Source organism: Pinus tabuliformis, chromosome 7 (genome assembly GCF_031772625.1).
Source record: "Pinus tabuliformis cultivar Carrire ecotype Pingquan chromosome 7, CPIR1, whole genome shotgun sequence".
Lineage (NCBI taxonomy): Eukaryota > Viridiplantae > Streptophyta > Pinopsida > Pinales > Pinaceae > Pinus > Pinus tabuliformis.
This window is the reverse complement of record NC_142293.1, coordinates 81,543,920-81,832,277: the sequence shown is the minus strand read 5'-3', so window position 1 is coordinate 81,832,277 and position 288,358 is coordinate 81,543,920. Positions and strand designations below refer to the sequence as shown.

Below are 288,358 nucleotides of genomic sequence, written 5' to 3'. Positions count from 1 at the left end.
ATTGACAAGGACCTTTGAGCTTCCTCCTTACTCTTTGACTATTCATATTCTATACATGATTCATTACATTCCAATGTGTGGCTTTTCATATTCCATGTGTCCCTTGGACTTCATTATATAAAATTTATTACATAAGACAATTTACAAATGAGATGGTGGCCTAATAAGACAAAAATGATAATGGACAAAGACTAATCAAATGGATAAATCATTTGCTTCCTCATGGATTTCACATGTGATGTAAGTGTGCCATGATCTGAACTCCTTTGTGATGGCTTTGACCCGAACTAGCAAGTCCCCTTTGTAGCCCATCTTCACCTTTGGTGCCTCTATTAGTATACTCTTGGATCTTGACTGCACATCATTCCATAGCCATGAGAGCTTCATGTGTGCTTTGATTGGTGCAAAGGCATACTAAAAAATAATGTCATTGGTAACCTCCAAGCCTTCCTATTCTGTTTCCTACTTGATTTGTTCAATATATTCTTTGATCTCTTGGAATATCACTCCTCTACTTCTGAATGTTGCAAGAGATGTGATGGTGGGCATCCCATGTTTATGTGTTAGAGACTCAAACCCATTGTGCAATCGGTTATATGCATCCATAGTATTGACCGATTGTGCTCCAAGATGTAAGTAGTTTCGTAGGTGGAGTCTCAACTGAGCTCTGCTTATTTCTACAACAATCTTGTCTTTCTTTTCCAACTGTTGCAAAGTATCGGGATATTTGGAAGTCCACTCCTACATCTGATCAATTGCTTTATTTGCTATATTTATGAGTTTCACCACTTCCTGTGCATTCTTTTGAATGCCAATGAGAGGAGCCATGATCTGATGTATAAATATCATCTCATCATATAGTCTCACCATGGTGTCCTCCATTGGCCCCAACTCTTCTTACATGGCTCACTGCAATTATGCAGTGTTGAAGTTTTGTGATGACAACTGTTGATTCTCTGGTGCAAGATATTCCACTTGTTGCTTCACCACAATAAGTTCATTTCTCAACTTGGAATTCTCATTCAATAGATACTCAGAGTTATTTTGTGTCGTTGTAGTGAATGCAACATTTGTCACTATGACTGTGCTGAGCTTCCTTCTAGTGTTGGCAGTTATCACTTTCTTTGTAGGTACTAAGACTGGGTTCAAAGGATCCTTTGATAAAGATCTATGCCTATGTTGCATGATCCTCTTCTTCAGTTGATCAAACGTTATATTGCATACGTCCATGCTCTGTTGGCTGGTGAAGGTGTGATCCCCACCTCTCTGAATGGAAGATGACCACATGTGAGGGGATGTTCTCCTAGAGTATTTGGTTCTTCCTCCATTGGCTGGATGGTATCTTCTTCCTTGAACTGTTCCTCCTCCAACTCTTGAGTTAATTGTTCTTCCTCCAATCTCTTTGCCACTTGCTCCTCCCAAGACTGCCTCTACTGCTCTTCTCCTATCCTCCTCTTCTCTTCTTCTTCTACTTGTTGCTTTTCCAATAACTCATCCTGTTGACTCTTCCCCTCTTCTTCTTATGCTTCTCCTTGCTTTGCTTATCTAGCTCTTGGGTTTAAAGGATAAACTTTCCATTTCTTGTTGCTCTCGCCTGTCAAGGAATACCTAATCCTTTTCTTGGGAGCTATTTTCTTTTCTTAAGGTGTTAACTCCTCCTCCTCCTGCACTTGCAAGTCTCGAGTTGGTGGATCACAGGGTGAACTGGTCTCCAATGTTGGATGTGTCTTTATCTTGGCATTGTACTAATTCTTTATCTTCACATCTTCTGTTGTGGAAATTTATGAGTATCTCGTATTGTGACCAATCCTTTGACAATTTTACCTAACCATTCGCTTTGGATCATATCAATGGAAATCTTTAGTAACGAAATGTAAGCAGTCCATCTCTTGTATCTTTGTTTTTGTCGCCTTATGGCTCTTTAACTCATATAGTTTGATCCTCAATGGGAAGATAGGGCAAGGGGCCTTTTTGTGAAGAATTATTGACAATCACTTTTCCAACTGATTTGCAACTGCTTGCAATGACCACCTTGTTGATCACATATCGCGACATAATGTGAGGGGATATTTGACAACCAAAGCACCTGATGTATGTATCCTCAGGAGTTGCAAACTAATCCGCGATATCTAGAAGTGACTCCTTCACCTGATCTGTCATGCAAGGAGGATCGATCTCAAATATCATGTGAAATATTACTGCAAAGAAGTGTTCAGCCAATTTGTCATACATGCCTCTGAAGCTTGCTTCTAATAACACTCTGTAGTGGAAGTAAACTGGGAACTTCTCCTCAGGGGTCCAATTCCAATTCATTCTCGGGAACGCATACTGTACACATATTCTTTCTAAGAGAAATGTAGACATGTAGAATTTTGGTGCTTGGTTCGCCTGTAAAGATGCTTTTGCCTAACTAACGTTGAAATTCAAATGACAGGATATCTGCCCAATTGAAAGTTCTACCATAGGTCACCACTATATTGAGTGTGTATATCCAATTATCTTTGAACACCTTAGTGTTCTTATGCCCATATAACTAACAATACATAGCTATCAAGTATTGATGTACATCTCTGAGAATCTTTGTCGGGTAGACTAGTTGAGCAATGGCGAAACTTGGCAAGCTCTCGACACCATGATTTGATAACATCACCTGGGTCGAGGGTAGCTCATCTCATGTAGAAGATGTCATTTGTGTATTCATCAGGCTTGAGCATATTAGAATATGATTGCACGTCTTCACCAAAATAGGTGGCGAGTTGACCACCACTCTCACTGTGCAACACAAGGTGTGAGTCATCCATATGTGTAAAGATCCATTCGATCACGTCCGCACATGGCATGTGTAACAACCCTGGTTAAAATCCATGTAAAAATATATAAGACCACGGTCATGGGATATGTATTCCAAGCTGAATGGTGGGAAAAACATCCTAGTGGGTGTCACTTCAGTTGATTATGGCTAAGGAAATTGGAAAAGGAAATGGCAAAGGCTTTGGAAAGGCAAGAAACATTAATTGACGTTTTATTTATGAAAATAATGGAAATTAGGAGAAAAGGAAGGTGAAAGGTCACAAGTTGCATGTGAGGAGGAAAATGAAGGAAAATAATGGAAATTGAAGAAAATAGAGGCCTCATTGATAAAAAGGCTTATGAGGATCAGTTAGCAAGCTTTTGCTCAAGCTTCATTAGTGTAAGTTTTGTAGAAATTCCCACTGTAGATCAACAAATTATGCAATATACTAAAGCAAAATACAAGATCTACTTCTACAACAAACTTTTCAGAAGCTTAATCGAATATGAGCAAGATCAAATAGAACACATATAATAGATGAAGAGAATTCAATCACACATGAACATGGAAGAATAACCCAGGGAAAGCCTCAGCCTAAAACCCCAATCTCTGTATTATCATACAAGTGGAAATATGTTTGAATTACAGAAAAAATCAGCTCACAAGCTATCCTACTCTCTCTGCAATCAAAATAATACAGCTCACAGGCTGAGTAGACAAAAGATATGTCTTTCCTCAGCCCTCCAAGCCTCCTATTTCCTCACGCAGTTTTTGTTGGGGTCCAATGATGCCACCTGCCTGATTGGCCTCATCACACACTCACTACACTGAAGAAGTAATTGCGCAATCCTCAAGGAATGAATTCCTTGTGCATGCAAGAGATATTCATAATGGAATATTCCTACAACTGATAGTACATTGTCCCTCCATCTGATCTCAATTGGGTCTCTATCTGAACTGACATGCATGAGTTATTTATGAGAGAATATTCAGTTATCCGAAGTGCAGCAGTTACATGCATGCATGCATTAACTAACTGAACTCACAATTAATTCAACAAACTGTTTGAACTAATCTAACTGGACTTGACTCAGTTAACTGAGCCAACTAATTACAACTCATCCTTATCTTTTTAACTGATGGATAAATTCCTCAATCAATGGGATAACTGTTGCATGTCCACACATAGACTTCATGTTTGATTTTCTTCAACTAATTAGCTCAATATGAACTAATTAATTAATTTACAAATAGCTGCTAAGATCAAATTCGAATTTTTACTTCTCTATTTTAGTTCAAGGACTAACTAAAATAGGAAGGTATCCCGAAATGCTATTTATAGCAGTGATAAATTTAGCACTTCTATATTTAGCATTTCTTGTTGCTATTTTCAACACTCCCTCTCAACAAGAAAGGGATTATCAGTAACCCCAATCCTGTCTTTGTGGAACTCGAACTTGCATTTTGACAATGTCTTCGTCAAAATATCTGCATCATGTTCCTCCGTCGAAACATACAGCAACAACATGATTCTCTTGACCACACATTCTCGAAGATGGTGATACTGGATACCAATGTGCTTGGACCTGTCATGAAAAACTAGATTCTCAGAGAGTTTGATACAACTCTGGTTATCGCAGTGGATCACGGTTGGATCCATCCTCTGACCAAACGATCCCACTAGAATCTTCCACATCCAAATGGCCTCACATGCAGCCTGAATAGCAACCATGTTTCAACCTTTGCTGAGCTAAGTGCAACTGATCGATGTTTCCTGCTGTACCAGGAAACTGTAGCTGAACCAAGGTTGAAGATTCCTCCAGAAGTGCTCTTCCAATCTGATGGACTCCCTGCCCAATCCGCATTTGTGAAGCCCTGAAGCTTCACTCCCTTTGTCCGTTTGTACCACAATCCGAATTGAGATGTGCCTCTGAGGTATCTCAGCACATGCTTCGTTGCCTTCCAAAACAGCTTGGTAGGCTGAACCATAGCTTGACTCGGCTGGTTCACCGCAAAGCATAAGTCGGGTCGTGTGTTCACCAGATACATAAGTGAACCCACCAGCTGCTGATAAACAGTAGCAGCTACTACCTCACCTGAAGTAGCATCCTCCTTTCTCCAGTTCCCAGCTAGAGGAGTCTGCACATGCTTGCACTTCTCCATGTGAAAGCACCTGAGTATCTCATTGGCATACTTGCCTTGAGACACAAATACTTCAGCATCTTTGTGCCAGACCTCCATGCCTAGAAATTAGTGCATAAGACCCATGTATTTCATTTCAAACTCTCTTGCAAGGTCCTCCTTGCAAGACTGATCAACTGATCATCACTTGTCAAAATTAGATCATCGACATAAAGAACAATGATCAATGGCTTACCTTCTACCATGATGTGGTAAAGGTTCGCATCTGCTTCACTCTTGGTGAAGCCCAACCCAGTGAAATAGTTGTCGATCCTGGTGTACGAAGCACGGGGTGCTTGCTTCAGCCCATACAAAGCCCTCTTGAATTAACACACATGCGACTCACGATCGAAGGTCTCGAAACCCTCTGGCTGCTCAATGTACACCTCCTCCTCAATCTTCCCATTGAGGAATGTTGTCTTCACATCCATCTGATGGATCTTCCAACCCATCTGAGCTGATAGTGCCAACATCAATATGATATATGAGTACCTTGCTACAGGAGCAAAGGTCTCATCGTAGTCAATCCCCTCGACTTGTGAGAACCCTCGGGCAACAAACCTTGCCTTATGTTTCTCAACACTACCATCAGCTGCTTGCTTTACCTTGTAAAGCCATCTGGAACTCACCACTGACTTGCCTTGAGGTCTTGGGACAACATGCCACACACTATTCTGAATGATAGAGTTGTACTCCTCTACCATTGCATCAACCAAGACTGGTTGTTGCACTGCCTCCTCGAATGAAAAAGGTTTGGTATCTACACACTCCCCAACCAGGGCCGTGTACCTAGTGTGCCGCTCGAGCGACCTCCTCTGTCTGTGCTAAGAAGATGGTTATCCCACATTCTCCCGCGCATCCAGCATGAACTTGTCAGCTTCCCTTGAGTGTTTCCGCCCATCTCTGAAAGTGTCAGCATGAGTGGATGTCTCCACTCCCGGATCCTCTGCATGAGGTTGCTCTGCATCAATCTGAGGCTCCTCCTCATTAGGAACTGAAATTTCCTCCTCTGCATGCAACTTGAGCTCCCTCTCAAGTGATAATCGCATGGCTTTCTGCTCGTCGAACTTCAGATCCCTGCATACCACTGTCCTCTGGCTGGTAGGCAGGTACACCCGATAGTTGTGGGGTGTATCTGTGTACCCCACAAGTATTCCCAAATCAGCTATTGGATATAACTTCTTCCGGGCATCTTTGGTCACATTACAGTAAATTGAAGATCCAAAGATTCAGAAGTGACTCACATCTGATCGCTTCCCGAAAAAGGCCTCCATAGGTGTCTTCATTCCCAGTATACGGTGTGGGCTTCTGTTCTACAAGTATATTGTTGTATTGCATGCCTCAGCCACAAATGTAGTGGTAGGCTTTGGTCATGCAACATCGCTCGAGCTGCTCCCACAATCGATATGTTCTTCCTTTCAGCCACCCCATTCTGTTGTGGGTTATGGGGTGTCGTCAACTCCCGTTTAATTCCTTATGCAACACAGAAGTCCTTACACTGTTGGAAGACATACTCTCCACCATTGTCGCTATGCAAGGCTTTTATTTTTCTTTCTAGATTCTTTCTCTGCCAAGGCTGTAAACTCACAAAACCTTAAGAAGGTCTGATCCTTCTTTTGCATAAAGTAGATCCAGCATCTACGAGAAAAATCATCAATAAAAATAACATAGTACCTTTGTTTAGCGGTGGAGGTTGTAGAGAATGGTCCACAAACATCTGAGTGAACACGCTCTACTGTCTCAATCCAGAAAGGAATATTTTGCATACTTACCCAAGGTACAACCTTTGCATGTATTCGTCTGCTCCAGTTTTCCCTTGGGTACCTCGGTAGAAATCTGTTGCATGATCTTCAGGGCTCCATGGTGCAAGTGGCCCAGTATTCTATGCCATAGCTTGCCAACATCTTGGCTTTGCACCATCTCATCTTTGGAACTCAATGCAACACAGTCGCCTACCTCCAGCTTGTAGAGATTCTTTACTCGAATCCCAATTCGCTTTGTCTGTCCAGTGCCAATAGGCCTCAGGAATACCTTTCCTTTACTAAAGACTACATCATAGCCTTTATCTTCTAACATAGCGACAGACACAAGATTCTTCTCCAGGCCTGGTACATACTTTACATCAGTCCGGGTGAGGGGAGCTCCATGCTCCCTCTGAAACACAACCATACCTTCACCTGAAACACGGTACTTTCCATGATCGCCCATCTCGATCCGCATCTAGAGATCCTTCTCCTCCAAGGTACTGAAAAGATTCTTGTCACCTGAAATGTGGAATGAAGCTCCACTATCTAGGTACCACACACATCCCACCATGGATGAAACCATGCATGCGATAAGAGAGAAATCCAACTCAAACTATGAGGCCAATGCCTCACCATCAGATCCCTTCGAGGATCCTTTCTTGGATTTCTTCTGTGGACAATTTGTAGCATAATGGTCCACTTCATGACAATGAAAGCATCGCACTTTTGATTTGTCAAACTTCTAACCACCATGGGAAGAACTAGATTTGGGATGGGACGCCTTCCCTTTCCCTTTCCTCGCCTTACTCGCTAAGGCTAGATTTTCCTCATCATCTTGCTTTGATGAGGATCCATCTCTGGTGCTTCTTCTTATCTCCTCGTGCATCAGATCCGACCAAAGTCGTTCCTAATCTGGCAGTTTTTCTCTTCCATTAACCGAGTCTTGGTAGCTATGCCAGCTCTTAGGAAGACCATGGACTGTAAGACTCACCATGTCATCATCAGCAGTCATGATCCCTACACTTCCAAGCTCATCCCTACAGGTGGTGAGCTTGTTCAGATATGTAGAGATTATGTCACCATTTTCACACTTGATTTTCTGAAGCTTGTCTTTCAGTGCCAGCTTCCTCTGATCACGACTGTTCTGATATAGATCTTTCAATGTTTTCCACATTGAAAATGGTGTCTCCTTCCCATGGAGGCTCGAGACCATGTGGTCTCGAACTCCCTCCAGGAGGATTCTCCTTGCTCTAACCACACATTTTTTCCATTCCACCAATTCTATAGCATCAGTCGGCTTTGGGACTTCTTGATCAATGAAGTCCTTTAGACCATTATCCTCTAATACTGCTTCCATGTGATCCTTCCAAGCTATATAATTCGAGCTGCCATCAAGGGCATACTCGAGTCTTAAACTGTTGAACGCCATTGGTGAAATTGAGATGTGATAAGAACTCAATCTCTATATTCAGGAACCCCAAACTTTGAACTTCTCCATTCTTGTATATTGTTCTTCGCTTTGATCACCTTTGCTTTGATACGATGTAGAAATTCCCACTAAGATCAACAGATTATGCAATATACTAAAGCAAAATACAAGATCTACTTCTACAACAAACTTTGCAGAAGCTTCATCGAATATGAACAAGATCAAATAGAACACATATAACAGATGAAGAGAATTCAATCACACATGAACACAGAAGAATAACTCGGGGAAAGCCTCAGCCTAAAACCCTAATCTTTGTATTATCATACAAGTGGAAATATGTTTGAATTACAAAAAGAATCGGCTCACAAGCTATCCTTCTCTCTCTGCAATCAAAACAATACAGCTCACAAACTAAGTAGACACAAGATATACCTTTCCTCGGCCCTTCAAGCCTCCTATTTCCTTGCGCAGTTTTTCTTGTGGTCCAATGATGCCACCTGTGTGATTTGCCTCATCACACACTCACTAAATTGAAGAAGTAATTGCGCAATCCTCAAGGAATGAATTCCTTTTGCATGCAAGAGATATTCATAATGGAATACTCCTGCAACTGATAGTACACTGTCCCTCCATCTGATCTCAACTGGGTCTCTGTCTGAATTGACATGCATGAGTTATTTATGAGAAAATATTCAGTTATTTGAAGTGCAGCAATTACATGCATGCATGCATTAACTAACTAAACTCACAATTAATTCAACAAACTGTTTGAACTAATCTAACTGGTCTTGACTCAGTTAACTAAGCCAACTAATTACAACTCAATATTACAACCCATCCTTATCTCCTTAACTAATGGATAAATTCCTGAATCAATGGGATAACTGTTGCATGTCCCCACATAGACTTCACGTTTGATTTTCTACAACTAATTAACTCAAGATGAATTAATTAATTATTTTACAAACAACTGCTATGATCAAATTCGAATTTTTACTTCTCTATTTTAGTTCAAGGACTAACTAAAATAGGAAGGTATCCTGAAATGCTATTTATAGCAGTGCTAAATTTATCACATCTATATTTAGCATTTCTTGTTGCTATCTTCAACAAGTTTTTTGTCAATTCTGCTTTGGAGCTCTCGTTCTACTCTCTCTCTCATACTCTTGGACACTTAAAGTTTTCTTGGAGCACTCTTGGAGAGTGTGGCATACTTGGATGCTTAGAGCAAGAAGGAAAAGGAAGAGCAGGAAAGAACAAAAGGACATCGGGATCAACAACTGCAATGAGTTTTGCTTGCAGTTACCGAGTTGCATGTACGTTTTCCTCACTAGTTCTGGCATGCATGGAACATGCATGTGGTTTATTGGTCATGATCTATCATTGGCATGGAGGATTTCCTGGATTGACAATGGATTTTCCTATTCTTGCCATTTTCGAGATAGCCATGGTGTTGTGGGTTCATTTTTTTTTTAGTTCTCATGTTTCCTTTAGCTTGGGTTGAGTCATTAGTTCCTAGAGCCTTGGTTGGATAAACGCTCTGGAAGCCCTGTAACGGTTTGGGTTAAGTTACTAGTCCTGGAGCCTTGGCTGGAAAAATGCTTTGGAAGCCTGAAATATCTTAGGTTGATTTTTAGTCGTGGAGCCTTGGTTGAGCAAACACTCTGGAGCCCTTGGTGGGTTAAGTTACTAGTCTTGGAGCCTTGGTTAGACAAACGCTATGGAGCCTGGCAGCAACTATGGGTTGAGTTATTGGTCCTAGAGCCTTGGTTGGACAAACGCTCTAGAGCCTGGCAACAGTCTTGGGTTAAGTTACTAGTCTTGGAAGTCAGGTTGGAACAAACGTTATAGAGCCTTGGAAAACTTGGGTAGAGACCAATCTGGTGATGGTTTGTGATGTTTTACCATGAGGTGGAATCATTGTTTGATGGGTTGAGGTGGTTTGGCCTCTGGAAGCCCTGATTTAGTTTTGATGGATTGGTCCATGAGATCCCACATTCATGCTTGGAATATGGTGTTGAAATTTGATGAAAAAAAGTTTCCAACAATCCCAACCTGGTTTTAATTTCACCTTATCACTCTCATTTAATTAAATGCCCTTTCCCATAAACATACATTCAACATATAGAATTCTGGAAATGAAATTTTAAAATTAAAACACATGGCACTATCAACACATGATGAAAATAAATATGGACATAACCAGACCGGCAATGTACATAAAAATACACACAGATTTTTGGTCAACTTAGACCCAGGCAAAACCCCTTCAATCTTCTTCAAAGAAAACCTATTAGAGAGCTCTTCAAATTTATTTATCTTTCCAGTTAAGGAAAAATACATTTGCACACAAAACAAAGCAGCAAAATACAACTTATCTCTTCAACCCAAAACTCCTTAGAAACTGTGCCCACTTTGCCTCGATTTTTGTGCCCACCTGAAGCTAAAAATATGTACTGTGTGGATACGACTGTACGATTGTCCCATACATGCTGTACAGATTTCCATACCGATGTACATACTGTAGATATTTTTTTCATTTTATTTTTTTTCAAAAACTTCTCTCGAATGATGTGCAGCTCACAACATTCAATGATGTTCATATTGTACCTTTTGTTGTCTTCTAAACCTTGATTTCCATGCCCATATTTGCCCATAAATCACTCCTTCAGTTTGCTGCAACAAATTTCTCATTTAGAACTTTTCTCCAACTTTCAGCCTCCTTTCTCCAATCTGCTCATGAAGAATGAAAGCAATCTCTCTTTTCTTTGACCCCTTTTGTTTCCCTAAATGACTTTTGGGCAACCCTAAGATCTAATGGCTCAGATTCATTTAGATCAAGGGATGAAAATAAATGTGAATTTAATTCTCACTTTCTATTTTTTAACTCACCCATTAAATAAAGTACCCACATTGTAATTTATGGCTAAAGTCACTTTTCACTTTATAATTTAACATTGACTTTACCACTTATAAAGTCACTTTCACTTTATAAAGTCACACTTAGGAAAAGAATTATTTTGGACACTTTTTCCTAGGTATAGACTAACCCATGGGAAACCACTTGTCCAAGGTACATTAAAAATCAACATATGGCATGGGGGTGATTGGCTGAAGAGAGATTTGGCTCAACCATGTCTATGGCCAGGTGGTTCATAGAAGTCCCAAACTTGGTTGGCCTTTCCATCATTAATATGAGGTTATTTATCCTTGTTAATTCATGAGTATTATACTAGTTTATATGTGGATTATATGTATGTTGTTTCCTTGGTATTTCTGTTGTTATGATGTTGGTTATGAACATGTATTATGACTGTGGCTATGTATGGATCTCATCATGTTTTTACCTGTAAATTAATAAACAATGTATCTATTGCCTAGTAGATGAAATTGCAACTAATGTGTTGAGGCATCAATGCTTCTTAGCGATTCTTAGGTAAGTATGAGATCCCTATGCTTAGTTCTGATGTTAAGACCTATAGCTTTCATGTTTGTGACATGTTTGACGAAATGCTTATCATGGCTATTAGGGGTCTAATCTAGACCTTGTCAATGTTTTTGCAAATGTATCTTTGTTCCGCTATGAAATTTCATTTATGAAGGTGTCATTGAGTTATGGGCAGTGACTTGGGCTCTAGGCATGAAAAATTGGCACAAATTCTGGAGATGCAAGCACAACATTGGGGAAAAAATTCCCTAAACACTCCCTTGCCCTTACTGTGGGAGCATCTGTAGCCTCGTAGATGCACCCTTTCCCATATCAAGGGACTGTCGAGGGGTTTGATGCACTAAAACTTCAATTGGTCTCAGGGGCCGGTTACCTGAGTAGTTGGGATGGCTCATGGGAGTTTTTTTGTTGATGTGGAAGGTTTGCGTGATGTGTTCCACCAGTTCCACTTCCTTAATTGACATATAGGGAGTTGAATAATATCATAGTAACTTCTCGTCTCATGTTCACCTTGGTCAGCCGGTTACTTGGGTAGATGTGGGAGGAGGGTGTTACAACATGACTGGGAATCTGCATGCGATCCTGTGCATCATGTACTTCTTGATGTTGATATATGCATGCAAATATTCTATGTCCTAAACAAACCTTTGTTGCATGAATGTGTTGTAAATATTTCTCCATGTGACTTTTGTATCCTTATCAGTAAAGCACTGTGTATTTGCATATATGGTAATAGTTGGCTTTTTAACTTCTACAGGTTCATCAACGCTTACTTTTGAATGTTCTTTGGAGATCACTTTGCGAGGAAACATGGCTCCAACAGATAATGAAACGTAGTAATACTTGTAGCATGAACACCTGTTTTGGGCAACACACTCATAGTGACAATATTAACTTAAAACAACCTAACTATGCAACAATACTTGTAAATCATGTACAAAGAGCCATTACAGATGAGAGATCATGAAAAAATATGAACGACAACACAAAACAACTTGCATGCATGAGAAATGAGCATGGAAACTAGGAAGATGCACTTTCAAAGAATGAAGGGAGATGCAGGGTCATTCAAAGCTTTGTAGCGCGTTCATGCGCTCAAGCATGAGGAAAAATTCATCTAGGGTGCATTGGTGCACCCCAAAGAGTCAAAGGGATGGAATGATGGGCCTTTGGGTCTTCCTTATGCACTCATGTTCTCAAGGAGACAAGGAGGGTGCATTGTTGCACTCCAAAGGGACAAAGGAAGAGGTTAACAATGCCTCGAGGCTTCACAATGCGCCCACGAACACAAGGTAAAGGAGGGTGCATTGTCGCATGCCGAAGGTCTGAATGAAGATGGTTCGTGCCTTCATGATGCACTCATGCGCTTAAGAGAGGGCAGAGTTCTTTGTGGTGAAGAAGTGCGCTCTAATGGAAAACCTGATCAAATAGGGTGTAGTTTTTTGGGTTGATCAGGCTTCGAGCTCAAGAAGTGTGCTCTACCTGTTGGAAGCTCATAAACAAGTTTGAACAACAATATTTGATGCTAAGATGAGGAAAAGAAATATATGCAAGGCTTTATAGTTGTTGTCGTGTGCATGGTGGAAGATTAAAGGCTTGAAGAATGTGAAGAGTTTTTGCATGCGACAACATATTAACACTTGCAACATGAATATTCAACATAGACGATAGAAAAAAAACTAAAAAACAAAGGATTGACAACAAGAAAAGTAAGATTTGGAAATGAAATCATGAAATGCAATGGAAAGATTAGACATGCAAAACTTACTTGCTGCACTTGTTGATGAAGAGATTCTTAATTCCCAGTTGTGCGCCCAACTAATATGGAATGATTATGAAAGAAGAATGATTAATTGAGTTGATTTAAAGAATTTAACATGAAAAACTGATTCATTCATGAGTGCCACTTGTCATCACATGAGAGGGCTAATTAAATAAGTTAAGTGGGCTCCAATTTTTTAGGAGTCCGCCCCTCGTGCAACAAGGTTGGCCCATGCATGCATCTAAAAAGGGCACATATCTTCGACATAAAGAAGTGTGCTAATGGAGGGCGCATTTCTTTAGCATGAAGGAGTGCACTCAAGGAGGGCGCATTTCTTCAGCATGAAGGAGTGCACTCAAGGAGGGTGCACTCCTTCGAGCCAAAGGAGTGCGCTCAAGTTGAGCGCATGTCTTCACCAACTTAAAGAGTGACTTTGATTTTTTGAGTGTTTTCCTTGCTTTTGTTTGCTTTTTCCGTACTTTTGAGTGTTTTTCGAGTGTGTTCATGGTGATAAGGCAAGTTTCAAAGTCGAGAGAGATCATGAGTTCACCTAACCAAGAACTAACTATCTCAAGCACTTCTAATGGTTAAGTGACGACACTTAGGAAACATTGACCTAGGAGGATGCGATGCTAGGAGAAATGGCATAGGTAATAAATCAATCAACATGATGACTTAAGGGGGCTTGAAATGAAAATTACCGTAGGCTCCAAAATTGACATAAGCAAAATTTTGGAGGGTCATTGTTGCAGCGACAACACCATCACATCACCCTTGAAAGGGACTTTAAAGAATCGAGTAATAGAGGACCACATACATAACCAATAATAAGTTCTCAAACTATTTAAGGACAACTGGTTATGGTATAAAATAAGATGAAACAACAAGCAAATCAACATCACAATGAAAAGGAATTTGAAGTGGGGGATTAAGTATTTGTAATTTTACAACCATATGAATAGACGTCCCATTAAAGTAGTATGGCCCCTACAAGGTGTTTCATAGGATTGCAAGCATGGCTTACAAATTGGAGTTACCTTCATCTTCACGTGTACATCCAATATTCCATGTTTATTTTTTAAAGAAGGTAATCCGTGACAAGATCCTAGTCTAAAATATTCTACCAAAGATTAATAAAGAAGGGAAAATAATACTAGAAGCAGAACAATATTGGAAATAAGTACTAAGAAAATGATAAATTGAGCAATTAATGAGTACCTCATCAAATGGAAGAACCTATTGGTGGAAGAAGCAACATGGAAATATGAGTTGTTCATGCAGAAGCACTTACAAATAGTCAAGTGTCGATAATAACAATTCCTTGATGGGGAGGGGCATATTAAGACCTATATAAGCCCCATGTTAACCCTAAAGCCCCATTTATTGAGTGATTACATTTCTATGGCTATATTGTTATATAGGCTAGAACCTCTCATGGTCCCATTTTCTTGTAATTGTACCCTTTGTCTCCTAAACACACACACGTACATTAAGGTGACTTAGTCTTCGAATCATCTAATATTATCTTATACATTGTATTAATTGTAAAAGGAGGTTTCCCCCTTTAAGAGGATTGAAATTATTGGTTTCTTATCATTTTTTATGGCACAAGGTTCATATCATCGATCACCTTCATCACTCTTCATGCAGAAACACCTACAGATAGTCAAGTGTCGAGGACAAAACTTCCTTGAAGGGGAGGGGCATATTAAGGCCTATATAAGCCCCATGTTAACCCTAAAGCCCCATATATTGAGTGATTACATTTATATGGTTATATTGTTATGTAGGCTAGAACCTCTCATGGTCCTATTTTATTGTAATTGTACACACACACACACACCCCATGCGCGCACGCACGCATGCATGCACTAAGGAGACTTAGTCTTCAAATCATCTAATATTGTCTTGTACATTGTATTCATTATAAAAGGAGGTTTCCCCCTTTAAGAGGATTGAAATTATTGATTTCTTATCATTTTTATGGCACAATATTCATATCATCGATCACCTTCATCTCTTACTACATGACCTCACTGCTCTGCTCTCCTTCTGTGACATTAATGACAACACATTTTGTACACAATCCTATTAATTCAACTACACTCCCTGTGGGACTGACTGATCCAGGTTGCTTTGTCCTGATCCAACTAGGCTTCCCCTAGCATGTTGACATTAATGACAACACATTTTTTTGACACATGAAATCTAAAAATTGCCTTCATAAAAGTTATTGAAACATATATTTACTTACGAGTTGACATTATGGGGATAAAATGAGCAGCTTTGTTTAGTTTGTTAACCACTACCATTATTGCATCACACTTCTCTACTCACCTTCATAATCCAATGAGGAATTCATTGATAAGACTTTCCACTTCCACTATATAATTAGTCATGGTTATAATAAACTTGTAGTGGTGCCTATGCTCAAACTTGACTTGCTAACACTCTAGGCATTTGGCAATATAATCTACAATTTCCTTTTTCATTTCAAGTCAATAATATAGCTTCCTTGTCGTTGTGGCTATCTTTTGATAGCCTAGGTGTCCTAAATGGGGTCTCTTATGGAGTTTGCCTAGGACAAATTTCCTTAACTCTATAGAGTTTGATATCTACAATATGCCTTTGTAAGTTAGCAATTCATCTCCAATCATTTGATACCTTTCACATTTATGTCCCATAGGTTCTCTCTACAAACATTATTTAATGTGAATAAAGCGCTCTTGGTGGCCAATGCTTCCTTTGTTCTAGATTTCAAACCATCTTCACATGTATTGATTATTGTCAGGTGAATCACTTGCATGCTTCTGCTAAGTACATTTGCCACTTTGTTTTCCTTAGCCTTTATGTGGTTAATCTCAAATTTATATTCGTTGAGAAATTCCAAGCATCTAATATTAGTTGAACTCCTTGTAGACTAAACTCGAGTCCGTTGTTCATATTGCGCTCTTGTGGTATCAAAACGTAGTTACAGGGTGGAGTTCTATAGTGAATTACCTATGATTTCATGGAAATTGCTTAGTTTGCTTGGTTTTGCTAGACACGTTCTTTCTCAAAGATAAGTGCCTTATATTGTTTGGTATAATTGCTTATTTAATGTGTTTAGCTACAAATATTTTATGGCTTATGGTTAATGAAATAAATCTACTTAAGTATTTAGGAATAAAGATTTGAGTCATATCTCTCAGTCTTTTTTAGAATAGTTAAATATTTTTGAAGCTACAAATAATTTGTGTCCACTATTTTGTTCACGTGATGGATTATTTCAAATTCTCGATAGTTCTTTCATCTAATTTATGGTTAAGAGCATGTGTTTCCTCCTAAGAGGTCACAAGTTCAAACCCAGAGGGGGGTAGAGAATGTATGCCTTTGTAGAATTTAGTAGTCAAATTGCTACATGGAGGTGGGTTCCTTGTCCCACGAACAAGGGGGTTTTTGTACACTAAGTTGGTTGTCTGTCTTGGCCATGACCTTAAAGATAGATTATTATTATTATTATTAGATTCTTTTTTGTGAAATTTGAGCCTGAACTGTAAAATTTGAAGGTTGTTTATTTAAGCATGAAACATTTATCTGAAGTTGTAAATTTTGGAAAATTAAGGGATTAGAAGTTTTATCCCTAACCCCTGGTCATATGGGTTGATGACGATCATGACCTTCGGCTCAGTGGTAAGGGTCTAAAAGACAAAGTCTAGTAGTCAACGAATGTTCCAGATAACCAAAGTGTCCAGATATTTGGAAATCTAGGTCAATTGAAAGTCCAATCGTTACTTTTTGGTCAAATATCAAGAATTCCCCATCTTATGATAAAATAAAGATATCCAAAAATTTTATAATTAGGCAATTCACCCTTTTCTGTCTGTTACTTGGAATTTTCTCGTCGCTTGAAAAAATTCATATATCTAAAAGAAATAGAATAAGGAATTTTTCGTTTCCGCCATTTGTCAAGATTCTTTCCATCCTCTTACAAATTCCATATCTAAAAGTCCTAAAGTCTAAAACTGCTTGAAATTGCACCTTTTGGAAAAATTTGGATCCAAATGTTGATGGGGTAGACAATGTGGCGATGGACATGGCATAGGATGTGGCCGCTAATGTGTCACTGATGACATGGCATGCTAGGTAGGTTTGGATGTTGTGGCATGGAAACATGGCATGATGATGTGGCACAATAGTACAAAAGAGTCGACATGGCGATTAGTGTGGTGTTTATCATGACATGTTGATGTGGAGATCAGCAGTATGGAAATTGAAACTTTTTATGTTTTCTCAAATTCAAATGTTTCAAATATCTGAAGATCTAGATATTCAAAAGGTTGACTAGTTGATCATAGCGGAAATTTGGAAAGACTACAATCTGGGAATCCAAAAGAATGGAGAATCTTGGAAATTTTGAGAGGGCGGTGAATCAATATTTCTTATCAATTTTCACTTTTTAATCCATTTCAGAGCATTAGTTAATCTTCAGTTATTATTATTGTTCTTCTTACCATAATCCTAAACAATAATCAACATTAGGCAACACCATACCACAATGCATAAAGATAAAATAGTGGACACAAAGATTATTAGGTCGAAAACCCCTCCAGGTAAAAAACCATTAAATGCTTCTTTAGTAATTGTCTTCTCCCTCTTAAAATAAAATTGATTACATCGAGATTTCAGCTACAATTGAGGGAGGCATCAATCCCCTAATTCACATGCTATAACCTGTATGACGCTACTACACCCTAAAAACTTGTTGTGATCCAGGTGGATATTGGTAGCCACCGACCAATTCCACTTGGACCCCCACCATTGTTTCTTTCAGTCTTTTAGTTTCTTTAATTGTAGCACAATTTACTATTTTTAGTAGTTTTCAGATCCTAAACTTTTGGATCCATTTTGAGGCCCTAAACGATGTTTCTGCCAGTGATTTTATGATAAAATCGTCTTTTCCATCATAGTCCTCGAAGAGATCTTTCCAATTGGGTATCATGCACATCAAACAGAGATAATATGACCAAGTCACGACCTCAGGAAGTTGGTTGTCCAACTAACCCCAACGGGGCCGATAAACTCTTCGTGTTACATCTCCTCAGGTTAGGGTTTTGGTTGTTTAGGGTTTGCTCTTATTGTTCAATAATAAAAAGGCCCTTAAGCCTCATTGTAACGCAGTTCAAAGGCATGTAGCCACCATATCTCTTCTCAGAGATAAGCTACCATCGCCGAGCTAGTCTCATTTTCATATTGTTTGTAAGCATATTTCATTATTTGATATTAATCAAAGGAAGTGTTATTTCTACTGCATCTTTGTATTTATGGTTATATCTATAATTTGTTGTGTTCCTATTTAAATTCAGATCAGTGGTGTCAGAGCGATCTGCTTTTTCTCTGTTTTTCTTTGCATGTCCCCAACAAGGTCGGGATATAAGGAGTTAGGGCTCGAACTAGTTGAACCTTTGCAAGTCCAACCTCATAAATCCCGACGGCCTCCCATGGAGGAAGAAAATAAAGACGAGGGAGCAGGAGATCCTATCAAAATATTGCTCGAGGAGGCCCTCAAGAAACAAAGGAACGCGATGATGGATAACTTTTCTTAGATCCTTCAACAGTTGCCCACCGGCGGCGCATCCACATCCAACAGCCACTTTGGAGGCTACACACCATTTAAGGTACAAGTAAACTTTGACATTCCCATATTTGAGGACCAAATAGATGTAGACGTCATAGATAAATGGTTGAATCTATTAGAAGGATATTTTTCTACTCATGATTTTTCCAGCCAAGAAAATATTAATTTTGCTCTTCTCAAAGTCGCCCACCACGTCAAGGATTGGTGGGAAACCTATTATGAGCAGAAGGATGAAGGTACGAACTCACTGTTTTCAGTCGCTCCCACTTGGAATTCATTCTGGGACGCCATTAAGGAGCAGTACTACCCTATCCGGAGCTATGAGGACAAATACATAAAGTGGACCACGCTGCGGCAAGGAAGGGACCAAGATGTGACAAATTTTACCAATGTTTTTCATACCCTGAGCACGAAGTTGGGCATCAAGGATTCTGAGAAACATTTGGTACTCAAGTACCGTGACTGCCCACATAGATATATCCAAGACTAGATGGAGTTCCTGGACATCTCCTCGCTCGGCACAGTGTACCGATACGCCGTCAAGATCGAGCATAAGTTTAAATAGAAGAAGCGAGACTTTGGATCTGTGAATCCGAAGCAAGGGAAAGGTGCCCCCAAACTGCAGAATAAAGGACAAAGCCAAGGCGGGACAACTTAGGACAACCCGCTAAGACCAAAAGCAAAGGAACACTGCAAAGCCGAAGAAGGACACGGGAAAGTGTTGTGAGTTCCATAAAAGCTCCACCCACAACACAAGCAAGTGTCAGGCCAAGCAATCATTGGTGGCCGAGCTGAAGGCTTCAGAATCAGATGCATGTTACGACTCTAAGTTAGAACCCGACAAGGGGAATGACAAGGGGAAGCAGATTATTGATGTGAAGCCCAATGCCATCGTCGCCACCACAAAGACCAATGCCATCGTCGCCACCACAAAGATCCAGAAGGAGGAACCCAAAGATCCAGAGGAGGAGGAGTGTCTCTTCCACTCCCAAATGTGGGTGAAGGGTTCCCCAATACAGTTCATTGTCGATAGTGGGAGCCAAAAGAACCTCATTGCAGCACAAGTCGTGAAGTGGCTGGGCTTACCGACCAAATCACACCCACAATCGTACACCATCGGGTGGCTTCACCAAGGACAAGATCTACGCATGAGCCAACAATGTCACCTTCCATACAACATCAAGCCCTTCACAGATGAGGTATTATGTGACGTTGCTCCCCTTGATGTTTGTGATGTATTATTAGGCCAACCATACTTGTGGAAGCGACATGTTGGGTATGAGTCAAGGCCTTGAGTTGTTATTGTTACATTATGAAATAATTTGTACAGGATACCGGAGGTAGCCCCGCCTACCGCCATCTCTCTAGTTACTGCAAAAAAATGCAGTAAACTAATTTCAAAAACTGGGAAATTTGTTTTCATGATGATACGCCCTTGAGGAAAGAAGAAGACAGTGGCCACGACCTCCATACAAGGCCCCTTCACATGACAACAATAGATGAACAAGGTTGTGGTGGAGTACGAGGACATCTTCACCTCCCCTGCAGGGGTGCCTCTGCACTATCAGGTCAAGCGCTCCATCGATCTGACCCCAGGTGCACCGTTAACCAATGGACCAATCTATCGATGCTCCGTTCTAGAGAACAATGAAATCAAGAGGAAAATTCAAAAGTTGTTGCAGAAAGGTCACATTCGGCCAAGTTCATCTCCCCGTTGGAGCCCGATCGTGTTGGTATAGAAGAAGGATGGGACTTGGAGACTCTGTATTGACTATCGGGCATTGAACAAGATCATTGTCCAGAATAGGTACCCGATACCATAGATTTATGACCTTCTGGACCAACTCATGGGAGAAAAATATTTCAGAAAGATCGACTTGAAGTCCGGACATCACCAAGTACCAATCGAACCCTCCGATGTGTGGAAGACTGCCTTCAAAACCAAGGAGGGCATTTTCAAATGGTTGGTTATGCCTTTCGGGTTGACGAATGCTCCTGCAACCTTCATGAGGCTCATGGATGACATCTTACAGCCATTCACCATCTCATTTGTAGTGGTATACTTGGATGACATCCTGATCTTCAGCCAGAGTTGAGAAGAGCACCTCCACCACATCTGATAGGTTCTCCAAACACCGCGGCAACACAAGCTATGTGCCAATATGGAGAAATGTACCTTTGGCATGACCCAGGTTCAATATCTGCACTACATTATTTATGAACGGGGGGTGCAGGTGGATCCAGCCAAGATCCAAGTCATTTGGGATTGGCCAACCCCAACCACTCTGACAAAGCTTCGCGGCTTTCTGGGTCTTGCCAATTTCTACCGCAAGTTCGTGTTGGGGTTCTCTCATATCACTTGGACCTTGAGTCAAGTCACCAAAGGAGGAGCGAAAGTAAAATTATTTTGGTCTAAATCTCAACAGAAGGCATTCGCAGAGTTGAAACATCGCCTCTGCTCTACACCAATGCTCACATTACTAGAATTGCAAAAACCATTTGAGATTGAGACAGATGCCTCTGACTATGCTATTGGGGCAGTCCTTACTCAACATGGGCATCCAGTGGCATATCACAGTGAGACACTTTCAGACATGGTCTGGAAGTATTCCACTTATGATAAAGAGATGTATTCCATTGTGCAGACCAGCTGACAATGGAAGCATTACATTTTGGGGAAGGAAACAGTAATCCACATAGACCATTGACCCCTGCAATTCATACAGATGCAAGGGAAGTTGCAGAATGATCACCATCAGAAGTGGTCCACATACCTCCAATAGTTCCATTTGAATATCAGGTACAAGAAGGGCAACATAAATAATGTTGTCGACTGCCTCAGCCGACCATCGATCATGGCGTTAACTATCATGCTCAATTCTTGTGGGCATGAGACTTCTGATTGGCCACTTATCTACAAAAGCGACCCAAAATTTAGCCACACATACCATATCCTCTTGGGGGGTCAGCAAGTTCCAGGTTTTCAACTCCAGGATGCGTTGTTATGTCATATGGGACACCTTTAGGTTCCTTCAAGCAAGCGGGTGAAGATGATTTGGGCAACGCACTACAGTCGGCCCGTTGGGAATTTCACGGTGGAGAAAACAATGGCAGTACTGCAAAAGTATTTCTATTGGCCGAATCTTCCACAGGACATAAGGAAGTACATTAGATCTTGCACTACCTGTGCTATCGCCAAACCGACAATCAAGAAGCAAGGTCTCTATACTTCATTGCCTACCCATAGTCGACCTTGGGAATCCATTTCCATGGATTACATGTCAAACCTTCCTTCTACTAAGCATGGCAATGATTGTGTTTTTGTGGTTGTCGACCAATTCTCAAAGATGGCCATTATGGTGGCCTACAAGAAGAGTATCACAGCATAAGCCACTGGTAAACTCTTCTTTGAACGAGTGTGGGTACACTTTGGGATCCCACAGTCTATCATATTAGATCGGGACAGCAGGTTCCTCAGTACATTTTGGTCTAGTCTCTGGTCAATGCTGGACACCAAGCTCACTAAGTCCACAGCTTTCCATCCCCAAACTGATGGCCAGACTGAGGTCGTCAATAGGATGATCGTACACATTTTGTGCATGTAGAACTCAAAGCATCCACGCACATGGGATGAGAGCCTCCCCTATGTTGAGCATAGCTACAACTGAGCTCTCCACAGCTCAACTGGCCATAGCCCTTTTCAAGTGGGCTTGGTATTCCAACCACTATGTCCCATTGATATGGCCATACTGTAGAACCTCTATTTTACACCCCATTTGTCTACCATTTTCCTTCACTTTTCCTTATCTTTCCTTCACTTTTGCCTCATTTCCACCATAAAACCTCTCAGATCATTACATTCAGTGTCAATAAGCATGATCAAGCAAGTTTGCTAATGGATGATTATTTGTTTAGTTTTTTTGACATACTTACAGGATCCCGCAGCTATCTGATGATCCCGCAGCTATCTGGAGATCCTGCAGCCATTTTGTTAAACACTATGATCCACGTGTCAGATTGCTAGACGGGCCACATGGGCACCTAGATATCATCATGGTCGAGGTTCCTATCCTATTGTTTCAACCATAACGTCACCTTCAGCCATGGTCAAAGCAGGTTTAACCACGGTCAACTCAAAGTGGTTCAACGGTGTTTGAAGGCTGTTCGGTCACGGCATCTCCAATAGCGATTTGTCCAAGTTCTGAAGGCGATAGGGAACGCAATCCAACCAGGATTTATGATCCATGATGACAGGAACCATCAAACTCGTTATGCAACCGTGATGTGTCAAAACAGACCTTTAATACGCATGACTGTCTTTCGTTTTTCTGTTAACTAGTTGTACACGTAGATAGGTTAGAAAAGCCTATAAATTGATGCGTCTGCGTACGCTCAAAAGACTTTTTGATTGGTAATATTTTGCTGTACTGTGTTGAATTAAGGAGCGGTTGTAAACTCTGTTTTTTTTCCAGCACTCTATTTTGTGACCTGTTGCAAATGGAGTAATAAATACAAGCACTGTTTTGAAGTTTCCAGCTATTTGAAGTCTTTTATGGTTGAATGGACAGAGGGCCCCTGCCCATCTCAGCCTTTTGTAGAGTATTTCTTGTGCAGCATTTTATCATTTCCTTATTTGCTTTCTTGAAAATGTATAGTTTTGTTTACTTGTCTTCTTTTATTTTCAGCTGATCAGTGTTATCTTTTGCAGGTTCCTTTTTGCCCGGGATTTATTTTTATATGTGTTGTGTTTGCTTTGCAGCTGATGGTATTTTAAGTTGACAATTCAAGTGTTGTTTTTGCCTTTATAGCTAGTTTTTAAATTTATTTCTCAAAGAGCTGTTTACATATATGCATGATCTTCATCATAAGCTAACATCTTTCAAGATCAAAATATTACTAACTTGCAGCTTGTTTGGGTACTTTTTGGACTGTTTTTAAACTACTTTCTTTCCTTACTTTACACAGTACATGTGCTTTGAAGTATTGAGTTAGAAAGAGTAAATCATTACCACTAGTCTTTAAAGTAGAAGTTTTGATTTTAAAGTGTTTCCTAGACTATTTCCTCACTACTTTCTAATCATGCTTCCCATAGTACATATGGCTGAAGTAGAGTATTAGGAATAGCAAATTATTATCATTAGTCTTTCAAGCATATTTTTCTCACTTTTATAATTCCACTTAAGCTACTTTCTTTCCGTGCTTTACACAGTACATGTGCTTTGAGGCATTGAGTTAGAAAGAGATCATCTTTCATTCTTGGGTTCTAAAAGTGATTCTTTTTCCTTTATTTGGCAACAACTTGAACGGTGTCTAGTACCATTGGTAGTGGTCATTTATTTTCAAAGTTTATTTCAAGTCATTTCAATTTCATTAATTCATTCCAAGCATTTCCTTTCAAGCAAATAGTTAGAAATCACTCACACAACACACACTTCCACTCATTTAGAATTCACTCTACACACACACCATCACTCACTTGTGTATAAATTCTCATTCCATCTAGGAACATAATTAACCACAACAACAACCCAACGATAAGAAAAACTCTAAGAGGATACTTAAGTACATATAGTACACCTTCACTTCATCAGCTTACGAGCCCCGGGTTGACAATAAATACTAGCAATTTAGCTAACACTAAATTGACTAAACATTTTGGCGCCGTTGCCGGGGAAGTGAAATTAAGTAGCCATATTCTTAGAAGAAAAAAATATAAAAAAAACAACAACTTCAAGGAAAGCAATTAATAACCTATCTAAGTATGCTCTCCTCTTGCACTTTGAAGTGATCTGGAGGATCAGAAAGGAGAAAGTTATTAATCTAATAGTTTCTTAAGTATGCTCTCTTCTTGCACCTAGAGTGAACTGGAAGATCAGAAAAGGAACTATTTAACTTGACTTGAGGATAAAATAAAAATGACATGCATAGAGCTAGAGATTCTAGGGGAAGGTTTTTAGCTAGAGCTCGAAGTTCAATTTTTATAAGTCCATCTGCTACAAGAGATAGACAAAGATACCTCCCTTATCTCCAACCGAAACTCCTAGTCCTGAAATTCAAGAACCAAGAGTTGACTCTCCTATACCTTCTATTGAGTTTGAACTAGGAAGAGACTCTTCTCTTTCCCCTACCAGACAACCAATTGTAATTGAGGAAATAGACTCACCTGAAGAGGAAGGAGAAATCTCTTCTCATTCACCCTTTGTAGAAGAACCAGAAGATTTTGAAATCCCTAGGAGAATCATCATGGCAGAAGAAGAAGGAGGCGGTAGAGGTAGAGGTAGAGGAGGAGGAGGAAATAACAATAACAATGGAGGATGTAGAGGTCCCATTGGAGGAAATAGAGATGGGGATAACACATTTGGGTTTCCCATTGTTGATGAGGACTCCCGAGCCACCATGAAAAACATATCACCATCCGTCCTCCCAAATTTTCATGGATTAAGAACTGAGGACCCTGAAACATTCTTGTTTGAATTTGAAGTTGTGTGTCGAACTTATGACTATCTGGATGATACTCAGAAACTCAAACTGTTCCCATCAACATTAAAAGATCAAGCTTTGAAATGGTTCATGGGATTAGTTACTCAGTCCATTAGGACCTGGGATGAAATGAAACAAACCTTTTTGGATAGGTATTTGGACTATTGTATGCCTACTGATCATAAGGGAGAAGTTTTTAAAATGATGCAAAAAGAAGATGAGAGCTTAGAAGATTTACTTGAGAGATTTCAATATAAAAAAAAAGAGCAAAAATGAGCACCTTGGATGAAGAGACCTTAAAAGCCCTCTTATTAAAAGCCATTAGGGATGAGTGGATAGATATCTTAAACATGATGGGGAAAGGGGATATTTCTCAACTTCCTCTCAGTGAGATAGCAGAACTATGTACCCATCTCTCAAGAGGCAAATCAAAAACTCAAAAAGGGCCTAGAGATCCTTCTCTCCTTAGGGCAAATAAATCTGCAACAGGATCAGTGAGTAGGGCTGAAATTGGTAATATGCTAGATGAATTTAAAAATGACATCTTAGGGAGTCTTAGTGAACAAATTGATACCCTTAAGATTCAGAATAAACAAAAGGCAGAAGCCGAGGCTATGACCATTTTTTGCCCGAAGTGTAGAAAGAAGCATGCTTTAAGGGAATGTCCCTTGGAAGCACAAGTTGTGGAAACCTGTGTAATTTGCTCAGAAACCCATGAGACCAAGGAATGTCCTTCAATCCCTGGCCTCAAAGCAGTCTTTCAAGAAGATCCAAGTACGCTTGAATCTCTTTGTTTTGTTGCAAGGAAACCTTGGCAGGGGCAGCAAAATCAAGGGTCTAACAACTCTATGAATTTCCAGCCCCCACCAAATTGGAATCCTTGGCAACAACCTTGGTCACAACCACAAAATCCTTTCCAAGCATGGTTGCAAAGCATGCAAATGCAAAATCCTTATGGGAGATTTGCCCAATTCTATCAATATCCTCAATCCTTTCAGAATCAGCAAGCTCCCCAACTTCCAAATCAAGGTCAACAATTGTCATTACCATTCCCTCAACAACAATCTCCTCCACAAAATCAAAATTCTCAACTCTTGTTACAATCTCAGCAGAGGCCAAATCAACTTCCCTCTCAACCTCAACCAAACCCCAATAATAGGAATCCTCAAAATGCTTATGTGATGGAAGGTCAACCACTTATGGAAGGTCAACCATTCCCTACCTATATGGTTGTCCCTCTCAATGAGGTCCAACTCAGATCAGGTAGAATCTTAGACCAACTTCTACAAGTACTCAACAACCAAGCATTTCTGAGGAAGAATCTCTCAAAGCCAATAAAGGTTCTGAAGTATTCCTTCAAAACCCAAGCATTAAAGAAAAAGAAAAAGAATCAACTCCCTTAGTAGAGCAACCTACATCTTCAACTATTCCTCCTTTTCCTGAAAGATTGCAAATTGATAAAGGAGTGGAGAAGCAGATTTGGTTGCCTGACTATAGCTTTCTAGATGAATTAAAAAATGTCTGTATCAAGATCCCCTTGTTAACAGCCATTAAAGAGATTCCCATTCTAGCAAAGACAATAAAGGAGATGAGTTTGAAAAAAACAATAAAAAGAACCAGAGACACAAAAAGGATACATCTAGTTGGAAAGATTGCAGACATTATGATGGGTAAAATTACCATGCAAAAATATGTAGATCCCGGTAGCCCTATTGTTAAAACTCATATTAATGGGGTTGAAATCCAAATACTTTGATTGACTTAGGAGCCGCTATCAACATTATGAGTAGACAGACCATGGATCAGTTAAAACTTCCTAATCTTCTCTTTACACCTACTTTGCTGCAACTTGCAGACAGATCAATCATTAAACCTGATGGTGTATTGGAAGACATTCCAGTCTCACTAGACTCTTGGGAGTATCCAGTTGATTTTATGATTTTAACTCCCAAGAACAATCTAGGAGGACATCCTCTTATTTTAGGAAGACCTTGGCTGGCCACAGCTGATGCTTTCATAAGTTGTAGGTCGGGAGACATGTATATATCAGATGGTAATTCTACCAAGAAATTCAACTTGTATCCTCCCGCAAAGGCAATAACAGAAATAGGAGAAGATGAGTGGATTAATGATGAGGAAACTCTTCAACCTGTTCTAACCATCTCTGAAATCAGTGAGGACAGTCAAATTCTAAATACATTAGAAAATTTTGAGGCACCTTTAGAATATGACTCTTCACAATTCCAGTTAGATGCAGATATTGAATATCTCTCCTCTAGACAAATGTCTCTCTTCTCAATGGAAGAGTTTGGTAGTTCTTCAGTTGAAATCTTTCCAGGAAAAACATTAAACATTAACAAAAACTTGGAAAGACTACAACAAGAAGAATTAACTAAACTGTTGCAAAAACATTCCACTGCCTTTGCATGGGAATATACCGACATGAAAGGAATCAACCCTAAGACTTGTATTCATCATATTTACATTGAAGAAAACAGCAGACCTATTAGGCAGCCACAAAGACGGATGAATCCAAATCTTAGGAAATTGTGAAAGAAGAACTTCAGAAATTGCTCAAGGTAAACTTCATTTACCCCATTTCAGATAGCCAATGGGTTTCTCCCTTGGTTATAGTACCCAAAAAGAATGGTAAATGGAGAGTTTGCATTGACTATCGAGAATTGAACAAGGCAACCTTAAAGGATCATTTTCCTCTACCTTTTATTGATCAGGTATTAGACACTTTAGCAGGTAAAAAGTATTTCTCATTCTTGGATGGTTTTAGTGGTTACAATCAGATTCAGGTAGCACCTGAAGATCAAGACAAAACCACCTTACTTGTCCTTGGGGGACATTTGCCTATCGAGTACTCCCTTTTGGTTTATGCAATGCACCAGCCACATTTCAAAGGGCTGTACTAGGAATTTTCTCAGATCTGATTCATGATTGTGTAGAGGTTTACATGGACGATTTCACAGTCTATGGTAATACATTTGAAGAAACTTTGGCAAATTTGGAAAAAGTACTGGTAAGATGTAAGGAAACAAATCTTTCTTTAAGTCATGAAAAATGTTTTATGATGTTTACTGAAGGGATTGTTTTAGGACATCATATTTCAGGAGATGGAATCAAAGTTGATAGATCTAAAGTAGAAGTCATCTCTAAGTTACCTGTTCCAAATTGCCAAAGAGATGTTAGAAGTTTTCTTGGGTTTACTGGTTACTACAGAAGATTTATTGAAAACTTCACAAAGATAGCATCCCCTCTTTTCAAATTACTTACCAAAGATTGTGAATTTAAGTGGGATCCTGAATGTCAATCTGCCTTTGAAGCTTTAAAATCTAGAATATCTGAAGCACCCATTTTAAGGGGTCCAAATTGGAAACTCCCTTTCCACATTTCTACTGATGCTTCAGATACAGCTTTAGGAGCTGTTTTGGGACAAAAGGATTTGATCCCTTATGCCATTTATTACACGAGTAAGAATTTGACTCCAACTGAGTTAAATTATACTGTTACTGAAAAGGAGTTTCTAGCCGTTGTTCATGCTATAAACAAGTTTAGACACTATATAACCGGCTATGAAACCTTTTTCCACACTGATCACTCTGCCATTAGATACCTCATGAACAAACCAGTCACTAATGGTAGAGTTACAAGATGGCTTTTGCTTTTACAGGAATTCAACATAACTGTGTTAGATCGACCAGGTAAGCAGAACACAGTAGCTGACTTCTTGTCTAGAATCCAAAACACTAATGAGGACTCTCCGGTAGAGGACAAATTTCCAGATGAGTATTTGTTTGCAGTAACTACCAAAACCCCTTGGTATGCTGATATTGCTAATTATTTAGTTACTGGAAAATTACCTTTACATTTATTTCCTAATGAGAAAAGGAAAATCATTCAGGATAGTTCACTTTATTCTTGGATCTCTAATGAATTGTTCAGAACAGGGCCAGATTTGATGATCAGAAGATGTGTACGAGAGGATGAGATGCCTGACATCCTTAAAGCATGTCATGACGAACCTTGTGGCGGACATTTTTCTGATAAGAGGACTGCCTATAAAATCCTTTCATCAGGATATTATTGGCCTTCTCTCTTTAAGGATGCAAAGCAATATGTTAAAAGGTGTGACAGTTGTCAGAGAACTGGGAGACCAACTCTTTCAAATGAAATGCCACTACAGCCACAGGTATGCATCGAACCTTTCGAGAAATGGGCTCTAGATTTTGTTGGACCAATTAATCCGCCATCCAAGCAAAATAGATATATACTGGTTTGTACTGATTATGTTACCAAGTGGGTAGAAGCTATAGCATTAACTTCTGCTACTGAAAATTCAGTTGTTCAATTTCTTTTCAAGATATTTTCACTCGTTTTGGTGTCCCAAGAGAGATTGTAACAGATCAGGGAAGCCAGTTTACATCAAGGATGGTGGAAAAGCTGATGGAGGAATATAAGATTAAGCATAGAACATCTACTCCATACCATCCGCAAGCGAATGGTCAAGTAGAATCTACAAATAAAGTTCTTGAAAGCATCATCACAAAGACTGTTCATCTTCATAGAAGAGATTGGGCAGAAAGGCTTCCTGAAGCCTTATGGGCCTACAGAACTACATGGAGGAACACTACAGGACATTCTCCCTATGAACTTGTTTATGGGAAGGAAGTCCTGTTCCCCATTGAGTTCCAAATCAAGACCTTCAAGACAGCAGTTCAATTGGGGATGAGCTTAACAGAAGCCCAGAAGCACAGAATGGACCAGTTAAATGAACTAGATGAAATGAGACAAGATGCAATTCTAAGAACCGATCTAGTTCAGCACCAAAGAAGCAAATGGCATGATCGACACATCAAAGAAAAGAAGTTTCAAAAGGGTGATTGGGCACTATTGTTTGATTCGAAATTTAAAGACTTCAAAGGGAAATTTCAAACTCATTGGCTTGGCCCATATGAGATTGATGAAGTTTTTAATAACGGAGCAGTTAGAGTGAAGACTATCGATGAACTTCAAACTCCCTTTATTGTGAATGGCCACCGGTTAAAAGTCTACCACAAGCCACTCTCAAAAGAAGAGTTTGTTAAGTTATTTCAAGATGATTCTGGAATGAGGCTGGTGGAGAAGAATTCTTCTCCTCCATCAGCCTAAATCTCTGTTTCTTTCAATTTGAAAAAAAAAAAAAGAAAAAAAAAAAAAAAAAAAAAAAAAAAAAAAAGAAAAAAAAAGGAAAAGAAAAAAATAAGTGTATGAGCCTGAAAACCAATCTCTGATTGGCAGTCTCATACAGAAAACATAAGGTGAAAATCAGGGTCACCTGACACCTCATGTTTTCCCAAGAAAAAAAAAACTCCCTTTCCCTCTTTCATTTCCATTCCATTTATTTCGTTCATCCATTCATACATTCATTTCTTCACTCCACCTCACTGTTTTTCACTCATCCATTCATCCATTCATTTCTTCACTCCATTTCACTTCAATAATAAAGTTTTTTTTGGCAACTAAAGTGTTTTTCTGCAGCTAAAGAGACTTCACTACAATTCTGCAGTTGTTTGACGATCCTGCAGCTGATTAGCTTTCCTGCAGCCTTCTGTACCTGCACAAAAAAAACACAGTGTGTCTGAAGAAAACGTTTACAGCTCAGAAGTATCAAAGACCAGGAGAAAGATCATATGCTAGCAATAAATGTACAAAGGTTAATAAATCATCAGAAGCCAAATAAAATATGATTCAAGGTATGCTCAAAAACCTAGACTTATGGTTATTCATTATGCGACTTTTCTTGGATATGTTTTATTGGCCACTTAAATGTAATGATGACCCACTCTCCTTTCTCCCATGCAACTACAAATCTCCGAATCTCCACGTCTACCAGTTCATAATCACTACAGGTTTTCAAATTACATATGGCTGTTACGGTGGTGCGTCATTAAGGGCCTGTACCCTAATGACGTAACCTAACGCACTACGTCTCTCTGCTCTCGTTTCATAAGCCATGTGTCACTCCATAATCAGAAAACGAAGAAGGTAGCCGCTCCGTCCATAATTTCAAAACCCTCCATGTTTATCATTCCTTACCATCATCTACCGTGTTTCATTATCTACGGTTACCATCCTCTGTTTTTTTTCTCCTCTGCCATACAGCCGTAAACCTGAGATACAGTCGTATTGCGACTGTCAGTCACTATTTCTACCATATCCACGCTAACTCCACCGCTCAACTCTCAATTCCATCCGTAAATTCCCGGTATCTAAAGCCGTTTTCGCACCGTATATCCTCTGTTTCACAAAAAGTTACTGTGTGAAGTCCCGAAGTTACTGTGTAGGGTCACCATCAGATTTGTATATAAACAGAACCGAGGGGTCAATGGGAAAGCTTCTGAGGGCTGAACCGGAAGGTGAGAATTTTTTGGAGGCATATCCTCAGGTCGAGGAGGCACTACAAAGAGCTAATTGGTTACAATGTATCAGAAAATTTAAGGGCTATCATAAGGAAGTAACCAAAGCTTTTGCTAGATCGTTTAAGGATAAGGAAAGCCAGGCAGAGGTGGGAGATGTAACAATCACAGTCAGCGAAGGAAGTGTAGCAAAAGCTACTTCTCTACCCCAGACCGGTGAACGATGGTTCAAAAACCGGGCAGTCCAAGATCAGCAATGGAAGGCTTCTCAAAAATCCAGGTATGGACACAAGTGTTTTTACCAAAGGCATTCCAATTTCACATGTTAAAGATGAATGGAAAACTTTATTGCTGTTAGTAAAAAGTTTTTCACCTGTGAAGGAAGATTTGGAGTGATGTAAGTCTACCATGGTAAAATTATATTCAGTTCCAAGGAGAGCATGATATAAACCTTCCTTATTTCCTATTTCAAAGCCTTAGGAAAATGTGTTCCATGGCTCAACGAAATCCACTGTCAATAAGCATGATCAAGCAAGTTTGCTAATGGATGATTATTTGTTTAGTTTTTTTGACATACTTACAGGATCCCGCAGCTATCTGATGATCCCGCAGCTATCTGGAGATCCTGCAGCCATTTTGTTAAACACTATGATCCACGTGTCAGATTGCTAGACGGGCCACATGGGCACCTAGATATCATCATGGTCGAGGTTCCTATCCTATTGTTTCAACCATACACGTCACCTTCAGCCATGGTCAAAGCAGGTTTAACCACGGTCAACTCAAAGTGGTTCAACGGTGTTTGAAGGCTGTTCGGTCACGGCATCTCCAATAGCGATTTGTCCAAGTTCTGAAGGCGATAGGGAACGCAATCCAACCAGGATTTATGATCCATGATGACAGGAACCATCAAACTCGTTATGCAACCGTGATGTGTCAAAACAGACCTTTAATACGCATGACTGTCTTTCGTTTTTTCTGTTAACTAGTTGTACACGTAGATAGGTTAGAAAAGCCTATAAATTGATGCGTCTGCGTACGCTCAAAAGACTTTTTGATTGGTAATATTTTGCTGTACTGTGTTGAATTAAGGAGCGGTTGTAAACTCTGTTTTTTTTCCAGCACTCTATTTTGTGACCTGTTGCAAATGGAGTAATAAATACAAGCACTGTTTTGAAGTTTCCAGCTATTTGAAGTCTTTTATGGTTGAATGGACAGAGGGCCCCTGCCCATCTCAGCCTTTTGTAGAGTATTTCTTGTGCAGCATTTTATCATTTCCTTATTTGCTTTCTTGAAAATGTATAGTTTTGTTTACTTGTCTTCTTTTATTTTCAGCTGATCAGTGTTATCTTTTGCAGGTTCCTTTTTGCCCGGGATTTATTTTTATATGTTTGTGTTTGCTTTGCAGCTGATGGTATTTTAAGTTGACAATTCAAGTGTTGTTTTTGCCTTTATAGCTAGTTTTTAAATTTATTTCTCAAAGAGCTGTTTACATATATGCATGATCTTCATCATAAGCTAACATCTTTCAAGATCAAAATATTACTAACTTGCAGCTTGTTTGGGTACTTTTTGGACTGTTTTTAAACTACTTTCTTTCCTTACTTTACACAGTACATGTGCTTTGAAGTATTGAGTTAGAAAGAGTAAATCATTACCACTAGTCTTTAAAGTAGAAGTTTTGATTTTAAAGTGTTTCCTAGACTATTTCCTCACTACTTTCTAATCATGCTTCCCATAGTACATATGGCTGAAGTAGAGTATTAGGAATAGCAAATTATTATCATTAGTCTTTCAAGCATATTTTTCTCACTTTTATAATTCCACTTAAGCTACTTTCTTTCCGTGCTTTACACAGTACATGTGCTTTGAGGCATTGAGTTAGAAAGAGATCATCTTTCATTCTTGGGTTCTAAAAGTGATTCTTTTTCCTTTATTTGGCAACAACTTGAACGGTGTCTAGTACCATTGGTAGTGGTCATTTATTTTCAAAGTTTATTTCAAGTCATTTCAATTTCATTAATTCATTCCAAGCATTTCCTTTCAAGCAAATAGTTAGAAATCACTCAACACACACTTCCACTCATTTAGAATTCACTCTACACACACACCATCACTCACTTGTGTATAAATTCTCATTCCATCTAGGAACATAATTAACCACAACAACAACCCAACGATAAGAAAAACTCTAAGAGGATACTTAAGTACATATAGTACACCTTCACTTCATCAGCTTACGAGCCCCGGGTTGACAATAAATACTAGCAATTTAGCTAACACTAAATTGACTAAACATTTTGGCGCCGTTGCCGGGGAAGTGAAATTAAGTAGCCATATTCTTAGAAGAAAAAAATTAAAAAAAACAACAACTTCAAGGAAAGCAATTAATAACCTATCTAAGTATGCTCTCCTCTTGCACTTTGAAGTGATCTGGAGGATCAGAAAGGAGAAAGTTATTAATCTAATAGTTTCTTAAGTATGCTCTCTTCTTGCACCTAGAGTGAACTGGAAGATCAGAAAAGGAACTATTTAACTTGACTTGAGGATAAAATAAAAATGACATGCATAGAGCTAGAGATTCTAGGGGAAGGTTTTTAGCTAGAGCTCGAAGTTCAATTTTTACAAGTCCATCTGCTACAAGAGATAGACAAGAGATACCTCCTTATCTCCAACCGAAACTCCTAGTCCTGAAATTCAAGAACCAAGAGTTGACTCTCCTATACCTTCTATTGAGTTTGAACTAGGAAGAGACTCTTCTCTTTCCCCTACCAGACAACCAATTGTAATTGAGGAAATAGACTCACCTGAAGAGGAAGGAGAAATCTCTTCTCATTCACCCTTTGTAGAAGAACCAGAAGATTTTGAAATCCCTAGGAGAATCATCATGGCAGAAGAAGGAGGAGGCGGTAGAGGTAGAGGTAGAGGAGGAGGAGGAAATAACAATAACAATGGAGGAGGTAGAGGTCCCATTGGAGGAAATAGAGATGGGGATAACACATTTGGGTTTCCCATTGTTGATGAGGACTCCCGAGCCACCATGAAAAACATATCACCATCCGTCCTCCCAAATTTTCATGGATTAAGAACTGAGGACCCTGAAACATTCTTGTTTGAATTTGAAGTTGTGTGTCGAACTTATGACTATCTGGATGATACTCAGAAACTCAAACTGTTCCCATCAACATTAAAAGATCAAGCTTTGAAATGGTTCATGGGATTAGTTACTCAGTCCATTAGGACCTGGGATGAAATGAAACAAACCTTTTTGGATAGGTATTTGGACTATTGTATGCCTACTGATCATAAGGGAAGTTTTTAAAATGATGCAAAAAGAAGATGAGAGCTTAGAAGATTTACTTGAGAGATTTCAATATAATCTAAAAAGAGCAAAAATGAGCACCTTGGATGAAGAGACCTTAAAAGCCCTCTTATTAAAAGCCATTAGGGATGAGTGGATAGATATCTTAAACATGATGGGGAAAGGGGATATTTCTCAACTTCCTCTCAGTGAGATAGCAGAACTATGTACCCATCTCTCAAGAGGCAAATCAAAAACTCAAAAAGGGCCTAGAGATCCTTCTCTCCTTAGGCAAATAAATCTGCAACAGGATCAGTGAGTAGGGCTGAAATTGGTAATATGCTAGATGAATTTAAAACTGACATCTTAGGGAGTCTTAGTGAACAAATTGATACCCTTAAGATTCAGAATAAACAAAAGGCAGAAGCCGAGGCTATGACCATTTTTTGCCCGAAGTGTAGAAAGAAGCATGCTTTAAGGGAATGTCCCTTGGAAGCACAAGTTGTGGAAACCTGTGTAATTTGCTCAGAAACCCATGAGACCAAGGAATGTCCTTCAATCCCTGGCCTCAAAGCAGTCTTTCAAGAAGATCCAAGTACGCTTGAATCTCTTTGTTTTGTTGCAAGGAAACCTTGGCAGGGGCAGCAAAATCAAGGGTCTAACAACTCTATGAATTTCCAGCCCCCACCAAATTGGAATCCTTGGCAACAACCTTGGTCACAACCACAAAATCCTTTCCAAGCATGGTTGCAAAGCATGCAAATGCAAAATCCTTATGGGAGATTTGCCCAATTCTATCAATATCCTCAATCCTTTCAGAATCAGCAAGCTCCCAACTTCCAAATCAAGGTCAACAATTGTCATTACCATTCCCTCAACAACAATCTCCTCCACAAAATCAAAATTCTCAACTCTTGTTACAATCTCAGCAGAGGCCAAATCAACTTCCCTCTCAACCTCAACCAAACCCCAATAATAGGAATCCTCAAAATGCTTATGTGATGGAAGGTCAACCACTTATGGAAGGTCAACCATTCCCTACCTATATGGTTGTCCCTCTCAATGAGGTCCAACTCAGATCAGGTAGAATCTTAGACCAACCTTCTACAAGTACTCAACAACCAAGCATTTCTGAGGAAGAATCTCTCAAAGCCAATAAAGGTTCTGAAGTATTCCTTCAAAACCCAAGCATTAAAGAAAAAGAAAAAGAATCAACTCCCTTAGTAGAGCAACCTACATCTTCAACTATTCCTCCTTTTCCTGAAAGATTGCAAATTGATAAAGGAGTGGAGAAGCAGATTTGGTTGCCTGACTATAGCTTTCTAGATGAATTAAAAATGTCTGTATCAAGATCCCTTGTTAACAGCCATTAAAGAGATTCCCATTCTAGCAAAGACAATAAAGGAGATGAGTTTGAAAAAAACAATAAAAAGAACCAGAGACACAAAAAGGATACATCTAGTTGGAAAGATTGCAGACATTATGATGGGTAAAATTACCATGCAAAAATATGTAGATCCCGGTAGCCCTATTGTTAAAACTCATATTAATGGGGTTGAAATCCCAAATACTTGATTGACTTAGGAGCCGCTATCAACATTATGAGTAGACAGACCATGGATCAGTTAAAACTTCCTAATCTTCTCTTTACACCTACTTTGCTGCAACTTGCAGACAGATCAATCATTAAACCTGATGGTGTATTGGAAGACATTCCAGTCTCACTAGACTCTTGGGAGTATCCAGTTGATTTTATGATTTTAACTCCCAAGAACAATCTAGGAGGACATCCTCTTATTTTAGGAAGACCTTGGCTGGCCACAGCTGATGCTTTCATAAGTTGTAGGTCGGGAGACATGTATATATCAGATGGTAATTCTACCAAGAAATTCAACTTGTATCCTCCCGCAAAGGCAATAACAGAAATAGGAGAAGATGAGTGGATTAATGATGAGGAAACTCTTCAACCTGTTCTAACCATCTCTGAAATCAGTGAGGACAGTCAAATTCTAAATACATTAGAAAATTTTGAGGCACCTTTAGAATATGACTCTTCACAATTCCAGTTAGATGCAGATATTGAATATCTCTCCTCTAGACAAATGTCTCTCTTCTCAATGGAAGAGTTTGGTAGTTCTTCAGTTGAAATCTTTCCAGGAAAAACATTAAACATTAACAAAAACTTGGAAAGACTACAACAAGAAGAATTAACTAAACTGTTGCAAAAACATTCCACTGCCTTTGCATGGGAATATACCGACATGAAAGGAATCAACCCTAAGACTTGTATTCATCATATTTACATTGAAGAAAACAGCAGACCCTATTAGGCAGCCACAAAGACGGATGAATCCAAATCTTAGGGAAATTGTGAAAGAAGAACTTCAGAAATTGCTCAAGGTAAACTTCATTTACCCCATTTCAGATAGCCAATGGGTTTCTCCCTTGGTTATAGTACCCAAAAAGAATGGTAAATGGAGAGTTTGCATTGACTATCGAGAATTGAACAAGGCAACCTTAAAGGATCATTTTCCTCTACCTTTTATTGATCAGGTATTAGACACTTTAGCAGGTAAAAAGTATTTCTCATTCTTGGATGGTTTTAGTGGTTACAATCAGATTCAGGTAGCACCTGAAGATCAAGACAAAACCACCTTTACTTGTCCTTGGGGACATTTGCCTATCGAGTACTCCCTTTTGGTTTATGCAATGCACCAGCCACATTTCAAAGGGCTGTACTAGGAATTTTCTCAGATCTGATTCATGATTGTGTAGAGGTTTACATGGACGATTTCACAGTCTATGGTAATACATTTGAAGAAGCTTTGGCAAATTTGGAAAAAGTACTGGTAAGATGTAAGGAAACAAATCTTTCTTTAAGTCATGAAAAATGTTTTATGATGTTTACTGAAGGGATTGTTTTAGGACATCATATTTCAGGAGATGGAATCAAAGTTGATAGATCTAAAGTAGAAGTCATCTCTAAGTTACCTGTTCCAAATTGCCAAAGAGATGTTAGAAGTTTTCTTGGGTTTACTGGTTACTACAGAAGATTTATTGAAAACTTCACAAAGATAGCATCCCCTCTTTTCAAATTACTTACCAAAGATTGTGAATTTAAGTGGGATCCTGAATGTCAATCTGCCTTTGAAGCTTTAAAATCTAGAATATCTGAAGCACCCATTTTAAAGGGTCCAAATTGGAAACTCCCTTTCCACATTTCTACTGATGCTTCAGATACAGCTTTAGGAGCTGTTTTGGGACAAAAGGATTTGATCCCTTATGCCATTTATTACACGAGTAAGAATTTGACTCCAACTGAGTTAAATTATACTGTTACTGAAAAGGAGTTTCTAGCCGTTGTTCATGCTATAAACAAGTTTAGACACTATATAACCGGCTATGAAACCTTTGTCCACACTGATCACTCTGCCATTAGATACCTCATGAACAAACCAGTCACTAATGGTAGAGTTACAAGATGGCTTTTGCTTTTACAGAATTCAACATAACTGTGTTAGATCGGTAAGCAGAAACACAGTAGCTGACTTCTTGTCTAGAATCCAAAACACTAATGAGGACTCTCCGGTAGAGGACAAATTTCCAGATGAGTATTTGTTTGCAGTAACTACCAAAACCCCTTGGTATGCTGATATTGCTAATTATTTAGTTACTGGAAAATTACCTTTACATTTATTTCCTAATGAGAAAGGAAAATCATTCAGGATAGTTCACTTTATTCTTGGATCTCTAATGAATTGTTCAGAACAGGGCCAGATTTGATGATCAGAAGATGTGTACGAGAGGATGAGATGCCTGACATCCTTAAAGCATGTCATGACGAACCTTGTGGCGGACATTTTTCTGATAAGAGGACTGCCTATAAAATCCTTTCATCAGGATATTATTGGCCTTCTCTCTTTAAGGATGCAAAGCAATATGTTAAAAGGTGTGACAGTTGTCAGAGAACTGGGAGACCAACTCTTTCAAATGAAATGCACTACAGCCACAGGTATGCATCGAACCTTTCGAGAAATGGGCTCTAGATTTTGTTGGACCAATTAATCCGCCATCCAAGCAAAATAGATATATACTGGTTTGTACTGATTATGTTACCAAGTGGGTAGAAGCTATAGCATTAACTTCTGCTACTGAAAATTCAGTTGTTCAATTTCTTTTCAAGGATATTTTCACTCGTTTTGGTGTCCCAAGAGAGATTGTAACAGATCAGGGAAGCCAGTTTACATCAAGGATGGTGGAAAAGCTGATGGAGGAATATAAGATTAAGCATAGAACATCTACTCCATACCATCCGCAAGCGAATGGTCAAGTAGAATCTACAAATAAAGTTCTTGAAAGCATCATCACAAAGACTGTTCATCTTCATAGAAGAGATTGGGCAGAAAGGCTTCCTGAAGCCTTATGGGCCTACAGAACTACATGGAGGAACACTACAGGACATTCTCCCTATGAACTTGTTTATGGGAAGGAAGTCCTGTTCCCTTGAGTCATTGAGTTCCAAATCAAGACCTTCAAGACAGCAGTTCAATTGGGGATGAGCTTAACAGAAGCCCAGAAGCACAGAATGGACCAGTTAAATGAACTAGATGAAATGAGACAAGATGCAATTCTAAGAACCGATCTAGTTCAGCACCAAAGAAGCAAATGGCATGATCGACATATCAAGGAAAAGAAGTTTCAAAAGGGTGATTGGGCACTATTGTTTGATTCGAAATTTAAAGACTTCAAAGGGAAATTTCAAACTCATTGGCTTGGCCCATATGAGATTGATGAAGTTTTAATAACGGAGCAGTTAGAGTGAAGACTATCGATGAACTTCAAACTCCCTTTATTGTGAATGGCCACCGGTTAAAAGTCTACCACAAGCCACTCTCAAAAGAAGAGTTTGTTAAGTTATTTCAAGACGATTCTGGAATGAGGCTGGTGGAGAAGAATTCTTCTCCTCCATCAGCCTAAATCTCTGTTTCTTTCAATTTGAAAAAAAAAAAAGAAAAAAAAAAAAAAAAAAAAAAAAAAAAAAAGGAAAAAAGAAAAAAATAAGTGTATGAGCCTGAAAACCAATCTCTGATTGGCAGTCTCATACAGAAAACATAAGGTGAAAATCAGGGTCACCTGACACCTCATGTTTTCCCAAGAAAAAAAAACTCCCTTTCCCTCTTTCATTTCCATTCCATTTATTTCGTTCATCCATTCATACATTCATTTCTTCACTCCACCTCACTGTTTTTCACTCATCCATTCATCCATTCATTTCTTCACTCCATTTCACTTCAATAATAAAGTTTTTTTTGGCAACTAAAGTGTTTTTCTGCAGCTAAGAAGACTTCACTACAATTCTGCAGTTGTTTGACGATCCTGCAGCTGATTAGCTTTCCTGCAGCCTTCTGTACCTGCACAAAAAAAACACAGTGTGTCTGAAGAAAACGTTTACAGCTCAGAAGTATCAAAGACCAGGAGAAAGATCATATGCTAGCAATAAATGTTTACAAAGGTTAATAAATCATCAGAAGCCAAATAAAATATGATTCAAGGTATGCTCAAAAACCTAGACTTATGGTTATTTCATTATGCGACTTTTCTTGGATTATGTTTTATTGGCCACTTAATGTAATGATGACCCACTCTCCTTTCTCCCATGCAACTACAAATCTCCGAATCCTCCACGTCTACCAGTTCATAATCACTACAGGTTTTCAAATTACATATGGCTGTTACGGTGGTGCGTCATTAAGGGCCTGTACCCTAATGACGTAACCTAACGCACTACGTCTCTCTGCTCTCGTTTCATAAGCCATGTGTCACTCCATAATCAGAAAACGAAGAAGGTAGCCGCTCCGTCCATAATTTCAAAACCCTCCATGTTTATCATTCCTTACCATCATCTACCGTGTTTCATTATCTACGGTTACCATCCTCTGTTTTTTTTTCTCCTCTGCCATACAGCCGTAAACCTGAGATACAGTCGTATTGCGACTGTCAGTCACTATTTCTACCATATCCACGCTAACTCCACCGCTCAACTCTCAATTCCATCCGTAAATTCCCGGTATCTAAAGCCGTTTTCGCACCGTATATCCTCTGTTTCACAAAAAGTTACTGTGTGAAGTCCCGAAGTTACTGTGTAGGGTCACCATCAGATTTGTATATAAACAGAACCGAGGGGTCAATGGGAAAGCTTCTGAGGGCTGAACCGGAAGGTGAGAATTTTTTGGAGGCATATCCTCAGGTCGAGGAGGCACTACAAAGAGCTAATTGGTTACAATGTATCAGAAAATTTAAGGGCTATCATAAGGAAGTAACCAAAGCTTTTGCTAGATCGTTTAAGGATAAGGAAAGCCAGGCAGAGGTGGGAGATGTAACAATCACAGTCAGCGAAGGAAGTGTAGCAAAGGCTACTTCTCTACCCCAGACCGGTGAACGATGGTTCAAAAACCGGGCAGTCCAAGATCAGCAATGGAAGAGGATTCTCAAAAATCCAGGTATGGACACAAGTGTTTTTACCAAAGGCATTCCAATTTCACATGTTAAAGATGAATGGAAAACTTTATTGCTGTTAGTACAAAAGTTTTTCACCTGTGAAGGAAGATTTGGAGTGATGTATGTCTACCATGGTAAAATTATGATTCAGTTCCAAGGAGAGCATGATATAAACCTTCCTTATTTCCTATTTCAAAGCCTTAGGAAAATGTGTTCCATGGCTCAACGAAATCCACGAAATGTAGAAGCTTACCTCTGTCACCATGGTCTTGTAAAGTTATTGATAGAAGAACAGTTAAAAGAAAAACGAGACACATGGGAAAATTCCTTGTAAGGAATCATTTTGCAGAGCCTGGAGAGTCTTCTATACCTAGAAAAAGCAGAAAGAAGAGAAGGGAAAGTATCTCTGAGACTGATGTCTTTGAAAGACAAACTGTAGAAGAAATAGAAGTCCATCATCCTGAACCTGAGATTGAACCCACTGAAGACAGTGCTCAAGAGGTCATCTCGGAAACCCTCGCTGAACTTGCTAAGGAAACTGCCAAAAAGAAAAGAGAGGACAAAAAGAAACAAAAACAAGATAAGGGGAAATCCATAATGCAAGAAACTTACCAGACCACAGAGCATTCTAGTGGTGAAGAAGAGGATAACCAGCCTTTAGCACAGAGGATAACCAAACTTCTTGAGAAAACTGCCCACTCCAAAGAAGTAAAAGTTCAAGAACCAAAGGAGAAAGCACAAAAAGAAATGCAAAGTGATGTCATTCTGAGAAGGAGTAGTAGGTTGCAAGGTAAAACAAAAGCCATGAGGACACTCTTTGTTGACCTTAGCACACCTGAGAAGAGTGCTACACAAGTAAATCTTGAGGATAGTCCATCATCACGTGAGGCAGCCACTCCTCCAAGAGAAGACAGCCTATTCCAGCCAGAGATGGAAACTGAAATTGAACAAGAATGTAGCCCAAGAAAATCACCAAGTATTGATCCAATGCAACAGGAGGTATACAATTATTATGAGACATTGGAGCAAAGAACTGCTGGGCCAAGTAATGTTCTGTCTTATGAGAAGCAAATAGATTCACTTAAACAGGAAATCTATGAGCTTGAAGTGTTGAACCGTCACATTAAACAAAGGAATGAGGAAATGAAGCAACAAGCGGACATTGCTAAGGCAATTCAAGATAATACCTACCTTCATATGAGCATGTGGCAGAAGAAACACAGCAGGTTGAAGAAAAGATGCCAAAGGTTGAACAGAGCCCTAATTAACTTGAAATTCAAATGTATGTTCAAGAAGCCAAAGGTTAATTTTTCTACACAGAGGAAGAGAAGGAGGTTGGATGTCCTGGTTGAGGCATCCCAGCAGATGGACTGAATTGTGTTTTCATTGCATGAGGACATGCAATACCCTCGGAGTGGGGGTATGTAGAACCTCTATTTTACACCCATTTGTCTACCATTTTCCTTCACTTTTCCTTATCTTTCCTTCACTTTTGCCTCATTTCCACCATAAAACCTCTCAGATCATTACATTCAGTGTCAATAAGCATGATCAAGCAAGTTTGCTAATGGATGATTATTTGTTTAGTTTTTTTGACATACTTACAGGATCCCGCAGCTATCTGATGATCCCGCAGCTATCTGGAGATCCTGCAGCCATTTTGTTAAACACTATGATCCACGTGTCAGATTGCTAGACGGGCCACATGGGCACCTAGATATCATCATGGTCGAGGTTCCTATCCTATTGTTTCAACCATACACGTCACCTTCAGCCATGGTCAAAGCAGGTTTAACCACGGTCAACTCAAAGTGGTTCAACGGTGTTTGAAGGCTGTTCGGTCACGGCATCTCCAATAGCGATTTGTCCAAGTTCTGAAGGCGATAGGGAACGCAATCCAACCAGGATTTATGATCCATGATGACAGGAACCATCAAACTCGTTATGCAACCGTGATGTGTCAAAACAGACCTTTAATACGCATGATTGTCTTTCGTTTTTCTGTTAACTAGTTGTACACGTAGATAGGTTAGAAAAGCCTATAAATTGATGCGTCTGCGTACGCTCAAAAGACTTTTTGATTGGTAATATTTTGCTGTACTGTGTTGAATTAAGGAGCGGTTGTAAACTCTGTTTTTTTTCCAGCACTCTATTTTGTGACCTGTTGCAAATGGAGTGATAAATACAAGCACTGTTTTGAAGTTTCCAGCTATTTGAAGTCTTTTATGGTTGAATGGACAGAGGGCCCCTGCCCATCTCAGCCTTTTGTAGAGTATTTCTTGTGCAGCATTTTATCATTTCCTTATTTGCTTTCTTGAAAATGTATAGTTTTGTTTACTTGTCTTCTTTTATTTTCAGCTGATCAGTGTTATCTTTTGCAGGTTCCTTTTTGCCCGGGATTTATTTTTATATGTGTTGTGTTTGCTTTGCAGCTGATGGTATTTTAAGTTGACAATTCAAGTGTTGTTTTTTGCCTTTATAGCTAGTTTTTAAATTTATTTCTCAAAGAGCTGTTCACATATATGCATGATCTTCATCATAAGCTAACATCTTTCAAGATCAAAATATTACTAACTTGCAGCTTGTTTGGGTACTTTTTGGACTGTTTTTAAACTACTTTCTTTCCTTACTTTACACAGTACATGTGCTTTGAAGTATTGAGTTAGAAAGAGTAAATCATTACCACTAGTCTTTAAAGTAGAAGTTTTGATTTTAAAGTGTTTCCTAGACTATTTCCTCACTACTTTCTAATCATGCTTCCCATAGTACATATGGCTGAAGTAGAGTATTAGGAATAGCAAATTATTATCATTAGTCTTTCAAGCATATTTTTCTCACTTTTATAATTCCACTTAAGCTACTTTCTTTCCGTGCTTTACACAGTACATGTGCTTTGAGGCATTGAGTTAGAAAGAGATCATCTTTCATTCTTGGGTTCTAAAAGTGATTCTTTTTCCTTTATTTGGCAACAACTTGAACGGTGTCTAGTACCATTGGTAGTGGTCATTTATTTTCAAAGTTTATTTCAAGTCATTTCAATTTCATTAATTCATTCCAAGCATTTCCTTTCAAGCAAATAGTTAGAAATCACTCAACACACACTTCCACTCATTTAGAATTCACTCTACACACACACCATCACTCACTTGTGTATAAATTCTCATTCCATCTAGGAACATAATTAACCACAACAACAACCCAACGATAAGAAAAACTCTAAGAGGATACTTAAGTACATATAGTACACCTTCACTTCATCAGCTTACGAGCCCCGGGTTGACAATAAATACTAGCAATTTAGCTAACACTAAATTGACTAAACATTTTGGCGCCGTTGCCGGGAAGTGAAATTAAGTAGCCATATTCTTAGAAGAAAAAAATATAAAAAAAACAACAACTTCAAGGAAAGCAATTAATAACCTATCTAAGTATGCTCTCCTCTTGCACTTTGAAGTGATCTGGAGGATCAGAAAGGAGAAAGTTATTAATCTAATAGTTTCTTAAGTATGCTCTCTTCTTGCACCTAGAGTGAACTGGAAGATCAGAAAAGGAACTATTTAACTTGACTTGAGGATAAAATAAAAATGACATGCATAGAGCTAGAGATTCTAGGGGAAGGTTTTTAGCTAGAGCTCGAAGTTCAATTTTTATAAGTCCATCTGCTACAAGAGATAGACAAGAGATACCTCCCTTATCTCCAACCGAAACTCCTAGTCCTGAAATTCAAGAACCAAGAGTTGACTCTCCTATACCTTCTATTGAGTTTGAACTAGGAAGAGACTCTTCTCTTTCCCCTACCAGACAACCAATTGTAATTGAGGAAATAGACTCACCTGAAGAGGAAGGAGAAATCTCTTCTCATTCACCCTTTGTCCCAACGCTCTTTTTACCAGCTGACGTCGAAAGGATGCTTCGCCACCCTTTAATTTATTAGCCCTAACTAAAAGGACGCCACAACACCCTGTGCAGGCTATGACCTACCCTAACACCACCTTATCGCTCTGAACTATTCTTAGGCCACAACCTGAAGATGAATCCAATCACCTGCCTTGCACCACCCTGCCACCCCCATCAATAGGCAGGCCACGTTTCACAAATTTCAGACTCGATCCCCCTGTGTTCTAAATTAATAAAAGAATGTTGTAAAGAAGATATTGTTATAACTTGTCAAATCCCGGTAGTCACTGGCCACACTTCACAATATTGTCCACATTGATCATTGCACAAAGCTTCTCACCAAGGCTTCACTACGGATGTTGTCAAGTCCACTAACCACTATACAACATGTCATCACTGATCAGTGATCACTGCCATTGCTAAACTGCACATCATTGTCACTGCTCATGTAAAGATAAGCATCATATGCTCATGAAACAATCAACATATCACACTGTCGCACTGTACCAAACTGCTCATGTTGCTGTAAATAATTGGCATTGCTATCAAATGATGGCACAAACCAAGATGCCTCAGGTCATCCCTATGACCTGCAACCAATCCTCTCAAGCTTGACCCAAAGAGGGTTACTAACATATGTGTAATCACTACTACAAAGATAGTCAATACCTTTGAGCCACTTATGTAACTTCACAAACTGCAATCACGTATATCAATGTTCAATAATGTTGTCACAAACCAACTGCAATATTATTACATAGATGCCATCATGCTAATGGTTACAACATGTGTTGTCACTGATATGGAAAGTACATCAATGCATTATATAATCCAATCTAAGTGTTAAGTCTTTGTCAAGGTATTAAGCCAATAGGTCACATGAGTTTGTATGACAAGACATTATGTCAATGATCATTCAAGACATTGTTATCCTTAGAAATATTGTAATAAGCTCAACTAGCATTTCACTTGTCATCAACCTAGTGTATTAATCTTATAACAAGTTATACATAGAAATCATAATCATACTGCTTAGTCATGATAGGTTAAGTCAAAGTTAGGACATCACATTAATATCTAAGTATTAACTCATTGTGTCAATATATCAAGTCACTAGGACATGTTACTATCACTGTCTAGCTACTACAATTTTAAGAGGTTCTTGTACTAATGCTGCTACTAGCTTGAGGTCAATATATCAATGCCAAAAACATTTGTGAAGTCTATATTCCGAAGGTCTATCTTACTGCATGGTCTGTGTGTCATGTCAATGTCAATGTCAATGGAGGCTCAATACATGTACTGCTAATGTATCAATGTCAAGATCAATACATCATGTCAATATGTCAATGTATCGCACTTAGTCAAATATGATATCTCAGTTAAGTACAGTCAAATGTCAAGGTCATATCACTGTAGGGTAAATAAGTGATCCGAATTTAAACAGGAACAAAACAAATTACAAATATAACCATAAATACAGAGATGCAGCATAAATAACACTTCCTTTCATTAATATCAAATAATGAGATATGCTTGCAAACAAAATGGAAGTGAGACTAGCTTGGGTGATGGTAGCTTATATTTGAGAAGAGATGTGGCGGCTACATGCCTCTGAACTATGTTACAATGAGGCTCGAAGGCCTTTTTATTGTTGAGAATCAATGGAAAACCCTAAACATCTAGAAACCTAACCCTAGGAGATGAAGCGCCAAAATATTGGCCCCGTTTGGGTAAATTGGTACATCAACTTCCCAGGGTCGTAACTTTGGCATACGATCTTTGTTTGACGTGCACAACACCTCGCTAAAAAGATCTATCTGAGGATTATAACTTTCAAACGGAAAACTTTAGTCTATAACCCATGTTGGTCCCCATTTTCCCAAAAAAACACCGTTTAGGGCCTCAAAACGGCTCTGAAAGCTCAGGACCCGAAAAACTGCCAAACATAGTAAATTGTGCTACAATTAAGGAAACTGAAAAACTGAAAGAGTCAGTTGTGGGGGTCCAAGTGGGATAGGTGAGTAGAAACCAACATCCACTTGGATCATTCCTCCCCCATTAGGAAGCAATGGTCCCCATTGCGTTGAGTGCCTCCATGAGATGGGGAAACTTCTGCTGAACTTGGTCCCTGGTGAGTTGTTTTGCAATCTCTGATGTGTCCAGTAATGGTGGGAAGCATGGTTGAGGGCGGTCCACATTGAACACTTGGTGCAAGCCAAGGAATGGGGGAATGTTGTGCTCCAAAGCATTGTTTCCCACAACCTTGGTAATGGTGTAAGGACCATATCGGAGTGGTCTAAGCTTCCGATGGGCTCTTATAAGGCGTTATTTCTGCAAATGAAACCAGACATTGTCGCCCACCTGCAACTTGGGTGGCACCCGATGTTGATCATGTCACTGCTTGTACTTGGGATTTTCACATTGGAGTAGCAATATATCGGCCTGTTGGATAGAGGTGCTATGGGAGTCAGATCAAACAAATGCTTGACGTGATAGTGCAACGGTACCCCTGTGGGCGAGGAGAAGATGTCCCTATATTCTTTCATGACCGTATCCACCTGCTTCTTTCACTGTGTATGTGCACTGTTATCCACAAATTTGATGCACATATCACTGTTGTAGGGTCACACAAGGTAAGTATTATGGCACTTTGTTTTGGTTCAGAACTGTAATTAGAGGTTTGTTAACAAGATGCACAAAAATAAAATTCAAAGTCAATGATTGGGTTACTACCTTTGGTTCTTGAAATTATTTAACTTAACATGAGATTATTCCCAATGTCTTGTGGTGTGAATCAATGTCATATAGTGACAATTGTAGGAGAGCAAACTTTCTTTCTAACAAGGATTGAGCCTTCTTCTCTAAGTTCGAAGGTCTAAACTAAATAAATCAAGGAAATAATGTCATGACATAATTTTGTAGTAGAGAATGAGTACCATATTCAAGGTAGAACACAAAAAATGTTGTAACCGTAGAGAGATTGGGGACAATTCCAAGGTCAGATATGTAGTTTTATGTGCCCTAGTAAAAGCGAATTATAAACTAGGTAAAAGACCCTCGGTGTCTTGTAAAAGGAGCTTCAAACAACCAACAATTTTACCCAAACGAATTTCCAAATCATAAAAATAAAACAATTGTTTCAGGACTGTCACAAGAGGGAGGTTCCTCAAGATTTTCAGCTTGTAATTGAGGACATCCCAACGAATCTTATTGTACCAAAGAAAAAACAAAGAAACACAAATTTAAATACCCTTACCTTGACACCATTGCACAGGTCTGAAGTTAATCTAAAGAGGCTGAAGTCAGGGTCTGTGATGGACTACCAGAAATGGAGGTCGAAGTTTAAAACATACCTACTATTAAGAGCTACAAGAAAAAGGCACCTTCGTTCTTCAAACGAGGTGAATACCAACAAATCCTTAATGAAAGCCTAAACTTGCTGCTTAAACAAAAACCCTCACTGCTCTTAAGAACTTCATTGTTTTCCTTAGGCATACAAATTATTTCAAAGATAATGACAAGATAAATTGTTGAGAATTGATAAGGTTTAGAGTGGGTAGGTCTCCCTTTTATAGATTAGTCTTTAGTGTAGGAGGGGCTTCATAAGACTAGCCGCTAGAGTAGATAAGGGTTTAGTAATACTTTTAAAAACTGTTCCTTAACTAATTCATATATTAGCTTAAGTCCTAAGCAAACCTTTAAAGAGAAGGGATAGATGTTAAAGACATTAGGGCAGTTCTTATAGTGTTTGGAGAAGGCCTCATTAAGTAAATGTTGGAGATATTTAAGGAGATTAAACATATTTCTTTTTAATAATATCAATTTGTCAATAGTTACCTTACTTAGTTACGTTAAACCCTAAGTGACACCCACTTACCTTATTAGTGAGATAATTGCCCCTATATGTGTCTTATGAGTGTGTGACACTTGCAATTACTTTTCTTAAGGTGATTCTTTCACAAGTTATGGCAACGAAACCTTATGCCTAACTTTAGATGCCCACAACCAATGAAAATGACCTAAGTGACACTTCTATGGGGTTCTAGCACGCCAATGGGAGTCCCTAACTTCAAAAGGGAATATCTTTTAAACCAAGAGGACTTATGTGGCATTCCACACATTGTCAGAAAGATCTTTTCAAGGAGAATCCAATGATATGGATCTCCAACACAAATTCAATGTTTTTCCACTTCAAAGACCCTCGAAAAATTTGGGGTACACCCTTAGTCCAGGGAACCCAAACCCTATGACTTGGATTTTCAACCATCCAACAATGTAGCTGCCAACTTGATGTAGTCGACAATTACTAGGAAGTGTTCATTAAAAAATTGACATCAATGACTGGTGTTTTAGTAAAAGTAAAACCCAGTCAAACTCTAGGATTGACATTAATAACAACACCATCTAGCAGAGAAAAGCCGAAGTGCAGGGAAAATGATAAGCCAAATTCAAATGTTGACTTGGTAGCTCACATGTTTGGATTATTGATGTGGTAAAGTACAATGGTGACACATGTTGCAACTTGCCATGTGTGAAGTGACATAACACTACATGGTGGTAACAAATGGGTAAAACAATGCATTGTGGTTGCTACATGTGGATGGTACAAATGTTGTCATGATGCTAAGAAGTATAAGTATTTTGATGGCCTTAACTTTGTGTCGAGAGCTCAAAATTGGATCAAATTTATTTCGTTGGAAAGCTCTTAACGAAGAAAGGATGATGGTGATCTCAAAAAAGAAGTTTAAGGTGATTGAAAGAAAATAAATTTTGATAACCCCATCTTCTTAACGTAGACTAAAGGGTTGAGACTTAAACAAAGTAATGAGACCATAGCAACATAATTATATATATGTGTGTCTATTTGCGGGGGGGTGAGTTACACTTTACCCTTAATTTTTGCTTCTAAAACATTTCTTCAAAGAACAATGAGTTATCTTTAATGTGGAGGATTCCTTTCTACACAACTCTTCCTTTGATTTCCTTGTATTTTTGAATTTGAGTATGGATTGGTTAGTGGCAAAATTCCTACCCTTAAAGAGGAAGGGTTCCATCCTTGTAATGTCTTTATATCATTTAGAAAAACTTTCTCTAATGATTTAACAATTAAATATACATGTTTTCATATGTATATTCGAATAAAATTACTTTTAATATAAATTATTTATTATTTTGAAAAATATTTATCTATGAGATAAATGGTTTATATATATATATATATATAAATTTTTATTTAATATTAAAATAAACTTTAAATATTTAAATTTAAATTCATTGTATAATAAAAGGTGTTGACACCTAATCATAGGGATTGGGTGAACAACTGTAAATAGTGTAAATAAATAATAGAAAAAATGGAGAGTCATCGGGAGATGAAACTCAACAGTCACTCCCTCATGTATATAATAATGAACAACCTAAATGAATATAATATCTCATTTTGAGGAGTTACCTCTTGGGCTGACATGGTATTAGAGCCAATATCATTTTTGGCTTCCCTCTCTGCATTGTAACTCCCTTCTGCCTATTCGGCCTATGTTCTACCTATTTTGCAGAACTGACCTCTTGCAACTACTCCACAGGTGTGCCTCTATCAAGAATTTGATAACTATTCCACAGGTTTTCCCATCTCTAGCAACTGTTGCAGACGTTTGGCTGGTTATGTGAGGCAACTCCTCAAGCGCAGTTGAGATATCACTCCCCATTGCCAAAAAGGAAAAAAAAATGTTGATTCAAGCGTCTTCCTAAAACATATCTGGATGGAAACATCCAGGCATTGAGCTTCCTTCCTCAGTCTTATGTAGATGTAGTTTCAACGCATAATTATTCAACTCTAGTGTTCGAACCTGCTCTTGGTATTGAGCAACAAGCTGCTGTAGTTGCTGCACTTCTTTTTACTTTTTTTCCTGCTCCAACTGGCGTTCATGTTGAATAGTTACAACACGCTTTAGGATATTATTTTCATTCAGCAAATTTTGAACCTGTTCTTTAATGGAAGCATTTTCCTTATAAGGAACTCAGCTATTGCCCCAGACCTCAACATTACAATCTTCTCAAATGCCTCCAAAATCCTTAATGCACTAGCCCTTGCATCATCCAAATCAGATGCATTCTTCATTTCCCAAACGATTTTGAGGAAGCAAACTGTCGCAAGAAAGAAGCGCAGCAGAAGCGTGGATTTTTCTGTCAATGGTGGTGCTGCCCAGCTTTATGATAGCTGCGTTTTAATTATATGATAGCTGCGTCCATACTACCATACCACAACGTTCCATCCCATTTCTTTGTATTCTGTGGTTGTATTGTATGTTATGTGGTTTGTGGTTGAGATTTAAACGTTGATTTGTTGAGTGCCAACTTTGAGATCTTAGTTTGATTTTGGGGATTTGTGCCTTCCATTCCAATGATACAACAATATTTTTTTAATATACTGTGTGCCCCTATATATAACCCCTCCCCGAGATAATACCCTCCTCATACAATACCTCTGCTCTATACATCATATTGTAATTTTTACACCAAAACTGCATTTTATACCACCAAAAGCGCAAATTTTATGCATTGGCAGCAGAAGTAATTTTTTTTACAGTACACAGATTTTTAAAATGCATTCATTGATATCTATTGTGGGAGTGGTTCTCACTAGCAAGGAGAACTATCTAGAATGGTCACAGAAGATCAAAAACACTCTCATTTTTAATGAGTTGTGGAAAGGAGTGTGTGTTGGAGAAGGTGACAAAGAACCAGAACAACCTACCTTAGACAAGGAATTCACCATCTGGGAAAATAAGAACAGCAAGGCTCATGCATTGATTGCAGCATCAGTAAATGAAGAGGTGAGTTGCCATATTTCGCCATTTTCAAATGCTTTCGAAGCCGTACAAAAACTGAAGGAACTCTATGACTCATACTTTGCACTTGAATTTGTTCAACTCATGATTAAATTGTTCAGCCTTGAATTACAAAATGATGATCCTCTTGCGCTTGCATCAGAAGTAAAATCTATTATGCATGATATCAAAGTCGCTAATGTTGAACTGGACATTCCTCTGATAACTTTTCTCAAGGCATTTTATCCCACTTACTCAAATTATCTTGAGTCATTGCAAGCAAATGGAAACCTCAAAGATATTACCTTTGACTCCCTTGTGAAAAAAATTTATGAGAAAGCGAAAGCTTTTAGGAAGAAGACAACTCCTCAGTCTTCTAAAGAGGTTGTGTGTCTTACACATCGAAAGAAGAATCTTGCTTAAGATTCTTCCAGAGGAAGAGGTGGTGGAAGAGGAAGAGGAAGAAATTTTAGAGGCAGGGGGGCAGACACTCTCAAGGAAAAAAGTCAGGTTTGCATTGCATACGCTGCAAAAGAGGTGGATCACATGATGCATCCACATGCAAGTTGCCTTAGGACATAATTGAGCAAGAAAGAAACCAACCCAAAGGTAAAACTAATGAGAAAGAGAAAGGTAAAGCACCTGAATCCACTCACTATGTAGTGGCACACTGTAATATTGGAGTAAATGAAGACTTATTTAATGCTTCACTTACTTCTTGGAAAAATGGTTGGTTGCTTGATTCAGGAGCAACTTGCCACGTGACTTTTATAAGAGATTTTTTTGAAGAATTTACTGACAATGCTGATAGAGCAATATACTTTGCAGACAAATCAAAACTCAAGCCATCAGGGCTTGGCACAATCAGATTTAAATTTCCTGGTCTTCCAGACTTTCTTCTGCATCATGTTTTATATCTCCCATAGCTGAGGAGAAACTTGCTATCCTTGGTCCACATTCGCTAGCAAGGAAACTCCATTCATATGTTTGATGGCAAGGTTGAAGTGAGAAAAGCATCAGATCACTCACTTGTCATGACGGGGATAGAAGAAGAAAGGCTTCTCAAGCTACAGGGTACCTCTGCTCGTGCACAAAAATTCTCATACAATTCTCATTATGAAGAAGGTACATTTCCATCAAGTTTATTATGGCATGCTAGATTTGGACACTTGAACTATGACAGCCTCCGCTTGTTGAAGAAAAGTGTCATTATTGGTTTGCCTACAATTCCTAGGAAACTTAAGCAATGTGATGCTTGCATTCTAGGAAAGCATAGCAAACAGTCTTTTCATGATTCACATTCCACAACACATAGAAAACTTGAACTCATTCATTCAGATTTATGTGGTCCAATGCCTGTTCCTTCTACAAATGGAAATAAATATATGATGACATTTATTGATGACTACACAAGAATGTGTTGGGTTTATTTATTGAAGAACAAATCTGATGTTTTTCAAACATTCAAGAGCTTTCATACATGGATTGAAAATGATGCACAATCTCATATTGGCTCTATTCGCACTGATAATGGAAAAGAATACACTTCAAATGAATTTGAAAACTATCTTCACCAACATGGGATCAAATATCAAACAACTGTGCCTTAAAATCCCCAACATAACAAAGTAGCTGAAAGAATGAATAGGACAATCTTAAATATGGCACGCTCCATGATGTTTTTCAAAAATGTAAAATTGTTGTTTTGGGCTAATGCAGTTCTATGTGTTGTATATGTAAAGAATAGATGTCCATCTAATGTTATTAGAAACAAGACTAGTTATGAAATGTGGTATGGACACATTCCTTCGGTGAAGCATCTCAGGGTCTTTGGTTCCACCTGTTATGCCTTGATACCAAAGGTACATAGAAACAAATTTTATGCAAGAAGTCGTAAGTGTATCTTCCTGGGGTATTCAAACACCTCCAAAGCACACCGTCTCTATGATGAAGTCAATAAAAAGTTTGTTGTATCTAGAGATGTAATATTTCTTGAATCATCCAAAACTGACAATGTTGTTGAGCGACAACTTGATCGCTTGGATAGATTCGTAAATGCAAAATCATTTCAAGAATTTGATAATCAGATTCCACATCTTAAAGGGGGGATTCCTATACTAGATCAACCTGTGGAATCTTCTTTTGAAGCACTCTCTCCCCCGCATGAAACTCCAACAATGGATGATACTTTGAGTGATGTGATTGATAGAATTGGGAGACTCAGTCTTGATTCAGTCCCAACTCAATCAACTGAGCAGTCTGGACCATCTAAGAAAGGTCCCCAAAGTGGCTGACAAAGACGCTTGAAAGTATTCATCCCGATGAGGTTGGAAAGACAGGAACTAGAAATTCAACTCGGCAAAATGGAGGTGATGTAGATGACTCTGATTCACCTGTTGATATGGATGTTTCTTATGATTGTGAATTGAATTTGTCTACAGATTTTGAACCAACTTCCTTCAAAGACGCTGCTTCTCATGATGAATGGAAAGAAGTAATGCAAAAGGAGTATGATGCCTTGATAAAGAATGGCACTTGGAAGCTGGTTGATCCTCCATTGGGAACCAGACCAATTGACTGCAAGTGGGTCCACAGGAATAAGTATAAAGCTGATGGCTCACTTGATAAGCACAAATCCAAGCTTGCGGCAAAAGGTTTTGCATAGAAGGAAGGGGTCAATTATGAGGAGACTTTTTCCCCATAACAAAATGGGCTACCATCCGGACACTCTTTGCTCAAGCAGCTCAAAACGGTTGGAAAGTCCATCAAATGGATGTAAAAATTGCTTTCTTGAATGGAGATCTAAAATATAATGTTTTTATGTCCCAACCTGAAGGATTAATATGAAAGGACATGAACATAAAGTATGCAAACTTGTGAAATCCTTGTGTGGTCTCAAATAAGCACCGCGAGCTTGGTATGAAAAACTAACTGGGCATCTTCTGAAACTCAATTTCAAACATTATGATCTTGATGATGCAACTTTGTTTGTCAAGAAAGTTGGCAAAATAGTTGTATATCTTGTGGTATATGTAGATGATCTTTTGATGACAGGGAACAATGAGAGCTACATTGCATCCACAAAGAAGGAATTGAGGAAAGGTTTTGAAATGACTAATTTGGGCTATGTTTATTACTATCTTGGTATTGAAGTAACTCAACATCCGAAGTCCATATTCCTTTCTCAAAAGAAGTACATTGGAGATTTGTTGAACAGGTTTGGCATGGCTGAATGCAATCCTCTGACTACTCCAATGGAACAAAACTTAGAGTTCACATCCATTGAAGGAACAGAATTTGAGGATGCAACAAAGTATATACAGCTTGTAGGAAGTCTCAACTACCTGACTACTACCAGACCAGACATTTCGTTTGCTGTTGGAATCCTCTCTAGGTTTATTCAAAATCTTTGTGAGGGACATTGGTCTGCTGCAAAAAGAGTTCTAAAGTACTTGAAGGGAACTCAAGAATTTGGACTCAAGTATACACAGGTGGGTGACTCTAGCTTGATTGGATACTCTGATTCATACTTCGATGGAGACAAAGAAACTGGGGTATCTACTTTGGGTTATGCTATGAGTCTCGGATCAGGAGTTGTCTCCTGGAGATCACACAAATAATTAGTTTCAGCAGATTCCACAATAGAGGCAGAATATGTGGTAGCAGCTGAGGCAACAAAAGAAATTGTGTGGCTCAGGAAATTTCTGGAAGATTTGCAGGTAAAACAAGTACATTCGACTCCACTCATGATTGACAATACCTTGGCAATAAAGTTGGCCAAGAACCCAAAGTTCCATGATTGAACGAAGCACATCAATACAAAATATCATCTGATTCGACATCATGTTGAGGCCAAAACAATCCATCTTCGCCATTTTTCCACTAATGAGCAGACTGCAGACATCTTCACCAAAGCGATTGGAAGAGAAAAGCTTGAAAGATTCAGAACGATGCTTGGACTTACCAAAATCCCTTAAGATTAAGGGGGGAATGTTGACACCTAATCATAGGGATTGGGTGAACAACTGTAAATAGTGTAAATAATAATAGAGAAAATGGACAGTCATCGGGAGATGAAACTCAACAGTCACTCCCTCGTGTATACAATAATGAACAACCAAAATGAATATAGTATCTCATTTTGAGGAGTTACCTCCTGGCCTGACAAAAGGAAAGAAAATGAGTAATTTTACAATTTTTGCTTTTATTTTTTAAAACTAGGTTGTGTAGATTGGAGTCAATTTAAATAGGTAGATTTGGAAAAATGATTTACATTCGTTTGAGATTGTAAATATCAGCAAAACAAAAGTAGTGGTCTTCTCTAAGAAAAGAAAACATAACCATCATAAGTTCTACTTTGAAGGCAACATTTTGGGAGAAGCTGCGGATTACAAATACCTCAGAATTAACTTCAACAAAAGTCTAAGCTGGAATGGTTGTAGAAAGAAAAGAACTTTGGGGGGTTGGAAAGCATTTTATGTTTTTCAAAATAGGTGTAGAGAGGTAGAGTTATGGGATTGGAAAACCACTCAAACTCTTTTTGGGTTTCTAGTGATTTCGGTGATTCTCTATGGTTGTGAACTATGGGCCATCAATACATCCAACATGTAATGGAGACAAATTGAGAAAATTTAGAAGCGTTTCATTACAAACAAATTTAAGATTAAAAGTGCAGTTCCTTATGATATATTGTTAAGTGAAATGGGGACTGCTCCTATTGAAGCAATTGCTATGGTGCGAGTCATAAGGTATTTAAAAAAATTGAGCAAATGGAAGAGGGTAGATGGCCTAAGGTTGTCTTTAATGATAGATTGTGCAAGAGCAAAACAACTTGGAGGCAACAAAATGACAATGGTTTAGTAAATGGGATATTTGCTTGAATGCGTGTCCCATAAACAACAAAGAGATAAAAGCTTTTGTTATGAAAAAGTTCCACAAGCGTACTTGGGGTAAGGAGCTAGGATGAAAGAAAAATTACTATATTGAAGTGTTTAATCCCACTCATAGTCATCAACCAAAAGCATACCTAGAGGCCAATATCTCTTGGAGAGCCAAAATTCTTATTGCTCAGTTAAGAACTAATTTTCATCAACTCCATTGTGAAACAGGGCACTGGAAAAGGCCAAAGGAAGTGTGGGAGGAATGAGTACGCATTTTTTGTTCTTCCGGAAAAGTGGAAAGAGAAAAACATTTCATTTTAGAATGTGAGGCCTTCAAAGTCATCAGGGAATGTTATGCAGATATGCTGACAACTAGCTCTTGGGATAATTTATTTAGCGAAGAGTTTGTCGAGAAGCTGAGAGCATTTATTTTGAAGCTTCACAGAAAAAGGGTCAAATACATCAAGCAAATGAAAAAGCAATCTGTCCCATAGATTATCTTTAGCTTCATGGATGTTAAAATAATTTCTTTCTTTCTTTCTTATATATAATTTAGTCGAGTCTATATACCCTATATCTGATTTTTCAATTTTCCATAATTAATTTTTTTTGATGATAACTTTTAGGGTTACCTATTACCCATAACCGTTGTCCATAAAATTTGAATTTAACACCCGATAAAAATTAAACCTCAACGGAAAGGGATTAATCTACCCCTTAAATAAACTAATTATATATATATATATATTTATTTAATTCTTTGCTCCATGTTTATCAAAAGATGCATAATTACAACAATAAGATTAAATTGTAAGATTTAAAAGAATGTTCCACTACAAAATCCCCCACCTTTCGTATGTAAATACCAAACCCGTTTCCGCTTCTCATGTGACCGATCTCCTGACCAAGAGCCGAAATCGTTCTTTTCAAATTCCTTTTCACTCTTTCGAATACAATTAATCTCTTTTCCTTCCTTGCTGCATCAACCATATTTATTCCCGGACGTCCCGTGGCGTCCAATTTGCGATATCGGGGGGGCGAATGCCTCCGGTTTTTCAACACCGGACGCGCGGACTGTTGATCTCTGCTGATTCACAGTAACCAATTTGGTCCAGGTAAGCTTCTTATGCACTAGAATTCCTCAAGTTTTAGCTAAAAAGGAGCAAGATTGGTAACATAAACCCCAACTCGGCCTTCGTTATTTCTCTCTATTAATTTCACCGGGAATGCGGAATGATGTGGGGCGGTTGGATGTGCGATTTTACGAGAATCACACCAGCCCTTTGAGATGGGAGCTTCCCCACCGATCACACAAAAAATCAGCGCCAATTAAAGTTTTCTTGATCGGTTGCAGTCTCTATTTGGTGCAGAGGAATAGCTATCCTTACTAAATTAGTTAGTTGTTGCATTGATATGGCACTCATTTATTTTAAGGTTTGAGAAAGTTGTGTCGTTTGGTTTGATCCATTGATTTTGGGTTCGACTAGCAGCAATTAGATATGTTTTTTATAATTTATTGTTTTATATTTATGTTTCCCGTCGGAAGAATCATTCGTCTGGTGAATGCACGGGCTTTGAGGATAAGAAGGATGGACTAGTTGGTGGGAAGATGCTATAGCCGAACCAGAACCCGGTTGTCAGAAGGAAACAAGACAAAGACTGTTAAAGAAGATCTAGAACATTTTAGCCCCGAGGCTTGGGGCAACCTCCTTTGCCTAGGACCTGTAAGCTTTGGCACCATATTAAAGATTCAGTGATATGACATGCCAGAGGAGCTTGGCTGAGGGCAAGATTTCACTGGCTCCGGACGGAAGACAGATAAGTACTTCTTCAGGCGCTTGCCTCTAAAGAAGCCTTGGCAAATATTTAAGCAAATTAAATTCAAAGTGCGGAGGTTGACCCAACAGGCTGATATTGAGAAAGAATTTGTTGAATATTACAATTGTTTTATGCAATCCCAAGGGCCTAATTGAAAAACATGGCATTACAAACCTTTGTGCTTGTGTTGTGGTTCCGCGCAGGTTATCTGATGCTTAGAGTAGTCACATGACCAGTCGTGGATGTTGGATTAGCTGTATATATTTCTCTTTAAAATGGCTGATGACAGGTCACCAGAATTGGAGAGATTCTTCTCTGAATTTAATAAAGCGACTTGGGATTTTGTTAGGCTAGACCTGTTGTAGGTTTATTTTTTTCCAAAGGAAAACCCCTCAAAGGGAAACATAAGGGATGCTTCCCCACATTTGTGGATGTCATCCCTACTAAATCTGTTGGCGTAGACTAATGTGCCTCACTTAAGGCAATTTGAACCAGGAACTTGGTGCCTCTGTGCTAGCCAGATTCCCAACAATATTGGTGACAGCTGGTTGAGCTAACCCCTTGGGTTGAGCCCTGTCATAGGTTCACAAAGAAATAGTTAGAAAACAATCTTGAGCAATATTTTCAACAAATGTATAATTGGAATCATTACCAAGGTTTTAGGCCCAGAGTTGATTGTGATCTAGAGGCCCATTGCTTTATTGAATATGTCGTGTAAGATTTTATTTAAGACCGTGACAACTCATAGTTAGGCGCATTCTCCTCAAAATTATTTCATATAGAGTAAATTTACTGCATTGATAGATAATTCATTTGGGATTATTGTAGTGTGGAAGGCATGGACTTTGGAGTGGATCGAATGGTTAGTTCTGTTAGAAAATCAGAAAGGCACAAAGATTTTCTTATACAGATAATTACTTGTGATTCTTTTATCTTTTAGTTCATCAAGCAATTACCAAAACAATAGCACAAGGACAACAAATGTAGGGGGTCAGCCAGGGCAAAACCCCTATCTAGGGGAAAACCAGTCAACAATTCTTCCTTCAATAGTTTCTCGAGATAATCCAAGACTCTTGCCCTAGAAAAAGACTTCCTCCACACCAAATCAGCCCTCAATCCTTCGTGTAGATGATAACCCTTCAAAAACAATTTTGATGTAGCAGCTTCGACCAAGTGGTAGCAACGACAACTTCAACTATACTAGAAAAACTTTTATCTCCCTTACTATGCCTCAGAAGTGAGTGAGAGTTGTCCCAAAATTTCGATCTTGAGGTCTTCTATCTTCCTCCAGAAACTCGCACTTCTTTCCAGCTCTTCTTCTAGCCCTTTACCAACTTTGCACTTCTAGCTTCCAGCTTCAGATATCGAACTATGAGTGAGATAGTGATATGCTTCAAAGAATTTGAACTGCCTTGTATATATAGCCTTCTAGGGAGGTCAAATTACTCTTCTTGTGGCCAACTTGGTGTGGAGGAGACGAAATTCATTTTTGACTCAAAAATAATTCTTTTTACATTATTCGAAACCCCAAGAAGGGTCTCTTTTAATGTACAATGACTCTAATGGCTCAAAATAAATCCTAGAAGTCCTCAATGGGGACTTTGACCTAAAACATGACCCAAGCATGAAACCCATGCTTCAATAAGTTATAATAATAATAATAATGAAATTTTTCTTAATATTTTTGATAAGTACATCTCAAATGCATTTATGAAGACTGAACCTAGTTATATGTTTTAACACTCCCTCTTAACTAGGGAGGTATTCACAAGTACAAGGAAGATCTCATAACACATGAACCATGAAGAATTTAGGTACCGCAATGCCATGGACTAGATTCTTGACCAGGGCAATCTATCCAAGGTCCTCCAATAGTTTAGGCACCGCAATGCCATGGACTAGATTCCTGACCAGGGCAATCTATCTAGGTGGGACTAAGATGGACTAAAGCTTTCAGCCTCTCTAGGTACCATCAGGCTTACTTACTAACCATCAACTCAGAGATTTAGGTGCGTATCCGAGGTCAGAGCTCCATGACTAACGCCACCCTCCCTACTTCGAGAACTAGACATCAACACAAAGTGCGACCAAATGTCTTCCCAGGCAATGTCTCACGCACAAAGCCTCAACTTCCTGATTATTCCAATCGGTAACAAATCCTCCCCGATCAAACAGATCGACAACAAATCTCTCCCGATCAAACTGATCGACAACCCTAAGCATGTAAAACATGTTATCAAACCTTCGAGAGATTTACTTGTACAAACACAACCCTAATCAATAACATACTTTCAAATGTACATAAATAGATATAAACCTCCGGAGTCTTCTAGATAACTTGATGTTGCGTCTCAACTTTTCACAGTAGGACTTAGAGCTTTCCAAATTAATCTTGACCGAAGATGCCTCAACCTTCCAACATCCTTTCCTATTTTTTCATGCAGCAACATATTCTACAAATAGATCCAACCTTTCTTATCTTAGCAGCCATTCAAAATACATTCTCCAGTTTCGGTGTCCTTCATGACTATGATATGACCTCCCTCTCAACTAGGGATATTCCTTTTATCCAAGCTCCCTCTTAACTTAGGGAGATTTCTTTCATTCAAGCTCCCTCTTAACTTAGGGGGCTCAACTTCTTTTCTACGACATCGGAGAATCTTTCATGGCTTCCATCCTTCTAATCAAATTCATCATGACTATCATTATTCACATCATGCTTATCACATCAACTTTACTTTACGAACATCTTCACCATCTTGAAGATTATGTACCTGCACAACTTAGATAGCAAGTACAACCAAATCTATAGAAGCATGAAGTTAACCATATCAAAATCATATAATGGAAGTATTCATCTTTAGACATCAACTACTTACACTTGGTTACAAACACGAGACACATACACTTCACTTTCTTGCTAGGGTTTTTGTCATAAACCCTAGACTACTTCATCAAGACTTTAAGCATTTCATAACAACTTTTATTACATCTAAGGTTTCAATGTTTCTTCCAGAGGTATGACATACCCTACTACATCATATTGCAAATCCTAGAAACAATTTAAGCAAATATAGATCTAAAATGTATATAACAACTTTCAGAGTTCATATGTTAGACTTCCTACTAGGAGTTAGTACACAACCCTAGATTTCACACATGAGCTCAATCAAAACCAATCATAACTCAATTCAAAGTAACAACATGACTAGCTTCCACTAGGGTTTGTTGTAAACCCTAGATTTTACTAAATCTCAACATCCACAATACAATTCCAAATTTTATCAACTTTTCATAAATCTCAGATTATCACATTGTTATCATATATAAGAAATTTTTAACTTCTACTAAGGTTTAGTTACAAAACTCTGGAATTCACAAATATTATCATCCTAGAGAATCAAACTTCGATTAGGTCCTAGTTCCCAACCCTAAGACTCATGACCATCAACAATTAGGTCAACTCATACATATAGGATTTCATCATCATGCACAAGCATATCATAACATGTGTTAGCCAAACCCAAAGACACACATATCAGTAAAAGTTATACACATATCAAACTTGATCAGACTAGGGTTTGATCGGATAAACACCCGCATGCCAAGGATTTCTTTTCTAGAACATTACAAGGGTCTTGCTTACACATGCTACCTACCAAACAGTGATGATCTAAGGTTTCAATACAAAACATAACAAACCTTAAATTACCAAAACTTCAAAGGTTTGGGATTTCAAACATTACCATTCAATCCTAACAAGTTAGGGTACCCATACAAGAACCCCAAACATGACATCATCAAAGCATCATATATTTCTTTTGACTTCAATAATAACGCTAAGTAGGCTAGGGTTCAACACATTATCATCGACATAGCCTTAAGTTAAGTTAGGGTTTTTCACAAAGAACCTTTCTAGGGTTCCACAAGAGTAATCAAAGATATAAGGAGGGTAGATTTATCTAATGATGAATCGCACAATCAAGAATCTTTAAGATTCAATAAAGCTAGACACAATGCTCTTAGTAATAGCTTATCAAGAATGAATATCATGAAGAGAGCAAAAACTTGTAGTTCAAAACATACCTCTTATTTCTTAACAAACCTTGTAATTCCAATGCTTTGTCTAGTAAGGCCTTCTGCCTTGAGTCTTCAACAAGTTTTCCTAAACAAGGAAAATAAGAGTAGAAATGTGATTGGTATTTAATGCAAGCAAAACTAGGTAAGTAAGGAAAACTAAAAATGAAATTGGTAATGAGATACTTATCTTTGGAGGTTGGTGAAGGCTCCCTCCAAGATTGAGGGATACCTATAACGTTAACAACATTTTTTTTCTTCTCAAAATATGTTAGACCTACAAATACTAAAAATCAAAGATAAAATAACTAAAGCTTAAATAAAAGGACTTAGTAGTGTAAGTCCCTTATATGTAGTTCTTCGGGCTTAGTCTTCTTTGGAGATCCTTCTTCAACAACATTGGCTTGGTCTCTGCTTCTTTTCTTGTTCTTTGGATTGTTAGGACAATCACTTCTATAGTGACCCATTTTGTGGCATTGGTAGCATTCTATCTTGGACATATCAACTTTCCTTCTTGGCCCTCTTAACTTCTTGGAGTGTCCTTTCTTGTGAGAAGCGGAGTATGCATTTGAAACCTTTTCTTCTTCGTTGTTGGATACTAATGAAATTCTCATTTCTTCTTGGGTGAAAGCATTCCACAATTGTTCAAAGGTAGGAGCTTCTTTCCAACTATTGAGACTTGAAGCAAAAGAACTCCAAGTAGGTGGTAATCCAAATGTTGCAGTGATTACTAGCTTCTTTTTCGGTACAATTTCATCTATGGCTTGAAGATCATCTCTAATTCTAGATATCTTCACAAAGAAGGAAGCCACAGTATCATCCTTTTTCATCTCTGTAGTCATTAACTAATTCATCAAACTTGCTACTTGACCGATGTTCTTGATAGTGAATAATTTTGACAAAGCGTCATACATTTCTTGAGCATGGTCTATATTGTAAATGTATGGGACCAGATTCTCCTTTATGCTTTCCACCATGAGTGTCATAGCTAATATCTCTAATTCTTTATACTTCACCTTGTCTGCATCACTGGATTCTTCAGTAGGTTTCTTCACCTTTCCTTTGACCAAATCCAAGACCTTGTTCTTTTCAAGAATGAGGTCAATTCTCTTCTTCCAAGATCTGTAGTTTGATGCTCCTTCCAATTTGTTTTCACTCTTTATTGTGTTAGATATTGTCCTTGAAGATAGTGAGCTTCTTCTCTTATAAAAGCTCCTTATATGATCCCTTGATCAATCCTTTAGATTCCTTCTAGTAGATACTCAAAACTACCTTTTTCCTCCTTCACCTTAGCTCTGATACCATGTTAGAAAATCAGAAAGGCAGAAATATTTTCTTATATAGATAATTACTTGTGATTCTTTTATCTTTATGTTTTTCTTTTATCTTTTAGTTCATCAAGCAATTACCAAAACAATAGCACAAGGACAACAAATGTAGGCAGACAACCAGGGCAAAACCCCTATCTAGGGGAAAACCCAATCAACAATTCTTCCTTCAATAGTTTCTCGAGATAATCCAAGACTCTTGACCTAGACAAAAACTTCCTCCACACCAAGTCAACCCTCAATCCTTCTTGCAGATGATAACCCTTCAAAAGCAACTTCGATCTAGTAGCATCAACAATAGCTTTGACCTAGTGGCAACATCAACAACAACTTCGACTATACTGGAAAAACTTCGATCTCCCTTGATATACCTCAGAAGTGAGTGAGAGTTATCCCAAAATTTCAATCTTGGTGTCTTCTATCTACCTCTAAAAACTCGCACTTCTTTCTAACTCTTCTTCTAGCCCTTTACCAACTTCGCACTTCCAGCTTCCAGCTTCAGATATCGAACTATGAGTGAGATAGTGAGATGCTCCAAATGAATTCGAATTGCCTTGTATATATAGCCTTCCAAGGAGGTTGGATTACTCTTCTTGAGGCCGACTTGGTGTGGAGGAGACTAAATTCATTTTTGATTAAAAAAAGTTATTTTTACATGATTCGAAAGCCCAAGAAGGGTCTCTTTTAATGTACAATGACTTTAATGACTCAGAATAAATCTTAGAAGTCCTCAACGTGGACTTTGACCTAAAACATGATGACCCAAGCATGAAACCCATGCTTTAATAAGTCATAATAATAATAATAAAAATATTTTTCTTCATTCTTTTGATAAGTCCATCTCAGATACATTTATGAAGACTGAACCTAGTTACATATTTCAACAAGTTCTCCATACCTTGTTGGTCACGAGAAATTTTGAAGAGGCACATGACAAAGTGCTTGGCGTACTATTTTTGCCATGTTGAAAATCCTTGAATTTGACCATTTCTTTCTCAATGTAGTTGAAATGTTATTTGTTGAGGACTTGGTCTGTCTTTCCATCAACATATGTAAATTTGAGGAGTTGGGATTATGCAAGTTGATTAGGCAGGGTTGTTCTTGTTGAATGGTGTTGTCATTGATGCCAACATTGTTCTTGAATGCTCTTAATACTTGTCTCAATTGCATCAACTGGAAGCTCCAAAGGAAGAAGCCCTGGAAAACCTTAGAAGCCCGGCACTTGTTTGACTTTTTGAGGACGAAGATCAGTTAGATTGCTCCTTAGACCGCCATCATTGGATGCTCCTTGTCAAGCTAATTCTAGTGGTATGTGGCACGCCACAAGAGCCCTCATGGTTTAGTAGTTATGTTTGTTTGAAGATGAAGCCCCTAACTTGTGGGAAAAACCCCCAAAAGATGATGATGTGGCAACTCTCTCTGGTCAAGTCAAATGGTCAAGTAACATGACTCTTCTCCAACAATTAAATAATGGCAAAATGTTATTTTTTGAGGGTTCTCCATTCTATTGTAAAAGTTAAAATCAATAAAGAGGTTTTTGAGGTAATTGAATTCCAAAATTCAAAGACCCTCTAAGCGTTTTTTCCCTCCAAAGTTTGAATTTCAAATTCAAGGTCTCCTTCCAAAATAGGAAGTCGACTGCCTCTTATGGAGCCTTCCAAAAATTATTTGAAGGCACTCGATAATACCCTCCTAAGTATGCACTTAATGAAAATCACTTGTGAAAAAGAACTCTGAAGTTCTCAACTTTGTGGAGTGATTGAAGATCAAGGAAAGGCATTTTTGGAAGGTATTTGTTTGGGTCTGCTGATTATTCTTTGTAGGCAAGATTTGTCTAAGTCTCGGCCCCCTTAGGGCAGTTTGTTCTAAAGAATAAGGGCTTATCTCTGCGACTCTTCAAGTAGCGAAGTAGAAGGATACTTTAAGGTAGGTTATTTGCCCAAAATAGAAGCTAAACTGCCTTTCCCAAGTGGCTTGTTGCTCAATTAGCTACGGCCTTGAAGTATGGACTATTCGTTTGAGGAATTTGAAGTCGACGACAAGGCACTAGGGCATGGTTTTGTGCTTGTTTTGTGAGGGCTTGATGAGATTATGGTATTGTAATGTTGTAGGTGCATGCACGTGGATCAAAGGCTTAAAACTCACTTTGTAATAACCTAAAAATGTGGCTTAATCAACTAAACTGAAGCCATTAGACCAATGAAGGTGTTGACCACTATGTGTCAACTACCCATAGCAATATACCCCCTTTCGCAAAAAAGGACAACGCTGGATCGACGTGTTCGTGCCATTCGACTGTCATCATCAGTCTGATCATGTTATGTTGGAAACCCAATTTGCATGTGTAAATTGTAAATAATCTTAGTAGATCTGAGTCATGTATGTAAATTGCCTAGGCAAACCTAATTTTCTAGTGATAATCTACGTTCCGGAAGGTTTTTTGTCTCACCGATCCATAATCGGCAGAGTTTTCCTTCAGCCTAACCCCAAAGCCGGAATGGATTTTGTCATTAGAATCTTAAGGGAATCCTAGTGTGCTTAGAGTCTATGTAAAAGTAATTTGGAAATAACTCTAACTATTTGGTTAGGTTATTACAAATTGCTTGATCTGCAAGATTATAGTTGTGTCGCAAAACTGGGTGGTCTATGAGGGTCTATGTCAAATGTGTTTTCCCCCTTGAGATTTAAAATTATAAAAGACATGATGTAAAGTGTCTTGAGGGTTAGAAAATGTTTTATCCCTTCATAAGTCCTAAGTCCTAAGTCCTAAGTCCTAGGTCATAGGTGATTTTTTCCAAAGGGCTAAGTTTGAGGATCCAAAAATAAAAAATAAATAAATAAAAAAACAATAAAAAATAAAAGATATAAATAATAAAAAAAATAAAAAAAAAACTAAAAAAAAATTAAAAAAAAAAAATAAAAAAAAATAATAAGTCAAAAATTTTGAGAAAATAAATGCAAAGTTTTAATTTTTTAATATATTAAAATGCATTTAAAATTTTGACGATGAGATTAAAAGGGATTTTGATCCTCATCAGTAGTCGAGATTAGTCTGACATGGATCACTTGAACTAGCCGTTGGGAAATTTTCCTTTAAATAGGGTGTTAGGGGTCATTTGAGATCAGATTGGATCTTAGAGTCGTGTGCTAAAGAAAGCTCTATTGTAGTCATTTTTTGTGCAATAAAGAAAGACATTGGGGTTGAAAATCCTGCTGGTGTTACTCTTCTGAAAACGCTGTAAGATGCTTTATTTTTTTGCATAATTTTATTTTCAGCCATTGATAATAGCTTGATGAAGATTGATCTAGGCACAAGTATCTTGTCTGATCTTTGGGGTTTGAATGATAGTTTAGATTCTGAAATATAATGGCAGGTATCTCCATTTGATCTGGATTTCACTATTGTTTTTTTCCCTCTATGTTAATGGTTGATTTTAAGCTGTGCAGGAAATCTTAGTTTTGAGTTTATCAGGCGTTAGGGGAAGTTCTCGGCCGAACTAGCCAACTCTTGGATTGTGTTTTCTGAAAGCGCCCAGCCAGTTTTAATCCCAGGTTTATCATCTAAACTTTTTTATGAATGCATGCAGGGTTTTCTGAAGTATCTCACATTAAGTTTAAAATTATGAAAATATTTCTGTGGATTATTGAGAAATCTGGCTGCTTAGAGTCATTAATTTGTAAATACTGTAATTATTTAGCTGATTTAGGGTTTTCAGTTTTGTGTTCCTTTTTTTGCCATTACAGGTTGCAGGTACAGGCTTTAAGAAAGTTTTCAAGGTTTCCATCAGGCAATCTGGAGCAAAAAAGATTTAAAATTTTAGTCAAGTTTTTGGGCTACAAATCTGCTACCTGAGTTTTCATTTTTCATTGTTGCTGAAGGTTTCATCACTGTTACGGAGAAATTTTCCGATTTTTTTTTGGCATCCTCTGCTACCCTTCCTTTGCACGCAAGCTTTTCCGCTGGCCATTCCCATGATCCATAATTTTTGTACGCTGGTAAACGATTCCCTCTTCCATCATATCCCATTCTTCAAACGCTGTCCTCTGCTCCCTTATCCCTCCTTCAGCTCCTCTCTCATCTGCGCAGTCCATTATTGCCGTATGCAGCCTCACCTGCCCAGCTTGCATGCGCCCTTCCTCCATTCTTCACTACTTGCTCTTCTCACCGCAAACCCGTCGAGCTACCATCGCTATTCTTCCACATTTAACCTACCTCGAACCCTCTCCAATCCCCACGGTTTTTCCTGTGTGCTAACATACCCGTGTCCATCAGCCGTCTAGCAAATGCCGTCGACTTCATCAAACCCTTATCTGCTGCTCTCTCCACCTGCTTTCCTTGCAGCCATCAGTCCCTCACGCTATCCAAAAAAAATCCCACCCTCATTCACCCATTGCCATATTCTCTGCCTACGTCCTTATCCCCGTGGCCCTCATTCTGCTGTCCTTCCTCAAGCCTGAGCTACTCATATCTCACTCCACGCACCTGCAAACAAATCCGCGGTCGAATATCCACAAACCTGCAGTCATAAAATCCCGATTCCTTTGTTTGTATAGAGTTAGCGTAGATAGTTTTAAGTTTAGATTTTCTCAGCTTTTTGGTTAATTTATTTTTATGTAGTTTCTCTCATGTCTTTCATTTCATTTTTGTTCATGCGTTTAGATTTTTTTATTTCGATTCAAATTTTTTCATTTAGGACTAATCGATTTTCATTTTTGCCAACAGATGTTAGTTCTTTTGTTTTTAATCTTACGCTTTAGTTTTAAATTCAGATTTACTTTTGTTTAAATTAATATTAAATATAAAAATTATAAAAAGTTAAAAAAATGCAAAAATCGATTTTTTTAGACTAGATTTTATTTTAGTTTTGTTTCATTTTAATTTTAAAATAAAAAAAATCAATAAAAGATAAAAAATTCATAAAAGTTTCTTTTTTATTTTTTAGACTTTAGTTTCGACTAGATTTTATTTAGGATTTTAGTTTTGTTAATTTGTTTTTAGACTTAAAATTTTATAAAAATATTTAAAAATATAAAAATAATTTTTTTTGAAAAGCTTAACTAAAAAAATTTGAAAATTCATTTTTTGGAGTTTCTTGTGGTATTTATGTTCCATTTCTCTATAGCTAAATGTACTTAAATGTTTATTTACAAGTTGGCTATATGAAAGTGGTAGTTGATCAACATTTAAATTTTATGATCATTTAAAGCATTTAATTTTTCTTGAAGTTTAATCACTAGATCATCGTTAAGGCTTTGTGCATTTGTTGAATATCTTACATTGTTTGGGTTATTTGATGATAAATGATTGTTTTACATGGTTTATACTTTCAGCAGAATTTAATAAATAATCATCATTAACTCCATCTTACATTGTTTGGGTTATTTGATGATAAATTATTGTTTTACATGGTTTATACTTTCAGCAACATTTAATAAATAATCATCATTAACTCCATAAGGCACTGGTACATTAATTTCTAAATCAATCAAGTGCTAAATCGCCTTGTTCTGTCTCCCAACCCAACTGGTCCACAGTTGGTCTTCATTCATCCCATAGGGTCTACCCCCCTTAGCCGCGGGAGACGGCTTAAACGGAGAGATCGGGGATCAGGGTGACAGCCCCCGGTCTGAGCGTTGTCGTGACAATCTGTGTGACAACATTTTTTGGCGCCGTTGCCGGGGATAGAGTTTTTTTTGTCCTTGGTTTATTCGACATTCATCTTCTCATTTCTCATCATTCTTTCATCTTTCTCATCTCTCATTTGAGCTGGCAGATTCAACATTTTTTCTGGCATCAGTTGGATCTTTTCATCGCCTTATCTTTCGTCATATCAACAACTACTCTTCAGTTTGTTTCTTGTTTGGGTGGCGACTCCATTTCTTTTCATTTATTTTTTCCCAGACAAGAAGCCTCTCTCATATCAGCTTGTTTGTTGTTTTTTGGATCCTAGAATTAGATTCATTGTTCAAGTGGCGACTCCACTTCTTTCATCTATTGATTTTCTTGAGCAGAGATCTCGTTCTATCATTCGTTTGGTCCCTCGTTACTCATCATGGATTATTCGTTTAAACCATGTCATTTTACTGATGATCTCCATGATTTTCCGGAAAATGCCATTTTTAAATTACTTTTGTTCTCATATGGTGATTCAGTCGCTGTTAGAAAGCATTTAAACATGTTTACTTGTGTAATGATCATATATTGTAGACTTTCTCAATATAATCATGAAGTTGTCAAAATGCGTCTATTTGTCCGTTCTTTATAGGGTGATGCTTTGAATTGGTTTAATAATTGTCCTGAAGATTCTTTCACTTCTTTACAAGACATTGTCGATGCTTTTAAAGATAGATATGGTGATCCAGATAGCTCGCCTTGTGCCCCTAAAATTGTGCAATGGAATGAAAGTAATCTTATAAAAGGTCCAGCTGTCGATGAAAGATTTCAAGACAATTCTTCATATCAGAATGTGCCATCCACTTGTACTATTGTAGATCAAATCCATGATAGTGGAAAAGCAGGGACAAATTGTAAAAACAGTGTTGACAATGAAAAGGAAGATCAGAAGCAAATTATACAAGAACTAATGTGGCTAGTAAAAAATATGGAGATCAATCAAACTAATTACGTCAATGATGTGAGAACTTTATGCACCCACTTGGAAAAACGTAATAAGGAGATGGAGATCATGAAAATTAAACACTCCGATTACATAACTGACATGCAAAATTGACATGCTAAGGAAATTGAGGCCATGAAAACTAATCATGACACAAAAATTAGTTTTATGCAAAGCAAGTTATCAGGCTTAGAGGAAAATATGACGATCATGCAAGCAAATCATAAGAAAGAGATAAACTCTATGCAGCATTGCTTGATGACCATAAGGGAAAAGGACGATAAAGTAATAAAAGATATGGAAGCTAATCAGATATGTCTTCAGAATAAGTTATTGACAATGGAAGAAGACCATGCCAGGGAAATCAGTGTTATAAAGGTTGAGCACTCTAGTCAGATGGATGGCATTAAAATACAGTTTAAGAAATTTCAACAAGAGTCGGAAGATGAAAGAAACTAGGGAACGTCAATAAATCAGGAGCCTCCTTATCTGTTGCAGCAAGCTCCATCTTGTTATGAGGTCCTTTGTTCCATTGAAAAGTGGATAAATGAAAGTGGCTGGATAAAAGGGAAATTAATAATCAGGTTGATGCTCCCACGGTTAATCCACCAGTCATTGAAGATCAAGTTGTAACTCATGGCACTTGTGAGATTGATCCATCATCTTTGGCAGGGCAAATGCAGAATGAAGAAAGACATGTCACGCATATCTTATAGACTTCATCTGAGAGCTTTGAAGCAGAAAGTTCCACGTCATCAGTGATACAGCCTGCCACGAAGAAAAAGCGCAAGAAAAAAAAAACGAGAAGAAGATTTGATACATCAGACGGCCGCGAGCAGCTTGATTTTCGGATAGGAAAAAGTCCTACCATATGCAGAATTGGACATGGCACATTCGACAAGCAACTGACAGATTTGCCTGAAAGCAAGCAAATGCTTAGTATACACTATATTGAACACATCTGATGCCATGGGGCATCCTCTGTATTTCTAACCCTACTTGTTTTTTCAGCATTTTCATTTTTGTTTTAGGATTAGATTTACTTTTCATGTTACTCGATAGTTAATAAATGAAGAGCTTATATCTTTCCTGTGCTTAATGTTATATGATGATTTTTGGATGGACGCTACTTATGTTTTGTTGTGTGTTGCATGGATGCAGATTCTGGATTCTCACATTCCTACAGTGCAGCAACGTGTCCCCTAGTAGAGGCAGATGTTGACCACTACGTGTCAACTACCCATAGCAGTACACCCCCTTTTTCGCAAAAAAGGGACAACGCTAGATCGACATGTTCGTGCCATTCGACTGTCATCATCAGCTCGATCATGTTATGTTGTAAAACCAGTCTGCATGTGTAAATTGTAAATAATCTTAGCAGATCTGAGTCATGTATGTAAATTGTCTAGGCAAACCTAATTTTCTAGTGATAATCTACGTTCCGGAAGGTCTTTTGTCTCACCGATCCATAATCGGCAAAGTTTTCCTTCAGCCTAACCGCAAAGCTGGAATGGATTTTGTCATTAGAATCTTAAGGGAATCCTAGTGTGCTTAGAGTCTATGTAAAAGTAATTTGGAAATAACTCTAACTATTTGGTTAGGTTATTACAAATTGCTTGATCTGCAAGATTATAGTTGTGTCGCAGAACTGGGTGGTCTATGAGGGTTTATGTCAAATGGGTTTTCCCCCTTGAGATTTAAAATTATAAAAGACATGATGTAAAGTGTCTTGAGGGTTAGAAAATGTTTTATCCCCTCATAAGTCCTAGGTCCTAGGTGATTTTTTCCAAAGGGCCAAGTTCGAGGATCCAAAAAAAAAAAAAACAATAAAAAAAATATAAATAATAAAAAAAATTAAAAAAACAAAAAATGAAAAATAACTAAAAAAAGTAAAATTAAAATAAAACGAAATTTAAAAATAAATAAAAAATTGAAAAAATAAAATAAAATAATAAAATAATAACAATTCAAAATTTTTGAGAAAATAAATGCAAAGTTTTAATTTTTTAATATTTTAAAATGCATTTAAAATTTCGACGGATGAGATTAAAAGAGATTTTGATCCTCATCGACGGTCGAGATTAGTTTGACATGGATCACTCGAATTAGCCATTGGGAAATTTTCCTTTAAATAGGGTGTTAGGGGTCATTTGAGATCAGATTGGATCTTAGAGTCGTGTGCTAAAGAAAGCTCTCTTGTAGTCATTTTTTGTGCAAGAAAGAAAGACTTTGGGGTTGAAAATCTTGCTGGTGTTACTCTTCTAAAATTACTGTAAGATGCTTTATTTTTCTGCATAATTTTATTTTCAACCATTGATAATAGTTTGATGAAGATTGATCTAGGCACAGGTATCTTGTCTGATCTTTGGGGTTTGAATGATAGTTTAGATTCTGAAATATAATGGCAGGTATCTCCATTTGATCTGGATTTCACTATTGTAATTTCCCTCTATGTTAATGGTTGATTTTAAACTATGCAGGAAATCTTAGTTTTGAGTTTACCGGGCGTTAGGGGAAGTTCTCGGCTGAACCAACCAACTCCCGGATTGTGTTTTCTGAAAGCGCCCAGCCATTTTTAATCCTGGGTTTATCATCTAAATTTTTTTATGAATGCATGCAGGGTTTTCTGAAGTATCTCACATTAAGTTTAAAATTATGAAAATATTACTGTGGATTATTGACAAATCTGGCTGCTTAGAGTCATTAATTTGTAAATACTGTAATTATTTAGCTGATTTAGGGTTTTCAATTTTGTTTCTTGCACATATTATTTTTGGGTGTTCTGTTTTTTGTCATTACAAGTTGCAGGTACAGGTTTTAAGAAATTTTTCAAGGTTTCCATCGCAATCTGGAGCAGAAAAGATTTAAAATTTCAGTCAAGTTTATGGGCTACGGGTTTGCTACTTGCGTTTTCATTTTTCATTGTCGCCGAAGGTGTTATTATTGTTACGGAGAAATTTTCCGTTTTTTTTTTTTGGCATCCTCTTCTACCTTTCCTTTGCACGCAAGCTTTTCCGCTGGCCATTCCCACGATCCACGCATTTTTGTATGCTGGTAAACGATTCCCTTTGCCATCATATTCCATTCTTCAAACGTTGTTCTCTGCTCCCTTATCCCTCCTTCAGCTCCTCTCTCATTTGCGCAATCCATTATTGCCGTACGCAGCCTCACCTTCCCAGCTTGCATGCACCCTTCCTCCATTCTTCACTACTTGCTTTTCTCACCGCAAACTCGTCAAGCTACGATCACTATTCTTCCACGTTCAGCCTACCTTGAACCCTCTCCAATCCCCACGGTTTTTCCTGCGTGCTAACATACTCGTGTCCATCAGCCGTCTAGCAAATCTCGTCGGCTTCATCAAACCCTTACCTGCTGCTCTCTCCGCCTGTGTTCCTTGCAGCCATCAGTCCCTCACGCTGTCCAAAAAAAATCCCACCCTCATTCACCCATTGCCATATTCTCTGCCTGCATCCTTATCCCTGTGGCCCTCATTCTGCTGTCCTTCCTCAAGCCTGAGCTACTCATATCTCACTCCACGCACCTGCAAACAAATCCGCAGACGAATATCCACAAACCTGTAGTCATAAAATCCCGATTCCTTTGTTTGTATAGAGTTAGCGTAGATAGTTTTAAGTTTAGATTTTCTCAGCTTTTTGGTTAATTTATTTTTATGTAGTTTCTCTCGTGTCTTTCATTTCATTTTTGTTCATGCGTTTAGATTTTTTTTATTTTGATTCAATTTTTTTTATTTAGGACTAATCAATTTTGATTTTTGCCAACAGACGTTAGTTCTTTTGTTTCTTTAATCTTACGCTTTAGTTTTAAATTCAGATTTACTTTTGTTTAAATTTTAATATTAAATATAAGAAATATAAAAAGTTAAAAAATAATGGCAGAAGTGTCCTCAGACACAAAATCTTTAGTCTTTGTGTAAAGAAGACCAAAATCTTTTGTTCCTTGGATATATCGAAGAACTCTTTTGGCTGCATTCCAGTGGCTGTCTCGTGGTTCCTGCATAAAACGTGAAAGAATACGACTGCATAAGATAGATCAGGACGAGTATTTGTCAAATAAATCAAGCTGCCAATCAACTGTCTGTAAGTTGTACTGTCCACCTTGTCCCCCCCTTCAAATTTTGAAAGTTTCAAGTTTTGCTCCATGGGGGTAAGAACGGGCTTGCAATCCTGCATGCCAAAACGCTGAAGAACCTCTGCTGCATACTTACTTTGGATAATGAAAATATGATGTGGACGTTGGAAGACTTCAACGCCAAGATAGTAGTGAAGTAAGCCCAAATCTGTCATCTTAAAACCTGCATGTAACTCCTTTTTCACCTGTGCAATATGATCATCATGGTTGCCAGTAATGATCAAATCATCTACATACATAACAAGAATTACCAGATATTTTCCCTGTTGTCGCACATACAAAGTATCATCAGATTCACTTCGTTGAAAACCAACTTTCTTAAGGTATTCATCCATCTTTGCATACCAAGCTCGGGGAGCTTGTTTTAATCCATATAAAGCCTTGATCAATTTGCAGACTTTATGTTCTTGTCCTTCAACTTCAAAACCTGGCGGTTGGGTCATATACACTTCCTCCTGTAAATCCCCGTTGAGAAAAGCACTTTTCACATCCATTTGATGAACTTTCCATCCTTTTTGAGCGGCCAATGCAAGTGTTAATCGGATGGTGTTCCATTTAGCTGTTGGAGCAAAAGTTTCTTCATAATCAATGCCTTCCTGCTGCGCAAAACCTTTTGCAACAAGTCGTGCTTTATACTTTTCAAGTTCTCCCTTTTGATTATACTTAATTCTGTAAACCCATTTGCACCCTATGGGTTTAACATTTGCTGGACAATCAACAAGTTTCCAAGTGTTGTTATCAATTACTGCTTGATATTCTTCAACCATAGCCTGTTGCCATTCTTTATGTTTTACTGCTTCTTTGTATGTGGAAGGTTCAGTAAAATCATTTGCTATCAAGGCAAAATTGCCTTCACTTCTATGTGTCCTTCTGGTGCAAGTTTTATTCTGTTCATCAGGCTTTACATCTTTCAAAAGTTGAACTGTCCATTTTGGAAGTTGGTGCTCACTTGTTTGCGCATCTGTAAAGTCCCCATCATTGTAAAGAGGATTAATATAAACTGATGTTCGTCGTTCAGGTGAAGAACGTGGAGAATCACTGTCAGAAGCACTGCTGCTGCTTGGAGATGCGGATGAATTGCTAGAAGACCCAGATGATGTTGTTGATGTAGATGGACTGGATGACTCATCTTCAGAGGAAGAAAAATCAAGTTCATACCAATTTGGTGAAGTTGGTTGACTTTGCATTTTTTCATTTCTTTTACTTCCTTTGGTTTCTAACTTGTGAAGAAGATTTTCAATTTCTTCAGCACTCTTACTCTCTGTTTCATAAAAAATGACATCCCTGCTCACAATGAATTTTCCATTGGTCAAAAGACGATACCCTTTCTTCTCATCAGAATAACCAATCATTGTGCATTTTAAACTTCTTGAGTCAAGCTTAGTTCGTTTTTCTTTCGGAACTAAGGCATAACACACTGACCCAAAATCTCTAAGATGTTTAACTCGAGGTTTGAAACCAAACCAAGCTTCATAAGGTGTGATTCCGTCTAAAGAAGCAGTTGGAGATTTGTTTGTTAAGTAGACAGGTGTATGAATTGCTTCCGCCCAATATGTTGGACTTAACCTCTTGAAAGTTAACATGGATCTCGCCATTCCTAACAAAGTGCGATTCATTCTGTCGACTACTCCATTTTGCTGTGGAGTGTAAACATTAGTAAGATGTCGTCTGATGCCATTTTCACTGCAATAAGTTTTGAATTCATTTGAAGTGAATTCTCCCCCATTATCTGTCCTGAGAGTACTTATCTTTTCTTTGACTTCATTTTCAACAAGTTGGCGAAAAACTTTAAACTTATCAAATGCTTCTGACTTGTTCTTCAAGAAGTAAACCCAAGTCATTCTGCTGAAATCATCAATGAATGGTAATAAATATTTACAACCACCAAATGAAGTTTGTAGTGGACCACAAACATCACTGTGGACTAGTTGTAGCCGCTTGTTTGCACGCCATGAACTTGTTGGAAAACTTTCGCGATTTTGTTTGCCATAAATGCAGGCTTCACATTTTGCATTTTCCTTTTTGAATGTGGGAAGTCCTTTAATCATTCCTTGTTTCTGCATTGAGAAAGACTCTCAAAATTCAAATGTCCATATCTTACATGCCATAGTCTTATAGGTGAAATACCTGTAGTCACTGCCCCTGCAAAATCAGAATGCCTTGGAATAACTGTCCCTTTCATCCGTAACAGTTTTCCATCTTCATAACTTGTCATGACTGTTTTCAAGTTCTGTTTCACTGAATTAATCTTCACTAAACCATCTTCCATAATCACCTGATGTCCTGTTTGTCGAATCGTGACTAAAGAGAGCAAATTTTTCTTGAAACTGGGTACATACCATACATTGGAAATCATTTTTTCTCCAATACCAGGGAGAAAAACTTTTACTACTCCTTTTCCATAAGGAGTATGTTTTGTATCATCAGCAAGAAAAATGGAATTAAGTTGGCAATCTTGAAAATTCTAGAAAAAATCACGTCGACAAGTCATGTGCTGAGTTGCCCCGGAATCCAAGATCCAGGCATCTTCATAGTCACTTCTAAGATGGGATGAAATTTGTGATGCTGGTGAGGAAGTAAAAACATATTCTGAGTTATCTTCATCTTGATCATTTGCAAATTGTGCTGAATGCTGCTGAAACTTGGGAATTTTATTAAGTGATGTTCGACAATCTTCAGCATAATGGCCAACTTTGTTACATCTTCGACACACAATTTGACTTAAGTCTCTTCCTCTTCCTGAAGATTGTCCTCTGCCTCTGCTTTGACCTCTATTTTGAGTTTGTCCTCTACCTTGACTATTATATCCTTGTCCTTGAAAATTGCCTCTTCCTTGGTCGTTTCCTCTACCTTGAAAATTATTTCTTCCTCCTCTGTTAAAATTGTTGCCTCTGCTTTGGCTTCGACCTCGATTATGTGCTGCTTGATTCTGATTCCCTCTGCCTCTTCCTCGAGAACTATCTGCTGATGACTTACTAGTGCTGGCCTCTGTGAGAAAAACATCTTCACCAACTTTCTTCTTCTTCCCAAAAGTTTTATCATGTTGACTCAACATTTCACAAAGTTCATCAAACTTTAGTTTTTCTAATTTCCCAGTTACTTGTAGAGTCTCTAAAAAATGCGTATAGGAAGAAGGAAGCCCAACAATTACAATTGTGACCATAAAGCTATCATCAATTGCGGGAAAACCAGCATTAATAATTTCTTGCCTGATATTCTTAAGTCTTGAGAGATATTCAAGAACATCACCGCCTTCAGTTAATTTTTGTTGCAACAATTTTAATTGTAGATCGACTTTCTTTGATTCAGGCTGAGTATCAAAGAGGTCTTTAAAAGTTTTCAAAGCAGTCCATGCATATAAAGCATTTTCTATATGGACATACATTTCATCATTCACAGACGATTTAATAAGAGCTAAGGCTTTAGCATTCTTGATTTCCCATTTTGCTAGTTCAGCTGTATCTGTGGGTTTATTCGGCTTAACATCTCCATCACATATTCCCTGCCATAATTCATTGTAAATGAGTGTGCTTTCGATGAGTCGATGCCATGTTTTATAAGATTTGGTGCCTTCTAGTTTGTCGGAATCAGAAAACAAATTAATCAACTTAGACATTTTAGCGTTGAAGCGTCGCACCAAGAATCAGAACAGAAATGACAAGATAGTCAACACAACACACTACGCAAAAAAACACGATCTATCGGGGCTTGGCCTTGACCCTCGAATAGTCGTCAAAACAGGAGACAATTGACTGAGCTTTGCACTTGGCTCTAGTCAATTTCTCAAATTTTTACGAGGCAACTTTCAAAATTTGACTTTTTACAATGGTGCTTTTGCACGATATGGTAAAAAAGAAATTACCCCCCCTCAAAGTAAAATTACTTTGAGTTACAATCTCTCCGAAAACAAATTACAACTAAAGTCTCCTTATTACTCCACAAAACATAAACTCCAAAATTAAAAAATCATGAGATTTCTTCAAAATACAATATGCATTATATTACAAAAAAAAACTTTATGATCCAAGCTGACAGGCTTCACTCTGGCTTCTTCTGGCTTTACATTGACAGGCTAACAGGCTTCCCTCTGGCTTCATAAACAATATTGGCTACAGTATCCCTCTTTATTTGAGTAGCTTCGCCCCTTAAGCCGATGTAATATATTTGGGTCGTTTCAGCGCCAAAATTTTCAGGAAAATGCAAAGTGAGACTTGCCACACCCTGAAATCGAGAATACTTTGTTTGATATTCAAGTTCTCCAATATATCTGTTAGATGATCCAAAAATACAATTTTATCATAGGTTATAAAATTAGAATAAAATAATTATTAATTTAAGATATTAAATTAATAATTATTATTCTAGAATGTTTAATTATTTAATGGAGACTTTTAGAATTAGCATATTGTTGTAACTAGATATGACTCTCCAAATGTGTCGTATCTTAGGCTCTATTTTAGGAGATTAGTTAGCTAGTTGGTTTGAATAGCATTTATTGTAAATGGACACTTGTTATTTAATAAGTGATCCATAATTAGAGGTAGTTAGGACATGGAGCTTATAAATAGCTCATTGCAAGAGTGTTTGGTTGTTCGGGTGTAAACTCTTGCAAAATCAATTATGTAATTGTTTTTTTTCTGATTAATAAAATTACGTGTCTGAGGACACTTCTGCCATTATTGTGGTATCAGAGCTCCAGTAATGTTGCAGTGGATGTGAGGAGGATCTTCCAACTCAACAAAGTCCTGGAAAACTCCATTCAGTTGGCCATCAAATCATTGGTATGGAAATTGTACAGTTTTGTTTAAAAGGAAAATAAATTTTATCATTGATTTTAGATTTTTTAAAATCTAAAATTCATTTTTTTTTATTATAAAAAATTGCCTCCTTTCCTAGTTTTTTTACACACTGCCTCATAGTCATCGTCTGACTCTGAATCTGCAACACCTCTACCTCGGTTGTCATACTCATCTTCCAAATCTTCATCATAATCAGCCATTTCATAATCATCCGCTGCATACTCATAATCATCTGGCTGATACTGGGCCATGTCCCTTTGGCGTATTCAAATCTCTCTGTTGAGAATACGCTTCGTCGGATGTACTTAATGTCCAGACCTCTCACTGTGCACAATCTTCAACACCCGCCTGTAAAGAAATATATACAGTGTATATATCGAGAAGCCCTGTGAATACCCTTCTGACCCACAGAGACCAGCCGCCCTCTCCAATACAAAAATGAAAACCCCGGTGTGAGATCTTCGGCTTGGATCGGCTTCTACGGGCAGTTCACCGATTGCATTAATACGGGACCAAAGAACTGAAAGCAGGTTTCCTTGAACATATGCACATATGTAGAGTAAATATGTACAGCAGATGACCATGTTACGTTCTTTTAATTGGACGGCATTATCCTATAGTATGACAAGGTTGTGAGGTGTGACCATTTTCTCATCAAAATGTATCCGGTGTCAGTTAAATAGTTGATGACATTATAAAAATGGACTGTGCAAAATGTATTGATCAACATAAGTCTTTGGAATTAAATTTGCTCTGAAGAGCAGATGTGCTGGTATTCAGGTGCCGAAGAAGCAAGAGGCTTTTGCAGCAATGGACACGCAGCTATGCATCATCCACTGCAGCCTCAGCCAGTCCCATGCCTACCGTTCAAAAAATGCCCAGAAGCCAGGGACAAGCACATTTTGTAAATTTGAAGAATATTTTGTGGAGATATAAGTGTTTTATTTTGTATTTGGAGTAATAAGGAGTTTTATTTGTAATTTGTAAATTGGGGAGATAAGGTGTGTTGGGTAATTTGTTTTTAAGAAGTTTTTTGGGATCATCACATTGTAACTCAAAGTATTTTTTACTTTGAGGGGGGGGTAAATTTTTTTTCCATATTGTGCAAAAGCACCATTGTAAAAAGTCAAATTTTGAAAGTTGCCTTGTAAAAATTTGAGAAATTGACTAGAGCCAAGTGCAAAGCTCAGTCAATTTTCTCCGGTTTTGACGACTATTCGAGGGTCAAGGCCAAGCCCTGATAGATCGTGTTTTTTGCGTGGTGTGTTGTGTTGACTATCTTGTCCTTTCTGTTCTGATTCTTGGTGCGACGCTTCAACGCTAAAATGTCTAAGTTGATTAATTTGTTTTTTGATTCCGACAAACTAGAAGGCACCAAATCTTATAAAACATGGCATCGTCTCATCGAAAGCACACTCATTTACAATGAATTATGGCAGGGAATATGTGATGGAGATGTTAAGCCGAATAAACCCACAGATGCAGATGCATTGGCAAAATGGGAAATCAAGAATGCTAAAGCCTTAGCTCTTATTAAATCGTCTGTGAATGATGAAATGTATGTCCATATAGAAAATGCTTTAGATGCATGGACTGCCTTGAAAACTTTTAAAGACCTCTTTGATACTCAGCCTGAATCAAAGAAGGTTGATCTACAGTTAAAATTGTTGCAACAAAAATTAACTGAAGATGGTGATATTCTTGAATATCTCTCCAGACTTAAGAATATCAGGCAGGAAATTATTAATGCTAGTTTTCCCGCAATTGATGATAGCTTTATGGTCACAATTGTAATTGCTGGGCTTCCTTCTTCCTATACGCATTTTTTAGAGACTTTACAAGTAACTGGGAAATTAGAAAAACTAAAGTTTGATGAACTTTGTGAAATGTTAAGTCAACATGATAAAACTTTTGGGAAGAAGAAGAAAGTTGGTGAAGATGTTTTTCTCACAGAGGCCAACACTAGTAAGTCATCAGCAGATAGTTCTCGAGGAAGAGGCAGAGGGAATCAAAATCAAGCAGCACATAATCGAGGTCGAAGCCAAAGCAGAGGCAACAATTTTAACAAAGGAGGAAGAAATAATTTTCAAGGTAGAGGACAATTTCAAAATAGAGGTCAAAGCAGAGGCAGAGGACAATCTTTAGGACGAGGAAGAGACTTAAGTCAAATTGTGTGTCGAAGATGTAACAAAGTTGGCCATTATGCTGAAGATTGTCGAACTTCACTTAATAAAATTCCCAAGTTTCAGCAGCATTCAACACAATTTGCAAATGATCAAGATGAAGATAACTCAGAATATGTTTTTACTTCCTCACCAGCATCACAAATTTCATCTCATCTTAGAAGTGACTATGAAGATGCCTGGATCTTGGATTCCGGGGCAACTCAGCACATGACTTGTCGACGTGATTTTTTCTGGAATTTTCAAGAATGCCAACTTAATTCAATTTTTCTTGCTGATGATACAAAACATACTACTTATGGAAAAGGAGTAGTAAATGTTTTTCTCCCTGACATTGGAGAAAAAAATGATTTCCAATGTATGGTATGTACCCAGTTTCAAGAAAAATTTGCTCTCTTTAGTCACGATTCGACAAGCAGGACATCAGGTGATTATGGAAGATGGTTTAGTGAAGATTAATTCAGTGAAACAGAACTTGAAAACAGTCATGACAGGTTATGAATATGGAAAACTGTTACGGATGAAAGGGACAGTTATTCCAAGGCATTCTGATTTTGCAGGGGCAGTGACTACATGTATTTCACCTATGAGACTATGGCATGTAAGATATGGACATTTGAATTTTGACAGTCTTTCTCAATTGCAGAAACAAGGAATGGTTAAAGGACTTCCCACATTCAAAAGGGAAAATGCAAAATGTGAAGCTTGCATTTATGGCAAACAAAATCGAGAAAGTTTTCCAACAAGTTCATGGCGTGCAAACAGGCGGCTACAACTAGTTCACAGTGATGTTTGTGGTCCACTACAAACTTCATTTGGTGGTTGCAAATATTTCTTACTATTCATTGATGATTTCAGCAGAATGACTTGGGTTTACTTCTTGAAGAAAAAGTCAGAAGCATTTGATAAGTTTAAAATTTTTCGCCAACTTGTTGAAAATGAAGTCAAAGAAAAGATAGGTACTCTCAGGACGGATAATGGGGGAGAATTCACTTCAAATGAATTCAGAACTTATTGCAGTGAAAATGGCATAAGACGACATCTCACTAATGTTTACACTCCACAGCAAAATGGAGTAGTCGAAAGAATGAATCACACTTTGTTAGAAATGGCGAGATCCATGTTAACCTTCAAGAGGTTAAGTCCAACATATTGGGCAGAAGCAATCCATACAGCTGTCTACTTAAGAAACAGATCTCCAACTGCTTCTTTAGACGGAATCACACCTTATGAAGCTTGGTTTGGTTTCAAACCTCGAATTAAACATCTTAGAGTTTTTTGGGTCAGTGTGTTATGCCTTAGTTTCGAAAGAAAAACGAACTAAGCTTGACTCAAGAAGTTTAAAATGCACAATGATTGGTTATTCTGATGAGAAGAAAGGGTATCGTCTTTTGACCAATGGAAAATTCATTGTGAGCAGGGATGTCATTTTTGATGAAACAGAGAGTAAGAGTGCTGAAGAAATTGAAAATCTTCTTCACAAATTAGAAACTAAGGGAAGTAAAAGAAATGGAAAAATGCAAAGTCCACCAACTTCACCAAATTGGTATGAACTTGATTTTCCTTCCTCTGACGATGAGTCATCCAGTCCATCTACATCAACAACATCATCTGGGTCTTCTAGCAGTTCATCCGCATCTCCAAGCAGCAGTAGTTCTTCTGACAGTGATTCTCCACATTCTTCACCTGAACGACGAACATCAGTTTATATTAATCCTCTTTACAATGATGGGGACTTTACAGAAGCACAAACAAGTGAGCACCAACTTCCGAAATGGGCAGTTCAACTTTTGAAAGATGTCAAGCCTGATGAACAGAATAAAACTGGCACCAGAAGGGCACATAGAAGTGAAGGCAATTTTGCCTTGATCGCAAGTGATTTTACTGAACCTTCCACATACAAAGAGGCAGTAAAACATAAAGAATGGCAACAGGCTATGGTTGAAGAATATCAAGCAGTAATTGATAACAACACTTGGAAACTTGTTGATTGTCCAGCGAATGTTAAACCCATAGGCTGTAAATGGGTTTACAGAATTAAGTATAATCAGAAGGGTGAACTTGAAAATTATAAAGCACGACTTGTCGCAAAGGGTTTTGCGCAGCAGGAAGGCATTGATTATGAAGAAACTTTTGCTCCAACAGCTAAATGGAACACCATCCGATTAACACTTGCATTGGCCGGTCAAAAAGGATGGAAAGTTCATCAAATGGATGTGAAAAGTGCTTTTCTCAACGGGGATTTACAGGAGGAAGTGTATATGACCCAACCACCAGGTTTTGAAGTTGAAGGACAAGAACATAAAGTCCGCAAATTGATCAAGGCTTTATATGCATTAAAACAAGCTCCCCGAGCTTGGTATGCTAAGATGGACGAATACCTTAAGAAAGTTGGTTTTCAAAGAAGTGAATCTGATGATACTTTGTATGTGCGCCAACAGGGCAAATATCTGGTAATTCTTGTTATGTATGTAGATGATTTGATCATCACTGGCAATCATGATGATCATATTGCACAGGTAAAAAAGGAGTTACATGCAGGTTTTAAGATGACAGATTTGGGATTACTTCACTACTATCTTGGAGTTGAAGTCTTCCAAGGTCCACATCATATTTTCATTTCTCAGAGTAAGTATGCCGCAGATGTTCTTCAGCGATTTGGCATGCAAGATTGTAAGCCCGTTCTCACCCCCATGGAGCAGAACTTGAAACTTTCAAAATTTGAAGGGGGGGAAAAGGTGGACAGTACAACTTACAGACAGTTGATTGGCAGCTTGATTTATTTGACAAATACTCGTCCTGATCTATCTTATGCAGTCAGTATTCTTTCACGTTTTATGCAGGAACCACGAGACAGCCACTGGAATGCAGCCAAAAGAGTTCTTCGATATATCTAAGGAACAAAAGATTTTGGTCTTCTTTACACAAAGACTAAAAATTTTGTACTTGGTGGATATTCTGATGCCGACTTTGCTGGGAGTATTGATGATCGAGCATCAACATCAGGTTATTTAATGAATATGGGGTCAGCAGCAGTATCTTGGAGTTGTAAAAAACAAGCTACAGTGGCCACTTCTTCAGTAGAAGCAGAGTACATTTCAGCATGGGAAGCAACATGTGAAATTGTTTGGTTGCGCCGAATTTTGCAGGACCTGGGCATTTCTCAGGGAGAAGCTACATCATTGTTCATTGACAGCCAGTCAGCCATCAAACTTGCCAAGAACCCAGTTTTTCATTCAAAGACAAAGCATGTGGACACCAAGTATCATCATATCAGGTCTCTCATTGCCAAAGATGTCCTCAAACTAGTTTATTGTCCTTCCGAAGATCAGATCTCCGACATTTTCGCGAAACCGCTTGGCAGAATAAAATTTACTAAGTTCAGGGATGAACTTGGTATCTGTTGTAATGTATCTTTGGATCATAGGGGGGAATGTTAGATGATCCAAAAATACAATTTTATCATAGGTTATAAAATTAGAATAAAATAATTATTAATTTAAGATATTAAATTAATAATTATTATTCTAGAATGTTTAATTATTTAATGGAGACTTTTAGAATTAGCATATTGTTGTAACTAGATATGACTCTCCAAATGTGTCGTATGTTAGGCTCTATTTTAGGAGATTAGTTAGCTAGTTGGTTTGAATAGCATTTATTGTAAATGGACACTTGTTATTTAATAAGTGATCCAGAATTAGAGGTAGTTAGGACATGGAGCTTATAAATAGCTCATTGCAAGAGTGTTTGGTTGTTCGAGTGTAAACTCTTGCAAAATCAATTATGTAATTGTTTTTTTTCTGATTAATAAAATTACGTGTCTGAGGACACTTCTGCCATTAATATCATTATATTGCCCCGCTTACACTGGCAATATTGCATTTCCTCTTTCTTTACACACACTAATATTTAATGATGATGTTAAGGAAAATAAAATAACCTGGGACACAACCTTTGCTAGTTAAAGAAGATGTTCATATATAGCCACTTCATTGGTATGTCGAGGCCAACAAAAAATAAGGAGATTCTCCAGGAAAGCTCAGGCCAACTTTTCTAGATGACAGCAAAGATTCGTCCCATTGTTTGGCATCATGAATCCTGCAAACTCTCCCTCTGTGATTACTGTTATCCTCCCCTACATTTATATTTACATTTACATCATGTACAGCAGATGCCTGCAACCCAAAGGAACAAGATACACGTCCGCTCTTTGGTGGAGCTTGAATTACAATATCTTTAATTTCTTTTGATTGCAGATAATTGCATGCTGCAACAAAATTTGTCATGTGGAATCAGACGTGAATGGTATAAAAACAATTAGCTCTGGATCACCATCATTGCTCTCCAAAAACTCAGATGAATTATCCAAACGTTGTTCACAGCTTTTGAAAATAGACTTTACACTTCCTACCACAGATTCATTTAATGCAGAAACATGGGGCGTGTCAATGTGCTTGTAAAGAGACCATTCGGAGCTGCAGTCGTGGTCAGTGAAGCGGTTATTTGAAATTGTGATCTGTGTAGATCCTCTCAAAGTATCAATGCAATTTAACTTCGGAGAGAAGTGGCTACGCGTGATGAATAATGGAGAGAATCGATTTACATAGTTTGAAACAGAAAGCTCATCATCAAAACCAAAGATGATGATAAATACTGTATATATAAGAAACAACCAGCGATATGATATGTAAGGTTCGAAATCGATCAACAGTATAGATTGGTAAAAAGAATGGCAGTTATCAATAATGGCAGAACCGACGACACCGCCATCAATACAAGCAGAAACAACAATATCATGGCCGCTTCAATCATTTGCCGGTCAATTGAATGGAGTTTGCTAGGACTTTGTTGAGCTGGAATATCCTCCTCACATCCACTGCATCATTACTGGAGCTCTGATACCACAATAATGGCAGAAGTGTCCTCAGACACACAATTTTATTAATCAGAAAAAACAATTACATAATTGATTTTGCAAGAGTTTACACCCGAACAACCAAACACTCTTGCAATGAGCTATTTATAAGCTCCATGTCCTAACTACCTCTAATTATGGATCACTTATTAAATAACAAGTGTCCATTTACATTAAATGCTATTCAAACCAACTAGCTAACTAATCTCCTAAAATAGAGCCTAAGATACGACACATTTGGAGAGTCATATCTTGTTACAACAATATACTAATTTCTAATTGTCTCCATTAAATAATTAATCATTCTAGAATAATAATTATTAATTTAATTTCTTAAATTAATAATTATTTTATTTCAATTTTATAACCTATGATAATAAATTATTTTTGGATCATCTAACAAAAAAATGCAAAAATCAATTTTTTTAGACTAGATTTTATTTTAGTTTTGTTTCATTTTAATTTTAAAATAAAAAATCAATAAAAGATAAAAAATTCATAAAAAGTTAAAAAAGTTTCTTTTTTATTTTTTAGACTTTAGTTTAGACTAGATTTTTTTTAGGATTTTGGTTTTGTTAAATTTTTTTAGACTTAAAATTTTATAAAAATATTTAAAAATATAGTTTTTTTTTTTTTTGAAAAGCTTAACTAAAAAAATTGAAAATTCATTTTTTGGAGTTTCTTGTGGTATTTATGTTCCATTTCTCTATAGCTAAATTCACTTAAATGTTTATCTACAAGTTGGCTATATGAAAGTGGTAGCTGATCAACATTTAAATTTTATGATCATTTAAAGCATTTAATTTTTCTTGAAGTTTAATTGCTGGATCATCATTAAGGCGTTGTGCATTTGTTGAATATCTTATATCGTTTGGGTTATTTGATGATAAATGATTGTTTTACATGGTTTATACTTTCTGCAACATTTAATAAATAATCATCATTAACTCCATAAGGCACTGGTACATTAATTTCTAAATCAATCAAGTGCTAAATCGCATTGTTTTGTCTCCCAACCCAACTGGTCCACAGTTGGTCTTCATTCATCCCATAGGGTCTACCCCCCTTAGCCGCGGGAGACGGCTTAAACGGAGATATCGGGGACCAGGGTGACAGCCTTCGGTCTGAGCATTGTCGTGACAATCTGTGCGACGACAGAAGGCATATGAAGCACACTTGTTGCACTGAAGATTTCTCTACGGCATAATCATCCTCTTGGAAGGCTAGATTTTTGGGCAAAAGGTAGAAGTTCTTTTTGAGCTCGGACCCGAATTTGCTTAGGGCTCTTTTCATAATACCTGCGACTCTTGAATTATCTTAAAAATACAGTAAGGCAGCCCAAAGGCTCTGAGACCCAAGTGGTAATAGATATTGTTGGAATTGGTTCGTTGATTTGAGCACTGTTCAAAGTTCCGCACACATTTAGTTTTTGGTCCCACAGGTGTTAAAAAATCAGAAAGGCAGAAAAATTTTGTTGACTTGACAATTACTTGTGATATTCTTATGTTGTTATTAACTTTCTTTAGGTTCTTCTTTTATCTTCTTCTCATCAAGCAATTATCTAATAAAAAACATGAAGATCAATGACACTAGATAGACGCACTTGGCCAAGGCAAAACCCCTATGAAGGGGAAACCTAGTCAAACTCTTCCACTAGTAGATTCAAATCAAATTGAGACAATCCAAGACCTTAGACCTAAACAAAGATCCTCCTTTTATCAACCAAGTTAGCCTCTCAAGATGAATAGACAAACTTCAATAGTCAACCCTAGTCAAACAACTTCAATCTAGCTTCAACTCAGAATTTCGGCTCTAGTGCAGACTTGCAACTTAAGAATTTTGCATGTGTGAGTCAAAAGAGAGAAAATGGTCTTCAGAGTTCTTTGCTAGGGTTCCTTCTTCTTCGCTGCGGTATTTGTTTCTTATTATAGGTATTTTGCACTTCTTTTATTCTCCTGCAACTGCAAATCGAACTTTCTGGGTTGAGTGTCCAAATGAGGTTGAGTAGTTGCCAATCTATAGTGATTTCTGGCTCCTTTTTGACGCTGACTTGGTGGAGGAGGCGCAAATGACACTTTTGACACAAATAAATTTCTTTCTTGTTTTATAGAAGGGTTTATTAAATAATGACAAGGACTAAGACTCATGGTATAAACCCTAGAAGCCTACAATGGAGGCTTTGACCTAAAAATAAAATAATAAAGCATGAAACCCATGCTTAATAAATAATTTTTCTTTCATAATAAAATTTCTTTTTCTTTCTTTTGACAAATACATTACATTATAACTCAAATACAATTATGAATACTGACACTAGTTACATTCTTCAACAATTGGAAAGGCTAAGATCCTAGCCCTAATATGTATTTGGCATAAAGAAAGTCCATTATTGACATTTGTTGGAGATTTGCAGCCTCATTCACTGAAACGAAGTGTGGAGCAGGTGGGATTGTTGAATTTTCAGTCTTTGACAACCAAATTCCTCTATCTAGGCCACATTTGATAGTAGGACGAGATGTAATCCAAATGACCGTGGCAAAGGTGGCCATGAATTGAATAAGAGCACAGGAAATGTCGATGACAGACATGCTTGCGGTTTGTCAGTCTTCAGGGTTGTAATTGCTTTGTCCGAACATGATCAACAACAGTCAAACAAATATTCCTCGTTTCGTGGCCTGAAGAGTTCAGTTCGTTGGATATATCTATTGAAGCGAAAATGTAATTTATGATTGAAATTATGGCACGTCAAATGGGTCGATAAACATATGGCATACGCAGGGTTCTAGAGTACCGCAGAGAATATGCCTTGGGATATAATGTTGCCAAGTTCGATATATTTGTTGAATAACACGTAATCGGGTTGACAACTCTCGTCCTTTATGTCACCAACATGATTAGCAAGACATTCTCGTGACGTGCCCAAGCTCTTGGCTTTGTATGTGTCGGGTTAGAACTTTGTGTAAGTTTATTTCAATTTTATTTTGATGTTAAACAAATTGCCAATGAGAACTTTGTAGCACCAACACCAAAAAGGCCCAACTTGTAGAAGCATTGTCTGAAGTGAGCAATTTGTAGAACATCAAGTTACTCATGTTTAGTTCAAATCAAAATCTGGAAGAAGCACTGAAATCAAAATTCTGAGATGAACCTTGTTGATTAAAGTCTCCATTATATGTCTTGAAGATTTAAGTGTTGTTTATGGGAACCATTAATGCCATGTATAGTTGAAGTTGGTATTTTTTATGCAACTAGGGTTTGAACAAACAAAGGGTTGATGTTGAATTGCGGAACTAGGGTTTGATTACCTGAATAAAGAAGGTTGTTGTTGTGATATGATATGGTAGTGACACAGATGGTTGACTTGACAATGACCTTGTGACAGTAACATTTGATGTGACAATGATCTTATGTAATATATCTGACCTACAATTATAATAAAACTTGCAAATATGCTAGAAGAATAACACAATAGTTGATAAAAGCTTCAGATCTTTATTAATATCAAAACCCTTGAGGTAGGGTAACACCATACAATTACGCCTTAGGGAAGGAGATCACTCCACAAGCTAATGTCTGCCAATACAAAACAATACTTGACATCCCTCAATGGAGAGTCAAGCCTCTATATAGGTTTCATACAGACAATATCATGAGTAACTACCATGGGTCTCTCAATACTATACATCCAATACAATGGGCTTATCACATTATTTCCTAACTACTTGTGGTCCTTCGCATTATGTAGGTTAACCACTTTATTTATTAACTATGGCCCATTTATTTATCATCCTTACGTCACATCATTACCTTGGGTACCTCTCTCTTTACCCCATACTATCCCCCTTAGGTATACTACATTCCACCCCCCTCAAGCATGTTTCGTCCCTGAAACATGAGAAGAACACAAATAATAAGATCTACTCAAAAGAGTAGTCCACTAATACCATGAACATGCATCCATCCATTGCGGAGAAAGATAAACACTCTGCCTATCAGCTGCCTCGCTCGCTTGAGATGGAAACTGGTTCTTGTGGTGCCCATTTGGAGATGTGTTGCAGTTAGCTCGCCCTGCCTCTCTTTGTGTCTTCCAGTTGTCGCCATCCTCGTTGTTAATCCTGGGCCATCTTCTAGGTTATTGTCTTGTTGGTTGGTGCAGGTGGTGATATGATGAAACCTTGACTGACGGTGTTGTTGTCTTCAATTCCCCACATGATGGAGCTTGAGTGGTATTGGGTTCCTTCCATAGTACCAACTTTTGTTTCTTGTCTTCCATTATTACTTCACCACAGACTCGTTATTTGATGTGTCAACAATTGTAGAGTTTTTTTGCTTGGGCCTCCTTGGACTCTACCTGTTTGCTGATGGAAATATCTTGCAATGTAATTTTCTTTTGCAAAGTTTCATGAATTTATTTTGCACATTAATGTTGACAGTACCAATAGAGTCCATCCAAGGGTATCCCAAAACTACATCCACATTATCCATATCTAAAGCATGAAAATTAGAATGCAACACATACTTATCTATAGGAATCTTCAAATCCTTATGAATTTGAACATCTTCATTATGAACTTGTATGTCTTCAATATGTTTTGTTGGAATTTGCAATTTTTTTGCTAAATTAATATTGATAAAATTATGCTTGCAACTAGGATTGTTAGACACAATGATCTTTTCTTTTTGAATACATCCATGAACCTGTAATATGGAGATATCAGTAAAAAATAATCCTTTATGTTTCTTATTACCCTTCTTTCGAGCATGAGACCATTTGTTCAAAAGTTGTTCAAATTCGTCATCAGAAAGTTTTTATAGGTAGTCCTATTCAAGTGAATCCAACCATGTGAGAGCCTCACCTTGGAAGCTAAACCGTATGTAGATTATCCAATGGGTTGGGTTTCTTGACTTGCAATATTTGATGCATTCTTCAATCAGAGGACCATCATTGCTTCCTATAAAAGCCATCTTGCTAGAACCCTTAAAATAGAGTAAGGGTTTTGAAGAAAATCACTTTGGCGAAAATTTAAAATGGGCATAACTCAATCAATATAACTCAGAAACCTTATTATAACCTGTTTTTGGAAATGGAACAACTATTCAACATCTTTCCATGTGATTGGAATCATGATCTGGGCATTTCTGGAACTCAAATCCTCGTTGCAACTCTCCGATCGTCACAATTTAAAAAAAAGAGCTAATTTGAAATCAACAATATCTCGCTCATCTAGATTCTAATTCGATTGATTGTTTTTTTTTTTTTTTTGTTTCTAATTGGGTGATTTTTCAAGAGGAGCTCAGATCTACAATTAGTTTCGTGAAATTTTGTAAAAAACTGAAAAAATCACTGGGGATGACTTAGATGTCCATGATTTTTAGTCAAGTTTTTTTTTTGCAAAACAACTGATTTTAAATCAATGATATCTCCCTCATCCATACTCGGATTTGGACGATTTTTTTGTTTGAATTGTGGTATTTTTTTGCAAGGAACTTAGAAATGCAAATTGTTTTTGAAAATTTGCACGAAAATTTCTAGATTTGATCTACAAACTCATTGCCCCGATTTTTCCAAACAAAATCCCACAAAAAGGGAATGCTACATCTTCATAGCAATGATATTCATTTATGCTTTGGATATGTGACAATGATCTATATAACAATAACCTTTGTTATGACAATGAACTTGATAGTGAGCTTGACATCAACAATAGTGGCAGTAAGAGTGTAGTAGTGTTGTGCAGCGGTCGGATTTGGTATTGAGATTGAACAAAGATGAATTGTTCAGCTGCTAGGTTTTGGATATGTAGACTGGTAGAGGAAGAATAGTTTATTATAATGGATATTGACAGCTAGGGTTTGGCGTGCAAATTAGGTGGAGGCATATCTGTGTATGACAATGGATATTGACAACTAGGGTTTGGTGTGCGGATTGAGCGAAGGAAGATTTGATTAACAAAGATTTTCTTGTAGATTCTTGATTTGTAGTTTCCTATTGACATTGAGCGCATGTGGATCGAGTCTGAAAATTGTGAAACGTGGTTCACCGTGGTGAGCTGAAGGTTGGAGCCTTTAGGGCAAGTGGTAGTTTGCTGTGTAGGGTGGCAGGGTGGTGCAAGGCAATAGAGTGGAGTCTCCTTCAAGTTGGAGCTTGAGAAAAGTTTAGGGTGGTAGGGCAATGCTTGTTGGGAATTGTGATTGCCGTTAGACCAAAACCCATAGGTGTTAGTCAACAATCGCATCGCCAGAGATAAGGATCAACGAGAGGCGGTTAGTCCATGTAGCAAAACACACGGGGAGCGTTGGTTTATCCAATGTCCAACAATCTCCCTCCAACATGAGCCGGGTGTGTATCGAACTCGTGACCTACGCTCTGATACCACTTGTTGGAAATCATGATTGTCGTTAGACCAAAACCCACAGGTGTTAGTCAACGATTGCATTGCCAAAGATAAGGATCAACGAGAGGCGGTTAGTCCATGTCGCGAAACACACGGGGAGCGTTGGTTTATCCACTGTCCAACAATGTTAGGGTAGGTTGGAGCTTGTGTAGGGTGTTGTAGTATCCTTCCAGTAACATTTGGTGAATCGAGCAGATAGAGCTTCCTTTAGGTCAGATTTTGTAAACTTGGGTGGAGCGTCCATCCAGTAGCTGCTGGTAAACATAGTGTTGGAGCATCTGTCAGGTTGTAGCCTGTAAACTAAGGGGTTGGAGCCTCCCTTAGTTGTAGCTGAAAATGATGGAAGTTGGAGCTTCCTATTGATGTACATATTGAAGACAAATATTAAGAAGTGTTAAGTGGTTTTTCTCCTGGAAAGGTTTCCACCTAAAAACCTCTGGTGTCTACTGTCTTAATTCTGTGGATTGTTGATTGGTGTTAATGATTGTTTATGTTTAACTAATGCTAATAATGCTTAATGCTCTGAAAAGTTAAAAATACTAATTGAAGTAAGAAATACTAATTCACCCCCCTCTTAGAATTTCCAACAGTTCTCTTGCTCTGGCCTTATGTCATAGCTGCCAAAATACTTTTTTATTTGACTGGTAAGAGAATTTGTGAAGGCCTCATCTAGGGTATTCTTTTGCCCAAGCTTGATGTTGAATAAATTGTTAATGGTTAGTTTGCAGATGATCATTTCTCACCATTTTGGAAGAATGTGAATCTGTGGATAACACAATGGAATGTTTGGACATATCTTGAACAACTTTGCGCTTTAAAATTGAATTGGCTTTAATCCAAGGTTAGTAACAAAGCCCTAAAGAGATCCGTGGACAATTCGCTAGTAGATGGTGGCCATGGATCTACCTAAAGCACTTTTTAAGTTCTTGGTTATATTGTTTACTTTTCAAACCTATCCAAGAGAGCTTAAGTGGGCAGAGAAGAAGATAGAAAAATGCGTCACTAATTCTTGACATTGTCTTTAGCCTGTTCTCAAATTTTCAGAAAGGTTTTGGTTGCAACTCATGTCTATTATGCTTTTTGGGTACATTCTATTACTAGCATACAAGATCATAGAATTTTTTTTACAAGTCTTTTCTTTGGGCTAATTTTGAAGGATGAAAAGGCTTCTATTGAATTAATTGCAATGTGCTATATTTTGAGAGGTTGGGTTGGTATGGACATTTTCAACTCTCATACCCAAACTCAGGCATTGTGTGCTAAATGGATAATTTGAGCCTCAAAAGTTTAGGAGGCCTTGGAGGCGCTCGTAACAAGTATCAACAATTTGCCTCGAAAGTTGGTTGGGACTGATCTTTCTATATCTTATTCTCACCTCAAAGTCAAGATGAAATGTATCTTTGTGGCCCAAAGCATTTGGAAATTGTTTGAGGCCATTCAATTTCTATTATGATGGAAGGGAGATAGTAACATAACTGACTTTTCTTTCAATGGTCGATTTATTTGGTTGTCACTGGCATTATATGAAAACAATAGGGTGCTATCTTAAAGACCTTGGTTCTCGATGCTTAGGTTTTATAGATAAGTTATCAAGATTATTTTGGATAATTTGACATGGCTTCTAGAGATTGGTTACCTTGCATTGAATTTAAAGAAAAAATTATACTAAAAATGTACATAATTTTTATTAAACAAAATTGTGAATATGGTACTAGACTTGAGGTTTCAAGCTTGGTGTCCAATCCCTCAAGAATTGATGGAAGGATTGGTAGTGGAGTGCCTTAAAATCCTTTCACAAATAGCATGTTTTGTCCCCGAAACATGAGAAAAACACAAATAATAAGATCTACTCAAAAGAGTAGTCCACTGATACCATGAACATGGATCCATCCATCGCAGAGAATGATAAACACTCTGCCTATCAGTGGCCTCGTTCGCTTGAGATGGAAACTGGTTCTTGTGGTGCCCATGTGGAGATATGTGTCAGTTAGCTCGCCCTGCCTCTCTGTGTGTCTTCCAGTTGTCGCCATCCTGGTTGTTAATCCTGTGCCATCTTCTAGGCTATTGTCTTGTTGGGTGGTGCGGGTGGTGATATGATGAACCTTGACTGATGGTGTTGTTGTCTTCAATTCCCCATGTGATGGAGCCTGAGTGGTATCGGCTTTGTTTTGTAGTACCAACTTTTGTTTCTTGTCTTCCATTATTACTTCACCACAGACTCGTCATTTGATGTGTCAACAACTGTAGAGTTTTTTGCCTGGGCCTCCTTGGACTCTACCTGTTTGCTGATGGAAATATCTTGCAATGTAATTTTCTTCTTTTTATACCAAAGTCTCAAGAATTTATTTTGCACATTAATGTTGACAGTACCAACAAAATTCATCCAAGGGTATCCCAAAACGACATCCGCATTATCCATATCTAAAGCATAAAAATTAGAATGCAACACATACTTATCTATAAGAATCTTCAAATCCTTATAAATTTGAACATCTTCATTATGAACTTGTATGTTTTCAATATGTTTTGCTGGAATTTGCAATTTTTTTGACAAATTAACATTGATAAAATTATGCTTTCAACTTGGATTGTTTGACACAATGATCTTCTCTTTTTGAATACATCCATGAACCTGTAATATGAAGATATCAGTAAAAAATAACCCTTTATGTTTCTTATTGCCCTTCTTTCGAGCATGAGACCATTTGTTCAAAAATTGTTCAAATTCGTCATCAGAAAGTTTCTGTAGGTAGTCCTCTTCAAGTGAATCCAACCATGTGAGAGCCTCACCTTGGAAGCTAAACCGTATGTAGATTATCCAATGGGTTGGGTTTCTTGATTTGCAATATTTGATGCATTCTTCAATCAGAGGACCATCATCGCTTCCTATAAAAGCCATCTTGCTAGAACCCTTAAAATAGAGTAAGGGTTTCGAAGAAAATCACTTTGGCGAAAATTTAAAATGGGCATAACTCAGTCAATATAAATCAAAAACCTTATTATAACCTATTTTTGGAAATGGAACAACTATTCAACATCTTCCCATGTGATTGGAATCATGATCTGGGCATTCTGGGAGCTCAAATCCTCGTTGCAACTTTCTGATCGTCACAATTAAAAAAAAGAGCTAATTTGAAATCAACAATATCTCTCTCAACTAGACTCTAATTTGTCTGATTTTTTTTTTTGAAATTGGGTGATTTTTCAAGAGGAGGTCAGATCTACAATTAGTTTCGTAAAATTTGGTAAAAAACTGAAAAAATCGTTGGGGATGACTTAGATGCCCATGATTTTTAGTCAAGTTTTTTTTGCAAAACAACTGATTTTAAATCAGTGATATCTCCCTCATCCATACTCGGATTTGGACAAATTTTTTTGTTTGAATTGTGGTATTTTTTTGCAAGGAACTTAGAAATGCAAATTGTTTTTGAAAATTTGCATGAAAATTTCCAGATCTGATCTGCGAACTCATTGCCTTGATTTTTCCAAAAAAATCCAACAAAAAGGGAATACTACATCTTCATAACAATGATATTCATTTATGCTTTGGATATGTGACAGTGATCTATATAACAGTAACCTTTGTTATGACAATGAACTTGATAGTGAACTTTGACTATGGCAATGACCTTTGACTATGACAGTGAACTTGATAGCAACAATAGTGGCAGTAAGAGTGTAGTAGTGTTGTGCAACGGTCGGATTTGGTATTGAGATTGAACAAAATTGAATTGTTCAGCCGCTAGGGTTTGATACGTAGACTGGTAGAGGCAGAATAGTTTATTATAATGGATATTGACAGCTAGGGTTTGGCGTGCAAATTAGGTGGAGGCATATCTGTGTATGACAATGGATATTGACAACTAGGGTTTGGTGTGCGGATGGAGCAGAGGAAGATTTGATTAACAAAGATTGTTTTGTAGATTCTTGGTTTGTAGTTTCCTATTGATATTGAGCACATGTGGATCGAGTCTGAAAATTGTGAAACATGGTTCACCATGGTGAACTGAAGGTTGGAGCCTTTAGGGCAATTGGCGATTTGCTGTGCAAGGTGGCAGGGAGGTGCAAGGTAGTAGAATGGAGTCTCCTTCAAGTCGGAGCTTGAGAAAAGTTTAGGGTGGTAGGGCAATGCTTGTTGGGAATTGTGATTTTGCCGTTAGACCAAAACCCACAGTTGTTAGTCAACAATCGCATCGCCAGAGATAAGGATCAACGAGAGGCGGTTAGTCCATGTCGCAAAACACATGGGGAGCGTTGGTTTATCCAATGTCCAACAATACCCCCCCAACATGAGCCGGGTGTGTATCGAACTCGTGACCTATGCTTTGATAGCACTTGTTGGGAATCATGATTGTTGTTAGACCAAAACCCACAGGTGTTAGTCAACGATTGCATGGCCAGAGATAAGGATCAACGAGAGGCGGTTAGTCCATGTCGCGAAACACACGGGGAGCGTTGGTTTATCCAATGTCCAACAATGTTAGGGTAGGTTGGAGCTTGTGCAGGGTGTTGTAGCATCCTTCCAGTAACATTTGGTGAATCGAGCAGATAGAGCTTCCTTTAGGTCAGATTCTGTAAACTTGGGCGTTGGAGTGTCCAGCCAATAGCAGCTGGTAAACATAGTGTTGGAGCATTTGTTAGGTTGTAGCCTGTAAATTAGGGGGTTGGAGCCTCCCTCAGTTGTAGCTGAAAATGATGGAAGTTGGAGCTTCCTATTGATGTACATATTGAAGACAAATATTAAGAAGTTTTAAGTGGTTTTTCTCTCGAAAAGGTTTCCACCTAAAAACCCTCTGGTGTCTACTGTCTTAATTCTGTGCATTGTTGATTGGTGTTAATGATTGTTTATGTTTAACTAATGCTAATAATGTTTAATGCTATGAAAAATTAAAAATACTAATTCACCCCCTCTTGGTATTTCCAATAGTTCTCTTGCTCTGGCCTTATGTCAAAGCTGCCAAAATACTTTTTTATTTGTCTGCTAAGGGAATTAATGAAGGCCTCATCTAGGGTATTCTTTTGCCCAAGTTTGATGTTGAATAAATTGTTAATGGTTAGTTTGCAGATGATCATTTCTCACCATTTTGGAAGAATGTGAATCTGTGGATAACACAATGGAATGTTTGGACATATCTTGAACAACTTTGCGCTTTAAAATTGAATTGGCTTTAATCCAATGTTAGTAACAAAGCCCTAAAGAGATCGGTGGACAATTCGCTAGTAGATGGTGGCCATGGATCTACCGAAAGCACTTTTTAAGTTCTTGGTTATATTGTTTACTTTTCAAACCTGTCCAAGAGAGCTTAAGTGGGCAGAGAAGAAGATAGAAAAATGTAATGCTTGACATTGTCTTAGCTTGTTCTCAAATTTGCAGAAAGTTTTTGGTAGCAACTCATGTCTATTATGCTTTTTGGGTACATTCTATTACTAGCATATGAGATCATAGAATTTTTTTATAAGTTTTTTCTTTGGGCTAATTTTGAAGGATGAAAAGGCTTCTATTGAATTAATTGCAATGTGCTATATTTTGAGAGGTTGGGTTGGTATGGACATTTTCAACTCTCATACCCAAACTCAGGCATTGTGTGCTAAATGGATAATCTGAGCCTGAAAAGGTTAGGAGGCCTTGGAGGCGCTCGTAACAAGTATCAACAATTTGCCTCGTATGGCAAGAAAGTTGGTTGGGACTGATCTTTCTATATCTTATTCTCACCTCAAAGTCAAGATGAAATGTATCTTTGTGGCCCAAAGCATTTGGAAATTGTTTGAGGCCATTGAATTTCTACTATGATGGAAGGGAGATAGTAACATAATTGACTTTTCTTTCAATGGTCGATTTATTTGGTGGTCACTGGCGTTATAGGAAAACAATAGGGTGCTATCTTAAAGACCTTGGTTTTTGATGCTTAGGTTTTATAGATAAGTTATCAAGATTATTTTGGATAATTTGACATGGCTTCTAGAGATTGGTTACCTTGCATTGATTTAAAGAAAAAATTATACTAGAAATGTACATAATTTTTATTAAACAAAATCGAGAATATAGTACTAGACTTGAGGTTGTTCAAGCTTGGTGTCCAATCCCTCAAGAATTGGTGGAAGGATTGGTAGTGGAGTACCTTAAAATCCTTTCACAAATAGCATGTTTCGTCCCCAAAACATGAGAAAAACACAAATAATAAGATCTACTCAAAAGAGTAGTCCACTGATACCATGAACATGCATCCATCCATCGCAGAGAAAAATAAACACTCTGCCTATCAGTTGTGTCACCCGCTTGAGATGGAAACTGGTTCTTGTGGTGCCCATGTGTAGATGTGTTGCAGTTAGCTTGCCTGCCTCTCTGTGTGTCTTCCAGTTGTCGCCATCCTGGTTGTTAATCCCGTGCCATCTTCTGGGTTATTGTCTTGTTGGGTGGTGCGGGTGGTGATATGATGAAACCTTGACTGATGGTGTTGTTGTCTTCAATTCCCCACATGATGGAGCCTGAGTGGTATCGGGTTCCTTTTGTAGTACCAACTTTTGTTTCTTGTCTTCCATTATTACTTCACCACAATCTCGTCATTTGATGTGTCAACAACTGTAGAGTTTTTTGCTTGGGCCTCCTTGGACTCTACCTGTTTTCTGATGGAAATAATTTGCAATGTAATTTTCTTTTTTTTATACTAAAGTTTCAAGAATTTATTTTGCACATTAATGTTGACAGTACCAATAAAGTCCATCCAAGGGTATCCCAAAACAACATCCACATTATCCATATCTAAAGCATGAAAATTAGAATGCAACACATACTTATCTATAGGAATCTTCAAATCCTTATAAATTTGAACATCTTCATTATGAACTTGTATGTTTTCGATATGTTTTGCTGGAATTTGCAATTTTTTTGCCAAATTAACATTGATAAAATTATGCTTGCAACTAGGATTGTTTGACACAATAATCTTTTCTTTTTGAATACATCCATGAACCTGTGATATGGAGATATCAGTAAAAAATAACCCTTTATGTTTCTTATTGCCCTTCTTTCGAGCATGAGACCATTTGTTCAAATTGATCATCAGAAAGTTTCTGTAGGTAAGTGAATCCAACCATGTGAGAGCCTCACCTTGGAAGCTAAACCGTATGTAGATTATACAATGGGTTGGGTTTCTTGACTTGCAATATTTGATGCATTCTTCAATCAGAGGACCATCATTGCTTCGTATAAGAGCCATCTTGCTAGAACTCTTAAAATTGAGTAAGGGTTTTGAAGAAAATCACTTTGGTGAAAATTTAAAATGGGCATAACTCAGTCAATATAAATCAGAAACCTTATTATAACCTATTTTTGGAAATGGAACAACTATTCAGCATCTTCCCATGTGTTTGGAATCATGATCTGGGCATTCCGGGAACTCAAATCCTCGTTGCAACTTTCCGATCATCATAATTTAAAAAAAAAGAGCAAATTTGAAATCAACAATATCTCGCTCATCTAGACCAATGTTGCATGAAGCGGGAGCGAAGCGAAGCGGAAGCGGGAGCGCGGAAGCGTCATTTTCCAAAAATCTAGGAAGCGAAGCGTCCGCGGAAGCGTCTGCTATATATATATATATTTTTATATTTTTTTGCATTTATACTCAAAACAAACATCCCAAATACCAAATTAATTGTAGAAGACATGAAAACATGCATATTTTTGCATAAATCAAGATAGATATGGCATCCATGATTCCATTGTAGTTACTAGTATGTACAACAATCATCTATATTCTAGCTATTACAAACATACATCAAATTTTTAAGCATATTATAAAACATAAAACATTTAAGCATATTATAAAACATAAAACATAGAGCATATTATGATTTATCTAGCAAGTGAGCAACTGTCAACATTTGTCATGTCCAAAATTCAAATAATAATGTTTACAAAATATGTCACTTGGTCACCGCCAAGCCAAAAAGGTTCAAAATTCAAATTCACAAGTCTACAAGTCTAATGAGTAATCTATGACAAAAAGTAGTAGATTGTGAATATATCTACTAATCTCTCCTCCTTCCACCACGAATAGAACGTGATGGCGGGCCTCCACGTGGTGGCAATGAAGAAGATGGTCCCTGTGTAAGTCGTGGCACTGAAACTGATGAAGAAGAACCCCCTGTTGTTGGTGTTGAACCATGGAACCTAGGAACCAAGGGACCAGATGGGGGTGGGGGTGGTGGCATATCAACACGGTCATCATCATCCTAGAATCGCTCAAAAAATTCATGCAAAAAAAAAAAACACTAGTTAACAAAAAAATTAAAAACATGAATTAGAGAAATGCTTTATAAGGGAAAATTGGAAAATTCATACCACAATGGACATACCTGGATAAGAGCATCCTCTAATTGCTCTAGTCGCAACACTCCATCCTCCAAATTGGGCTCCTCTGGATTCTTGTCCCAAATCAACAAGTCTTTATTAGACTTTGCATCTTCACAGTAATGGGACAACAATCGCAAGTTGTAATGAACATAAACCAAGCTCTCTGCCCGGTCTAAATTCAACCTGTTCCTTTTAACACTGTGGATGAAAGAATAAGAGCTCCAACACCTCTTTGTAGAAGAAGTGTTTACCACCTATGATAGCACCCGCAATGCCAAACTCTGTAGAAGTGGAGTACCCCCTCCATGCATGTTCCACCACTCAAGAGCAGAAAAAGTCTCTCGATCTTGAATTGCATGCATGCTCCCAAATGGACCAGTGTTGAGCGTATAGTTGCTCACCTGTCTCCGTACCAATGCAGCCTCCTCCTCATCAGGGATTAATTTACTCAATGCAGCCATATATTTTTCGTGAACCTCTCTATCTTGGTGTGGTTTTTTCCTGCTTCCCCCCCCAGGTGCTGGTGTTGAAAGCCATGATGGATGATAGTATTTAGGTGTCAAAACATATGCTAATGCATGCAATGGAATATTTAGCATTTCCCATCGGTTTTGCACCTCTACACGAATATAATTGTACAAGGTGGTATCTCTAGGCTCAACAATGTCTTTAATCTGCCCCAACATGCTATCCATTTGCTCATACACCTCCCCAATTATTGGTCGATCTGAATCTGCAAACTTGATCATGTAATAAATTGGTTTGGTGAATTGCAAAACATATTTAACCTGTGACCAAAAGTAACTGTCAAGAACAGTGTCCTTGACTGCATTAGCACCATCTGTGTCAGTGTTAATTTCATCCCATGTTTCAGCACACACCAGATTAGTTAAAGCTTGTCTCACCCTCACTAGCCGCCTAAAGGTGAGGTAATAACTAGCAAATCTTGTCTTTGCAATTTTAAGCAATTGCAACTTGGAGTAAGTGCCATAGAAGTAGTTTACCCTTGTATGCCCTGTGATGAATTTAATGAGCTGCTTCCCTTTCCTGTAAACCTCAGCAATCCACCCACAATCTTTGTGTTTCACAATATCATGCATCAAAAGGTTCAATGTGTGAACCAGGCACCCAGACCAAAAGATGTGTGGATGAGTACGCTCAATAATTTTTCCTGCTGCCTTACAATTTGCTGCATTATCTGTGATCACTTGAACCACACTATTCGGACCAACATCTTTGATTGATTTCAATAGGAGATCTGCAATGTTTTGTGCAGTTGCACTGATGGAGGAGGAGTTATGACATGCAATAAATACTGCACCACTAGAAGAAACACCAAGAACATTTATCAAATGTTGGTTTCTAATATTTGTCCACCCATCTGATACAATGGATACCCCAGAATCCACCCACTCATGTGTAAAACGTGTCAAAGCTCTTTGAACCTTAGCTTTTTCTCTTTCTAATAACACTGTTCTAGCTTTCTCATAGTTGGGGGCCTTGTATCCTTTTGGGGCTTCATTGATGGCCTTTACCATGTCATGCCAATAGGGAGAGCGAAGCACATTGAATGGTACACCGCAAGCACAAAGAAAACGGACTATCTTTCCATCCACATCATCCCTCCCAGCAACATTAAGGAAATCCCCTATTGTTCTTCTACCTCCAGAGGTTGCAGAAGTACCATGAGGAGATGGGCAACTACCAAATTTAGAGGTTGCACTTGAATCAGAATGAGTTTTTTGTTTCTTGTTTTTTTGTTGTGCAGCCATCTCTATTTGGATGTATTTTCTTCTTTCTTCAGTTGAAATGTTTGGGCAAATTTGTACCCCCACATAACCGTTTTTTTCATCACTGTCCAGCACCCCACAAAGATGCCTCCTCAGACGGGTATATGAACCACAATATGGTTTTCCTCCATGACAACCATGAGGGCACACAAATTTGTAAGATCCACCACCCTTTCCCCCATCAAGTTTGGTCACATAGTTCCACAAGGGTGTTGATGTACCTTTCCCATCTTGTGCTTCAGTGTCCCCTTCAAGTTCATCCCCTTCCTCTTCAAACCCTTCCTCCTCATCATACATTGGGTCACTACTATTAGGACCAAGTTCATCCCCTTCCTCTTCCCTTCTATTCCTCACCCTTGCCATCATTAAAACCAAGAGTGGAATGATACATAGAAGCCAAAAGAACACCATCTTGGAATATGGATATAGGTGGTGGACAACCTGTAAATAAAGGAGCAAGTAGAAACAATGGGAAAGAGTAGGAGAGGGAGGAGAAAAATACAATTTTTTTTTCAAAAAAACAAGGGAGTTTGGGGTTTGAACTTACCTCTTTAGCTCTTGTAGATGAAGTCCTCCAAGCTCTTGCTCCAAGCTCCTCCTCCTTCTCTTAGCTCCTCCTTCTTCACTCCTCCAAGCTCTCCTCTCTTCTCCTCTCCTTTCCTCTCTTCTCTTCTCCTCTCCTCTCTTCTCTTCTCCAACTCTCATAAACTCAAAGTGAGAAAATGAGGAATGAATGGGAGCTTTATGCTTTTCATTCCTCACCCTAAACTCACCCTAACCCACCCCCTCATTGCTAAGTTAAGTTAACTTTAAAAAAAAATTAAAAAAAATGAAGTGTTTTTCCTTAGCCCGCGCGGTTTTTTCGGAAGCGCTCCGAAGCGCTCGTGAAGCGTACGCTTCCGGGCCTGAAGCGTGGCGCTTCCGGAGGCCCGAAGCGCCATCCGAAGCGCGCTTCGGGGCCCACGCTTCTCAAAAACCAGGAAGCGCATAAAAAATTAGGAATCGCGCTTCGGAAAAGTTGGAATCGCGCTTCCTTGGGCGCTTCCGAAACGCTTCCGTACGGGACGCGATTCCGGCCTTGGATCTGGGGGGGGGGGGGGCGCTTCCTGCAACACTGATCTAGACTTTTGATTCGACTGCCTTTTTTTTTTTGAAATTGGGTGATTTTTCAAGAGGAGCTCAGATCTACAATTAGTTCCATGAAATTTTGTAAAAAACTGAAAAAATCACTGGGGATGACTTAGATGCCCATGATTTTTAGTCAAGTTTTTTTTGCAAAACAATTGATTTTAAATCAATGGTATCTCCCTCATCCATACTCAGATTTGGACGATTTTTTTGTTTGAATTGTGGTATTTTTTTGCAAGGAACTTAGAAATGCAAATTGTTTTTGAAAATTTGCACGAAAATTTCCAGATCTGATCTGCGAACTCATTGCTTCAATTTTTCCAAAAAAAATCCTGCAAAAAGGGAATACTACATCTTCATAACAATGATATTCGTTTATGCTTTGGATATGTGACAGTGATCTATATAACAATAAACTTTGTTATGACAATGAACTTGATAGTGAACTTTGACTATGGCAGTGACATTTGACTATGACAGTGAGCTTGACAGCAACAATAGTGGCAGTAAGAGTGTAGTAGTGTTGTGCAGCGGTCGGATTTGGTATTGAGATTGAACGAAGATGAATTGTTCAACCGCTAGGGTTTGATATGTAGACTGGTAGAGTAGTTTATGATAATGGATATTGACAGCTAGGGTTTGGCGTGCAAATTAGGCAGAGGCATATTTGTGTATGACAATGGATATTGACAACTACGGTTTGGTGTGCGGATTGAGCAGAGGAAGATTTGATTAACAAAGATTGTTTTGTAGATTCTTGGTTTGTAGTTTCCTAGTGATATTGAGCGCATGTGGATCGAGTCTGAAAATTGTGAAACGTGGTTCACTGTGGTGAGCTGAAGGTTGGAGCCTTTAGGGCAAGTTGCAGTTTGCTGTGCAGGGTGGCAGGGTGGTGCAAGGCAGGAGAGTGGAGTGTCCTTCAAGTCGGAGCTTGAGAAAAGTTTAGGGTGGTAGGGCAATGCTTGATGGAAATCATGATTCCCGTTAGACCAAAACCCACAGGTGTTGGTCAACAATCGCATCGCCAGAGATAAGGATCAATGAGAGGCGGTTATTCCATGTCACAAAACACACGGGGAGCGTTGGTTTATCCAATGTCCAACAATCTCCCCCCAACATGAGCTGGGTGTGTATCGAACTCGTGACCTACACTCTGATACCACTTGTTGGGAATCAGGATTGTCATTAGACCAAAATCCACATGTGTTAGTCAACGATTGCATCGCTGGAGATAAGGATCAACGAGAGGCGGTTAGTCCATGTCGCGAAACACACGGGGAGCATTGGTTTATCCACTGTTCAACAATGTTAGGGTAGGTTGGAGCTTGTGCAGGGTGTTGTAGCATCCTTCCAATAACATTTGGTGAATGGAGCAGTCAGAGCTTCCTGTAGGTCAGAGCTTGTAAACTTGGGTGTTGGAGCGTCCATCCAATAGCAACTGATAAACATAGTGTTGGAGCATCTGTCAAGTTGTAGCCTGTAAACTAGGGGGTTGGAGCCTGCTTTAGTTGTAGCTGAAAATGATGGAAGTTGGACTTCCTATTGATGTACATATTGAAGACAAATATTAAGAAGTGTTAAGTTGTTTTTCTCTCGCAAAGGTTTCCACCTAAAAACCTCTAGTGTCTACTGTCTTAATTCTGTGCATTGTTGATTGGTGTTAATGATTGTTTATGTTTAACTAATGCTAATAATGTTTAATGCTTTGAAAAGTTAAAAAGACTAATTGAAGTAAGAAATACTAATTCACCCCCCTCTTAGTATTTCCAACAGTTCTCTTGCTCTAGCCTTATGTCATAGCTGCCAAAATACTTTTTTATTTGACTACTAAGAGAATTAGTGAAGGCCTCATCTAGGGTATTCTTTTGCCCAAGCTTGATGTTGAATAAATTGTTAATGGTTAGTTTGCAAATGATCATTTCTCACCATTTTGGAAGAATGTGAATCTGTGGATAACACAATGGAATGTTTGGACATATTTTGAACAACTTTGGGCTTTAAAACTGAATTGGCTTTAATCCAATGTTAGTAACAAAAGCCCTAAAGAGATCCGTGGACAATTTGCTAGTAGATGGTGGCCATGGATCTACCTAAAACACTTTTCAAGTTCTTGGTTATATTGTTTACTTTTCAAAACTATCCAAGAGAGCTTAAGTGGGCAGAGAAGAAGATAGAAAAATGTGTCACTAATGCTTGACATTGTCTTAGCCTGTTTTGAAATTTGCAGAAATGTTTTGGTAGCAACTCATGTCTATTATGCTTTTTGGGTACATTCTATTACTAGCATGCGAGATCATAGAACATTTTTATAAGTTTTTTCTTTGGGCTAATTTTGAAGGATGAAAAGGCTTCTATTGAATTAATTGCAATGTGCTATATTTGAGCAGTTGGGTTGGTATGGACATTTTCAACTCTCATACCCAAGCTCAGGCATTGTGTGATAAATGGATAACCCGAGCCTCAAAAGTTTAGGAGGCCTTGGAGGCGTTCGTAACAAGTATCAACAATTTGCCTCATATGGCAAGAAAGTTGGTTGGGACTGATCTTTCTATATCTTATTCTCACCTCAAAGTCGAGATGAAATGTATCTTTGTGGCCCAAAGCATTTGGAAATTGTTTGAGGCCATTGAATTTCCACTATGATGGAAGGGAGATAGTAACATAATTGACTTTTCTTTCAATGGTCGATTCATTTGGTGGTCACTAGCGTTCTATGAAAACACTAGGGTGCTATCTTAAAGACCTTGGTTCTCAATGCTTAGGTTTTATAGATAAGTTACCAAGATTATTTTGGATAATTTGACATGGCGTCTAGAGATTGGTTACCTTGCATTGACTTTAAAGAAAAAATTATAATAATAATGTACATAATTTTTATTAAACAAAATCGAGAATATGGTACTAGACTTGAGGTTGTTCAAGCTTGGTGTCCATTCCCTCAAGAATTGGTGGAAGGATTGGTAGTGGAGTGCCTTAAAATCCTTTCACAAATAGAAGTTGGTTGATGGTTATCACTAGCTAGATGGGAGATTGATCTTAGACTCTTGTTTGAATAATTTGTGGAGGTTCAAATTCAAGCAATCCGCTTGCTTGTTCAAGGTGAGGATTATCTAGAACCCTTGTTCTTAAACCGAAGAAATCCTTTTTTCCTGGTCTCTTATATTGGGAGGTCTTGCAGTCGATCATTGCCTTATCTATGTTGGAATCCTCAATGCCAAATGCCATATTTGCAAAAGGCCAGAGTCTCTCAAAAATATCTTTTATTTTGTCCTTTTGTGAAATTTGCTTGGTGGTGGGTAGAATTTACAAGTCTTTATTGTTGTTTATCTATAATCCCATCTCTTTTAAGGACTCGTTGTTGAGTGTTAAATTGCTTTGGTTTGTAGAACACCTCATATGACATTGTTTATTTTAATATGGAAGAAAAGACATGACATTATCTTTATTAAAATCCTAATAAATAGATTTTTTTCCCTAGGTTTATGGAATATTCATATGAATGTTTGTTTATTGATTGCAGTACAAGTACAAAAGGTTGAGTTGGATGTAGTTGACCTATGCCAACTATTAGATTACGGGGCAGGTCTCCATGCACCATGTTTTGTGAGCCTTAGGTTCCTTCATCTCATTTATGGCAATCCTGATAGAGTAGTGGTCAACATAGACATAGGGCTAGTCATTGCCTGTTAAGAAACATGAAGATTGCCTCCGAACTAGCCTTGGAACACTTAAGAGCTGGTTGTTGAATGACAAAGTTCTTATGCTTTCCTTGGCAATGTCTAAAGTCGAGAAGTTGTTCAAATAAGATAACTATGTGTGGGAAGATCGAGGGCTAAGAAGTGTGGAAAAATGTGGTAATTGCTTTTCACAATGTAAAAATGGTGAATTCCAATTGTAATATTTAATGTATAGGAATTAGCAAATCCATTCATTACTTTTAGGAGCATAAAGCAATTTTCTAAATCCTCTATTCTTTTTAAAAGGAAAAAGGATGAATAAAGAAGGAATGTCTTTGTCCTAAGAAATTCTCTTCTTGTGTGCTTTTTGGAGGTTGCTTTATTTCTTTAGCTTTGCATTTTCTTTGTCTTTAGACTAACAACAAAGACTTTCATGGTATTGGAGTTGTCTAGGTTTAAGTGTTGATTTGGGGTAGCATCGGGTGTGCTCTAGCCATGAAAATTGGTGGAGAGGCTACAGCACATGAGATCTCCAAGATCTAGAAATGGTTTGGACAGATTGTACCCGGTTTGGGAGATTTCAAAATAATTAATATTTTTATTTGAGTTCCTAAGTCTAAACTTAGGAAAAATAAAATATTAATGGGTATTAATATAAAACTAGGTTAGAAGGTTCCAAAAGTCATGGATTAAGCCAAATCTAATCTTTAGTCGTTGATTAGAGATTTAATCTCGGCCATTGAAGGATCAATAGGAAAAGTATAAGAGGAGGCTTGAGGGTCAGTTGGAAGAGACACCATAGTGATCAGTGATTCGATTTGCTAGAGCGAGGTTGCTAAGCAAAGTCGAATCAGTGATCAGCAGCGAGGGGCAGTGAATACTGTACAGAGAGGTAGAGATAATGTCGAGAGACAAACACAAAGGCAGAGAGCGAGAAGCAACAACTAGAGTAGGCCATGCAAAGCACAACAAAGACTGCGTAGAGGCCAGAGGGCCTGCGTCATCCACGCAGAAGGCAGCAGGAGTGATGCAGAGGGTCCCAGAGGCTGCGCAGTGCCTCAGAGGGCTGACGCAGAGGGTTTTGAAGCTGATGCAACCCTTCAGAGTCGCTGGAGAGGGTTTCGTGGGATAGGTTTTTTGAATACCTGTTTTCGAATAAAGAGATATTACTGTCGATTGTTTTTCTCTGCCGGGTGAGCCAATTTGGCACCCAGTTGTACTCAAGGAAACACTGCATAATAATAAACACCCAGAATAGCTGCACCGGTTTTCTCGCATTGGGTTTTTTCCGGGGACAAGTTGTCCAAAAATTACGGTGTCACTTGTGTGTTTGTTTTCTTTCAGCTGTTGATCTGTATATGTTGAGACTGCATTGTGTTTATTTCATTATTTATATGCTTTAAACAACTTGTTTAGAATTAACAAGTAGAAGAAATAAACCAGAAGAATACAGATTAAATTTCTAACAGATAGACTTAGAAATTTCAACATTAAGAGTTGTTACAAAGTTATTGTTAGATTTTCTAGTGGCTTGTCAAAATGTGTTCGGCTTCAATGGAAGAATTGAGGCTAAGGAAAAACAATTAAACAATGTCGAATGGCAACAGAGGTGGATTGTGAAATTTAATGGTTACAACTTCACTCTATAGAAGATAAAGATGGAAGACATGTTGACAAATAAAGATTTGTAGATTACTATTTTTGGGAGACCACCAAATATAAGTGATAAAGAATGAATCAAGGTGGATAGGAGAGAAAGATCTGCTATTTGTCGTGCCCTTGCATATTCTATGATTCTTCATGTCTTTGACATCCCATCAGTAAAGGAGATGTAGGAGAAGCTAAATACTTTGTATACTTCAAAGTCATCCCCACTCATTGGTTAATAATATGGTGTTGAGAGGAAAGTTTTTCACATTGAAGATGAAGTAATGAGCAATGTTTGCCAAACGTTTAAATGAGTTTAATATGTCGATGAAAAAATTGGCTTTTGTTGGAGATTAATGAAGTTTGAAGGATCAATGTATTGCCCTTCTCATTAGTATGTCAGACTCATGGTAGAAATTTGTAATAGCTTGATAATCTCATGATTGAGACCTGCGGGACATTTATTGAATGAGGAAGTAAGGTGTTTTTTGGCAGGAGTGTTATTTGATTTAGAGGTATTGTTCACGAGAGGCCGCTGTATAGAAATGAAAGACAATGGATTTCATGGTAGATTCAAGTCCAAGGGTAGATTAGCTACTAGGAAGAGAAAAATCACAACCAAAAAGGAAATATAAAGAAGGATTGTCCTCTTTACAAAGGAAATAAGAAAGAGGATGCCATTGTGGTGGTCTCTACTACCAAGGAGGGCAAGGGAAAGATAGGCATGCATTTTACTAGCTCTTATTTATTTTCTCAAGCCTACAATGAAGCATGGCTTATAGGCTTTGGAGCATCATTTCGTATGACTCCAGTGGTTTGATTCCTACAATGAGTTAAATGGAGGGAATATCTTCTTAGAAGATGATAGAGCCTATAACATATTAGGTACATGATCCATTCCAATAAGATATAGAGATGTAGGAGTGTCGTTAGATTTTCAGCAGGAGTGTCATTAGATTATTCACAAGAGGTGGCTCTAGAGAAAGGAAAGACAATGGACTTCATGGTAGATTCAAGTCCAAGGGTAGATTAGCTAGTAGGAAGAGAAGAAGCACAACCAAAAAGGCAATATAAAAAAGGATTGTCCTCTTTACAAAGGAAATAAGGAAGAGGATGCCACTGTGGTGGTCTCTACTAGCAAGGAGGGCAAGGGAAAAATGTGCATGTGTTTTACTACCAGCTCTTATTTATTTGCTCAAGCCTATAATGAAGCATGGCTTATAGTCTTTTGGAGCATCATTTTGTATGACTCTACATAGGGAGTGGTTTGATTCCTACAAAGAGTTAAATGGAGGGAGTATTTTCTTAGGACATGATAGAGTCTATAATGTATTAGGGACATGATCCATTCCAATAAGATATAGAGATGCAAGAATCTATGCTCCACTAAGACTCTGGGATGGGGGGACGTAGGTGTAGGGAGACGCACATGGGGGATATGTGGGAGTACCCTCAAATTTTAGGGAAATTTATGGGGGATATAAGAGTAGTCTAAACATGCTACAATTTTCCCGAAAAACAATAGAAATTCTAGCGCGATTTTGAGAAGATCTGGTAGAAACTTATGAAAATCTGGGTTACAACTGTCAAGCTTCAGAATTTTGAGCGCCCTGAGGATTCTTCATGGTGCTAAATCCATTTTTGCCATCAAAAAAATGATTTAAACACTTCGAACAGTTGAATTACTTAAAGAATTTTCACTAGTTTTCGGCGATAAATTGACCATATAGGCAAAATTGTGGTCTCGTTGGACAACGTTGGGGATTATATATATAAAATATTCAAATTCGTATTTAATAATGAAATCATAAATATGTTGATCCATACATAGTTGAATTAAGTAATGAAATACACTGTTCCATACTCATCATTCATAATGATATATACATCATTCATACTCATCATTCATCCATACACCACGAGATTCAATAATGAAATATATTAATCCATATTCATCATTATCATTCTAGAATCTACATCGATTTAAAAATTAAATTCATCATTCATCATTCTATATTTTAAATTGATTTAAAATTTAAATTCACCATTCATCATTCTAGAATCTAATTAGTACTAAGCAGAATAAACTATAGTAGATAATGAAGTCTAAAGACTGGAATGGTAAATTGATATAACTCGAACTCAAAACTAGTAAATAATGACGAGTCAAAGAATCAGTCTGAGGTCGTCAATATCTAGAGTCAAGATTCAAAAGTTGAAATTGAAAATAAAGATGAGCAATGAGCATTAAAGGAGTGCCACGGGGGAGGAGAGGTTGTTAATAGGTAAGTCAGATAGCGCCACGGGGTAAGCTGAGTGGAGGTAAGCTTGTTAAGCGGAATGGGTGAGTTGGGGATTGCAAATTAGTGTATGTTTTGATATTTGTTATATATTTTTGTTATTTTTTTTTTTAATCTAAGGTATTAGACAAAATTGAGAGGGACGCGTCCCCCGTCAAAAGGGGTGCTTTTTGGTGTCCCACTTTTGAGGGGGGATACGTCCCTCTTTTTAGGGGGGATGCCCAAAAGCACCCCTTTTGGGAAAATGCGTCCCCCACACGGGGGAATGTTTCACCCCGTGTCTCCCCAAAAGGGGGACGTGGGGAAATGTTTCCCCAGGTGTCCCCTTGCCCTAGGTGTGTGGGAAGTGTGAGGTGCGTGCATCCTAGCATGGGGGACACGTGTTACCCCCTATATTCTCTTTAATAGCGAGAGGCATAGGGATAGCGATAGAGATAAATCAAAATCCATAGCCTTCTGAATACCTAGTGGTGCTGCCCTACTGAGATCTTCGAGAGTCCAATAAAGGACAGGCTTTTTCCAAGCTCCGTTCTACCTGTTTAGTCGCTCCCCTTCTCCTCTGATTAGCCTTCGCTAGACCTATTATACCACTATACCGATTCTATATTCCATTCCGAAAGTATATAACTAGACCCATTATAGATTCTATTACGAAAACAACGACTAGCAGCATATTGTAACGCATTGGATTGGTCCGAAATAGTTGGTTGGTTTGCCCCGTGAGTGGTAACCGGGCGGAACACTGACAAGAATTAGCTGTTTGTAATGTGAGATATGTACTTGGACTAAAGAGGAGTCTTCTTTTAGTGGCCCAGTTCACTAATGCATGGGTTGATGTGATTTTCACAAGGAATATGTGCAAGCTTGTGAGAGGTGCATTGGTATTGGTTTAGGGCATCAAGGTTGGTATTTTTATAGCTTGGATTTTATTACTCATGTTAAGGTTAGTTGTAATGCTGCAACAAATGAAAAGAGTCAAGTCATGAGGGAAGCATCTAAAGGATTTGAAGGATGCATGCTAGTATAAGAGGATGAGCCACTTGAATGAGCATAGTCTACAAGACATGCTCTCCAAAGGAGCAATTAAAGGTATGAATTTTAATTTTGATTCTTGTATATTGGGTAAACATGTAACATTTAAGTTTTATTTAAGCTCTCATAGAGTTAGAGAGATATTAGACTTAGTGCATATATATATATATATATATATCCAATTTTAAGGTCACAACCAAGATAGACACCAAATTGGTGTATGAATCCCCCTTGTTTGTGGGACAAGGGACCCACCTCTACACAACAATTTGACTGCTAAAGTCTACGAAAACATATATATTGTAGCCCCTTCTGGTTTTAAACCTGTGACCTCTGACGAGAAAACACATCCTCTTAACCATTAGGCCCACTAAAGTTGTATTTTCTAATTATTAATTTTTTTGTATCCCATAGGAACCAAACAACCCACCTGACACGTTGCTACTAGTAAACCTTTGGGGGTCTACGACTTTTCCTCCTTTCTATAAACTAGGTTACGACCGGGGGGATTTGAACCTTGGATCTCTCAGTTTTCATAGATTTCACATTACTTCGATCACCATTTGAGCTGCCCCCCTGGGACTCAATATATGTGGGCCTTTTGAATGTGGCCTCTATTGTATCTTGGCCTCCTAATGTGTCCTCTATTAATAGGCCTATGAATGTGGCCTCTATTGATATATATGTGGTCCTTTATTGGCGATGTTCAATACTTTTCCACTTTTATAGATAATGTTAGTGGGAAGACAAGGGTTTTATTTTTGAAGAAGAAAAATGCAATATTTAACTCAATTTTGTTGCTATAGTGGTGTTATCACGCAAATCTATGTGCACAAACTTGCATGATACTTTTAGACAATCAACCTTGTCATTGAGAAAGTCTCTCCGTTCAGACTTCTTGTGTAAAACTTCAGTTTGATTAGTACACAATAAAATTTCACTTCGGTTTGTTGATGAGCAATCAAAAGCAAGTTGATCTTGAAATAAAGTTGGAATGGTTGATATCAGATTTCTAAATATAATTGTAGCAACAAAATTAAAGATGAAGCGAGAAACAAATGTGTGCCTTAAGTGAAATAAATCCAAAACAAACGCACTCTAGGCTATTATCACACTGCATACAAATTTATTCAATGGCCTCCAATACATTGAAAGAGTTTGAATCAAACATAATCGAATAAAATCACAAATTACCCAAAAAGTTGGTTGCACCATAATGAGTTCAAGGTGATAGGCTGCCAAGACTTCTTTCACTTGCGGTGAAGGTAGTGGTTTGAGAAACTAGAGCATGGAAAAGTGAGATATCCGTTGCTACCAAGGTATCTAGGAAAAATGAATTGTCCAACCCTTGTACTTCTTCTTTGAAATGCCTGCATAGCATATTCTTTCCATCCTCAAGACGTAGTTGGGCTGTTCAATGAGAGAAAGAAGGCCACGAAAAGCCAAAAAATTGTGTATACATAGTTGGCTTTCTTGCTTTTGGGATGATTTGCTTCTCATTGGTTTGAATTTGTGTTGTTTACCCTTTCTTTTCTGATTTTTGCAAATAAAAATATGCCAGGATTGATGTTTAACCATTTCTAGAGTCAAGTACAGTGTTGTAGGCACCGTCGTCCCCTCCCCAACACACTCATTGGACCTTGGAACCATGCATTGCGCGAAACCATGGCCAAAGCATCCTTGAAGCTGCACTTCTAAAAAATGGAATTGTGCTTCGGGCTCAATCCGCATGGTTCCTAAATATTTGGAATTGCCACATGACAAAACATGCTTCCTTCATTCTTCCTAGACGCTCCTTATGTGCTCCCTAGATGCTTCCTATACGCTTCCTAGATGCTCCCTAAGGGTAATGTTAAATTTTTAAAGTAAAAGGATGGATGTTACCACCCTTTTACTTAAAGATTTAACATTACCATTAATTGTTTTAGGATGTTTGCGAGTGGTTCCAATGTCATAGCACTTCTTATGGAGAAAATAGAATTTCATATCCCATTCAAAATTCAACAGACTTAATAGTTTTCTGAATTTCAAAATCAATGGGATTGTGGCATTTCAGTAGATTCTATCACATATGAGGGTATGTTGTTGATATTTAATTGAAAAACCCAAGTCCTATATGTAGCCTAGTGTTGGTGGTGTTGATTGTTGAACTTCATTGTCATGGCCTTAGCAAAAATGTACCCTTCTCTCAAATCAAAATCATTGATCAAACATGTTTTTTTCCTTAAATTTTCTGAGGAAATATCCAAGCAGATCCACCCGAAGGGATCACATCTCGTCGACTTATTAATAGAGCCTAACCTAAGGGCATCAAGGAGAATTGACCTGTGACCTCCCATTAGCAAGGTGCTTTAGTGAAGGGTACTCGACCAATTGAGCTAACCCTCGGGGCTCAGGCGTGTTAAACTTTTTCTATCATATTTTAAGGCTTGGTTAGGTAGTTTGATTAATATTGGGTAGTGTCAACTGATATCCCTAGAGAATTGAGGTAGAGACAAAGGCTAGACAAAAGGAGAAGAATGAAGGGTGATATGAATGATGAGGATTCCGATATAAGTGATATTGGAACATTGTTTGTCAGGGAGTGGCGGAACATGCATGGCGTGCTACCCGATAGCTACAATATTTGGCAACATAGGGGCTTTCACAATTGGCGAACACCTGTTTTGTAGAGAGGCGTTTAGCAGTTGACGTAGTTTATTGTTTTGGACGTTTTGGTTTTCATACTTCGGTGTGTAAATGGTCTATTTTGTAAACAATAACTATTTGGTCATGTTATTGTTGATAGTTGCTAGGTAACCTATTTTATTCCGTAAGTCAAGGGTCTACTTTCTATTATATGACTTAAAAGTTTACATGTTTGTTTGTAATTGGTAGAATCTAGATTCTACATGGTTCATGTTCAAATAATTAATCATTAATGTACTATGGATGCCATTTCTATTTTGATTTGTGTACAAATATGCATGCTTTCATATATTTTGCAACTAATTTGGCATTCTAGGTGTTTTCTTGTTTGGATATTCAGTGCTTTCGCCATCCCAGCTTCATGCATTGTGAAAACAATCAGATAGTAGTGACTTGGATTGGGTACTAAATCTTTAAATAAATTTCTATTCAATCCTTTTCTTAATCTGAAATTTTAATTGTAATCTATTTGCAAAACTGAGTATTTTATAGTGGTTTTCAACATAGTTGTAAAAGTTTGCAAAACCTATTGACAAGGGAATGCTTTTTATGTTTAACATTAACAAGAAATGTGAGCACAAAAAAACTGCCATAAAGACAGTTCTTTGTCTAATAGATCCTTCCTTGATACAAATTGAAAGTAGTGAATGTCACTCAACCCTTTTTTAAATTGTTTGAGATTTTTCATAATTGGCAAGTGTAAGGGTTGTGCATAATACTGTAAAGTATAGCTTGTTATCCTTCAAGCTTGAAGCAACTATAATGTTAATAATGAATTATATATATATATATATATATATATATATATATAATGTGTCCCAGCTGTTCCCCCGTCCCCAAAACCAGTGCAACACACACACATATATATGTAAGTATATATTTAGACACTTATGGGATGCTTTGCTTCCGAGGATTTTTGGACAATGATGCTTCCGTTGCTTTGCTTCTCAACATGCTCCTGCTTCATCCCCACTTTGTGCAACATTGGTCAAGACTCAAAATTTAAAACTGAAAATGAACAATGGACAATGAACCAATGTTATCAAACCAGTTGACAACAAAATTTGGAATTGGAAAATAACCGAACCAAAAAAAATACATATTCAATTCATGTGCATCCATTTGAATCCAAACCATTATACACAAATATGCAAAGATTCTCATATATATAGCAAGGGTGCATATAACCAAAATAACGCTAAGTTCAATCCATCTTTGAACAAAAAATACATCAACAAAGAGGCTCTAGATGGCCTCTATAGTCCAAAAGAAATCATGCTATAACAAATACCTACATATCATCAAAATCATTGCGTATATTGGAATTCTCATCTTCAACATCACCCTCTAAGTGTTAAAATAAGATAGAAAGAACTTAACATGTCATTGAGATTTTGTTTGATTGACGGGTACATTTTTACTAGGGTTATGATGAGGAGTTCAACAATCAATGCCATCAACATCGAGGTACAAAGAGGGCTTGGTTCCATACTCTCATATATGATAGAATCCAATTGAAATGTTGCAATTCCCCCAATACTGATCCTGAAAATTGTTGAGTCTGTTGGATTTTGAGTGGGATCTAAAGTTCTTCTTTGTCCATATGAAATCCAATGAGGTTTTACTTCAAGAATTTAACATTGCCATTAATTACATAGCATTAGTAGGGCCCTAGGGTTGAATATCAAGCTTCCCCACGAATAAACTACTGCTTTTAAGGAAAAATTCCGTGGGATGCCTAGACGTATCCCTTTACAGGGGGGAGGCCAAACTCTTTCCGAGGAGGGATTCCTGCGACCACCCCTTCTGGGGAAATGTGTCGCCCACATTGGGGAAATGTTTCTGCTTGCGTTTTCCTAAGTTTTCCCAAAATGGGGAGATGGGGAAATTTTTCCCCAGGCGTTCCCCTGTCCTGGGAGCGTGGGAAACGTGGGGAGTTCACTCCCCACCTTGGGGGACTTGTCCTCGTGGAACATGGCATATATACCACAGTCCTCTTCTCATTTTCACTGTGTAAACTTTACCGGACAGCATAAACAGAATTATTTGTAATCCTCTCCTGTTATGTTGTTTGATAGAGTTTTGTTGTTCAGTCACCACCCAAATCTAAATTCTGGATTAGCTTACCAAACTAGTAGTATGTGTACGATCCCTTTTCATCTGTGCTACAATTTGACAGCATATATCATCAATTTAATGCTGGTTCACTATGGAAAAATGCCCCTTTCATTGTGTTTCCTGTAGCTTGTAAAAATATCTTATGGTAAGGCTTTTGACAATGGTGATTCTATCTGTTCTCCCATATGCCCACCAACACACCGCCTTGCAACCAGTTCTCGACAAGATGGATGATGAAATCCACAACTTCCATCAATTTCTTCAATAATCTATTTTTTTCTGGTTTCAATGCGAGTTCTCAACTGGAGGCAGTCTAAAACCATTGCACTTTTGTTTTCATTTGTGACCAGAAGGTAGGCCCCTCTTCATAAACTAGTTTGCAATTGAGGGAAAACTCCATGGTGACACCCATGTGGCTTGGACAACACACTATTTAATTTTTTGTAGCAGTATTCTATAGCAATATGTCCTTAATTCTGCTGCAACTCTTTTGCTTGCACGAATTCCTGTAGCATATAAGGCTCCCCAAGCCTGGACATTGGGTAATTAGAGAAGGGCAGTGGGATTTCTTCTCATTGGTGAGGTCTATGCACATTCGAATGAAGAAAATAAAATTCTGTTTTGCAAACAAGTTATCAGATTTGACCTTACAACACTACTCTCAATTTTTTTCATTCTTTAGGTAGGTTTTATGTCCAGGACTTGAGGAAATTACTATGCAAATGATATGGAATGCAAAACCTTCCTTTATCTTCACATTTGTTGGCTATCAAAATATTGTTGGACTTGCCACATTCGACATCTTCCATTGCTGATCCTGATTAGTATGGTGCCTCTTTTCCTATACTTGTTGTGTGATCCATGTGAATAATGCTGGTTATGACCATGTCCTGTACTTGCACCCTTGTTTCAATTATTGTTACATGGCTCAAATGACTTGTGTGTCCTCCTTTGCTAGTGTGCTCTCATCTTGGCTGATCCACAAGAATTGTTTTGCCAAAAGAATAACGAAATCCTCAATGGATTAGGTTGAATGGGCATCTTAGCTCAATTGTTTTGGCAAAAACAGAAAATCTGCTTTTCTTTCCTCATTCATTGAATGGAAGCATCAACAAAAATCTGCTTTTCCTATCTTCTCCATGAAATAGAAAAATCTTGCTTTTCTCTAGCTTTATTCATGAAGATATCTAATAAAAGCTCCCACTCTCTCACTAAAACAATTCAACCCCATTTTCATGTGATTAAAAATTAAAATAATTAAATGAGGGTTTAATAAAATAATCACTTTATAACTTATGACTTTAAAGTCATAATCCATGACAATTTTCCCTGAGACATGATGTTGATGTTTTTAACAGGAGACAAGTATTTCTGCATTGGCTAAGTTCTAACATGCAGGAATCCTCCAAAGCCTCCTTAGGAAAATTGCTGAATTTATTGAGTAAATTGTCTTTATGATTTACCTTAATGTCTATCTTAGGACAAACACATCAATTAAGTTAATTAATCAATGTTGGCATTTGAGCTAGGAAAACTAAGAAATGTAATTGTAATTACATTAGTGAATTTGTTTTAATCTCAACCATTGATCTCATGTGGGTTAGGATTTAATCCTAACCATCCATCACTTTGGAGATTAGGGCTAGGGATTTAGCTGAATGAGAAATTATGAAAGCAAGCCTATGGAGAAAAGAAAGACAACAATTGACAGAGATTTGAGATATAATTTTTTTCAAAGGCCGAGGAGAAAGAGAAGTGTGCAACAACAAGAAGAAAATTTTGGTGAAGGAGATTGAGTGGAGGCTCTTCAGCAAGGAGGCCATACTAATTTCTAAGAACAAGTTTTGCAGGGGCTGCACATGTGGCAGTGAGGGGAGGTTTAGGAGCTAGCGCAGGGCTGCCTGTGTGATGGGTTGAGCTATGCGTAAGTTGTACAACCTTTTGTGGTGCAGATTGGATTTCTCAAGGGCAGATTTGTTAGGTTTATTTGTTGTAATGATTTTTGTAATTTTCTCTGTGGGCCAATTTCTAGTTAGGGAGCTTCGTTGTTCAAATAATTAAACATGAAGATCAACTGGAGGAGATTTTTTGTTTGATTGATTTCTTGTGTTTGCTTCTGCTATTTAATTTTCTGAGTTAAAATTTCCAATATGTTTTATTAAGTAATTGCGGAAATAATTTTTTTGGGTTATAAAAATTGTTAGGAATTAAAATCAGATCCGTAATTTAGAAATTAACACATGATTCAGATCCATGCCAAGTGTTGTCTTGATACACAAACTAGTGACAAAGATGCCACTCAACTCACTTTTACATGCAAAGGAAACATAGACCACCTCTCTGTTGCTAGTTAGGAACCATGACTAGTACCTGCACCTGCCAAATACATACAATTACTAATTTTAGTCATGCCTAAAAATCTTCTCAAAAAGTAAAAAAAAAAAGAACGTAAGTACAAATTTTGGCCAGATGACATACTAGCCCATAGTTACAAAAAAGCAAAAAGAATAAAACCAGAGTAAAATGTGCCATTCTGGATCTGAGTGAAAATGGTCTCATTGGACTTGCTTTCTCACTAGGATCAAGAAAATATAGTCAAGTTTGATGTGTGGGCCTGCATTGGATTGAATATCAGAAAAAACAATACTGCCCATAATAACAGTTTTCTGGAATCTGATGAAACTGAATATAAAAGGCCTTCTGATCGATGATCATGCCATGAAACATCTAGTAATAGACAGTGTGATTGAGTCTCACTGGATCTTAGCCCTTCAGTAGCAAGAGACACTACTAGGATTAACAGGTGGCAAAACAAACCAATAGAAAGGTGAAAAGTATAAGAAGACAATGGTGGGGAATATTGCTTAGAGGAGTTTCATGGATTCTATGAAATGCATGAGATTGGAAGGCACAATTTACACCTTATTCTCCACAACAGAATGGAGTGGTTGAGAGAATGAATCTAACTTTAGTGGAGAATTGATTAGAGGTTTTTGGGTTGAAGCAATTGGAACAGCTTGATACTTGGTCAATTTGTTACTTAGTTTAGCCTTGGGTGACAGAACACCAAAGGAAGCTTGGACTCTTTGGTTATGGCCCTTATATGCATGTACCTAAGGAATATGGGAAAAAAATTGGTAAAAATTTGAAAAAGTGTGTTCATTGCACCGAGAGGCGCTCTCTAGCAGAGTATGGAAGAGATGTTGTAATGTGTCCTGTCCTATAATGTCAAAATTTTGACTCGGTCAAATTACATAAAAAAAAATTTGAGGTAAAATAGTCAATTTACTGTTGGCGGTTTTTGGGCTCCAAGTTTTGCCAACCCATGGTTTTGCCAATGGTAATCCATCTTAATTCGGGATCTACCAAATGCCGATTGGGATCAGAGTGAAAAGAGGTTTGCACCTCAAGAGATTTGATTCCTCTTGGCTCTTGGTAGATCCAGAGTTAAGATGGATCTAGGCTGGTTAGATATAGACTCTAGAGAGCTTGTTGGAGTCAAGGGATACAAGTTATGGCTTCTAGATGAGCACAAGAGTATTATAGTCGAGATGTCATTTGTAGAGAAGAGGAACTTGGAGAAGTTGAATAACAAAAGGAGCAACTCAATGAAAGAGTGGTGAAGCGTCAAATTCCATCACTAGGAAAGCAGAATTGGGTTGAGAAACATCCATACTGTTTCATCATGAGTGCTAGCAACACAAAACAAAGTAGAATTGACATATGATCAAGCCAAGAGCTGACAACACAATATCTAATCCCATTGGAACAACTATAGTCTAGTTTAACCCCAGTATAGGACATGGTTGGATTAAAGGAACTCAATGCAAAATCCAATCATACTAGTGGAGAAGAATATAGGAGAGTTAGCCAGAAGAACTCAACAACCTAGGAGAAGCTAGAGAGCTAGGAATCAACCTGAAAGATATGGTTATAGTAGCGAAAATTTTGTTTGTTTTGGTGGTTTATCTTCCATCGGTGAGGATGATAAAAATGTGGAAGAGGCTTTAAATTGTCTTGAAAGTGTGGAAGGAATAAAGCCAATGAACAAAGAAATGAATCTCCAAAACAAAACAAAGCATGGGTTTTAGAAGCGTTGCCGTAAGATTGGAAGGATGTTGGCTGCAAATGGGTATTTAAAAATAATTTTAAGTTTGATGGAACCATGGGGAGATATAAAGCAAGATTGGTAGCAAAGGGATATTTTCAGTTTCAAGGAATAGATTACTAGGAGATTTTCAAAATGACTTCGTTTAAGATGTTGTTGGCTTTAGCAGCAACGTATGATGTAGAAGTAGAACAAATGGATGTCGAAACAACATTTTTTCATGGGTGCTTGCAGGAGATATTTATGGAGCAATCAAAAGGCTTGGTAGTAGGAGGCAAGAACTTGGTGTGAAGCTCACTATATGGACTGAAAGAATCCCCAAGGGAAAGGTACAAAATATTTGATAGATGTGTTTGGGAAAGGTTTTTCTAGAAGTACTGTTGATCATTGTGTTTATTCTAAAAGGTGATAGGTTTGTTATTTTGGCTCTATGTGGATGATATATTTTTGATTGGTAACAATATAGAGTTAGTAAGGGACACACACAAATCCCTTGTTGTCCAAAGTATCTGATATGAGATATCTTGGCGGAGTGCATTATTGTTCACATAGAGGTAAAAAAGGCAGAAAAAATAGAAAGATTTGGCTGATTCAGTAGAATTATATTGAGAACATTCTCAATTAGTTTGTGATGGAGACTTGTATAGCAGTAAAAACCCATGTTTCACCAAGTTTCCAGGACGGGGTGCAAAGAGTGGGGAAATGCACATGGGGGATGTGTGGGAGCACTCCAAAATTTTAGGGAAATTCATTGAGTACAGGGGTATGTCAGGGTCCCTATCATAGGGGTCCTAGTCTCTAAAAATATAAAAATAAAAATAATAATGATAAAATCCTGCCAATGACAATTCAACCGGTGCAAATTTGTCATTATGAAATCCAGTGGAATGTAATATCCCAAACTGAAAGTTTTGCAACTTCTCGAAATTTAATTGAACAAATGCTCCATATAAAATTCTCATTCATTTAACATAATATTACATGTAAAATTATACTATGTTGCACTGGTTTTGGGGACGAGGGAACGGGGGGACGAGTCCCCAGAATGGCTAGAGCGCACCCCCAAATTTTCAGGGGACGGGGGGTTGGGGACGGCAATATATCTCTCTCTATATATATATATATGCAAAATTCAATATTAACATTTTTAGTTGTTTCAAGCTAGTATTATGCACAACCCTTACACTAGTCAATTAAAATCTCAAACGATTTGAAAAGGGGTTGAGTGACATTCCATTATTGGCCACTAGACATGACCTTTAGCTTTAGCAAACTTAAGTGTAACTACTTTAAATTTGTAATAAGGTCCTTGAACAATCTATCAAGGGGAACCGTCTTTATATTAGTTTTTGGACTGTGTTTGGACAACGTCATCTCTCCTTGAGTGCGGATTGGGTTAGGCTGCCTCTCCTTGGCAGGCTGCAGTTCTGGACCCCTCCTTGACCCTGCGTTGACCAGCATTGACTGTGCTAGGGCTGACTGCAGTTGACCGAAGTTTGACAGTGATTTCCGGATCGTTTTTGGGCTGCTTCTCCTTGCTGTTGGAGGCTGAGTTGTTTGGGTTGATGACCGAGCTGATTGGAGGTCAAATCTGACCTGTTTGACCAGCTTTCACTTTGCTGGTTAGGGTTTGCTGTTGCTGTCATAAAATATCAGAATTATATATTTGTACTATCTCTCTCTCTGTGCTGAATTATTGAAGAATATAAGAAGAATTAATCAAGGGTTTCCCTACATTGGCTTGTCTTTTACTGTTTATGTTTATGTTCTATCTGCATTTTACTATCATGCTGATGTGATCGCTAATCTGGAAATTGATATTGGGCTAATAAGAAATTTGAATTAAATTGCTCTTAAGCATAGAACATACCAAATTTAACACAAACAATTTGGGGACATTTCCCAAGGGTCCAAAAGTCCCTGGAACGCAAGAACACAGGGTACATGAGCATTTTTGGGGGACGGGTCCCCGTGCAACATAGGTAAAATATAACCAATAGAATACGACAAAAGAACAACAAGATGAATAGGAACAATCTCAACTTTGATTATAATAGATAAATGAGGGTTTGCATGTTGATATAACAAACATAGCTGAGATGGGAAGCTGGCCTCAAGAATCTACTCCAATGCTGTGCTAGCCCTCCAAAACTGAACAAAAATGCCATTGCTAAGCTCTCCTGTGAATTTTGGATGAATTCACCAAGGGTAGATGGGTACTTGCCCAATCTCACTGAATCACCCGAGGGTTTTTGTCCTGGGGCTACAAATGAAGTAGAGAACCAAGTTCTCAAACCCCTCATACAAGAAGAAAGATCAAATCCAAGGTATCTAGTAATGGCCTTCTCCTCCTCTTTTTATAGATCTAATGGACCCCTCTAAAAACTCCTTTATTATTAGTATTTTAATCATTGAGCACATTTCCCTCTTCTTATTTCAATTAAAATATCTTTTTAATGTGGGAAAATGGTAAATTGGCCACTGTGCCTCCTCAAGCCACTGAAAAATCACTTCTAACCATCCCATCTTGTAGATTTTTTCGTTCCAGTTCCAACGAGCTATTACACTAAGGTGTTTCTGTGAAAATTCCAATACGAAATCCTATTGCAGCAATTGGTATTATTTCTCCTAACTGATAGATTAATTAATCAGTTTATTGGTATGACAACATTGAAATAAACACACTGCAACCTTCACAAAGAAAATTACGGAAAATAAATAGCACTGGAATTGAGAAAATACTAGCACACACACATAAAAATAACACCACAAAAGTTCCTGGAAAAACCCAATGCGGGAAAACCGGTGCAGCAGATAAGGGTTTTATTTTATTAAGCAACGATGAAAATTTGAGTACATCTATGGATGCCCAACTGGCAATCCAAACAACAAGAATATCTGGGAAAAATTATTGAAGGGAATTACCCTTCCTCCACAAGCAATCCACTATCTCTGCCCCTCACTCATTGCTTCAATTTCTAGCTCTCCGGCAGCTAACTGTTGCTACTCTGGAAATCAATTTGCCAAGGAAATTGAATTTCTAGTGATTTCAAGTGTATTCTCCAAATGCCCATCGATTTCCTCTTATAATCCACTGTTGGAGCACCAACGACCAAGATTAAAACTTAATCGGTGGCTAGGGTCATCTTGGAATCGATTCGTGTGAGTTTCTAGATGCTTCTCACCTTGACATAATTAATATTGATTAATTAACCAGTTTTCCTAAGTTTAGTCTTAGGAAATATTAAAAAAATGGTTAATAATCTAATTAAGTCACTTCTAGGTGGGATTTACTGAAACGATTTTTAGGTCTTGGAGATCTCATGTATTCTATTCTCTCCACCAAATTTCGTGGCTAGAATACATCCGGTGCTACAAAAACTAACACTCCCTCTTAGTGAGGAATGCGTTGTAGTGTTGCACACCATACCACAACACTTTGTCTCTGTATCATCTCTTGTTACGCTGCTGATGTCTGGTTGCTGCTGCTTACCAACTATTGTGCAACTCTGATGCTACACTTGTGCTGCTGCCGACACCGCTATACCATTGCCAACTCTACATTTGTACTGCAACTGCCTCTCATCTCTTGCTGCTGCCACTGCAACATCTGCAGCTGAAAAGCATCCAAAGTACTGAATCAACTGTGTTTAGTATGATGCTTCTGTCTCTTGAGTTTCTGACTGCTACTAGCATCTGCACTGTCACTGAAGAATCTGCGCTGCTGCTGACTCTGCACTGTGCCATCTGCATTGCTGTCAACTCTGCACTGCCCTTCCCAGCATCTGGTCGCTACTAGTCTTTGGAACTATCACTTGGTCTCTGACTGCATCAATTGCCACTGATCCATCCTGCTAATGAATACTATGGATCCCTGTAGCAAGGTAATGATCCATGAGGTGGATTCCTTAAGGAACCTGCTCAATCTCTGTAGTTCTCTGGGACTACAGTACAAAATCTCCCCACATCACTCCTGGAGGTATATCTGTGAACATTGCGAAGTCTTCCTCCGATTTGGAGGACAACCTATCGATCTCTACAGAGGCTGCATGTTGCTCCTGCTTCTCTGAGATGTCCTTCTTCCTTAGAGGACACTGTGTGTTGTAGTGACCAAGCTCACCACATCTGAAGCATTTGACCTTTGACAGGTTCTTCTTCTTCTTTCTCTGCTCCCCGTGTCCCTAACCAAGACCCTTTGGTGCGAGGGCCACATTTTCCTCCGCCTTCACCACCTTCGATCCGCTGCTACTGCTGTCACTGATAGAGCTCTTTAACAAAGCTCACCTCAACTCCTCTTGTTGCAGATCGACCCACATTCTGTCCCACTCTGGTAGCTTGTCTCTGCCAATATGTTTTGGAAAAATACTTTCCACTCCTCAGAGACACTATTTAGTGCCAACCTCACTAGCTTTGTTGGTTGAGGTGCTGCCCCAACAACTGCAAGCTAGTCTCAAACTTCTTGAATCCTAGTGAGGAAGGGATTTATGCCTTCCCCCATCTGCATCCTGATACATCTCAGCTTCTCCTCTAGGAACATCTTCTGGTTCTCGGAAGTGTCCTGATATAGCTTGGCGAGAGCATCCCACATCTCTATGGTAGTTTCCTTGCTAGCTATGTGTGAGATTATATGGTTTCAGACTCCATCCAAGATCAACCACTTCTCCTTTGCCATTTCCTTCCTATATTCTTTCAGCTGATCCACATTCTGGGGAACTACCACAACGCTGTCTATATAGAGCTTCAGGCCATATTCATCCAACAGGAAGGACATCCTGGCATTCCAGATGACATAGTTGGAGGAGCCATCCAACCTATCTTGATCTCTAAGTCCTACTGTGGCCTGATAGTGTCGAAAACTCCCTCTTTCCCTTTGCTCGACTGCTACTCTGCTACTCACACTCCCTTCTGGAATGCGTGATCCTGCAAGCTGCTACTGCCAATTTGCGACTGGAAATTTGAACTTCCGAGACTCGAAGTTCCCTGAAGAATATTACAAGGTATTAACATATATGTTCTTCCATTATGGAATTTTATTCAATTTTCCTATAAATGCCACACTGCTCGTTTCAGGCTTTCCAAACGAGTTTTAACCAAACTTAGAAGGGCAGCATTCACAGGCTTCTTTTCAATGAGAATCTTGTGGAAGAATTGTGAAATTTATGGGAATTATATGCTTCTTATAAATTAAATGGCAATGTTCAGCCATGTTTATGTTTCAATTAACCATAGCTGACTTCTTTTATTAAGAAATAATAAGTCTATGCATTAGGATTCAGAAAAATTAACAGAAATTGTTCTTAAATGTTTTCTTGTAGGCTAGTTGCTTATAATTACTAAGCTTTTTGAGTCCTGGCTAAATTAGTAAACAGTAAATACACAAGCAATGCGATTTCAACTTTATGAATGATGGATCTCTTTATGCTGAAAGAAATTAGAATTTTCATGTATTGTCATCGAGCAATCATTTTTTGTTTTCCCATATAATAGCATTTTTCTGGTGTGTGTGCAGGGCAGGCTATCAAGATTCAAGATGGAAAATGAAGCATTAGCAAATGGCGATGCAGTACCCTCAATTGTTGCTCCTAATCCTCCAGCACGTTTAAATGATCATCTGGCAGAGTCATTAAGGCTTGAGCATCAACTAATGAGAGTGCCATTTGAACATCTAAAGAAATCAATGAGGACTAGCAATCGAACTGTTGAGAAAGAGATGAATGCTGTAATGTCAGGTGTTGCAGAAGCAGCACAGAGGGACATGTCAAAAGAAGAGGCTGTTCAACATCTGAATTCTCTTGTTTCACGACTTCAGGGCTTGAAAAGAAAGGTAATGACTTTGCTACTTTTTATTCTAAATATCCTACGTCATTGCATGCTTGATTTCTCCCCATCCTTTCTTTACACTTTCTTTCTAGTTTTATTTTCTCTAGCTACATGGGACCAAAATAAAGAAATGTCAATGGGCATCCTAAACAGGACCTTGCCAGTCTCTGTTCATTATAAAAAATTAAGTGGAACATGAGAATTTAAATGGATTCATCTTCTATATCTGGACTGTAAGGAAATAATGAGATAGCTTACGAAGTGGTATTTTTGTAATATGTTTTTCTATTTTCAACAATGCAGAAATCTAGTATGTGAAAAATACTCTGAATTAAATAGTACCTGAAATTAGACTGGGAAGTTTTGGTCAGTACTAGGGAATCAGAGCTTCAATCCATTATCACCTAAGGTTTTTGCAAGCTCCAAGTCTCAAATCTGGTCTGCAGCAGTAAGCTGCCAGACTTGGCTCAACAATTTACAAAATTCTTCATACCCACACTCAGAGATATCTTCCCTATTGAAAATGGAATCCTTGTTTGGCTTCTAAAGTGGGCAGTTGACTGAATTTGATAAACTAATTCTGACTTAAGAGTACTTTTCCCATGCAAAGGGGGGGACTGATCTGTGATAGTCACCAAGAGCCCACAAACCACGTCTGTTAATTTATCCAATCAACTAATCACTGACTGGACAAAACGCTGGTGCTAATAACTACCATTATGGTTTTTAATTTCAGCAAACTGCCTAATCACTGAATTAGATATTGCTGCCTAAATATCAGTAACTGTCTTAAATATCGTCAAACTGGAATCTTAGTAAATTGTCAAAAATTGCTGCAAACTGGAATTTCATTAAAATGCTCTGAATTTCAGCAATCTAGATTGTTACTTAAGTTGTACACTAAGTTATGTAGTAATATCAGTGTTTCACATTAGACATGTCCTTGGGGTTCCAAGAGGTACCCCTTGTGTCCCTACGTTGGTAGGATGAAGATACTAAATCCTTCAATTATAACTGTTGTTTTCAATTTCTGCAAACTGCCCAATCACTGAATTAGACATTGCCGACTGAATTTTAGTAACTGTCCTAAAATTCAGCAAACTGGAATTTCAGTAATTTCTCCTAAATTATTGTGACTGGAATTTAAGTAATCTGTCCTAAATTCCAGGAATCTGGATTGTTACTTAGGTTGTAGACTAAATTATTGCAAACTGGAATTTTAGCAATCTGTCATAAATTCCAGGTATCTGGATTGTTACTTAAGTTGTAGACTAAGTTATGTAGTAATACAAGTGTTTCTCACGGGACATGGCCTTGGGGATCCAGGAAGTGTCCCTTCTGTCCCTATTTTGTATTATGCCCCTGATCTATTGGGAGGCATGAGGATGTTTCCTGTTCCATGTAACTATTCTTTGTTTTATTTCTAAATCTTTGAAATATGCCTCAAATATCTATAGTATCTGATAAGCAATATAGTACAAAGCATATTTCAAAAAAATGGGTGGCAAAGAGTGCACCATTGAGTAACTGCTAAAACTGCTGGTGTTAATCACTATTTCGTTTCAGAGCAGAAACTAGAGAGCCAAAAATGTCCAAGTTCCATGGAGCCCAACAAGAATAAATAATAAGAGTTATTCCCAATAAAGATGCTTTGTATTCATGTTTGAATGTGGGGACAATGAAATTTGGAAATTGTTTGCAGTTCCCATTAAGTTTGGCAAAGATAAGATAAGATAATATTATTTTATTCATGTCCAGCTAATGATGAAAAAGGTAGGTCAATGGGTGTTGGGTGTTGGGACTAGGAAGTACAATAAGTGATACCAATGTACCCTAGGTTACTCCAAAAGCATAAAATCAAGATAAAACGAAGAACATGAAATACATGAAATAACATCGAGGAAAGAGAACGGAGAAAGACTGCCTATGACCAACTAGATGTCCAAATGTTATGTAATTAATTAATTATGTAATTAGGTCACGATCAAAGATTACACCCCTTTCCACGAAAATGTTCCCAAGGGCTTATTTAAGCTAGGGCCCTTCTTGTAAAAAACCATCATTCATTCATTCAAGTATTAATAACATTATTTCTTCTGTCTATTACTGAGCGTAATGTAGGGACACAAGGGGTACCTCTTGGACAAGGTGGGGAGGAAGAAGTACATATTGCGGAATCAATCAATGCAAAGGATCCAATGCGTTGTCCAATGGTATTTTTTGGAGAATGATCAGGGTTGAAAAATCTTGTTTGGATGATCCTAGGAGGCATAAGGGAGCCACTAGCATATTGTCTCCTAGCACTAGGGGCCAAAGTTAAGAATATTGTGGTATAGCTTTAGGACATATTGGACTATCGATCCGATCTATGTGAGAGCAATTACCTCTAGCCCATGTGGGAGAGAATAGAGTAACCATGGGGCGAAATACTATATTTGGTCTTGTAGTTCACTAATTTGGTGCTTGATGTGCCAATAATCAAAAGATTTATTTGTTGCTTACCTCCACTAGGTGATGAAGTTGGTTGAAAAATGGAGGTAATCAATCTGATATGGAGGATTTGGAAGAAATATGTAGGGTTTTTTGTCTCACGGTCACTGGTTCACACATGCAAGAAGCTAGATACTTATGGTTAGTATGTTGAATGAAGGTGGATAGCGATCTCTTGGAATCATGAAAAATAGTGGTATCTTCCCTTGATTCTGTAGTAGATGGAGCCCCTGAAAATGAGAGGTTCTTGAGGTTCCACCTCTTGCAAATGGCATGGTGAACATATCATCTCCTCTCATTGGTTACAATGGTTAGATTCAATTCAAAGCTAATGAAAGCCTACCCTTCAGTGTCTTAGTGGAAACGCACGACCATGAGACCAGTGACATTGAGTATTCTTGGGATGTACAATAAGACTCTCTTGCAAATAGAATCAAGCATGTAATGTCTTCTCCAAATTGATGGCTAACGTCTTTCCACGAAAAGGTGCCCAAGGGCTTATTTAAGCCAGGGCCTTCTTGTAAAAAACCATCGTTCATTCATTCAAGTATTAATAACATTATTTCTTCTGTCTATTACTAAGCGTAATGTAGGGACGTAATGGGTACCTCTTGGACAAGGTGGGGAGGAAGAAGTACATCTTGCAGAATCAATCAATGCAAAGGATCCAATGCATTGTCTAATGGTATTGTTTGGAGAATGATCAGGGTTGAAAAGTCTTGTTTGGATGATCCTAGGAGGCATAAGGGAGCCACTAGCATATTGTCTCCTAGCACTAGGGGCCAAAGTTAAGAATATTGTGGTATAGCTTTATGACTGTTGGAAATATTGAGAGAGGGGGGGGGGTGAATCAGTATTTTCTTTCAATTGTTATTATCACCAGTTTAATTCTTCACAATTTAAATAGAGAAATGTATAAGTATAATTTTATTGAGTAAAATAATAAATACAATATAAATGTGTTCCAAGCTCCAACTTGGTTTTGATGAGGCTCCGACCTCTAGGGCGTCAACCCTATCTTGTCAAGGCACCAACCTTGGATTTAAGAGCACCAACACCAAGGACACCAATCCTTCCAATTCTGAGGCACCAACCCCAAGGGTTCTGACCCTATCTTTCAAGGCACCTACCTTGTTTGTTCGAGGCTCCAACCTTTAGGGCACCAACCCTTTGGGCTTCAACCCATTGCTATATTTTGTTTAGATATGTTTGATAGTAATTCTCTGCTCCCAAAAACTTCTTCATTGAATTGTGTCAATCTACAGTTTCACGATAGTCTCCATGCTATAAAATCAATGACAACCTTGTCTCATAGAAGGTGTCACCGTTGCTTGTCATTACATCCAAGCAAAATCTTCAAGTTACATCTTGATGACTAACACATCATGGTCTTCAATAGTCTCTTCACGACTTGAATGTACCTTCAATGAATTGTACTAAGCTCTGCACACACCAGCTTTCTATTTCAATCCTCTGTTCTAACTGTCACGGTATATGTTTCAGGAGTACGCTTCAGGCTTAACTGCTTCAGAAGAATGACTCTCACGGCTTCAGGTTGTTTGCACACAATTATAAGACAACCCTGTCTTATGCAGTCTCTTTAATAGATCGCGACCTGTGCTTCTACAGATTCATTATAAGTCCGAACTTTTAATGATTAACCCAGTCAACAGAATGCTTTGACCTTCGTCTTCCGCTGGACCTTCAACTTTTTTTTTTTTGACCTTCGACTTTCTTTCTACTGTTCCTTCATGTTCATGAGTTGTGAACTGTTGTTCTATTCTATAATTGATGCACAAGACCGATAGTCAGAAATGAGGCGCCTTAACTTATATTTATATGGGTTTCACTAATGACTGGAAAGACACATTTATTGGAGGGAGGCCGACTTGTATATTAAAATATATCGAAGAGTCTTTCATCCATAGACTTAATTATTCACGGAAACCATATAAGAGAGGCTATACCCACAGGGAGGTCCCACATGCCACGTCACTACCTCAATCAAAATCGCAACTTTCGGAGGTCTTTTACAAGTCGTGCCCATAACATAGCCGATGGCCGATTGCCCCTACTGGATGTGATATTATATTAAACTGTTTTGATAAACCCATTGGGTCCACCACTTTATCGCAATCGTAATTTCATAAGACTCCCACAATTGCAACTTTATGAAAATCCACATTAATAGAGGTCCCCACACGTCACGTCATGGCTTAATCCCGCGATCGCAACTTCACGAGAATCCCGCAATCGCAACATTCAATAACACCGATATTCACATATCACCCCATGGCGGATGCGATATTTAATAAACTATTTTAATAAGTCCGTCAGGTCCACAACTCTATCACAATTGGCAGTTTGACATTCCTTTGAACTTTGCGATTACTGCGGATGCGATATTTAATTAATCCATGCTATAATGGTGCAGCGGGTCCGCAATGCTATCACAATCGGTGGTTCGGGGGTTTATCGCAACTGGCGGTTCGGGGTGACAACCCTTTATGATTTGTGTAACTTTCGATACTTGAATGCGATACTACATAAAGGTGTATTTTAATGGAGCTGTCGGGTCCACATATTATATCGCAATCAACGTTTTAATGTTACATCCCTTTAAGACTTGCGATGTGAAGGTTCCAATACAACGGATGCGATATTACAATAGGGCGAGTTATAATGGAGTAATAAGGTCTGCAACTCAATTCGCAATCAGAGATTTTGTGTGGTGGCATATAATAAAGTTGCCGATAAAGAATCAATATAAAATTGTCAATGTGTTATGTGGTTTTTAAAGAGTTTCATGGTTTATTACTGTTAACTCCTCTGTTATGGCTCCTCTTCCGATAGCTCTACTCCCCCGACATAATGTTCTTCCGATAGCTCTACTCCCTCGACGTAATGTTCTTCTGATAGCACTTACCCTTGGGCATATGCGATAACCTACTTCTCTTGCTCTGATAACTTGCTTCTTTGATGGATTTTGATAAACTCTTCATCTTACTCTTTGGCTTCACGATGACTTCTCCTCTTTACTCTTTCTCTTTTTCTTCTGATGGTTTCCGATATCTTTCCTCCTAGGTTCCACTATTTCTATTATGTCTGTATTCAATCCTTGGATTCTCCATGAGCGCCATTAAGATCAATGGGCATCAATAGGAAACATCATGTATTAAATAATTTGCCATCACAAACACTGCTATATTGACATCAATGACAACCTAGATTAATAATCTCCCCCTTTGTCATTGATGGCAATATTCTTCTTCTCTCCCCCTTTGACATCAATGGCAAAAAGGTGCACAAGAACTCCCCCTGTCGAACTGCTCCCCCTGTCATGCAACATCTTTATGAATCAACTTAATGTGATGCTAGAGAAATAACCTCCATCTTTTGGCGAAGATGTTTAAATGCTTCTCGAGGAAGAGGTTTTGTGAAAATATCAGCGATCTGCTCCTTAGTATTGATATATTCCAAGTTGATGTTTTGTTCAGCTACTTGTTCACGAAGGAAATGATACTTGATTGGTATATGTTTGGTCTTTGAGTGCATCACTGGATTTTTGCTGAGACTGATAGCACTTGTGTTATCACAATAGATGGTGATTGGTTGATTGGTACCTATGTTGACATATTTCAGAGCTTCCTTCATCCATAATATTTGAGTACAACAATCTGCAGTAGCTATATACTCGGCTTCAGCTGTAGATAGTGATATGGATGTTTTTTTTTTTGCTGAGCCAAGATACTAGACAATCTCCCAGGAAGAATGCATTTCCACTAGTACTTTTTCGATCATCGACACTTTCGGCCCAATCAACATCGGTGTATGCAGTGACAGTAAGAGTTGAGCTCTTAGGGTACCAAAGACCAAAATCAGGTGTTCCTTTCAAGTATCTGAGAATTCTTTTTATAGCCAACAAATGGGATTGTTTAGGAGTTGATTGAAATCTTCCCACCATTCCTACTGCTTGCATAATGTCAGGTCTCTAGCAGTTAAGTATAGGGGGGCTCCAATTATTGACCTGTAATGAGTTGCATCTACTGGAGGAGAGTCGTCATCTTTGCTTAATTTGCAATCTGTGGTCATAAGTGTGCTCATGGGTGCTTAGTCTTCCATTCCATATCTTTTAAGCATGTCTTTAAGATATTTTGCTTGAGATATGAACATGTGTGCCCTGGTTTGAGATACTTGTAGTCCAAGGAAGCAAGATAACTCTCCTATCATTGACATTTTGAACTCTTTTGACATATTTTGAGAAAACTCATGGCTCATCTCATCATTATTACTAACAAAAATCAGATCATTAACATAGACAAGAGTGACTAGTAACTTATCCTCATCTATCTTCATGTAAAGATTACTTCCTGCCACCCCCTTCTTGAAGCCTTATTGTTGTAGATAGTGATCCAATCTTGCGTACCAAGCTCTAGGAGCTTGTTTCAACCCATATAATGCCTTTTTCAACTTACAAACAAAGTCTTTTCCTTCTGCTAGATTAAACCTTTTTGGTTGCTCCATGTAGACTTCTTCCTTGAGTTCCCCATTCAGAAATGCTGATTTTACGTCCATTTGATAGATTTTGAATCCTTTTGAGCAAGAAAATGCCAAGAACATTCTTATAGCTTCCATACGAGCTATCAAAGTCGTTTCCTTCAATTTGTGAATAACCTTTACAGACAAGCCTTGCCTTATTTCTGATGATTTGTAATTTTGTCCATCTTCATTCATTTTGTTTTTGAACACCCACTTGGTTCCAATTATATTTTTATCCTTTGGACGAGGTGCCAGCTCCCATGTCTTATTCTTCTCGATTTGAGACATTTCTTCTTCCATGGCTTTTACCCAATGAGGATCCTTACTTGCTTGAGAAAATGTTTCTGGTTCTATCATAGATAGGAGAGCAACATCATTTTTCTATGGTGTACTTGTCATCCTTCTTCGGGTTTTCATCCCTTCATCTATATCGCCAATAATCTGCTCTTCTGGATGATGTTTTTGGAGAAACTTCACCTTTGAAGGGGTTTGAGATGGTTCTTTTTCCTTGTGTTTTTCTTGATCTTTTTCCTCTTTTCAGGTTCTTCTTGTTTTCTTCAATGAGAGGGTCAACTTCATGATCTTCAATTCCTTTTTCTGGAAGGTCTTTATCAATCCTCACATCAATGCTTTCCACTATTTTCCATAGTCGATTATTGTAGCACTTGTAGGCTTTGCTCCTTGTAGAATATCCAAGGAATATTCCTTTGTCAACCCGAGAATCAAATTTTCCTGGTGAGTCATCATTGATTTTTATGAAGCAGTTGCTTCCAAAAATATTGAAGTATTTTACTGAAGCAGGTCTTCCTTTCCATAATTCATAAGGAGTCTTCTCATTATTTGGTCTTAGTTGAGTTCGATTCAAGGTATAAACAACTATCCCGACTGCTTCTCTCCAGAATTTTGGCTGCAAGTCAACTGCTATTAACATTGTTCTTGCCATTTCTTGAACAGTTCGATTTCTTCTTTCAACTACCCCATTTTGCTTGGGTGTTCTGGCAGTAGAGAGTTCTCTTTCGATTCCATGTACTTTACAGAATTCATCAAATTCTTTTGATGTGAATTCTGCCCCTCTGTCCGTTCTAAGACATTTAATCTTAGAATCTTTTTCATTTTCTACAAGAGCTTTAAGATTCTTAAAACATTCAAATGCTTCAAATTTATATTTTATGAAATATACCCACATCATTCTAGTATAGTCATCAACAAATAAAGCAAAGTACCTTTCTCCTTGGAGTGCCAAAGTTCTAGTTGGTCCACATAAATCAACATGGATGATCTCCAAAGATTTTGATGTAGAAAACTCCTTGGTCTTGTGGCTGGTTCTAGTTTGCTTTCCATGTTGACATGGACCACATACTCTTTGATTTGGCTTGAATAACTTTGGGATGTCTCATATTGCATTAATCTTGCTGATATTGATCAAGTTACCGAAACTTGTATGTCCAAGTTGCTTGTGCCACAACCAACTTTCATTTGTTTGATTTAAGTAACATTTATCTTCTTGAATTTTGTTCAGAATGTAGACGTTATCTGATGTTCTAACTCCTTTCGCCACAAGTTCCCCTGAGGAAGAGTTCCTTATTTCACAATCTTTAGTGCTAAAGACAACATTATGTCCTTGATCATAGATTTGGCTAACACTCAAGAGATTGTGTTTGAGCCTGTCTACTAGCAAAGCATTTTGAGCCTTTCCTTTTCCATTAATAAGGGTAACAATTCCTTTTCCATCAATTTTGGCAGATCCACTTCCAAAGGATACATTTCCTTCCTTTTTGTTTAATGAGACAAACTTCCTTTTGTCACCTGTCATATGTCTCGAGCACCCACTATCCCCAAACCAATGGTTTTCATCACTGTGAGCACATAGAGCTAGGCCACATTTATCCGTGTTGGGATTCTCATTTTTTGCTTCTCTTCTTTTGAGGGAGCAATTTTGTTCATTATGTCCATTATCATTACATAATGAGCAAATTGGATCAAATTTGGCCAAGGGATCAAAAGAATTGTAGGTCTTGATTTTTCCTTGCCCTTTGAGACCATGTGGTTTGTTTGTTTGATCCTTCAATTTTGGTGTTTCATTCTTACGAGCCATGCAATGTTTAGCTTGATGAATAAAATTTTTACAATAAAAACAATGCCCAAAAAAGATAGTTTTGTACCTGTTGTAATAGCCATGATAGTTTTGTACCTGTTGTAATATCCATGATTTGAATCAACATTCTTCCTTGGAGTTACTCTCTCTTCATTCTTTGGATTCGAGATGGGCCTTTGATGAAATAATCTTTTTTCTTTTGGGTTGCTAGAAAGTATGTCGGCATAGCTTTTCGCATTATTCTTAGTACTTGATGATTCTCCTTTAAAACCTATCCCAGATTTGTCATGTTGAGGTTTTTGAGCATTTAGGATAATGTCAAGTATTTGAGAGCTTTTCCCTTTTTGACTTGCACCAATTCCTTCCTCAGAGATACTATTTTGGCGTCACGTTCTTCACAAATTTCTTCTTTTTCTTTTAGCTTATTTTTCAAGAGGTCTTGCCTTCTTTTTGCTTCCTCCTTTTCTACCTTGAGAGAAATGATTTTATTTCGTAATTTCTCATTCTCTTCAATGGCACTCATTAACAATTCATATACATTTCCTTCTACACTTAATCATCATCATTTGTGAATGCCGTGAATAATACTTCTTGGCTTCCAGCATAGTCATTTTCTACGTCTGATTCATCATTACCTCCTTTGCGATGAGGGAAATGATTAGTTGATTTCTTTTTGAAACAAATAAGAGGGTACTTAGATTTTAGCTTGGATCCTTTCTTTAGTCTTCGTACAAATTGCACCAATTTGGATTCAACATCGGAGTCATCACTACTGATATTCCATTCTTTCCCCTTTTTTGATTTTGCCCGAATGCTGCATCTTTGGAACTTGGCTTCTTTTTCTCATCTCATAGGCAATGAGGATTCCATGAAGTTCATCCATCTTGAGAGTATCTAGATTCTTCATTTCTTCTATAGCACTTACTTTGGAGTCAAATCTGTCTGGGAGAGATCTTAAGACCTTTTGAACAATAGTGCTTTCTTCAATGTTTTCTCCCAATCCTTTAAGAGAGTTGACCACTTCAGCTACTCGGAGAAAGTATGATGCAATATCTTCTTCATCATCATCCATTTTCAGACTTTCAAATTGTCTTCTATGAGTTTGAAGCTTTGCCTTCTTAACTTTGGAGTCTCCATTGTATTAGCTAACTAGCTTATCCCATACTTCTTTGGTCGAGTCACAATTCATGACTTTTGTAAATTCAGAATCAGTGATTCCACTAGTGATGGAATTTAAGGCTTTTGCATTTGCAATGTAAGCTTTCCTTTCATCTTGATCTGTTGGAAGAGTGGAAGGAGCTGTGTACCCATTTAAAACCGAATGCCAAATTTCAGGTCTAAGGGACATTAAGTAATAGGACATTCTTTTTTCCAAAAACCAAAATTTGTGCCATCGAACAGAGGAAGTCTTCCTGACACTTCTCGATTTTTCATTGTGACTAAGAATCCTTCTTCTAGCTGTTAGGCTGATATGAAGAACTTGGCTCTAATATCAATTGTTGGAAATACTGAGGGGGGGGTGAATCAATATTTTCTTTCAATTGTTATTATTACCAGTTTAATTCTTCACAATTTAAATAGACAAATGTATAAGTATAATTTTATTGAGTAAAATAATAAATACAATATAAATGTGTTCCAAGCACCAACTTGGTTTTGATGAGGCTCCGACCTGTAGGGTTTTGACCCTATCTTGTCAAGGCACCAACCTTGGATTTAGGAGCACCAACGCCAAGGACACCAATCCTTCCAATTCTGAGGCACCAACCCCAAGGGCTCCGACCCTATCTTTCAAGGCACCTACCTTGTTTGTTCGAGGCTCCAACCTTCAAGGCACCAACCCTCTGGGCTCCAACCCACTGCTATATTTTGTCTAGATATGTTTGATAGTAATTCTCTGCTCCCAAAATCTTCTTCACTGAATTGTGTCAATCTATAGTTTCACTGTAGTCTCCATGCTATAAAATCAATGACAACCTTGTCTCATAGAAGGTGTCACTGTTGCTCTTCATTACATCCAAGCAAAATCTTCAAGTCACATCATGATGACTAACACATCATGGTCTTCAATAGTCTCTTCACGACTTCAATGTACCTTCAATGAATTGTACTAAGCTCTGCACACACCAACTTTCTGTTTCAATCCTCTGTTCTAACTGTCACGGTAACTGTTTCAGGAGTACGCTTCAGGAGTAACTGCTTCAGAAGAATGATTGTCGCGGCTTCAGGTTGTGCGCACAATTATAAAACAACCCTGTCTTATGCAGTCTCTTTAACAAATCACGGGCTGTGCTTCTACGGATTCATTATAAGTCCGAACTTTTAATGATTAACCCAGTCAACAGAATGCTTTGACCTTCGTCTTCCGTTGGACCTTCAACTTCTTTTTTTTTCGACCTTCGACTTTCTTTCTATTGTTCCTTCATGTTCACGAGTTGTGAATTGTTGTTCTATTCTATAATTGATGCACAAGACCGATAGTCAGAAATGAGGCATACGGGTTTCACTAATGACTGGAAAGACACGTTTATTGGAGGGAGGCCGACTTGTATATTAAAATATATCAAAGATTCTTTCATCCATAGGCTTAATTATTGACGGAAACCATATAAGAGAGGCTATACCAACAGGGAGGTCCCACATGCCATGTCACCACCTCAATCAAAATCGCAACTTTCAAAGGTCTTTTACAAATCGTCCATAACATAGCCGATGGTCGATTGCCCCTACTGGATGCGATATTATATTAAACTGTTTTGATAAACCCATTGGGTCCACCACTTTATCGCAATCGTAATTTCATAAGACTCTTGCGATTGCAACTTTATGAAAATCCACATTAATAGAGGTCCCCACACGTCACGTCATGGCTTAATCCCGCGATTGCAACTTCATGAGAATCCCGCAATCGCAACATTCAATAACATCGATATTCACATATCACCCCATGGCGGATGCAATATTTAATAAACTATTTTAATAAGTCTGTCGAGTCCACAACTCTATCACAATTGGCAGTTTGACATTCCTTTGAACTTTGCGATTACTGCGGATGCGATATTTAATTAAGCCATGCTATAATGGTGCAGTGGGTCCGCAATGCTATCACAATCGGTGGTTCGGGGGTTTATCGCAACCGACGGTTCGGGGTGACAACCCTTTATGATTTGTGTAACTTCCGATACCCGGACGCGATACTACATAAAGGTGTATTTTAATGGAGCTATCGGGTCCGCATATTATATCGCAATCGACGTTTTAACGTTACATCCCTTTAAGACTTGCGATGTGAAGGTTCTGATACAACGGATGCGATATTGCAATAGGGCGAGTTATAATGGAGTAATCAGGTCCGCAACTCAATTCGCAATCGGAGATTTTGTGCGGTGGCATATAATAAAGTCGTCGATAAAGAATCAATATAAAGTTGTCGATGTGTTTTGTGGTCTTTAAAGAGTTTCACGGTTTATTACTGTTAACTCCTCCGTTATGGCTCCTCTTCCGATAGCTCTACTCCTTCGACGTAATGTTCCTATTTGTTCTTCTGATAGCACTTACCCTTGGGCATATGCGATAACCTGCTTCTCTTGCTCCTATAACTTGCTTCTTTGATGGCTTTCGATAAACTCTTCATCTTACTCTTTGGCTTTATGATGGCTTCTCCTCTTTACTCTTTTTCTTTTTATTCTTATGGTTTCCAATATCTTTCCTCCTAGGTTCGACTATTTATTTTACGTTTGTATTCAATCCTTGGATCCTCCATGAGTAGTATTAAGATCAATTGGCATCAATAGGCAACATCATGTATTAAAGAATTTGCCATCACAAACACTGCTATATCGACATCAGTGACAACCTAGATTAACAAGGACATATTGGACTATTGATTCGATCTATGTGAGAGCAATTACCTCTAGCCCATGTGGGAGAGAATAGAGTAACTGCGGGGCGAAATACCATATTTGGTCTCATAGTTCACTAATTTGGTGCTTGGTGTGGCCATAATCAAAAGCTTTATTTGTTGCTTACCTCCACTAGGTGATGAAGTTGGTTGAAAAATGGAGGTAATCAATCTGATATGGAGGATTTGGAAGAAATATGCAGGGTTTTTTGTCTCATGGTCACTGGTTCACACATGCAAGAAGCTAGATACTTATGGTTAATATATTGAATGAAGGTGGATAGTGATCTCTTGGAATCATGAAAAATAGTGGTATCTTCCCTCGATTCTGTAGTAGATGGAGCCTCTGAAAATGAGATATTCCTGAGGTTCCACCTCTTGCAAATGGCATGGTGAACATATCCTCTTCTCTCGTTGGTTACAATGGTTAGATTCAATTCAAAGCTAATGAAAGCCTATCGTTCAATGTCTTAGTGGAAACGCACGACCATGAGACCAGTGACATTGAGTATTCTTGGGATGTACAATAAGACTCTCTTGCAAATAGAATCAAGCATGTAACGTCTTCTCCAAATTGATGGCTAATGGAGGATGAAATAGCGTATCTGAACCTGTAGGCTATAGTCTTGTTGTTAATTTTAGATGACAATGGCAGGTACTATGCTTGCAACAATTACTTCAATGTCTTTTTATTAGCCCAATGATAATTTCCACTTATTTTCGAATAGCTAATTAAAGCCTACCCTTCAGTGTCTTAGTGGAAACATACGAGCACGAGACCAATGACATTGAGCATTCTTGGGATGTACAATATGACTCTCTTGCTAAAAGAATCAAGCATGTAACATCCTCTCCAAATTGATGGCTAATGGAGGATGAAATAGCATATCTGAACCTGTAGGCTATAGTGTTGTTGTTAAGTTTAGATAACAATGGTATGTTCTATGCTTGCAACAATTACTTCAATGTTCTTTTATTAGCCCAATGATAATTTCCACTTATTTTTCAATAGCAATCACATAAACCATTAATCACATAAATAGTAAATGCAAAAGACAAGCCAAGACAAGAGAACATAAGAATTTGGCTCAAGCCAGGGAAAAACCCCAAGATGGGGAAATCCTTGATCAAATTTTCTTATTATAAATATCAAATATTCAGCAGAGAGAGAGAGAGTACAATAATACAAAGTCAAAGTCAAAAATTGACTTGCCAAATCACTGTCCAAAACGGCCTTGTGCAATTCCGCCCTCAGTCAACAACAGACAAATCGGCTCTAACCAGAAAGTTAACAACAGTGAAAGTCTGGTCAAACTTCTCCAAAACAGCTTGGTCAAAGGAGAGAGGAACTCGGCCTCTCTTGCTGGCCAAAGTCAACCCAAAATAGTCACCAAATCAGCAATCAAATTTGGTCAATTTGAAGTCAACCGCGTGGTCAAACATTCTTGTGGTCAACGCAGGTCAAAGTGCTCAGAATTCCTTGGTTTCTGTGCCAGTCAATGCAGCCTACCCAAACAGAATTATTACTCAAAAATCGCTGTGAAAACAGGTTAAAGGAGCCTTAGTCAACGCTGGTCAAACTGTGTTGAAACAGAAAGTCAACACCCAGTCAAATTGCCTCCTGAAATCCACACGTGTGAGAGAATTAGGCTGCCTGCATCTTGTATGACACAATCAAATGAAGATAGAGAAGATTTGATGGTGCCAAATGGGGTTTGAGGTATCTCTTATTTATATGTATCCATGTGGGTCAAAAGACGTGTCTCTGGGGCTTCATGATCCTACATGATGGTGCGGCCAACCTTGACAGTTTGCACATGTGTGGGCTTCACTTCAAAAACATGTTTCCCCTTGTCCAAATTTCGTGATCTTTAGGTCGATTTTGGTCCTCTCGAAAGGAGGAATTCAATGCAATAATTATCTCCATCAAATTAGCTCTCCAAAGTGGAATTAGGCCCTAGTTTATGTTATGAATAAATATATAGGGAATAATGTAAAAATGTTATAAATAAATATATAGGAAATAATGTAAAATAATGTAAATGGTAATAACCATAAATAATTATTAGTTAATTAGTAATTAGGCTGAAGAGTCATGTCTAAATGAGACATGACTCTCCATGAAGAGACACATGCTTGGTATATAAGCAAGCCTCTCACTCTCATTGTATCATTCTTAATACATTTTAATATATAATATTCTCTCATTGTATCATTCTTAATACATTTTAATATATAATATTTGTATCCTCATGGATATTTTTATATTCCAAGTCTTCTAGAGTAATTAATTTGTAGAAGGAACTTTGCTTGCTTCATTTGGTATCAGAGCAGTTGATCCTCTAGCCGCTGGCCGCTCCACCGCTGCACAGAGTCGTGTTCTTTGATTTAGGTCTTTGACCGTCAAATTCATCAACATTGTTGTCATTGAAGCGTTTCGCTACAAGAATTTGGAGTTTCTCCATTTCACTATAAACCATTTGGCCATTCAAAAAAAAAATATAGAAAAAGAATCAAATTAAAAAAAAAAGAAAAAAAGGAAAAAAAGTACATATAAAGATTAAAAAATAAATAAATAAATATAGTCCGATGTAAATTTTGAAGGAAAACATTCATATATATATATATATAAGGTTCTACATTATTGATAAAATGTGCATAATAAAGATAAGAGGGAATCTTTCCAAATATATTTAAAACTATACGTAAAAGAAAAACAAAAGGAATACAAAATCTCTTTATGTGAATGGTAAATTTTACTTTTTACGTGGAGAAGGCCGTGGTAATTGCCCATGGTATTTTAAAAGTAAAAGAAAAACAAAAGGAATACAAAATCTCTTTACGTGAATGGTAAGTTATACTTTTTACGTGAAGAGTAGATAATATTATTTTGATTCTTCATTAAGTGGTTTACAAGCCCGTGGTTTTAGAAACCAATGGTGATTGCCTGTGGTATTTTAAAAAGTAAAAGAAAAACAAACGTGGAGAACATTAAGTGAGTCAAAAGTACATAAGTGAACATATATTTTATAATATACGCCAAAAGTGAAAAGTACATAAGTGAACATATATTTTATAATATACGCCAAAGGTGAATAGCCACATTTCACTAGAGCTGTAACTTTTCAAAAAGAACAAAAAATATTATAAATAAAAGATATATAAAGAGAAGTATTATATTATAAAGGGGTATTTAAAGAAAAGTTAAAGTCATAAAATTATTGAAAATATATAAGTACAATGCGGGTATTATTATAAAAGGCTACATAAGGAGAAAATATCAATTAAGAGTTTACGTTAAAGTGAAGTTGAATTAAAGTTATAAAAGGTTACATAAGGAGAAAATATCAGTTAAGAGTTTACGTTAAAGTGAAGTTGAATTAAAGTTTAACGAGTTATATGAAATTTAAAAAATAAATACAAAGGAAAATAAGATATTTAAAAGAAGCCAATTGAAACAATATTTAAAAATTATTTTTTAAAATACAAAAGGGATTTATAAAAAGAAAAAAGTGGTTTAAAAAGTATTTAAGATTCAAGAAGCAAAAATGGAGTCTAATACATAATTGAAGGCCAAAAGATTCCCAGAAACCTTACCCAAAGACGGTAAAGCGCTATTTAACATTAAAGGAAATCTCACAGGAAAAGATGTTATTATTTCTATTTCTCCCGCAGAAGATACAAATTATATAACACCTAAAATCGCAAACCAATTAGTGATCCCGGAGTCAAATATAACTGAAAAATTAGACTTTTTTGGCAATAAAAAATATGACATAACCAATTCATAGTTAAACATTGAAAATTATACATTTATATCACAATTCTCAGTTCACACCCTATGGAACAATCAAAGTGACATTATTTTGGGATCACCCTGGATGGAAACGGTAGGATCTGTCATCTTAAATACGAAGAAAAAGTTTCTAACATTTTCTTACAAGAAGAAGAAAATAATGCTCCAAGATGTTACACTGAAACCAAATTCAGTAATGCCAGAAGATATGTCAGATATTTCAAAAGTAATTTCTCAAGAAGGAAAAAAGGTTTAACAAAATATGCAAGGAGAAGTTGACAAGATCATTGCTGACAAAAATGAAGAAGTTTCTTGGCTTAAAAACCATAGTGAAAAATTATTGATGCAAATTAAGAAACTTAAGAAAGATAAGAAGTCATTAGAAAACAAGGTACAACAACTTATTGAGAAGGAAGCATCAAATGTAGGAATTCAAGTTGATGACAAAACAACAGATACCGATCCAGTGAAAGTCACAACTCAGAAAGAAGACAAGCAAGTTGAAGAAAAGACACACTTGGATGTTGCAGTTCAGATGATAAACACCCCAAGTGAAGGTTTGGTAACGAACTCAACAACATCATCCCCTGAAGTAAATCAAAAAATTTCCACACACTTAATAAGGGAATGTCAAACCAAAAAAAGTTCCCTATCGGCATTCGAATCATGAGAGTAGACAAATCAACCACGCTAGGTATCGGGCCATTCAGATCAGAGACAACAAACTGATGTTCCAGAGAATAATGACGTAACATCAATCCCATCTTATGATGACAAGTCATTACAAAATTCCAATGATCAGAATACTACACAGAAGATTAATCTAGGATGGTTTGATCCCTTCTCAGTGCGACAATTTTGTTTGTCACTTAGAAGATCATATCAGCGTGCATCAACGAAGATGATTGTTTCGAGACGAGAAGACCTTCGAAATCGAAAAAGAGATCAAGCCTTTTTCATCGACAAGCTTTGAGGACAAAACTTTTTGAAGAGGAAGGCAATGTTATGAATAAATATATAGGAAATAATGTAAAAAATGTTATAAATAAATATATAGGAAATAATGTAAAATAATGTAAATGGTAATAACCATAAATAATTATTAGTTAATTAGTAATTAGGTTGAAGAGTCATGTCTAAATGAGATATGACTCTCCATGAAGAGACACCTGCTTGGTATATAAGCAAGACTTTCACTCTCATTGTATCATTCTTAATACATTTTAATATATAATATTTGTATTCTTATGGATATCTTTATATTCCAAGTCTTCTGGAGTAATTAATTTGTAGAAGGAACTTTGTTTGCTTCAGTTTTCAACTTTAACATTCCCTTTCAACTAGGGAGAATTCCACTTTCCAACCCATCCATCATCATGCCATCTTGTCATCATGGACAATCTCTACATCTCGTCTCAGCTCTGTTGAAAACTGATATAGATAATAAGAAGAATCGATCGAGAGTGAGTCACAAGACCTTGCCACTCTCCACTTACAAAAGTCAATCCACATAACTAGGGGTAGAACCTCAATTGGACTTTATCCTAGATCAAGTTGTTGAACATCATGCATCCTAGACATAGGGAGTACATAGTACACGATGTGTCCATCTGTAGTGCTATGGTCCCTATCCTCTTTTCCCAACTTGTTGGCTAGAGGAGAGATACTTCCAAAGAGTCCCAGACTACATGGGTAGGATGTATGCTGGGGCATCCCCAGGAGAAGGTGAATCACTAATTCTGCTCATATGCCATAGGAGAAGGTGAACCACTCATCCTATGCATATATCATCAACCATAGGGGAAGGTGAACCACTCACCCTATGCTCTCATATATCATCATGGGGTATCACAGTAGAAAGTGAACCATTCACCTTGTACAAAACATACCTATAGGGGAAGGTGAATCACTCCCCCTATGGTAGTTCATAGCTCCAAGAAGTACCCTAGGCCCCCAGGAGCTCCTAGAGCTCAATGTCCAACTCAAGTGGGACCCTCATGGGAGGGTCCTTCCACGACTCCCAACCTCTCTTTGAAGGTAATGAACTTGACCTTACCAAGAGGCTTCGTGAGGATGTCAACAACCTATTCATCTGTCCTGATGTGTTGGAGCCTTATTGCTCCTTGTTGTACCATATCCCAGATAAAGCGGTACCTGATATCAATATGCTTGGAGCAGTCGTGGAACATGGCCACCAGGGATTTTTCAAAACTTATCAATAGATCAAGGAATGATTTTCATGGAAGGGTCTCAAAGATAATGTATTAAAATACGTTATGGAATGCATGACATGCCAATAGAATAAGGTTGAGCACTAGTATGCTGCAGGTTTACTCCAACCTTTATCAATTCCAGAACAAAAATGGGAAAGCATCTTAATGGACTTCATTGCAAGCCTACCCAAAGCACAAGGCAAAGATTGCATCTATACATTGGTTGATAGGGTGACGAAATTTGCACATTTCTTTGTGATTCCCACTAATTATTCAGCCAAACAGGTAGCAATACTTTTCTTCAAGGAGAGGTGGAAAAGTTATCTCGAAAATAGGAGAGGTGGTGTATGAGTTAGAACTGCCAAAAGAAAGCAAAATTCATAATGTCTTCCATGTTTCTTGTTTCAAGAAGGTTATTGAGCAACAAGTCACTACTTCTCATGAACTGCCCCCTTTGGATGAAGGACAACTAGAGTTAATTCTAGAGACAATCATGGCAGTACGAGAAAAGAAACTAAGAGCTAACGTAATTTCAAAATATCTTATTAGATTGAAGAATCTTCCAGAAGAAGATGCCACATGGGAAGGAGAACGAGTTCTATAGCATCCCAATCTGCAATTGCTTGAGGGCAAGCAATTTCAAGAACGGGGGATTGTAATGTCCTCTTCAAATTGATGGTTAATGGATGACAAAATAGCCTATCTGACCCCATAGGCTATAGTCTTGTTAAAGGGGTAAAAACCCAATTTTTCCAATATTGTGGCAACATTGTGCAAAAATTAGGTCAGTTAGGGCAAAAATACCCAATGTTTGGTGTTGCACTCACAACTTGGGAGCCCATGAAAAATATATAAATAGAGGAGGGTTAAGGTCAAAGGAATCATCAATTGTAGATCAAATCATCTATATTCTTGAGTTGGATCTCTGAGGGTTTTAAGACCTGTTCTTTTCTACTAATTTCGGCGGTGAAAGATTCCACCCTAGTTAGTCCTATTTTCCTTTTGTTTCTGTGTTCTGGCAACATGGATCTGAGTGATTGTTGATTTGGGGTAGCATCGGATGTGCTCTAGCCATGAAAATTGGTGGAGAGGCTAAAGCACATGAGATCTCCAAGACCCAGAAAGGGTTTGGGCAGATTCTAATTGGTTTGGGAGATATTAAAATAATTAATATTTTTAATGGAGTTCCTAAGTCTAAACTTAGGAAAAATAAAATATTAATGGGTATTAATATAAAACTGGGTTAGAATGGTCCAAAAGTCATGGTTCAAGCCAAATTTAATCTTAGTCGTTAATTAGAGATTTAGACTCAGCCGTTGACAGACCAACGAGAAAAGTATAAGAGGAGGCTTGAGGGTCAGTTGGAGAACATACGAATAGAGATCAAGAACTCGATTTTCGGGGGAAGGGTTTGCTGAGGAAATTGAGCGAGTGATCTAAGTTGCAGCTGAGGGGCAGTGAATACATAGCAGAGAGGCAGAGTTAGTACTAGGAGGATCAACACAGAGTTGGGAGAGGGACATAGAGCCAGCTAGAGGCCACGCAGAGGTAGCTAGGAGCTGTGCAGAGCCAGGGGAGGGGCACAAAGCCAGCTAGAGGCCACGCTTAGGTAGCTAGGAGCTGCGCAGAGCCAGAGAGGGCCAATGTGTGAGACGCAAAGGGTCCAGGGGCTGACGCAGAGGCTCCAGAAGCTGACGCAGAGCCCAAAGAGGTTGACGCTGGGCCAGAGAGGTTGACACAGGGCCTAGAGGCAGTGCTGGGAGCATTTCGTGGGACAGACTGAGAGCTGGAGAGCCGGATAGGGTGACGCAGTCCCTATCAGAGTGACGCAGAGCAACAGAAGCTGCATTGTTGCTGTGGGATCGTTCATCTAGTGTTTTAGTTGGAATATCTGTCTCCGACTGAGAGGTACTACTGCCGAGGGCATTCTCTGTTGGGTGAGCCATTTCTGGCACCCAAGTTGTATTCTGAAACTGCATAATAATAAAACCCTCTGAATAGCTGCAACGGTTTTCCCGCATTTGGTTTTTCTGGAGACATTAGTCCAAAAACAACGGTGTTACTTGTGTGCTTGTTTACTTTCAGTTGATGATCTGTATGTGTTGATACTATACTTGTATTTATTTTCAGCGTTTACATAGTAAATAACTTGTTAACTAATTGAACAAGTAGGAAGAAATAAATCAGATAGTACAGGAAGAATTTCTAACGGGTTAAACTTAGAAATTCCAACGTGGTATCAGAGCGTGGTTGCAGATCATAGGATAATTGAAGGCATTCGTCGAGGAGAGCAGTAGCAGCAGAAAACAACTGTTCCGAGTGACAGAAGATATTCCTAGCAGAAAGCAGCAAGGAAGGGGTGACGTAGAGTGCCTGCATCATTAGTTTGAGCCAGGAGGAGGATCAACGCAGTGGCAGAGTGAAGAAGACCTGACCTACATAGTGCCCGGTCATCTTTCTCAGCCAGGAAGGATTGATGCTGTGGCCAAGAGGTGCAGATTTTGCCGGTGCCGGGATTGCGCAGAGCCTAGAGGCTCAGTTCTTCAGGTTGTTGAGGTATAGGGGGTTGCAGATAATTTGCGGAGCGAAGCTGGTGGGGTACTGTGGTCAGAACAATACCTAATAGGGCAAGACCAAGGAGGAAGGATTTCCAGAAAGGAAATCGAGACTCAAAGGGAGTCGAACTGAGGACTTCCAGGAGGGAAGTAAAGAGACTCAGAGGAGTCGGAAGAAGAGCAGCAAGATGGCAGTGAATGGGTTGAGAGATCAGGATAGACTGGACGGAGCTTCCAACTTCGTAGTCTGGAAGGCCATGATCTTGTCCATTCTAGACAAATATTGCATCAAGCACTTCGCCTTGAAAACGATAGCGATCCCAGTTGACCCAGCTGAAAATGAGAAGTATGAGGAGGCAATGGCCAGGGCAAAGTGCATCATCCTTGATGGGGTCAAGGATCATGTGGTGTCGCATATTGTCGAGAAGGAGACGATAATAAAGATGTGGGATGCCTTGAAGAAATTGTACCAGCATACTTCCATGCAGAGGAAGATGTTACTTGAAAATCAGTTGCGGTCATACCATATGCAGAAGGGAGAGCAGATAGATGTCTTCCTTGGTGGATTGAAGGAGATCCGTGATTAGCTAACTTCTATAGGGGCCACGCCGGATCAGGAACTAATGGTGAGGACCTCATTGTATGTAGTCTCAGAGGATTGGGAGGTATTTGTTCAGAGCATACTGGGCAGATCGAGCCTTCCAGATTGGGAGGAACTGTGGGCGGCTCTTCATCAAGAAGAGATTAGACAGGTGACCAAGGCGGGGAGTAGCAGAAAAGGGGTCAGAATCAAGAAGGAGGAAGAAGAAGATGCGGCTCTCGAATCTGTGGGAAAGCATGAGAAGAGAAAGAAGGACCTCTCCAAGGTCAAATGCTTCCATTGTGGGGAACTGGGTCACTATGCGAACTAGTGTCTGAGGAAGAAGAGTAAGGGAGAGGCTTTTGAGACAAAGGCAATGTCAGCGAGGGTGGAGGAAGAAGTGGAGACAGATGACGAATGAAGATAATGAAGAAATAGGAATGTAGATGAATGAAAATAAGGAAAGAATAGAAAAGAAGATAGAAGGAATAGAAATGAAGACAATTGAAAGGAAGAAATTCAAAAACCCATGATTGCTATCTTGGGAGGCTTCCTAAAAGGGATGTGGAGATCCAATGAATTCATCAAAATAAGGAGAAACATGTTGTTGAAAATCAATCTCATATGGGAGTATGCTATCACAATTGGAGAGCGCAAATGTTAAATCACAAAACGATAATCATGAATTTTCAATCCAAGATCAACATCATCAGGGCTTCAAGTCAACACCAAGGAACTATTGCATAACGAAGATTGATATGATAAAATTTGATGGTAATGATCTTGTAACATGGATATTTTAGACAGAGCAATACTTTGATCTACACCAAGTGGCATCCTTACAAAAGTTAAATATTACATCCATGTTCTTAGAACAAGACCAACATGTATGGTATCAATGGCTTTGCGAAAGAGAAAATTTTCTGTTATATCTTTGTCCATTTTACAGAGGAATTGATAGCACATTATGGGGATATTTAGAGCAACACATTCTTTAGTCAATTAGTAAATTTTTGACAAAAGGTCCTATTACAGAGCACATTCAACAATTTCAAAATTTGAGTCTCCGAGTGAAGATTATTTCAGAGGATAACTTGTTATACCTATTTATGGGTACTTTAAAGGAAACCATCCAACATGAGGTGTGTCTCTTTTAACCTAAATCTCTAGAGCATCCTTTTAGTGTGGCAGGGAAAGTTGAAAGTAAAAATATGTCTAGTAGAAAATCAGTCACTAATAACTATAGAGAAAATCAGAGTTCCTTTCTTAAATCGACAATGTTGAATCTTTAGCAATGGATGAAAGAAGAGCAAAGGGACTATGTTTCCACTATGACAACAAGTCTAGTAAAGGGCGTAAATGCAATGAGGAGAAATTATTTTACATAGACTTGTTGATGTAGATTGTCATTGATGTCAAAATGGCAATATTCTGGGATACCAAATGATGATGTGAAGCCAAGGAGAAGCAGATCCGTGAAGCAACAGGAGCAAGAAGCCAAAGAGGAGAAGCCATCGAGAAGCAAAGAGGAACACATCGATGGAGCAGCACAAACATTATTATCGGAGGAGCTAAGAACCCAATCTAAGAAACAAACCGTGGAAACCTTTTAACAAAAGTCCACATCGCATTGGAGTTAACATATCAACAATATATTATATCGACGACTTTATTACGTGTCACATTGAAAACCTGCAATTGCGATATCATTGCGGACCCGTTGCACCATTGTAATACAACTCAATAGAATATCGTGTCCATCGCATAATCGCAAACTACAAAGTTTATTATGTATCACCGCCCCAAATCCGCCAATTGCGATATGTGTATTGCGGACCCGCCAGACCATTACAATACTCCTTAAAGAAATATCACATCCATTGCATCGGAAGTTTCATATCGCAAGTCTTAAAGAGTTGTCACTGCATGAAACCCCGATTGCGATATTACTGTGGACCCAAAACAGATTATGGTAATAACCCTATACAATATCACATCCGTCGCATAATCGCAAGTCCTTTTAAAGCTATTGTCACATTAAAACCCCGATTGTGATATAAGGTGCGGACCCGATCGCTCCATTATAACACGCCCTATAGTAACATCGCATCCATCGTAGCGGGACTTTCATGTCACAAGACTTAAAGGGATGTAATGTTAAAACGTCGATTGCGATATAATATGCAGACCCGACAACTCCATTAGAATACACCTTTACGTAATATCGCATCCGCCTCGTCGGGGGTCATATTGCAAGTCTTAAGGATTAACATGGCCAAACCGCTGATTGCGATAAAGGTTGTGGATTCGATGGATTTATTAACAATTGTTTAATATTATATCGCATCCGCTCCGTCGGCAATAGGGAAATCGGCTATGTTATGAGCATGCTTGTAACTTGTAAGGGACCTCCAAAATTTGAAATTGCGGGATTTTGGAATATTGCGATTGTGATTAATAACGTGGCATGTGGGACCTCCATGTGGGCCTTGGATGAATATTAAAAAGGGCCTCTCTAATATATTGTAGTGAGAGTCCTCCGAAAGTTGCGATTGCGGTTAGCGGTGACGTGGCATGTGGGGACCGCCAGACTTCTATTATAATATGGTTATAGCCTCTCTGGTTTCTTCGTAAATAAACAAGTCGACCTCCCTCCAATAAACATGTCTCTCAGTCATTAGTGAAACTCGTATAAATACAAGCTAAAACATTTCACTAAAAGCATCGATCTGGGCATCGGGTACAAAGAAGAATTAAAACAACTCATGAACTTGAAGAGACTGAGGAAGCTGAAGGTTGAGAAGCTTAAGGTCTAGCAGAAGATGAAGGTGCAGCAAAAGTAGAAGGCCGAGCAAAGAAGGAAGCAAAAGACAGAGTGGGAGGATCTTTTTGACCTGATTCATCTTGGAAGGTTCAAACCCAAAGTGAAGCCATAGAGTATACAACGACCTGTTGCAAAGACTACAAGGACATGATTTGGTAAAGAAGTCCTTGGAAGCAGTATAATACATCAAACATTTCTTGACAGAGTAAATCTATAGGGTCGAAGCCCTTGGGGTTGGTGCCTTGGTAAGATAGGGTCAGAGCCCTAGAGGTTGGAGCCTCATCAAAGTCCAAGTTGGTGCTTGGCAAAATTCATCAGATATTGTATTCAATCTTTTTCTATGTTTAATAAAATCATTTCTTTGATTAAAATTGTAAGGAATCTAAATTGTTAATAATAACAATTGAAAATAAATACTGATTCACCCCCCTCTCAATATTTCTAACAATTGGTATCAAATCCAACTTCTTCAGAATCAACCTAACAACTGGAAGAAAGATTCTTAGTTACAATGAAGAATCAAGAAATGACAGGAAGGCTTCCCTTGTTCGATGGTACTAATTTTGATTTTTGGAAAAAGAGAATGTCTTACTACTTAATGTCCCTTGGACCTGAAGTTTGGAATGCTGTTTTGAAGGGGTACAATGCCCCTCTCACTCTTCCTATTGATCAATATGAAAGGAAAGCGTACATTGCCAATGCCAAAGCTCTAAATTCCATTACCAGTGGAATTACTGATTCGGAGTTTATGAAAGTCTTGAATTGTGACTCAGCCAAAGAAGTATGGGATAAGCTGGTTAGCTTATATGATGGGGACTCCAAGGTTAAGAAGGCAAAGCTTCAAACTCATAGGAGGCAGCTTGAAAGTCTGAAAATGGATGATGAAGAAGATATTGCATCATACTTCCTCTAGGTAGCTGAAGTAGTCAACTCTCTTAAAGGATTGGGAGAAAAGATTGAAGAAAGCACTATTGTTCAAAAGGTCTTAAGATCTCTCCCAGACAGATTTGACTCCAAAGTAAGTGCTATAGAAGAAATGAAGGAACTAGACACTCTCAAAATGGATGAACTTCATGGAATCCTCACTGCCTATGAGATGAGAAAAGGAATCCCAAGTTCCAAAGATGCAACATTCAAGGCCTCAAAATAAAAAAAGGGAAAAGGATGGAATACTAGCAGTGATGACTCCGATGTTGAATCCGAATTGGCGCAATTTGTATGAAGACTAAAGAAAGGATCCAAGCTAAAAGGTAAGCATCCTCTTATTTGTTTCAACTGTGGAAGAATAGGTCATTATGCTGCAAAATGTCCTCATAAGCATGACAATGATAATGAGGAAGGAAGGATATACAAAAAGAAAGGATTTACTAAGAAGAATTTCCTCTCTAAACAAGATGAATCTGATGAGGATGAATATGTGGTCATCAAGAAGAAATCATCCAAAGATATCTTCCATCACAAAGAAAGTAATGATGAATCAGATGAAGAGAATGACTATGCTGGAAGCAAGGAAGTACTATTTATGGCATTCACTGAAGATGATGAACCAAGACAGGAAAACGAAGAATATACAAATGAATTACTAATAAGTACCATTGAAGAAAATGAAGAGTTACGAAAGAAGGTTATCTCTCTTAAAACGAACAAAGGGAAGCTAAAAGAAGGGAGGACGTTATATGTGAAAGACATGATGCTGAAATAATATCTCTCGAAAAGGAAATGGAACAAATCAAAAGAATTTTACGAAGTTCTCAAACACTTGATCACATTCTCAACACTCAGAAATCTCAAAGTGACAAGTCCAGGATCGTTTTTTCATCAAGTGCTAAGGATAATATAAGAAGCTATGTCGACGCACTTTGCAGTAGTCCAAAAGAAGAAAAATCATCTCATCAAAGGCCTGACTCAAATCCAAAGAATGAAGAAAACACAACTCCAAGAAATAAGGTTTATTCAAATCATAACTATTATAACAGGAACCCAACTATCTTTCTTGGAAATTGTTATTATTGTAAAAGTTTTGGTCATCAAGGTAAACATTGCATGGCTCGTAAGAATGAAGCACCAAGATTGAAGGATCAGACAAACACACCAAAGAGAAATGATGTTGCTCTCCTATCTATGATAGAACCAGAAACTTTTACTCAAACAAGTAAGGATCCTCATTGGGTGGAAGCCATGGAAGAAGAAATGTCTCAAATTGAGAAAAATGAGACATGGGAGTTGGTACCTCGTCCAAAGGATAAAAATATAATTGGAACTAAGTGGGTGTTCAAAAACAAAATGAATGAAGATGGACAAATCATCAGAAATAAGGAAAGATTTGTCTGTAAAGGTTATTCACAAATTGAAGGAATTGATTTTGAAGAAACCTTTGCACTGGTAGCTCGTATGGAAGCTATAAAGATGTTCTTGTCATTTGCATGCTCAAATCTACAATTTGTTTTGCAGCAATTTTGGCTCAAATCTTGTGTTTTCAGGTGCCAAGTACATTGGAGAAATTTTGGCAAATTTGGGCAAGTAATCATGAAGGCCTTGGGCCTAGGGTTTGACCTCTAAACCCTGAGATGGTCAAAATTGTTTAAAATTGCAAAATCTTCATTTTCATAAATTTTGGCCACTTGGCCCAGATCTAGCCTAGATCTAGCTTTTATGCTTGCTGGAATTTACTGCATAATTGAAGTTTTCAGATCTAAATTTTTTGAAGCGTATACTTAATAAGGGTCTGAAACCTGAAATTTTCAGTTTCCAGTAAATGTTTCCATTTCTAGGCAATTTTGGCATTGATTGTAACTGCATTAGCTTGCTGATCTGTCAATTACTCACTGCTGTAGTAAATAGATCAGATCTGAAACTTTATGAATCACTCTCTAAAAACCCTAAAAATTGATTTTTTGTCAAGTTGGGTGAATTTTATTATTTTTGGGTATATTGGGCATTGTTTTTGACATCCCTAGCTTGCTGATTTGTGGATTCATTTACTGCTGTAATAACTTATTACAGGTCTGAAATATCATTGAATACATCTTCATAAAGTAAGCTAGACACATAAATTTACTTCTGCTGGTCATTGGAAAGTTTTGTACTTCATATGTTGGGTAAATTTTATAATTTAGAGTGATTTTTCTATTGCTGTTGTAACATTAATAAGCGCTGAATTTTTTTGAAGTACTACCGCTGATTTAACAATTGAGATCTAACACTAGTGTGGTTTACTCTAAGTTTGTAAAATTTCTGGAATTTGGCACCGAAAGCACTCCTACATTTTAGCATTAGATCTAATATTGCGATAATTGGAATCTAATTGGCATCTTTGTCTTTGATAATCATTTTAAATCTTGGCATCTAAGTTTTCATTTGGCTATCTTGAATGGTGAATAGTTTATCTTAAAGTCGTATTGAACATTGTTGAAAAATTGACATTTTACATCTTGTGAGAATTTGTTGAAGTTTTGCCCTGATGTCTCTAAAGCAATTTTTTTTTTCAAGATTGTGATCTCGTCATTGTTAAGTACTCTTTCTATAAGCTAATTCACACTAAGTACTTAAGTGACAAACAATCTTAATTCAAGATAATCTCACTCATAATCTCTTGCATAGGCATCCTAGATCTAAATTGCTTTAAAACTTACCTCCTAGTATGAGTTAGGTTGATAGAAATCTAGGGCAACCCTTCTCACCTAGCTTGAGGGGCTTGGCTACTCTTCGGTGGTAAACATAGTGACTTTGCAGTCGTCATAGCAATAATCTTTGTAGTGCCAGAGGCATCGAGTGATAGGAGCACAACAAAAGGTATTGTTAATTAGGGCCTAGCTTGCTCCTTGTTGGCTTCATTCCCACAACCTACCTTGGAGCCCAATTTCAAAATTGTTAAGGGAAGGCCATACTTTGATTAGGCATATAATTAAAATAAACCGAGATCACTGCATCTCACATAGATCCTAGGACTTGCACATTATAGAGGATAGTTAATCATTCAAGCAATGGGTGTCCATTCGGTCACTTGGTTTCAAATTACCATAAGCAAGAATTGTGACTCTGTCAAGGCACTAGTCTGATACTTAAAATCTTATCTAATCATTAATTTTGCTAAATTCAACCAAGTAACTAGGCCACTCATCTGTGTCTCCAAAACAAGTTGGTTTTCAACTTGTTTTCCTTCACCTCATTCCATAGAGACTACCCCCCATAGCCTGTTGTTGGGAGACAACTAGAACGGGGTGGGCAGGGATCAAAGTGACAAGCCCCACCCTAAGCAATTGTCGTGATGCTTGTACAATCTGAGCGACAACACCGTCATTGATGAATTGTTAGATGAATTGGATGGAGCTATTTTCTTTACGAAGTTGGATCTTCGTTCTGGATATCATCAAAAATCAGAATGAGGCAAGAACACATTCCCAAAACAATCTTTAGAACACATGAAGGTCATTATGAGTTTTTGGTCATGCCATTTGGACTTACAAATGCACCTTCAACATTTCAAAGCTTGATGAATTCTATTTTCAAACCTTTCCTTAGAAGATTTGTGCTAGTATTTTCTGATGACATTCTAATTTACAAAATATCTTGGGAAGAGCATGTTCAACATGTTGACAAGGTCCTGACACTATTGGAAGAGCAATAACAATATGCAAAGCCTTCCAAGTGTGCCTTTGGGGTTCAAGATGTGGAATATTTGGGTTGAGGTGGATCTAAACAAAATCAAAGTGCAAGGGAATGGCCAATCCCAAATACCTTGAAGAAACTTAGAGGATTCTAAGCATTGACTGTATATTACCGCAACTTTCTCAAGAATTATGATCAAATCGCAACACCTCTAACAAAATTATTAAAGAAGGATTTTCTTGGACTAAAGAAGCAACCAAAGCTTTTGAAGAACTTAAAGAGGCTATGTGTACAACTCTCATCTTCGCAATACTTAACAAAAATATTTATTGTGGAGTGTGATGCCTCAGGCCATGGCATTGGTACAATTTTGATGCAAAAAGGAAGACCCCTTTCTTTTTAAAGTAGCGAACTTACTCAAATTCATCTATGAAAAAGAAACGTTGGCCATACTACATGTAGTTAAGAAATGGCATCCATACCTAATAGGAAGACACTCCAAAGTAAAACAAATCATGACAGTCTGAAGTACTTCTTAGAGCTAAGACTATCTTCATAAGAGCAACAAAAATGGGTCACAGAGATGTTGGGTTATGACTTTGAAATTATCTACGAAAAGAGAAAACAAAACATTATGGTAGACACACTCTCAAGGAAAGAGGAAGACACAAATGGTTTGCTATGTGCTATTTCCAATGCACATTCTGACTGGGTGGAAGAAGCAAGGATAGATTGGAAACAATATGAGAAGATATACAAGATCATTCAATAGCTACATGACCCTGATATAGTAGAAACATTTACATGGAAAACTGATTTGTTATGGTGTCAAGATCACTTATACTGGCCTAAGAATTCTCAACTCAAATAGAAGGTCCTATTGGAATTACACACTTCTCCTATACGAGGACATTCAAGGTTCTTGAAGACATACTATATGATCAAGATTTTTTTTGTAGGAAGGTCTTGAAGTAGATGTGCAAAAATTTGTGGTGGAATGTGTGTTATATCAACAAAATAAAGGAGGGACTATCAAGATCCTAGGACATCCAGTGGGCAGGGATCAGGAGGATCCGGAGGTACATCTATGAGGATGTCAGGTCCGTCAGTGAGCAGTGGCCCGCCGAGCCAGAGGGGTGGTGCTCAGGGCAGCATGCAGAGCAGTTCACAGAGCAGTTCACTAGGGAGTCCATTGATGGACAGTTCACACGGTGCCTCAGCTTCTACAGGTTCAGGTGCAGGCAGGAGGACAGCAGACAGACAGTCAGGAGTTCAGGATACTGATGGTGATGAGGAGGAGGAGTTTCATTCTCCTATGGGAGAAGCATGCTCAGGGAAGAGAAAGCCCAAGTGGCTTCAGGACACCTTGAGAGATGCCACATCTGTTGTTGAGCCGAAGAGGCCGGTCAGAGAGAGTAGACCACTTGAGAGGTTTTGTAGCTATATGGCGATGGTTACCAGCATCCTTGACTCTGAGCCTTCTAGCTATGAGGAGGCAGCTAGCCAGCAGGTCTGGAGAGAGGCCATGCAGGAGGAGTATTCTTCTATCATGAAGAATGATGTTTGGGAGGTGGTGCCGAGGCCTGAGGGCAAATCCGTGGTTAGTTCCAGATGGCTTTACAAGGTAAAGCATGCTGCAGATGGCAGCATTGAGAAATTCAAAGCGAGGTTTGTGGCTAGAGGGTTCTCCCAGGTAGAGGGAGTTGATTATGAAGAGACCTTCGCTCCCGTGGCTCGATATACTTCGATCCGCTCCATTATATCGATAGCAGCAGAGATGGGTTGGAAGATCCACCAGATGGATGTGACGACCGCATTTCTTAATGGCTTCATACAGGAGGAGGTGTACATTGAGCAGCCACAGGGCTTTGAGGTGCATGGGAAGGAGTCCCATGTGTGCAGACTGAAGAAGGCCCTTTATGGCCTGAAGCAAGCTCCCAGAGCTTGGTACTCCAGGATAGATACATATTTGCAGGGGATGGGTTTCACAAAGAGTGAGGCAGATCCGAACCTTTACTTTATTGTGATTGGTGAGGAGCCTCTCATTCTGGTGCTGTATGTGGTTGACTTGATCATTACAGGTGCAGAGAGACTCATAGAGCACTGCAAGAGAGATCTTGCGACGGAGTTTGAGATGAAGGACATCGGCTTGATGCATTACTTTTTGGGTTTGGAGGTGTGGCAGGAGGAGGGGCATTTCTTCTTGGGGTAGGGGAAGTATATTGTGGACATCCTTAGCAGATTCCACATGGAGGATTGTAGACCCATGTCGACACCAATGATCACCAACTGGAAGAAGCTTCATGCTTCGGATTCCGAGTTGGTGGATCCCACATTGTACAGGCTGCTGATTGGTTCCTTGATGTATTTGGTCAACACTAGACCAGATATCTGTTTTGCAGTCAACACGATGAGTCAGTTTATGTGTGAGCCTGGAAGGTTCACTGGGTGGCTGCAAAACACATTTTGCGGTACTTGCAGGGGACAATGGATTATGGTCTGGACTACAGGCAGGGAGATGGAGTGAGATTGGCAGGATACACTGATTCTGATTGGGCAGGTTGTGCTTCTGATAGGAAGAGCACTTCAGGGTGTTGTTTTGGGTTGGGTTCAGCAGTAGTGTCATGGTTCAGCCGGAAGCAGCAGTCAGTAGCACTGAGTTCAGCGGAAGCAGAGTATATGGCAGCCAGTCTAGCTAGTTGTGAGGCTATCTGGCTTCGCAAGATGTTTTTTGGCTTATTTGGTCAACTGTTGAGACCTTCAGTGATTTACTGTGATAATCAGAGTTGCATTAAACTCACGGAGAATCCAGTATTTCATGACAGGTCAAAGCATATCGGGATCAAATATCATTTCATGAGAGACTATGTTCAGAAGGGAGTTGTGAAGCTTGAGTATATTTCCACTGATGAGCAGGTTGCAGATATCCTTACCAAAGCCTTACCACGGGGCAAGCATGTCTACTTCAGAGACAAGATGGGTGTGGTGAGGAACACCTTCCTCGGTAAGAGGGAGTGTTGAAATTTGGTACCGGAGGACAGGTGGTTCCCTCAGGCTTTGATCTTTGGCCTAGGGAAAAGTGTCCAAAAGAATTTAATTTTTCTCCTAAAGTGACTTTATAATTTTATAAAGTTAAATCTAATTTAAAAGTGACTTTAAGTGATAAAGTTACTAAGTTTAATTTTAAAGTGACTTTTATAAAGTCAATGAAAAATTAGAAAGGAAAAGTGACTTTGGAAATAAATGACTAAGCGGGTTTTTATGAAAGTGGGGTGAATTAAAAAATAAAAAGTGAGATTTAAATGAGCATTTAATCTCAGCCATTGATCTAAACCTATTTCAGCCATTGGATTTAGAGATCACCCAAAAGTCACTTGGATCACCCAAAAGTCATTTGGAGTTATATTAAGGGAGGAAAAGGAGGAAAATATCACATTCGATTCAGTTCTTTCATGAGCAGATTGGGAGAAGGAGAGCAAGAGAGCAAGAGAGATTTTTGAGCAGGGAGGAGAAAGAGACAGCAGCTTGGCACACATTCCAAGGCAGCAGTTGAGCAGATTTGTACAACTGATTCAACACACAGTGAAAGGCAGATTTTGGCACGATTTTCGAGGAGAGGTTTGCACAAAAATCGAGGAGCAGTTTACTAGTTTTTCTGCACGCAAAACGAGGGCCATACAACAGCATTTAATGCTGAAAGTGGGCACGAAAATCGAGGAGACCGTACAACATTTATTGCTGTCCTGTTTGCTGTAATTTCCAGTTTGCTGTGAAGCATGGGAAAAGAGATAAGTTGTAAATTTGCTTGCTGATTTTTTTGCTGAAAATTTCTCACTGTAAAAGGCAATTTTCAGAAATAAAGAAGAGCTCTCAAACTGGTTTTCCCCAAGAGTTGTAGGGGGTTTTTCCAGGGTCACATTGACCAAAAATCTCAGTGTTTAAATGTGTTTTAATGGCTGTTTATTACTGCTGATTTTTATTTCTGCAATTTCCAGCATTCTGTAAAATTTCCAGAATTTGTGTTTTCAGCAAATTTATTTTTTTCAGCGTGTTAAATGTATGGTTATGGAAAAGGGCATTTAACTATATGGGAGAAATAAGGAAAAACTGAAAACCGGGTGGGAAAACAGAAATTTCTACACTCCATGGCACAAAATATTTCTCAAAATTAGATTTGAAATCAGGCTACTATCAAATTCGGGTGAGATTAGAAGACATTGAAAAGATTGTATTCAAAACTCACGAAAGGTACTATGAGTTTAAGGTAATGCCATTTGGTTTAACAAATGCACTAGCCACCTTCCAAGCAACCATGAACGAACTCTTCCATCCATACTTGCGAAAATTTGTATTAGTCTTCTTCGACAATATTCAAGTTTACAGTAAAACGTGGAAGGAGCACCTCAAGAAGTACTTTCTGGAATAGAGAAGAAACAATTTTATGCCAAGTTATCAAAATGTACCTTTTGGCAAAAGGAAGTTGAATACCTGGGACACGTCATACCCAGGGAAGGAGTCAAAGTAGACCCCAACAAAATCAAAGGAATTAAATAATGGCCCAAACCCAAGAACATATCAAAACTAAGAGGATTTCTGGGGTTAACTGGGTATTACAGAAGGTTCATAAAAAACTATGGACATTTGATGGCACCCCTGACCAACTTGTTTAAAAAGAATGCTTTCCAATGGAATAACTAGGCAGATGAATGCTTCGACAATATAAAAGAAGTGATTTCAACCACACCGGTACTGACAACTCTAGATTTCTCCAAACCATTCATAGTCGAATGTGATGCTTTAGGGTTTAGAATTGGAGCAGTATTAATGCAAGGCAACCACCCCATAGCCTTCAAAAGTAGGAAGCTTAACAAACGGGAAAGCTTGAAATCAACATACCAAAAGGAGATGCTTTCCATCATACGTGCTTTAACAAAATGTACCTGCTCGGAAGTAACTTCTCGATATGAATCGATCACAATAGTCCTCAATTCCGACATCAACAAAAAACATTGTCAAAGAAACAACAAAAGTGGATGGAGAAACTTTCAGCATTCAACCTAGAAATACTGCACAAAAAAGGAAAGGAAAATGTCATAGCTGATGCACTCTCCTGGAAGGATGATGACAACACAACATGTGTCGCCTAGGTAGTTTTTCTTGACTGGATAGATGGAATACGAGCTGAGTATGCCAAAGATGTGGACTGTGGCTCTGTGATTGAAAATATTTGTTAATATGCCAACTTTGAATGGAAAAGCGACATATTATGGTACAAAGGTAGAATTTACTTAATCCCATCATCCAAATTTAGAATGAAAATTTTAAAGGAATCTCACAGTTCTCCTACAACTAGGCATGTCGGATTCTTCAAAACTTACTATAACATTCGACAATCATTTTATTGGAAGGGTATGAGTAAGGAAATCCAAAAATATGTCGCAGAATGTGATATTTGTCAGAGAAATAAGAATGAAAATATCCCAACCCCTGGTTTACTACAACCATTACATATTCCAAATAAAAAATGGGAGGAAATCTCTATGGATTTCATTGAAGGACTACCTATGTCTGATGGTAAGGACAAGATATTTGTTGTAGTCGGCATACTCACCAAATATGACCACTTCATGGAAATAAAAAAAACTGACACAACTAAGCAAATTGCGGGATGACGTTTACAAACTACATGGGTTTACCAAGGTTATTGTTAGTGATAGAGACACAAAATTTAAAGACAATTTTTGGAAGGATTTCTGCCACCAAGCAAGAATATCTCACAACATGAGTTCAGCTTATCACCCCTAGATAGATGGTCAAACTGATGTTGTAAATAATTGTTTCGAAACATATCTCTGTTGTTTTGTCATCGAAAAAGAAAACAAACGGTCTCAGTGACTACACCTGGCAGAATGGTGGTACAATACCACCTATCATACTTCAACTAAAATGACTCCTTTCCAAGCCCTATATCGCTATGAACCACTCAGGTGGAAGGATTTTATGCTACACGAATCTAAGTTACAAGTAATAAGGAACCACTTAGAAGAAAACCAAAGAATTATTAACTTGTTAAAAGAAAATCTAATAGTGGCACGTAATAGAATGAAGCAACAAGCCGACCAACACTGCACCAAAAGAGAATTTGAAGGAGAAGATTGGGTCTTTGTTAGGCTTCAGCCTCATAAGCAATTATCATTAAAACAAGTAGCGTGGAAAAATTAAGTTATCTCCTAAATATTATGGACCACACCAAATAATTAAAAAAATAAGTAGCGTGGCTTATGGGCTGAAGCTACCAGACAATTGTCGAATCCACAACACATTCCATGTATGAAGTCTCAAAAAAGTACCGGGGAAAAATCAAATAGCTCAAACAGAGATACCCCGAGACTGACGAAGAAGGAAGGATCATCTTAGAACCTAAAGGCACACTCGCTACCATGGAGAAAGTACTACGATCCAAGACTATTAAGGAGTACCTTATCAAATGGAAAAAGCTACCAGAAGAAGAATCATCATGGGAGACATAATGTTTTCTTCAGCAACACCCAACATTGCCTATGCTTTGAGGACAAGTCATTTTTTTTAAGGGAGAGGCAATGTTACGAATTAAATATTCATAACTATATATATAAATGATAAAATATTAAAATAATAATTAATAAATATCAATTAATAATTAGTAAATAATTTAAATTAAGATAAGTTAATCAATTAGTTTTGAAGAGGCATTAGTTCAAAGGGACGTGTCTTTAGACTCCTGGCCAGTCAACTCCTATAAAGGAGAACCGCCCTAGCCTTGTAAAATCATCATCCATTATTGAATAAATATATATAAATTATTATAGACAGCAATGTGTCTGAGTGTTGTGAACACAAGTGAACAAATTAATTGTTCCATAGTTCCATAGATCTAGAGTGGGGCACCCCTCGTTTGTCATACTACTTCCCAATTCTAGAGGAGTAGTTGGAAATCTAGTCATAGTTTCTTTCTTTTGTCCTCAAATGCTAGTATCCCTTTTTCCTACATTCCCCCAAGATCATATAATTGGACCCCCAAATGGTCCAATGGACTTTGAATGTGAGCCAATGCCCAGTTCATCCCTCTTGCCCTCGACCACCAGAGCTACGAGACCTTGACATCGTTTGCTTCATTGTCAGATCTCTCTCTCACACTCTCTCTATTTTGACCAACACTTGAGTTTTCTACTTTTGCAGTCTTGGACAAACTCATTATCTTGAAACACCATACCTTTGTCATGGTTATATAAATGTTTTTGGCAGCCGTACTATATAGGTTTCTCTCTTTATATTATTTTCAACATTTTCTAAGAGGCGTGCTTGCACTTGCACATTGGATTCATACTGGTTGTATTCTTTAGTCCCATTGACCGATTTTTGTGGTCATTCGTTGGACATTAATAAAATTCTCTCTCTCTCTCTCTATATATATATATATATGTATATATAGGTAGATTGATAGATATACAATAACAATAACAATACTAATAATAATAAATAATGATTAATGAAGTGAAAGATTACCTAACAAAAGGACATGTCCCATCAACCTCTTAACTTGTCAATGTGTATATATACCATCACGTAGGTCATTGTAACAATGATATCATTCTATCTAAATCAATTGTTTATTCATCTTATATGGATTTTTGTCTATTATCCTCCTTACATTAAATATTTCTTAGTAAATGAACTTTGTACATTTTGAAAAAATAATGATTCATCTGATTCGCCTATTTGAATTTCAAGTCATATATTTATATGTTGCATTGTTATAGGATTCACCTATTTTGATTTTTTCCTCCATTTCTTTGCTGGGTTGGGAATTATGTCTCATATCTTTCTTTCGTGTATTGTCCCCTAAAATTTGAGTGGTCTTCTCAACTTGTTAAGTTATGGTGTGTTCTATGCTTATAACAATTTATTTCTTTTTCTTATTATATTCCACAGATTAGCAATCACATATACATAAAGTGCGGATAGAACATTAAACGATCGACAGAAAACAAGCCAAGACAAGAGACACAAGATGTGGCGGCTAGCCAGGGACAAACCCCACAATGTGTGAGGAAACCCTTTGATCAAATCTTCTTTTATTTGCAATAATTCAGCAGAGAGAAATAGTACAATAAATCTGATTCATATCAGCAGTAGTAAACCCTAGACAGCAGCATCAGCATTAGCAGCTTCATTATCAAACTAGGGCAGACGATATCTCACAAATTGACCGTCGGATTGACTTCATTCCACCACCAAAAGTTTCGGCTTCCAGAGGAGGTTCAGATGAACCTACAACGCAGTTCAGATGAGGAGATCTTCTAGGCCACGCAAGTCAATCTTTACTTCTGTAGTTGTAGCTTCAGTTTCAGCAGTTTTCGACTTCAAACTAGGGCAGTCGATATCTTGCAAACCGTTCGTCGGATTGACTTCATTCCACCACCAAAAATTGCGGCTTTTAGAGGAGGTTTAGATGAACCTACAACACAGTTCCAAAGAGGAGATCTTTTAGGCCACGCAAGTCAATCTTTACTTCTGCAGTTGCAGCTTCAAATTCAACAGCTTCCGGCGTCACATGTGTGAGAGAGAGACCCATTTCAGCGCAGTAGAGAAGAGACTCATTTCTGCGCAGTAGAGAGAGAGAGAGATGTGATGAGATGAGTGAGTGCAAATGAGGAAAAGTCCTCTTATATTTATACACAACGTTGGTGTTTGAATAGATGCGACTGTTGGGCTTCTGAGCCTACATGAGTTGTAGGTCGGCTTGATAATAATTCCATAATCAAAATAAATTCATATCTCCATGAATACTTATCGGAATCGGATGATCTTTATATCAATCCGACACCTCTCCACGAGAGGAATCTCATAAAAATATTATCAGCAATGAATAAGATCACCCACATGAAGTTTTGCCCTGGTTGCCAATTTTAACACTCCCTCTCAACCATGGAGAACTTCATCTGCAATCTGTCTATCGGTCGTTACTATTCATCCATCAAATGCACTGCCCTGTACAGCTTGACCCTTGCCGTGCTCTGCTCTATTATGCCTATTCTAATTTCTCTTGTTCTGCCCTGTACTGATCGGTACTGTTTTGCTCTATTTTGCTCTGCTCTTGCATTGTTCTGTTCTGATTTGCTTTTGTCCGAATTATGAAGAAGAAGAAATGATCGAGGATGTATCATACTGACTCAAAGTCAGTCTCAAAGTATGTACCACTGGTCCTAGACCAGTCTCAACCAACCCGAAGTCAGCGTCATAGTGAGTACAACTACACTGGTCCTAGACCAGTATCATCCTCCACTGACTCAAAGTCAGTCTCAGAGTGTGTACCACTGGTCCCAGACCAGTCTCAGCCGACCCAAAGTCAGCTTCATAGTAAGTACCACTCCCACCACTGGTCCCAGACCAGTATTGCAGTCTCAGAGAGTGTACCACTGGTCCCAGACCAGTCTCAACCAACCCGAAGTCAGCGTCATAGTATGTACCACTCTCACTAGTCCCAGACCAGTACTGCACTGATACGAAGTTAGTCTCGGAGTATGTACCACTGGTCCCAGACCAGTCTCAACCGACCCGAAGTCAGCGTCATAGTATGGTACAACTCCTACCACTGGTCCCAGACCAGTATCGCAGTCTCAGAGAGTGTACCACTGGTCCCAGACCAGTCTCAACCGACCCGAAGTTAGCATCATAGTATGTACCACTCTCACTCATCCCAGACCAGTACTGCACTGACACAAAGTCAGTCTTCGAGTATGTACCACTCGTCCCAGACCAGTCTCAACCACTGTTTTACAAAACGGCCGAATCGACTCCGACTCGGCCGAGTCGAACCGAGTCAATGGCCTGGGGAGTGACTCGGCGAGCTAACCGGTCCGGTTGACCGAGTCACATATGACTCGGCCGAGTCATCCAATGACTCGGCCGAGTCATCCAATGACTCGGCCGAGTCATATGTGACTCGGTCAACCCGGCCGGGTCCGTTATGACTCGGCCGAGTCACTGTTGGGACGGCTGGGCAGCGTAAATGATAAAAAAATTTCACTTTTTTGGTAATTTTTGACAAAGTTAAATGCAGTTTATGGATTCCAAAGGGTAATAGTAATTTGTTAAATGCTTTTGGGGTCCATTTCCCCCTCCCAAACCCTATTTAAGACACCCAAATGCTCTCATTCACTCACAGCAGTCTTATGCATTTGAGTGAGAGTCTTCTTTGAGAATTAGTGAGCAGTTCTTGAGCTTGTTTTGGAGCAGCAGTGAGGAGTCTTGGAGGAGCATTGTAGCTGGAGTGAGGAGCTTCTTGGGCAGCCATTTGGAGCAGCATTGAGGAGCTGATTCTTGGAGCAAGCTTGAGGAGGCAGTTTGTGCCTGGAGGTATTTTTTTCCACCTCTAAATCTGTTTTTGCTTAGTAAATTTTAGGTGCATATCAAGAAAGCTTAGAGAGTGTTTTTTGTCAAATAAATGAACATTGAATCAATTTTTTTTTTTTTTTTCCTCATTTTCAGATTGTTTTCCTAGTCAATAAATGGCACCTAGAGCAAAAGATCCTGCTTGGGCATATGTTGAAATGGTTGATAGTCAGATGCATTGCAAATTTTGCCATAGGAAAATTAAGGAAGGTCCTTGGGGCATTAATAGGCTGAAACAACACTTGGCAGGGATTAGAGGCCAAATTACCCCATGTACCTCATCAGAAATTGGGGAGATTAGAAAGAATTTGTTGGCCAGCTTTGAGAAATTTAAAGAAGATAAGGCTAGGCAAAAAGAGATACAGGCTGAAATTGGGAGGAAGAGGGAGATACAAAAAATGATGGCTACCAACCCCCACTATGATTTTGAGGGTTCTTCCTCTATCCCTCAAATTGAGGCATCCAACCCTTTCCGTTATGTTCCTCCCTCTTTTGGTTCTGTTCAAGATAAGGGAAAGGGTAGAATGAATTTGACAAAGGGTGATGTGACTATCAAAAGTTATTTCACTCCCTCCTCTCCATCAGATGCACATGGTCCTGAAGTTAGTAAAGGTCAAATTCAGCCCACTTTAGATGACCATTGGAAGAAAGAATTGAGGGAGACTGCTTGTGACTACATAGCTAGATGGTGGTATGATGCTGATATCCCCTTTAATGCTGCTCGTTCACCATATTATGAGCCTATGTTTGATGCCATACATGCTGCTGGAAAAGGCTTCAAAGGCCCTACTATGCAAGAGCTAAGGGGGTTTCGTTTGCAGAAAGAAATTCAATCCATTAATGAGTATTTGCAAGAGTTCAGGGACTCATGGGCAAGAACAGGGTGTACCATCATGTCAGATGGATGGACTGATCAAAGAAACCGTACCATCATAAACTTTCTTGTCTTCTGCCCATAGGGAACCATGTTTTTAAAATCAGTTGATGCATCTGATAAGGTAAAAGATGGCCACTTGTTGTTTCAGCTATTGGATCAGGTTATTGAGGAGGTGGGGGTGGCTAATGTTGTTCAAATCATCACAGATAATGCCTCTAACTATGTTCTTGCTGGTAAACTGTTAGAGGAAAAACACAAGACCATCTTTTGGACCCCATGCACTGCACATTGCATAGACCTCATGCTTGAGGATATTGGAAAATTAGATTGGGTCAGAAACACTGTAGATCATGCCAAAAGCATAACAAAATTTATCTACAATCATACACTGGTTTTGAGTCTCATGAGGAAACACACTGGAGGCAAGGATATTATTAGGCTTGCCATCACTAGATTTGCTACACATTTTTTGACATTGCAATCTATGCTTTCCCAACATAGAAACTTGCAAAAGATGTTTTCTAGTGATGAATGGAATCAAAGCAATTGGTCTAACAAACCAGAAGGCAAAGAATTGAAAAGGAAAGTCCATGAAGAAACTTTTTGGAGAAAGGCAGCAGAGATTGTGAAGCTTGCTGAGCCACTAGTTAAGGTGTTGCGGTTGGTGGATGGGGAAAGGTTGGCTATGGGCTTCATTTATGAGGCTATGGATCAAGCAAAGGAGCAAATAAAGACAACATACAAGGATAGAGTGGCAAAGTATGGGCCCATTTGGGCAATCATTGATGAAAGATGGAACAATCAACTCCATCGCCCTATACATGCAGCTGGGTATTTTTTAAACCCACGGTATCATTATAAAGCTAAGGAGTCAGGAGCTTTGAGGGGGGAGGTCAGAGATGGACTGGTTGATTGCATTGAACGCATGATCCCATCGGAGTCTGATCAGCTGGAGATACATCAACAGGTCACATCCTTCAGCAATGCAACAGGTACCTTTGGGAAGAACCTAGCAAAGATTGCAAGAGAAGCAGACGAGCCAGGTAAACAAAAATTTCAATTTTCAATTTCTCAATGGTTTTACAGTTTTACTTTTTTTATTAAAGTTTGTTAAATCATTTATAATTTGAAAGTTAGATATAATTTGTAATTTTGTTGAGCTTCAGCCTTCATCTAACTCATAATTCATTACACTCCTATGTTTTTTTGCAGCACAATGGTGGGAGGCCTTTGGTGGCCAATGCCCTCAATTGCAAAGGTTTGCAATTCGTATTTTGAGTCAAACTTGCAGTGCATCTGGGTGTGAGCGCAATTGGTCTGTCTTTGAGAGGATTCACACAAAGAAGAGAAACCGTTTGGATCAAAAACGGTTGAATGATCTAGTTTTTGTCCAATACAACCTTCGGCTCAGACGAAACCAATTGCTGAACAAAAGACCTGATTCAGATCCCATTGTGTTGGAAGACATTGATCCAACATCAGATTGGGTAGTGGAGAGTCGTCCACCAAAGTTTGATCCTGATGAGGATCTTGATGAACTTGAACATGTTGTTCAACTTCAGCCTGTTCAGTTGAATGCAGATCCCAATCCACCAGCCTCAGTCTCACAGCCAGCAAGGACTCCAGTTGTAGGTGCTTCCTCTGCTCAGCCACAACAGAAGCGCAGCCGCATATCTACTCTATCTTAGCTTGCATCTGCTGCACAACCTGCTAGTGGTACTGGTACCACTTCTACAGTTGCAGTTGGAGACGATGATGATGATGAGGAGCCATGGGGTCCCTTGTCTGACTCTGATGATGATGATCCAGAGTGTGGTCGAGATGATCTTGGCTCCTCTGGCAGTAGCTACTAGCCAGTAGAACTAGTATTGCAGTCTGGTCACCATCACAGTTTACTTTTGTTGTAGAGGCCATTTCTAGCCTCCTTGGTTATTTGTATTTTGTTTTGAATCTTTGATCATGTATGACAGTTGACTATGTATTGCCATTGGGTACCATTTTGATATAGTGGATTGGTTCATGAGCCTACTTTGATCATATGTTGTCTTCCATCTATATTATAATGTTGTGTGTTTGGAAACATGAATAAAAATCTTTAAAATTATGTTTAAAATATTTAAAATTATGTTTTTTAATTAAAAAAATAAATATTTAATGTATTTTTTACAACGACCGAGTCATTGAAATCGAGCCGGCCGAGTCATTACCGTTTCGGAGTCGGAGTCGGAGTCGATCCTCGGCCGAGTCGGAGTCGGAGTCGGATTCTTAAAACATTGTTTCTCAACCGACCCGAAGTCAGCGTCATAGTATGGTACAACTCCTACCACTGGTCCCAGACCAGTCTCAACCGACCCTAAGTCAGCGTCATAGTATGTACCACTCTCACTGGTCCCAGACCAGTACTGCACTGACACAAAGTCAGTCTTGGAGTATGTACCACTGGTCCTAGACTAGTCTCAACTGACTCGAAGTCAGCGTCATAGTATGGTACAACTCCTACCACTGGTCCCAGACTAGTATCATTGATCCCAGATCAATGGAGGTCATCCTAGTGTAGGGAGTACGGTAGATACAATGATGTGTCCATCGGTACTACTATGGTCCCTAACTTCATTTCCCTGCTCATTGATTAGATGAGAGGTACTTCCCATGAGTCCCAGACTGCATGGGTAGGATGCCTCGACAGGAGAACTAATCAATCCTGTCCTCACAGGAGAATACATCAATCCTGCTACAATCGCCGTGGAGAACACATCAATCCAGGCTGCCATGGAGAACAAATCAATCCAGGGCTCACAGGAGAACTAATCATCCTGCTACACAGGAGAGCGAATCATCCTGTTCCACAAGAGAGCGAATCATCTTGTCCCACAAGAGAGCGAATCATCTTGTTCCAGTGTGCACCACCAGGGGAGGGTGAGTCACCCTGTGGTCATATGTTGCTCCAGTAAGAACCGCAAGCCCTCAGAGCTCCCAGAGCTCAATGTATGCAACATGCAGGACCCTTGTACAAGGGTTTCTTGACGACTCCAAGTTGTTTTGGAAAATCACAGATTGGATCTTTCCTCGGGGCTTTGACAAGGTGTATTGACCTGTACATCATCTTAATGCGATGGAACCTCCTTGCTCATCGACTTACCATATCCCAGATGATGTCTATCTGCTGGAGCAATCGACGAATACGGGATTCCTCAATAATCGAATCCCACCTCTGGTTGTTACAGAGAATCACAGTGGTATCCAATGTAAATCCAAATAGCTCACTAAAGAGCTTTCGCAACCAGACTGCCTCACACGAGGTCATGCTAGCAGCAATATATTCTGCTTCGGCGGTGCTCAAAGCCACCGATTTCTGCTTCCTGCTCATCTAGGATATCGAAGCAGATCCGAAGGAGAAACAACACTCATAAGTGCTCTTACGGTCCATCACACTACCTGCCCAATCAACATCAGTATATCCAAGTAGTCTCACATCTTCGGCAGTGTATCTTAACCCATTGTGCCACGAAGATATCTCAGAAGATTCTTGGCATCAATCTAGTGAGGCTCAACCAAATATGAGCTCACAATGCCAACTGCAAAACATATGTTCGGATGGAGGTTCACCACGAACATCAATGCGAATGAGTTTATGAAATTCAGAGGCATTTCACAAATCTGGTTCGACATCACTACCATATAACTTCTAAAAGTTAAGATCCTCGGGGTAGTCACAGGCTTGCAGTCCATCATACCGAGTCTTTCCAATATCTTTACCACATATTTTCCTTGAGATAGGAAAATTTCCCCCGGCTTCTGCCACACTTCAAGTCCTTGGTCCTTCATTTCAAATTCAGAAGCCAACTCCCTCTTACATTTGTGAATGAGAGGGTTTGCACCTCTTAGAAAGAGGTCATCCACATACAGCACCAGTATGAGAGGCTTGTCATCTTCAACCTTAAAGTAAAGGTTAGGATCGACTTCACTCCTAGTGAATCCCAGCTTCATCAAGTAGCTATCAATCCTCTCATACCATGCTCAGGGTGCTTGCTTCAGCCCATAGAGAGCCTTCTTCAACCTGCATACATGAGATTTTCAATCATAAATCTCAAATCCTTCAGGTTGCTCCACATAGACCTCTTCTTTGATAGAACCATGCAAGAACGTGGTCTTGACATCCATCTGATGTAGGTTCCATCCTTGTGTAGTCACAAGGGCTATGATCAAGCGGATGGTCTTATATCTGACAACAGGTGCAAATATCATAGTCTATACCTTCCTTTTGGGATAAACCATGAGCAACAAAATGAACCTTATACTTTTCCATACTTCCATTTGCTGCATGCTTTATCCTGTAAAGCCATTTTGAAGTAACAATTGTCTTGTCCAGGGTCTGGGAACTACTTCCCAGACATTATTCTCCATAATAGACTCATATTCTATGGTCATAGCATCCTTCCATGGTTAATGCTTGACGACATCTCAGAATGATGAAGGCTCATTTTGTATGATCGTGCTCATGATGGTCAGGTATCCCTGATACCTGTTAGGTTTCTTACTTTGAAGGAAGGTTCCTCAGGGTGCAGCATGTCCTTCAACATCATCAAGTATCCCCCTAAGCCATGAATGCCTCTTCCTAGAAGTGGAAGTCTCATGTGGAGGAGGATCAATCGGATCCATGGGTTCTTCTACATCAGGCATTGATTCATCATCCTTTTCTTTCGGTTCCCTGGTGTCGGCTTCTTGAGAGCTCCTCAAAGTCGAAAGATTGTTCACCTTGCTAAGAGCCATATCTTTGTCAAAGGTGACTTCATGACTAATTACGACTTCCCTTTGATCAGCTACATAGATTCTATAGCCTTTTGTATTTTCACCATAGCCCACGAAAATTCCCTTCTTTCCAGATGCACCCAATTTATTTCTTTTCTCTTTCGGCACATGAAAATATACAGGGCTTCCAAAAATTCTAAAATGAGAAACATCAGGTTTCTTACTGGTGAACTTTTCTTAAGGAGTCTTGGAACCCAATGCTATACGGCAGTGTTTGTAGTTTCAGCCCATAGAAACTTCGGAAGTCTTTGATCATGTAGCATGGCCCGGACAGCTTCCACAATCGTGCGGTTCTTCCTTCCCGCCACACCATTCTGCTCAGGAGTATGTGGTGTAGTAGTCTCCCTCTTAATGCTAACCTTAGGTATGCCTGAGTGAACCAATTGTAATATATCGGAGGTCTTGCTTTGGCTTGAGGGGAATGGTCCCCTTTTGAGCTTTCCTTCGGCACATCCTAGACATACACCTTCTTTCTCTACTCAGAATTTGGGCATCCCTGTCACCATTTGTCTTACACCGAGTATAGCTTTATAATGAAGGGGGGCAAACCTCTAATGCCGAAGTTCGGATTGAAGAGATGTGTCACAAGACATGACACCTAGCGGACTTCCATCAACCTGATATAATGAATCAACACTAAACCCAAGAGTAAAGGCATCTTTAACATTATTTTTTCATATACGTACCTTGCCATCGTTGAAGGTTACCTTGTAGCCTTTGACTTCCGTTGCCGAGATGGACACTAGGTTCTTTTTGAGGTCAGGTGCATTTAATACATCCTGGAATTTCTAGCCTTCTTGAATGCTTGTCCTCTTCCTTGATTCCCAGCTGTCCTCTTACCTTTGCTATTGAATTTTCCATCCCTTCGATTACCATGAGAGGGATTTTGATCATCGTCTCGGTGTGAGTCCTTCCTATCAGGGCACTCCCTTGCATAGTGGCCTGCTTTATCGCAGATGTAATATCGTCATTTTCTTCCAGCCTTAGGTCCAACCTTTCCTTTTGATTTAGTCCCGGAATTATTTCTTTCCTTAGCATGAGAAGAAAAGGCAGCAGGAGGACCTTTAGGCATGTGCATTTCTTGCTCTTCTTCCCTTGTGTCTTCTTGCATGCATCTAGCCATTAATTCCTCAAAACCAGGGATTACATTATAGTTTAGAAGTGTAGTCCTGAACACCTACCATTCGTATGGTAATCCTCCAAGAGTCGTGAGTGTCATTTCCCTATCAGTAATAGCCTCCCCAATAGATAGGAGATCGTTCTTGATCTCAATTATTCTTAAGAAGTATGCTTTCATACTCTCATCTTTACCCTTCTTGATTTCCCTCAGTTTATTTCTAAGAAACAAAACTTGATTTGCATCATTAACTTTAAATAAACTCACCAGTCTATCGTAGATTTCCTTGGAGGTGTCTAGTTTAAAGATGTAGGCCACCAAATAGAGTCCTGGATGATCTTCTATTTTGACTTCTTCGGTTTTCCATTTGTTCCATGCAGCAACAAATGCATTTGATGGAGCCTCAACAATATTGCCTCTTACATGGTCCAGCATTCATGGATCTTCTAGCGTTAGATCGATAAACATCTTCCATCTGTGACAGTCATCTTTCTTACGAAGCTTGCCTTCGGTAGAGTGTTGAGGACCCCATAGTTCTTTTAGGATAGCCTTTCCAATCTTCTCTTCGGTGATTGCTCTTGCTCTTGCTCGGGCTTTGTCTTCACCTCAGCTCTGATACCATGTTACGTTATGGTGTGTTCTATGCTTATAACCAGTGTTACTTGGGAGCGGGAGCGGGGAGTGGGAGCGGGAGCGACCATTTTCAGAAGCTCCCGGTTTGGGAGTGAATCCCGGAGCGATTTTTTAAAAATATATATATTTTTTATATTTTTTAATTTTTGATACATATATGTCAACAAAAACATGTAGAATGATGAAATAGACATAAAAAACATAAAAAAACATAAATTGATCATTGAACCATATCACATCAATCATCTAGAAATTATAATCGTCATCAACCTTAGTAAAATAATAAATTAAAATAACATTCAATTCAATAACATTTATCATCATTGATCACCAAAGTAACAAGTTGTACTTGTAAGCCAAGTTTAACCATTACAAGAAGTAATATCGAAGATATTTCTAAGTCCTAACTTCTAACTGTTAACATGATATGAAATGTTAAAAATTTATAAAATGAAACATGAATAATGAGATGAAATGAAACAACTTTAGTCTTTCACAAAGCATCATATTCATAATTCACAATCATTACCAATGAGTTATAATTGCCAAGGCCCAACTTCAAACTTCAAATTTTCATTGTCACAGTGATATAATGTTTACAAAAAATATCATAATGTCATAATGATATGAAAGAGTCAAGAGTCAAGAGTCAAGGACTCAAAACTCAACACTGAACAGTTATGAAAACTAAAGTGACAAGTCTAATAGAAACTAAAAAAGACAAGTAAACTGTAAATCTACAAGTGGCCCTTGCCACGAGAGTCTCCAGGAGTATAAGTAGGTCTTGGCGGTCTTCTAGGAGTCTCCCGCCTAGACCGACGACCAGAACTAGAGCCTCCACGCGAGGGTGTCGATGGAGGTGGCGACAGCAATGGAACAAGACTCGGGCCCCGAGAACTGCTACTGGATGGTGGAGGTGGAGGTGGCATGGCTGCTGCAGCTGCTTCAACTTCATTCCGTACAAGCTCATCTTCTAGTTCTTCCATATGTACAATGCCATCCTCCAAATTGTCGTCCTCAGGGTGATTGTCCCAAATTTTATATGTGGGATCTTCATTAGCCCGATCACAGTAATGGCTCAACAACCTCAAATTGTAGTGCACATAAACCAAGCTTTCTGCTCGGTTTTCGTTGAGCCTGTTTCTTTTCACATTATGTATATAACTGTAGGTGCTCCAACACCTCTCTGCAGAAGAAGAATTTACAACCTGTGCAAGAACTTTCAATGCCAATTTTCGCAAAAGTCCGTCGCCGCCATATGTTTCCCACCATGTGAGAGAATCAAATTTATCTTTGTCGTCCATTGCATGGAAGTTACCATACAAACCACTGCCAGTGAAGTATCTGCCTATTTCAAGGCGCACAGCTGCACATTCCTCCCTGTCAGGCACCAACTTTTCTAATGCATCCAGATATCCTTTAGTTACCTCTCGATCTAAATGGGGTTTGGTCCTAACACCACCCCCTGCTGCAGGTTTGCCCAACCAAGAATCTGAGTAGTATTTTGGCGTAAGGATATACGCCAAGCAATGTAGTGGAAGGTTAAGCCTTTTCCACCGTTCACACACACAATCGTGAATTAGATTGTACAAGTCGGGATCTCTGTTATTAACAATGTCTTTTATTTCCCCCAACATGGTATCCATTTGCTCATACACCTCGCCAATCACTGGTTTGTCTGTATCTGCAAACCGAATCATGTTATAAATTGGCTTGGTGAAATCCAATACCTGTCTCACAGTTGTCCAAAACTGCCCATCAAGAGCGGCCTCCTCCACCGTTTCAAAACCTGCAATGTCAGCTACATTTGTAGCCCTTTCCTTTAACACCTGCCAATTTGGACTTGATACCATGCTAGCTAAACCCTCTCTTACCTTCAAAAGGCCCCTGAAGGTGAGGTAATAGCTACCAAATCTAGTCCTCGCAATCTTCAGCAACTCCAATCTCGAGTGACTGCGGAAAAGGCCATGGGTATTGCTATGATTTGTAATAAATTTTATCATTTTTTTTCCTCTCTTGTACAAATCACCAATCCATTGGTATTGTTCATTTTTGTTTTTGACAATATCATGCAACAGAAGGTTCAATGTGTGAACCAAACATCCAGACCAAAATATGTTCGGGTATCTATCCTCAATAATTGCTCCCGCTGCCTTACAATTAGGAGCATTATCAGTGATGACTTGGATGACATTGTATGGGCCAATACGCTCAATTGTTTCAAGCAATGCTTCTGCAATGTTGATAGCGGTCTTGAACTTGTCTGAGTAATCATGTGCAGCTAGAAAAATGGGACCACTTCGGGACACAGCAAGAACACTTATCAATGGCTTGCCTTTTACATTTGTCCATCCATCAGATACAATGGACACCCCATTGTCAGTCCAAGAACTTGTCATTTTATTCAAAGATTGTGATATTTTTGCTTTTTCATGATCAAGGCCAACAGTTCTTGCCTTGTCATACCCAGGGCTCTTGTATCCTTTAGGGGCATCATTTATGGCAGAAACCATTTCGTGCCAATAAGGTGAGCGTAGAACATTGAATGGTATCCCATTTGCATAGAGGAACCTGTAAATTTTTGAATCCACATCATTCCTACACCCCTCATCAAGGAAATCTGATATGGTTCTACGGCGTAAAGATGATGACCCTGAGCCTCCATGTCCATATCCACTGCCTTGGGAGGATGCTGAAGGAGTTCTTTGTGAGCTTTCAAAGAAACCCCTTGATCTTTTTGCTTTGTATTGGGCGTCCTCCTCTTCCTTTATGTATTTGGCTCTATCTGCTGTTGACACCGCGTCGCAAGTTCTGATTCCTATTTGTTTCTCTCCATCCCATGCCCTTTTCCCGCAAAGGTGTCTTCTCAAACGGGTGTATGAGCCTGTGAAATCATTGTTGCAATGGGGGCAATGAAATTTAGTGGTTCCACCCCCTTTCCCTGTTTCAGGCCTCTGAACATATTTCCACAATGGAGTTTGGTCTTGTTTAGTTTTTTGACCCTCATGTTCACCCTCCACATCCTCCTCACTGGGGTTTTCACCTATTTGACTTCCTCCGGCTTCTTCATCCACCTCTTCAGTTTCAGGCCCCCTCCGTTTCCTACTCTCCACCACCATAATAACCAGAAAAGGGACCAGGAAGAGGAAAATGCCAATAAAAATCCCCAGGTCCATCGTGTTTGATGTTTGTAGGGTTTGAGTCTTGAATCTGCAAATTAATTTAGTTTATTGGGATTAATTCATTTAATTTATTAATTTAATTTAAATTAATGATCTTTAAACTCAAACAGGTAAATTAAACTAAACAAACTAACTACCTAACCAACTAAACTAACTAAATGATTAAGTTACTTACCTCTGCAAGCTTGCTCCTCGCTCCTCGGCACTTGCTCCTCGCTCCTCAGCTCTGGCTCCTTGCTCCTCAGCTCTTGCTCCTTGCTCCTTTGCTCTGAAACTCAAGCTCAATCTCATTGAAATGATTTTGTTTTGGCCCATTGGGCTTATAAACCCAAAAAAATTAGTTAAATTTTTTGTTTTTTTCGGGTCCGCGGAATTTTTTTCCGCCGAACCGCTCCCGGTTCACTAAAATTCGCTCCCGGAGCGTTTTTTAATGCCCGGGAGCGATCAGGGAGCGATCGCTCCCGGGCATTAAAAAGCGCTCCGGGAGCGCGGGAGCGATCGCTCCCTGAAGCGCTCCCTCACAGACCAGGGAGCGCAAATTTTTTTACGGGAGCGCACTCCCGAAAATCGCTCCCGTCCGGGAGCGATTTGGGGAGCGCGCTCCCGACCCGCTCCCGAGCCGCTCCCGCCCGGAGCGCGCTTCGGGAGCGGGTTCGAAGGGGGGGGGGGGCGCTCCCCCGCATCACTGCTTATAACAGTTTACTTTTTTTTCTTATTATATTCGACAGATTAGCGATCACATATACATAAAATAAAGTGCAGATAAAACATTAAACGATCGATAGAAAACAAGCCAAGACAAGAGACACAAGATGTGGCGGCTAGCTAGGGACAAACCCCACAATGTGTGGGGAAAACCTTTGATCAAATCTTCTTTTATCTTCAGTAATTCAGCAGAGAGAAATAGTACAATAAATCTGATTCATATCAGTAGTAGCAAACCCTAGATCAGCGGCATCAGCATTAGCGGCTTCATTATCAAACTAGGGCAGGCAATATCTCACAAACCAACCGTCGGATTGACTTCATTCCACCACCAAAAGTTTCGGCTTCCAGAGGAGGTTCAGATGAACCTACAACGCAGTTCAGATGAGGAGATCTTCTAGCCACGCAGGTCAATCTTTACTTCTGCAGTTGCAGCTTCAGTTTCAGCAGTTTCCGGCTTCAAACTAGGGCAGTTGATATCTTGCAAACCGTTCGTCGGATTGACTTCATTCCACCACCAAAAGTTGCGGCTTTCAGAGGAGGTTCAGATGAACCTACAACACAGTTCCAAAGAGGAGATCTTCTAGGCCACGCAAGTCAATCTTTACTTCAACAGTTGCAGCTTCAAATTCAACAGATTCCGGCTTCACATGTGTGAGAGAGAGACCCATTTCAGCGCAGTAGAGAAGAGACTCATTTCTGCGCAGTAGAGAGAGAGAGATGTGATGAGATGAGTGAGTGCAAATGAGGAAAAGTCCTCTTATATTTATACACAACGTTGGTGTTTGAATAGATGTGATTGTTGGGCTTCTGAGCCTACATGAGTTGTAGGTCGGCTTGATAATAATTCCATAATCAAAATAAATTCATATCTCCACGAATACTTATCGGAATCGAATGATCTTTATATCAATCCTACACCTCTCGACGAGAGGAATCTAATAAAAATATTATCAGCCATGAATAAGATGACCCACATGAAGTTTTGCCGTGGTTGCCAATTTTAACACAACTGTCCATCAAACTCATCCTCTGCTCCTTGTCCTTAAACAATGTAGAGTCATACTACGATGTATGTCTTCTCACTCTTTTTTTCTTACATTGTTGACAAAACTTCATTGTTTAGATGCTCCTGGCCATCTTCCTCTTCATTGAGAGATCAGTATGGTTATTGGAGACTACATTTACCAACAATATATGTAAGCTACTTGGATTTATCCTTTGGAAGCTGTTGGTCCTAGATGGCCTTCTACTTGGAGCATTTTATGTATTTATGGATTGGTCTTATTGTTCATCCAAAATATATTTGGCATCACTGGTCTCATGCCCTTTGCTTCACACTCAAACAGTTTAGGGTAGGCTCTGATCAACTTCAGGTTGAGTCTAAGTATTTTGTCATGTTCCCACTCAATGTGTTTAGGGTAGTGTTCTAAAATTCGTTCGGTTCGACTGAGCCAACCGAGCTGGTCCCATAGCCGGGTCAGCTTGGTAGAAAAACCAGTTCGGTGGCCGGTTTGTTACCAAATCGGCCGAGTCGATCGAGCCAGACAAACTGAGCTGACCAAGCCGACCGAGTCAGACCCTTGGTCAGTTTGTTAAGGTGTTGCGGTTGGTGGATGGGGAAAGATTAGCTATGGGCTTCATTTATGAGGCTATGGATCAAGCAAAGGAGCAAATAAAGGAAACATACAAGGATGGGGTGGCTAAGTATGGGCCCATTTTGGGAAATCATTGATCAAAGATGGGACAATTAACTCCATCGCCCTTTACATGCAGCTGGGTTTTTTCTGAACCCAGGGTATCACTATAAAGCTTTGGAGGCAGAACTTGGAAGCTTCACTGGGGAGGTTAGCAGTAGCCAATAGTACTGGTGCCTAGTGATGTTTTATAGGTTAATTTTGTTGTAGAGGCCATTCAGAGCCTCCTAGGTTATGTTGTTTTGTTTCGATCTCTATATCATGTATGTATTGGACAGTGCACTTGGTGCCATTTTGATATAATGGATATATTCATGAGCCTACTTTGATCATATGTTGTCTTCTCTCTATATTCTAATGCATTGTGTTTGGAAACATGAATGAAAATCTTTAAAATTATGTATTTTCATAAAAAAATAAATATTTAATGTATTTTTTACAACGGCCGAGTCATTGAGATCAAATCAGCTGAGTCGATACCGAGTCGGAGTCGGAGTTGAGGTCGACCCTCGGCCGGTTCCAAAAAAGAGTCAGAGTTTTAAAACATTGGTTTAGGGTAGGCTCTCACCAACTTAGGATCCCACTTTAGCACTATATCCCATTGGAGGAGAGGGTATGTTGGCTTTACCATGAATTTGCGGAACATTTCATTTTTAGATGCCCATCTACTATGCGACGAGGGGAAGATATGTTCATGGAGTCCTTCGATATCCTAACCAGAGGTGTCTTTTTGTTTTTGTGCGTGATGCGGTGACTCCTAGAGGACAACACTTATAGGTTTCTTTCAGACCTTGGCTTGCAAGATTGATTACCTCCTTTTTCCATTTAACTTCATCACTTGGTGGTGCCAAGTGAGTGCACAGATATTCGTTGAGTGTCACAACACGGATGAAGTTATTAGCAAGACGACATATGATGTCTCACTGTAGGGTTGGTCAAGTCTTTCAAATAAGGGCTAGGGGTACTCAATCTCTGCTAGATTATGTTGAAATCCAGGCCAGAGCCATGTCATGAAATTCTTTCCTCAGCCTGAAGTGCTAGGAGAAATCTGCTCATGGCTCCCATATGTCACCTAGGATCATCAAAGCAGGTCCTTTCAGCCCTGGATACTCTCTAGGTAACATCATTAGATAGTGCATTATAATCCTTTTTGCTGATTAATTCCGTGGAAGATACTTTCTCCATAACCATGGACATCCAGTTGGTCTCTGACATTCTTTCTTCTTTGCATTAGAATTCTTTTCAGTGATCGAATCTGTGGAAGATACTTTCTCCTTACCCATGGACATCCAGTTTATTACCTCCTTTTTATAGCTACCTTCATCACTTGGTGGTGCTTAGCGAGTGCAGAGATCTTTTATTGAGTGGCACAACACGCATCAAGTTAGCAAGACCATGAACGTCTCGCCCTAGGGTTGGTCAGCTCTTACCCATTGGGCCTAGGGGTGCTCAATCTCTGCTATAGATTAGATTGACAACCAAATCCGGTCTAGAGCCATGTCATGAAATTCTTTCGTCAGCCTGAAGTGCTAGGAGAAAATCTGCTCATAGCTCCCATATGCCACCTAGGATCATCAAAGCAGGTCCTTTCAGCCCTGAATACTCTCTAGACAACATCATTAGAATCCTTTTTAATAATAATTCTGTGAAAAGTACTTTCTTCTTACCCATGGACATCCAATTGGTCTCTGGCATTCTTTCTTCTTTTTCCTTCTTTGATGCGTATTTAGTTCATGTATTTCATGTTCTTTCTGATTTTATCTTTCTATTATGCTTTCAATGTTGCGTGGGCCACTCTAAATATTAGTATCATTGGTTGTACTTCCTAGCAATGTTATTTTTGGAGTTGCACCTGGAATCCACTGAGGTTTAGACTAGACTTGGATTGCAGAGGTCTGACAATTCGGTTTATGAACCAGTCTACTCAAAAGATAAAATATGAAAAATTTGATAACAATACACACACACACACACACACACACACACATCAATGTTTACTGGATGAACTGGCCAGGCTGATCAGTCCCATGTCAGACTGGAAGGTATGGTACTGAATCAGTTATTAAACTGGCTGGTTCCATATACGGTTTGGCTGTTTTTAAAAATTATTTAATGAATATTGATAAAATCATTTTATCTTTATCTCCTGTGAAGTCACTAATGGCCTTGCGCTAGCAACCATTTCAAACATGGAATTGCATATTGGATGAATATTTCAAGTTAATCTGGAAGTTATTTGGCATGCACCAAAATGCTGGATGGCTATTGAAAACTAGCTATGTTTAGTGCAACATCTAGACTCCTTAGAGATGCAAAGCCTTTGTTTCAAAAATGGGATTTCCTATTGGATAAATTTCAAAGTTATTCTGAAAGTTATTAGGCATGGAGTAAAATGCCATGATGGCTATTGACAACTATTTATGTTTAGTTCAACATCTAGACTCCTTAGAGATGCTGAGCCTCTGTTATTAGATTCCTTAGAAATGCTAAATCTTAGTAGGGGTCCCTTTTCTTCTACTTTCTGAATGCTACACCAATTTATATGTATATTATTCTACTTGTGGATCATTTTAAAGCTACTTTGAAAGTTATGTGTCATGGAGTTCATTTGTCAACTTTTGAATTTACTGCACCTTTGATCTATCCTTTATATTTGTGTTCTGATAGCCTTGCATTAGTTAGACTTTCACCTATTATTTGTTTTGTTTTTGTTTGTGCTAATCTGTGATGGTTAGATCATTTCACAGTACAAAAATTATGTGTCATGGAGCTCGTTTGTCAACTTTTGAATTTACTGCACCTTTGATCTATCCTTTATATTTGTGTTCTGATTGCCTTGCATTAGATAGACTTTCACCTTTTATTTGTTTTGTTTTTGTTTGTGCTAACCAGCTAGATGAGAGCAACAAGAGTGAGCAGTTGCAAGTTCAAAGGTGTCGTGCCAGGTTGGACCATTTGAGTGTGCTTCGGGCAGAAAATCAGCAGGAATGGAACAACATACGAGTGAAGAGGATACTTGTTGACTATATGCTACGCTTATCCTATTATGACACTGCTATGAAACTTGCCGAGAATAGTGCCATACAGGTGCATGTTTTTATTCTATTTCCCTGGCGCTTGTGATTTTCTTACTCTTATTAAGATAGATTCAAAGTTAGTAGAAATTGATTCTACTATGACATGTTACTGTATGCAGGCAAACATAAGCGCTTGTCATATGATGAAAGTTCTTGAAAATCTGGATGCAATTTCTGTACAATTACATCTCGTCAATTATAAGAACAGAATTTATGCTACTTGTTTCAATGTTGTTTCTTGAGAACTTCTGTTTAGGTTGTCGTCCAGATATATATAGTTACCTTTTTTAAAGGGAGTAAATTGATTGGCAAATTGCAATTATTGTACTATAAACAGGCTGGTGTTCTGGCATGTTGCTGAACATTTGACTTTTTCAAGTTGGAAGCCTAGCGTAATGACAAAGAAACAACAAAATATATTTGTTCACATGACTTAAATGATATGAAAGCAGAATAGCATTAATTACAAGAACACAGAAAATGACATATGACGTTATTTCACACAAGTCAGTTTACAACTTTGTACATGTGATCAATGGAGGTATGTTAAGTTTAGGTATGTTCTATGCTAGAGCAATTTATTTAAATTCTCACAGTTAGCAATCATATCAGCGTTAAGATAAACTGCAGATAGAACATAAATATAAAATGCAGAAGACAAGCCAAGACAAGAGGACACAAGATATGGTGCAAGCCAGGGACAAACCCCACAATGTGTGGGGAAACCCTTTATCAATTCTTCTTTTATTTCTTCAAAGTTCAGCAGAGAAAGAGAAAGAGAGAGATAGTACATTTGCAACAGAAGACAACACTTGACTTATCTAGATCTTAATCATAGATCATCTCCTATAACGATGAAATCAGTTGAAGACATTCTGCTTCAACTGATACCTATCATCGTGCTGTATCTGTTCCTCTAGTTGCACCACTGCATACTGCACCAGGCTGCTCTAATCATGATTATCATCATGCTGTTGCCCCTGCTAATGTATCATTGTACTGTCCATGCACATGATCTCATAGTGCTCCCCACCATGCTGCTGTCTCTGCCTTCTCGTTGCTTCATCGTGCTGCAACAATGCATCATCATGCAGCTCATAATCACATACATTATGCTGACATCACAGTTGCATCATTGCTGCACTTTGACTGTCCCTTGAAATACCACAGAGGTAGTCACAGCATCTTCAATGAGATCATGATTTTACAAGAAGTAGATCATGACTTTGTCACTGATCATTCTTGACACAGCTTCTTCCATTATGCTGAGAATGTAACTATCACTATCATTACTACAGCAGCACTGACATTGCTTGAAACCTTGGTCACTGCTTCTCATTGTGCCCAGACTTCCAGCAATTTCCAAAATATATACATCGAGACTGAGATTCTACCTCAAGGATCACTGTGATCTCCATTAATTCGAGATAGTGAGAACAGTAAGGGTTCTAAGTTCAATGTATCACATATACATTGATTGCTTATGAAGTAGATCCAACGTGTGAACTTATCTTCCATCTAGGCCGAGATTGTTCATCATTGATACAGTGTCTCACCATTATGCCAAGTCTTTGACTGCGGTTATGACTGCGTATACAGCGAATAAAGGTATCACATGAACAGCTATTAGCTGTCACCATGACTGCATATGAACAGTAGCTCCACTCCATTGCTGCGTATTTAAAAAGCATTCTGGACCAGCGTATCTTCATACACAGCGTATTATATTGCTGCGTACATTCTGGATCAGCGTATCTTCATACACAGCGTATTACATTGCTGCGTACATTCTGGATCAGCATATATTTATACACAGCGTATTACATTGCTGCGATGTTGCATGGGTTCCCGAACCCGGGGGTGGGGTTCTCGAACCTGTCCCGGGTTCTCGTCCCCAAGTACCGGATTCGGGTTCGGGTGCCTCTGAGAAGAACCCATAAGAACCAGGTTCTTCTATGAAGAACCGAGTTCTTCATTAAAAAGAATTGGGTTCTTTTGTCTTGACGAGTACGGAGAACCCTAATGATGGGTACTTGGAACCCCAAAATCAGGTTCTTTTGGGTTCATTTTAGTTTTTATATTTTATTTTTTAATTAATTTAATGGGCTTCCCCTAATATTCTAGGTAGCTAGTTGTTCATCTTGCGAGAGGAATTGGAGTACTTATGCCTTTATGCATTTAGTAAAGAGAAATATGTTGGGCTCAAAGAAGGCAGAGAACTTAGTGTGCGTTCATAGCACACTTCGTCTCATATCTCGAAAAGACCCTGGATATGGGGGTCCTTTCAAGAGATGGGACCAATACACAAACGATGCTATGTGTGTGGATGAGGAGATACAACTAGATGGCCTTATTGAGCTACCTCCAATTGCTATGGATGAGCAAGAGCCTCAAGATGAGAGTGATCCCTACCTGGAGAGCATGCTAACTGAAGATCTGAGTGATGTTGATGACATCGCTTGAAGAAGCCATTATTCACTATTAGATATTTTTATTTTAGTATTTTAAAATTTCCCAGTTCTTGTTTGGAGATGCCTTAAGACAAATTTTGAATGTAGTATGACAATGGACGTATATCATGATTCTTATTAATATGTAAACTCCAATTTGCACTTGATATCTAACTAGAAATTTTGAAATTTCATTGTGAATGTTGAATGTTCAATGATGTGCATGTTTAAATATTTAAAGTTTAAATCATAAATATTTTAGTTTTCTTGTTTAAAGTTGAAAAATATACAAATTCATATATATTATAATTTATAAAATATAATATTCATATTAATTATATATATATATATATATATATATACCCCCGACGAACCCACGCACCCTGTTTCGAAAAATGACGTACCCGTCCCCGTCCCCGCACCCGTACCCATCCCCGAACCCACGTTTCCTGGCAACATAGCATTGCTGTGTACATTCTGGATCAGCGTAGCTGCGTACATTCTGGATCAGCACATCTGCGTACATTCTGGATCAGCATATATACATACACAGTGTATTACATTGCTGCGTACATTCTGGATCAGCGTAGCTGCATACATTCTGGATCAATGTATCTGCGTACATTCTGGATCAGCATATATACATAGCGTATTATGTCTTATTGACCAACGATGTCCCAGTGACCAGCGGATTCATGTAGCTTCTTGCTCCTTGATTGCGGCTCCTTTCTTCTTGACTGCAGCTTTATCTTTTTGCAATTTTAGTCCTCTTCTCGACTGCGGCTATTACTTCTGGACATCGTAGAGTATAAGGTTTCTGTACAATGTGTTAGGGCCTGTTCATAAGGCTTCTTGACAGCGTGTATTGAGCCTTTCCTTAACCACGTTGACTGCAGCTAGGGCATGGCTTGACTATGGCCGGAATACTCCTTAGACAGCGTACAAGTGTCTCTATTTGTAGATCGACTTGCGACTAGGGCATCACCATTAGACCAGCATATTATTCTTGGTGTCTCACTCCTCCAAAAACCCAAGACGTGGAGAGGAGGAGATCACCTCAAGAATGTGTTCCAAATGACATCAAAACTCTTCTATTTATACTAAAACGTATGTGATGAATAGACATGACGTTTGGGCTTCTAGAGCCTACGTAAGAGCTGGTCGGCTTGATAATAATTACATAATCGAAATATGTTATGTAAAAAATAGTTAATTTTAGGTTTATAATTTAATTTAGGTTTAGTTAGGCGAAAGGGCACGATCATAAGATCATGCCCTTTTCCAAAGGGTGTCCATGGCGGTATTTAAGCCAGGAGCCCCATTGTAATCAGACATCATCTGTAATTTTCATATCTTTTAATAAAATATTTATATATTTATTCTGCGTTCTAGCATTTTCTGTTCCATCTGGTATCGGAGCAAGGTTCAATCCTCGACATCAGCATCTCTGCGCCCGTCCGTTCCCCCTGCGTTGTGCTTCCATCCCATTCATCGTCTACAGTAATTTTCCCCCGTCGTCCGTGTGTCCGCAGTCCTCTGCACACCGTCCATACCTGTTCCCGCTTGCTGGTTACGACTTCCATTAAATCGACTGCCAGCTCTGTGTTACGGTGGTAAGTCGATACAATTTTTTTTAAAAAAAATCAAAAGGGTTGTGAAATCAACGTGCCTGCGGTGTACGGTAATATTCGATTTTTTGAATAGTCAAAAGGGTTGTTAAATCGACGTGTGTTACGGTAATAGTCGATTTCGATTTTTTTGAACGGTTCAAAAAGTTAATATATATATATATAAAAAGACTGTTCAAGAGATCTGAAACGTTGAAACGTTATAACGTGATTTAGTTATATATATATATATATCATATTTTAATTATATATATTATATATATAATTTAATTAAAAGTTATATAATTTATAACTTTAAATTTTATATATATATATAATAATTAATAATTATAAAATTATAATTATTATAATTTATAATTAAAAAAATATATATTAATTAAATTAAATTATTAAATTAATTTAATTTAATTTAAAATATATATATATAATAATTAAATTAAATTAATTAAAATTAATTATTTAAAAAAAAAAAAAAAAAGGGGGAAGGAAAAATATTTTAGCTGGCAAATAAATACACGCCTCCGCAGACCCGCTCAATGTCGACAATGACAATGGCGGATTTCCAGAAAAGGTTGTTGGATGCAGAGCAAAAGATAAATAACAACCACGACGAGGTCAGTAAGAGATTAAATGACGTCGAGAGCAAGCTTGGGGAGCAAGCAGACAAAATCAAAAATCTTGAAGATACGACAAATCGAATAGAGATAAAGATGGAAAGTCAACATGTCCAAACAGGAGTAAACTTCAGAGAAGTCTTAACAATGTTGAAAAGTCTGTGTAAAAAGTCGAATTGTACACCCGAAGAGCTATTAAAAGAAGGTGAAGAGAATCAAGAACACATCTCGTCAGAGTCAACTAAGTCCACAGACTCTCATGACAAGGTTGAATCCCCAAAAAAATCAGCGACACACCACCAAGAAGCAAGTAACACTGCCTTTACAAACAAGCAACTTTGGGATACCCTTACTAATCAACACCCTCTTTTTGCTCAACCATTAGCCACATACCAGAAGAGGGTAAAGGTTGAGATGCCTAAATTCGATGGGAACGAAAAAAACAATGTGGCATGGATAAATAAAGCAGAAGAATACTTTGAGATATATGACATCACTGACGATGACGAAAAGCTCAGACATGCATCCATGAAAATGGAGGGAGAAGCATATAACTGGTATATGTGGTGGAAAAAGACAACACACGTCATTAGCTGGAGGATATTTAAAGATGCATTCTTCAAAAGATTCCAAGGTGTGAAGGAAGAAGAGTTCTTTTCAAAACTCATCAAATTACGACAAAAAGGAAGTGTGGATGAATACACTCAAGAATGGGAGACCTTAGTAACTCGAGTGCCGGGGTTATCGGAATCTCGTTTAATTCAGTCATACATCTCGGGACTTAAAACCCATTTACAAGTAGAACTTGAGATGCATGACATTTCGTCAATAGAAGTAGCAAGACGAAAAGCAAAAACAGCCGAAAAGAAATTCGAACAAATATTTTGGTCAAAGGCCGAAAAAACATATGCAAGGCGAAGAACACCTCAGTATGCAGACGCAAAAAATACAAGATATGTTCCACCACATCGTCGTGAAGATGAAAAATCTAATTTGGAAGCGCAAAGGATAAAGGAGGGTAAATGCAAGCGCTGTGGTGAAAAGTGGGATCCCAAACATAGGTGTGTTAAAGGAAAGGAACCAAAGAACCTATATAATTGTGAAGCAACCAATGATTCAAACAGTGAAGAGTCTGATATTGAAGAAACAGAAGATGCCCCAGAATTCTCACCAGAACTAGATGACGAAAGTATGCCGCAAGTGTCATTATCAGCTATGACAGGTATATCACAACCTCAGACTCTAAAATTAAAAGGACACATAAAGAAGAACAACGTGGTGGTTCTCATTGACTCTGGTAGCACACACAATTTTTTGGATGCAACCATGGCCAAGAGACTCAATATTTTTTCATTCCCTTTACCAAACATGAAGGTAATGGTAGCAGACGGTAAGAGGATTGAAAAAGTGGGGAAATGTCATAAGGTTAAATTGCAAATTCAAGACTTCAGTTTAGAGTCTTCGTTTTTCACAGTACCATTAGGAGGAGTAGATGTAGTCTTAGGTGTCCAGTGGTTACGAACCTTAGGTACTTATGCCGCTAACCACCAAGTACAATTTATAAAATTCAAATGGGGAGGTCAAAAGTACAAATTACATGGGTTCCAAGCACCAGAAAATCAAATTGTATCATCATCTCAGATTGTGAAGATGATTCGAAGAGGAGCACCTGCTTATGTAGTACAATGTCATCAGTTAGAAATATTATCTGCAAATATGACCAGTGAAGAGTCACCAGAGATACAAGAACTAATTAAGAAACATGAAGAAGTATTTCAAGATCTACCTCTAAAGATGCCGCCTAATAGGGAAATTGAGCATACAATAGAAGTCAAGGCAGGATCAGACCCGGTTAACATCAAGCCATACCGATATCCACATCACCAAAAAACAGAAATCGAGAGATTAATCCAAGACCTCTTAAGGTGTGGAATCATCTCGAAAAGTAAAAGTCCTTACGCTGCTCCAGTGGTGTTGGTAAGGAAGAAAGATGGGTCATTCAGGCTATGTATTGACTATAGGGGATTAAACAAAATAACAATTAAAAATAAGTTTCCAATTCCCTTTATCGACGAAATGTTGGATGAGTTACATGGCGCAAGGTATTTCTCAAAATTGGATCTAAGATCAGGTTACTATCAAATTAGAATAAGATTAGAAGACATACCAAAAACCGCATTCCGAACACACGAAGGTCATTATGAATTTAAAGTAATGCCATTTGGATTAACCAATGCACCAGCAACGTTTCAAGCAACTATGAATGAATTATTTCGCCCACACCTCAGAAAGTTTGTATTAGTATTCTTTGATGATATTCTAATTTACAGTAAAACTTGGAAGGAGCACTTGCAACATTGGGATAAGGTTCTTACACTACTTAAAGAACACCAATTTTACGCAAAAAAGTCCAAATGTACCTTTGGAAAGGAAGAAGTAGAATACCTTGGACACATTATATCCCATGAAGGTGTAAAGGTGGACCCTAACAAAATCAAAGCCATAAAAGAATGGACCAAACCCGTTAATATATCCAAGCTAAGAGGGTTCTTAGGTTTGACAGGATATTACCGAAGGTTTATTAAAAACTATGCACATATAACTGCACCTCTAACAAATCTTTTAAAGAAGAATTCGTTTCTATGGGATGAGGAAGCAGGAAGGTGTTTTGAAAAATTAAAATAAATTATGTCTAATGCTCTCGTATTAGCAACACCAGATTTTTCTAAACCATTTATCATTGAGTGTGATGCTTCTGGATTCGGTATAGGTGCAGTACTAATGCAACAAGGACATCCCATAGCTTTTGAAAGTAGGAAGCTTAATAAAAGAGAGCGCCTCAAATCCACATACAACAAAGAAATGCTAGCTATCATGCACGCACTAGCTAAGTGGAGGCAATATCTTTTGGGAAGTAAGTTTTCTATTCGAACAGACCATAACAGTCTCCAACATCTCCTTCAACAAAAAACGCTTTCCGAAGAACAACAAAAATGGATTGAAAAAATTGCCGCTTTTGACTTGGAAATACTACATAAAAGAGGTAAAGACAATGTAGTAGCCGATGCCTTATCCAGGAAAGATGAAGAACCAACACTACTTGCAATGTCGGTTGTTGTTCCTGAGTGGCTTAACGAAATTCGAAGTGAGTATGCCAAGGATCCAGAAGTAACAGCAATAATCAATAACCTTCCCAATAACTCAAAATTTGAGTGGAAGAATGATATCCTATGGTATAAAGGAAGAATATATCTAAGTACAAATTCCAAGTTTAAGTTTAAGATACTCAAAGAATTACATGACTCATCGTCAGCTGGACACGTAGGATTCTTTAAGACTTACTACAATGCACGTCAATCCTTCTTTTGGAAGGGAATGAATCGTGATATTCAGAAGTATGTAGCAGAATGTGATACATGTCAAAGGAATAAAAGCGAAAATATTACGACACCAGGATTACTTCACCCCTTAAACATTCCAAATCAGAAGTGGGAGGAAATCTCGATGGACTTTATTGAAGGATTACCAGTATCTGAAGGCAAGGACAAGATTTTCGTAGTAGTCGACAGACTCACCAAATATGCTCACTTTATGGCAATAAAGAAGTCATACTCAGCAAAAGAAATCGCTGAAATATTTTGCAAAAATATATATAAGTTGCATGGTTTTCCAAAAGTCATTGTAAGTGATAGAGATGCCAAGTTCAAAGGTAATTTCTGGAAGGAATTGTTCAACCATGTAGGAACTTACTTAAATATGAGTTCCGCTTATCACCCGCAAACAGATGGCCAAACAAAAGTTGTCAATAAATGTTTGGAGGCCTACCTACGTTGCTACGCTACAGAAAAACAAAATAAATGGGCTCAATGGTTACACCTTGCTGAATGGTGGTATAACTCCACCTATCATACATCAGCGAAAATGACGCCATTTCAAGCCCTATATGGATATGAACCCCCGAAATGGAAAGATCTAGCTATGGTCCAAACAAATCTACCTGCTGTTAAAGATCAACTAGAAGAAACCCAGAAAATCGTCCAAATATTAAAAGAAAATCTAAATAATGCAAGGAATCGTATGAAGCAACAAGCAGACCGTAACAGAACCGAAAGAGAGTTTGAAGTTGGAGAATGGGTATTTGTTAAGCTCCAACCATACAAACAATTATCCTTAAAACAGAAAGGAAAAAACAAATTGGCACCAAAGTTTTATGGACCTTATCAGATCAACAAAAAGATTAGCCAAGTTGCATATGGTTTAAGCCTTCCAGAGACAAGTCGTGTTCACAACGTCTTCCACGTATCTTGCCTTAAAAGGGCCCTAGGTAACAATCAAACAGCGCAAACAACACTTCCATCCCTAGATGATGAGGGAAGAGTCATTTTAGAACCAGAAGGTATTTTGTCTACTAGAGAAAGAAAGCTTCGTTATCGTACTATCAAGGAATATCTGATCAAGTGGAAGGACTTGCCCGAAGAAGAAGCTTCTTGGGAGAATGAAGTATTTTGTCAACAACATCCGTCGTTACGTATGCTTTGAGGACAAAGCATTCTTTCGAGAGGAAGGCAATGTTATGTAAAAAATAGTTAATTTTAGGTTTATAATTTAATTTAGGTTTAGTTAGGCGAAAGGGCACGATCATAAGATCATGCCCTTTCCCAAAGGGTGTCCATGGCGGTATTTAAGCCAGGAGCCCCATTGTAATCAGACATCATCTGTAATTTTCATATCTTTTAATAAAATATTTATATATTTATTCTGCGTTCTAGCATTTTCTGTTCCAAAATATATTCATATCTCCATAAATACTTATTGGAATCGAATGGTCTTTGGATCAATCCTACACCTCTCGACGAGAGGGATCCAATAAAAATATCAGCTGCCATAAATAAGCTGACCCAGATGGAGTTTGGCCCTAGTTGCCAATTTAACAAGGTATGAAGCGCATACACAATAATGGCTCCTATTGATAAAAAACTCATAACCCTTTCTCGGGGAAAACATCCAATCTCTTTAGTTGCGTATAACGGTATAAGTATACAGCTCTTTTTTTTAGTTTCACAATTGATCATCATTCTTTGATTCTTATACAAGTAATTTAGCCTGAGGGCACTGTTACTCACTGTTTAGATAATGAAGTCGGTTGGCAATAGGAGGCAGGCAATGAGAGGTGCACTTCTTCTCATTTTCTCATGATTGGGTTGGGGAAGAAATTCCTTAGCAAGTCTGAAATTTCTGCGATTTTCTCTTCTTTTAATTTTTCTATGGATGGAGGAGTTGAGCAATCTCTTGAAGTGGCCTTTTTGATGTGGATTTCACTGTTTTCTTGGATGGATATTTGTGAAGCTTGGATGAATGCAAAAGAATCTAAGTGAGTTCGCTCTCTTTGACTTGGTTGTGTTTATGGATGATGGAAATTAAGTATTAAGTAGGTGGGCATGGTATTTTATTTTTATTATTCCTCTTAAACAAGCATTTCTTCCAAGACTTTGAGGAAAGCCCAGGGGGGCAGCTTGCCTTGTCTTGTTCTTGAAGATTGAAAAGTCTAGGGATAGTGAATTTACTTACCCTAGCCTAGTGAACCTAATCTACTCCAATCCTCTTCAAATGGGTTGATACTTGTTTCTTTGATCCTATTTATGGTCGTTTGTTGGACATTAATAAAATTATCCTATCTTATCTTATCTTGATCACACATGCCCCAAAATTATATTGGCAATCTAAGGCACTAATATTCAATCCTGCCATCACTTTGTTTTATTTCAAAATCATTTATCTTGTTTTGTTGGGGTTTACTCTTCAAAATCACCTTATAATTTCTTGATGTTGTGTGTTCGGGTATCTTTTCCATTTGAACTCAAATCTCGAGTTTACTTTCAAACTTCAAAGCCTTAAAACCCTAGCAATCTTATCTTTAGGAAGAACACCCCCCCCCCCCCTTGAATTGGAGGAGAGCTAGCAAGAAGTGAGAAGAGGGGTTGTGAGGTGACAATGTGTAACAAAACATAAATATATAATATATAATATAAATAATAATTAATAAGTATAAACTAATAAGTGATGAAGGGACATGTCTGATGGTTGAGACTTGACTATTTGTGAAGGGGCACCTTGCCTAGTATATAGGCAGGGCCCTCATTTGTAAACATATCATATCATTTGTACATCCGACATTCTGTAACATCCCTAATTTTGTGAGTGTGGAAGTTACTAACAAGGGGCAAATATTATTTTATTAGAAAAGGGCAGCAAATATAATTTTATTAAAAAAGGTTGACAAAAAGTATTTGATTAGAAAATGGTGAAAAATATTATTTTTTTAGAAAAGGGCAACAAAAATTCACTAGTGGTAAGTGGCCCCTGTTGAAGAAATCTAGGGCATTGACATTAGGAGATTTCTTCTTTGTTAGTAACTGTTTGTGAATGAATTTTTAACTTCTTTAGATTAGGTTCTTCTTCTTGTTTAGATTATTAACATTCTTCTTCATCAAACAGTAACCAATGCATGAACAAAAGTAGACAAGAGACACAGCATGTAGGCTATGAGCCAGGGCCAAAACCTCTTTAGATGAAAACCTGCACAAATTCCTCTTATGGAGATTCCAATTGATGAATACCAAGACCATGACCCTTGACCTATTAGGCTACTCCAAGACCAAAACACCAATCCTCTTCTTTGTCACTGCTGAGATCATTATCATCACTGCTACTGAAGTCATTACTGCTGCTCCCTCACGGGGATCTTCACCATAACAACGAGATCCGAGATATATATGTGTATGAGAGTTGCATTTAGATCCACCGAGATAATGATCTTCTCCATCAAGGTCATGACTATATCTCTACGGACACCATGATTACATCTATGCCAAGATCATGACTTCATATAGAATGTAGGCCGAGACAGAGAGTGTTTACTGTGAAATCACTAAGATCTGCGTCATCCGAGACTGTGACTGTGTCTAGCGAGTATGCCGAGGGTGTATTACTCTTCATTACACATGAGACTGTGACTGTGTTTTAGTATGCCGAGACAATGTTCACTGTGAGGAGGCTGAGACATCATCTTCTGTGATACCCATCCGAAAAACACAGAGATGCTCCTCCATCCGAAACACTGAACCTCACTGTAATGTGAAGAATCTCAGACCTGTACCATCCGAAAATTACAGAGAATCCGAGTTATTGTGACTGTACTTTTGCGCAGACCCTAGCTGGGTATTTATAGTAGTTTCGTCTCCATAATAAGCTGACTTAATCGAGTGAACCGATGTGTCTCCTTATATGAGCCAACATGACTTCTTTTAATTCTATTTGTTGGCTGACTTTTTCGAGAGGGATTGTGCTTGTCTTTGGAGGGCTGTTAGACATTTCTATAAACTTGAATACATTTAACATAGGCTAAAGAAGAGCTCTTCATACATGACTTTGACTCTTTGACTCAATAATAAATCCTAAGGCTCTCAATGGGAGCCACTAATATATAAACCTCTTGCTCATGAAACCCATGCAGCAAGGCATACAGAAATTTTTTTTTTTTCATTTTATTTCATCATTTACAAAGATCATGTCATTATGAAGACTGAACCTAGTTACACTTTCTTCAACAGCCCCAACCAATAAAATAATATTAAAAAAAGAAGAAGTCTAGAAGCTTGGGGAGAACTCGTTGACATCTTATAAAAGGAGGTTGGGGATCATTTGCTACTCATTCTAGCTAATCATTTCTCGTTGTTATTGAAGAGAAACTCAAGCAAGTTTCAGATTGAGGGTTTCAGGAAATCCTCACCCTAGTTTCTGTGGATCTCTTGCCACCCTAGCTAGTATTTCTCTCTCTTCGATGGACATTATTGCCACCCTAGTTGGACCTTTGCCAGTGATTATTTATGAATATCTAATGAAGTTTATTGCAAGAAATATTTAACATAATTGTGATTTGGAGACACTCTTCAGCATTATGGTTATTGTAGGGGTTCGCTATCCATTCTCGTCAAGGTTGATTTTGTCTAATGTGAATGAGTTTTCTTAATTTTGAAGGATAGGAAGAGAGTCCAATTGTTTGGATGGAACCATCAAGTAAAGGGGCTGAGTTGTTTGTCTATCCACATTGAAGAGGGCCAAATTTATCTTCTTGATTGCAGAGGTCGTGTGAGAATTTCTTGAGCCATTCTCCCTGCTAATAATCAATCCATTTCCCGAACCCTTATACAGGTCGAAGAAGTTGATTTCTTAGGAACATATGGACTGAAGTTTTTGCTCTTTTCAGGAGGTCGAGATAATCCCTTCAAGGAGGCAGAAATTCCCCATAAAAGATAGAATTTTCTGAAGATTATTTGCTCATAGCAAGGCCGTTGTTGAAATTTGGCATCTTCGGGACGAATTTCTCATAAGGGAAACCCCAAGTCTCCAAAGTAGCCCCTTGAGTCCCATATTGGTCAAGGAAATTATTTAAGCAATCAATTTTTAAGTGGATTTGAAATATACAAATAAGTTGGGAAATTTAAATTTGAATTTACCCCCAAATTACTCGTGTCGGCCAAATTCAAAAGGGGTCGCACCTATTCACTTATGGATTCAACTATATATATGTGTCAAAGCTCCTCCATTGCTCATGGATAGCAGATTTGCTTCAGGTTTGTTTTAGATTTCTCTTTGTGATTGGTACGCTACAGGACTCATCTCTCTTTGATTGGCACGCTATAGGACTCACATTTGTTGAAAAATCTAGGGGGCAACAAGTGTAGGTGATTTCTCTTACGTTGATAACTGCTCGTGATTTATTTTTACTTTACGTGATTAACTTCTTCTTTCCTTTATTATTATTAGTGTTCTCTATCATCAAACTACTAGCAAACTATAAAGAACAATGAGACAATAGGACACAGAATATAAGCGATCAACCAGGGCCAAAACCTCTCCAACTGAGAGGAAAACCCACTAGAACCGTCTCTTCTTATAGAACTTCAATTGATGAATTCCAAGACTATGACCCTTGGCCAAGCCCCTCAGAGATTAAGTCATCCTTCCTTCTTGATGAGCTTTCCTTACACAACTTCCAACAACAAACTTTGACCTTCCAACAACTTCGCCAACAACTTCAACCCCAAAAACAATTTTTGCAACTTCGACCTAACAACTTCAAAAACTTTGACCTAACAGTTTCATAGCTTCGACCTTGATACAACTTCAACAACTTCGACCTAGCAGCTTCACAACTTCAATCTAGAGGCAACTTCACAACTTTGACCTTGCAGCTTCACTGCTTCGACCTTACAAGTTCACAGATTCAATGCACCTTTAGAATTTTGTCTAGCCCAAAAACTGTAGAAACCCTAACAAGAGAGAGAGAGAGAGGCCCAAAAACTTCAACCTTGATCTTCTTCTTCTTCTTTGTCTTTTTCCAAATTCTATCTTGAGGATATTGTACTTGCTTGAGTGAGTATGAAAATGAGGTCGAATTCCTTCTTATTTATAGGCTTGTGAGGGGTACGAATTGCTATCTTTAGGCCGACTTGCCCATTCATGTAGGCCAACTTGATCTTTGCGCCATGACGAGGTCTTGGAGGGTCTCTTGACTCTATTTTGACTCATTAAAATTTTCTTTACAATATGTAGCATACCCAAATGGGTCTTTAATACATGACAATGACTCAATTGACTTTATTACAAACCTAGATGCACTCAATGGGTGCTTGACCTAAAACTATCTCCAAGAATAGGTATTATTGTCGTGTAAAAATTTCCGTTGGGTGAGTCAGTTTGGCACCCTAGTTGTACTCAAGAAATTTGCATAATAATAAAACTCTCAGAATTGCTGCACTGGTTTTCCCTCATTGGGTTTTTCCAGGGACGATTGTCCAGAAATAGCGGTGTCCCTTGTGTGTTTGTCTAGTATTTCAGTTGCTGATCTGTATATGAGTCAAGGTTGTATTTGTGTTTATTTTCAGTATTTATATGTATAAATAACTCGTTAATGTAATAAACAAGTAGGTGAAATAAACCAAATAATGCAGTAGGAATTTCTGACGTGTCAGACTTAGAAATTTCGATAGTCTTGGTATTCGTCAATGGAACCTCTATAAGAAGAATTTTGCATGGGTTTTCCTCTCCAAGAGGGAGAGGTTTTGGCCCTTATAGAAAGCCAAAACGTTTGTGTTCTTGTCTCTTTTGTTTTTGATAGCAGTTTGATGAAGTTAACATATACATGCTAATAATGAAGTAGACATCAAGCTCAGATAAATTGTTTAAATACTTCACAAATTGTTATCATATAACAAAGAATCAATGTAAGTATGCATGCCCTAGATTCTTCAACATAAGGTACTTTTGGTCTTGTGTCTTGACTAGAAGGACCTTGATTTGCCTCGTTAGGAGCCTGCATTCGACATGTAGAGTGTGCAAGTGAGTTGCACGCATATTGATGTGATGTGCATGTAAGGCAAGCTAAATTTATGATTTGTACTTGAGTTATAGTAGAGAGAGCTAAATATATGATAGTTAACTAAAGTAATGAACTTATTTTGGCTGTCATTCTTAGCCTAGGAAAGTTATAAATTGAGCCCAATGTGAGGTGCTAAGACACATAACATTAGCATAAGGTTGAGAGAGGATTCTTAGTGAGCATGTGCTGGGTTCGTGAAAGTGTAGTGAGGCTGGTGATCAGTATTGTATTTTCTTAGTTGGGCCATTATCCCTGGTACAGGAACCCAAGTATGTTTCGTGATTAATTTATTAAGGAAGAACTAGTGATTGGGCATAAATATATTTAGGCATGTGATTTAGATTGAGTAATCTTTTTTTTTGCTTCTGCTATATTTTTTACGGGTTAGGAATGTGGTTGTGTATTCGTATCGCTAATAATTGCTAGGAACCTAATATTGGGTGCTGGGTTCGGAAATTCTAACAACTTCATCATCCCAATTTTATTATTTAGCTGCTTTTGCCTAGCCTTCTCTTCTTCAAATTTTCGAAAGTGATTGATCAATTCCACTATAGTCTGCCCAGTCACCTCACTTGGTGCATCACATGTGGAAATTTGGCTTCTCACCCTAGCCAACCTATGACCTACCCCTCACCCTCCCTTTCCGTGCTTCTTGTAATATGTAGAATACATTCATTGATCAATAAGATAAATATGGGTCCTTTTAGGGTCTTTGGCTCATGGGGTCATGCTATTTAAATGGAAAGAAATCTATGAATTCAAACACACAACATTGCAAACCCTTTCTTAATATGCAAACTATTAAGAAGGGGGAAACTACAAAATTGCAAAATAAGATAGATTTTAGTGAGAGAGAAACACAGATAGATTTTAGATCTGTAATTTAAAGAGAGTAAAAATTAGGGACGGATTTCAAGTCTGTAATTTAAAGAGAGAAAAACCATAGGTAAGAATGAGAAGAATGGGTAGGGGCATGAGAATATGGTCCACAACTTCAAGCTTAAAGATGGGTTTGTAGCCTCCTCACCAAGATGCCAAATCCACTGCAAAGAGCCTAAGGTAATTACCTAACGAGCTCCAAGCTCAGTCTAAACTAATGTTGCACAAAATGCCCGCCCCCAAGTATCCAATCCGGGAACCACGTCTTGTATGAATCTGTGGGGGATCTCCAGTCAAATCCGTGGTTCGGAAATCCGGAACCGTGGATTCGACCGACAAAGACAGTTCGTGGAAATTCAGAAACATGCCGACCCAATTCGTGGTTCCATATTTTCCGAACCGTGTATCCGCCCTGGATCCGTGCGAATCCCGAGCGGATTTGAAGGGAGATAGGTGGTTCCACATGGTTCTATTTTTTTTAAATTTTTTGTTTCACTTAAGTTGGATTGGGGCTTCTTGGACCATGCCGACCCAATTCGTGGTTCCATATTTTCCGAACCATAGATCTGCCCTGGATTTGTACGAATCCCGAGTGGATCTGAAGGGAGATAGGCGGTTCCACAAGTTTTTTTTTTTTTTTTTTTTAATTTTTTGTTTCACTTAAGTTGGATTGGGGCTTCTCGGACACTCACAAGCTGCTCCCTTGATCCTCCTTAGATGCTGCCTAGATGCTCCCTCATGGTAATGTTAAATTCTTAAAGTAAAAGTGACATTCCCCTTTATCTTTCATTTTCATGCTTTTACTTAAATTTTTAACATTACAATGAAATGACTCAAGATGTTTGCGAGTGTTTCGAGCCTCATCAAACTTCATATGGAGAAAATAGAATTTCATATCCTATTAAAAATTGAACAGACTGAACAATTTTCAAGAATTCAGGATCAATGGGATTGTGGCATTTCATTAGATTATATCATGTATCAATGTATGTGATTCACATTTAATCAAGAGTACCAAGCCCTATATGTACCCTAGTGGTAGAGGTGTTAATTGTTGAACTCCTTTGTCATGGTCTTAACAAAAAATTACCTTTCAATCAAGTCAAAATCATCGATCAAGCATGTTAATCTTTTTGTACAATATTTTAAAGCTTGCATTAGCTAGTTTGATCAAAATTAGGCAATGTTGACTAATAACCCTAGACAATTGAGGCAAAGGTTAGACAAGAGGAGAAGAATCTCGATTCTAGATGGTTGATGCTCGAATAATTAATCATTAATGTACAATGGATGTCATATCTATCTTGATTTATGTACAAATATGCCTATTTCCATATCCTTTACAACTAATTTGGTATTTTGGAATTTTTTTAATATAAATGCAAATATATATATATAAATCTGGGAAATGATGCTTTGGTGGATATTCTTCCACAAAATGTCCCTGCCTTGTGCAACATTGGTCCAAGCCAACTACTTTTTTGGACGTCAACGTGGCTCCAATTGCTTGCTAATGCTCAATGAAAGAGATGTGAGGTAAATTATGTTGAAAAATGTAACTAGGTTCGGTCTTCATAATTGTATTTGCATCATTATGTAATGTACTTGTCAAAAGAATGAAAAAGAGAATTTTTATTATTATCACAATGACTTATTAAAGTATGGGTTTCATTGAGGAGTGATTAGAGTCATTTTCCAGTTAAAGAGACCCTTCTTGGGCCTTTGAATCGTGTAAAAAGATTTATTATTGAGTCAAATTAGGTATGACACCTCCACACCAAGTCGACCTCAAGGAGATCAAGTTGGCCTCAAACAGGGCAATTTGACCTCACCTCAAGCCTATATATACAAGGAGATCGAATTCATTTGGAGCACTCTCTTACTCACGCATAAGTTCGATATCCAGAAGAAAGAGCTGGAAACATGCGAAGAAGGAAAGGAGGCTGAAAGAAGTGCGAAGTTGGAAAAAGAGCAAGGAAAAGAGAAAATCTAAGTTTTGGGTTATCTCTCTCTCTCTCGTTTGGGTTCCTTGTCTAGTCGACGCTGTTGTTGCTGCCATTTGCTGGGTTGAAGTTCTGCTACTTCAAGGTCAAAATTCTGGGTTGAAGTTGCTGGAAGAGGAGGCTGATTGGTGGTTGGAGGAGGTTTGTGTCTAGGTTGAAGAGTCTCAAGGAAACTATTGGAGGAAGAGATTTTCACTGGGTTTTCCCCTAGATAGGGGTTTTGCCCTGTCAGAGTGGCTACATCTTGTGTCTTGTGTTTTTGTGATCCTCATACACACATAATTTGGTAATTGTTTGATGAAAGATAATATAACAAATAAATAAAAGAAGGCAACATAATTCACATGTAATTATTGAAGAAAGAGAAATCTAACCGTAATTCTACTAGCATTGATTTCTCAACAAATTAAGGGGTTGGGGGCGGGGGAGCGTGTGTTGTTTCTCTTTATATAATTTTGGTGGGGTTTAGGAGTGTTTTTTGCAATCTAAGTGCATCACAATGGAGTCTAGCATGGACTCAAGCCAATAGGGTTAGTTTGGTACCACACTTGCAAAGTTAGGCTTTGACTTGGCTGTTTTGGTATGAAATTGGCTATCCGAACCAAGCAAGAGGCCGAGTTAGTATTTTAAACAACCTGCAGCTGTAGTTGGTACAAAAGAAGAATTTTTTCTGGCAATTTTTGAATGTGCTTTTATATTGTCTAAAGTAAATTGTCCCAAGTCTTTTGCTCTGCATTATTGCTGATTAATGTTCCAACATGCATGGATATTGAGGTAAGAGTATTGCATAACATTTTGATGGTTTTACATGATAATATTTTGTTGATGCTGACCATCCGGATATGGTTGGTGCAGGATCTTGTAGATATTAATGTGTTTATGGATGCAAAGAAGGTTGTAGAATGCTTGCAAAATAGGGACTGTGCTCCTGCACTAGCTTGGTGTGCTGAAAATAAATCTAAGCTGAAGAAGGTTAAGGTAACATTTAGCCTGTTGTGCTGCTACTTTATTTCTTTATTTTTACATTATCACAATATGAAACTAGATTTTGAGTCTGGTATTTCTATGCTAAAGCTTGGATTATTCAGAGCTGCCCTGTATGCCAAAACAGCCTCAATAAGTAAAACATGGATCTATCACATAGGTATTTTGTTATCAATGTTTTGAACCAGACGTGCTGGTACGAAACGTCAATAACAAACTATCTATGTGATGGATCCAGAAGAAGTTTCATAACATAAATAAAATCATAGAAGTCTTTAATCTGAAAGTAAAACGTTGACATGAAGTGAGACTTTCTCTGGAATTTAAAAACTGTATCGTAGAAAATATCATCACTTACATCTTGAATAGGCAACATAACAAATGAAGAAGTATATTTGGTCTAGTTCTAAGCACGGTTTACATTATGTGTCAAGTTATTGTGTTTTTATGGGTTTGCGATCAGAAATTACAAACACAACAGCAGAAATTTGAGACTAGAAAATGAGAGAAACATTTGAATCAGTGTTTGTTTTAGAAGATATGGCATTTAGCCTGGTGTGCTGCTACTTTATTTCTTTATTTTGACTTTATCACAATAAGTAAAACATGGTTCCGGATCTAGCACATAGTTATTTTGGTATCAATGTTTGGAACCAAACTTCCTGGTACAAAATGTCAATAACAAACTACCTATGTGATGGATCCAGATGAAGTTTCATAACATAAATAAAATCATAGAAGTCTTAAATGTGAAAGTAAAACGTTGACATGAAATGACACTTTCTCTGGGATTGAAAAACTGTATCATAGAAGATATCATCACTTACATCTTGAATAGTCAACATAACAAATGAAGTATACTTGGTCTAGTTCTAAGCATGGTTTACATTATGTGTCAAGTTCTTGTGTTTTTATGGGATTACTATCAGAAATTAGAAACACAAGAGCAGGAATTTGAGACTAGAAAATGAGCAAAACATTTGAATCAGTGTTTGTTTTTGAAGATATGACATTTAGCCTGGTGTGCTGCTACTTTATTTCTTTATTTTGACTTTATCACAATATGAAATTGAATTCTGATGGGGTGTCTTTCTAAAATGCCATGGATGGGCTGCCTTTCTAAAATATAAGCGTCCTCTTTCTTTAGGAGGACATTCACATTCCCTACAGCAAATAGACCTCCGATTCCACTAAATCTAAATAATCCAATAACTTTGCCTTTAGTTGTTTTTCCAAAACCCTAATTCAATATTTCTTTCTAAGATTATCAAGGAATTTCTGTTTCTAGGGTAGCCAAGAATGCTGATTTCATTTTATTGATGTACTGCTTTTCGAGAAAAAAAGAAGACTGTGAATCATGTGCATCAATTTAGATCTCTATATAAAACCCTTTATCTGGCCTTTTTGACGGAAGGATTGTCTACAATGCTTTGGTGAACCTGTAATGAAATTTAATATGAAGCTCATGTTTAAGCTTTCTATTGTAAAGGACCTTAACTTGGAAGTACTGATCTTTTTGTTCCCAACAATCCATTGGATCTTCTTCTTCATGCAACTTCTATTGGTTGCCAGATGAGCAAAAGATCAACAAGAATACCTCATCACGTCAATGTAGGCAGTCTACAAATTTCGGAAAGTGACTTCATCCTCAGCAATGGTGCCATTTTGTTACCTCCAAGATCTGCACAAAAGATAAGTCCAATCCCCAAGAAGAAACCCTAGGGAAAATTGAGGAAACCAGCTAATATCACCTTGGTGGTTATCCTTCTCAGTTTTGGGCGACTCTTCTCTGTCACAAGGAAGGGATTCTCCAATAAGACTACAAATCTGTTTTTCAAAGCCCGATATAAATATCAGATTTGTAGAATGTAGATTCTTTTAGATTTAGGTAATAAAGTGATGGTGGACTATGAAACCCAAGGTTTATCCATTGGGTGATGGAGTCAAGATAAGAGGGAAAGAAGGTTTGAATTTGGTGGAGAAAACATGCTTTGATGTTCTACAATTAGTCTTGTTGTTGCTCAGATTGTATAGGCACTGCGACAACTGCTAAGGGCGGGGGATGTCACTCTGATCCTCGTCCACTCTGTTCTAGCTATCTCCCACCAGCGAGCTATGGGGGGTAGTCTCTATGGAATGAGAAAACAAGTTGGAAACCAACTTGTTTGAGAGACACAAATGAGTCGCCTAATTACTTGGTTAAATTTAGAAAGATTAAAGATTAGATTAGATTTTAAGTATGAGACCAGTGCCTTAATGGAGTCACAATTCTTGCTTATGGTAACTTGAAACCAAGTGACTGGATGGACATCCACTGCTTGAATTATTAACTATCCTATATGATGTGCAAGTCCTAGGATCTTGGTTTATTTTACTTATATGCCTAGTCTAAGTATGGCCTTCCCTTGACTATTTTGAAGTTGGGCTCCAAGGTAGGTTGTGGGAAGGAGGCCAACAGGACGCAGGCTAGGGCTTGGTTAATGATATCTTCTGTCATGCTCCTATCACTAGATGCCTCCGGCGCTGCAGAGGCTATGGCTTTAACAACTGCAAGGTCACTGTGTTAACCACCAAAGAGTTTCCAAGCTGCTCAAGCTAGGTGAGAAGGGTTGCCCTAGATTTCTTTCAACCTAGCTTATGCTAGGAGGTAAGTTTTAATGCAAGCTAGATTTCGGATGCTTATGCAAGAGATTATGAGTGAGATTATCTTGAATTATGATTGTTTATGTTACTTAAGTACGTAGTGTGAATTAGCTTATAGCTTAAGTACTTAAGTTGGGTTGGGGCTTCACGAATACTCCCGAGGTGCTCCCTTGATGCTCCTTAGATGCTTTGTAGATGCTCCCTCATGGTCATGTTAAATTCTTAAAGTGAAAGTGACATTCTCTTTAATCTATCATTTTTATCCTTTTACTTAAATTTTTAACATTACCATGAAATGACTCAAGATGTGTGAGAGTGGTTCCAGCCTCATCGGGCTTCATATGGAGAAAATAGAATTTCATATACTATTCAAAATTCAACAGACTAACAATTTTTAGGAATTCAAGATCAATGAGATTGTGGCATTTCATGAGATTATATCATGTATGAGGGGATGTGATTGGCATTTAATCAAGAGCACCATGCCCTATATGTGTTGTAGTGTTGGTGGTGTTAATTGTTGAACTCATTTGTCATGCCCTTTGCAAAAAATTGACTTGCAATCAAGTCAAAATCGTTGATCAAGCATGTTAAGCCTTTTCTACCATATTTTATGGCTTGGATTAGGTAGTTTGATCAAAATTGGGCAATGTTGACTAATATCCTTAGACAATCGAGGTAGTGGTAAAAGCTAGACAAGAGGAGAAGAATCTAGATTCTAGATGGTTGATGCTCATATAATTAATCATTAATGTACAATGGATGCCATATCTATCTTTATTTATGTACAAATATGCATGTTTCCATATCTTCTACAACTAATTTGGTATTTTGGATGTTTTTTTAATATAAATGCAAATATATATATATATATATATATATAATTTTTTTTTTTGGAAAAAGTTGTAATTTCTATTAATATAAGAAATTACATTTTGTAGATGCTAGAGCATATGCATGTGGAGGCAAGTTGCCTATCGAGTTCAAAAGAACAAAAAAGAGTCCAGATATGTATTCTCCACGCAGGGAGCCTCGATATCAGTTCATCTGATTCCTGTGCCTTTTCTCCGTATAGAGAAACTAAATCAAAATTTGTTTCTATCTCTTCTCAGAGAGAGAATTTAAATATCAAAATTGGTACCATATGTCCTATATAGTTGCTCAAGTGCAGTAAAAATATAAATAGCATAATATATACAAGTGTTTATGCAAAAAAATGGGCTTATAGCCCATGTTCTTGGAGCTCCATGAAAGGTCTGTGATAATGCTGGTAGAAAGTCCCATCGATCTCTTCTTGTATCAACCAGTCATCGCTCTGTCTAAGCGCTGCCTCTTTGGAAAGGAAATCTGCCCCCGAGTTGCGCTCCCTATAAATGTGATGACAGGTAAATGAGTCAAAAGTAGAAATCAATCTGTGTGCCTCATCCAATATATGCCTCAATGAATATGCATTGCAATGTGATGCTCTATTTAACCAATTGCAAACAATTTTGGAATCCCCAAAGAGTTGTAGATGTCTGCAATGCTTTTCTAATGCAAAATGTATGAGGTGTTTTGCAGTGCATAATTCAGCATAATTGTTTGTTCCCCTCCCTAATCTCATTTGTATTTTGATACAATGAGATTCTTTTAGGTATAGTATGGCTCCTCCACCATTGAAAATGATTGAAAATATTCTGTAGGACCATAGTATCCCTAATACTACCATTTAAGAAAATGAGAACGTCATCAACGAATAAGAGGTGGGTAAGAATACAGTTCTCTGTGATCTTGATACCAGCCATGTGACCCCTGCTTCGTGCTGATATGATAGCTCTGCTTAATCCTTCCATGATTAGCAGGAAAAGTAGTGGGGAGAGTGGGCATCCCTGCCTGAGTCCTCTCTTCGATAGGAAAAACGGTGTGGCCTCCCCATTTAAAATAACACTATAAGAAACATCCGTTATGCAACACATTATCCATTTGATAAATGAATAAGGAAATCCAAGATGAGTCAGTAACAGTCTAATGTAGAGCCAATTTGTTCTGTCAAAAGCCTTGGATAGGTCCACTTTCAAAATCATGCCTTTCAGTTTCCTCATCTGTACCGAATGGAGGAGTTCCTAGGCCGTGGCAATGGCCTCATGTATCTGTCTGTGTTGTAGGAAAGCGAATTGTTCAGAGGAAATATGGTTAGATAGAATAGGCTTTAGGCGATTTGCGATGATCTTGGCAATGATCTTATAAAGGCAGTTGCAGAGGGATATGGGTCTGAAGTCATTGAAGGAGGTAGGATGGTCGGATTTCGGGATAAGGGCTATAAAGGTGGATTTGATGGCTGATGATATTCTACCCCTCCTTCTGCAGTCCTCCACAACTTTAAGCAGGTCATCCCCTAGGATTTCGAAGAAAGCAATATAGAATTCAATTGACCATCCGTCCGGGCTGGGGCTCTTGTCTTTCTTGAACCATTTGATTGTTGCCTCAAGTTCTTCCTTCGATACTTCCTTCGTAAGGTCCTCAACATCCTCCTGTTCCACAAATCTTGGAAAGTGTTCAGCAGTACGCATGATTTCCATGATATTAGCAGCCCTAGGGGCCTTGTATATGCTTTTAAAGTGTGCAGTGGCTAGACTAGCCAGATCCCTCTGGGTCGTGACTGATTGTCCCTGTTCATTTTGAAGCTCCCAAATGGTGTTTATTGCTTTCCTACCATTGGAAAATTTGTGGTAGAACTTTGTATTATCATCTCCTTCAGTGAGCCAGATAGCCCTGCTTCTGAGTCTCCAGCTCTCCTCTCTTTCCTTCAGTATTTGTGTCCGCTTCTTGATGAGGGAAGTGTAGTGTTCTTTATTTTCTTGTGTTAAGAAAGTTCCATCCGAGGAGTCCTCATGAGTGGCAATGGCCAGCTCTGCTTCTTGTAGTGTGTTGTCATCATTCTTCTGCTTCTGATGTGCCCAAGTTCTAGAGATCCCTTTCAGTGCTTTCAGTTTGCGGATGAACCCTTCAGAGTGGTCCTCGTTTTCTGGAATAGGATGGGACTACCAGAAGTTAGTAACTAGCTGAATGTATGAAGGGTCCTTGAGCCAAGAGGCATTGAATTTAAATGGGCCTTTTGTTCTCTGATTGATGTCTTCCAGCTCCATATATATAGGGCGATGATCAGATATACCTCCAGTCCCAACCCATTGTCTGATACGAGGATGGGTATTTAATAATGCTTCTTTTATGAGGTATCGATCCAGCCTTCTAGCCAAACTATGATCTCCACTTCGATTATTTGTCCATGTATGCTGTATCTTGGCAGATGGGATGTCTACCCATTGATGATCCTCCAGCAAGGTGGAGATCATATCAGATAATCCATCAACTTGAGCAAGGTGTCCCCAAGATTCACTAAAACCCAAAGAGAAATTTAAATCTCCACCAAGTATGATGTTGTCAGCCTGCAGAAAGTCTGAGTCTAATAAACTTCTCCAGAAATTTGCCCTATCCAAACAAGGTCCATATACATTCATAATACGGACTTCAGTTTCCAATGAGGAGGTATATATATCCGCACCAATATATCCCCTTCCTCCCCATATATTTATGAGATCTACAGACTTGTTACAAAAACCAATAGCAATGCCCCCTGATCTCCCAGTCGCATCTAGGGCATGGAAAGTCCAATTCAGCATCCACGAATTTAGAATGGTAATAAGGGCTTCGGCCGAACAAAGGGTTTCTTGTAAAAATATGATATCCACCAGAGCCAAAGTAAGGAGCCTCCTAAGTGCTAGTTTTTTAGGAGGGCTAGCAATCCCTCTACAATTGAAAGAAAGGATCTTCATGGAGGGTGTGGGAGAGGGCCATTCCTTGCTCTAAGGGCCCTATCAATAGTTTGTTGTCGCCAAGGGTGACCTCCTCTCCCGCCGTATGCCTGGCTCTAGTGAGGTGAGATGGGCGCCCCCTGGAAGGCTTATGCGAGGCAGGGGCAACTTCCAGATCCAATCCAATCGCATCACAACCTCTATCCCTTGATCTGGATCGCAGGGAGTATCTAGGAGATACTGAGGGAGAGGGGAGGGGTATAGGGGGGAGGGAGGATGATGTAAGAGATGGATGACAGGGGGCAATGATGGGGGGTGGGAGGGGAAGAGAGCAATGTAGGGAGGTGGAGAGAGCCCGTCCCGGGGTACCTAAAGACGATTGCTCCAGAGGGGAAGTGTAGGAGGAGAATGATGGAGATATGTGGGGATAGGATGCAATATTGTTAATATGGGATGCAATTGCAGCAGTAATACCAGATGAAGGAGTAAAGAGAGAGAAAGATGTAGATGACATACCCGGTGGAGTGATGTCCTCCTTGGTCGGACTGGTGCTCGTCGGTGGAGGGGATGGAGGGTTTGTAGCTTCGGTCCCCTTGTCAATGCCCGAATCAATAGTTGCCCCTCGAGTGTCCTCTGTGGCCATGTTGTTCTTCGCCAAATTGACTTCCTTTTTAGGCTGATTAGGAATGTCTCTGGTCAGCTCCGCTTCCATGTCCTGTGCTGTACTCTTGTTCTTGCAGTTGAGAGGGCAATCTTTAAATAAATGCCCAACCTTGTGGCATCTCCTGCATCAATATGGTATGCCCTCATAGTCAATCATCTGTTTTCGGGATGTATTCCTCCACTGTATAGTGATATGCTCCTGTAGGCCTCCCCGAGTATCCAGATTGATGAGAATTCTGGCATATGCCATCATGCCAGTGGTCTGGTAGGATTTGTCATATTCCATATAGGTGCCAATAGAGTTTCCAATCCGCTTGAAAATATCCTCAGACCAATATTGCAAAGGTAGACCTGGGAGTCGAATCCATACCGGTCCAACGCCAATTTGCTCAGTCTCTGGGTCGAATAGAGGTGTCCAACATTTCAAAAGAACAGGGGCGTGTTCAAAATTCCAATAGGAGGACAAAACCCAATTTGTATGGTCGGCTTGAGCAAATCTCAGTGCAAACCATCCCCTCACGAAAGTCTGAACAAATGGGATGTCCACCAGATGGTGTCCCCAAACCTCAGATGCCCAGGTCTTTAGTTGAGCAGTCGTGTAACTCCTGCCTCTAATGCGCCCCACCAGAACCCTGTCTGCAAAGTCCATTGTTTCTCCCCACTGAATGTCTTCTTCCAGCCTGAGAATAATATCGTCCGCCTTGGACTTGTGGCACCTATATTTCTTCTTGGACCTTGAATGATGAGACTGAACTGAAACCCGTTCCAAATTAGGGCCCGAGGAAACAGGGGTAGGGTTAGGGTTTGTCGAGGTAGGGTAAGGGTTCCCTGCGGCAGAAGGTATGGATCCAGCGAGTGGCGGAACGAAGGTGAAACTGCGTGAGGGTGGAGCAGAGGCGGCCGAGTGAGAAAAACTGGCAGTTGAGGGTACAAAACCAGCAGATACAACTTGTGGGTCAACTTGGCGGGACGACACCTCAGAAACTGGGAGGTCCAAACCGGGGTTAGGGTTTAAATGAAACCAAGAGTAGCCAGGGAAGACGAAGGTGTAGAGAGTAACAACCATGTGGGTGGCTCATCCGGGAGAACAACAACGTGAGGCTATGATGGTTCAACATAAGAAAATGACTCAAAATTTCCGGAGAAGCCAGAGCTATACATACCTATAGATGCGGAGTACGTGGACTGCCAGATGGAGACCGCTTCCAACGGATCTTCCGAATAATCAACGGCATCGAGGTCATCCATGTTGACAGCTGCACCTAGAAACGGAGGAAGCCTCGAAAATGCTGGTAACGAAGATCGTTAAAATGGCAATGGACGGCCTGGGATAATGACAGGAGTAACAGTCGAGCGGCGACAATAAACAGAAAGGTAAAAAAAAATACAACAGGTAAACCCTTATACCCTCGACAGGTTGACAGGTGATATGGTAAGGTGGGACCGTAGATGTGCAAGCATGCAGTTAGATGTCGTCAGGGGTTAAACGCAACCAGGTTGAGGGGAAGTCTACAGTGTCAAGCAGTGCCCTGACCCTCATCCGAAACCCTCGCGAAAGCTTAACCGCAGAGTCTCCATCGCTCTCTGTTATTGCCAATTAAACTACCCTCACTATAGGAATCATGCAAATATATATATATATATAGATATATATATAGTAGACGCTTCCGAGACACTTCGCTTCCTAGAGTTTTGGGAAATGACGCTTCTGCGGATCCACTTCCAAAAAGCGTCCCTGTTTTGTGCAACATTGATCACAACCATGAGATTACTATGAAGTAATAACATGTGACCATGAACAACAGAAAAATCACGGCATATGAAACCATTGATGAAGTAGATTGTGTATGATTGAATGATGATCCAACAACATGTCATATCTTTAAATTTGATTTCATTATAGGATCAAAGAGGAATAATGCATTAAGTTCAATCTTAATCTTTTTTTAGTTACAATAGATTTCAAACAATGAATGAACTATTATAACCATAACATTCTAGTGGCAAATCTCTTCAGTCATCAAAGATCACCTCAAGATTTAGGGAGGATTTTACCTCAGCCGTAACTTTCTCTTTTTGGAGCAATGATGATTTTCTTCAAATATTATTTTAGAAGCAAGATATAATGACAATCTCTGCAAAACCATAGTCATCCGTGCAAGAGAAACAAGAAATCAAGAAACCTCACTTTGAACTTGACCCTTAACTTCTTCCTCCCAAGAGAACTTACTCTAAGCTTAAAGGGGAAATCCTATTCATCCAACCATGTCTTTGGTACTGAGATCTCTCTTCCTTTTATAGATTTTCTTCTCAAACAATATTTTACAATAAGAAATTATTGAATAATTTCTAGATCCATTTCTCTTCTGGAAAGAATGATATTAAAATACATAAAGGAGGTCTAGAAGCCGCGCCCTTCAAGCTAGATGCTCATAATTAAGGGTGAAAAGATGTAGAAAATATTGCTTGATTTAGTCTTTCTTGTGGTATGTTTCACCTTCCTTGTTTAGGCACTCTCAAAAATGATCATGTAGTAAGTTCCTCTTCTCAAAATATCAATAGGACTCAATAAAAGATGAAGTGCTCCATTACAGATGGTTGAATGCAGGTAGAAGCAACAAATTTGAAATGACTGTAAATCCTTCAATATTTATCAAAATCTCTAGTATGATCCTAAGTCGAAAAGGCTCAAGCCACCTTGCCTTTGTTGGTATTGTTTGATGGCAATCTAGATTCTTTGTCAAAAGCAATGTTCCACGACTCCTTGACAAACAATGTTCCACCATCAATTATATTCAATGTTCCACCAAGACTCTGGTGCGGGGAGACGCGGGTGCGGGGAGACGCACAGGGGGGACGTGTGGGAGTACCCTCAAATTTTAGGGAAATTTCGGGGGTGCGGGGAGTCGTCGAGGTATATATATATATATATATACATATAATTCAAGTTCATATTCATTGTTCACTGTTCAATAATGAAAGCATAAAAATATTAAATAGACAATTGAAATTTGAATCATTGATCCATCCTCATCATTCATTTTGATACATACATCATTCATATGACATACTCAAGTGACAAGTCTCATTATTGAATTAATTACTATTCATACATACCATGAGATTCAAAAAACAAAAATAAAAATCAATAAAAAAATATTCAAATAATGCTGATGTTGTAATCAACGATTTTACACTTGCAGGCTTGCAGCTTCTTGTGTCATTGTTTTAATTTATTTTGCAATTTTTTTTTTGTTTTTCTGCCCTGCAGAAAGAGTTAAAAAAAAAAAAAAATCATCATGTAAATTCAAATTTACAATGTAAATATAGTAGAATTAAATTTAAATTATTAAAATTTAAAAACAAAAACATAAACAAAAAATAAAAATTAAATTCAAGTGACTGTGTTTTGAAGCATTTTGAAGTTTTCATTAAAATTTATATTTAAAAATTATTAAAATTTAAAACATTATAATTATGAGTGCTAAGTGAACTATTCAAAAATCATGAGAAATTAGTCAGTTACGACTACCTCTCATGGAAATGGTCATACGTGAATGATCGTACTTAACGCAGTTGAATCCCAAAATGATATCTAATATAATGCACTGCGTAAAACCCCCATACTTAAATTCAAAAAGAGTCAAGGGATCTCTACTTGAATGGTTCATGAGGCACAATACTTGCTAAGGTTTTGCAAATGGGGTAGCAAGCTAAGTGGGCTTGATTGTGGGGAAAAACTCTACAGTTAAGCGCGCTTGAGCCAGAGGAGTTCTGGGATGGGTGACCTCCTGGGAAGTCCTGGTTACCGGGTGCAAGCCCCGGAAGTGATGATTGATGCTATGTGATTCGTTCTCCACATTTCACTAGTTTCAATCCCATTTCTTCACCCTTGTGAGCATCACCCGATGCAATGAGTGCTAAGTGAACTATTCAAAAATCATGAGAAATTAGTCAGTTACGATTACCTCTCATGGAAATGGTCATACGTGAATGATCGTACTTAACGCAGTTGAATCCCAAAATGATATCTAATATAATGTATTGCGTAAAACCCCCATACTTAAATTCAAAAAGAGTCAAGGGATCTCTACTTGAATGGTTCATGAGGCACAATACTTGCTAAGGTTTTGCAAATGGGGTAGCAAGCTAAGTGGGCTTGATTGTGGGGAAAAACTCCACAGTTAAGCGCGCTTGAGCCAGAGGAGTTCTGGGATGGGTGACCTCCTGGGAAGTCCTGGTTACCGGGTGCAAGCCCCGGAAGTGATGATTGATGCTATGTGATTCGTTCTCCACATTTCACTAGTTTCAATCCCATTTCTTCACCCTTGTGAGCATCACCCGATGCAATGAGTGCTAAGTGAACTATTCAAAAATCATGAGAAATTAGTCAGTTACGACTACCTCTCATGGAAATGGTCATACGTGAATGATCGTACTTAACGCAGTTGAATCCCAAAATGATATCTAAAATGATATCAAATTTAAAAAAAAAAATTAAAAATTTTAAAAATTACAGCAGGGTCGTAGGCTGTATGTTCACTGTTACAACATTTTTTTTTTTTTAAACTACAACATTAAAACAGTTCAGATTTCAAGCTTTAATGTCTACCTGGAGGTGGAGCCATATAGCGTCAGGGACAGAGGGTTGACGACAAAGGACTCGGGAGGTCCGAGGACGCTGGGCTTCGGCTGAAACTTGAAAGTCGTGGTCAAAATTTTAAACAATAGCGGCTGGAGCAACTACCAACAGCAAGCCTGCAAGGGGACGCAACACGCTGTCTCGGCTCAGCGTCTCTCAATGGAAATGACTCGGCTCACCGTCCCTCAGCTTAGACTTTTAAGTTTTAGTTATTTAATTTTAATTTTAGTTTAAAAAAAAAAATTTAATGGTTTTGATGTTTGAATTTTTAATTTTTAATTTTTAATTTTTAAGTCTTATTAGAAAAATTTAAAGGGGGACGCCCAAGCGCACGCCTTTTGGGGAGTCTAGACTCCCACACTGAAGGGGGACGCCCAGAAGCACCCTTTTTGGGGAGTCTTGGGGAGTCTAGACTCCCACACTGGGGAAACGCTCCCCCTTGCGTCTCCCCGAGACTCCCCAAAAAGGGTGCGTGGGGAAACGCACCCCCAAGAGACTCCCCGTCTCGGGTGCGTGGGGTGCGAGGGGTGCGCGCACCCGACCCTGGGGGACGTGTCCCTGTGGAACACTGAAATATATATTGGGATCATCATCAAGTATCATCCTTCAATATTTTCCTTTTGTCTAGCCTTTGTCTCTACCTTGATCCTCTAGGGACATTAATTAACACCACCCAATTTTGATGAAGATGAAATTGCTACCAAAAATTGTAGGTCTAACTTGGTTTCAGTTTTAGGAATTACATCAATTTAATTCCAAACCCAACATAGATTTATGCTGCTATTTTTAAACATGAATATTTGCTAAAGCACGAAACATATAAGCCTCTCTACTCTTTCACTTTTGCTGAGAAGAAATGCAACAATCACACAAATTTTACAGTGATTTTTTGGTCCAATGACCCAGGGAAATCCCCAAAGGGAAAACCAGTGAGAGGGGAATAGTTTATTTATTATCGAAGAATATATTATAGCAGTTAATGACAATAAGCACAATGAACTTATCTCCTTGAATTCATGCCCAAAATTCCTAGGAAACTGTGTTGTAGCTGCTCAATTTCTGTGCCCTGTTGCTCCGAAATTTGTGCCAACTTCAGTACTGTCAGACAACAATAAATGCTGTCTCAGATCTGAGGCTTTTGTGAGAAGAGTAATTATGAGGCATTTATGGATTACTTACATCTAACTTTTTTATTGTCGATGTATTGAGCCAACAGGTGTGGCTCATCTTCAGGACCGAGATATGAAATCTCATCAAACATTGAGAAATAATTAGGTGAGAGATGCGGGGTCAGAAAGGAAATAGACGTTAGGTTAGTTGAACATTAGGAGGTCAAATGTGATTTTATTTTTTTTCAACAAAGGATTAATAAGATTAAAACGTTCATAATAATAAATGAGATTATGAATAAAACATCAAAGAATATGTTTAAAAGGTTTAAATGCTGGAAAGATTAAGAAAGTAAAACAGATAAGTAATCATTAAATAATATATAAAGTATAAGATAAAATAATATAATGGTCAAATAATATAATTATATATTTTTAACCAATTTTAGGTATAAAAATATATATTAAAAAGGGAGAAGAGTAAAAAAGGGGAATCTTAATATAACCGAATAATTAAATAAGAATATAATAAGAAAATATAAAATATAATAAAAACAAATAACAAGAAATAATAATAATAAGACTAAATATAAAAATATACATAATAAGAAAACAGAGGAAAAAGGAAGAAAAGGAAGGGGGGAAAGAGGATTCATGAGAAAGCTAAACCTGAAGATTAACAGGAATCCAGTTCCTGTGAATCTACCAAACATCTTCTCTGTTCAGATTTCCAGTGTTTTTCAATCTCAAAGGCTTCTTTGAACTGCTGGTGATGATAGAGATCAATTTTAGCGACGATCCTAAAGTTCTCAATGCAAATATGGCGCTCCTAATGTTGGCGAAATAGGGTGATCTATTAAGAAAAGGATTCAGGAGTATATGACTGACATTAAACATTGTCTGTCCCGTTCCTCTGCTCGTGCTGAACATGAGGAGAAAAAGAAGCACCATATTTGCATTGAGGACTTTAGGTTCCTAGCTAAGATTGATTTCTATTATCACATTAAGTTCAGAGAAGCCATTGAGATTGAAAAACACTCTGGTAATCTGAATAGAGATGATAGTTTGAAGATTCGCAGGAACTGGATTCCTGCCCTCTCTTCAGGTTTAGCTTCCTCCTGAATCATCTCTCCCCCCTTCCTTTTATTCCTTTTTCCTATGTTTTCTTATTATGAATATTTTTATATTTAGTGTTATTATCATTATCATCAATGAATCCCAAGGCAAAAGGACTTCAGAAGTACATCAAGGAAACCTTCTTCTCCCAGGTACCAAAATATATTGCTTGGTTATTGCTGTTCTTGTATAGACTTTGGGCACATGGAAAAAGATTGTAGGGTATATCACAAAGACATATTTAATGGTCGTCGTGAATCTTCGAGAAGCAATTTTGGAAGAAGTCATGAATTCTTATTCATGAACAACATAGAGTGCTTCAAGTGTCATAGCATTGGACATATGGCACGTGATTGTAACTTGACTTGGGCCCCTACACAAGCTAGAAACGTGCCAGAGAAGAAAGTTACACAAATATGGAGAAAGAAGCAAATTGGATCTGAATGTCTCTTGGACACTCTAGCCAACAACACATGTTGTTGATTTGATGAAGACATCAAGATGTGATATTCCAAGTGTTTGATGATGAGACTGAAAAAAAGAGACCATGCATGATCCAGATTTAAACGGGAACGCAACAAATTACAGATATAACCATAAATACAAAGATGTTGTAGAAATAACACTTCATTTTATTAATATCAAATACTGAAATATTCTTACAAACAGAGTGGAAATAAGACTAGCTCGGGCGATGGTAGCTTATCTCTGAGAAGATATGTGGCGGCTACATGCCTCTGAATTGTGTTACAATGAAGCTCAAAGGCCTATTTATTATTGAGAAACAATGGAAAACCCTAAACATCTAGAAACCTAACCCTAGGAGATGAAGTGCCAAACTATGGGCCCTGTTTGGGTAAATTGGTACATCAACTTCCCGGGGTCGTAACTTTGGCATACGATCTTCGTTTTACGCGCACATTACCTCGTTAGAAAGATCTATCTAAGGACTACAACTTTTGAGTGACCAACATCGGTCAACGACCCACGTGGTCTCATTTTTTTCCAAAAAAACGTCGTTTAGGGCCTCAAAACGGCTCCAGAAGTTCAGGACCCAAAAAACTGCCAAAAATAGTAAAGTGTGCTACAATTAAGGAAACTGAAAAACTGAAAGAAACAATGGTGGGGGTCCAAGTGGAATAGGTGGGTGGCCACCAATATCCACCTAGATCATTACTCCCCCCTTAGGAAACAATGGTCCCCATTGCGTTGAGTTTCTCCATGAGATGAGGAAACTTCTGCTGAACTTGGTCCTTGGTGAGCCACTTGCCCTGGTGAAGGAGTTCGCTGCTTTGACAACTCGATATAGTTGGATCCTGTGCTGTCGGGTGTTCTTGATCTACGTGTCCCTGATCCGATCAGTTGTGGCTTGTTCCATGCAATCTAGATTTAACTCTGTAGGTGTGAATTGTTCTACGATGTCTGATGTGTCTAGCGACGGTGGGAAGTATGGTCGAAGGTGGTCCACATTGAACACTGGGTGCAGGGCAAGGAATGGGGGAATGCTGAGCTCAAATGCATTGTCTTCCACAACCTTGGTAATGGTGTAAAGACCATATCAGAGTGGTCTGAGTTTCCGATAGGCTCCGGTAAGGCGTTCCTTTTGAAAATGCAACCTGACTTTGTCGCCCACCTGAAACTTGTGTGGCACCTAATGTTGATCATGTCATTGCTTGTACTTGGCATTTGATTTCTCCAGAATGTCGTGGACCTGCTGGCAGATATGTTCGATGTGCTCAATGAAGTTGTTTGCCTTATCGGTCTAGGACTGGACATGAGCCAAATATGCGTGAGTAGTTGCAAATGGCATGGCCACATCAATGGGACATAGTGGCTGGAATCCCAAGCCCACTTGAAAAAAGATGTGGCCAGTCAAGCTGTGGAAAGCTCGGTTATAGCTATGTTGGACATAGGGGAGACTCTCATCTCATGTGCGTAGATGCTTTGAGTTGTACATGCGCATAATGTGTACGATCATCTTGTTGACGACCTCTATTTGGCCATCAGTTTGGGGATGGAAAGCTGTGGACTTAGTGAGCTTGGTGTCTAGCATTGACCAAAGACTGGACCAAAATTACTGAGGAACTTGCTGTCCCGATCTGAGATGATAGACTGTGGGATCCCAAAGTGTACCCACACTCATTCAAAGAAGAGTTTAGTAGTGGCTTTTGCTGTGATATTCTTCTTGCAGGCCGCCATAATGGCCATCTTCGAGAATATATCGATGACCACAAAAACACAGTCGTTGCCATGCTTAGTAGAAGGAAGGCCCGACATGTAATCCATGGAGATGGATTCCCAAGGTCGACTAAGGGTAGGTAGCAGAGTATAAAGGCCTTCCTTCTTGATTGTCGGTTTGGCAATGGCACAGGGAGTGCAGGATCTGATGTACTTCCCGACATCGTGTCGAAGATTCAGCCAATAGAAATATTTCTGCAGTACTGCCACTGTTTTCTCGACTCCGAAATGCCCAGCGGCCGACTGTAGTGCGCTTCCCAAATCATCTTGGCTCGCTCACTTGAAGGAACACAAAGGTGTCCCAAGTGGCATAGTAGGGCATCCTGGAGGTGAAAATCTAGAACTTGCTAACCCTCCAAGAGCGCCTTGTATGTGTGGCCAAGTTTTGGGTCGCTTTTGTAGAGAAGTGGCCAATCAAAAGTCTCGTGCCCACAAGAGTTGAGCATGGTGGTTAATGCCATGTTCGGTGGCTGGCTGAGGCAGCCTACAACATTATTGGTGCTACCCTTCTTATACTTGATATTCACATGGAACTGTTGTAGGTATGTGGACCACTTCTGATGGAATCATTCTGCAACTTCCCTTGCGTCTATATGAACTGCAGGGGTCGGTGGTCTGTGTGGATGACCGTTTCCTTCCCCAAAATGTAATGCTTCCATTGTCGGTATACCTGCACAATGGAATACATCTCTTTGTCATAAGTGGGATCCTTTCGGAGTGTGTCTGAAAGTCTCACTGTGATATGCCACTGGATGACGCTGTTGAGTAAGGACTACCCCAATAGCATAGTCAGAGGCATCTGTCTCAATCTCAAATGGTTGTTGCAAGTTTGGGAAAGTGAGCACTGGTGCAGAGCAGTGGCAATGTTTCAACTATGTGAATGCCTTCTGTTGAGATTCAAACCAAAATAATTTTGCTTGCGCTCCTCCCTTGGTGACTTGACTCAAGGGCCAAGTGATATGAGAGAATCCCAACACGAACCTGCAGTAGAAATTGGCAAGACCCAGAAAGCTATGGAGCTCTGCTAGAGTGGTTGGGGTCGGTCAATCCCGAATCACTTGGATCTTTGCTGGATCCACATGCAGCCCCCGTTCATCAATAATGTATCCCACATACTGAACCTGGGTCATACCAAAAGTGCATTTCTCCAAATTGGCACACAACTTGTGTTGCCGTAGTGTTTGGAGAACATGTCAGATGTGGTGGAGGTGCTCTTCCCAACTCTAGCTGAAGATCAAGATGTCATCCAAGTATACCATTACAAATGAGTTGGTGAATGGCCGCAAGATGTCATCCATCAACCTCATGAAGGTTGTAGGAGCATTTGTCAACCCAAAAGGCATAACCAACCATTTGAAAAGGCCCTCCTTGGCTTTGAAGGCAGTCTTCCACACATCGGAGGGTTCGATTGGTACCTAGTGATATCCGGACTTCAAGTCGATCTTGCTGAAATATTTTGCCCCCTTGAGTTGGTCCAGAAGGTCATCAATTCGTGGGATTGGGTACCTATTCCGGATAGTGATCTTGTCCAACGCACGATAATCAATACAAAGTCTCCAAGTCCCATCCTTCTTTTGTGCCAACATGATTGGGCTCCCATAGGGTGATGAACTTGGCCGGATGTGACCTTGCAGCAGCTCCTTAATCTGCCGTTTGATTTTGTCATTCTCCAGAACGGATCGCTGATAGATTGGTCCACTGGGCAACGATGCACCTGAGGTCAGACCGATGGAGTGCTTGACCTGACAGTGCAAAGGTAGCCCTGTGGGGGAGTTGAAGATGTTTGCGTGCTCCTTCATGACCTTGACCATCTATTGTTGTCGTGCGGTGGGGCTCTGTCTGGAGGCCGTGGCCATCGTCTTCTTCTTTCCCTGAGGGCGTATCATCAGGAAAACAAATTTCTCGATTTTGGAAATGAGCTTATTGCAGTAACCAAAGAGATGGCGGTAGGCGGTGCTACCTCCGGTATCTGTACAACTTATTTCCTAAAGTAACAATAACAGCGCAAGGCCTTGACTCATACACAGCATGTCTCTTCCACAAGTATGGTTGGCCTAATAATTCATCACAAACATCAAGGGGAGCAATGTCATATAATACCTCATCTGTGAAGGGCTTGATGTTGTATGGAAGGCAGCACTGCTGGCTCACGCGAAGATCCCGTCCTTGGTGAAGCGACCCGATAATGTATGGTTGTGGGTGTGTTGTGGTCGGTAAGCCCAGCCGCTTCATGACCTTTGCTGAAATGAGGTTCTTTTGGGTTCCACTGTCGACAATGAACTGTAGCGAGGAACCCTTTACCCACATCTGTGAGTGGAAGAAGCGCTCCTCCTCCTCTAGATCTTTGGGTTTCTCCTTCTGGATCTTCGTGGTGGCAACGGTGGCATTGGGCTCTGCATCGATAGTCTGCTTTCCTTTGTCATTCCCCTTGTCGGGTTCTGACTCAGAGTTGGAACATGCATTTGATTCCGAAGTAATCAAAGTCTAAATGAAATAATGTAAAAAGAAAAGAAATAATAAAAAAAATGAAAACCAAAACAATGATTGAACTTTAAGTGAAAATAAAAAAATCTATGCTAATCCTAAACTAACATATATGTAATAAAAAAATAAAAAAAGCCGAATAATCTAAACTAACCCTAACACCTAAGTAACACACCAATAATAATAAATAAATAAAAAAAGAAGAAAAGAAAATTTAAATAAAATGTATATACAGTGTAAATGAAATAAAATCGAAATGGATTAAAATCTAAACTTTAAAAAAAATCAAGCCTACAATCTAACAGGTATACAAATGAAATAATAAAGGAAAAAAAGAAAAGAAAAGGAAATGCAGCTAACATAAAGGATATACGCATAAAAAAAAGGCTTTGCTGTTGGTGTGTGTATTGTGTGCAGGTTAATACACAAAGAGCGAAGGAGGAAAACGCATGTCTGGGCATCGTATGAAGGACTCGCTGGGTAGCAGTGAGGAGGGGTTTTGTAGGATGATGGGAGAACTCGACAGAGGAGCTGAGTGATGGATTTGTTAGATGGCTGGAGCAGAATGCGAGGAGGGCAGGCAGTGCTAGGGAGCCACGATGGGGAATGAAGCTGCGTGGAGAGGGTTTGGAAGAGAGAGGAAGAGTTGTTTGCAGGTTTGGACAGCAGAATGGCGGAAGAGGATGAGGGAGTACATAGGTCCAAGGTGTGAGCAAAATGCGCAGGTTTAGAAATTGTGTGGTGGAGGAGCGGGTTATGAAGCTGGGCAGCGTGGAGATGAATGGAGACAGAGGAGGGTTTAGCAAGGGATCAAACGCAGAGGGTATGGCAGATTCGGATTTATGAAGAAGCAGTTTGCCAGGGTTTAAAAAACACATTTTTTGCAGGAAGGGGCCACGCTAGAAATGACTGCGGGAATGCTGCAGCAGAAAGGTTTAAAAAAAATTCGAAATTGCACAGTAAACCCCAAAAAACCCGTCAGCAAAACAAAGAATGAATCAACTTAATGGTGGTCCAGAAACCCCTTAAAAATTAATTTCCAGAAATCTTAATTAAATCTGTTGACACCTAATCATCAGGATTGGGTGAATAAATAAAATCAATGTAAATAAATAATAAGAGACATGAACAGTCATCGGGAGATGAAGTGAACAGTCTCCCTCATGTATATAATGAAGACCAACCTGAAGGAATAATACATACGAATCAATTTTGCTTTGAGGAGTTACTGCTTGGCCTGACATGGTATCAGAGCCAGCTCCCAAAATAGTTGTAACTCCCTTCTGCCTACTGCTCTCTGTCCACTGCCTACTGCTCTCTATCCACTGTCTACTGCACTCTTTGTCCCCTCCACAGTCGCTGCCACTCTGTAGTCACTACCATCCGTTGAAGAACCATGCGTGAATCAGGTTCCTTGGCTAGGATCTGCGCGTGTCAAAATTTTTTGAACTATACGCTGTACGCTGGTGTCAAAATTTTTTGAACTGTACGCTGGTGTCAATTTTTTTTGAAATGTACGCTGTATGCTGGTCTGTTGAAAGGGGGATTCAAAACCCATCAAGGCAAGACAAGCCTACGGTCCAAAGGGCCACCGTCGCATCAGTCTGCTGGTTTTTGAGGATTCTGCAGTTGGCTACTTGGAGGCAGACTGTTTACACAAGGATTTCTCGAAAGAAGGAAGAGGTCGAGCTGATTGGGAATGACGAGGAATGTTGCTCCAGTTATTGTGTTGGTATATACCTCTGCTATATGTGTTGAACTGTTTTGAACACTGGTGGCCTATGTTACATGGCATATATTAAATGGATTTTCTACTTGTCCAATGATTCCATTATGTGACTGCGTTTGAGATTTCCTGAAAAGATTTTCTCATTCACTGTGGCATAATAACAAAAGAAAATATTTACTCTTCTCGATTGTGTCTAGTAAATAATTTTGGGACCATTCTGGATACGAAAGGAGGAGAAGTGGATTTGATTTTGGCATTCAGAGAATGTGAAAAAAAATTAAAATTTGATGGAGTAAAGGAAGATGATTTAGTACTGATTCTTGTTGATATCAAAGCGCTGTACAGTTTTTTTTATACACAGTCACTCACCATATATTTCGGCTCTCACCCATATATATTCTATACTTTAACGCTGTCTAGATGAATGCCAATTGACATTTGAATTTGCTGTCCCGTCTTATTTTTTTCCTTTAAGAGTAAAAGTTTTGCAGTAGAAGTTTTTTTGTTACAATATGCATTCAATCATATCCATTGTGGGAATAGTTGTCACTGGCAAAGAGAACTATCCTGAGTAGTCCATGATGATAAAACACACGCTCATTTTCAATGAGTTGTGGAAAGGAGTGTGTGTTGGAGACAGAGACAAAGAGCCAGAACAACCTACCTCAGACAAAGAGCTCGTCATTTGGGAAAACAAGAACAACAAAGCTTATGCATTAATCGCAGCATCTGTAAATGAAGAGGTGAGTTGCCATATTTCGTCATTTTCAACTGCCTTTGAAGCCTTACAAAAGCTGAAAGAACTCTATGACTCACATTCTGCACTTGAAGTTGTTCAACTCATGATTAAACTTTTCACTCTTGAACTGCAAAATAATGATCTTCTTGCTCTTGCATCTAAATTAAAGTCTATAATGCATGATATCAAATCCACTAAAGTTGAATTGGATATTCCTCTTATCGCTTTTCTCAAGGTACTTTATCCTACTTACTCCAATTATCTTGAGTCATTGCGAGCAAATGGAAATCTCAAAGATATCACCTTTGACTCTCTTGTGAAAAAGTTTGCTGAAAGAGAGAAAGCTTTTGGAAAGAAAACAACCCCTGAATCTTCTGAAGAGGCTGTGTGCCTTACTCATAAAGAAAAGCATCCTGCTCAAGAGTCTTCAAGAGGAAGAGGTGGTTGAAGAGGAAGAGGAAGATATTTCAGAGGCAGGGGGGCAGACACTCTCAAGGAGAAAAGGCAGATTTGCACTGCATACGCTGCAAAAGAAATGGATCACATGATGCCTCTACATGCAAGTTACCATGGGACAAAATTGAGCAGCAAAGAAACCAACGGAAAGGTAAAACTGATGATACAGACAAAGGTAAAGCACCTGAATCTGCTCACTATGTTGTGGCACAATGTAATATTGGAGTAAATGAAGATTTATTTAATGCTTCACTTGCTTCTTTGAAAAATGATTGGTTGCTTGATTCAGGAGCAACTTGCCATATGACTGAGAGAAAAGAATTTTTTGAAGAATTTACTGGCAATGTTGATGGAGCAGTATACATACTTTGCAGACCAATCAAAAATCAGCCATCAGGGCTTGGCACAATCAGGTTAAACTGCCTGGTCTTCCATACTTTCTTCTGCATCATGTTCTATATCTCCCACATCTCAAGAGAAACTTGCTTTCTTTGGTCCACATCCACCAGCAAGGTCACTCCATTCATATGTTTGCTGGCAAGCTTGAGGTAAGAAAAGCATCTAACCACTCACTTGTCATGAGGGGAATAGAAGAAGAAAGGCTTTTCAAGCTGCAAGGAACCTCTGCTCGTGCACAACATTTCTCATACAATTCTCATTATGAAGAAGGTACACTTCCATCAAGTTTATTATGGCATGCTAGATTTGGACATTTGAACTATGACAGTCTCCACTTGTTGAAGAAAAAAGGTGTTGCTGGTTTGCCTACAATTCCTAGGAAATTTAAGCAATGTGATGCTTGCATTCTAGGAAAGCATAGCAAACAGTGTTTTCATGATTCACATTCAAGAGCACATAGAAAACTTGAACTCATTCATTCATATTTGTGTGGTCCAATGCCTGTTCTTTCTGCAAATGGAAATAAATATATGATGACATTTATTGATGACTACACCAGAATGTGTTGGGTTCATTTATTGAAGAACAAATTTGATGCTTTTCAAACATTCAAGAATTTTCATAAATGGATTGAAAATGATGCACAATCTCATATTGGGTCTATTCGCATTGATAATGGAAAAGAATACACATCAAATGAATTTGAAAACTATCTTCGCCAACATGGGATCAAACATCAAACAACTGTGCCTTATAATCCCCAACAGAATGGTGTAGCTGAAAGAATGAATAGGACAATTTTAAATATGGTACGATCCATGCTCTTCTTCAAAAATGTAAAGATACTGTTTTGGGCTGATGCTGTTCTATGTGTTGCATATATAAAGAATAGGTGTCCATCTAATGCTATTAGAAACAAGACTCCATATGAAATGTGGTATGGACATGTTCCTTCGGTAAGCATCTCAGGGTCTTTGGTTCCACCTATTATGCCTTGATACCAAAGGTACATAGAAACAAACTTGGTGCAAGAAGTCGTAAGTGTATCTTCCTGGGGTATTCAAACACCTCCAAAGCATATCGTCTCTATGATGAAGTAAATAAAAAGTTTGTTGTATCTAGAGATGTAATTTTTTTTGAATCATCCAAAACTGACAATGTTGTTGAGCGGCAACTTGATTGCTTGGATAGATTCGCAACAACAAAATCATTTCAAGAATTTGATAATCAGATTCCACATCTTGAAGGGGGGATTCCTATACTAGACCAACATGTGGAATTTTCTTTTGAAGAACACTCTCCCCCGCATGAAACTCCAACAACGGATGATGTTTTAAGTGATGTGATTAATAGAATTGGGAGACTCAATCTTGATTCAGTCCCAACTCAATCAACGGAGCAGCCTGGACCATCTGAGAAATGTCCCCCAAAGTGGCTGACAAAGACACTTGAAAATGTTCATCCTGATGAGGTTGGAAAGACAAGAACTAGAAATTCAAACTGGCAAAATGGAGGTGATGTAGATGACTCTAATTCACCTGTTGATATAGATGTTTCTTATGATTGTGAATTGAACTTGTCTACAGATTTTGAACCAACTTCCTTCAAAGAAGCTGCTTCTCATGATGAATGGAAAGAAGCGATGCAAAAGGAGTATGATGCCCTCATAAAGAACAACACTTGGACGCTGGTTGATCCTCCATTAGGAACCAAACCAATTGGCTGCAAGTGGGTCTACAAGAACAAGTATAAAGCTGATGGCTCACTTGACAAGCACAAAGCTAGGCTTGTGGCAAAAGGTTTTGCATAGAAGGAAGGGGTAGATTATGAGGAGACTTTTGCCCCACAGCAAAATGGGCTACCATTCAGACACTCTTTGCCCTAGCAGCTCAGAACGGTTGGAAAGTCCATCAAACGGATGTGAAAATTGCTTTCTTGAATGGAGATCTAAAAGAGAATGTTTTTATGTCCCAGCTTGAAGGATTTGCTGTGAAAGGACATGAACATAAAGTATGCAAACTTGTGAAGTCCTGGTATGGCCTCAAACAAGCACCGCGAGCCTGGTATGAAAAACTAACTGAGCATCTTCTGAAACTCAATTTCAAACATTATGCTCTTGATGATGCAACTTTATTTGTCAAGAAAGTTGGCAAAATAGTTGTATATCTTGTGGTATATGTAGATGATCTTTTGATGACAGGGAACAATGAAAGCTACATTGCATCCATAAAGAAGGAATTGGGGAAAAGTTTTGAAATGACTGATTTGGGCTATGTTCATTACTATCTTGGTATTGAAGTAACCCAACATCCAAAGTCCATATTTCTTTCTCAGAAGAAATACATTGGGGATCTGTTGAATAGGTTTGGCATGACAGAATGCAATCCTCTTACTACTCCAATGGAATAAAACTTAAAGCTCACATCTATTGAAGGAAAAGAATTTGAGGATGCAACAAAGTATAGACAGCTTGTAGGAAGTCTTAACTACCTAATTACTACCAGACCAGACATTTCGTTTGCTGTTGGAATCCTCTCTAGTTTTATGCAAAAGCCTTGTGAGGGACATTGGTTTGCTGCAAAAAGAGTTCTAAGGTACTTGAAGGGAACTCAAGACTTTGGAATCAAGTATACATAGGTGGACGACTTCAGTTTGATTGGATACTCTGATTCAGAGTTCGATGGAGACAAAGAAATTGGGGTATCTACTTCAGGATGTGCTATGAGTCTTGGATCAAGAGCTGTCTCCTAGAGATCATGCAAACAATCAGTTCCAGCAGATTCCACATCAGAAGCAAAATACGTGGCAGCAGTTGAAGCAACAAAAGAAATTGTGTGGCTTAGGAAAATTCTTGAGGATTTGCAGGTAAAACAAGTACAATAAACTCCACTCATGATTGACAATACCTCTGTAATAAAGTTGGCCGAAAACCCAAAGTTCCATGATCGAACGAAGCACATCAATACCAAATATCATCTGATTCGACATCATGTTGAGGCCAAAACAATCCATCTCCGTCATTGTTCCACCAATGAGCAAATTGCCGACATCTTCACCAAAGCACTTGGAAGAGAAAAGCTTGAATGATTCAGAATGATGCTTGGACTCACCAACATCCCTTCAGATTAAGGGGGGGAATGTTGATGCCTAATCATCAGGATTGGGTGAATAAATAAAATCAATGTAAATAAATAATAAGAGACATGAACAATCATTGGGAGATGAAGTAAATAGTCTCCCTCATGTATATAATGAAGACTAACCTGAAGGAATAATACATACGAATCAATTTTGCTTTGAGGAGTTACTGCCTGGCCTGACAAAATCCTTCTGCTTCAGATTTCTTAATGAAACACTCACGAAATTTCCAGATTTGAGAATAAATAAATTTAAACCCTTGGATTGCAAAATCTGGATATGATCTTTGCAAAAATGGTGCTGATGAACACCAAAGATCCTAATCTTACCCTCTAGGGCCTAGATCTGGACTTTGCATAGTTTTCTTCTTCAGATCTGTAGCTGCAAAAAACAGGAAAACACCCATACAGTGACCCAAAAAACTAGAACCCAGAAAACCCCAGTCAGAAATATATATTTTTTACAGATCTATGCACAGGAACAACAGATCTACCAGATCTGGCGAGTGTGAGTCCAACTCTGCTCCCAGATCTGATAATCTAAGGCTCTTAAAAGCCAGATTTATCAATTTATCACATAAAAATTTTGAAATTTTAAAATTTAAACGGAGGTGCTTCGCCCAAAACCCTTCATGCATCACCAAATAAAATTCTTATGATAAGCTCGGGATCAAATCAAACTGGGCTCTTCAGAAAACACGGATTGGGAGTTCATTGGTTCAACCGAGAACTTCCCTGAATGCCCGATGATTTGATAATTAAGGATTTCCTGCAAAACTCAATTTAACCATCAACATAGAGCGAGAAAACGATAATAAAATTAAGATAAATAGAGATAAATGTTATTATATTCAAAACTTAAATTATCATTCAAACCCCAGTGACTGAGCAAGATACCTGTACTCAAATCCTCTTTAGAAAGCTATCATCAATGGCTAAAAAAAACCTATGCATGAAAATGACACATCTTACAGTGTTTCCACGAGGAGTAACACTAGCAAAGATTTAACCCCAAAGTCTTTCTTTATTGCTCATAAAAAGATTACAAGAGAGCTTTTCGCTTAGCACACGATCTAGAGATCGGATGATATTGACTAACAAATGGCCTCTTATTTAAAGATAAATCCTCCAATGTCTAGTTTGAGTGATCCTTGTCAAACCAATCTCAACCGTTGATGAAGATTAAAATTTCTTTTAATCTCATCCGTCAAAATTTTAAATTATTGAGGAAATTCAAAATTTTCATTTAAATGCATTTTAATTAATTCAAAAATTAAAATTTTGAATTAATTACCTCAAAATTTTGATTTTGACTTAACCCTAGGGACCAAAGGCTTAAAATTTAGCAAAATAATTAATTTACCTTAGTCCCTAGAGCTCTTAAACTTTAATTTTTTAAGGACCAACAAATTTTGCCTTTGGAAAATTTAAATGTACATAGGACCTAGAATTAATCAAATTTTTGGCTTATGATTTTAATTAATTTTGGCCAGAAAATTTAATTAACTTATGAGGGGATAAATTATTTTTCCAACCTTCAGGACACTTTACTTCATGATTTTTTTAGATTTTTTACATTTCAAGTGGGAAAACCCATTTGCAAAGGCTCTCACAGACTACCCAGTTCTGCGACACAAATATAATCTAGCAGATCAAACAATTTGTAATAAAATAACCTAACCAAATAGTTAGGATTATTCTCATATCACTTTTACATAGACTCGATATAGAACACTAGGACTCCCCTAAGATCCCAGTGACAAAATCCATTCCGGCTTTGGGGTAAGGCTGAAGGAAAACCCTGCCAACCATCCGAGAATGGATCGGTGAGACAAAAGACCTCCCGGAATGTAGATTGTCATCAGAAAAGTAGGTTTACCTAGGTGATTACATACACGACACAGATCTGCTGAGATTATTTACATTATACACATGCAGATTGGGTTTATATTATAAGATGATGATCAAGCTGATGATGATAGTTGGACGACATGGACACATCGATCAGGCACTATCCCTTTTGCGAAAAAAGGGGGTGTACTACTATGGCTCGTTGACACATAGTGGTCAACAGGGCCTTTGGACCAAAAAATCAGTGTTAAATTGTGGGACAGTTTGTGTTATTCTCAGCCAAAAATTTAAATAGAGTAGGCTTATGTGTTTCATTGTTTTTGAATATATTTATGTTAAAAAAAATGAAATAGCAGCTTAAAACCAATGATGGATTGGTCATTAAACTGATGTGATTCCTAAAATTTGAAACTGAGTTGGGCCTACAAATTTCTACAAATTCTACATGATATGCATACACACATTGTGTGGTGAGAAAATATGACATCACAAACTCAAATCTGACGAAGCTGCAAACAGACCTTTGGGGCTATTGGGTAGTGTATAGGTGTTTGTGAATTCCTTATTATGTGTAAAGTATCATGCCAAGCAACTGAGTGGGAAACAGCCACTAGCAAGTGGGGCTAAATCAAAAGTCTTGGATTCCTAGTGGTATCATAGCCACGCCCTTGGATGAAAGGTTATGAGAGCCAGTCAATCAGATCAGTTTTTGAGTATGGATATTCTGGTTTATTCTTTTCCTTCTGACTAAGTTAGAATGCTTTGAGTTTGCCTTAGAATGATGTGGACATCTCAGATCTTTATTTCCTGATGTAGATAGAATAATACTGTTATATCATAATTTGCAAACTACTATGATATGGTGTGTGACTATCCATGCTAGTTATTTTGGTGCATCCCTGGACTTAATGATGGATGAGTGGAAGAGTACAATGGTGTAGTATATGTGCTATTGAAAATGGAACTCTGCCTCAGAACAAAGGGAAATGATTGTGTTAATATACTAATAACACAGTTTAAAGAGGTCCTGTTTCCAAAGCATGAAGTGGGCTAATATTATTAGTCTTGGTAGAAATGATGATTGATACAGCATTTTGTGAACCTTACTAATATGTCAGAAATATAAGGTAACAACTTTTGTATCTGTTAGGAATATTACTTTGATTGCGTTATTGATAATTCAATGGCAAATTATATCTCTGCCAAGTGTTGTGATAAGCGACTTATTTTAGTTTCAGGACTCTTATATTGTGCTGCTTTTCTGAGACTTTAATTTACAGTGTGATACCAATCATGTCTACATTCTTTCTATCTGCATAAACAAATTCAGGGACTTGATTGTTTGAAATGCAGAGCAAGTTAGAGTTCCAGCTCAGGCTGCAAGAGTTTATTGAGCTTGTTCGAGTTGACCATAGCATGGATGCAATTGCATATGCTCGGAAGCATCTTGCACCATGGGGTTCCACCAATATGAAAGAGCTTCAGCATGCAATGGCTACTCTTGCTTTCAGAAGCAATACTGATTGTGCAACATACAAGGTGAGGCTTTTCTTCATCTTTTTAACAGGATTTCTTTGCTGCATAGCTGTCTGTTACTGCAAAGGTAGAATGTGATCCCCATGGATGTTTTTTTTTGTTTTCTAGAATCATGAATTTAGCATGTGGAGAAGACACAGGAAGCATCTTTCACCTGGATAATTTTTGTTTTGTTTTGTTTTGTTTTTTCACACATGTCTAAATTCAGTTGGCTGCTTTCTGTTACCAAGAATGTTTTTACAATAGGTGTGATGTAAAGCTTACAATACTCAAAAACCCTATTTCTTGTAGAGTTGTTCTATTCTTCAATTGTTGTCATAGTATTCCTGATCATGTTTAAAATGCGGGGATGTCTACTATATTTTAGTAAGGGTCTTGATAACTGCACCTTGTCATGTTACACAAGATTAATTCTATACCTGCATTCTCCCATTAGTTATTCCCCATCAGTCTTCTCATTACAGATTTATTCTCATTTTTCTCTATTACTGTATCAATCTTGAGTTGTTTCATTTCTCCAACTTAATGTTTCTTATTTACCATGGGAGATATTAAAAGAGTTATCTGGACTTTGAATATTAGCAAAGTAGTTGATGATGAAGGTTTTCAAGCAGAATTTCTGACTCCCTTGGACTACATATTGCAAACCTCTTCAAAGATGTGGTCTGTTCAGGTTTTTCCTGCATGATCACTGTTGCCTGAAATTCTAGTAGGCCTTGTGAAAGGCCTCACAAGGCAAGGGCCAGACCTTGTTGCAACAATAAGGGAGATTGCTATTGTCACCTCAGCAATCTTCCTCTTGCTCTTTAGTAGAATTGCACAAGGAAGGAGGCTTCCTAGTGATCACCTAAAGGATATTTTATGTTATATGACTCAAGGTGATGTAAATGTATACTATGTAAAGATACTCTTCAGTGGACATAAACACAATTCTTTTTGTATAGGAATAATGTATCATATACCAAGCCCTAAGAGAGGCATGTGTGACATAGGGTTTCAAGGTGTAGATCAACAAAGGAATATCTAGGCCTACAAGCACCAAGGAAAAGGTTGGCAAATGAAGTAATCAAAAAAGGAGAATGCAAACCCTCAAATTTGTATATTTTTGGGTAGCTGTCGGACATATTTTGCAGCTACTCAAGTTGGCTAAAATAAAAGAAAATAATATAAATAAAAAGTTAAATTATATTTTGTGCAGGTCAGCTCCCAATTGTTCTAGGTGGCCTAGCCAAGGGGATATGCCCCTTAGCACCCTAAGTTCACTATAAAAGGGAATTAGCCCTTCTCATTTCGAATACAACACACAACATAGCAACTGATCTTGTGTAAAATTCCAACGTAAAAATTTCTGAATTTTTTTGTTAAAATTTTTCAGTCAGAACCTTCGTGAAATGGATGACAGACATACTGTTGTAAAGGGACATCATTTATTGCAAACACATAATGGCCACTACGTTCAATGACTAGCAACTGATATCTCCAACTCAAATCTGAACTGTAACAATCTTCTGAATAAACTTCATTATAAGAATATTCTGGGGATTAAATACAGCAACAGCTTCAATATTTAAATAAAATACATAGCAGAAAATTAGTATTTGGCACCTGGTTTGCCTTGAATGCCAACAGGAACGCTGCCCAAAGAGTCTTTGTAAGCTTCAGCCCTTGTACGCAACTCCAGGATAAGGTATAGCAACTCGGTTTCTTCCTGTAGGTGGCCTTCAGAATTCTCCATGAACTGGGCTGTCAAGCTCTAACCATATAACCAGCAAATAAGGTACCACAAATTGTCTAAGAGTTACAGCTGCCTCCACCCTTTACGCACTGTTCCCAACCAGAAACAGACTATGTAATTCGACTCCCTTATGAGAGCACAGTCAGCCCAATATGCAATGTTAAATCAACCAGTCGAGCAGGAGTAAATCCACTTCAGAATTCTGTGACTCGACTTGCCTCCAGTAAACAAACACTGCCCAGAGGAATGAACCACGTCGAACAGGGGAATGCGACTTACCAAGGTCTCAAATATGGCCCACGAACCATCCAAAAATCTGATTATTGACACTGACGTAAAAGGTAGAGGCCCTCACATCCAGCAGCTGAGTGTGGGGTCTGATTAGCACAGGGAATAGGCCCCACCCATGATATGCTTGTCTCAGACGTTTATACACAGCCCAGAAGATGTACGCACTGCCTAGTTATGACAAAGTCTGCTACCAATACGCTCTTCAAAGGCAAAGAGACTCATTCAGAATTCAGGAAAGGAATGGCTCTGAGTTGGTTACTCGAACTGCCTTGATGAAATCAAACAAGTGCTTCAGACAGCCACCCTGAAAAAATAAAAATTAAAGGGGAAAAGAAAAAGAAATAAATAAAAAATAATGAAACCCCGAAGGGCGCTCTAGTTCGAATGTCGCTGATTTAAATTATTTTGTTAAAGTTTGTTTTAAATGTCTCCCAAGTAAAGTTGACTTGATGTTTTGTCGTTTTGTATAAACAAATCACACTTCTGACGGTTGCGATTGTCCTCGCCTAGATTAATGGTGGGGGGCGATGTTCAGATACCCCCCGAGCTTTCGGGACTTAACAGAAGGAGGGGGGGCTGGCGAAATGTGGTTTCCAAATAAACCACCCAACTACGTGTCATCCCCGAAGTGTTTTCGGGGGTTCTCCGCCCAATACCATTTACCAATTTTGCCTCCCCCCCCTTCCCCCTGAAAACCACCATTTGACGCTCCCTTCTACCTGTTCATTCCCGTGCTATTCGCCCACGCCATTTGTTACACATCCATCTGTCCACGTCACGTACCCTCCACGTCATATGATCGTTACCATTCAAATCTCCGACCAACAGTCATATAAATGTTGGATAATAAATTTCTCCTGCCAACATATGAATTTCCCATTAATGCCATGCTAAAAAAACGGTAACAATCCTGTTAAAAGCCCTCAAATTCCATTATAAAAATCCCGCCCCGACTTGCAAATTTCCCTTTTGACAATTGTTTGATTTATGTAGGTTTAGCTTGAAGCATCTATGAAGCCTACCAACGCCCTTTGCAAAGTGATCTCCCTCTACAAATCTCAGTTAACCACAACTTGTTAACTCTGTTTCCTTGATTTTCCCATTGAAATTAAGATGCCCTCACATAAAGGAAAGGGAAAGATGCTTGATGAGAATCCTATCGTACCCCCTGTCCTTGATTTAGATAGGACTCCTTTAATTGATACTCAATACAAAATAGCAGAAACACAATGTGAGTTTGATCTGTATGAGCTCCATAATTGGGCAAAATAGAAGTATTTAGACCAAAGTGATGATTTAAATATCTAGCAATCATTTCTACCTTAATTTACCTTTCCTCAGGCTCCTATTTTCCCTTAATTCACTACCTGGTGTCATCTCAGGTACCTCTTTAGCCAAAAAGCAGTAATCGCCCAAAACAATGATGTCCTGTTTTCAATTTCCCTAGAAAGCATTTGTCAAGCTCTTCAGATAAATCCTTAGGCCTCTCTACACCCATTTTCAACTGATGCACTCATGGAAATATATAAAAAACTTACTTTCCCTCAATGAGCCTATATTTTCGAATGTTTTCTTCTTGAGAATTCTGAATTGTCTAGAACAAATCCCCATACTCTGCTTCTATCTTCCCCGAGATGTCAAGACAAGTCATTGCCATGGTTACTTGTTCATTAGGTTATCATACAGGCTAGTCAGTTCTTATCAGATGTTATACATGAGAAGTTTCTCAAGTTTGAAGTTGAAGGTGCGTTCAAATACCAATCAATTTTAGTATATCTGATGCTATTTTACCAGGCAGACAAGTTCAAGTTCGAATTATAGAAGATGGATGATCAGGATACCACATTATCAGTCATTCACTGGACTTCTTTAGTCAGAAGAAATTCAGAAGATCATTCACCGATTTTGTGGATAAGTTTCTACATACATCCTTTTGTCTACTCAGCAATGATGCAATACCAAGGATTTCACCAGAGATCAGAAGGTTTTGCATCTTTCAGAGCAGACGAAAGTTGGAGATTGGTATTTATACCATAATTATACAGTAATTAGAATCTATGGGTGTGAGCTTCCTCCTTATAGATTGCCAGTGTATGTGCCACTGAGTCTTTGCCATTGAATATGTTAGACAAATGTTAAACATGGATGAATTGCGTTTTGTATCAAATGAAAAGAAGGCACAGTTTAAATTGATGGCAAATGTTGGGCCTTATATTTTAAATACCGGAGCAACAACAAAGGAAGCGGAGGAAATATTAAAGTGGATGAAAATTAAATCAAGCTTCGCTTCGTCTTATGATCCATTAGGGATAATTTCAAAGCTGAGAGTTGAGTAGAAGTCTACTCTATATGCACATACCCCTAGGCCAAAGATAGAGTAGTATGCTAATCAAGAGCAGTGGACAGAAAACACATTACAGGAGGATGAAGAGAAAATAGTCAGTCAATCATCTCTGCAAACTCCTATTCCAAAATACAAAGAAATCAAGAGGCCAAGGATGTCCCCTACAGATTCAGAGGCTCACGCTGTAGATTTCCGTGTCTTCAAGAGGAGGAAGAAGGATCCAAAGACCACTACTAAGACTAATCCTCAAGTAATAAACATTCAAGAAGAATCCAAAGACCACTAGTAAGACCGATCCTCAAGTAATAAACATCCAAGAAGAATCCTCAGATGAAAAGGAGTCATAGGAGCATAGTACAATGGTTTTGATAGGTAAGACTAATCCTCAAGTAATAAACATCCAAGAAGAATCCTCAGAAGAAAAGGAGTCACAGGAGCAGAGTACAATGTTTTTGACAGGTACTACCACTTCTTTCCCATATGTAGAGGAGACAACTGAGTCTCCTATCTCTTCTACATCTCAGATTCCAGCACAACAAAGTATTTTTGCAAGATACAGGGAGATCAAGTTGAAGAATGAAGCTTTGAAGGCTTCAACATATTCATAGTTTTGGAAGCAAACTGCCACCAACCAACATAGGTTGCCATCTGCATTTGACAGAGAAAAGGGGCAATTCCTAATGGCTTTTTTGGAACCTACAGTTCCAGTCACCAGAAGTGCAGAAGATTATAAGGCTTCGATATTTTCCATTGATACCAAAAAGGTTCATGCAACCGATCAAATCGATTTGCATAAGCAAGCAGGTGAGATAATTTTCTCAACACTGACCAATTCAACCATGGTTGCCTCCAAGTTACAAACATCTCTGAATAATATGCACTCACAATTGAGGATAGAAAGAATGTTTTCTCTAGTGAAAGACACCAAAATCGAAACTTTAGAAGATTTAATTATCAAACTAGGATATGATCCTAGTGATGTCAAGGCAACCGAGGAAATAATTAAGAACAAAATGTAGATATTCAAGCCCTCAGAAAACAACTTAAGCTTCCAAAAACAGAGCACCCTCAGGCGAAAGAAGTAATCAATCTGGAAATGAAAAAGGAAAAGCTGTTCAAAATAGTAGTTGAACAGGATGTTCAAATCTAGAAGATGGAACAGGACATGGAAGCACTGTTGGCCAATTGCGCTCACACCCAGAAGCACTGCAAGTTTGGCCGAGAACTCTAACTACAAACTTTTGTGGTTGAGGGCATTGGCTTCCAAACAACTCCCACCAATGTGCTACAAAGACAAACACTAGAGTTAGTTCATTGTTCAACAATTTAGATGGTAACTTTGAACAATTTACAAAATACAAATTACAACTTCAATTTGAAATAATTGAACTTTACCCAAAAAAAAACAAATAAATTGGAATTTCTTACCTAGTTGATCCACAATTATTGCAATCTTTGCTAGATTTTTTCCAAATGTGTTTGTGGCGTTGGAGAAAGCAGTGAGTTGTTGATGTATTTCCAACTGTTGCGACTAATCAGGTACCATGCGCTCCAAGCACTCATACAACCCATCTCTAAACTCCCCAATATAATCTTCTCCTAGCTTAGCTTTATAATGATACTTTAGGTTCAGGGAAAATTGTCCAAATTTATTTGTACTTTTCTCCTAAAGTGACTTTATAAGTGGTAAAGTCAATTTAATTTAAAAGTGACTTTATAAGTGGTAAAGTTACATTCTAATTTAAAGATGACATTATTAAAGTCAATGAAGAATTAGAAAGTGAAAAAGTGACTATGGAAATAAAAGGCTAAGTGGGTCTTTATTTAAGTGGGTGAGTTAAAAAATAGAAAGTGAGAATTAAATGCACATTTATTCTCATCTCTAGATCTAAATGGATCTCAACCATTAGATCTTAGGGTAACCCAAAAGGTCATTTAGAAAGTAAAATGAGAAGAGAAGAGAGAAAGATCAATTCATTCTTTCATGAGCATTTGAGAGAAAGAGAAGAGAGAGCGCAGAGAAAATTTCTAACTAGTGAGGAAGTGAAGGAGAGCAGCAAGAAGACATTTTAGTAAATCTGGCAGCAACATTTATTGGCACACATCCCAAGGCAAAACCGTACAGCAGGAGAAAGGAATGAAAATTGAGGAAGAGGGACATTAACAAGGGCATGATTTTTGAGGCAGTCGTATTGTTGAAATTCGTACGGTCAGTACAGTTCGTACAACAAGTTATGGGCATGTTTTTCAAGGCAAGCTATACAACATTAAATACTATTTTATTGCTTGAAAAATTTCTGTTTTGGCTGTTCGCTGATTGGCACGATTTTCTAGGCAGAGTTCAAGCACAGAATGCGAGATATGTTAGAATTTGTGGTTGCTGGAATTTTTACTGTGAATTTCAATTTCTTTGTAAAAGCATTTTCAGAAATAAAGAAGAGCTCTCAAACCGGTTTTCCCCAAGAGTTGTAGGGGGTTTTTCCAGGGTCACATTGACCAAAAGTCATCGTGTTATTTTTTGTGTGTGGTTGTCATAATTTTGCTGTGTTTTATTTCTGCAATTTTAGCGGTTGTGAAATCTCTAAATTTGTGTTTTCAAAAGATATTGTCATTTCCAGATTTTAGAATTTTATCATGCTTGGATTTAAAACTAAATGCATGGAGTGATAAGGAAAACTGATAACTGAAGTGGGGGTTGAAATTTCTTCATGGTATCAGAGCTTGGTTAGGTGAAAAGTGCAATTGGGACACCAAAGTGAAAATTACAACACGCTGATTTTTACATAGAAAATAGAAACCTTTACCACAAATTTGAAAATTTTAGTTTGGTAGGACAGTGAAACATGTCTTTCGGTTTGAGAGTTGAAAATAGGTTGGATGGGCAGAACAACTACAGTGCATGGAAGGAGAGAATCCAGAGGATCTTTGAGGAAGCAAAAGTCTGGGGCATTATGGTAAATACCACACAGAATCCAGTAGTTGTACCTGTTGACCTTGTATAGTTGACAGAGTTTAACAAAAAGAATACTAAGGCAAAAAGATTGATTCTGGAAGGAATCAAAGATCATGTCATTCCTCATGTGAGAGAAAAGACTTACGCACATGAGGTGTGGACAACCTTGACCAGTCTTTACCAGAGTTCAAATGAAAATAGAAAAATGGTCCTAAAGGAGATATTGAATTCCATTAAAATGGCTAAGATTGACAGTGCTACAACATACCTCACAAAGATCACTTTAGTGAGAGATGAGTTGGCAGCCGTAGGTGAGATCATTGCACCCACTGAGTTGGTGAGGATTGATTTGAATGGTCTTCCTAAGACTTGGGAGAATTTTGTGGATGGCATTGTTGCACAAGAAAACCTTCCCGATTGGGAGAGGTTGTGGGATGATTGCAGTCAGAATGAGATTACAAAGAACCGTCATGGGGTAGCCAAACATGGGGAGGAGGATGACAATGTGGCATTGTTAGCAAGAGGCAAGAAGGGCAGAGCAAAGAAGCAAGCTTCCAACAATGGAGGCAAAGGAAAAGGTAAAGGCAAGTAGTAGAACAAGGATAAGGACTATTCCAAAGTCAAAGGGGAAAGACAAACCCATGGCAGCTTCTGCAGAGATAGAGAGCTTCTCAAAGAGCCTTGATTGGGAGTTTGGGTTCATAGCTTGTGAGGCCACTAGTGCAGGATCACCTACCATACAGGTTCAGAGGGAGTGTGCACTCCCCGCTACTAGCATAACATCTTCTAGCATTTGGTATGTTGACAGTGGTGCTTCCCGCCACATGGCAGGAGTAAGAGGATGATAATGATATGGAGGTAGTACTTGGTGATGACAGCATGGTTAGAGTAGTCGGTGTGGGGACATTGACATTTGATAGGGGACCCAAACCTCCCTTGAAAGTGTCAGATGTTCTATATATGCCTGGAATGAAGAAAAACTTGATATCCGTCTCAGAACTTGAGGACATAGGGTATGATGTGTTGTTCAGGAGAGGGCAAGTGCTTATATATCCTAGGGGAACTCCAGCTTCTTCAGCTAGAGTGATTGGTGTGCGCCATGCCAAGGTGTACAAGTTATCATTCCAGCCCCTGATGGCATTGAGTAGCAACACTCGAGACAAGACCAACAACAGATCTAGTAGTTCAGAGTTGTGTGAGATTCGGATGGGGCACATGTATCATGGAGCCTTGAGTACATTGCAGGAGATCACCACTGGTGTGCCAGATTTCAGTGTTGATCACCATCATGTATGCAGGGGATGTGCTATGGGGAAGTTTGCTAGATCCCCTTTTCCTAGCAGTGACAACAGAGTGACCGAGATCCTTGAATTGATTCATACCGATGTGAGTGGTCGAATGTCTCATGTATCCTTGAGTGGCTAGGAGTACTATGTTTTATTCATTGATGACCACTCCAAGAAGACCTGGATTTATTTCTTGAAGACCAAGAGTGAGGTCTTCAAGCAGTTTCAAGAGTTCAAAACTCTTGTGGAGACCCAGACAGGTAGGAAAATCAAGGTCCTCAGGTCGGACAATGGAGGGGAGTATACCCTTGGTGAATTTGTTGATTTTTGTGCTAAGGTAGGAATTAGGAGGGAGTTCACAGTTCCTTACAACCCCCAACAGAATGGGGTTGCGGAGAGGAAGAACAGATCCATTGTAGGGGTTGCCAAATCCATGCTTCATGATCAGGTGTTACCTTTGTTTTTGTGGGCAGAGGTCTGCAACACTGCAGAACAGGAGTCCACATCGTGCCTTGGGGAATGTGACTCCAGAGGAGGCTCTTTCTGGGAATAAGCCTGATGTTGGGCACTTTCGTATCTTTGGGTGCCTTACATATTCCTATGTCCCCAAGGAGAACATGACCAAGCTAGAGCCCACTACAGACAAGGGCATATTTGTGGGTTATAGAGAGACCTTGAAAGCTTATTGGATTTATATTCATGCACAGAGGAAAGTGGTTGTCAGGCAGGATGTGAAGTTTGAGGAGGAGAGAGCTTTCAGGAGTTCACGGGAGTTAGAGTATCCAGAGTCACTAGACCCTCAGGAGTAGTTGAGTTAGTCACAGGGATCCAGTGGTCGGGGATCAGGAGGTACATTGATTACAGTGTCAGGTCCATCAGTGAGCAATGGCTCTCAGAGACAGGTGGGTGGTTCTTCGGGCAGCATGCAGGGCAGGCCGTAGAACAGTTCATCGGGTTGTCGACTAATGGACAGTTCGCACGGTACTTCAACATCTACAGGCATAGATTCAAGCATGAGGTTAGTTGGCAAGCCTTCAAGAGTTCAGGCTTCTGATGATGATGAGGATTCTTTCACTTTGATGGGAGAAGAATGCTCAGGGAAGAGGAAGCCCAAGTGGCTTCAAGATACCTTGCGCGAGGCCACATCAGTTGCTGGGCCAAAGAGACAGGTTAGAGAGAGTAAACCACCTGAGCGGTTCTTTAGTTACATGGCATTGGTAATAAGCATTGTTGACTCTGAGCCTTCCAGTTATGAGGAGGCAGCTAGCTAGCAGTTTTGGAGAGATGCCATGATGGAGGAGCATTCTTCTATTATGAAGAACAATGTTTGGGAGTTTGTGCCGAGGCCTGAAGGTAAATTGGTTGTTACTTCCAGATGGCTCTACAAGATAAAGCATGCTGCAGATGGCAGCATCGAGAAGTTCAAGGCTCAATTTGTGGCGAGAGGGTTCTCCCAAGTAAGAGGGAGTTAACTATGAGGAGACCTTCGCTCCCGTAGCTCGGTATACATCTATTCGCTCCATTATATCGATTGCAACAGAGATGGGTTGGAAGATCCACCAGATGGATGTGAAGACCACATTTCTCAATGGCTTCATTCAGGAAGAGGTTTATATTGAGCAGCCGCAGGGCTCTGAGGTGCATGGGAAGGAGTCCCATGTATGCAGATTGAAAAAGGAACTATGGCCTGAAGCAAGCTCCTAGAGCTTGGTACTCGAGGATTGATACATACTTGCAGCAGTTGGGTTTCACAAAGAGTGAGGCTGATCCAAACCTATTCTTCATTGTGGTGGGTGAGGAGCCTCTCATTCTGGTGTTGTATGTTGATGACTTGATCATCACTGGTGCAAAGAGACTCATTAAGGGTTGCAAGAGAGATCTTGCTTCAAAGTTTGAGATTAAGGATATTGGCTTGATGCATTATTTTCTGGGATTGGAGGTGTGGCAAGAGCAGGGGTATTTCTTCCTGGGACAAGGGAAGTACATTGTGGGTATTCTTAGCAGATTTCACATGGAGGACTGCAAACCCATGTCTACACCTATGATCACTAACTAGAAGAAGCTTCACGCTTCTGATTCCGAGTTGGTGGATCCTACTCTATATAGACAACTAATTGGTAAATTGATGTATTTGGTCAACACTCAACCAGATATATGTTTTGCAGTTAAAATTATGAGTCAGTTCATGTGTGAGCCCAAGAGAGTGCATTGGGTGGCTACAAAAACACATTCTTCGTTACTTGCAGGGAAACAACAGTCAGTTGCATTGATCTCACCTGAGGCAGAATATATGGTTGCTAATTTGGCTGGTTCTGAGGCCATATGCCTTCGCAAGATGTTGTTTGGTTTATTTGGTCAGGCATTGAGACCTTCAGTGATTTACTGCGATAATCAGAGTTGCATAAAACTCATGGAGAATCCAGTTTTTCATGACAGGTAAAAGCATATTGAGATCAAGTATCACTTCATTAGAGACAATGTCCAAAAGGGAGCTGTCAAGCTTGAGTACATTTCCACAAATGTAGCGGACATTTTCACCAAAGCCTTACAATGGGGCAAGCATGTCTACTTGAGAGACAAGATGGGAGTGGTGAGGAACCCTTTCCTCAGTAAGAGGTTGTGTTAAAATTTGGTTATCAGAGGACAAGTGGTTCCCTAAGGCTTTGATCTTTGGCCTATGGAAAAGTGTCCAAATTTATTTGTACTTTTCTCCTAAAGTGACTTTATAAGTGGTAAAGTACTTTAAAAGTGACTTTATAAGTGGTAAAGTTACATTCTATTTTATAAGTGGCTTTATAAGTGGTAAAGTTACATTCTAATTTAAAGGTGACTTTATTAAAGTCAACGAAGAATTAAAAATTGAAAAAGTGACTATTTAAATAAAAGGTTAAGTGGGTCTTTATTTAAGTGGGTGAGTTAAAAAATAGAAAGTGAGAATTAAATGCACATTTATTCTCATCCCTAGATCTAAATGAATCTCAACCATTAGATCTTAGGGTAACCCAAAAGGTCATTTAGAGAGTAAAAGGAGAAGAGGAGAGAAAGATCAATTCATTCTTTCATGAGCATTTGAGAGAGAGAAGAGAGAGCAAGGAGAAAATTTCTGAGCAATGAGGAAGTGAAGGAGAGCAACAAGAAGCCATTTCAGCAAATCTGGGCACACATCCAAGGCAAAACCGTACAGCAGGAGAAAGTCACAAAATCAAGGAAGAGGGACAATAGCAAGGGCACGAATTTCAAGGCAGATTTGGGCACAATTTTCGAGGCATCCATACAACTGAAACCTGTACAGTTCACACAACAAGTTATGGGCATGTTTTTCAAGGCAGGTCGTACGACATTTAATGTTGTTTTATTGCTAGAAAAATTCTGTTTTGGTTGTTTGCTGACTGGCATGATTTTTGAGGCAGAGTTCAAGCACGAAAATCAAGATAAGTTGTAATTTGTGGTTGGTGGAATTTTTACTGTGTATTTTACTTTCTATGTAAAAACATTTTTAGAAATAAAGAAGAGCTCTCAAACTGGTTTTCTTCAAGAGTTGTAGGGGGTTTTTCCAGGGTTACATTAACAAAAAATTACTGTGTTAGTTTTTGTGTGTCGCTGTCATAATTTTACTGTGTTTTATTTCTACAATTTCAGCAGTTGTGAAATCTCTAAATTTGTGTTTTCAGAAAATATTGTCATTTCCAGATTTTAGAATTTTTATCATGCTTGGATTTAAAACTAAATGCATGGAGTGATAAGGAAAACTGATAACCAGAGTGGGGGTTGAAATTTTTTCATATGGTAAGTAGTATCCAACCCAAGTGAAGGGATGCAGGTGTTCTACCACTGACTCTTGAGGGTCAAGTTGGGAAGATCAACAGGTAATAGTGATCCTTACCTTATGGTAAGTAGTATCCTGCCTATTGTCCTTGGATATAGGGTGGTAGCTTCAGCTCCCCTATGATGATTCTTCTTCTTTAGATTTGAGAGTGTTCAACAAATGAGTAGAGATGACGAAAGACGAGATATGACTTGGTTCAATGATGACGATGATGAAGTTTTTGAGATGAGATTCATGATGCAGTCGAGAATTTCTCCCTAGTTGAGAGGGAGTGTTAATTTGGCAACTGAGGAACAAATTACCTCTATTGGATAACTTTCCTTGTCAAGAAAGACCCTTACTAGCCGTTGGAAGAATTTAATTAGGTCAAGGAAAAATATATTTTTTAAGTTGAAACCCACATGCGCACAAAAGTAGAGGTTGACCTAAAGGTCAAATTGGGTCTCCTCCAACGGATATAAATACACATCATGTGACATCTCTTTGGAGCATCATTGTCACTCATCTCATCTTCTCTCTCTTCATTTGATTAGTTCGTACAAGTCTTAGTTAAGGAGGTCCATGCTCACGCGTGTGAAGGGAAGGAGGACAAGTCTGATTTCTCCATTGACTTTCTAATTGGGACAGTTTGACCACCTGTTGACCAACTTTGACTTGGAAGATTTCAATTTTGGAGGCCAAATTCATTAGGAAAAGGACCAAACTTTTTTAGGTAGTTTGACTTGGGTTGACTGCAATCCTTTGAATGAAGTTTGGCTATAGATTTCTTAAGTTCGACCACATGACTTCTCTCTTCTTTGACCTAACTTTTGAGGACTGTTTTGACTAATGTTTGACCAGTAATGAAGGCCGAGTTGTTTGATTGTTGATCAAGCTCATTTGGAGGAAGCTTGACCGTTGACTTGTGCACTGGTTAGGGCATCTTTGATTGATGTTGACTTTGACAAGAAATCGCAGACTTTGACTTTGGATCAAATTTAAACTTTTGGACTCATCTCATTGGATATTGATTAGTAGATTTCGATAGTCAAAGTTGTTGACCTTTGACCCATTGTTGATAGATTGGAACATTGTCTCTCTCTGCTGAAGATTTGATGACAATCTAATAGAAGAAGAATTTTGAAAGGTTTTTCCCCCTTGTGGGGTTTTTCCTTGGTCTTTGACCAAATCTTGTGTTTGTTGTTATTGCTCTTGGTTGTCTTCTATTGTGTATTGGATTTACTATTCTATAAACAATTGCTTAAGATTGAATTTATTGGATAAATTGATTGCTAACTAAAGAAGAATTCAAATAAGTTATTGTGCTAAGCATAGAACACTAGAGAATTAACATCTCTTGGATCAATCTATGTTATGTTCTTTTAAAGCACCATCCTCCTGTCATGAAGTTTCAACCACTTCTTAGATCAAGAAGACCCTTTGAATGATGTTATTGAATGGATTGGAACATTGAATCTTGATGCAACCCCATCTCCATCAATGGAGCGACTTGGACCACTCAGAAACGTCCCCCAAAATGGCTTATCAAAACACTTGACAATATTCATCTTGATGAGCATGGAAAGATAGGAATCAAAGGTTTCACCAGACAAGATGGAGGTGATGTGGATAATAATGATTCAATTGATATAGATGATATTATGGTTTGTTCATATGATTGTGAGTTGAATTTATCTCCTAACTTTGAACCAACCTCCTTTAAAAGGCTACTTCTCATAATGAATAGAAAGAAGCAATGTAGGAGTATGATGTTGTCTTAAGGAATGGAACATGGAAGTTGGTGGACCCTCCATTCAAAACTAAACCAATTGGATGCAAGTGGGTCTACGAGAACAAATACAAATAAAATGGCTCATTTGAAAAGCAAAATCAAGGCTCGTGGAAAAAGGATTTGCACAAAAAATTGTTAATTATAAAGAAATTTTTTCCCCTGCACAAAATGGACCACCATTTGGTTTCTTTGCCTTGGCATCTCAAAATGGATGGAAATTTCATCAAATAGATGTGAAGAATGTTTATTTGAATGGAGACTTGAAATAGAATGTCTTCATGTCTCAGGGGGAAGTTTCAAGGCAAGACCATAAGAAGTAGGCTTATTAAAGGGAAGAATCTCTGTCTAGAAAATTTATGGCAACTTCAATGAAGTTAGAAAATAAATTAGAAGGAGCCACCAACTACTAAGCATGGAAGAAGAGGATAAATCTCATTCTCACAAAGCACAAAGTATTGGATTTTGTACTTGGAAAGGTTAAGGAAATTGTAGGTGATGCAGGAAAGGAAAACTACAAGGAAATTGATATCCTGGCCATGAATCTAATTGTAGATGGAGTTAAGGATAATTTAATTCCCTACATATCCAATATAGATATTGCAAAATGGATGTATGAAGCTCTCTCCAAACTATTCACCATCAAGAACATTGGACAAGTAGGTAGTCTCAAGAATGAACTAAGAATAGTGAAGATGATAAAAGATGACACTATGTCTTCTTATTTTGTATGAATTTCCTGAATAAGAGATGAGCTCCAAGCCATTGATGAAATCATACTAGATAAAGAACTTGTGATTGCAACACTTCTAGGTCTATCAAAATCATGGAGTGCCTTTGCATCAAGAATTAGCAGTTGGAAAGAAACACCATCCTTTGAAGAAATGTGGAATGCTTGTAGTCAAGAAGAAGCTCACATCTCATTAGCAAATGATAAGAAGGAAGATGAAGAGAACAACACATCCAATGCATATTTTGCTCACCACAAGAAAAAGGGAGGACACAAGAAGTTTAAGGGACCAAAGAAGAAGATTGACCTATCCAAAATAGAGTGCTTTCATTGTCATAAGATGGGACACTACAAGAATCAATGTCTTGGAAATCCTAAAAGTAAGAAGAGAGAAAGAAAACATGCCTAAGTTGTAGTTGAAGCTCCACCCAAGAAAAAAAAAACTAAAGAATGTGAAGTCAAAGATCTATATTATTAAGTCTCTAGGGATGCTATCCTTTTCATATCCTCATATAGTATAGATGATCTGATAATCATCCTAAGAGTGACCTCAGTTGAAGATTTATTAAACAAAAAGGTATTACAAACCCATGTGCTGGTGTGTGTGTTCTGTGTTATTGAAACAACAGATCGATCAGATTGCCAATACATAGAAAATAAAGGGAAAGATAGCAGAGAAATACAGTAAGCAACACAAAGACACAAACAGTTTTTAATAAGGAGTTCACCCTATTCTCCAGGGCTACGTCTCCGGTCCAGCTTCAGTGGTGGCCTTGTTTTATTGTGCCTTTCAGCAGAGAAATTACAATGTAGGGACTCAATATGAGTTCTCCTGTAACAGATTTTGCTTGGCAGGGTGGTTCTTGGATTCCCCAAGCCACTCGGAGTTCACAAACTCTTTTCCTTCCTACCAGCTCTGTGACCCTCAGTCTACAGTGGAAAGAGCCAACTGTGATGCTCAATCCTGACAGATTCCTCTATGGGAAGGCTTGATTCTTCAAGCTCTTTGGTGCCCGATGCTGCCTGTGGTCAGCTCGACCCTCTGTGTCCTCTGCTTGGCTTTACTGCTCTTCGTGCTCAGTCCTCCTCTCAGGATTCACTATTCACTGTCTCGCTTGGTCGCTTGGACTCTTCGCTCTCTTTGAATATCTATTCAACTGTCTCTATTCATGGCTTTAGCCATTCGATCTCCATGCCTGTTCGGTTCCTCTCCCGCCTGCGTTGATTCGTCTACCGCCTGTGTGCTTGGAGTTCCCTGTTCAGTGTCAGCATAAACGCTCGGGAAGTAGCCACATGTCTCCATCGGAACAGCGCCAGCCTGTTTGTCAATTCATTTCTTCGGTTATGTCGTGGATACGTTCTTTCTCCACCGTGGCAGTCAATGGATTCCAAATCCCCTTAAATCGCGGCTTAATTCCCTGTCGATTCCGCTTCTGTCTATCAGGCACAATCTCAGGCGTCCGATCTGGGCTGCTCCAGATCCAACGTTATGTGCACGTCGAGCGCGGTTGACTTGCTCGACTGATAACGCGCGATCACGGCGGTTTTTCTCTCACCTCCGCTGCCACGCGTCAATCGCTGAGTGGGATCGCTCCGCTCTCCTCCAAAACCTCTTACCGTTCAAGGGTGCCCCAATCAATACCGCCGGTTTCCAGGTTGTGGGTCCCACCTTCGTACGTTGGCGTTTTTCGTTTCTTCGCCCACGGTTCTCCGGCTCCCAATGTGACCAAGGGCTTAAGGCCCCTCCATTTCGGCCTTGTTTGCCCAGCGATGCACAATTAGCGCTAGGCACATCGAAAATCAGCTCCTTTTCTCGTTCCGGGGCTTCGAAGGGCTACATCGACCTCCTGCGCAGTCTCCATGGGCCTCGGTCAGCGTGCTTTGATCGAGGTCCTCGTCGTTCCGCACCAGCTGCCATGGCCACTGGTTGAAGGTGTTTTTGATCGCTGTTTTGGATTCTTCAAGGATTTGTTTTGTCCCGATACAGTCAGGGTTCTTTGGGAGTCGTTTATGGATCTGATTCGGATCACGGCCTCCCTACTGAAAAGCTTTTGGACCACCAAAAGTTGGTTTTCTTCAAGCATCGACTAAGTGAGGAAACTGCTGTCTCACTTGTCCAATCTCAATCCACTTCGCGCTGCTCGACTTCGAACCTTTAAGCCCAATCCTGAGGTATTCCACCTGTCCACTGCGCGTCGTCCTTACCTTCCTGTCCAGCACTGTGTCTTCTTGCAACTCATTAAGATATACAGTAGCAAGTCATTGACTTTGCCCTTCAGGGTCCTCAATCATTGAAGGTTCAAACAACCTCAAGCAATTTGCGTTCACGACTGAGTAGATGTGCATGTAAGTTGGCAGATCAAGGTGAAAAGCATTTTCACCAATCTTCTCAAGTATCCTGAAGGGTCCATAGCTGATAGGTTTTAGCTTCTTACCTTCAGCTTGCATCCTGTTCTTTCTGATATACAGCCAGACTTGGTCTCCAACTTGAAAACTATGCTCCATCCAATGCTTATCATGCCTAGCCTTGTACTTGGCCTGGCTCTTTTCCAACTATTCCTGTACTGCCTGGTGGATCTCCTGGATCTGTTCAATGAACCTAGTTGCTCTGTCCACATCACTGTGTCTATCAACCATGGTATCTTTACCAAAGACAAAATACAAGGGAGACCTTGGTATGAAACCAAGGCAGGTCTCGAAAGGAGATCTCTGGGTAGAAGAGTGTTTGGCTCTGTTGTAAGCATGCTGCACATAACACAAGTGTTCATACCAAAGCTTAGGGTGTTTGCTGCAATATCCTCTCAGTAACTGGATCACTGTCCTGTTAACTACTTCTGTTTGGCCATCTGTTTGGGGATGAAAAGTTGCGCTTTTCTTTAATCTGGTGTCCATTAGTTCCCACAGACTAGACCAAAACTTTCCCACAAATCGGGTGTCTTGATCAGATATAATAGAAGTGGGTAATCCAAAATGAACCCATACATGTTCAAAGAATAATTTTGTAGTTTGTTCAGCTGTAATCTGTTTACTACAGGGTATCAAAATACACATTCTGCTGAAGCTATCCACAACAACATATAGATAATCATGACCTTTCCTAGATTTAGGAAGTCCTCCAACAAAATACATGGAAATGCTTTCCCAAGTGTGAGAAGGAACTGACAATGGAGTGTACAAGCCTAGTTTTCTGTTGCTGGGCTTGCTTTTAGCACACATAGCACACCCCTTTACATATCTAGAAACTGTCTCACTCATTCTTAGCCAATAGCAGAACCTTTGCAGCTGTGCAACTGTTTTACTTACCCCAAAGTGACCTGATATCAGAGAAGTGTGTGCTTCCCTAATTATCTTTGCTCTCTCAGTTTGTGGAATGCAGAGTTTCCCACAATGATATAAGAGTCGGTCCTTCACATGATAGTCCAATTCTTCTACTCTTTTGCCTTGACTCAAAGTTGCATATACATCTTTAAAGTCCATATCCTGAGCATACTGTTCTATGTAGCTTTCATGTAGCACAGAATTATGCTTAAGTATGGTAGATGAATTTATAATGGGTCTAGATAACATGTCTGCAACCTTGTTATGTATGCCCTTTTTATATCTGATGACTAAATGAAACTGTTGTAGAAAACCCATCCATCTATAATGTCTTGATTGTTGCAACTTAGTTTGGGAGTGTAGGTATTGAAGTGGCTGATGATCAGTATGTATTACTGTTTCTTTGCCCATTAAGTAATGTTTCCACTTTTTCACACTCTGAACTAATGCATACAATTCCTTATCATATGTAGGATAGTTGACTACTGCAGGATTAAAAGTCTCAGAATGATAACATATGGGTTTACCGTGTTGTGTCAACACTGCTCCCACGGCATAGTCACTGGCATCGGTTTGGATCTCAAATGGTCCTTGTAGATCTGGCAGTGCTAGTACAGGTGCTGTACTGATTTTTTCTTTCAAAGTGTCGAAGGCTTTTTCCTGTTTGCCTCCCCATTGAAACACCTTGTTCAATCCTGTCAAAGCATGTAAGGGAGTTGCAATTGAGGAAAAATTTGAAATGAACTTCCTCCAATACTGTGCTGCTTCTAAGAAGCTTCTCACTTCTGTAGCAGACTTGGGTTTAGGCCAGTTTACAATCACTGCCACTTTAGAGGGATCTATTTTCAATTCACCTCCCCCTACTATATGACCCAAATAATTTAGAGAGGTTTTTCCAAATTCACATTTGGAGAGTTTAACATAAAGTTTTTCTCTTTTCAAAACATCTAATGTTTGCTTAACATGCTTTAAATGTTCTTCCCACGTTTTACTAAAAATCAGAATGTCATCCAGATACACAATAACAAAATCGTCAAGAAAAGGTCTGAGTACATCATTCATTAATCTCATGAAAGTAGCAGGGGCATTGGTCAAGCCAAAAGGCATAACCAACCATTTATACAATCCCTGCTTTGTTTTGAAAGCAGTCTTCCATGCATCTTGCTCTGCAACTCTGACCTGATGGTATCCACTATGCAAATCCAGCTTGGTGAAATAAACAACTTCCTTCAGTTGATCTAAAAGATCATCTATGCAAGGAAGGGGATAACGATTTTTGATTGTTATCTTATTCAGTGCTCGATAATCAACGCACATTCTCCACGAGCCATCTTTCTTTCTCACCAAAACGATTGGTGACCCACATGGTGATGTGCTAGGCCTGATGAACCCTTTCTCGAGCAACTCCTGCACCTGCTTCTTGATTTCAGCATTCTCTAAAGCAGATAACCTGTACATCCCAATGTTAGGCAAAGGAACATCTTGCTGCAAAATAATATCATGTACTATTCCCTTTTTGGGTGGCAGACCTTGAGGTTCTTGAAACAATACATCCTACTCTGAAACAATTTTTTCTATATCAGGTTGCTGATCAGAACTACAACCCTCAAATACATTGGTTTTATCAGTTTTCTTTTCCTTTACAACCATTAGTAAGAACTGTTTGCATGAATTTATCATTCTATTCATCTGCCCTGAGTTTATGAGAGTATAATTATTCTTGAGCTTATGAGCTCTTACAAAGTGTTTGATTCCATCTTTAACAAGTAGATACTTGTTCTCGGCTCTATAGAAAATAACCTTTCTATCATACAAGTAAGGACTTCCTAAAACAATTCCACATATATCCAAAGGAATTACATCCAACTCAACCTCATCTACAAATGCTGACCCAAAAGAAAACTTGAGTTTGCACTGTCTAGTCACTTGTAGTTGTGCTTTATCATTCAACCATCCTAATGGGTATGGCTTCTTATGAGGTGTAGTTGCTAATCCCAATTTCTTTACAATTGCTTCAGAAATCAGATTTACTTGTGAGCCACTATCAAACAAAGTATCAATCTTTTGATTTTTGGAAACAACTCGAATATGGAAAAGCTCATGCCTTTTCCTCTCATGTTCTTCATCAATAACAGATTGAGCAGAATTACTAGTAGATGCTTCATAATTCTTACCTTTTATACTTGTGGCTGCAATGATTGTTTCATCTCCCGAGTCTGACCCCAAATCTTTCTGAATAGCTGCAGCAGTCTTCTTCTTCTTGCCCTCAGACTTCTTAGGTCTCAGCTCTGGATGCAGAATCCAATAGTGCTCATCATCATGCCCCTCCTTTTTACAGTGAGTGCATGAAGCTTTGCCTTTCTGTGCAGTGTTAGCCTTCCTTGCTTTCCACTTCTGCTTTCTTTTCTCCTTGCTCTTGCTTACAGTGGGTTGGGATGGTCCCCCAACTTCTGGATTTCCATTCTTTCCTCTAGCTTCTAGATGAGTAGCTTGTACAAATACCTCATCTATACTAGTGGGATTAAACATATGGATGGTATGCCTCATGTAGCTGTGTAGACCACCAATGTACTTCAAAAGAGTCTTTGGTGAGTCTAATGAAATACCTAACATCAATGCTCTCTTTCGGAACTCTTGAGTATACCCTTGTACACTTTGCCCTTTCAACTGCTGAAGAGTTTGCCAACTCATCATGGCTTGTTGCATGTAGGCCAATGGATAGAACTGCTTTTTGATTGCAGTAACAAATTCACTCTAGACAGAGATGGTCTTACCATGCTTCCTCATATCAGCTTGGGTTCTACCTTCCCACCAAACCAAGGCAGTGCCCCCTAGGTGAAGGCTTGCCAGCTGAATCTTGCTCTTGTCTGAGTCTATATTTTGTACTCTACAATACACATCAATTTGTCTAATCCAATTGTCCAACTTTTCAGCATTTAGCTCTCCATCATATATAGGCAAATCAATTTTAACATCTAACTTAATCAAAGATGCTTTCTTATTATGCATAGGGCTGCTAGGAGGTGTAGGGAAGCTTTCCTCTTTCCTCTTTCCTTTGGAGTGGTCATGGGAATGAGATTCATCTTCTTCTTTATCTTGCTTAGAGCCTGATGAATCTTCACCCTTATGCTTTCTAAAGTCCCTATACATTTCTTCTACCAGATATTTTATAGCTAGGAAACTTTCTATGAATTGAGGGTCTAGCCCTATAGAACCTTCTTCTGACATTGTCTTCCGAGAATAGACTCTCCCAATTTCAGGATTAGTTTCCACCAACTCTCCTTCTCCTAATTTGAGCTTTGATCTACTGAGCATTCACAGCTAAACCAACACAAGCTTGTCTAACCTTACGGCCTAGAGCTCTGATACCACTTGATCTGATAATCACCCTAAGAGTGACCTCAGTTGAAGATTTATTAAACAAAAAGATATTACAAACCCATGTGCTGGTGTGTGTGTTCTGTGTTATTGAAACAATGGATCGATCAGATTGCCAATACATAGAAAATAAAGGGAAAGACAACAGAGAAATGCAGTAAGCAACACAAAGACACAAACAATTTTTAATAAGGAGTTCACCCTATTCTCCAGGGCTACGTCTTCGGTCCAGCTTTAGTGGTGGCCTTGTTTTATTGTGTCTTTTAGCAGAGAAATTACAATGCAGGGACTCAATATGAGTTCTCCTGTAACAGATTTTGCTTGGCAGGGTGGTTCTTGGATTCCCCAAGCCACTCGGAGTTCACAGACTCTTTTCCTTCCTACCAACTCTGTGACCCTCAGTCTACAGTGGAAAGAGCCAACTGTGATGCTCAATCCTGACAGATTCCTCTATGGGAAGGCTTGATTCTTTAAGCTCTCTAGTGCCCGATGCTGCCTGTGGTCAGCTCGGCCCTCTGTGTCCTCTGCTTGGCTTTACTGCTCTCTATGCTTAGTCTTCCTCTCAGGGTTCATTGTTCATTCTCTCTTGGTCACTTGGACTCTTCGCTCTCTCTGAATCTCTATTCAACTGTCTCTGTTCATGGCTTTAGCCATTCGATCTCCATGCCTGTTCGGTTCCTCTCTCGCCTATGTTGATTCGTCTACCGCCTGCGTGCTTGGAGTTCCCTGTTTGGCGTCAGCATAAACGCTCGGGAAGTAGTCACGTGTCCCCATCGGAATAGCGGCAGCCTGTTCGTCGATTCGTTCTTCGATTATGTCATGGATACTTTCTTTCTCCACCGTGGCAGTCAACGGATTCCAAATCCCCTTAAATCGTGGCTTAATTCCCTGTCAATTCCGCTTCTGTCTATCGGGCGCAATCTCAGCCGTCCGATCTGGGCTCCTCCAGATCCAATGTCATACGCACGTCGAGCGCGGTTGACTTGCTCGACCGATAACGCGTGATCACGGCGGTTTTTCTCTCACCTCTGCTGCCACGCGTTGATCGCTGAGTGGGATCGCTCTGCTCTCCTCCAAAACCTCTTACCGTTTAAGGGCACCCTGATCAATACCGCCGGTTTCCAGGTTGTGAGTCCCACCTTCGTACGTTGGCAGTTTTCGTTTCTCCGCTCGCGGTTCTTTGGCTCCCAACGTGACCAAGGGCTTAAGGCCCCTCCGTTTCGGCCCTGTTTGCCCAGTGATGCGCGATTAATCAGCTCCTTTTCCCATTCCGGTACTCCCAGGGGCTACATTGACCTCCTGCGCAGTCTCCATGGGCCTCGGTTAGCGCGCTTTGACCGAGGTCCTCGTCGTTTCGCGCCGGCTGCCATGGCCACTGGTTCAGGGTGTTTCCAATTGCTGTTTTGGATTCTTCAAGGATTTGTTTCGTCTCGATATAGTCAGGGTTCTTTGACAGTCGTTTATGGATCTGATTCGGATCAATAGACTATTATTTTTAGATTTCTTTTATGTTTGAATTCTAGGATTAGTCTATCTTTTGATTTCTAGTATTCATAGGCCTAACATGTTTTATAAGAACATTCTTGAGTTATTTCTAAGGGAGTCCCCCACAAGGAAGAGATTGATGCTAAGAGGGAGCTTCCCCACCATTTTCCAAAAGATAGGTATCCTATTCTTTATTTATTTTATGATTAATCTACTCTATACATCTAGCTTTTCTGTATTACATAATTTAATTCTTTCTCTATATTTTTCTTGGTAGGAAACCTTGCAAAAATACTTAAGGACTATGGCTGGATTCAAAGGAAGATATCAAAAGAAAAGTCTTAAATAAAGAAAACTCTACAAGGTTTGTTAAAGAACAACTCAAGGTATGTTTTAGATTACAAGTTTTGTTGCAAATCTTCTTCATATAAGAAGGTATGATCATTCTTCATTTGAAATTTGTTTTATATTACTAACACTTTCATGTCTAGGGTTTGTTATAGAATCATTAAGATTCTATATTGTTAGGGTGATTAATCTTTAGATTGAATCTACCCTTATCATATTATCTTCTGTTGTTTGTTCACTTTGGTAAAACCCTAATCTTTAGGGTTCACTATAAAACCCTAGCCTTTTGATGCTTAAGGATACGTTGATAATGAAACCCTAACCTTGTTTGTCGATAATGTCTAGAACATATGATGAAATCCTACTCTCTTAGGGTTTGTTGATATTATGAAACCCTAGTCTTTTAAGGTTTGTTGCTGATGTCTAGGTTATATGATGAAACCCTAGAGTTTTAGGGTTTGGTGAATTAGGGTTTATGGCAAAACCCTTGTAATAATTAATGTAAAATCCTAGGAATGAAACCTTAGGTGTATGTGCTTTTGTATGCTTAAAACTCTAGCTTGGTCAAAATTGTTGAATATCTAACTTTGGAGTCTTGATGTTTGTATCTAGGGTTTACAACAAAACCCTAGTATTTGTCATGAGATTCTAGGGCATGATAATGAAACCCTAGATAAAAGATATTTTGATATAATTGAATACTAACTTGATCTAGCTGTAAATGTCTAAGGTTTATTTTTGATGGTATCTAGGGTTTGTGACAAAAACCCTAGCAAAAGTTTATTGAAGGATTAGAACATGAAAATGTAACTCTAGCAGATTGCTATCTAAGTTTAGAATTCAAAGCTCTTGCTTAAAGTTTTGATGCTCTCTCTATGATAATATACTAACCCTAGTTTGATATTTGATGCTCCTATATATATTTGTGCCTAGATGTATACTTGTTGATAAGATTGCAGGTACATAATCTTCAAGATGTTGAAGATGATTGCCTACCTCATACTCTAAGTCCCCTGACACGGGGATTCGGGACACGTAGGATTCGGGATTCGTGGTGTCGGATTCGGGACACGCTGACCCCGGAACAAGACACGTTAGGACACGTTATATATTATTTTATTAAAAATATATATATATATATATATATATATATTTAAAATATATATATATATATATATATATATATATATATATCTTAAAAATTAGTTATTAGCATATTTCTTACACAAATTTTAATTAATGATACAAATTTATTGATTTCAAAAAACAAGAGAACAATTATTAACAGCACCCTCAGACATCTCAAAATTAGTAATATCCTCAGTGTCACCAAAATTTTGTGCAGCAATATCACTACAACACCCAAGGTTGTGCACATTTAGGCCATGATTAATCCATCTTCCTTCACACCAGCTTGTTCCTTCTTATTTTCTACCTACGGAAATTGACAAATGGATGTCTTCACAAGGTTGTTTAGTCCACATACTAGTATTTTCACCATGACCTTCACTATCTCAATCACAATAAGGTCCTCATTAAAGGATACAAAGAAGGCTTTTCTCTTTTGTGAGATGAGATGAACTCATGCAAATGACATGGGTCAACACTCAACAGCCTTGCTGTAATAAACTGGAGCAGTAAACAAGTTTTCACGCCGGGTATCTCTGTGATTTGGATGAGAGAACAGAACTCAAGACAGAGTTTGGAATCATTTGATGATTACAGACTACAGTATTGCTGTGATAAGGGTTCTATACACTTATCGCAATAGGAATACAGTTAAAAGGCTATGACGAAAACTTTAGCTAAATATATTCTAATACTAAAAGTTTATTCAGCTGGTCAGAGCGAAGAATTTCTATAGGTCTTCTGCCCAATTTGATTTTCTTAATCAATTCTTATAAGGAATCAGTCAGCATACCTGGGTTTGACCTGAGCCTGTCCCAGGAATTCCATTACTTTACAAAGTAACAAACAAGAAGAATTCTGTATTCTTTTTTGCAGTTAGCCATAGATAAACACACCAAATTCAGAGGCCAATCTACCAATAGTGAGCTATAATAATGCCTTTCTGTTGTGAAGGGTTAAATTATCAATATTCTTTTGGATCTTCTAGAGCAAAGAAGATACAAATTTCTGTAACGTCAATCTGTGGTTTATTGCCGTCGAAGAAGGATCACGTAATATAGTCTCGGGTAGTTGTATAACATACAAAACACGGTCTTGTGAATACAAACACAATCATGTGAGATATATCCTTGGCATACAAACTGCAGTCTTGTACTGAACATAGTCACGTGACATCTCAGTCACAAGTCTCAGTGTTGCTATGTAATACACTGAAACTTAAAACCTACAGGTCTTGGGTCATCGTAAAACATGTTTTAACTTTTAACGGTTACAATGCGGTCCGCTCAGCAAACTAACCTGCAAGTGTATTCCGCTCCTCGCTGCAACTGGTGATTCCGTGAACGGTGAATGAAACCTGATCGCAAATGCCAAATCGCTGTGCCTGTTTCCTTTGCAAATGCCGTCAAATGGGAGAGACAACAGGCATTTAAACCTAGCAGCAGCCCGAAAAACGAATCCGAAACCAGGACTCGATTCCAAAATTCGTGACACGTTATTCATTTTTTGAACACGCCCATGACACGACGAGTCCTTGCAACATGACACGTGTCAGGACAGAATCATGTCCGATTCGTCCGATTCGGGATTCGTCCAGGGGTTTGGACGAATCCGGTTTCATAGCTCATACTTGTTGATAAATTGATGATAATGTTGAGCATGAAGGAAAGAGGGAGTTGTAAGAACCCTGATACCCTAAGTTACATGACACGAGGACATGAGACACAGAAGACACTTTATATATATATATTAAAAAATATCGAAATATAGTGCTTGATCCGTATTTTTTAGAAATTAGAACATCTACAAATATGAATCATGATGCTATCTATTTAGCATTTAGTAATTTACTAGTTAGTTTATTAATTTACTACATCAATGATGTTCATAGTTCAATTTTCATTGTTCATGTTATTAACAATTGTTCAAGCACATAAGAAACTACTAACTAGAAATTTAAAAATATCATGATTGATAAAATAAAACTAGAAATTTAGAAGAACTTTTGAATTCCGCTCTTGATGTGAAGTTGTGAATTGTGCTCTCAATGTAAAGTTGTGAGCACTGCGCTTGAATTTGACAGAATTTCTCACACTACACAACAAGTTTGATTTCGGCGGTGAGCAAACTCAACTTTGGCGGTGAACAATGACAAAAATAACCTAAAAATAAACCATGTCGCGGGTCTCAAATGTCACTTTTCGTGGGACATGTGTCCTAAGTGCCAAAAATGTTAGGGAATGTTTTTGCCACGTCCAAAACACATGTCTCCATTGGACGACACCAAAAAAGAAAAAAAAAAATTCGACACGTTTTGTGTCCAACATGTGGAATACGGGACATGAGATGTTGGGAGATGTGTCTCGTGACTTAGCTTATAAAAATAAAGTCTACATTGAGGATTGAAAGATGACCTTGTTGCCATATGAAGGAATGAAGTTTTGGAAAATCAAGGTTCTTTGATAATATGATGATGCAAAAAGAAAGAGTTTGTATATCTAAAAGAATAAAATTGTTTATCTCCTTAAGTTGAGAGGGAGCTTGGACAAAAGAAAGTGTATATCCTCCACAGTTGAGAAAGAGGACATGATCTTGGAATTATGAAGAATATTGATAAGGCAAGAATAAGATCGAAGAATAGCTAAAGCAGTACAGATGGTTGTTCATGATTGATGAAGTTATAAACGAGATATGGATGTTCTAGAAGAAGTGTCAAGGCTGAGTTTGGTGGTGCTGAAAAAAATTGAAGTAATAAGCTTCTGACGAGATGTGTTTAGATAATATGATGATGACCTAAGCGACATCAGAATGATTGAGGACCCCAGAGGTTTCTAATAACATATATATATATATATATATATATATATATATATATATATATATAAAGTTTGATACTAATTGGGGTTGTGATTGTATAGACAGATCTCTCCATAAGAAGGTTAAAAATTTTGAATCATGCTTGGACTAGTGAATATATTTGTTTAGTTGATAGGGAGAGATGAAGCACCTTTGAGCAACAAGATGCTTGGGAGGACATCTGGCTGACTTGTGAAAATATCTAGATCTTGAAGTAGCGAGGGTATCATTGGTCTTGTGGAGCTCCGACCTTGGATACGATACCTAGATCCTTGGGTTGGTGTTAGAGCTGAAGCTTGATGGTACCTATAGTGGCTAAAGCTTGGAATACACCTTAGTCCCAACCGGTTAGATACCTTGGTCAAGTATCTAATCTTTAGCATTACGTATGCTATGACTCTTCGTAGAACATACCACTTTGAGTTCATCCTTGTGCTTGTATATATATGTATGATTATGAATACCTCCCTAGTTAAGCGGGAGTGTTGAAGAATGTAACTAATGTCGGTCTTCATAATTGTATTTGAGTCATGATGTAATGCATTTTTCAAAAGAAAGGAAAAAAAATTATAAAAGAAAAATTATTATTAAGCATGGGTTTCATGCTTTGTTTATTTGTTTCTAGGTCAAATCCTCCATTGTAGTTTCTAGGGTTTATGTCTTGGGCCTTAGTCTTTGCCATCACTTAATAGGCCCTTCATGGGCTTTGTATATCAAAAAGAAAATTACTTTATGTAGAATGAGTCAAATAACCATCCTCCACCAAGTCGGCCTCAAAAGGAGATAGAAACCACTATATATTGGCAGCTACCCGACCTTATTTGGACAACCAACCAAGCAAGTTCGATCCGTAGTTGGAAGAAAACGAAAGAAGAGTGAAATGCCTAAAGAAGGAGAAAGCCCTAGCAAAGAAAGGAGACACTTGTAAAGAAAAGGCAAGCCAAAATTCTCTCTCCTCTGCCACACATGCGAGTTTTTGGACTGTCGTAGGAGGGCCATAGTTGCAGGTCTGCAGTAGGGCTGAAATTCTGAAGCTAGAGGGCCAAAATGTGGGTTGTTGTAGGATTGAAGCTGTTTAACTAAGGTTGACTATTGAAGTTTGTCTATTCATCTTGAGAGGTTGACTTGGTGGATAATAGAAGGTTCTCTGTCTAGGTCTAAGGTCTTGGATTGTCTCAATTTGATTTTGAATCTACTAGTGGAAGAGTTTGATTGGGTTTTGCCCTTCATAGCGTTTTTTCCCTAGCTGAGTGCCTATATCTGGTGTTATTGATCTTCATGCTTTTGATTTGATGATTGCTTGATGAGAAGAAGATAAAAATATAACATAAAGAAAACTAACAAAAATACAAGAATATCACAAGTCATTGTCAACATAAAAAATCTCTCTGCCTTTCTTATTTTCTAACATTTCAAACACCTAAATCTTGATAATGCAACTTTGTTTGTCAAGAAAGTTGGAAAATCTATTATATCTTGTTGTTTATGTAGAAAGTTGGAATAGAAATTGAACCTCCCATCAAAAGAATGGAATGAATTTGAGGATGCAACCAAGTACAAACAATTTGTGGGAAGTCCTATCTACCTCACCACTACTAGACCAAATATTTCAGTGGTTGTTAGTATTCTATCCATATGTATGCAAAATCCTTGTGAAGGAGATTGGTCCACTGCAAAAAGAATCCTAAAGTACTTGAAAGGAACTCAAGACTCTGGACTCTGGACTCAAATATTCATAGGTGGATGACTACAACTTGATTGGATATTTTGATTCAAACTTTGATGGAGACAGAGAAAATGGAGTATTGACTTTAGTTTATTTCACGAGTCTTGGATTAGCAACTATCTCCTAGAGGTCGCACAAACATTCAGTCCCAACAATTCCATGAATGTGGTGGAATATGTGGTAGCTGCGTAAGCAACAAAGGAGATTGTGTGGTTCAGGAAAATACTTGAAGATTTGCGGGAACATAAATGAATTCTACTACTCTCTTGGCTGACAATATTTCTGCAATCAAGCTGGCCAAGAATCCTAGATCAAGAATCCTAGATTCGATGATCAAAACAAACACATCAACATAAAATAACATTTGATTCGATATCATGAAGAGGCCAACATTAATCAGGGAAAATTTTAAATATGGAAATTTATCTTAAAGTATAAAAATGTTGGCAAATCTTACTAGTCCCTAATATGTAAACTGTAAAATGTTTGGAGGTATTTTTATTGAAGTTTCAAATTTCTATATATTTTATATAGTCTATATAGAATATTGGTGATTTTTAAGGTAAATAATTTTATCCTATAAGAATTGGGCGAATCATTTTTAGGAAAAATGGAAATTGGCGAATCTTTTTTTTGGAGAAAACATAGGAAATTAGCCCATCTGCGAAATTTAGCCTCCAAAATTTTCCCTATTAATATTCATTTAAAACATTGTTCCTCAAATGAACAAATTGCTGACATTTTCCCCGAAGTGTTGGGAAGGGAAAAGTTTGAAAGATTTAGAATGATGCTTGGGCTCACAAACACCCCTTCAATTTAAGTGAATGTTGGACGTAATCCTTCAGGATTTGTGTCCATGTAAATAAAACTTCAAAATAATTAGGAATATGAAGATGAACCAACTCTTGGATAATGATTTGGAGAGTCACTTAAGGTTTATAAATCTGATTGCACTCTAATGAGTTAAGATGAGATAATTTTATTAATGTCCTTGGGTGACCACATGAGTCGGTGTAAATACAAGACATGTGGGAGTGCAAATAGAAAATCAATTCAATTCGGGAGTTACCTCTGACAATAATAAATAATAATAGTAATTAAGTTGAAAACATCCTAGCTAATGTTTGTAACCCTTCATCACACTCTTTCACTTTGTGACATGTCAGTGTGTATATATATTATCACATAGGTCTCTGTAATCAATCATATCTTTATTCATTATCTTATATTATTTGTCTTTATGGATTTTAACCTGTTTTCCTTCTCATGTTGGATATTCCTTAGTAAATGAACTTTGTTCATTTGAGATACCAGGGGTGAAAACTGGTGTATTAGATAGTGTGTCTACGTTTGAAACAATGGGGATTTTGTGAACTTTTTGAAGGTCTTCTTAAAAACTAGAAAAGAGGGATTAGGATGTGAGTAGCTTGTTTCTCCCATTCACCATGCATGCAGCTTTCATAATTTTGTTGGTAACAACATCCAGTTAGCATAGCACTCCTCACTCTTCATACAATTAATTGTGTCTGATCTTCTCCTAATTATATAAAACTACAGGTAAATTTGTGCATCCTGTAAGGTTCTTTACTGTAACTTGGGTCTGGATTTATTGATTGCCGTAAAAATAGTCATGCTTGTGTTTTTCTTGCTCAGGTATTATTTGACGCAAAGCAATGGGATAATTTGGTCCAGCAATTCAAGGAGGAGTTCTGCAAACTATATGGAATGACTGTTGAACCACTGCTGAATATTTACCTACAAGCTGGGTTATCTGCTCTTAAGACTCAGTATCCTTTTAATCTGTACATTTCCTCTTTATATATTTTCTATCAGGCAGGTAAATATTTGCCAAATGCAGGTTAGGTTGCTTTAATATTTTTCTCTCAGCCCCTTGAGATTGTTTCCTTGACTTACTGAAGATTTTGCTACGAGGAAAATTGTACAAAAGAAGACCCACTGTCACAGGAGAGCTTCAGGAATCTGGCTTCAGATTTACCTTTCTCAAAGCATATCCATTCTAAGCTTGTGTGCTACATTTCAAAAGAACTAATGGATGAAGATAATCCACCTTTGGTTTTACCAAATGGTTATGTCTACAGCACTAAGGTAATTTTCTCAGCTTTTTAAGACGTCGCGAGTGAAACTGCCTATAGGAATTCAACTTACATGTAAATGAAAATCAAATAGTTTCTATTTTCCAGTGCATACTATAAATTTTCCAGCCTTTCAAGAAATGAGTAGCAGAACTGCATACAGCACATAGCTTCAATGCAAACAAAGGAAGTAACATGTTCAACTCAACTGCCAGAAACAATAATTTGTCTATTTGTTTTGGATGCACATTTCGTTATAACAATGGCAATAAGTGGGTGTGAGCGTGTGCTTAGAGGTGCATAAATGAAATAAACATTTTTGTTCATTTACACCAGACTTTCTATATGACTAGGTAATTTTTCTGTATGTTGGATGTTATGGGACATGATTACACTATTTACTTATTTTGCATCCATTGTAATGCAACAGGCTTTGGAGGAAATGGCTAAGAAAAACAATGGAAAAGTGATCTGCCCAAGGACTAGCCAAGTTTGTGAATTCAAAGATCTTAGCAAGGCATACATTTCATAGAGTTCTAATAGAACTTTTATTTGTACATATGCTTTCGAAGGAATTAATCAAGTGCTTCCTTTTTGTTTCATTTAAGATGCGATACAGATGTAATCATTATCATGTATCTGTATCTACCATATCCTGAATTTATTTGGCTGAGTTTGTCTTTGATATAAATGCAATCAAGCAATCCAGATTCCAACCTTCTCTCTGTTGATCTTTGTGTCTATTTTGTGACCTTATCTATTCATGTTATGGGTTAGATAATCGTTCTTAATTAGATAAAAGATCTGAGGAATGTCTATAATTTCAAAGGCCTATTGCTACAGTTATAATTGCATATTGTTAGGATGCTTTCAAAGTTCACACACTTCATTTATATGTATAATAGGAACTAGGGAAGTAGAGTTGAAGAAAAATAAATCTTGAAGTGGTGATGGAATAAATGTAGAAATTGTCATTCTATGAATGAACCAGCAGAAGTTTGTGAATCTTGGAGAGATCTCACATTGGGAGCGAAACGATAGTTGATGTTGTCATCTTTGAACTTCTGTCCTTTTATCCTTATCAGACATCTCTTAAGGTTTCTTTTGTATATAGCAGCTTCCGACATTCAAATGTAATGAGAGAATGTATCATGTTTTCTTTGGCATCATTGGCCACTCATCGAGGAATTCAATGGGTGATTCTGGGGAGGAAATCTCTTTATGTGGTTGAGTTATTCCATCTCCCTGTAGCAACATTTCACAGTTTCTGTGATGGTCTCTACCAGGATTCAGTCTTTTCATGTTTTCATTGACTAGTTACAGCATGTATCTATACAGCGCTATGGTTCTCCACTATATTTTTTAAATTCTGTTGCTTTATGTTCATAGGTAGGCTTAGCAAAGTTTGAAGTGCTGTGAATAATTTCAATTGAATTTGAGAATTTTCTAGTTGTCTAGTGACTCGCAATGAACATTAGACATTTGTAAATCCATTGTTTGTAAGATTGAGTTTTCAGTGTTATTGAGGATTGTAATTTTTGGGTTGGCTTGATAGGATAATTTTTGTATATTCTTATGCAACTTGTCACAAATCTTGTGATCATACTTATGTTTACTTGGTTTTCTTTTGCCAATTCACATGTTTCTAAGTTTGAGATTCTTGCCATCTTCAATATATTTAATGTAGACAATTGGGTTTTACTTGGTAGTTTAAATTTCATTTTGTTTATTTTGTTTTGTCTCTGACACTAAAATGGTTGTCTTGTGGCACCCATTGGCTGTTGGGAAGCATTGTTAGTGATTGGTGCAACGATTTCATTGTTCCTGAATGTGGAGTTGGAGGGAAAGTTTGTATCCTCCGAGGAAAAAAATATGTCGTGGCCTAAATGATTGAGACGTATTGGATAAAAGGGCCTTCGAATAGTGCATGGTAATGGGATGGTAGAATGTATGTCTAATTGCTCTATAGATTTTGATTTGTATGAACATTATTTATATGTGAAGCATAAATAGGTGAGATTCTCCTCTAGTGCTACAGATGCAAAGAGAATATTATAGTTGGTGTAGATGCAAAGAGAATATTATAGTTGGTGCATAGTGATGTGTTTGGACCTATGTGAAGCACATAAATAGGTAAGATTCTCTTCTAGTGCTACACAGGGAAATGGAATATTATAGTTGGTGCATAGTGATGTGTTTGGACCTATGTGTCGGTTCCATCACTGGGTAAATCTATGTACTATGTATCTTTTATAGATGATTTCTTGAGAAATACATGGATTTGTTTCTTGAGGAAGAAATCTAAAGTCTTTGAAAAATTCAAATGGTTTAAGGCTTTCGTGGAAAATCATATAGAGAAGAAAATTAAGGTGTCAGGGATAGATAATGGTGGAGAATTCTACAGGAATGAATTTGAAAAATTCTTTAAGATGTGTGCTATAGAAAAGACGATGACTACTCCATACACACCTCAAAAGAATGAAGTTTCAAAAAGGATGAATAAGATGTTAATGGAGAAAGCAAGGAGCATGCTTAGTAGTATTGAGCCAAGACAAAAATTCTAGGCAGAGGCAATGGGTATTGTAAGACGATGACTACTCCATACACACCTCAAAAGAATGAAATTTTAAAAAGGATGAATAAGATGTTAATGGAGAAAGCAAGGAGCATGCTTAGTAGTATCGAGTGAAGACACAAATTCTAGGCAGAGGCAATGGGTATTGTTTGGTTATTTGGTAAATAGGTAACCCTCATCAATGTTGGATGGTAAGACTCCATGGGAGGTTTGGACTAGTAAAATCCATTTTTTAAAACATTTTAGGATATTTGATTGTGATACTTATGTACACATTCCAAAGGAGAATAGAGGTAAGCTAGATAAGAAAGCTAGGAAGTGTATCTTTATTGGATATAAATATGGTTTGAAAGATTATAAACATTGGAACCTAGAAACTAAGAAGGTTGTGTATACTTAAGATGTATTTAGAGAAATTAAAGATGTCAATTAGGAAGTGCTACTACAAGAAAAATAAGTAGAAAGGATAGAGTTGGAATGGAAGGATGATGAATCAAACTCTACAATAGAACATGAATAATAAGAATAAGAACCACATACTCTAGTATTGATGATATTAGTTTGGGAAAGAAGACAACTAGAAAGGTATACTCTAGTATTGATGATATTAGTTTGGCAGAGAATGCAGGAACTTGGGCTTCCTAAACATTCGAGAGTAGCTGTGCATAGGCTGTATGAAGATTTGAAAGTCAAAATTAGAACTTCAGTAGGCATTTTTGAAAGTTTTAGAAGCGATATTGGGTCAAGCAAGGTTGCCCACTGTCTTCTGCCCTTTTTGGTTTATATATCGACAAGCTTGAGGAGTGGTTAAATTCGCAAGGGGGTGATGTTATCTATTTGTGCAAATTTGTTATAAGGCTTCTTTTGTATGCAGATGACCCTATTTTGATTGCTAAATCAGCTCTTGGTTTGCAAGAGCACTTACCATCCCTTGAGCATTTTTGTAGAAGTGTGGGGATGCAAGTCAATATCAACAAAACGAAAGTAGTGGTCTTCTCTAAGAAAATAAAACATAACCAACATAAGTTCTACTTTGAAGGCAACATTTTGGAAGAAGTTGCGGATTACAAATACCTCGGGATTGACTTCAACAAAAATCTAAGCTGGAATGGTTGTAGAAAGAAAAGAACTTTGGGGGGTTGGAAAGCATTTTATGCTTTTCAAAATAGATGTAGAGAGGTAGAATTATGGGATTGGAAGACCACTCAAACTCTTTTTGGGCTTCTAGTGATTCCGATGATTCTCTATGGTTGTGAATTGTGGGCTAGCAGTACCTTTGACATGCAGTGGAAACAAATTGAGAAAATTCATAAGCGTTTGATTACAAACAAATTTAAGATTAAAAGTGCAGTTCCTTGTGATATCTTGTTAAGTGAAACAGGGACTGCTCCTATTGAAGCAATTGCTATAGTGCGAGTCATAAGGTGTTTAAAAAAAATTGAGCAAATGGAAGAGGGTAGATGGCCTAAGGTTGTCTTTAATGATAGATTGTGCAAGAGCAAAAAAACTTGGATGCAGCAAAAGAACACATGGTTTAGTAAATGGGGTATTTGTTTGAACACGTGTCCCATAAACAACAAAGAGATAAAAGCTTTTGTTATGGAAAAGTTCCACAAACGTACTTGGGATGAGGAGCTAGGAAGAAAGAAAAATTACTATATTGAAGTGTTTAATCCCACTCATAATCATCAACCAAAAGCATACATAGAGGCCAATATTGCTCAGTCAAGGACTAATTCTCATCAACTCCGTTGTGAAACAGGGCGCTGGAAAAGGCCAAAGGAAGTGTGGGAGGAAAGGGTATGCATTTTTTGTTCTTCTGGAAAAGTGGAAACAGAAAAACATTTCATTTTAGAATGTGAGGCCTTTAAAGACAACAGGGAAAGTTATGCAGATAAGCTGGCACCTAGCTCTTGGGATAATCTATTTAGCGAGGGGTTTATCGGGAAGTTGGGAGCATTTATTGTGAAGCTTCATAGAAAAAGGGCCGAATACATCGGACAGATGAAGAAGCAATCTGTCCCATAGGCTATTTTTGGCTTCGTGGACGTTAAAATAATTTCTTTGTTTTCATTCAATTGTTTCTTTGTTTATTACTAATGAAGTCTTAGATAGAAATAAGGCTTGGGATCTAATGGATTTTCCAACTAGAAAAAAACCCATTGGTAGCAAATAGGTATTTAAGGAAAAGTTGAATGTAGAAGTGGAGAAATACAAAGCTCATTTAGTAGCAAAAGGTTATTCTTCAATCGAGAGAATTAACTTCGGTGAGATCTTTTCTCCTGTTGGGAAATTAACTTCTAGATTTCTTTTATCTATTGTTGCTACTTTTGATTTTAAGATTTTAAAGTAGAACAAATGGGCATGAAGACAACATTATCACATGGGGATTTGGAAGAAGCAATCTGCATGAAACAACTAGAAGACTTTATGGTGAAGGGGAGGAAGGGTTGGTATGCAGATTGAAAGAAGTCTTCATATGGGTTAAAGTAATCACCAATGATGTGCTATCAAAATTTTGATACCTATATATTAGGACTTAGCTGCGCAAGGAGTAAAACAGATCAATGTGTATTTCAATTTGGTTATAACCTTATTTGTTTGGTCTTTCCTTGTGAAGGATATGTTGTTGATTGGAAATGACAGGGAAATTGTCTGGGAAGAGAAAAAAATTAGTTGTCCTCTAAATTTGACCTAAAGGAACTTGGTGTTGTAAATTTCATCTTGGGCATGGAAACTAAAGGAGATTTTAGGCAAATTGAAAACTCTATTCAAATGAGAGGAAATATGTTGAGACAATATTTGCAAAGGTTTAATATGTAGGAATGTAAAATAATGGTGGTCTTTATTTTTGTAGGTATAAAATTATTTGCAAAACATTGTCCCAAGGCAAGAGAAGATGAAGAGGACATGTCCCATGTTTCATATGATAGTTTGGGTGGAAGTTGGATGTATGCAATGCTTTACTAAACTGGACATTACACATGCAACGTGAGTATTGAGTAGGTATATGTCAAAACCAGGGAAGGAGCAATGGATATTAGTTAAGAGGGTTTTTAGGTCTTTTTGTGGTGTTATTATTTAGGGATTGTGCTACCCAGGAAGATAAGGACTAGATAGAGTGTTGGACATATATGGATTTATTGATGTAGATTGGGCTAGAGATATGGACCACAAAAGATCTACAAGTGGGTATGTGTTTAACCTATTCAGAGGTGCAAACAGTTGGATGAACAAGAGAATTATATAGCAACACTTTCAACTACAACTAAGTACATTGCAACCACCCTTGCAAGCTAGTATGGTTACATAGGTTGTGTTCAAGTATTGGGTTGGTATGAGTTGTGATGATAGATTGTGATAATTAGAGTGCAATCTTCCTAGCGAAGAACGCAACATGTCATTTTAAGACAAAGCATATTGATGTTCAGTAGAGATATGGTTGAACGAAAGAGGGTGATGTTGGTGAAGGTGGACACTTCGAAGAATGTTGTAGATTTATTAAGAAAAATTGTGAGCATTGAGAAGTTCTCGATGTAGAGAAATAATTGGCATTATTGCCCTTATTTTTTGATCATGTACTCTATGACCGAATGCGTGCAAAGAAAATAAATGGGAGAATGTTGGGCACGTGTTATATTCTTTGCATGACTACCCCCACACATTGTATGTTGTGACCCCAATTTTTTTGGGTGTCTTTTTGTGTTTATTTTTAACACATGGTTTTGATTTTAGTGGTTTTGTGGAGCATGGTGGTTTAGCCCATGGCTTTGAGTTTTGGTTAGGGAACTATAGTTATTTTTTGATCCATGGTAAATAAATTGGTGGTTTATGGATGTTGCAATATATATATACACACACACACACACACACACACACACGCACAATGTAAAGATGAATATATATACTGAAAAATGTTTTTAGTTTTCATAATTTTAGGTATCTAGGGTAAATTCTCTTTGTTAATGTGTGTTTTCCATTGCATATTTCCTATTTTATTAAGAATATGTTTGCAGTAACCAACTATAGAGAGATAAAACCTACATTTTTTCTGGGGCTTAACACTAAAATTTTTAGATACTATAGAGACAAATTGGGTACTTACGTAAGAATTTCATAATCATATTTGAAGAATGTGGCATACCTTACAAGTTTGCTTCTAGGAAGAAGTAAAAATTCATCAAGCTTTGTGAAGGTTATCATAAATTTCACTTGGTACATCACATTTTGGTTAGACCTATAAAACAAAGAAGACATAATAGAATACTACAAGCCAAACCTTCAGATTTAGAAGGGCTCAAATATTTTAGATATATCAAGACAAAGTCCAACCATCTAGATAATCTTCAAATTAAGGTTTTAAAAATATACAACTTACAAGTGACATAACTTTTGAATAGATGATGTATCTTTTTGGGTGACTAAAAAATGTGATAAATAAGAGTATGTTGTGCTAAACAACAACCCCCCATTTCTTAAAAAATCTTTACATAAAATTTAAATAAGAAATGGGTCCCTTTAAATCAATTTAGATAAGATTGGTGTGTTCATAAATAAAATTGGTATTAACTCATCATAAAGAAAAACCCTTATTAAAAGGCTTAAGGTAAATGAATCATTGTAAAAGCCTTTTAAATGGAAATAAAGTGTGACTTTAGAAATATTATAAACTCTTCGTTATTGCGATAAAGCGATCAGAAGATCACATATCGCAATAACAAAGAAACATACACAAAGCCACAAAGAACCTCCGCCATTCTCTCCAATCCAAAAGGCAATCGAATCGGGAATCGGAGAAGCTAAATTCCAAGCACAATAAAATGGAGCCCCTTAATTCCTCTGATGCGATAAATCATATCGCAATCGACAAATCATATCGCAATCGACAAATCGACAATGTCAACAATAAGCTAACACATGAACAAAGGCATGCTTAAAACCTCTGATGCGATAAAGCATATCGCAATCGGCGAAATCACATTGACAAAACAATAAAGCCTGAACCCGCTCCCGATTGCGATATATTAATTAGGCGCCCATCTCGAAAATACATTTAAAATGGTTTGCATGCATTGTATCACCTTTCGGAGGATATTTAAAGCAAGTGTTAAAGCATTTCCATTGACATTCCCGATCGCCGATTTGCGATTTATCACTGATCATCCACCAAGCAAATCTAAGGCACGTTTGAATTAATCATTCGACATATAAGCGACATGATGGGCATTTAAGACCTTTTTTACCACGATTGACAGGTTAAACGGCTATTCAATGAAGCAGTTAAGGGTAGATCTTTTGTTTAGATTTTATCCGCGGCAATCTTTAACTATATTCTTGCCAATCGACGTAACTCTTTTTCATTATCATAGTGGTCTATAGCAGCATTTCTCTGTATCACGATTTTTTAATCGCTTGTGCAGAATTCCTCTGAAACCAAAAATCTGAAGAAAATGGGCAAGAAATCAAAGAAGTCTGCAACAGCAGCTCCTCCAGTGAAAGATCCAGGACCAAGCAAAAATGGATTAATATCTGATACGACGTGTCTCGGACTGGGAAACACTAGCTGGGAGAGTATCTATAATCTAATTGAAGTATAAGAACCTGAAGAATTATCAGAAGAGGCCACGACCGATTCAACTGATATGTTTGAAGGAACTCTTAAAGAATTGGCATGCTCCTTTCTTCACAGAATAGCAATGCGAGCTAAAGTCCTGCCATATACGGACGTGGGGTAAAGGGTGGTAGAGAAAATTCCAGTTACAAATAGAACCTTTTGCACAACTGACGGGGGGATATTTGGCTCATTTTAGCCTGTTGATCTAAGGAAAATGTATCACTTACCTGAGCCTGAGAAGCGGTACAACAAAGCATTCTTAGAGGCCTTTGCAAAGGAAAACGAGTCAGAGTCAGTCCCGATTAAGCAGTGGAGACATTTTCCTAAGAAGCACAAGCACGAGTCATCGGGTAAGTACTCTGTAGACTCATTGGCTTCTCCTTACTGTTACGCTGGAGCTATGATGTGTAGAATGTGGGGAATACATGATTTTGCTAAATTCACTATAGAAATGGTCCCTCTAATGGAGGATGCAATCAATGGCTATGTGATGGATTGGGCCAATATTTTGTCTGATAAACTAGCCACAACAATTCTGGAGTACAAAGTAAATGTATATCATACTACTAGGACCTTCCTCCATTCTATTACAGTGCATTAATTATGGATACTATTTGTTTCAATTTGAATTTCCATTGCTCGGGTGGAGATGGACACCTGCAAACCCTAAACCAATCCATATCTATCATGAGCAGTTATGGAAGGCTAATTACAAAAATCATATGTATAAAATCTACAACGGTTTTATTTTCCCTGTTTATTACTCTATTTTTGATAAGCCTGCTCCCAGGATATCTCCGGAGGCAGAAACAGATTGGACAACAGTAGGCAGTTGGTTTGGGAAGGAAAAATTTACTTATATAAGGATTTTTGGTAGCCTTACAAAACCTCATGTCCTTCGCCTATATGAACCTGATAAACTGTTAGCTCAGGAATTGGCTTATCAAATAACAGTGGATGGGACATCCAAAACCCTTAAAAATTCCAAGAAACAAGTATGGACTACATTCCCATTACGGTGCGACATTTTCACTCTTCATGATTACAAGCATGCAGAGAAGGAGACAGAAAAAATGCAAACGCTTAAACTTGCCACAATTCCTAATAGGCAGTGTGATCCTAGAAAGGTGGCCTATAATGTTATTGACCAAGCAAAACTTGCCAAATTTGATCATGAAGATAATCTCTTCGATGATCTATTTGCCTCAACTGAATCATTATTTCAAGTTAAAGCATTGGCTAAAATCAAATATCAAGATGAAGGACTAGAAGTGTTTAATAGGCTTAGAGAACAGAGGTTGCAGACTCTGCCTTTAGACTTTTTAGCCACAACCCCTACAATCCAATCATCAGGTCAAGCTGAACAAATAGTTACTGATAAGACCTCTGATGTAGAAAAGGTCTCCGAGAAAGAAAAGGTGCCAGAACAGGAACAAGAATAGGGAAAAGATAGTCTACTCTTGGATACAGATACTCAGATTGATCCCAAGCTACTTAAAGAGTGGCAACAGTTCATTTCCATTATAAGTAATACTGAAGACTTATAGGGATTTAGCACGCCTAAAGTGACAATTGGTCACAAGACAACAACTAATACGATTCCAACTGAAGGAACCAGCGACCCACCCATCACTCAAAAGGATATGGAGATAATTCCAGAAAATCCATCCGATGAAATCATCCTACATGTAAAAGAAAAACCACCTTTAGATGTCTTCTACAGCCCTAAGCATAGGGTTGTAGTAAAAAGACAAAGGAAAAAGAGAAAGCTTGATCAACCTTCTCTTTTACCTGCACAGGTGGAGATAACTAATGTGGTATGGAGAGAGGAAGTCAATCCTTCCGAAGACCTTACAAAACTCTCTTAATATGCCGGGGCATATTTAGCAGCTACTATGGATAAAACATCAGAAGTTAGCAATTTACTCAAGGAAAAAGATCATACAATTGTTTCGCTGGAAGCACAGGTATCTGAAAGGCAGCAGAGGATAGAATAGTTAGAACAACAGTTAGCAACGCAACAATAATTAAACAACTAGCTAAATGAGCAATTGCTCAAGGAGAAGCAGAGGATAGACCAAAGTGCAGTTCAGAAACAAAAAGAGTTATCCCTAGCATTAGCCAAGCTGAAGACAATGAATGAACAGATGAGCAAAACAAAAGATGAACAAATTGCTCAACTGTCACAACAAATAGAAAGATTCAAAGGTTTTCCTCAAGTAGCAGAGTTTAAATCAGCAACTCTCCAGATCAATAAGGCATTGATTAACCAATTGAATTTTCTATGTCATAATATTTCTGTTGCTCAACCCCTTTGTTAAATTTCTTCATCAATGATTGATAAATCAGTTGATGCAAGACAGAATTTGGAGCAGGCCAATGAAACATTAACAGAGTTTCTTTCATGGCAAAAAACCAAGGAAGGACAAGCTGCGAACCTGTCTCAGATTCTAAAATCACATAAGGAAATTCTATTCCTAGAATGGCAGTCTCAATTGATGAAGGCGGAGAGGGCAACTTCAAGATGTAGATCGGCGACTGGTAATTTGATTGAATTGATTAATGATGCTCTTTATCTGTCTAATTTGATTTCAGAATGCACTCCAAGGACACTGCCATCAGCAAAAGCATTGGAGCAAACATGCAAATAGGAATTGGAAAAGGAGAGATTAATCGCGGGCATCCAAAGTTTAACTTGGGACACCTTTTGGTTCTTCCTGGTTAAACTGCATAGTCAAAAGGCAGCGATGAAATGTTTAACCGATGCAATCGGTTACATGATTCCTGAAATTAATGATGCTACGTATTCAGCCCAACTGCATTTACGTATGAGTCACCCTCCAGAATTGCAACCAATGCTCGTTATATGCCAGCTCAAGCCAAAGGATAGTCAACCGAAACAGTGAATCGTTCTACCGACTGCAAGCATGTCTATTTCAAGGAGATTTTCATGATTTGGTTATACCACCTCACAACATTTTTATTTCATAGTTAGTTAGTTTAGTAAGTATTTATAGACCCTTTCATTGTTTTAGAAAGAGTCCTCAATTTTTGTATCAAAACTTGAATCGGGAGTTGCATTATTGTACTTCCGATATTTTTTTTATGAAGACTGGGCCTATATTCTGAATTTTAATGAAGAATTCTTTTATAAGATATGCACTATTGCTTTTTGTGAGAGTATTTCTAAGTTGAAAAAAGGGATCTGAATGCGATTGATATCGGAGCGGATTCAAATCACATATGGTACTATTATCCATGTCTTTGCTCCATTATTTTATATGAATCAACGTTTATTCAATTATTGCTATCATTTGATATATGTATGTGTTTTAACAACAGTCCTTTTACTTATCACTATTGAATGTTTAAGGAATGTTATTCTTTCAATCGTATTTATGTCAATGATATATGAAGAATAGTGTAATAATGTTTTAATTATTACTTTGTTCAACTATTTGAATAAAGTAATTATCATATGAATGAATGTCTTTATTTATAAGTGGAGTCATCTATATGCCCATTTGTAGATAAAGATCATCCAAAGTTGCACTAAAGTGGAAATTTCCCGGGTTAGATTAGTTGTTTATAATTTTGCATGTTAAAATTAATCATCCATCATTATCATTAGATAATAGAAGATCAATCACTTATCCATTCTATTTACAAATCATTGGGAAACTGGTCCCATTATATCTAGTCGGAGCCACCACACCAAACGGAAAAGGAGCTACCTTTAAGGTCCGCACTGGGTGGTTTTCCCCGATGTTGATGCAGTGATTTTCAAGGCATCAACATTTTTGGTGCTAGAAGGAGAGCATGAGCTGTGAATGGTGAGCAAATCCAAACCTACAACCCATTTTGAGAGTAAATCTCCCTCCACCTCACCTTCGACTTCTCCTTTGCATGCTGGAACTCTAGTCTTCAAACGAGAAGAAGAGGAGACAACTACCACTGCTCAACCTCAACATATCTCAGATAAATTAAGTACTGAATCTCTTGAAGTACAATCTCTCATCCATAAACTTCAATGCTTCTCAATATCACCACAAAAATCTGAGGTATCTCAAGACAGTGTGACTTTGCAATTCATTCCTTCTCACCCCCTCACCAGACTTCAGAGTGAAAAGCTTGGTATTGAACCTACTGAGTTACCTTTACCTAAAAGCAAAAGGGTAAGGAAAACAACTGAAGGATCTGATAGTAAAACTATCTCATCATCATCCTCCATTTCATCTTCTCCATTGCAAAGTCAACCATCCACTCCTCCATTACAAAGTGTTGTTCAACAGGGAATTGGAACTTCAACATCAGCTTCACAACTTTCTAGCATCTCAATATTTTCCCTTTCACAACCATCTGGAACTTCATCGACATTATCATCTACTACTATCTTGACAATGGCACAAAACCCATGGAGCAGTCTTGGTGCAATCACTATCCCTGCACCTTTGCATCCATTGCCAGCACACCTTGGAAAATGGTTACCAAAATTTAATCCAGATGCAGGTATACCAGCAGATGAACACATTAACAACTTTATGTTGTCAGTTAATCTAAAGGGAGTTACAGAGGAAGATGTTGTCATTAGGCTTTTACCTTATACCCTAGAAGGATCAGCTGGGTCTTGGTACTTTTCTTTACCATTAGGATCCATTACCAGTTGGAATATTTTTCTAGAACAATGTTTGACTGAATATGGTGATGGCAGATCTGTAGCAACATTAATCAATGATCTTGCAAATCTTAGGACAGAGTCCAAAGAACCTATAAAAGAATTTAATTCTAGGTTTAATAAACTCTTGAACAAGATCCCAATTGCCTCTAAGCCTAGTGAACAAGTTAGAAGTGAATGGTATATAATGGCTTTACCTTCAAACATTGCTATCTTCGGAGATAGAGCTGGAAAACCTACTCTAGTAGAAAACATGAAAGAGGCAATTGCTGTGGAAAAACGTATCACCGCTTTGGAAAAGAAAGCTGCTCTTGAAGACAGAAAATCTAAAAAAGTCTCTTTCAAAGATGATTCAAAGAAGAAAATGGCTAAAGATCCGTATGATATGGAAGGTCTTCAAAAAGTTCTCAAAACCATTGTCAAATGAAATGGTAGAAATCAAAAAGCAAGTAGCTGAAACTTCAACAAAAAGATCATTTAGAAACTTTAAGAACCCTGAATCAAAGCCACCAAATGCTATATCCAATGCAGACTCAGACCCGGAAGAAGATGAAGAAGAGGAGACAGTCTTATCATCTGAAGAAATTGAAGAAGAAGTAACTACTAAATGTCATGGGATGTGGGATTTCATTTTACCTAATTCCGATACAGAGAATGAACAGGAAGCTTTCCCAGTTACTACCAGGAGTAAAGATACTTCTGAACCTGTTCAAATAAATCAAAAGAAAAGGAACACAGGTTCTCCTACAAAAGAAAAAAATCCCACAAAGAAATCTCCACCCCCACCTTCTCAAAATCAGCCATCAGCTTCAAATCCACTTACAACAGCTAAAACATTAGTGGTTGCAGACTCTATGGACTACAACATTATTGAAGACATGAAGAAAACAAAGGCAAATATTACTATGTTTAAACTTAGTAAACTCAAACACCAACAAAAGTTGCTACTTAAGGAATTAGATGCAGTACCATATTCTCCTGTTCCTAATGCTGTACTGTCCAAAGCTGCCAATGAAATAGGTAAACCACCTCCTGGTAGAGTAGAAGCTACTAATGTTGTTTTAATCGAAGATAGATCGAATTCCCATACTCCTCATTTTCTATTAACCTACGAGATCTATAATAGAAATCTACACAATTGTTTGATTGACTTAGGGGCTTCCTCGAATATAATGCCAACTTTAGTTTGTTCCAAATTGAATATTGAACCCCAAAAGTCTGCAATTCATATTGTCCAGTTGGGTAGAACTAAGGTCTAGGTTTTAGGAGAAATCAACTCAGTTACTATTAGGTTATTAGCTGATCCAAGAGTGGTTTAGAGAATTGATATTTTAATTGCTGATACACCTTAATTCTATGGTTTGATTTTGAGTAGAGATTGGTCTGAGAAACTTCATGGTTATATTTCCACTGAACGGTCTCATATGTGGCTACCCTATAAAGGAAAGCCAAATCAAATAAATATTGATCGAGATAAACATATGACTCACAATGTTACTGAGTTCGAACAAGGAAATCAAACAATAGAGTTCAATAACAACATTTTGGGCAATTACTCATTTGAATCATTCTTTGGCAATTTTACTGCTCAACCATCACCCTTCTTGGTTAATAATTTCACATCTCAAATTGAAATTTTTTCTCAAACAAATACATCAAGGTGTGTTAAAATTACGGAGGAAATAAAACTGTAGATAAATCTTTGTTTTGGTCATTATATTTTGATGGGTCTAAATCTAGTGAAGTTGCAGGAGCAGGATGTATTGTAGTTAGTTCTAAGAGAGAAAAGACCATGTTATCATGCAGATTAGAGTTTGAATGCACAAACAATACGACTGAATATGAAGCCTTGATTCAAGGACTTTATAAAGCAATTGGTCTTAAAGCTCAATATTTGAAAGTGTTCGGTGATTCAGAGATTGTTATAAGAGAAGTTAGAAATACTATTCATTGCCTTTCTAGTCACCTTAAACACTATCAGTCCTTGGTACAAGACCTAATATCTCAATTTTTAGCGTTCAATATTTCTCCCATCCCTAGATCCCAAAATGCAGCAGCAGATTTATTAGCTAATGTTGCTTCAAAGCTCCTTCCATCTGAAGATTACAGTCCCGATAGATTTTCAGTAGAGTTAATTTTTAGGCCATCAATTCCTGATAATGTCACTAACTAGTGAGTGTTCAATCACGATGATGACATTTTAAATTTCTTAACTTCTGACAAGTCCTATGATGATAAAATTATTGATGAAAGTGAGAATGACCTTCAAATGAAGGAAAAGCTTGATGAAAACTCAATACCTAAACCAATGGTCAAGCTTGAAGATCTTTATGACTTCAAAGACAGGTTTAAACAAGTTACTAATTCAAAGTTCCAAAGTTCTACTTTGAGATTTAAATTGATAAACTTTGGTACTGAGGACAATCCACAAAACATCAATTTGGGATTTGGACTTTCTTCAGAAGAAAGAATTGCATTCACTAGATTATTGCATAAATATAAAAATGTTTTCGCTTGGAAATATGATGATTTGAAAACATATGATACATCTATCATACAACATACAATTCCAATGCTTTCTGAACAAAAACCAATACATCGGAAATTAAGGAAGATCCATCCTAACTTAAAGAGTCAATTAAAAGCTGAATTAAACAAACACTTGAAAGCTAAGATAATTTTTCCTGTTAGACATTCAAATTGGGTGTCCAATATGGTCCCAGCCAGGAAGAAAAATGGTGACATTAGAATTTGCATTGATTTTAGAAATATTAACAAAGTAAATAAAAAAGATAACTTCCCTCTACCAACAATGGAGCAAAATCTCCATTCAGTAGCTAGTTCTGCACTGATGTCCTTCTTAAATGGTTTTTCAGGGTATAACCAAATTTTGGTACACTCCGATGACAGACTTAAGACTACTTTCAGAACTAAGTGGGGAACTTATGCCTACAAAAAAATGCCTTTTGGGTTAATCAATGCTAGAGCTACGTTCCAAAGAGCGATGGACATTGCATTCAAAGGACTGATCAATAAATCAGTAGTTGTCTATTTAGATGATATTACTGTGTTCTCTAAGAAAAGATCAAGTCATTTGCATGATTTGAAACAAATCTTTGAGCGCTGCAAAAGGTATGGCATTTCACTCAATCCTAAGAAATCCTTTTTTTCTCTTGACCAAGGTAAACTCTTGGGTTTCATTGTTTCAAAAGATGGCATTTACATTGATCCAGATAGAATCAAACAGATTTCTGATATTCCATTCTCTCATTATAAAAAATCAATGCAGTGATTTTTAGGTCAGATTAACTTTGTAAAAAGATAAGTACCATATTTTTTGCAGATTGTTTTACCATTACAAACCATGATTAAGAAAAATTCAGTGTTTAAATGGGGGCCTGTAGAAAAAGAGATATTTGATTCCATAAAAAAATCAATCATAAATGCCCCTGCTTTAAGCACTCATAAATTTTCAAATCGTTTCATGTTATATACTCTGACATCTGATTTATTTTATGCAGCAATGCTGACACAAATTAACGATTAAAACTTGGAAGCACCAATCTCATTTTATAGTTCAAACCTTCAAGGTGCTGAACTTAATTACTCGGAAGTTGAAAAACAAGCCGTTGCTGTATAAAAAGTCATTAAACACTATAGACCCTTTCTTTTAAAAGCTCATACAAAAGTTAGTGTTTTTTTTGGCAGTAAGACAATTACTAGTTCAAAGGGAATTAGGAGAAAAGAGAACAAATTGGGTCACAACACTACATGAATATGACCTGGAAATTAAACCAGCAAAGATTGTCAAAGGCCAAGGTTTTTTCAGGTTGTTGGCAGGAGCTTCTAATATTCAGGAACCTGAAAGTACAAAAGATACTGAAGAAATCAATCAGATAAGTACCACTAATCCTGAATCCCAATATGCAGATCTAATTTTCTATTTGAAAAATGGATATGCTCTTTCTAATCTTTCCTATAACAACAAACGTACCATAAGACTGAAAGCAAAAAACTTCATAATTATAGATGATGTACTGTTTAGGCGGAATTATGATTCAATTTTGTTAAGATGCTTAAAAAAACATGAAGCACAAAAGGTCTTGCAGGACACGATGGACCAGCATGAGGACATTTTGGAGCTGATACAACAGCCCACAAAATCATTCATGTTGGATATCACTGGCCCACTTTATTCAGAGATACTCATGAATATGTAAGGAAATGCCAAAGTTGTCAAATTACAAGTGGAAGACAAAGGAAGCCAACTTTCCCTTTGCAACCAGTCAACATTGAACAACCTTTTGAACAATGGGGATTGGATATCATTGGAGAAATCATGCCACATTTTCCAAAACAACATAGGTATATCCTCACAGCCACGGATTACTTTACTAAGTGGGTTGAAGCAATTCCTCTGAAGACAACAAACTTTGAGGCGATCATCGAATTCATAGATCAGTTCATCATTACCAGGTTTGTTGTCCCAAATGCTCTTATTTTTGATAATGCATCTTACTTCTCTAGAAATTCTATATTTGAGTTTGCTATCAAAAAGGAATTTAAATTGAAATATTCTACAAACTACTACCCTCAGGTAATGTTTTGGCATAATCTACCAATAAAAATCTCATCAAAATCATTAAGAGAACTACCGAGCAGAATCATAAAAGCTGGCATAAGTCTTTGATATTTGCACTATGGGCTGACCGAATAACACAGAAGGCCTCCATAGGCACGTCCCCATTTAATCTTGTGTATGGAAAGGAAGTTGTTATACCATCAAACTTAGTAGTTCCATTACTAGTCTTAGTGCAGTTTATTGAAGAACTCCATCATCTTTTATCCAAGTGAGACATGATCAGATCTTGAAACTAGAGGAAGAAAGGGAGAAAACCCGAATTACACATGCAAAACATCAACAGATTATTAACTCATCTTTTGATACAACTTCAATCGGCTCAAAATAGTTACAAGTTGGTGATCTAGTTTTGAAGTGGGACAAAGCCTATGAGGATAAAGGAAAACACACTTAAGTTTCAGAAAATGTGGCTTGGACCATTCCAAATCAGCGAGAAGATAGGCTCTTCTACATTCATATTACAAGATCTATGAGGAAAGAGAGATTCTCTTCCTATCAATGGCCTTATTCTAAAAAAATTCTTCAATTGAGGAGGTAACACCTTCTCCCTTTGTAAATATTCAATTTTCAGCAGGATTTGTGTGAATAAATTAGTTTGTTTAGGAAATAAAGTTGTGAAAAGATTTCCATTGGTCTTTACTATATTGAATAAGTTACTCAAAAGAAAATAGTTCTAATATTTACTTTTGAGAAATGAAGGCCTTTCAGGAAAAGGAAAATTCTAGGAAATTAGGTATAAGTAGATTCTAAAAACCCCATTTTATTTTTGTAAAATCTTCTCAAAACTTAGAATTACTGTAAATCATTCTAAAGTTTTAGAAGCCTAAAAACGGTTATCGATACAAAACAAAGACTGATTCAAACTTAACATCTTCAATTCTCACCCTGTCTTCCATATTCTCTTAAAGAGAAAAATTGTTCATCCCATCCTTCAAAGTTTATAATTACTCAGAGTGTAATTCTAAAATATATTTGATATAAAAGATAAGAGATCTTATTACAAGCTTGCTTACCATGATCATAGGGGAATAGTTCAACTGACATTACCAACACTGCATATCAAAATAGGGTAGGCTTATAATTATAAGAAAAGGGGTCTCATCACAAGCCAGCTTGTTCAGTTAAATTACAACCAGTGAATGGCATTGTCGATAGCTGGCCACCAAACCAGGACAATGGCTTTTTATCTTACAAAATAAGGAAAAAAAGAAAATGCAATACAAAAATGTGGAAACATATCTTTTGGATTTACTCTTTTTAATTATACTCTGAAATGGATGGAACAATGAATGATCAAATGGTTAAAAAGTAACCCTGCCAAGACTATAAACATTTGCTGGTAGCAGAGGCTCTACCTATGACAAAGGAGTCATTATAAAAGCCAAAGTTGGAAAAGTTTTTTTGTTTTATCATTATCAACCAATTAATGTTTATTTAAAGCTTAGAATATATTTAGTTTTAAAAAGAGAAAGAAATAGCAAAAATAGTTATCATTATGTTCAGGATTTATGATTGTCTAGTTATATTAGATTTCCTCTATCAATTAAGGTTTTCAGATTAAGAAAGTTAAAGTATTATATTACTTTCTCAGAGATAATTGTTTCTCCCAGTGAATCGCCAATTGTTGTGCTAAACAACCCCCCATTTCTTAAAAAATATTTACATAAAATTTAAATAAGAAATGGGTCCCTTTAAATCAAATTAGATAAGATTGGTGTGTTCATAAATAAAATTGGTATTAACTCATCATAAAGAAAAACTCTTATTAAAAGGCTTAAGGTAAATGAATCATTGTAAAAGCCTTTTAAATGGAAATAAAATGTGACTTTAGAAATATTATAAAACTCTTCGTTATTGCGATAAAGCGATTGGAAGATCGCATATCACAATAACAAAGGAAACATACGCAAAGCCACAAAGAACCTCCACCATTCTCTCCGATCCGAAAAGGCAATTGCAATCGGGAAATTGGAGAAGCCAAATGCCAAGCATAATAAAATGGAGCCCCTTAATTCCTCCGATGCGATAAAGCATATCACAATCGGCAAATCGGCAATGTCAACAATAAGCTAAAACATGAACAAAGGCATGTTTAAAACCTCCGATGCGATAAAGCATATCGCAATCTGGCAATCGACGAAATCACATTGACAAAACAATGAAGTCTGAACCCACTCCCGAATGCGATATATTAATTAGGCGCACATCTCGAAAATACATTTAAAATGGTTTGCATGCGTTGTATCACCTTTCGGTGATCAGAGACATTTAAAGCAAGTGTTAAAGCATTTCCCTTGACATTCCTGATTACCAATTTGTGATTTATCACTGATCATCCACCAAGCAAATCTAAGGCATGTTTGAATTAATCATTCGGCATATAAACGACATGATGGGCATTTAAGACCTCCTTTACCACGATTGACATGTTAAACGACTATTCAATGAAGCAGTTAAGGGTAGATCTTTTGTTTAGATTTTATTCGCAGTAATCTTTAACTATATTCTTGCCAATCGACGTAACTATTTTTCATTATCACAATGGTCTGTAGTAGAATTTCTCTGTATCACGGTTTTTTAATCGCTTATACAGAATTCCTCTGAAACCAGAAATCTGAAGAAAATGGGCAAGAAATCAACACTCCCTCCTAACTAGGGAGGTATTTGTAAGGACTATCTAGATATTCTCGTGTTGATAGAATTTCTCTATGAAAAGGTTATAACAAAATCATCATCAACCTTGTCAGCATCTCTGACATAAGGTAAGTCAACATCTTTGACATCACCATCATCATCATCTTCTCGTTAAATATTGTTAATGAATCTACAACATTATTCAAAGTTTTGGATTAGGTTTTCATTGATGTCAAGACATAACATTGTTTCCCTAGCAACTAGTGGCTCTATGTGCACTCTTCATGGTTGGAAAATATGAGGTAATGTTCTTTCCACCAATTGACAAAATTGTGCTTCTCATTAGAAAGCAATATAAAGTAGATTAAATAATATCCATGGAAGCAACAATATCATATGTTCTGCAACATATTTTTGATTTGCCAACTCAATTTAAATTCCTACATATTTCCATAGACCTACATAAAGTCCATGTTTATTGGGTTCCAACTGTGACTGCTAGTATATCATTGTTTTTATAGAATTACTCTCATGGTTCTAGGTATATTGTACTTACATGTCTGACACTTTTCATGCATACAACACATGTCCATATTTAAAACCAAGAGAATTATTGATATATGGTAAGAGGTTGTGAGAGAATAAATTAGTAGCTATGAACAATCTAAACCCTATAGGTCCACTATCTGTCAACACATAATGAAGTACCCTCTAACCTACAAGTGACCAACTAGGTTTGCATTCTTTAACAATATTAACATGCCATATTTATCAGATTGGAAAAGAGTCTTGGTTAGTCAATATGCAATTGCTAGCATTATAAACAAAGCAACAAGTGATATGTGAATAAACTCTACCTTCAAAACCATGGCTACGCTTCTTACTAGCATCTTGAACTTGAAATACCACCATATGCATATGAGGATCAAATTTTTCATTTAGTAAATCAAATCTTTCAACTAGATGATCAATGCCAATGGACTGAATGCAAGCTTCCACACCAAGCAGACACAAGTAGGTGGGATGTAGAATTCCTCAATATTTTAATAGACAATTTAATATATGTTGCATAGGTCAACGTCCAAATGGTCATGTTGGCCCTCCTAGGAGACATGACAGTTCAAATAGACTCGAACAAGTATACATATAAGGTTGGAATCCTCCAATCATTAGATCAAACTTGGATTTGAGGTTAAGGAGTAAAGGAGGACAATATCTAGTGTTGGGCTTGGGTTTTGGCATTTTTTTCTAAGGTTGGAGCTTGGGTTGAGGAGTAAAGGAGGACAATACCTATGATGTTGTAGAACTACTTGGATTCTCTTTGGCTTATTTTGTAGAATAAAACCCAGATCCATTTACCTCTTAAGCAGCTCGAACCTATGCCAAAAATGTTTTAGACCTATGCCTAAGTGCAAATTGGACACGTGACTGTAAATTTCTGACATGTGGCATACTTGTGATTCTCAGACTTCTCGCAAACCTGTCATTTTTGGAAATGTTGCAGACCTATGATTCTCAGACCTGTGGCAAACCTATGCAAAACATCCTAAGACATGTGGCTTTATAATACTTGGATTTGTGGCATATGAGAGGTTTAGATCTACACTAGACTTGTGAGGAGTTTTTGGGGGCTCAAACCAATGGCAAAGAGTTTGGATCTAGGCATAGAAGGAACCTCAAACCTATGCTTACCTTGTATTTGGGCAGAGAATGAATACCAGACTTGTGGACTGAGAAGTCTTGGACTTGTGACATAATTCTTCAGGTCTTGTGGACGTGAAGGAGTATTGAACTTGTGATATATATTAGATGAATTGTGGCAAAATAGTTGGTCAGACCTGTGACCAAGCATCTTGGACAAAATTGAAGACTTGTGTTTAGAACTTAACTCTTGCTTGGTTATTCAAGGCTTGGAAGAATTCATGTCGAGGCATTGCTTGATGAGTCCCTTTGAGTAGCTGTATTGAAGTGACTTGGAAAAATGACAACAAACCTTTAGAAGAATTTGTAGACTTGATGAAGTGCTATTGAAGATCAATTGTTGAAGCTTGGAGCACCCCTTGAAGAGTACTTGAAGACTTGTTTGCAAAAGACATACTACGCCCCTTTGAAGCAGTTGTGTGGAAGCACCATCAAAAGCAATCTTGAAGGAGTCATCTATAAAGAATGTACATTGTTGAAGCCCTGATGAAGTAGCTTCAAAGAATATTGTTTTTGCAAATATGAAGAGTCTTGGAGACACATACAGAGCATGTTGAAGTTGAACTTGATAAAATAGCCTTTAAAGTATTATGGGGACTTTTGCTAAAGAAGATCTTGGAGTTATTTTCAAGACTTGTTGAAGAAGATATTGAAATTCCTGAAGCAACACAAACCATTTTGAAGAATTGAGTAAGTGGGTTGGAGCCCTACAGGATTGGAGTCCTCACACAAGGTTGGATCATTGTGGAAAACTAGGTCAAGGATAGAATTGTTGAGAGGATTGGAGTCCTCAAGTAGACCAATTTGGAGCTTGGTGTAATATAGGATGTAGCCTGGTTTGAAATTGAAGATTAGAGTCTTCATCTGCAGTTGGAGCCCTGAAGTGTTATTGTAATTGAATTGTTGTAAAAGAGGATTGGAGTCCTCGTCATTCTTATTAATAAAATTATTCTTTTGTTATACATCTTGTGTTCTAGGTTTACTAAGTGATCTTAACTGGTATAAAGTAACAATTGTAAAAGAAATATTGATTCACCCCCCTTTCAGTATTTCAACAATTGGTACCAAAACTAGTACCTTCAAGAACAACCTAACAACTGGAAGGTGGATCCTAAGAAGACAAATGGAAAAGTCAAGGAAGAAAGCCTCCAAACCTTTTGAATATGTTAATAAAGTTAGCAAACCTCCTCATTCGATGGGAACAATTATGTACTATGGAGAACAAGAATGAAGTTCTTTTTGATGGCCGTTGGTAGTGAAATATGAAAATTAATGACTAGAGGAAGTTTAGAAGAGTTAAATGAATCTGATACAAAAGCTATGAAGGCGATTATGAGCAGTCTATCGGATCTAGTCTATCAGATGAAGGTATCGATTGCATAAAGGAGGATGATGATGTAGAGAATTTTGAAGTAGACCTCAAGGAAAACCTTATGGCTTATCTAGAAGAGATTCGTAGACTAAAAAAGGAAAATGAAAAACTCAAGAAGAAGGTACAAGATGTTGATCATGATCATGTCAAAACAAACTAAGAAGTTGTTCTTTTAAGGCATCAAGTACAAGAAAGAGCTGAGAATCTCAACAAGCTTAACGAAGAATTCCATCAAAATGAGAAGAGACACAATGAAGAAGTCATCTCCATGAAAACTCAATTAGAAGCAAAAAGAAGGGATGGCATTTTGACGAGTCATGTCAAACAAAGATTTGAAGACTTGAATAAATTTGAAGAAAAAATTGGTCAACATAAAGAAGAAGTCAACTCCCTAATTGTTTAGGTAGAGGATGCAAAGACAACATAACAAGTAATGAAAAATGAATTCGACAATCTGTCTAAGAGTCTAAAGAGTTCTCAAGTCTTGGATGACATCCCAAGTCATCAATTATCAACACTTGATAAATTTGGTCTTGGATTTGTATGCAAGGCTTCTAACAAAAGTGATGCAAACCTTTGATGCATCAAAGAACAAGAATGTGGAGAAGATTGAAATTTGTACCCACAACTCTAGAAAAAGGAAGGAAAGGAGTCAAATAACATTGGAAGAACCTACGATCCAAGAAGATATGTTGATGTTGTCAAATATACAAGGAGAAATGAATTTCATCAAAGAATCTCAAGGAAGAACAACATCACAAGTGTGCCAAGGAAATCCTCATCTTTTGGGTATCAAAATATATTTTTTGGTCATTGTTACTCTTGTACAAATTTTTGGCACATGGAAAAAGATTGCAAAGCATATGACATCTATTAGGGACACTATCATTTCTCCAGAAGTAAAATTGCAGGAAGATACTCCAATGTGTTCATCAATAGAAATTACGCTCCCACATTCATGTACAAAACTAAATACTTCAAATTCCATAATGTTGGACATATAACCTGTGATTGTAACTGTATTGGGTTCTTAGACAATTCAGAGAATCATCAATCAAGCATGGAAAAAGAGTCACAAAATTTTGGAGAAGGAAGCATGTTGAACTAGAAAAAGAACATGTTGAGAATTTTCAAGGAATCAATCCTTGTTGCTAATAAAATATGAGCATTGTTGACCACTCTTTGTCAACTACCCTATAACAATACACTTTTTCGTGAAGAGATTACATCATGTTCAAGCAGTCGGATCATCTTGGATTCATCAGTCATCAATCAACAATTTGTCAAAGTTGTAAACCCATTCCACAAGTTTATAATGTAAATGATCTTAGTAAAACCACAATGTATGTAACAACCTAGGTAGACCTATTATTTTGATGATGATTTTCATCCTAGGAGGTTTTTTGTCTCACTAATTCATGTGTGTTTCTAAACATTAATGATGGGCAAAGCTTTTCTCTCCAGCCTCACCCCAAAGCTAGGCTGGATTTTGTCGTCAAGATCTTACGTGAGTCTTAGTGTTTTTTCATCGAGTCTTTGTAAAAGTGATTTGGGAATAATTTTAGTTAGTTGGTTGAATTATTTTATTACAAATCACTTGGTCTACTAGATCATATTGAGTCGCAGAATTGGATAAAATAATTGAAGTTCTATAACAAACGGGTTTTTCCCCTTCGAAGCATGATCATTGGATAGAAGCAAAACATGCTCTAAGATATCTGCAAGGAACCATTCTCTACTGCTTGAAATATGATAGGAGGAATGATGTCCACTTGATTGGATATATAGATTCCAACTGGGGAGGCAGAGAAGAATATGTATGGATCACTACAGGAGGATGTTTTAGTTTGGGATCCTCCATGATCTCATGGATAAGAAAAAAGTAAGATACAATTGCTTTGAGTAGTGTTAAGGTAGAGTATATTGCGACCTGTGAAGTAAGCAAAGAAGTTGTCTGGGTGAGGAAGTTGCTATCTCACCTATTTGAATGACCTATGGACCCTAC

At 38.3% G+C, this 288,358-nt stretch overlaps 2 protein-coding genes across 4 annotated transcripts; one reads left to right on the top strand and one right to left on the bottom strand.

Moving 5' to 3' along the window:
- Positions 1 to 58,213: 58,213 nt before the first annotated feature.
- LOC149245292 (LisH/CRA/RING-U-box domains-containing protein) lies at positions 58,214 to 263,861 on the top strand. 3 transcript variants are annotated; one of them, XM_089457748.1, is made up of 9 exons: positions 58,214 to 58,381; positions 122,626 to 122,720; positions 127,901 to 128,215; positions 184,159 to 184,353; positions 203,214 to 203,336; positions 231,693 to 231,878; positions 262,701 to 262,834; positions 262,967 to 263,153; positions 263,571 to 263,861. In XM_089457748.1, the coding sequence occupies exons 3-9, from the start codon at positions 127,922 to 127,924 to the stop codon at positions 263,670 to 263,672; spliced, it is 1,221 nt and encodes a 406-aa protein (XP_089313874.1). In that variant the 5' UTR covers positions 58,214 to 58,381; positions 122,626 to 122,720; positions 127,901 to 127,921; the 3' UTR covers positions 263,673 to 263,861. The 3 variants fall into 3 exon arrangements, with proteins under 3 accessions (XP_089313874.1, XP_089313873.1, XP_089313872.1); XM_089457747.1 differs by lacking the exon at positions 122,626 to 122,720 and having other exon boundaries at positions 127,906 to 128,215; XM_089457746.1 differs by lacking the exon at positions 122,626 to 122,720 and having other exon boundaries at positions 58,215 to 58,381.
- Positions 101,421 to 126,979, bottom strand: LOC149245293 (uncharacterized). The gene is made up of 4 exons (XM_089437910.1): positions 126,904 to 126,979; positions 125,913 to 126,007; positions 101,906 to 102,157; positions 101,421 to 101,782 (listed from the first exon to the last, which is right to left on the bottom strand). The coding sequence occupies exons 1-4, from the start codon at positions 126,977 to 126,979 to the stop codon at positions 101,579 to 101,581; spliced, it is 627 nt and encodes a 208-aa protein (XP_089294036.1). The 3' UTR covers positions 101,421 to 101,578.
- Positions 263,862 to 288,358: the final 24,497 nt, after the last annotated feature.

Excerpts from the sequence above, each read along its gene's own strand:
- LOC149245293 (XM_089437910.1), bottom strand. The coding sequence starts at position 126,979 with ATGTGGGATGCTCTCGCCAAGCTATATCAGGACACTTCCGAGAACCAG. Across the intron at positions 126,008-126,903 it reads CCTAGAGGAGAAGCTGAGAT|CTGCAGATGTTGCAGTGGCA; the intron begins GTATCAGGATGC and ends GATGCTTTTCAG. Across the intron at positions 102,158-125,912 it reads CGGTGTCGGCAGCAGCACAA|GTGGTAAACACTTCTTCTAC; the intron begins GTGTAGCATCAG and ends GTGCTATCATAG.
- LOC149245292 (XM_089457747.1), top strand. The coding sequence starts at position 127,922 with ATGGAAAATGAAGCATTAGCAAATGGCGATGCAGTACCCTCAATTGTT. Across the intron at positions 231,879-262,700 it reads CTGATTGTGCAACATACAAG|GTATTATTTGACGCAAAGCA; the intron begins GTGAGGCTTTTC and ends TTTCTTGCTCAG. Across the intron at positions 263,154-263,570 it reads GTTATGTCTACAGCACTAAG|GCTTTGGAGGAAATGGCTAA; the intron begins GTAATTTTCTCA and ends GTAATGCAACAG.